Below are 288358 nucleotides of genomic sequence, written 5' to 3'. Positions count from 1 at the left end.
GAAAGTAATAATCTTATTTCTATTCAGCAGCATGTTTTTTTTTTAATCAGGTCTGTCAACCACAAGACAACTTGCAAAGATAACGACATTTTCGCGCAAAAATGAGGCGAGTCAGGCCGACGCAGTATGCCTAGTAGTCGCGAATGCGTTCAACTTAGTTCCATACGTTATGCTTGCTTAAGTAGCTTGTAACCGTTAGTTCACGCACTTCTTATAGCATCAAAAAGAGCGAGCTCCCGTTCTTATTTGTGTTTCTGGCCACTTAGACGTCTTCTATGGAGTATGCAAGGTCCGTTCTTAGCTGCGTTTTTATTTTTAATTTGCAATAATAATATGCAGTTCTGTGTACAATCATCTGTTCAAATACGGTCGTTTGTGGATGACTGTGTAATTTACACAACCATACATAGTCACGAAGACCAAATGAGACTTAACTCCATCAAAATGGAGTCGCGCTGCCTTTCCAGCGTTCTTTTCCTTTCTCTTCCACAAATAGCTCTAACGTCGATCACAGCAGTGCTCCTGTAGCATTTATAGATTCTGTGTGAGACCGCCACACCTAAACATATTTTACATCACCGAACTACGGTCTCACAATTTGTACAAATAATGAGAAATTAGTAAGATTTCCTTGTTATTAACCTCAACATCAACCGTCTCCTTTAGGGAATTGCGGTGTAAACTTTTAAACTAAAATTTAGCCATGGCAGCCAAATGTGTAAAGAGAAAGTATAAGGGCAGTCCTGCATACAGACTTGCATGCGTATGTTCACTTCTACTCAAAGCGGAGGCCACTAGGGCATCGGAAAGTGCACAAACATGTACGCATACAGATCGCGTACACTTCTTCCTCTTCAGATATCTTCTCGAAGCTCCGTCTTCAGCATAGCACCTAGCGCTTATTACCCGTGCCGCAGCGATACGGCCCACTTGATCGCTCGGTCTCCGAGCGCCCTAATCGCTCGTTAAAGGGGCTGAAACAGACAGCTATGGGACATATGATATATGACGAGGAAACGGTTCGATTGTGCTTCGCAGACTTCCATGGCCAGGCAATGATCTGCTATTACTCTCTGGATTGTCCATGGCAGCGATGTCAACTCCACTGAAAAGAGGTGGAAAATGAGCAGCCGCTGCATCAGATTGCACGATAAAACTTAATTTATTTGTTGTTGTCTTTTACTGCTACTTGCCGAATTGTTTTGCAGAGAAAAATACAGAAGAGATATCTCCAAAAGTGGCAGTTTTGAAGGCATGCTAATTAGAGTCGTTTGTGGAAGAGGCAGGGAGGCAGTTGTATTCTAGGGATCACGGTGCACGTGACAAATATTCAAGGTTGTTGCTGCATGGAGACAGGCACATAACCTATTTAGGGGATTATCAGCACGAGGTGGCATGTACGAAAAGCGGTGAATCACGTAGTCTGTTTACACAAGATTAGAACTTTTTTTATGAAACGAATACAGAATAAAGGAAGTTACAGCTCCGAAGTGAGGTCAGGTTACAGCTAAGCGAGGTCAGGTCAGGTTGACGTTTGTTTGATTCTGTTAAGAATTCAATGACTAAGGTACTTCAAAAGAATAAACAAGGCGCTTCTATTACGGAGGGCTTTCAGCAGATTTCTCCTGGTAACTATTCCAAAGTGATAAAACATGCTCAGCGTTGAGCGTATGCGCCGAAAATCGACCAAGAAAAAGGATGGACAAAGGAGTGTTCCGTAGTCTGTCCTCCTATTCTCGGTTTACCTTCTGCAAAGCAATCTTAAATTCATATGATCGCCATCTAGCCCAACGCGTCGTCATTTAGGAAGCATACTCAAGTCCGCAGCTAACAGTGATTATAACCTAATAGTCTGAAGGGGTTGCCAGCACCTATGAATTGATGGCGCATAAAAGCCATGCATCATATTAAGCGCTCATGCGCCTGTAATTGAGACGGAGGCCTTAAGTGCTTTTTCGCGAAGCCATGAAGGCTATTGTGAGTTTTTTGAGAAAGGCTGAATGGTATGTATGACTGCAGTAGGCGTCACCGTTTTGCTTTTTTAGAGCGAAGTTATACATAACTGCGGTCCTTCGCATTTTTAATGCGAAAGCAATTATGTGGGCACCGTAGGCGTATTTCTGCACTCGGCGTCGCCATGAGCTTGCCTATAAAGTCCAAGGGCGATGAAATCGTCGCCGCGCCCCGTGTGCTGTACATGAGAGTGAAAGCGTGCGAGGGCGAGCCGGCGATCGTGGCTTATAATCTCGCACCCCCAACGGGGGGAGGCAGGGAGGAAGTGCACCAACTTCCGTCTCGCGCAAGGCTTCGGGGGAGGGGGTAGCAAGGGAGAAGGGGGAGGCGTAATACTCCGGGCGTCCCGAGCGGCCGCGCGCGCCTAGCCGGGCTGCTGTATCTGGAAAGCCATCTTCGACGTGTACAGAGTCCGCGCTGCATGGTGTTTTCGCCATTTAGTTCGCGTTCATGCGAGCGGCAGCACCAAGGTCAATTCGCTCACTGCTGCTGCCGCTTTTCTTCACGGCAGCATTTTGAAAGTGAGTTTCCGCGGTCATCGAGTGAGATGTGTTCATGTTTGCTTGTGCGCGTGGGACAATATGATTCTTAAAATAGTTAGTATGCCTATATTTACATGTTTATGCGGCGGATAAATCTACTATCCTTATTTTGTATAGCTGGCCAATGATTTGCTATCGCAATCGATGCTTCTCCTGTCTGTCGAAGCTGTGGCTTTTTTTAGACTGAACATTATTTGGTTTAATTTTCCCGTCAGGTACCACATAATGCCGCGCGTCATTATCCACCATCTCGAAGCAGCGTTCTTTCCTTGAACCAACAGGCAATGGTCACTAGAATATATGTAAAAAATATGCTGCAAGGATGTTGCCAAGTCTCGATTTTTAAGGGCAATATTTGTGTGTTGAAGGAACAGACAACCGCTTTTTAAAGACCTACTTTTTTATGGTGAAACGCAAGGCTCACCCTCAGTAGCGTTTACATCTACAGCGGTTCCTTCCAAAAGCGCTTTATTGTCTTGTAAGTAGAATTTTTGGATCTGAGCAGCCTCTAAACAAGTGAGTACATCCTCCAGCAACGCTAGTGAGAGCGATGTCGATAGCCCGTCTCACAGGTTGTGAAAGCCGCCCATCGTTCCGCTTTCACAGAAGGGAGAGGAACTGTAGTTAAGTACCTAAATTTTTCCCTTTTCAAGCATTCATGAAAATGAACAGCTCGTAAAATGAGCTTATGTTGTTGTAGTTGTATAGACATTTCTTACATTTGTGACGCGCATTTTTCAATGTACACGGCTACTTCATGGCTGGCTGGACTTTGTCGTCATTATTCTGTCGATAGACGAGCCAAGCCAACTCATCGAAAACGATGGCGACTGCAGCACAACTTTTCCACGCACTACGAACGAGAAGGCCTATCTGAACATATTAAATTAGAAAAAGGTTATAACAGAAAAAAAGGATGCTGCATTTCAATACTAATAAGAAGACAATGAACCGCGTACACTAATTGAAGGTCACGTGACCGGTCTCTTATACATCTTCATGTTTTGGCCGCGTGGGGCGCCAAAGGTTATTTTTCGCGATTTTTAGATAAGAATTAGAGCATAACCTAAGTGTAATGAGAACAACATAGCTCGTTTTAACCTCTACGATAGTAAATCTCTCTATCCCCGGGGATAACTGGACTCATGTTCCCAGCGGGGGTTTGTCTCTTTAAATGTTTTGTTTTATTTATTTTACGCTGCTGACGGTGCGTTAGGCTGTTCTATTAACAAATAAATAATGGGAATGAAATTTTCCTTTGACGTCAAATGGCTAGGACTAACCGCTATGCACATGGAAGCTAACATTTTATGTCGTACAATAACCACATTTGCTGATTGAAGTCAGTTGTTTTCTGATACATTCAACATATAACATCGCCAGAGACGATGGCATATTTTATGAGACTTAAAAATTCAACGCAGAAGACATCTTTTTTTCGGATGGAGTTTGGTTCTCCTTGAATACTGTGACAGTACATTGCATCTTCCATTTTATCGCAGTTTTCTCATAGGGTTACACTTTAATCAGTAGCCGCGGAACTTTAGTCACTTTTCACGAAATTTATCATTGAAGCTGGTTTACCTTTAGCTTGAATAGCTCGCTGCTGTGCTTTTGCCGGTAGGAGAAACAGCTTCTTACTAAAAACAGTGTCGTAGCAACAAGCCATTAACTTCAGTAGTATCGAGACGATACTAGCTAAAAATTATACAGCAAATATTTAATTTTGAGCCATCTCTTAAGAGACGTTTTCGAAGCACACTTTTTGAAGTTGTATGCTGACATGCAATGTCCATATATTCCCCAGATCACATCCCCTTGTCAATTATATCGTGCTTACACTAAAGGCCATGCAATTCTGTGGGTGTGCGCGCACCAAACTGAAGTTGCGTTTACAAGTTGCACACGAAAACTAATACAAATTTGGTGCGCTAGGCTTCAATTCAAAATCAGGTGGCCTGAAAAAAATGCCCGAAAACCTCTACTTATAGAGTGAGTTGGGACGGAGGAATGAAAGACATGAGAACAACGTTGCAGATGAGACTGTGTGCGTAGATGAGACAGTCTCATCGCCACACGGTTACGTAGCCTATAGTAACCGTGGAGCAAGTCATATGTGTTAGCCCTAACTATCATAGGTTTATTGGTTTACGTGCTAACATCTATAAAAAAACACTTAGTCATTGTAGACATCAGACTAGTGACAAATCGTAAATGAAACCCAAATCCAGGCCGGCGACAACGCTTTTCCGCTAGATACGATAAACTGGCGAACAAGCTGTAAATTGCTTTCAGCAAATAATACACAAACATTGTCATGATCACCTGCCAAAAACATTGAGTTGAGCGAGCAGTAGGCAAATAAGATGATGCATTCCAGCAATCTAAGTGAAAAGCTACGTTGGAGGTAAGTCATGGAAGCGCGACTTTGATTTCACACAAGCACATATACCCGTTCCCTTTGTCTGCGTGTGCGGTTCTCTCGAACGCTCGTTTAAGAAGATACGGAGATCAATAACAGGCGACATCTGCCGGTGAAAGCTCCAGCAGATGTGGCAGGGTGCAGGTGCGGTCAGGCATGCTCTGCAGACGTCGCAGCCGTATAAAACATTGGGGAGGCAGTTTCTGTGCTGAAGGCTCCTCTCTCTTCAGGCGTTTTAGACGTCGTTTAAATATGCGCTTATTGTGTCGCGCAAAATACTCGTACTCGTACCACGGGAACACAGTTTTATCATAGTTACATTTTAATCAGTGCGCTGCCGTGGAGACTTCGCCCACATTTAGCAAATTTCTCATTGACGCTGGTTTACCTTTAGCATCAACAGTTTTTGATATTCTCGTGAGGCTTGGAAGCGACTGTCACCCATATATCATGTCGAATCTATTGCTTTTGAAGAAAGTGGTATGTGCTGTTAGCAATTTTTTATATTGTTCGGATAAAAGTTTGTGAACGATTAGGGAAATGAAATTGTCTCCGGCGAGCTGTAGTATTTGCTTTACGTATCTTCGTTTACAACGAAGCTGTATACGACTCTGATCCTGATATTTCCTCGTCTTCGTCGACAGAAGAGTCGACAGAAAACCATTACACAAATTGAAGCGTGAAATCCCCATCGCCTTTTGTATCACGCATGAAAGACACGCCCCAGGTTTCAATAAATAAAAACACAAATACAATTGTCAAAACCACATGAGACATGAAAAGACGCGTTGGAACAATTAGAGGCACATAGCATTCGCCCCGTACGTTTCCCGGTATAGACTACGGTTGAATAAGCTGCAGTTGCCGGGAAGCGGCACCTGTAGCATATGAAGCATACGAGGCATTACTAAAGTTTCATGTGTAAAAGAAAAACTCGCCTAGCAACTGATTTCATTTGTGTTGTGATGGCGCTATGGGAAGGCTACCTATAGTTAGTACTCTCAAAGAGCATGCAGCGTGAAAATGATGAGCCGTGACGAGAACAGCAACGCCTATATGCACAATGGTCACGTGCCCACGCTGGGCAGGACGCAGCTGTTCCTGCCCAAAGCAAGCAACGCGAAGTATTTCATAGAGTGCATGGCTCAGTTGATCAAGGCTACGTCTCATTGGTGTATCGGATCTACGTTCGCGGCGTGGATTGCAGCCAAATCCTCTTTTAATATATGCAGAACACATTTAATGTCAACATTTGTTGCTTACTTTTATTTCGCGGCGCAAGGCTATCCTTCCTCACGGAATGAACCGCGTTGCGGAAGCGTTTTATTATAGTGCTTTATCACAAGTCCTTACATCTATACAACGCTAAAGAGGCCTAGCAGGGTCCTATATCAATTATTAGTTCGCTGTACATCTTCCCCACTTAAATCAGCACTTTTATGACTTGTATAGCAATTTTTCTGGCCCTTGTGATGCAATTTAAGTTAGATTTTCGCAGTGATTGAGAACTTTCTAAATTATATTGTACTTGGTGAGCTTAGGAACAGGCATTTCAATATGTCGGGTGCTGCGTCTTGAATCTTCAGAAAAATTAGACAACGGTGTCTCTCACTGACACTTAGGACAAGCTTCGGTAATACTCAAATAGGAATGGCTAGGGTGAATGGCATGGTCGGTTTTTAGTTAAGCCTACGGAAATAGAAACAACGAAATGCCTCAAGCTTTTTATATATTCGTGGTCCTCTTGGTAAAAGAAGGCCTTTCGCTGGTGCTCTAACATCACAAAAGTCCTTGACTACTTGAATAGACTTCGATATATATACTCATGCACACTATTTCCACAAAGACCACTTTGGCTGCAGTTGTAATCTGTAAGGGCCATTGTTGCGCTGCCGACAGCTTTTGAGTGCTGATGTGTTTTTTTATTCTGTCCGTGACTGTAATAGAGGACATACTTAAGGCTTCACCATAGCACATTCACTGGCGTTTTGAATAAAAGTAATTAGAGCCGAACTTCCTGCTCTTAGTGATTACGTGTTTACGATTTGTCTCAACACTTTATCTATCTCTATGAATATGATATTCAAATAATGTGTGCTATTAAAAACTGGCTTTGTTAGCCAATGCGCATAAGGTGTAGACGCGTCACAGGACTGTGGTGAAGACAATTTACCGTAATTTGTAACATAAGTACATCCTTCTATCTTAAGCCAAGTGTAGTCTTGCGGTACTAATTGCTGCGAATAATCTCTCAGTACATATGAAGAAAAAAAATGGCTAGTGTGGCCTACTTTCACCCAATTATACTTTTGGCATAATGGACCACAGAACTAGAAAGAATGAAAGCGATTTATTTATTGCAGACGCCAGCGCAACAGCTTGTAGGTGTGTGCAGTTGTCGCGAGCCTAAATTCGGGAACTTTTCCACCGTCTTAAGGATGTACAAAAAAGTAGCAGTTTCACCCAAAAGACGAAGCATCGATTGCAATAACAAATCACTTGACAGCTATGCAAAGAAAGGATAGTAGATTTATCGGCCGTATAAAATTGTAAATATAGGCACACTAGCTAAATGAACGAGCATGGCGTCACGCGCGAACAAGCAAACATGAGCACACCTCACTCGGTGACCGCGGAAACTAGGTGTCGTAATTCCACAGTGAAGAAATGCGGCAGCAGCAGCGAGCGAATTCACCGCAGTGATGCCACGTGCATGAACGCGAACTAAGTTGCAAAAACACAGCGCAGGACGGACTCTGTACCTGTTCCAAATGGCTTTCGAGATACAGCGGCCCGGCTAGGTGTGCACGGCCGCCTGGTACGCCCGGAGGGTAGGCTCCCCCACCCTCCTCTCCCCCCGAAACCCGAAACCCCCGAAAGGCGGTGCGCTTCCTTCCCGCCTGCCTCCGTTGGGTGCGCGAGAATAAGAGGAAGCTTTAGCTCGGGACCAACTCCAAAGCGGCCTATTCAAATACATGTAAAAGGCAAAAACGTTTTTCTGAGATAACCCCTGGACTGATTTTAATGAAATTTGTTGTATTTAAAAGGGAAAGTTAAATTCTAGTGATTGGTGGAAGCGGAATTTCGATTTAGGCCCTGAATTTTGTTAAAAGAATTTTCAAATATTTGAAAGTTTGAAATATATAGAAGCACGAAGTTTACAAAATCATAGCTCTGCATCGAGAACGGATATCGCAATTCTGTAAACGGCATTCATTAGATAATTTAGATCGAAAAAATTCGATATGTCATTTTACATCTTACGTCAATTTGTTACGTCGGTTACAAGGGTTCTGCAAAAGCTGTGTTTCGATATTACTACATTCTTTATATTCACGTGTAACACAACAATTTTGTCCGCTTTAGATGTATTATTACATCAAATTCACAGAATTGTATTATAATTTTTCGTTGTTGAGTTGCAGAGTTGTAAACCTGATAGTTTCGTATATTGAAAATTTTCAATTTTTGCCAATTTTTCATAAAATATTGTGGACGTAAATCAAAAATTAAAAAAAGCAATCTCTAGATCTTAAGTTTGTCTTTCAAACGCAACAAACCTAGTAAAATTTGGTGCAGTGGTTGCCGAGAAAAGCGAATTATCCTTTTACATGCATTTCGATAGGAGCAGCCGAGTGAAAGCTTCCTCTTAAACCACGATCGCCGGCAAACCTTCGGACGCTTTCCCTCGGACATACAGCATACCGCGCGCGGCGACGATTTTATCATACTTGCATTTTATAGGGAACATCACGGCGACGCCGACAGCAGGAATGCGCCGGGAGTGTTCTATAATAGCTATAGCAACAAAAGTAAATAAAGAGCATAACAGCGCACAGCAGCCGGACACTGCGGCATGCAACGGTGACTGCTTCTGTGAATCCCGACAATGCATCAAATACGAAAGTTCCAGGGATGATAGAAGGAGAAGGCGGTTGGGGGGTGCACTTCTATTGCTTAAAACTACATTTCACCAGCCTCGATAGCCATGCAGAGTGTTCTGAGCTCGCGTATCGCAAGCGGTGGGACAATTTCTTCTCAATTGCGGTAGCAGTTAATCAATTCTTCTTTTCAATACAATTATTTGATATAGGTTCTTAGTGCCCTAGTTGTCAGACAAAATGTTGTTATATTACTCGTACATATATAGGCCTGTATAATGTGTTGATGTTACACTTTTTTCGGTACATTCTTTACAGATTTGGAATGCTTAAGGACACACGAGGACAGAAAAAAGCACGGAGAAGTGTCACGGACTTGCAAATAGGAATCTTAATTTCAGACGAGTGATATCTACATAAGGGACCGACTAGATCAATTTCTGACATCATACATTATTGCACAGGACGTCAGCGCCACCCCAAACATTCAAACTCTGATGCTAAGTACGTGTTGCATACACACATACATAGGTACCTGTACATATCTTGCAGCCAAACACAATCTTGAAGTACGTGAAGCAAAGAAGTCTTTCTTTAAATCCATCTTTCTCTCCTCGAGAACAGCGACATACAGGGAATACGCATCCAAGGTCTTCGTGATGTAGCAACCATTCAATTCCAGGAGAAGCTGCTGCTCAAGATCGAGCAATTCCGAACACTCGTAAAGAAGTGAACTGCTTAGAGGCGCTCACACTTCAGTCTGGAGGAACGGGAAAATGCGGGACACGTAATTCCTTTGAAGTACGACAACCTCCTTCCACTGCGTTCGGATGCTCGCGCAACTTCCGTAACGCAGCTCGGCGCAGTCACTGCCTGCCTGAAACTTTTTAATGAAAAATCACCCAGCCGTAGCGGGCTCTTCGAATCTGCCAGATCGGAGGCCTTCTGCTACGAAACGATCTGTGCGTGGCGCCGTGTATTTGGATGAGAGTTTGCTATCTCCCTCAAAAGGCCGCGCGCAGAAACTAAGGCAACTTGTTCATTTACGCTTCGCAAAGTTTTAAAGTGCGCTTAGTGTTAGAAAGTGCTAGTACGGATGCATTCTTACTTATTTGAAGCGCCAAAGAATTATACTTGACACCGAAGTCTTGCACTCTAGTGTGCGTGATTTTTCTGCTGCCAATAACTTCATTATTCTTATTACCATCCCTTCGCCCGCATCGATATGAGGCTGTCGTGGTAGGTCATTATTATTCTTGTTGTTGTTCTTCAAAAAACAATGCACGCACGGAGAAATCTTATTATTTACGAATAATTGGGGTTAGTAAAAATGCAAAAAAAAAGAAAAAAAAAGATTGCTTTGCGGTGCGTTGTTCATCTGAGCACTTTTCTCAGCTCTCAATAACTTCACAGCACAATGAATTAAAACAAGATATTCCGGATCCAGTCCCATGGCAGGTGACTTTAGTGACGTGATGTTTATTGACACGTTTCTAATATGTCGGCTTCAATTTCTGCTACCCTTCTATCTACCCACATCAGCTAAGAAGGCCAGCGTTGTTCTGTTTCATCGTGAACCATGAGACTGCGCCAGAATGGCAAGTTTACATCAATCTGCTGATCACACCCATGACTTTCAATTTCACTGCTTAAAGGTGAAATTACCATCGGTGCCCTCTTGGACCGTAGCAGCCACAGAAAGGCTGCGATGTCCCTGGGAACACCGCTAACTCGCTGACCTCCAGTTTGCATGTTTGCTTGCAGCAGCAGGTAATAGCCCTCTTTCCAAAGACAAGAAATAATCTTTCGCGGTCAGTAATGCATCTGCCTTGTTGGAAGAAACCTTTAAAGCTACTTCACAGAGCAGCAAAATGTTCAAAGTCAATATATTTCGTGTTTCGGCCACCTGCTAGCGCATGTTTAGGTCTCCTCAGATAATTCCATCGTTATTGCCAGTGCGAGCTAGCCCTCTCGAACGTGCAAGTATTACACAGCTATAAAATAGGCTTGGCTACCAACGCTTTAGTAAGCTCGTTGCTTCAAGAATAAAAAGTAGATCGAATCATGGATGCTCAAAATTGGCGATGTTTTACAGTCATGCCATAAAGTGGATAGGACTTTGCTGTCAACGCTCCATTGAATTTCATATTTCTTTTCTTTTGGAAACAGACACGTACGTTCCCTGTGTGGGTCTACTGAACCAAATGTTCGCCTTCTGCTTTATTGTAAAAGAACACTTACTAAGCTCGCAAAGTTTTAAGACTACGCAAAGCTTCTTTTAACGTGCATATGAAATTCTCGAAGCTCCTCTTCATGAGAGCTTTCTGGGGTGAGGCGGGGTGGCCCCAGGCATCCTCTAGGGAGCGCTTTACTCAAAGCACAGAAATACAGGGAAACGCGTAGTTCCTTTCACACTCACTGCAGTCAGCAAGCATGTCCCAAGAGGAGAGCCACTTACCAGTGCACCCCCCTCTGCTACCTCTAGTGGCTGTGAGTCCCTACCACTAAACCTAGTGCAATATAGTGCCTAATGTCCACGGACGACTAAATATATTTGTCGGGTCCGTGTCCCGCCAATGCCTTGACGTCAAGAGCGTCTGTGCAATCTTTTCAACGAATTCAGATGAACACTACAGAGCAAGTAGTACTCCAGATTAAGCTCTACTTAGAAACAAACACAAAACATACACCTATAAGTTTGTTTCAGTAGATCAAATGAGTACCGCTAATTAAAGCCTAGCGATTGGTGGCACCACGTCTTAGTCAAGTGTATTTACAATTGGTGAACAATGACGGCTCGCCGATGAATACAGAAAACGGACTGAACGTGAGCGTCCTTCCGCTGAATTTGTACGCGTTCAAAATGGACTCTACTAAAGGGACTATGGTAAATTAATTTTAAAGATTATCAGAAAATTAGCGGTGCATCCATACTTTGGAGATGATTGGCCACGTTAGTGCCACTAGCAATTTATAATATGATGGGCGTGCAAGTAGGGATGATATCTTTTACATGTTATGATGTTTAGTATAAAGAGCGGCAAATAACAAGTGGCCCATAACCAGTGGTTCAATTTGGCGTGAAAGAAGTTTGCTGAGGATTAGCGCAAACTCACTGACACGCACTTAGTAGCGTGTGCCCACTTACCCACGATGACGTGAAAGAGGTTAGATGTGAACATAGCTAAATACCGCAAAGAGTGCGAAGCATTCTAGGAAGGCTAACCACATTATTAGGAATCTTAATCGCAATAAATGGGGAGAGGTGACTGGAATTCAAGTTGTGAGGAAAGACGAAAAAAGGAAACATTGCGGGAGAAAACAATTATAATAAAAAAAGTCAAAACATGTTTCTGTTTCCAAACGAAATCCTTGCTGACAATCTAGAATTTCAAGTTTTTTATAGTTTGGCGATGTCTCATGACAGCCCTCAGCCTGCCCCAAACAGTGCCCCAAGCTGGCGCGGAAGAAGTTCATTTAAGAGCAACAAATACATCGCGACAAAATCAAAGTGACCAGGTTAGCGTGAAAGAGGTTCACTGAAGAGTGGTACCTAGCCAGTATCACACACCTATTGACCCAATATGGTCGATGGTAAGTTTCGAAACCTGTTCCCCCAGCACAGCAGCCTGATGCTCTATTGATCGGACCATGGACTATCATTGACCCAAGTTGTCATGAAAGAGACTATATACGAACGTAGACTCAAACTGGAAACTACGAGATCTCTCCTAAGAATGCTTTGCCCATTTCAGGGGATGAAAATACGCAAGAATGTAATGGAGACTTTAGGATCTTGTTAGCTTTTGTGAGTGGGACATTGAAGTGCTGGACCAGTATTCGATGTATGCCCTGCAAACGATTTCGCACACAATTACGCATATTTGTATAGTAATACGCAGTCATCGGGACACTCACGTCTTAGCTCAGATGTTGCTATATGTACTTAACTGGCCAGCTGCTAGGCATGACAGGCGCGCAATGTAGGGGACGACGACAATTCTGTAGAAAAGAGTGTTGCAGTGGCTGTCGCCTGAATACGTAAGCTCATTTGGACAAATCTCACCGTATGACAAGGGTCGATTGTGCATGCTATGACTGCTGGAATAACAAAGCTGTTTCTCCGTGTAGGCACGTTAGAAAGGCGCACACTCATTGTAGGGCTCAATGAAGGAGGTGGGAAGTCATGCCATCGTCACTTTTCCAGTGAATAATAGGAGATACAGTGGTACTTCGGCAGATTTTTTTATTTTGTTTTGGACCGAGGCAATTCGATAAACTCAAAGAATCTTGAAAACTCGTAATTATCCGCCAGTTCACTGATATTCTACTAGGCAACGCAATGCTTCTGCACGTGTGGAGGATCAGCTGAAGACATTTGAAGCAAATCACCTAACGAGGTGATAACATACTATAACGAAGTTATTTACATGTGATGGCTTTGAGGAGCCATTACGGAAGGGGCCATAAAAATGCAGATGTTCACGTTGTGCCTAATCTTTAGAACTCAACGATTCCTTTTAGTTTTGAAGTTTTTTAAAGGAGGAATTGTTCATAGTTATTTGGCAAACGTGTGGTGTACTAACACACCGATATCTCAGTCACACCACTTTAAACACTTGACGGCGGAATCAGCTTTCCAATTGCGCACTGGACAAAATAACTTGAAGGGCACTTAAGTATCCTTACACTATTTGAATGCGACACCATGAGGATTTGCCTAACTTATCATCTTAAAATAAAACTCGACCTTAATACACCTTGCTGAAATTTGTAACAACCTCATTCCACTCTAATTCACCTTAATGCACTTTAATTTACCTTAAACCAATTTTGATAAAGGGCCAGCTCAACTTTTTGGTGTGGGCCTCGGCGTCGGAAGGGCGCCGTGACTGTACAACGTGGCATTTCGCAGTGCGAACGGCAAAGGATCGGCAACGTGACGTCCTCACTTGGTCGGGTGGGTTTTTGTACAATCTCATGATAATGGCGGACGTCGAATTTTCTGCTTCATAGGGCATATAACGCTTTCACCTTAAAAACTCGGTCTGGTGTACCTTGACTGGGAATCGGCCACTCTGCACCAGAAATATGCCGCGAAGTAATTTACACGCGTGCGCATACTCGCTCCAGGCACCCGTCTCCCTCCCCCCTCCACCCCCCTCCCTGAAATGGCGCCTCGCTAACTTGGGGGAGCAAACAGAGAAACAACAGTGCTTCACGAAACGTTTTACTCTGTCTGAAAACAATACACAGAGCGTTACATTGTGGTGCTCCAGGCGGGCGAGAGACACCTGCGGTCAGCGAAGGGGTTATGCCGAGTGACGACGTTGCAGACATGTGAGCCATTCTTCCGGGACCGCCCCAGAAATAGATATTCTTGTTTCTTCAAAAAAAAAAAAACAGGTATCTGTGGTGGTTACGACCGTAGTTTCCAACACTACTTAAGTTGTAACTATAACATACTATGGAAAGTCTGCACTAAATGAAAAAAAATTCTGCATAACACTTGGTCTGAAATAAATATGATTTCTTCTAAAAAAGCTGGTACATCCTACGCCCAGTGGACATCAATGCTATTTGCAAAGCAGTGTGCGAGAATCCTACCAATATAACGAAGCGATCATAAGAGCACCAAGACGTAGGCGGCTACTTTATGACCTACATGACTCAAGTCTCATGACCTATCATTGATGTTCTTCGTGCACTCTTAGCATATCGTACCAATTTTCGTACATACCAAGCAAATGAAACGAGCATGAAAGCGCCAAGACGCAGGTGGCTGTTTCAAGACCTACATGACACAAATGTCATGATATTCATGTCATGACCTATGGTTTATGTTGGTCATACACTGTTGTCGAAGTATGTGTGTTTTGGTACCTACAATGTTAACGAAACGACGATGATAGCGCCAAAACGTAGGTGACTGTATCTTGACCTCCATGACACACATATTAAGATATTCATGTCATAACCGATAATTTGTGTTCGTCATACACTGTTGTCATAGCATGCCAACTTTAGTACATACCAAATTAACGAAACGGCCATGAGAGCGCCATCACGTAGGTGGCTAGATAGACAGGTACTGTCAAAGTGAAAATGTTCGCAAAGAAATCCTTCACATTAAAAAAAACACATTTGCCTTGCGTAATTGTCACTTTCCATACTGTACACTACCGCTTCTAGAATAGTATTGACAGGTGTACTTATCTTTATCGGGCGACCAGGTTTCACCGCCTAACAAATGTTATCGCACAGCGCGGGACCTGCCTGCATGTATCCGAAGTTTCTGGAAAGTTATCGATGCTTCTATCCGCTGTCTGTTGTGGCCGAACCTTGTGCTATCTGATTTCATCGCCTGACGCGAATGGTGTAGAACTTTGTGGAATGCACGCGGGTCCCAACGATTAGTCTGAAACATTCGACGCGCTTGACCCGCTGATCAGATTTTCGACGATCGCTGACTTTAAGCACGATCGCGACGATCGTGCTTTAAGTGTAGCCTGTTTTGCGAGCACAGGTTCGCTCAATAAAAGCTAGTTTTGCCTTTCACAGTATTGCTACTGTGTTCTTTGACGTCACGACCACGTGACAGCATTCATTTTCAACATTTTTGTTTGCGAAAATAACTTATGCAACGCCATAGAACAGTGAACAACATGTAAATTTTCTCATTATTTCTACTTTTATATTCACGCAGCACGGTGACATTATGTATTTTTAATTTTTTGATTGGTCAATACTACGAAATCGGAGAAACGGATTTCCCTGGCAGCGGTTCCTACAGTGGTATGAAAAGGAAGTGAACATTTTCTTCCGTTCAGTACAAATTGTCGAGAAAAATAGCAACGTCAAAACCGGCAGATAGCGCCAGAAACCTAAACACAATGAGCGAGAGAGCGCAGAAGAATGGTTTAGTCTCAAAAACGAGGGTTATAAGGGTAAATTTATATTTAGAAGAATCAAAGCGTCCCACGAGCCGCTTTCTCAAGTCAGTGTGCAAGTGAACAATTAATGTGAAAGTCGGCGAACTCGATCCCTGCAGTTGTCCTTGTGGAGTTTTTCTTTCGTATAAATACCAAGTTATGTTTTCCAACAATGGTACGTTTAGCCTTTAAATATGTAACACCAGCAAGCGACAAACATGTAAAAAAATACTGAATTGAAGGAAGAACTGAAAACTAAAATCATTGTAAAGGGAATGAATATATTTTTAGTACACAAAGTAAAGACGTTACTGTGAAGGTAGCTATGACACCAATACCGGTCTTTTTCTGAATTTTGCAGAAATAAATTGAATTAAGGGCTATTACTTGCCGAGACTACAATCTGATTTTGAAGCCAACCGCGGTGGGCTACTGAGGAAGAATTTTCTCTACCTGGGCGACTTAAACATGCCACCAATGCACGGTCGTTTCTCATTTAGCCCTCCCCGAAATGCCGACCGATACGATCTCGAGTGCCTGAGGTGGGCCTTCACCGCAAGAATCAGGAGACGGTGACGAAGACGGCGTCGTGAATTTGAAAAAAAAAGAGTAGGAAGACTGTCGGCGCACAGGGTGACATTCACCGCTCGTCGTCCTCAGAGCCGATGTCTGCATGGGAAACTTGGGGCACTTGTGGAAGCGTCAGTGTCTGCGTATTTAGCGCAGTCTTGTCCCCTTGTAAGGTTGTGGAGTCGACCACCTCCTGCCCTTTGTGTCTCCTCCTTCGTGTCCTTCCCCTTGGGTCTTCTTTATGCCCTCCCCTTCGTATCCACTCAGGGCGTGGCAGGGGCATAGAGGTGACGCTTTCTCGGAGATAAGGCCAATTACCTCCCCACGGGAAGCAAGCGGGAATGCTTCCTACACTTGAGAAGTCGAATTTCAGACGGATCACTACGGGACGCGGTGGCTGAGATTTGATCATGCGACCTCCTCCGCCGGAGCGCAATGCCATAACCCGTAAGGTACAAATGTAGGTACTCAGTTTATCCGAAATGGACGCGCATAAAGTCATTACGCCGCATGGGGACACACGATTATGACAATTCCAAGTACTGCTTCTAATAAACTATGATAAGTAGTAATACGAGTGTCATGCACACAAGTATCTCCGAAAATACATAAACAATTTCAACGTAAGGAAACGCATGGGCAATACAAAAGCACTACGCATGCATTTTTATATAATCAGGGCACCTCGTAGCATGACCATGCAACGAGCGAATGGAATACGAATCGCAATTTTCTGAGCGCTTGCAAAATATGTAGTACTTCAAGAAAACATATATAGGCATGTGTAAAACAGAATCTTAAATTATTTGCACGAAAACTTACATGCTACAGTACACACACACACACACACACACACACACACACACATATATATATATATATATATATATATATATATATATATATATATATATATATATATATATATATATATACATATAATTCTATAATTTATAGAAAGCACCTCGTGGCTGTCACATCTTCATGTAATTCTGTTTATATCCATTTCAGCAGTACAAAAGAATTTAAATATTTGCCTAAACGTTTCCCGCATATCTAACGGGTGTCCTTTCTTCGTGTGGTGAGTCAATAGTATGAGATATGGGGCATCCGCCTATCATTGAACTTGAAAACCAATGTGTGGAGATGTGTTTCGAACAAATAAGTTGGTCGTTTCTTATTTAGCTATTTTGATTATGACGTCTTGAACTCAAACTATGCAAATGCGCACTCCATCGCTTTCCACTACGTGGCTGAGTTTCCTACGTACACTTTCTTTGGTCGACCCGAAAAGCGACAGCAATGCACACCGAGATAACGGCGGAAACTGCAGACCAAAATTCATGGTGCTGGAACGTACTTTTGACAAACAATTAATGATCAGCTGTCGTGAGCTGTAAATTGATGCTTCCTTATACTTAAGGCTTGATCTGCGCAGAAAACTTCGACGTAAAGAGCACATCAAAACGCAAAGCGGCACTGGTACGCGGAGGCTGTGCCTCTCGTGTGGCGGTTTATAATTTTATGGTGCTATTGAGGCATTGCAGCCATCGTCCCCACCGTCAGGGAGCACTATAAATCAACACGCCAGTGTGGGGCCGCTCAACTAGACTGTGCAATCGGCATTGAAGCCTTAGTGCCGAGCATTCCACATCCATTCAAATACTGCAGTCTAATCAGTAGCGCCCACATTAAAAAAAGAAATAGAAGAGGGCAACAGCCACAATAAGAAAAGTGTAATGCTTTCTTGTACACACACACACACACACACACACAAACACACACACACACATATATATATATATATATATATATATATATATATATATATATATATATATATATATATATATATATATATATATATATATACATAAACGAGAAGAAAGGGGGTTAACCGAGGGGCCCGATTTTTATTAGTTATATCATGAGAAGACAACAAACATCGACACCAAGGACAACATAGGGGAAATTAGTTGTGCTTAATAAATGGAATGAAGAAACGATAAATTAATGGAAATTAAAGTGGATGAAAAAACAGCTTGCCGCAGGCGGGAACCGAACCCAAAACCTTCGCATTTCGCTGGCTAACACTCCTGTTAGCCAGCGCTAACACGTGGCGCTGGCTAACACTCCCAGGGTTTACTAGTACACATAAATACCCAAGAAAGTGGATGGGGAAACAGCGCCATGGTCGCTCAATTGGTAGAGCATCGCACGCGAAATGGGAGGGTTGGGAGTTCGGTTCCCACCAGGGGCAAGTTATTTTTTCTTCCACTTTAATTTCAATTATTCTATCATTTCGTCATTCCATTTATTAAGCACAACTAATTTCCCCTATGTTGTCTTTGGTGTCAGTGTTTGTTGGCTTCTCATGATATGACTACACACACACACACACACACATATATATATATATATATATATATATATATATATATATATATATATATATATACTTGCCAGGTAAGACCATTTGCTTCAATGCGTATAACAATCATGAAGATACCTGTAGAAAAAGAACGCCCTAAAAAAGCAACGACACAAGTTAACCATTAAAGTAATGGGGTACACGTGCCCGCTAGTTTGAAACATATTTCAATAAAGACCTCTTCCACTTGGAAGCCTACCGGCCACAATTTAGAAAAGTAGGCAGCTTTTGTTACCGCAATATTTTACTTCGGTTTGCAACTCTTCGACAAAACGCTGACAAATCGTTGTTGAATTTGCGGCACAAAGGCTTGAAACGCCATCGACGAATGAAGTATTTGTTTTGCAGATGTTTTCAATTGATGAAGGATGATAATGTGTGGAATACAATGTAATATAAATATAATATCATATACAAGGGGAGTGCCAAGCTTCTCTGCCCTTGTTCCTCTCCGTTTTTCCTCGTTTGCGCTAAGCACTCATAAATATTTATGCACTACTGAGCAATATGAATCGACTAACCGAGCAACATGTGCTTTTGGAACATAATGTGGCGTAAAAAGGGGTTTTAATACCATCCAAGATACTTGAGTTTCAAAGGGTGTAAACTATTTTTTTATCGAGAGGGAGAGACGTTGGGACGTGCGTGTCCCGGTGTACCGTAAGTCAACAATTGATGCCAATTGGGGGAATTTAATTGGGCGTGACACCCTATGTTTTAATATCGGCTTGAAATGAATAAATTTGTATGCGTGGTGCTTTTCCGTATGGGCTTGTTTGCTTCAGATAAAAGCTTTTATTTTTTAAGATAACGGCAGCAGAATAACGCAAACTTCTAGTTCCGGGAACAAATACCTTAAAAATTTTGTTCTGTGACAACGACGATGCGTCTAGTTTACAGCTTGACGAAGAAGATGTGGAATGCGTTGGTGCAGAAATTGGCGCAAAACACCCAGAGAAGCTATCGCATTCAAAGCCCGCGAAAAAAGCGAAACAAGAAAAGTATGTAAGCCAAAAACCTCGCAATTACAGCTCCGAAGCACTACGTAGGAAGTGAAAGCTTCATCGAATGAAAGAAGACGTAGAAAAGTGCGGAGCGCAGCCAATATAAGGCGTGCCGGACACAGAAATAAAATTACCTGCATGCATACGCACATCTATTTATAATCAGTATTTTCACATGGAGCCTACTCAGTGTATCCATTCCCTACTGAAAGAGAAATTATACCAAGTTCAATCCGAGATGTATAACCATCATCAAAAGCGAACACAAATAGTGATATAAGTTCTGAACGAAGCCTTAAGAAACAAATGTCGGCAGTTAATGCAGCTCTCCTTGTAAACGCATAACTTCAAAGTATCGTTTGATTACTCGCTTAGCCAGGGCACTGTTCAACTACACATGCAAACTTGCTTACTGCGCTGCAACGATTTCCTATGGCAACAGAGAACACGTTTTGTATAAAGAAGGAGCGTGTGAAGTGCTCTTATTAGAACAAGCATTTTCAATTTTTGAGAAACCATGGACCACACCGGTACTGCACCCTTTGAAGTACTGCAAGAAGAAAAGAAGCGATTTCATAAATTTCATGGCACGCAAGGTCGGCGTTCTCTGTTTTACGCTTTCGGAGTACTGTAAGTTTGCGAGATTTGTAGTGGCGGGCAGGATATGCGCCGGCGTCTGGCGGGCAACAGCATTCCTCGCACGCTGTTTTCGCGCAATTGAAATCATGGCACTTACCGCATACCAGACATCGATGGGTACGGTGCAACAACCAAACATTACGAAGATCATTGCAGCCGCAAATTTGAACGCCGTCATCGCAAAGCGCCGGGAGTGCACTCATCCTTACGCGCTGGCACGCCCAGTGGTACAGGCGAAATCTTCCCTGAGTGACTCCATCTGCGACAGCCGAAAATCGAGAATATCGATCCAGTATACCATGTAATTTAAGAAAAGAGTTGTTTCTTTTACGTACACTTTGTAATTGCGTCGGCTGACTCGCTGAAGACGACCGTGTTGCCGGCGACGAGGTGCCTGGCCATTGTGACCATTGGCGCACTTGTGCTAGTCGTATCAGTTGCCCGCTACAAGGCGCCCTTCCCCGTGAATGTATGCAGCCAACTAAACATTCTCCAACACGCCACTGTCTCGATTTTCTCGTGGCGAATCCTAATCAGCTTATGAACTGTCGTTCAAGATTGGTGGAATCTAGAAACGCTAGCTTTGTTCACAGCAGCAGGAAAAGCAGGGATCGAATTCGCGAAGCTCTTTTCTCTGAAGTGCGCTTCAAATTTGGTGTACCGCTTTCCTTATTATTATTTCCCGCATAAGAATTGGCGCGTATCTCCTTTCTTTTAATTTTTGTCAATATGTGCTCAGATCTGGACAACAGAAAGCCAGAAAACAAAAGTAACAAGGAGCAAAACCGTCCATTCAACTAAATTTATTTTTACTAAATGTAAATCCTTACGAAGAATAGAAAAACCAACTGCTGTGTTTGGATTTAAGCTACGCAGTCTGAAGATGCTTACATTCACAGGGTATATACGGATGCGTAGTGTCAAAACTTTACTTCGGCTCCGTAGGTTAGGCAGTGCTGCCAAACAAAGTGGTTGCGTCGTATAGGCAACGATTTCTTTCTGTCGAGGAAAAACAAACAGAAATGGTGCATGCTGTAGCGCGACGAGTAGCTAAATCGGCCAGTTGAACTCTTTCCCATTGATCAAGACATAAAAAAAGATAGAGGAGGCGTTGGTCAAGCGTTTCCTGCAACGGATGCCATCAAAGACCGCTAAAGCTGAGGCAGGAAACTCGCGTGCTTTTACGAGTACTTGGACTCAACGCAGCGTCTCCTCCGTGCGCAACCACACCGCTTTTCTATGCATTTCTATTGGTGCTAACGCTTTGTAGAAGGGCTCTGATGCGCTTTCGTATACGTGACAGTAGGCGAACACTGCAATCGTCTCAGGTTGAGAACTCTCACCAATATTATGTAGCAGCAAGACCAGATCTGAACATTAAGAAAGGTACACGATTAAAATTTTACAACCCTTATGGGTCTGATTGAGCTTTTCGGTTTTTTTCCCTTGTAAACAATCTTTAAACGGCCTTTTTTCTCAAAAAAAGGGTGTGCCTCAAGAAAACAGCCTTGGAACACCCCAGTCCTTTCAATTTACACCCTAATTTTGCGGTTGTAAATTAACAATACTCTAGTATGATAAATGAACGTTGGCAGATCACGCTATCACACTGGCTATATGCGAAGCGCAAGCTACCTGGCTGCCCCAGGCCGCCAGTATAAGGCACCACCAAATACAGGCTTCATTTGCTTTTAGACGCGAATACTGCTCTAATCAATTAGCTCTAATAATTAGCAGTAGGACGACTCACGGCAGTTCCCGGGCAAGTCATAATAAAAAAGCAACCTACATACAGCCATCGCAAGGCATTAGTTTCAGCAGGTCCTTGTGAGCTGTGCAAGAGCCTGTTAAAAAAACTATGTCATGCACACGTGCAATGCATATTCTGAAAGAAGCAACCACGTCATTGTCACTCATGGTATGGCATGTATATTGAGTCATACCATTCATTTGGCATTTAGTGCATATTCTATACATACCCTGTTAAGAAATGGCCACGACAGCATCATTGTGCTTATCCCATATATGTCATGATGTACATGGCGAATCATTCTGTTCGTCATGCACTGCACATTTATATATACCCAGTTAATGAAACAACCACGATGGTATCGCGATGTAGGAGGTTGATAGATTAGCAGATTCAATGCGCCTGAGGTTTAGAAAGAATAATTTGTATTAAAATGTTAAGCCTGTGTTCCTTACACACCCTTACGCCAGATAGTGCAGGTTTCAGAGGTCTTGGACAACGCACCTCTAATGCACACAACCAAGGAGCATTGAGAGACCGAGCTGTCTTACTATATCGAAGTGAGTTTATTTAAAAAGACACTGTTTTCTACTTAATATTTAATTAAGCCTGTGCCATTATTCGGTACTATTATTTGTGCACTCAGTGTTGTCTTACTCCTCACTATGCTTTTTAATACTAAAATGTCATTTACTGTGTACCCATTTCTCTTAACGAAAATAATAAAAAATGTTTTCTGATATTTGTTGCAAATTTTACAGTCATTCTGCTCAGGCAGGTAACCTGGTGCCAGCTGACTTGTTCTACTGATACCTTTATTGAAATATACCTGTAGGATATTCGATGCAAGCACAGGGCCAAAATTAACCAAATTGTTTGGTGTAAGCACGTCACTGGCCTGAAGTGGAGCATACAGAAATTTGAGGAAATAGTGCGCGTTTGTATTGAAACAGCATACACAAATATTTACGCAGTTTTGTTTGTACAGGCTGAACAGCGGAACTTGCGCCGCGAGTGCGACGATACGCACGGAAGAGACGGAGGCGGCCGAGGCAGCAGCGATAGCCCTCGCGGTAGCCACCACGGATGCCGAGGTGATAAGCGACTCGCAGGCAGCGGTACGCAACTGCGCTAGCGGCCGGATCTCCCGGGAAGCGGCCCGCATTCTCCAAATTCAACAGGACAATATTTGCCGCAAAAACGACAGTTTCCTCGTATGGACCCCCGCCCACACGGACCCTCCGCTCCCGGGAAACGAGACGGCCCATGCCACGGCTCGAGGACTTACATGCCGAGCCGCGGCGCCCGCCAGCAATCCCGACGTCTCGCCCACCGCGAGACCGATGCGGGAGTGGACGTGGGGGGATCGCATGACCACTTTCAGAGACATCACGCAACACTACGGATTGAAGCGATGTAAATACCCACCACCGCACGCCAAAGTAAACAAGAAACGGGCGGTTGCCGGGAGGCAATTGCTGACACACACATATCCTAACTTGGCGATCCTTTACCTCTGCTACCCCGACATTTATCAGTCCGACGACTGTAACGCGTGCGGAGCCAGAGCGACGCTGCAGCACATGCTGTGGGCATGCACCGGTAGCGAGCAGCAGGAGTGCCCGACGAACGGGATAGAAATGGCAGTCTCGAACCGAGGGGCGCGTTGGGAGGCGGCCCTGTTAAGCCACGACCTCGCCGATCAACTGTGGGCCCTCCGGCACGCCGAGGAAGCCGCCCGAGTCCAAGGACTCGAGGCCGTCACCTAGGCTGGGGTGCTTATGGCCTCACCCCGCCCAAATCGCCGGACATTTGCAATAAAGCTTTCACTCCACTGTTGCGAGAACGTTTTCTATTACACCAATAAACCTTTGTGTGTAGAAAAAAATTCACTTCGTTAAACCTTATTTTTTTATCTTTTAGACTCTAACTTATGAGTTTAACATTTTTTTTCTCTGTTCTCTCCAGCGCTCACGTTTCTCATAATTTTCAGCCATAGTGGCTTTGGTATGATTTTGCAGTTTAGGGACATGGTTGCCCACAACGCACCAAACGTGTCGGCGGCGTACAGTATATGCTGTACTGCAGTGATTTGTGCTTGTTTGTATGACATCGTGAGGCTAGCACCTGAAACGACAAGGACGAAAGGAAGCGTGACACACAGGCCGCTAACTTGCAACAGTCTTTATTTCGAACAAAGGACCCAGACATATATACAACTTTTTTCGCATTTATCATAATACATGCGCTGTTTGCAAAAAAACCTTACATACCATTACGCAGGTAAGCTAACTCTCTGCGGGAAAGGGCAATTGATGGTTTTGAAACACGGATATCCCCTAGCGTATAAATCAATTATGCTTCGACAATTTCGCGAGGTAATCTTCCTCGGGCTCTTCCCACGATGGAGCAGTCTCTGTATTCTGGAGCACACGTCGAGTGGTCATGTTGCAAGTTAGCACCTGTGTGTGTCACGTCTTCCTTTCGTCCTTGTCTTCTCAAGCGCTATAAGCCTCAGGAGTACAGTATATCATTCAGCCAACCAAACACCGAGTAGACCCGCCGTGGTTGCTCAGTGGCTATGGTGTTGGGCTGCTGAGCACGAGGTCGCGGGATCGAATCCCGGCCACAGCGGCCGCATTTCGATGGGGGCGAAATGCGAAAACACCCGTGTGCTTAGATTTAGGTGCACGTTAAAGAACCCCAGGTGGTCAAAATTTCCGGAGTCCTCCACTACGGCGTGCCTCATAATCAGAAAGTGGTTTTGGCACGTAAAACCCCAAATATTATTATTATTATTAAACACCGAGTACTAAATACTCGCGTTACAATAAAAGGCGCGATAAGTGTAATAACATGTGCCCTTAAATATTACGCGCAAAGTGTTTTAATTATAGTCACTGCAAAACGATCCACGGATATATGTTAAGGTCGTTGTGCATGAGAACCACAGAGCAGGGTACCATTGAATAGAAGTGGCAAATACATTACAGCTTATTTCACCTATTTAGCGTAATGTGCTCACACGTTCTTTAATCGCGATAGCAGATATATGGACTCTCCAAGCGCATTTTTGTCGTTTGCGCCGCCGTGATGTTCTGCATAAAGTCCAAGGGCGATAAAACCGTCGCCGCGCTCCGTATGGTGTACGTGCGAGTGAAAGCGTCGGAGGGTGAGCCGGCGAATGCGCTTCACTCTCGCGTACGCAACCGATGAACGCGGCCCGGATGTGTGTCCTCACCTGCCGCGCGCGAGGCGGGGGGGGGGGGGGGGTCAGGCGAGTTAGGAGGGGCGTTCTTCTCCGGCGGCTGCTAGCATAGAGTTTTCTACAAATAATTTTTCTTCTTCTTCTTCTTCGTGATTTGAGGAGAGGGAAAAGACGCTCAGTTCTGCAGCCCATATGGGAGCACGGCGCAGCGTAATACAAATAATTTTTGTAGGAAACTCTATGGCTGCTAGGGTACCTTGATGTCCTCCTCGCCCGCAGCTTTCTATAGAGTGGAGGCAACCGAGGCGTCTACTATGGCGTGCACAACGCGAATCGCGGACGCCGTAGTAGACACCTTTGGCGGACGCCGCAGGGACGCGTTGCCGGCACTCGTGCGTCTTGAAAGCTATTTTCGACGCGGCCAAAGTGCGCACCCGCGCTGGCCTCATCTTCAAAGCGATCTCCAATATTTGCAGAGTGCGCGTAGTGGCAGTAGCTTTGCATACGCTGTGCTTTCGACGTTTTGTTCGCGTTGAACCGAGAGAAACATGAAGGCCAATTCGGTTGCTGTTGCAGCGATTCTTCACTTCAGAGTTTCGACAGCGAATTTCCGCGCTCAACGAGCGAGATGTGTCCATGTCTAACTGTGCGTGCGTAACGCCGTGCTGGTTAATTTAGTCAAAACACGATGGCGGGCTAGTTGGTTTGAATTCATGATACAATGTGTAAGCGCGGCTGAAGAAGGACGTAGAAAGAAGCAGACACACAAAGACAGCGCTGTCTCTGTGTATCTGTTTCTTCGTACGTCCTCGTTCAGTCACGCTTACACATTCTATCATTGTTAATTTAGTTAGTAAGCGAATGTCTTCTTTTTTTGCCTGCGCATAGTGAGACAATCAGCAATAAGTCGTATAGAGAAAAAGCTTACATTTATCTCATAGTAAAGGTGCCGCAAAATGAACGGTAACAGAAGACCGAGAAGTGCACACGAGCAGCGCTCTGTCCTGTGTTGCACTTCTCGTTGCGTTGCTTTTACTATGACCTTCAGCTAACTCTCCAAGTTTTACACTCTATTGCTTTCTACAGTCGACGATCTACTGAGTAGGGTCGCAAAGCGCACAAAGCACTCCTTCTAACCTCCTTACCGTGCCCTTTCTTTTTTCTGCTCTCTCTCATTTTCTGAAGAACTTGAAGAATACAGAAAGGAGGCTTACCTCTTAAAAACCTAATAACCCCTGTGTGTTTTCGCGGACTTGCAAGACTTTTGGTGCAAGAAAATGGACACGTTTTACATTTTTTTGTTCATGTCTGTATTCCTCGACAGGAACTATCCAGGTTTTTGCCCTAACACAAAAAATATTGACTGAGCAATAAAGGCTTCGAATTTGTACTGTCATGCAGTGATTGGACGGCTCTGGTGTAATAACGACGCCTTTTCTTACACAACGGCACCGAATGACAAGGTGAAACGCACAGTGGCCTCGCAGTATTGTTCGCTGAATATACTTTCTTTGAGATTCTCCAGTTTGCGGTTTTCACTCAATTACTCATTGTCGCTCCCCTTTATGCGCATAGTGTGTGCTTTCACTTTCTTATACGCCAGCCTACGACAACTTGTCGTCAGCGAATGGGCCTACCACTTCTGCCGAAGCGAAGGTGTCGAGCTCTCCGCGAAAATATTAGTACGCTGCGTCTGAACATGACACAGTAAGCCCATCGTGTCACTGTTGCTTTTGTAGTCTTATTCCTCGCTAGTGAAAATTGCTGCGCGTGGGGAAGAAATTGGCGCTGGTACAATTTACACGAAAATATACGGCCAAACGGAGTTCAAGTCACCGTAATCGTGGCATGGATTAAGGGAGGTGGAGAGGGGGAGGACGGAGGCGAATGGGCGGAAGAAAGGAAGGTAAAGTTTTTGCTCGATGAAAGGGGTTCTCGAGCCATACCAGGTTTAAAAGAGTTTATTTGTGCGTAGCACTTATTCTGAAAAGCTTTAAGTTTGCATAATATGTACCATTGATACATCGCAGTTTTGTACGACCAAAACTCTCACAGTTTTGGTGTAACCGCATCATTAATCAACATTAAGTATTCGTGTATCGATTGCACTTGATTTTTAAGAATGGTGGTGGTGTTTTTATAGGTTAACGCACTCTTCACAGATCGGTTTCCGGTTGAGTTGGCCATGTCTAAAAGTCCAAGCAAACGTTTGTTTTTGCCTCAGCACAGCGGTATTGCGTCCAGAGGTCCTGAGAAGTTCACGGCGTTTACATTTTCTTTTTGCTACAATTGTAGGCGCAGAAAGCATTTGTACATGAAGATTAAACGAAAACGTCTACACATAGAACAAAACTTGCACCGCTCAGTTCTTCGTGGGCGGTTGCCCATCTAGGGTAGCAGGATGGTAAACTTGGAGCAGGGAATGCTCAAGGAGGCTTATTTGATTTAAGCCCATAAGGCTGTACAACCATTCTTTTAGCCTTCTACATATACACTTTGCAGGCAAAGGCCTGCAGGAAAATTCAGTTCGGGGTCGTGGCATTCTTGAGTGTCTCGCGCATTTGTCTAATGCGATGCAAGCAAGCAAGCAGATCAACACCAAAACATATATCACATAGGCAACAGCTCCACTGCTCTGTGATAATCACTTATCCCTACGAGTGTAGACGGGTGAATACTTCCTGCAGGGTGCCCTAGTTCTAAGACAATATTTCTACAATTTAGGCTGTATATTTTTAGTACATTTCAAACAGTTTGTGACGCTATTTTTGTCACGCCCATAAGCAACGCCAATTTTTCCAGGTTGTGTTATACAAACTCTGCTAAAAAATTTCTCACTAATTCACTAACCGCCAATTGCGGACATGCAGAATGACAAAGGTGCAGTGATAAAATTTTTGACATTTGTGTCCATTCCAGATGCGTTTTGTGAGAGGTGCGCTTATTTTGTTCGCGGCATCGGCGATCGCGCAATCCGTAGAAACTGACCCCAAATTGGGGCGTAACTGGCTGCTCGTGGCACGTAATGGTGCTGCGGAAACCATTGGGTGTATTCGCGGGCTTCTTTCACTCTCTGAAAGCCACTTTTATGAAGCACGCATTGAGCAACAGAATGCTGTATTGGGAGTTTTTATGTCGCTCCACAATTTTCTCATTGACACTGTTATTCTAAATATATGTTTTTGGAAGTTGATTTATTAACTAATACTAATTATATTATTACGAGGAATGCAAAAGACAATATGAGTATCTCCAAGCGACGGCCAACAAAATTCCCTTAATTTCCTCCAGCTACATGGCGTTTGCATATTGTTTAAATCTTGGTTCATGATAGTCTGCACACCCTGTATGTGTGCATCAATGAGGTCGCCATGCATCGCTCATCAGCTAAGTGTCACGTGGACTGTGCTATAAGTCGTATTTAGATTTCTTTTTCTCCAGAGTGCACTCACACGTCAACAATTACGCCAGATGTTCACCACAAGTCGTACGCAAAAGGGGTTCACGATTGAGCATACTTGAGAGCCACTAAACAAAAAAAATAAGTTAACCCAGATTGATAAGCTGCACCTTAAAAATACCATAAACGCCAGTGATACCGTGAGTGGTCGATCGTTAAGGCAGATAAAAACGCGAACACAGAAGCCAATGTTCGATTTACCGAAGGAGTTCCTTGTTACTTCGAGAAATCTGAAGTGTTCATCTTTGAAGCGATTTATTTATCACTAGGTGGAAATCAATATCGAATATCAGGAAAACAGAAGTCTCAACAGAGACAATGTTCGCGGGAACATCTAATGCATAGAAAGTCGCGACTTAATACGGACACTCCGGGACTCAACTTCACGTGTTGGAAAAAGTCTAAATTAGTCGTAATATTATTCTCTAACAAGCAACCTCCTTATGTGTTAGATGCTTATCGAGTCTTCGAAAAGGTTAGTTCACAGCACCATATAGTTGGGTCTTCCATTTTATTTGGCTATACAGGAGTTGCTTCGGAGATATTGAATTAAAGTGTACCTCGGCTACTCCAATACTGTATGTTATGCCGGGAAAAGACAAGGAATAAATGATATTGCTAAAATGAATAAAGGAACGAAGTAAAAGTGAAGCTAATGAAGAAAATAACGCTGCTAGGGCGAGTTCACTTGAGGCTTGTCCAAGTAGTTAAGAGAATAATATATACACTTCGTTGTCCTTACACGTTCATGGTAGGACATACCAAATAAATGGCAGGTCCAAGAACATACCTCCAAGCAATTTCCGTCTGCAGCACAGATAATCAACTTGCCACAGTTACTTCATATCTAATGGAACCGCACTATTTGTCGTAAACGCTTATGTAACTGTGTGTCCACCAAAAGGTCTTCTACGCCTGTTTTTGCGTGTCTTTATGTCTGGAATGTAGCGAGCGACGCGGATTCGTCAAATATATAAAAATGGCGCTGCTAATGCAGCAAACCAAGGAAACACATAAAAAACGCATAGCGCTAGTAAAAGTACGAGAAATGATCACTTTAACGAAGTCAGCGTTCTCTCCACTTCACTGCTTCCCTTTAAAGGGAACGGAAAGACGACACTGTGTCCTTCTGTAATAAGAAGGCAGGCAGAAGCAAGTTTCGAATGTCCCGTCCAGAAATTCTACGCCCCGTTTGAAAGTGGCCACACAACAGAACGTGGTATGTACATAGTGGACATTTCTTCAGGAGCAAATGGGACTTCAAGTATATTCTTTGAGCACGTTATTAGGCAAGAAAACTAAGAGGGCTTTCGGTAAACGCTGAGCGAAACCAAAGAAGGTAGAAAAAAAAAGACATGCCTGCGAAACGATCCAATGCAACTGCAATATAAAGCAGAAGAAAAATGGAAGGAATAGAGAGTGCGAGAGAAATGCAACTAGACAGCGAAAATACTGTAGCGGAATGGAGGAAACGGCAAGAAAAAGAATTAACAAGGAGAAATCAGGGAAGCGCACTACGAAGGGATGAAACCGACGCGTCAGAGGTACGTGGAAGGCTGAAGCTTCAAAAGCCAGGTAAGAAAACGTGTAGGACACAGAACAAAGCAATAGAGGCAGGTAGAGAGAAATAAAGAAATAACGATATTTTCTCAAAAGAATATGTCAGCCTTGATGTGGTCGTGAAAGTAACCAGAGCGCTGAGTTTGTTTCATTGCCTATTTCGCACCTGATGTTCTTCTGTCAAGTCCCCGTATTAAGATACCCGCGACCTCATTAAATAGGGAACTCAAGGAACCAGCCATTTAAAATCGGCTGCAATTTGTTAAAGCGTCGGCTCCTTAATTGTTTTTTTTTCCTCCAAGTCATTGCGCTCTGGACAAATTGATTCTTATTGATGCATTTATTATTTTGCCGCTCTATGCAATTCCAGCTCTCTCCGTAACACCATCACCTTCCTTGCGCTTGGCTGCATTACAAATACTGCGATTAAAGTAAGTGGTAGCGAAATGGCTAAGTGTTGTGTAACACGGACGAACTACGTGCCCCAAATTACGTTTCTTGCATTGTTGCTGCACAGCTTGAGAAACGAAAACGTGCTCATTTTTATGGACAGAACTTATTCGCGTTTGCATAACACGGGTTCCACTTTCGGCGCGGCGGGGTTTTGCGACTGTTGCCACACTATACCTGGAGGCACCAGCGTCCCCAATTTTATATTCAAACTCCTTTTTAAGCGCTGTGAGAAATAACAAATTAAGATTTTAAGTGCCGAAGGCAAGGTACGATTATCATGCACGCCGTAGCAGATAATGCACGCCGTAGCATTATCATGCACGCCGTGCACGCCGGAGTAATTTTTACCACATTGGATTCTTAAACGAGCACCCAGTTCACGGAACATGGGCGTTCATTCTGTGGGAAACACTCTGTACAGTTTCAGTTTTCAATGCAGAAAAACCATATGGGAAGAAATTCGAATAGTGCAGTATCTTGCCTGTGTGTTGCAGTAAGGGAAGGCAGTACTTCTCGGGTGGCCATTATAGTGAAGGCCATATAGTAATCATCATCAATAAATAAATAATAATTCATAAAGCACTCAGTCAATCAGTCATCTCTTAACATGGCTAAAGACAACTGTAAAGCCTGAGTGTTGGCGCACGCATATATTGGAACCAACGCCTCCTCTTCTCCGCAAGAAACAGAAAGGTGAAAAGAATAGAAACTAAATATACAGGAGGAAATTAGAAAACAATAAGAAAGGAAGAAATATTATAAATTACAAGTGAGCACATGCTGGTATAAGAGAAAACAAACACGACAAATAAATATATTAACTATGAAAAGAAGAGTGTACATAGAACGACAACGAAACGCAAGGTAAATGGGGAAAAATCAGGAGAAAAGCAGTCGAAGAATGAGCAGAACTATGAAAAACAATGCAAAAAATCTTTGATGAACAGTGGCAATGAGTTAGGAAAATGATTGAAATGATGAAAAGAAGTGGTATAACGACTCAGCATCCTCTGCAGTAATCTTATGACTAAATATATTAATAGTATGAAAATACCCATAATTTGTAACATAATCATCAGCCGTAGCACGCGCCACCTGTGCATCTCCCACCACGGGAAGAATGTGTCTTACAGCGACCAGCAATGAAGATCCCTGTCTTGCACGAGGCGACGTCGCCTGATGCCTTCAGATTTCCCAATTTTAACAGCCTAATTCTCTGCCATCCTGAAATGCCCGTCCCTGCTGCTCTGTTATCACCGATTTTGCGGCTCTCATAGACCGCCGGTTGTTCAAGCGATTAGCATGACTGTCTGTCTGTCTGTCTGTCTGTCTGTCTGTCTGTCTGTCTGTCTGTCTGTCTGTCTGTCTGTCTGTCTGTCTGTCTGTCTGTCTGTCTGTCTGTCTGTCTGTCTGTCTGTCTGTCATTTTACGCTGACCCAGTCGTCCAAGTTGTTGTGGTCATTGCCTCGTCATTTCGGCGTGCTGGTCAGACTGTCGTCATGCCATCGTCATCATGCCTTCTACACAAACTAAGTGACCCAGTTTGTTTGCTAGCTTTGGCCAATAGGTGTGTTCTTCCGGTCGTGAAGCCGTCGCGGTCATTGCTCCGTCGTTATCCCAGCTTTGTCATCTAATTCTCATCATGCCGTAGTCGTTACGCCTTCGTCATTGTACAGTCGTCTTGCTTTTGTTGTCACATCGCTAACGTGATGCCGTCATGGACGTTTCCATCGCCTGCCCTCCAGCTTCGTCATTCGACGGTCACCATGCCTTTATCGTCGCGCCGTCTTCGTGACACACTCTTCGTGACACACTCGGGTTAACGCGATTGTCCTCATGCACTCGTCTTCATGCCATTCTCAGTCTATCGTCATCAATGGGTCGTTGTTACACATTTATTCTCATAACGTCATCGTGATGTCGCCGCGGTCGTACTATTGTCGTCATTCTAACTTCTCATCAGATTCTCGTCGTGCCTTCTTCTTTACACAGTCGTCTCAACCATTGTCGTCGTGCAGCCGTCATCACGCGGTCGTGCTACCGTCATCACCACCTCAGCAGGGTCATTTCATTATCGTCACTCTGTCTTAGTGATATCGCCTTCATACTTCTATCCACGTAATTTTTTTTACATTGCCATTTAGGTATGATGTCATTCAATCCTGATAATGCCACCATTTTTTGTCGTTCTCTTACAGTTGCTTTTATGCATCTGTTGTAATACCGTCGTCCTCATGTCATCGTACTCACGCCATCAACAACACTGCAGCTTCGTCAACCGACGTTCGTCAAACCGTCACCGCCATGGGATCGCATCAGGCAAATTTCGCTATACAGTCGTCGTCATGCCATTGTGGTCATGTACTCGTCTTAATACCGTTGTCCTCATACCGTGGTCGCTGTACTGTCGTCATGCATTCCTTGTCATACTCTCGTCAATAAGCCGTCTCCGTCGTCCCGTCATCGCCATTTTAACTTCTACGCCAGATGTACCTTTTTGTGCAAGATTACTTATTGCGTGGACAAGATTACTCTTACGTGTATTGCATCTACAGTGCGCATCCGCATATTGGACAACGTGTATATAGTATCTCATTGTACCATAACATAATCACCCGCCGCCTACCTTTTCCTGTATTTGTCACTTCCCCTTTCCCCAGTGAGGAGTAGTAGGCTAGAGACATGCTCTCCAGGCCCTCCTCTCCTGCTTTCTCTTCATTAAAATCTACTCCTCTACGCCAGATTCTTATCGTGCCATCGATACGCCATTGTTGTCACTGCCGTCATAATACCATTATTGTCATGCCGATGTGGTCTGGCTGTTGCTTTACAATCGATATCACTTCAATAACGTCACCCCATTGCCTCCATGCCATCGTCGACGCACCGCCTTAGTCAATCCATCGACGCCAATGTTTCTTCTTCATTCTATCGTAATCATGCTATCGCCATCGTACCGTAGACGTGAAATCATAATTATATCGCTGTTGTCATGCCATCACTGCCATTGTGTCGTCGTGAGACAGTCACTATCATGCATTTGTTGTCATACTGCCGTCGTCACTCAATCTTCGTCATCCGATTGTCCCGATGTCGTCATGCTCACGTTGTCGTTATGAAATCGGCGTGATTTCGTGAACTTCCTCTGAGTGCAGTCATGTCGTCGTCATCAAATAACCTTAGCTTTAGAACTCAGCTCTTATCCGCCCGTTCCTGCGGCAAACCTCGGCGTCTGCGTCCCTCGTAACCGAGCTAACAAGCACAGCAAAAGATGGAGGCGAGAAGGCGGAGCGCAGCGAGTGATGAAAGGCAACGGTAGCGAACAAAGCGCGAAGAGGAACACCGGAGAAGGAGCGTGCAGCGGAACCCTCCGGCAGAAATCAGAGAAGGAAGAAGGTATGACGAAAGCGTGAGAAGAAATGCATAGTGCTGCGCAAGACGGGCTCTGCGGCGACGATGGTTACGAGATTGCGCCAGAGTAGCGTGCTTTGTCTGTTCACTGATGACACCAATGACACCACATATACAAACCACCTGCTACATAAATTGAGGCTTGTCTACGGCGGCTGCTGTGGATCACGCCCTCGCTTCACCCCCACTCTGCTTCTCGCGATCTCCGGATTAGCGATGCAGTCGCGCCACACTCCGCTCCGCCAGCAACTTGTCACACGGGAAAGATTGTCCGCACCAGCCAATACATCACGAAATTGAACCACCTATAAAGCTGCGCTATAATTTTGCATTAGAGAGTATTGTAATTGTCCGTGAATTGTTTCAATCGACGTCATTCGCTCTTCATTCCGTTGTCGTCATATAGTGGTCCTCGTGCCGCCATGCTCATGGGCAACCTTCGAAAAGTGTGGTGATACCGGAGTATGTGGCACCTAGCCGAAGCAAGGGAGCCTCAAGATGACCACTATAGATATTAAATAAGCCTGACTTAGGAATACGGTCTTTCAGTACATTGCTCGAATGCTATTCACATCACCGTCTACATTAATCGGGAGAGGATTTCGGCCATTATATTTTTTTTCTACTAAGTGCCAGCCGATTAAGCAGGGCTCCAGAGAAATACCTAGCAGTGATATGGAGGTTTATTTGAATAGCCTGCACTTTGGATTAAGCAGTGACTATCGAAATAGCAAAGTGGGGACATATCGGAGTATGCGCCATATAGCCGGTGCAACGATAGTCTCATAGTCAACGATAGTCGATATTCAACGTCGATAGTCGATAGTCAACGATATTTACGACTATATATTAAGTAAATGTGACTTCTGAAATATATGATGTGCTATTTTGCTCAAATGCTAATCTCATTACCATCCAGAGTCATAGTGAGATGAGTTCCGGCAAACTTTTTCCCTTCACATACACGTCGCCTTGCGAACTCCATTTCTTCGCCTTAATCTTAAATACCACAACGGCGGCCCCCCTTTGCTCCCTAATTGACACGTCTGTCTTTCTGTCTCTTGCTCATTAGGCCTGTAATGTTTCCTTCTATCATTGAGAAAATAACCAGCTGTATTTAAAGCGAAATTTTCTTCGCGATCTGTGTCCGATTTTCCAGACCGCAGATGCTGGGCGCAGCGGTCTTGGCAAATGGCCCATACATTAAAATAAAGTAGTTGAATTGCGTGCACCATGGTGGAATGAAACCTCGGACTCCACGCACAGGACTTCTGGGCTCTAACCGCTAGGGCCCAGCTGCAGAGAAGCTTATATCGCGCCAACACCGACCAGGTTTTTGAGAAGGTCGCCGTGTGTTTAACACTGCGTCACACAGGTACGCGAGAGCGCATGCACGCGTACGATCTTTTTTTACGTCTAAAACGAAGCAATCAAATGGTAAAATATACAGCATATAATCAACCACTTTTTGCACAGCTTTCTTTTTTTCATGGAAAGATTTTAGTTATTTTTCCCGACTTAGTTTGTTGAACAAGAAGACGGAGAAGTATTTTAAAATAATGGTAGAATTTTAATGAGATCGCGCGCAGTAGAGGTCATCTAGTTTTTCACGCTAGGGTCTACGCAAGGCCATGAAATATACGCAACGCGAGATCTTAAAATAAACATGCATAATTAACTCGCAAAACTGCCATTGCGCTCAGTCGATGCGTACGCGGGCAGGCTCGATTAAATTGCGTGAGCTGCACCAAATCTCTCAAATAACAACGCCTGCCGCGGTGTTCTTTCTTCTCTGCAAAGGAAGCCACCCAGAAACTAGCCGCGTGAACCTAACTTTATGTATTAAGCCTTACTGCCAGGCCACGCCAAATTACACCATTGGCTGTTGCTTATAACCAGGCACGACGCCAAAGGGGAGCCCATACGCCCCATTAGCTCGGCAGCAAAAGCGTTTCCCCGGTATCCGGGAACAGTGCTTATTAACTGCAGCATGGTTCCGGGAAACTAGGCCCGACATCGTGCCCAGTAAATAGCAAGAAAATACTATAACGCGTCGTGTTCGGGCCGCCGACGGTCTGCTTCCATTTGTGTTTCCACCCAGAAATACGCACTCTTCTTGCAGTGGCTAGTGTTCTCGTTACTAGAACCAGGTGTTATGGGGTGTAAACGTGTCACGTTTCTTTTGTTCTTTTTCAGATGGCTATCAATCCTTCGGGAATGTTGTTATTGCATGCAGCAGCGTTCGTTTTTACCGTAGACCTTCCAAGTAGGGTCATGCGAATGGTGATTTTTGAGTCTGAATGTAGTACGAAAGGAATAGTGCCTGCAGCGAATCGAATCGAATATCGAATAGTTATCAAATTATGAACAACCGCCAGGGGAAGTAATATAAAAAGGGGTTTACTTCCTAGTACTCTTAATGTTAGGAAGTTTCTGGCATTTTGTTGTACTTTACGTACAGTCGTTTATTAAAAGCACAAGTGGATCGAGCATTAATGAGCAAATAAGTAGTTCCTTCGCATTCGCGGGATTCTACAGAGAATGTGAACCATCGCTATATTGCCTGTAAATCATGGCTACTTAAGCGACGTAGTCGGTTCGACTACGGAAGTTCTCATGCGTTATGTCTAGGCTTTTTCAGCGAGAGTAAAAATTTACCTCAGTTTTACTTTGAATTTCATTTTCATTTTCGCACAGTAGACGTTTTCAAATATTCAAGTATTCGGATAATACTCGCTTTTACAAATATTCACATCAAATCAAATAGGACCCTGTTAATTCGTTACCCAATATATTCCAATATTCGCAGACTCCTTCTTCGAAGGTGTAAGTATAGACGCAGTTAACCACGCAAAAAATAAGACTGTAAAGCCGCTACAGAATATAGGCAAGGGCACCGTGGAAGTAATGACCTTTTGTTATGGTGACAGCATGACAAAACGCGAGCCGTTGAGGATCGACGCACCAGATATAGGCGTTCACTTTTGCAGTAAGTTTGGTTTTAGCAAGCCAGAAAAGTTGCAAAAAAATTGTTCGCGTGAGTTTAAGAACCTTTTGATGAAAGGTTTATTTTGCGGCTACATAGGTAACTTGGACAACGTGCTGCTGAAGGTGTGCGCTACTATCAATAACGAAATAGTCTTGCCGTCACGTTACGCACAGGATAAGATACAGACAAATGGCTGTGCTAAAATGCGCGTGAAAAAGAATGATCGTAAGTTGGCCGTAACATTGAAAGTAATCTTCTTTCAAGTGATACCAGTGTTCATTTTGGTAGAGCATTCAGCTCAGAAAACCCACGAATAATTGTTAATTGTTAAAAAAGTCCGTTTTTTTCCCATAACTATGTTCGTAATGGCTAATTAACTAAAGGACACGTAAATAGTGTGGGAACTGCCACATCCCTTAGGGGCACCGAGGCTAGTGCTAGAGAAGAGGGTGACTACAAACGCATGAGCGGTGACGTGAGCCTTGGCTTGAGGCTCCTGGCCAGGACTTCGGCCAGCCGGCAAGGACTGCGGGGTCGCGCAGTCATCTACAGCCCTTTACAGCCCTTGTGTCGTCTTTTCAACGTGTGATCGTCCTTTCTTGCGCTGCCTTCAGTTTTAAAGCGTTTCTTCGTCGAAGTGTAGTTTTTCAACGTGTTCGTCCTTTTTAGCGCTACCTTCAGTTTTAAAGCGTTTTGGTGCCCGATAGCTGGGCTCCGGCGGCGTTCCATGATTAACTATGGTCAACAAGGATGCTGTGGCGCCCGTTCCACGGCAGTCAGCGACTTCTGCCCCGGCCTGCAAGATGATCTCCGTGGTTTTCACATCTCTTTTCTCCGTGGTTTTCACATTACACATCTCTGGAGGACGGCGAGACTTGCTTCTCTCCCTTCTTCTCTTCGGCCGTGCTGTCTATTTGTCTGAGGCGGGATCCGGGGGCCCAAGCGTGCTGCCGCGGCTCGTGGCTCCGCCGTTTGGAGAAGAGAACCACGGGACCATAGGACGTCGCCAAGGCGCAGGCACCGACATCAGCACGTGGTGTCCCTTGGCGGCAAGTTATGAAGATTCCCGCAGAATACAATGGGGTAGAGTTTCATGGAGCTCTGGAGCTACATGTCAGTGGCAGCGGTGGCTGCGACGTCACTCGTTTTCGTCCCTGAAAAACTCCGTGCCCTTCCAATCTGTGAAGAAGGATGACCAGCGAAGCTGTACATCATCATCAGTCTGAATACAACCACTGCATGGCAGAGGCCTGTTCCATACTTCTCCAACTACCCCGATCATGTGTTCATTGTGACGTTGTTGTCCCAGCAAACTTCTTAAGTTCATTCGCCCACCTAACTTTCTGCCATCCCTGCTTCGCTTCCCTTCTCTTGCGATCCAGTCCGTATCCCTTAATTACCATCGGTTATCTTCCCTCCTCATTACATGCCCTGCCCAAGTCCATTTCTTTGTCTTGATTTCAAGTAAGATGTCAATACCTCGCGTTTGTTCCTTCACCCAATGTCTTCTTATTCTCCCCCCCTGCTGAACGTTACAACCATCATTCTTCTTTCCATAGCTCGTTGCGTCGTCCTCAACTTAAGTAGAACCCTTTTCGTAAGCCTACAGGTTTCTGCTCCGTGGGGCAGTACTGGTAAGACACGGCTGTAATACACTTTTCTTTTCAGGGATAATCTCAACCTGCTGTTCATGATTCTGTTCCCGAATGGAAACCTGCTCTTCTTGATTAACTCTTATCTCAAGTTCTTCCCAAGCTGTGAATAGCATTGCAGAGATCGTCGCTCCCTGCCTGACGCCCTTCTTTATTTGGATTTTGTTGCTTTCATTATGAAGGACTACGGCGGCTGTTGAGCCGCTATTGATATCTCTCAGTATTTTTATATACTACTCGTCTACACTCTCATTCCGTAACGCCTGCATGACTGCCGAGGTTTCAACTGAATCAAACGCTTTCTCGTAATCAATGAAAGCTACATATAAGGGCTGTTTATATTCCTCACATTTCTCTATCACCTGATTGATAGTGCGAATATGGTGTATTGTTGAGTAGCCTTTACGGAATACAGCCTGGTGCTTTGGTTGACAGAAGTCTAAGGCGTTCTTGATTCTATTTATGATTACCTTAGTAAATACTTTGTATGCAACGGACAGTAAGCTGATCGGTACATAATTTTTCAAGTCTTTGGCGTCCCCTTTGCTATGGATAACGAATATGTTGGCGTTCTTTCAATATTTCCGGTATGTTCGAGGTCATGAGGCATTGTGTAAACAGGGTGGCCAGTTTTCTAGAACAATTTGCGCGCCATCCTTCAACAAATCTGCTGTTACCTGATCCTCCCCAGCTGCCTTCCCCCTTTGCATAGCTCCCAAGGCTTTCTTTACTTCTTCCGGCGTTACTTGTGGGATGTCAAATTCCTCTAGACTATTCCCTCTTCCATTATCGTCGTGAGTGCCACTGGTACTGTATAAATCTCTATGGAACTCCTCAGCCACTTGAACTATCTTATCCATATTAGTAATGGTATTGCCGGCTTTGTCTCTTAACGCATACATCTGATTCTTGCCTACTCCTAGTTTTTTTTCCCTGCTTTTAGGCTTCCTCCATTCCCGAGAGCATGCTCAATTCCATCCATATTACACTTCCTTATGTCAGCTGTCTTACGCTTGTTGATTAATTTAGAAAGTTCTGCCAGTTCGATTCAAGCTGTAGGGTTAGAGGCTTTCATACATTGGCGTTTCTTGATCACATCTTTCGTCTCCTGCGATAGCGCACTGGTTTTATGTCTAAAGACGTTGCCACCGACTTCTATTGCACACTCGTTCATGGTGCCGATAAGACTGTCGTTCATTACTTGAACACTAAGGTCGTCTTCCTGAGTGAAAGCTGAATGTCTGTTCTGTAGCTCGATCAGGAATTCCTCTATTTTCCCTCTTACCGCTAACTCATTGATCGGCTTCTTATGTACCAGTTTCTTCCTTTCCCTCCTCAAGTCTATGCTAATTCGAGATCTTACCATCCTATGATCACAGCAGCGCCTCTGTGTATGTGTATGTGGGTCCCTTAATGGCGAACTGCACCTCCGCCGCGGATCGGCCTGGCATTGCACAATCTCTGGGATAGGTCAACGTGCGGGGAGTGCTTAACGCCTGCTTCACCTCCGCTGCGGGTCGGGCAAGCATGGCACTATCTTCGGTATCGGCCCACATATGGGGAGTGCTTAACGCCTGCTTCACCTCCTCCGCGGGTCGGCCCGGCATTGCACAAACTCCGAGATCGGCCCAGGTACGGGGAGTGCTTAACGCCTGCTTCAGTCCTTCCACGGGTCGGACCGGCATTGCAGTATGATCGCGATCGGCCCACGTAAGGGGAGTGCTTAATGCCTGCTTCACCTCCGCCGCGGGTCGGGCAAGCATTGCACTATCTTCAGGATCGGCCCACATGTGGGGAGTGCTTAACGCCTGCTTCACCTCCTCCGCGGGTCGGATCGGCATTGCGGTATGATTGGGATCGGCCCACGTACGGGGGGTGCTTAACACCTGCTTCACCTCCGCCGCGGGTCGGGCCACTGTTGTACTATCTCCTGGATCGGCTCACGCATAGGAAGTCTTTTGCTTATGGCACGAATATTTCCTTGGACGGTAGAGGGCATACAGTTTCGCTGTAAAACCGCTTTGTGCTTCTATGTATAAACCAAGTCGTTTCTAAGAAAAGTAAGTGGAACAGCCGTGCATTTTGTCTCATGTTGGACGGCCCATATCTCAAAACTGGCGTGATCGTTAATATTCGCTCAATGTGGTTACGCTTTGCAAGCTTCTTACCGGCTACAACTCATAAATTGCAATATGGACTGTCCGGTAATTGTTTAAGACGGCAAGTTGGCAATTTCCGGTAATTTTTTTATTAAGATTTTAGATTTCCCGTGCGGGTGCTGTTCCCCGCTTCGAGCGATTCAGCTCAAGAACTACAATTCCGTTATCTGCCATACGCAATAAAAAGGAAATGTGTATGGAGTAAAAAAGAAGCTCCCCCTTTATTGTCCATTGTCCGTGCGCACGGAACAAAGAACGCGTCTTTGTCTTTCTTGCGCCTTTCTACTAAATTTGACTTCTGTTTTTTTCTCTAGTGTTCGTGTTCAGCGCTGCATAGCCATTACACGCCCTCTGCGTTAGATGTACTTGCTTGCGCGGTTGCGATTACCATTTCCACTTAACTGTACAGGAACATCTCAGGATGTCGGCGGAATGCAACAACTTCATGGTGTGTTCACACGGTGGAAAATACCTTGAGCAGCATAAGTGATATCAGTCCGGTGGCGGGAGTGTAATTTCATACGAGCAGTGGTTAGCCTGCAGGTAGTGCAGTATTATATCCGGCTGACGACATATTCCAGGGGAAGGTATAGATGGCCTGGGCGTTGGAGGTACACTGACAAGGGCTGAGGTGGCCCAGCAAGAACATTCATTTATGTCGCTAAATAACATTTGAAAATTGTACTGTGACGGCAGTTAAGTATTGTGGCACAATACGGGCGTTGTATATAATCACAGCGACGGCACACCCCCGTGTTCCTCCGCGGTGTTTTCCCCTGTGCCACCCTTCGATCCTGCCAAGATACAATTCAAGGGACACTAAATCGAAATAGTAAATCAGTTTAGACTAATAAAGAGTTGTTTGCGCACCCTGTAGGCGTGGATATTCAAAATAGTAGTTTGATTATTAGATGACAAAATGGAGGTCGAAGTATCAGTATTTGAATTTTGCGCTGAAACCCCGACGCCCATACGACAGTGGGACGTGAGGGATTTCAAGGTATGTTTTTGCATTTGGGCTGCGTTGGCTGAGTAAAGGTTGTCGAAGCTTGCCATGTTTATTATTCAGTTCCTATAGAACACGATGGTCAGTCTGTAGCGTTATATAGTTATGTAGGCCCTAGAAGAGGCCATCAAAATCCATGAACTCGCAACGTACCGGTGCGGGACCTTCAAGGAGGCGTCGCCACTCGTCTTTCGTTCGTGCGCTTTTTCTGGCTTACCAAGATTCTTATCGTGGTAAGAGTGGTGTTTTTGGTACTTCAAAAAGGTAATTTACGGATGCAGAAGAAATAGTTTATTTCTCTTTAGGGTTCCTTTAACAGCTTGAAAGCCTCCCGCCGGGTGACGTGGGGGGCCCGTGGGACGACGTCAGAGGCACGCGGGCTCCCATAATCAACATTCAACGACTTGTCTCTCAGCGAGACGAAATGCGACACGAGCGGCGTCAAAGCTCACTCCTCCTTCCACCCGACGATGGGTCAGCGAGCGAATTAAGGCGGAACCAGCCCTATGTTTGACGAGGAAGTTATCTCCACCAGTCACCCAGTCGGTCGTGTAGGGGACTCTGACCACTTGATGTGCGTTTTTTCCCACTATCCGTGTTCATCGGGTATCAAAAGGCTTTTCGTCTCCTCTTCATCCCCTCGAAGAGTCCGTCTCTCATCCTCCACCACAAGGCTGCAACAGTGCTCGAAATTAGCTTTGCCTTGGCCGTCTTTCCTCCCGTCGGTCCTGTTGCGCTGACAGCGACCATTGTCGTCTTCGACGACCAACTGCGACACTTTTCGTTGTCGTCCAGGCCGCCTCGTCATACCTAGCTTCGCCATTGCCACAGTGCGAAGAACTTACCCACAACCACCTCCAACGTGATTTGAACCAGTGCCAGTGAAGTATGTACATTTGGGAATTGAGCGCGCTAATCATCGAACTATCGCACAACAACAGGACTGATATTTATTGCGAGGATTCACACTTCACATAGACTCTGGTAGCAGTGGCGTCTGTGAACGTATTTCGGTGTTCAGAACAAGCTGTACTGTATTGGACGACGATTAGATTACGTATATCACAAAGAAATTATTCTTGACAAGATGGTGGTGTGTTTGCCGGCAATTCGTCGTTTTCATGATCGTAAAAACAGCTTGACACAAAGGAGACGTAAGATGACAAGGATCATGATGGTAAGCCTGAAACATGGCAAGTATACTTAGAATAGAGGGTGTGCCTTGAATAAGTGTGTTGGTGGAAGACAACATCGAAAGCATCCACAGCGTCGATGCCGACAGCGACGTCACAGCGTGAACGCCACTTAATTTACATAGGATTTACAGCCGTCAGGTCTAGTCGAGAGTTAAAATCAAATCGTTGAAGTGTCGTAGATGCAACTGCGTCTTTTCGTTCGTGACACCAGTTGTAGTGGATATGTTAGCCTCAAAGTTGATTAATGTCCAGGTAATAATATTAAAACACATCGTTGAGCCTGATTAGCAAGAAACCTTTGAACTAGCTAGTTCCCTCCTTACCTGCAGCATAAATACTAATTTACTCAAAAACTGAGCAAGAAAAGCTTTAGGGACCTTCCAATTTGTAGTCCACTTCAAATGCCACACTCTAGTCACGTAGGCGCTTGGACGTTTCCATACAATGCAATGAAAAAAATCGGTCCCTCTTATACAACATTTTCAAACTTCTAACACTGAAGATAACACCACGCCACATTGATAGAACATAAACAAAATAAAATAAATATGGTGCGCCAAGATAATCTGAATCAAATATATTCAAATGTAATATTTTGAACAGCCTGTAACAAAAAATTCATCGACGATTACGATACTCGGCAATGGGAAAGTTGAGCGCAGTTCTATACACCGTTTTATTGAGGGTGCCGCCATTTTGAGATGAGAGTGCCGTCTATCGTCCGCCATCATGCGCGTTTGTGAGATCGCGCTAGAAGGCGAACTGCGAAGGTGCCTTTGGCGGCGAATGGCAAGTTTTAGCGTTTTACTGACAGGCGTCCAAAAGTTTTTGCGATTGAGAAACCTATCGTGTCATTGCTAAGCTTCCAGCTTAGAAATAGCCGCATCATTGAATGGTGACGGGCCTGGCGCCGCTGCCATTGTTCTACCCGCGATGGAAGTATAGAGCCGAGTCAAGTCTGAACGTTGTCCATACGTAACATACGTGCAACGTGTTATTATTGTATATGTTGCCTTGAGCTATAGTAAGGCATCGCTCAGGTGACAACAATAAGAGGTGACTTCGTGTGTCATGCGGTGTGCCGCAACAGCGTACATCCCAATACAGGTAACTGCGAAGCTCCCAGGAAACGCAATTCGCTATAGCCATCGTGCACCTAAAATTTTCGCGGTATTATTTTCTAAGCATTGTTTACATGGTACGCAGGAAAGACTTTACAAAATAAGGAGCTGAAAAATAACTCCACCGGAAGAGCCATCCACATGGACAAAGCAGCCAAATGACAGCGGCCGCGAATATGCCGGAATCAACCTGACGCACGCGATGCGTTGGAAAAATGTGCGCACTCTTAGGTCACAAGGGGTGCCTGTGCAAGGGCATCCCACCGAGCCAAGAGAGATGAAGAATGAACGACTGCTCTTTGCAACACAACCTTTATTTTCTGAAGTTATACAGCGCGCAGTCCGTGGCGTCAACCAGACAACTTGCCGGTGAGAATTGGGTGCACGGGTGAACGCATGTGAATAAGGGCTAGCCGGCACACGTTCGAGAACGAAAAAGAACACACCTTCCTTTTGCTAAGTCGACACGCACTGTTTTCATAATACATACTAGGTCAACTACTAGTTCAACTACTAGGTCATCATGATAATCTTGGAAGACACTCGAACACAGTAACGTTAGTGTGCGTGCACGAAGAAATAGTTGACTTTGTCCATTCCGCACTAATGTACCCAGTCGAATACGAACCTTTTGTTCAAAGCCCACTTTGACCATGGGCGCCGAGCTCGTTGCCGTGCGCTCACTGAAAACAAATTTTTTTGGACACACACGCGAAGAATCTGGTGGCGTCAAGTCCTTGCTGTTTATTTATGCTGGCAATACAAATTGGGCGCTTATCTGCACCCGCAGTGGCGGAGTCCACGAAGTCACCGCGGCTGAAGAAGCACTTTTCGTTTGTTTGCGAAAGTTATGTTTGCAGCCTAACACAGCGCAGTGGTAGCCCGTTGACGTTGAGTCATCTGACATCGTGGTAAGCACCAACCGAACACGTTAGAATCACAATAATGCGCAATATAACCGCTACTGTTCCAAGGTGTCGATGGGAGAAACGGCAATCCGCATATACCATAGCGAGGTGATGAGGGTCGCTGCTTTCTGCTTTCTGGCTACGTTCCACCTCGCCAATGAAACGGTCTATACGTGTTTTTATCTGGCGGTATATTGAGTGATACAACTTTATTTGGAATGCGGCGATTGGGAGGCCCGGGCCTGGGGCCACCTAAATGGCCGCTGGGAGCTGCTGCTCCCGTATGGGCTCCATGGCTCGCTGGACGGCCCAAAGTTGGTCTTAGGGGTGGCTGAGATTTTCCGGGTAGACTGCGATTTTATCTTGATATATTGAGCGATATGTTGAGGCAATGAACTTGAAAAAGACATGTAGCATAGGCCACGATCTTCGAAAATCTGATCTGTGCGTCGAGCGCTTAGCTTATATATATGACTCATTGATGGTTCCAGTGTAAGCACTGGTGCCGTGTGGCTTACAGAAAGTGCTATAGAATTCGCGTCGCGCATACAATCAGATTACAAAACATCGCAAATCAAGACAATCGAAACAAGTGCGAACGAGACCAAAACCATAAAAGCGCGAACGACCGCTGACGCGGGTAGACGACAGTAAGAAGCGAGCGGGCCGGCTGAGACCAGTTAGGAGTATATAGTCATCGAGCGGTTGGGCGAGTTCGAATGATAAAACTTCCTCGGACACGGTAAACTGTAGTTATAAAGGACGCGCCAACGAAAGGAGCGACGAAAATATTATACTAAAGGTTCGTGCTTTGACATGCGTCCCAGCTCCTCTGACTTTGGACATGTTAAAAACACGGTCTCGAAAAATGCCAAGGAGTCCCTCATGTACGCACATGCAGAAACGTGGATATACCGCGATCACTTCTGAGGATGTATTCTGCGACGATGCACTTCGGCTGTACTATCGGCTTCGCAGCGCCTTGGCCATCAGGCACCCGCTGATTGACTGGTTGAGCAAAATCGTATGAGCTGATTGTCTGTTGATTGGCTGGTGAACTTGGTGAGTGCACTTGAAGGCGATATTACCGCCAAGGTGACACTGTCGCCGAATATGATCGTCGCAGAATACTTCTATGTCTTAAGCGCAAGTTGTTCATCGACGGACAACGAAAGCCAGCGCTTTACGTACGGTGATACGAATGACTTATATTAGGGCACGCTGTATCATGATGTAAGCAAATTTATGAGGCGGCACGAGGCGAGGTTTCATGCGCGCAGACCGTAGCAGATGCCATGCCATGCGCCTAGCCTTTGGCTCTCAACGCCCATGTGCCAGCAGCTCATTCAGCAGTCACGTCTGGGGCTCCGTGGAGTGCAGCCGCGCCCTCCTCTGTTTCTCCTTTAAAGGCTCACTCACGCTAGGCCGACCCGACAACGAATTCGGTCTGCCGACTGTCGCGGCGACAGCGTTTTTCCTTCGTGTCGGCACCTCTGTCACCCTGTACCGACGCCGATAATCTGTTGACGGTCGGCGGAGAGCTTGGCGTCGGTACAGTGTGACAGAGGCGTCGACACAACGGTAAAAAAAAACGCTGTCGCCTACAGTCGGCAGGCCGAAATCGGTGTCGGGTCCGCCTGTTCGGAGCGAGCGTTAAGTAGGCGGCCCTGTATATAGACAAGCTTTATCACTTGCACGCACCACTACCCTAGTAAGCTATATTTGAGCATAATGTTGGTTCGGGCTAGATGGCAATTCATACTTACTATTATTTTAGCGCAGAATATACAATACACAGAGGGACACGAACCGCACAGGCGCGAACTTCCAAGTAACGTTTATAGCAAGTTGTGAATATTTACACAAGAACAGAGAAGAAGAAACAGAAAGGACAAGAGAGAACATAACAAATAAGTTGAACGTGCCGTCTAGCATGTGTGCGTTACTGAGCAATGTCACCAACTGCCCCCAGGAAAATTTAATTCTTTCGAGCCTAATATAAGAGAGGGGAAGCTGACGCACTCATAAACATCACTACTCATTACTGCAGCTTCCACAATCTCGCACGTGCACCAACCTTTGTGTCTAAAGAAGACTGCAGTGTTGTCAAAATATGGCGTGCACTAACAATCTCGACAGTGAACCACCTGGTGTCCCTGTACTCCCTTTGTCACGTTCCTTTTCTGCTCCCTTAACCGCTTATTTAGGTATTGTTCCGTCTGCCCTACGTAAGCATTGCCACACGACAGTGCTATCCAATAGCCAACACCTTCGACATATGTGACGAATTCTTCCTTGTGCCTTACTTTTCTCTCCTTCTTTTGGACTTTCACCGGCGGTGTCCTTCTGCCCAACTTTTTGAATATGTCTGGCACTTACATGGTGACTTTCAAGCCTGCATTTTCCCTAATCTTCTTGAGTCGATGTGACGTCGTCTGTAGGTATTGAATGACGGCCACCTTCTTTCGATCAGACTTCTCGTTTACACGCACATGATCAGTCATGCGTACTTGTTTCGTCTTGCGCAGAACAGCCTCAGCCACCGCAGCTGTTAGGTGTTGTCGATAACCTGCTGAAATGTGGTAATGTTTTTGCATTTCGAAGCTTTCGTTTACGCGATGCACGCACGAGTTTTTAAATGCGTTACGCAGGTACATGTGAGCGATACCCATTTTTATCATCTTTGTGTGAGCTGACAGAAACGGCAACAGGGGTTTCTTGCTTCGCGGCTCGTATGTCCAGCAGACATGGTTTGGGGAAAAAACCTGCTTTAAGTCAAGAAACCGGAGCATGTGGTTTTCAGGCACCTTGTGCGTGGTTCGCAAAACTTGGAGGCACTTTTAAAATGTGCGGAAAACGTTCGCCACATTGTTTACGAAGTGCTTTTTCGTCACTCAAATTAACGCAAGGGAATCATCCACAAAGCGCGAGTTTTCTTTGCGAGCGGAGGGCGCTGTACGCAGTTGAAATTCCGTGGCATACATTGCTACGTCTTAAAAAAAGGAAGGTGCTTACACCAGAAAGAAGAAGATAAAAGATCTATGTAATCAACACTACTATTGTCGTGCTATTGCCCGCCGTGGTTGCTTAGTGGCTATGGTGTTGGGCTGCGAAGCACAAGGGCACGCGATCGAATCCCGGCCACTGCTGCCGCATTTCGATGGACGCGAAGTGCGAGACACCCGTGTGGTTAGACTTAGGTGCACGTTAAAGAACCCCAGGTGGTCCAAATTTACGGAGTCCCCCACTACGGTGTGCCTCATAATCATATAGTGGTTTTGGCACGTAAAACCTCATAATTTAAATTGAATTACTTTCAAACAATGACAAATTTATATTTTATGGCTAAAGCTAAACATTGCTGTCTTGGTATGTTGAAATGCTCCCATTAAATCCAAACATTGTTACACGATCGCAGCCCTCCGTTCTGACAAACTACCCAACTAATATGTTATTGTCCTGATCACTGTATGAGGGGGACGAAATACACAATATCCGCAAGTCCAGGAGCAGCCTTTCCCGTACCGGTATATCTCGTTTTAACCAATATGGCCGCGTTTCCGCTAGTAGCATTGCTAACGCTGTGACGCGTGTTTTGAAAACTTGGATGGGGCCGGGAATGTTCGGCGGCAGAAATGATGTCACCATCGCACATATTGACATTTCATTTACTATTATAGCCCCAGGGCCACCATCTTGCTTAGGTCAAAATCTGCATGCAGTGAAGTGCCGTTGGAAGTTTTGTATAAAGTATATTATATGTGGAAAAAGCAGCCAAGTGAAAATAAGATGGTAGCCTTCATTGCGGTGAATGCTGCCGTAATTGTGAAGGACTTGTGCGCTGAAAGAATCTCTTAAGTCTGCAAATTTTATTTTTAATGTGAAGCCGGTAGCTTGCCTTGTAGAGGCCGGTAGCTTGCCGGTAGCCGGTAGAGTGTCCCTCTACTAATGACCGATACTTCTGCCAAATTTTGCGTATAGGCATTCGGCAAAAAAAAAACTGGATCCGTTATCTAGAACCACAAAGAGAAAAGGTAATTATACTTACCGACATTTGCAGATAGGTAGTCTGTTAACATAGAAAAAGGACCAGGCTAAATCGAGCCATCGTAATTCACAACTTGTCTGTGGAAAAACTGTAGGCTGTCTAACAAATGTGACACGGAGCTGGAGTACATATGTTAAGCATGTCACTGAAACTGGTGCACAAGGGTGTAAGGTGCCTAAAAATTTATTAAACGCATTTTGTACTCAGACATTTGTGAAATTTTCTGTAAAATTTAGTGGTAGACACTCGCCGCTGGCAGTACTCAATGCACGACAGGAACTCCACTAGTAACCGTTCATGGCGCCATGGATGCTTCAAAATTTGGCACAGACAATTTGTCCATCCGCTTTGTGAGGCTTCTTAGAGCAGATGCTTGTCGGTGATCTGCAAAAAATATAGAGGGAGAAAAGACAAAGAGTGGGCTGTAAATATGCGTGCAAGATTACCGTCTTCTTTCCCCGAATTCAGACAAGTGTTTTGAAATCGTGCAACTACGGTTCATGAAAGATGTTTAAAAATACTAATACTCTGAGAAAATGGTTCAGCCACTACCTTCTTTCACCTTTGCTGCTGAAGGCCGTAATGTGTGCAGTTCTAATTGTAGCTCGTTCAATTTCCTTTCATCAAAGGTTGTCTGTAGCAGAAAGATCCCTCCACACTTGCCTTCTATTCAGAATGAATGTTATATAGCTAAGACTAAATACTTGCGGTGATTGAGCAGTTTTTGATGTAGTTGCTACATATATATGTGCAACTACATCATATAAGCAAATATGTGATATATGCAAATATGTGATATGTGCCGACCTGGCTTGCGTGCCTAACAAAGAGGCTGCGTCTGTCGACAAAACAAAGCTGCACGCGAGAGTACCCGTGCGCATTGTCCCTGAGTGGATGTTCAGCAGCAGCACCAACGATGCACTCACGTCCACCGGTCGCCCCGATGATGGGCCACCCGCCGAAGTGGTGTGCCGTCGCTTGCGTGACGAACGTGCTTTGAAGAAGAACTCGGCGAAGGCGATGAGGCAGGCGAGACCCAGTCCGGCGAGGAGGACGACGAACACGCCGCCTACTTTGGGCAGACCCAGCTCGCTCGCGTCGTCGGGTCTCGACGCGGTCGCGTCGTCAGGACACTGCCTCACTGGATCCCTGACCTTCCACCAGCGGTCCTTGAGCATCTGTAGGGTGCCGCTCTCTTGGAGCCGCAGTATTGCAGATGACAGCACGCTGCGGTACGGGGACCCTGCGGTGGCCAAATATTAAAAAAATAATAATAATTTGTCCTAGAAGAACGAGCAGTGTAAATAACGGTAACCATTCTGTGCGTGTACACGTGCGAACGACTCACTATGCGTGTCATTCCAAATGCCACATGTATGCCAACAGTTATGTTGGGTCACCGTGCTCGTCATTAGCTGTATAATAGATTTTAGTAGCAGTAATAACTACCATAAAACTACATGTATATTCATACGCTAAGCATGTTTTGTTTCATGTGTAAATGGCTACTTCCTTCCTTAGGTTTCACTTACGCATTCGGGAATGTAATAGTCTAAAATACATTATACTCTACTATGACGGATGATTTTGCGCATTCTTCTTTGGGGACACGTCTCTACTAAACTTCTAATGATGTACACCATCTCATACCCTTCTCGTGGGTTGCTAGGCATTGTCTTTAAAGCATATGTCATACTGTATTGGCTAATGAAAGCAAAAGCGGGACAATTATTTCATTGGTCTTTACTTCAGAGGCCAAAAATTCTAAGGACGAAAACAACTATCATCAATTAGCATGACGTCTGCATATCACAAGTGCAAAACACGTTGGGCTTTAGCGTTGCAGAGTACTGAACAGCCGTTCACTAATACAAACTTTTAAACTGAAGAGAATCGCCCACGTTTGTTTTCCTTTTTTTGTTGTATGAACAGCAGAAGCATTTATGCTTGCTTGCTTAAGAGGGAACCTGCTTATCGTCTCCGTCATTTTCCTGTCCGTGGCCACTTTCCCGCATTACTGTACTGGCTGCATGAGCTACGCTTTTGCCGACCATAATGCATGGACACGTCGTTAACCTGCAGAGTCAGAAGTACAGCTAACTCAATCTACCCGACATTATTTACATGCACCTCGCTTAGTGTGTTGACCTTGTCCACCCAAGCGTGGTAGGTGTGTTGACCGAACTCGCCTCGAAGTTTGCTCCGGTTAAACCACTAGCGTATAGGTTAAGGTGGCGACCACTTCTCGGCTCGAGAAGGAGATTCGATCTGACCCTCTCGAGTTCATGTTTACGTAGCTTCAAAGAATCACACATTTGGGCAAATGTAAATATTGTAGAGGTTGCTTTGGCGAACAATGCAAGTGCGAAGTCGTATTTCGCGTTCTTTAAGAACAGTATTGTTGAACTTGAGTTTAGCTTCTACAAGATATCTTCTATACTACTTCACACCAGATAACCAATTCAAGCATGCTTTGTTTCTTCAAAACGCCGTGAAAAGGTTCATGTGCTTGTTGCTTGCACGCATTTTGTCGGCCGCATTTCCACAAAAAAAAAATAATATAACGATAGTTTATCAGAATCACACAAAGTTTTTGGGCTTTGTCAAGCAAAACTGCGTGGCGCGAAGTATGCCAACTGAAAGAACTTCATTATCTCATAGCAGATCGGCTTCACTTTAATTTTTTTGAAGGAAGACATGTCTGTAGCGTATACATTTAGGTTACAGTCAAATCTAAGATTTCAAGAGCGATACTTTACCCAATGGCCCAGTATATCTTGAGATTTATGGTTCCACCAATCGGTGTCCCGTTAAAGACATAGTGATTTACTACAAGCACATATATAACACAAGCTTACTTTTATAAACCACTCCACCGGTGCATGCACATATACACTTGCACTAAACTGCAGCAATTACTTATTTCAGACTGTCGATGTGTGAGATCTGTTAGTAAAAATAACAATGTCTTGCATGGTTAGGTGACTACGCCAGTAGTAACTATGCAACTTTACCCTTTCCGCCAAGATTTATGCTACGCTCGAAAGGACGCAGAAAACGTCTCCGCTGTTCATACACGCCGGCCAATTCAGAACAGTTCAGGAGTAGAGCTGCTTCCCCCGCTTGGTTTAGAGTAGCCGTGCATACAAGGAAGTTGTCTCCGAGGCACGGCGCCGAAGCAGGCTCCATTGATTTTCGCATGGTTGACAGCCCTGCCCTCCTCAGAAGCGCTCTACTATCCCATTACCGCCTCTTCCTCCGTCCTGTGGCTTGGATGGCGTCAATTTTCTCGAATTATTGTGCGTTTGCGCCTTCCGCAGCATCAGAGAGCAAAAAAGGAAGGCCTTTATTAACTCTAAAGTGCGGTTGGCGTTACATGCTTTTGGTTTGGTTACACTTTTGTTTTTTTTTCTTAAATTTTATTAGCCCTTCTACATCCCTGATAATATCGCAACACCACAAAGAATGCGACAGTGAAATTGTTCTAGACAGTATAGCGATGCAGTCTTCAGCTGTAGTGTCGGCGGCAGCAATGAGGAAGGGTACAGGAGCCGAAGTACGTCATAAGGTCACGAACCTCGAGTCCACGTATTGTTCTCGCTCGTTGCATGCAGAGAACATCGACAACGTCAGCCTTTATGGCAGGAGGTATAGCAGGCGAGTGTTTATTGGCGTGTCAAACACTCTGGCGCAATTTATATGCCAAAGTGTGCAACGAAGTTTCAGTGATAGCATGTTGCGGCAGATACTTATAAAACAGAACACAGCAGATGCTTGTCAGTTAAGGTTTGGCGCATCAGTAGCTTCTTTGACTCTATGTGATGTTTCGTCTGAAACTTTATCGCACTTTTTGTCGCGAGGTGTTTCTGTGTGATATGATTGGGTGCCGCCTTTCCTCTGCTTCCGGCGCAGTCGGTTTTAACATTGCAAGAATTTAGCATTAAAATTCGATGATGATTTTTTAAAGATCGGGTGGTATTTTCAACAAGTAGAAATATTGATGTAAATAAAACGTAACTGCCTCCAAATTTGCAAAGTAAACAACGGCCCCTAAGCTTTTAATTAAAAGAAATTTGCGAATTTCAAGTTAGTAGTGTTCGGAAACTCACGTTGTTAGCATGAAAGTATGTCCGCCCCGACTCGAAACCCCTCGGCCACAACGTTGGTTACGCTCATAGTCTATAAAAATCTTAATCTGGAAGCCTCCTGTATACTGTTGACGCATTCCCTGCATTCAATATTGTGCATGTTTTTTCTTTTGTTGTTTTTGTATTGCCTGTAATAAAAGTTGCGTTGTATATAAATGGATCTGCCTCCGGAGGTGCAGTGATGTGTGTATGGGAGTGCGATCTGGTACACTGTAATATGTTCGTCCCCTTTTATGAGCCCTCTATTCAACGAAAGTGTTACCTTTTTTTAGGTTGCAGTTGTTTCAATAAACAGTAACCGACCGACCGACCGACCGACTGACCGACCGACTATGAATGCGAGGAACTGAAGAATACGTTCCCGCATGAGACAATCGACCACTCTGCAGCATTTTTCACTCATGAGATTCACACTAGACGCACAGCTGAAACGTTTCGGTAGACATACCTTGAGGCATTGCAATGCCATATCCCTTTGAGTCCAGCAGCCCTCCGACCTGCGTGAGTTGGCACCGGCGCTGAACCACGTAGTCTATGCTGGTGGATTCCATGAGAAAAGCGTAGCCCCCGCGCTCTACCCGCTCAACGCCCTCGGCGTTGGACGACACCAAGTCGTCGTTCATGGCGTTCCACATCCTCTCGTACGTCTCGTGTTTAGATTCCTGCGTAAGTAAAGCCCCACGAAATGTGCGTGAGGTGAAAAGACAAGGCATACCATCCGACTAGTTCAATATAGTCGGCGTGGAAAGCTTACGGTGGCTGGTAGCTCAGGAAATGCTGAATTTCGGCGCAATCTTGGGCGTTAGGAAGTCAAATCGTACAATTAGGTGTTCACGTTTATTAACTAGCACAGGCTACGAAACCGAATATCAGGTTGCGTGCCGAGGATGAATAAAACATGCAGCTACATCTATGATGCATAGGTACACAAACTTGTCACACCGAACGTATTTTGGTCAAAGGTGCTTGCGTAACTTATTGTTACAAAATAGGAGACTTATTAGATATAGAGGCAGCCAATCAGCAGCGCATATCATTTCGAAAAAAGTGTCGCATAACTTTTTGTCCTACGTGTGATAAATGCAATGGGCTTATGTAATAAAATTCTGAAGCAGTGTACACAGGTAAGACGTTAGAAATAGATGCTGAGAATACAGGCGAATTCTTGGGCTCTTGCAAGATTGTTTGCTAACTCTAGTTTGAAAAATATTGCGCAATGTAACGCCTTTGATTATAATATATTTATTCTGGAAATATTAACACATTTGCCTGCAGAGCCACGTCAATTACCATTGAGGGGGTTGGATGTTTTATTTTCCACCGGCATCGATAAAAGGAATTAATGCGCAAAGCAAGTACCGTTTACCATACATGAAATTACCCGTGAGCAAGTCACGCAGACAATGATCAACGTGCTTGCCTAGATGCTCAGATCAGGACAACCTGTGAGAAGGGCTGACTTGGTTCTTACCTTAAAGAAAGCCTCTGTGGATCCAGAGCGGACGCAGCCGTAATGAATCTCTGTCTGCTTCGCCAAGTCCTCGGCACCTTCTATTGGCGACCGTAGTCGCTCTCGAGTCAGGAACGATGCCAAATTAGCCGTGTATGACGACACGAGCACGAATGAGAACAGCCACCAGGCAGCAGCAATAATTCGTGTCGACGCCGACCTGCGACAAGGTCCGGGTCAATGTTTGAAAATAACGCATGCTAAAATGTCGCATTCCTGAATGCGCCTGCCCTATGGAAAAACTTGAGATTGTGACTGATGCTGTTTTATTCTGATAATCTGTTGCTTCGCTGTAAGGAAAACTAAACAAACAAGTATAATATATTTGAAGATATACGTTTGTGCATTCTTTTTGCGAGGTGGCGAACGTGGCGCTACTGCAGAGACGGCAGGTATCTTAAGCGACAAAATTCTGCAAACTGAGTATAATAACACCCTTATACTGAGGGTCTGGCGTATCGCGATGTTCCCGTCGTACATAAGTTCGACTGCAGCGGCAAGTTAGGTAGCTCCGACGGAACCGTGCTTGCAAAAGAAAAAAAACTCCATTCTCACATCAACTTAGTGTAACTTCTCTATACGGTACGAGCTGTTGCCTAGCAACCATCACAGAGGCGCTGAGGAAAAGCGACGGGCCCGTTCCACATAAGCCTGCCTGCGTGCTTCTTGTCGGGCGCAGGAGTGCCAGCCCCCTCGGCAATTTCTTTGTGTTTGAGAAGCTTCTTGAGAGCGGCCTTTCTTTTTTGATAGAGCCTAGGCTGAAAACTTTCCGCTCCTCTATATGTATTAAAGCATGCAAACAAGAAATCATATGGCAGCACGGTATTGCATAAATGCACCGCAAGACACTTGGTAACCATCAGCCATGAAGAAACAATACTGAAATGCATATATGTGAAGCTCAGTGACACAGCAAGCAAATGCAGACTTGCAGTCATGTCGCGGCGTGCCACTTGTGGCACTTGATGCCAGCTGCACGGTGGCGGTGATGGCACGCAGTGCATTCTCGAAAAATGCACCGACGTCCGGCCGCACGAGACAACGCGTTCTATCTCCGCGCTACTGAAATTCGAGCACGTTCGATGCCACCGCTGGCGTCGGTTACTTCGGTGCGCGCCACCGTAAACGTTGGAACAGGTGTCAGTGCAACGTCGCCACAACGAATATGGCGTGTTGTGCGTAAGTATAGAACAAATACTTGTCAAAATCGGAGGCACATTTCACTGTTTCACATCCTCTTACAAAATTTCTTGACGCTGATCAGCCACGTCCACAATCTATGAACGCTCGTACGCGTCCATAACATCTGTATTACCTTTAAACGCACTCATTGGCGACATTTTTTCCCGGTTTTTCAATAGAAACCACTGATTCTTTTTTGCGCGTGAATATGTGTGCAAGATTGGCGTGCATGATATGCCCTCATTTGTAGGTGGCTCTACGCCACCACAGCTATTGTCTCACAAAATTTTATATATGCTTGGTTGTTTTGATGGTTTGCTTTTCGGTAGGATTCAAAAATTGCACTTCACGAGGCTGACCGTGACCGGCTGCTGGTTGGGCGTCACGTATCAAAGCCGAAATGCAAGATATATATATATATATATATATACATATATAATCGCATTACGAAGCTCTAATTTTTAGACAGCCATATGGTATTTCTTTTTGTAGGTTCGTTTTATTCCCATGTGCCCCCGTAACTCACAGGCGATGACTTACTTTGTGCGGCTGAGCAAGAGGTCTAGGGTTAGATCCCCACCGTGATTGCTGCATTCTGATTGTTGCAGAATACGTACAGAAGAGCTCGTGCACCTGGCATTCAGTGCACTTGAAACCCCCCTCAGGTTGCCCCCTACTACGGCTTGCCTGATAACCAAATCATGGTTTTAGTGCTTAAAAATCTCTCTCAATCTATTTTTTTTTCGGAAGAACGCGGTGGGAGGGTGCGTGGACTACTTTCATCAAACTAGCTGCAGTGCCTGCTTAACGAGTGATTGGTTGAGTACTTAGTTCTTGCATTAGAAGTTGACCATTTTTGTGTTACTTGCCTAAGGTCCGGTGTAATAATTGTCTAGGAAAAAAAAACAACCTTCAGAAAAGGCTGAGAATGCTAACAGGAAAAAAACTGACAAAATAACCGTAAGTGTGGTTTTTCCATGGCTACAGTGCGTCACTTCCGTCATTTTATTTATATAGTATGCCGCGAAAGCGCTCTCATAATTCAGTTTACATATGTCAAATGTCACTGAGTTTCTTTATTTAATACGGCTAACCACTGACATCGCTTGCGCACTGGGCGTGTGTAATACAACTATTCAAAAATAATAAAACTGCCCTTAGCCTATATACGTGCACATAATGCCATGTTTTTGAATGCACAAATTGGCATGCCAAACAATTATTGCCGTATATTAACTATAAGCAATGACACAAGCTCGACGTTGATTTTTACAGCGCTTGTGCAGGTTTTGCATGTGTTGTAGGGTTGCGTTCGAATCTGCTAATATGATGCATCTCTTTGATGCCTGTCGAAACGCGTACAAAAGGAACTATTTAGGCTCACAAATGTCGCATTCTGAAGGCAAAAGCCTTATATTGCCCATGAAGGGAAAAAAACCGGCGTCCGTCCGACGCTAATATCTGATGGTAACAAAACCGACGTGATCAAATGATGACGTCATGTTCCCGGCGCTGGACCGGCTGCGTCTCGCACTTCGAAATCCTATAGTTAAGTAAAGCAAATGAACTGGATTTAGGTGTAGTTAAGTGGATTAAGGTGATTTAAGGTGAATTAAAGTAGATTAAGGCGGATTAGGTTGGTAAAAATGAGAGCAAGGTGGCTTAAGGTGGAGTTCTATCTTAAGGTGATGACTTAGAGAAGTCCTCATGTTTTCGCCTTCAATTCACTTAAGGGTACTTACGTGATTGTCAACTTTTTTCGAGAGGATACCTTGCCAGTCCGCTATCTCGGGTACCAAAAAGTGCATTTAATTGCTCAAAATGCACCTAAGCACAGAATTTTAAGAATATATTTTGCAAAGGCCGATGTTTCAAACATGGCAAATATATGCCTTTGAAGAATATGCCTATAAAGGGATCGCCTCTTGAGCCTCCTATTTTACGTGGATAAATTTCTGCAATCGGATGACCCCGCAGTAAAATAAAAAAAATGTGATGGGTATACTTCCTTATCTCTCAACGAATTTATACCATCGGCTTTGACTGAACGTAGCTTTCACGAAGAAATGTAGATGTCGAACGAGCCATCTTCATTCCGATACCTGTGGCAGTTCAGAGATAGTGAAACACAAACCAGTAACGAAGGTTCCTATCATCATATAAAAAGGGCCTAAAGTGGGCCGCAACGTTTGACATCTGAATATAAGTAAAAGAGTCGCTGAGTCACTTCTCTTTTATTTTTATTTTCTCTCAGTTCTCTCACCTTTTCTGGACCCTTTTAACTCCTTTCCCTATGCAGAGCACCATGCCAGCCGTCGTTTTCAGGTGGGCGGAAATGTCTGCCTTCTATTACCCTCTCCCTCTGTGCCGAGTTATGTTGGCTCACCTCTTCATTCTTCACACATTAGGGCTGTTTGTTTCCCTACACTTCATGCAAGTAGGTGCACTTGAGTGTAGTGCAAGGCAGAGACATTGACGTTGTGTGCGGCACTTGGCTGACTAGACTGCAGCCAATCCGGTTACACTGCTCGTCGCGTTCTGTGTTAATAGACGAAAAGCACTTGACTTCGTATTAAAAGGCTGCGCACGAGTTCTTTTTTTTCAACAATAAATTGAGACAAACGGCTGTAAAGGCATAACGAATGCGCAGAGCACAAATACAATTTCTCTAAGCATATAATACTGCGCTAAGTCTCAAACAGCCTGCATCCGTGAGTAAGGTAAGTTGGTCTTCTTGCAGAAAAAACTAACCTTCCTTACCCATGGTCACGCCAACACTTCGCTGCCGTCCCCGCAGCAAAGCTTCACTGTCGCCACTATATATGTACACCGAGCGCCCGACAGACGTATATATAATGGCGCCTCACGTTTGCAACGCCAGCCTGCTTGTCCGTTCTCTACTGACTACACTCACCGAAAATGCGATGTAGAAATTGCATTTTTGATGCAACATTTCCTTACAAAAAATGCCTTCATGTATGTGGGCGGAGCTGCTATTATTTTACGCAAATAAAATAATTAATGAATAATTAATGAACAAAAATGCCCACTTTCTACACTACCTCCAGTCTTACAGCCAGTATAGGTAAAAAGAAAACCAGACTGGAGACCGAATTTAGCAGCGCTTGCAGGGGCAGCCATCTTGTTTTGGGGCTACGGAAACAGGCAAACGGGTGAGATGGGTGCGGCTCTGAAAGTACCTGTCGCACACGACCTGCTGAGTCACCCTTCACATGATGGCTGCACCCATCAAGCGCTGCAACATTGTGGTAAAACACCAGTGCGATCTCTTGGTTCGGGGCCACCTTTTTTGCCGGCATTTCGTTAGATATTATAAACTCTTGTACCTAAGTGACGTGATGTGCAATAACAAATGACTGCTAAGCTTTCACACCACCAATAAAGGAGTGAGGGGAAGGTTCCACGAAAACGGTATGTCGGGTGAAGAGACTGAACATAGACACACGTTTTTGGGCACATTAGACCGGGAGAAAGCTCGTCCGCACAAAGCTTGCGGCTTGCTGTAACGAGCGAAAAAAAGAAAAACAGCTCACCTCGGCGAGGTGTCGCATCCTTGTCGCATGATGGCACTCATCGTGAACCACAAACTGTTGAGCAGCGTGAACTGCGCCTCCGTCGGCCGCACTTCACCACGCTTTTTCTCACCACCAAATATCCTCTCGCTGTGGTGTACGCGCAAGTCGTCCCCTCGTCCTGCCATAATCACGTCGAGTCCCGCACTGCCGTACCCACTTCCACCAACACATCCGACGCCGCCACGACTCGGGCTTCTCTGACAAGACCAGCAGCAACGGTCCGCGGAAACGTGGCCACTGTTCCACCGCGCTCTTCCAACGCGCGCCACGCAGCAGAGTAACAGGCTGACCACGACGTAGGCCGCCGCCACGCACAGCCAGACGTCTGTGGAGAGCGGAGACAGGAAGAAGAGCAGGGAATGTTCCGGCTGGGGCTTCCTGTAGAGAATGCCCACTCCGAGAGTCATGAAGGGCGTGGTAAAGTCCACGACCGCTTCGCGCGCGAACGTGATGGTAAGGTCTCCAATCGCCAGATCAGCCTCCTGCAATAGAAGAAGGAAGCACGTTAACTAGTTTTAATTTGTGATAAGGTTCGCGTCAGTCGATTCTCCTGGTTAGCTGAGCAACGAATTCTGACGGATTCGGAATCAAGAAGACGAGCGAAATACGGAGAGTTCACATATAACAAAAAAAAAGCACCACGAAACGTCTACTAGGGTGCATTGGCAAAATAGCGCAATGTATATGGTATGTGAACGCCGTTCAAACAGACAACTTCCGTTTGTACCGTTTGACACCATTTTGAGAATGCTGGAACTCGTATTCAGCTGCGACCGTGGGAAACAAGTGCTCCTTTTTCTCCTCTGCCATTTCTGTCAAAGCCAATGATAGGCCTAAGTGCGCGACTTGTCTACTTTCTATTCTTCTTTATTTATTACACCCGTGCAGATAGTGCTGTGTGATGCTGCTTGTTCAGGCTAAAATCTAGTAACGATGCTAAAAAATATGATGAGAAGCGCCAAATTGAGGCTCACATTTGATTACTTCCTGCAGCTATAGGTTGCGTCATGTAAAGGGAACATACCCACGAATGTGCACCACTTAATAGGTGGCACCTACGCAAAACGAATGTCTGTGAGTGTCGGCTCTTTCTTTGGTCGACATTCTTGCTGGGGGTTACTCTAACTATGAGGTGTATTACAACCTAATTTCGCGAACCTTTCTCGTGGTAGGTAAAACATATTTGCAAAAATGTTCCAGTTCCTTAAGAAACTTTACGTAGAACAAGATAAGGAGTGTATATCTACCTTTCTCATTGTCTTGAAACGAAAATAAAAAAATAAAAACAATATAACAATACTAATTTGATTGCACAATGTAAAGTGAGTCTGAAAATATTGCCGTCTCTCTTTTATTATTGTTGCGCGCATAATTTATTCTTACCAACAGGGCTGATTGCAAAAAACATAAACAAAACGCAGTGATCTGGCAGCCTAATCTTTACTCCTTAAAAAATTATTAGTCCGAGAATATTCCTGTACACATGCTACTCAACTATCGAAAAAGACGGTTTAATATTTAAACATTCCTCGCTATATTCTGTTTGCTATTTAAGTGCATCATTATTTCGAATGCTTTTCGTTCTTTCACTCCTGCCTGCCGGCTGCGAAGAATTGAAGTTTGACTTTGTGAACGTCCAGAATGATATAATTCTTTTTTATTTTACCCAGTGAAGGAAAAACAAATGAAATTCTGGCGACAGAACTTGAAGCTATAAATCCTTTCTGAGCGTAAACCTCTTAGATCCAATAAAAGAAACTGTTCTGAGCCTCGGCCAGATACTTAACAACAAAGATCACCCAGCTCTGTGACACAAGTGCGTTTCTACAGACACCATTCACGTGTTAGGTAACTTGCTCGACACAAAGATTGCCCGAGGGAAGTTGTGCCTCAAGCGCAGACGACAAAGTTTGAACCTTAAGGCGATCAGCCTAGGCATGAACGGGGTGCTTCCTAAATATTCTACAGCTACCCTAATGTATACGTAACCGGCCTAAAAGACATTCAAAACGCAAAGATATCCGACCCGTTTACACTCTAAAAAAATCAATATTATGCAGATGTAGACACCAGCGACCGAAAGACGACATTAGACAAAGCCTGCGGAATCTTCTTTCCATAATATTCTTGGGAGAATCACACTATATAGGATACCTTTCAGGCTGACTATTGATATTGCAGACTATATTTTTTCGCAGCTGTAAGAACGATAGGTCAAATATTAGCAGTATTTAAATAATCCGTAGTACTCGTTTGCTTGCATTACTTGCCCAAAAGATAAGCACTGAATATAAAAGGCGCCACAAAAAGATGAACATGTGAAAAGCAAAAATACGCAAGAGATGACACTGCAATTAGTACAGAAGGGTGATAAAATAAAGCTTTCAGGAGATAAAAAATTGTCACGAAATCTATCTATCTATCTATCTATCTATCTATCTATCTATCTATCTATCTATCTATCTATCTATCTATCTATCTATCTATCTATCTATCTATCTATCTATCTATCTATCTATCTATCTATCTATCTATCTATCTATCTATCTATCTATCTATCTATCTATCTATCTATCTATCTATCTATCTATCTATCTATCTATCTATCTATCTATCTATCTATCTATCTATCTATCTATCTATCTATCTATCTATCTATCTATCTATCTATCTATCTATCTATCTATCTATCTATCTATCTATCTACCTACCTACCTACCTACCTTTGTTAACCTCTGAACACTGCCATTCTTTTGTCAAAGAAAGTCTCGCGTCTCGAAATTAGAGCTTTCGTTACAAAACAACTGAAGCAAAGATTGGAATACAAGAGAAATGGCAAAAAAAATTGCCCCTAATGTTTCCCGTGTTCTGTTTCTTCATTTGTTGCAAAAGTTTACATGTAACTAGAGTGGTTGCTTGGGCTACTTGGTAATTCACGATAAAAAAGACGTACAGCGTGAAGGACAAGGACTGCGAGAGACGACATACACAGCTCTGTGTATGTCGTCTCTCGCAGTCCTTGTCCTTCGCGCTGTACGCCTTTTTTTTTTACAAGGAAGTCAAACAACAGCTGTTCTCATCGACACTTGAAAGAGCCTTCCATGAAGACAGCTCCCTAGGAAAACATTCTCCACCCTGCGCAGACTATAAATATGATCGCTTGGCGCAAACAAGGAGGGACGTCCTTCCTTGTTTGCGCCAAGCGATCAAATTTATGGCCTACTGAGCAATATGAACCGACTAGCGCAGCAACATGTATTATTTTATTAATACTGTAAGCCTTTACAGGCTCTTACAGGAGTGGGAACAACAAAGAAAAACAACAACGAAAAGTACAGATTGCCAGCAAAAAAGATCCGAAAATGAAAGAAACAAAAGTCCTAAAACAGTACAGACTGTTCCTGTACTAAACAGTACAGGAAAGGGTGCGCGTTATACACTGATTTTGGAATAACTGCAAGCGGCACACACAGTAAAAGCATACACTACAAGAACTGCGGTCAGCATCCACATGAAACATACACTCCGTGCGCAGCCCCCCCCCCCCCTTTTTTTTCCTTTCTACAACGGCGCAACCTGCTGATCAAAAAAATTTTCAATCTTGACAGAAAATGTGATAACAGATTCCGAGGACACAATGTCTTGTGGCAGTTTATTCCATAATTCTATGACTGACGGAAAGAAGGAATACTTGAATGTATTACAGCGGGAGGTATATGGCCTGATACTCTTGTCATGGTTTGTTCTGGCTGAGCGCTGGTATGGTGGTTTTAGGTACTCGTGTTTGCTTATATTAATGCTGTCATGATAAAGAAGGTAGATAAACTTTAAGGCAGCAACGCGTCGGCGAAGTGACAATGTTTGAATGTTTGCCCGATTGCGTAGTGCGGTTATGCTGACGTCACGTGAGTACTGCCAATACACAAACCGGAGAGCTTTATTTTGAATTCCCTCCAGTTGATTAAGAAGGTAGATTTGGTGCGGATTCCAGATAATACTGCCGTATTCAAGGATTGGCCTTACAAGGGCCTTGTAACTTGCTAGCCTAACTTTGGAAGGTGCTAGTGCAAGTTTCCTGCGAAGGTATCCCAGCTGCCTCTATGCTTTTGTGCACGTCTGTTTAATGTGAACGTCCCATTTTAATGTGTTTGTGATGGTAACACCCAAGTATTTAACTGAGTCGGCTTCTGTTACATGTAATCCCGTTAGATGATATGCAAATTTTAAGGGTGCATCACAGATGTACTTCTCGATCCTCCACCCTCTCACACAGAAAGCCACCGGCATCTATATTAGTCTACACACCCTAAAATAAAATAATCGAAGGTTGCACCGCCTCAGATGCCCTTCCCGAATATCTTTAGAGTTCTATGAAGCGGCAAAATTTGGTATTTCGAATGTAATGTAAGTGTCCCAACAGTCAGGAGGAAGGATTAATGAACCTACGTTTCAGTCAACAATGGAAAATCCCGCTGGAAATTATTAAAACACATTTATTCACAAAAACGGCACAGTACGTTCCAGAGCACTTGAGAGCCGGATGCACTAGTTGCTGATTTATTGAGAGCAAGGAATCCCTTCCGACACTAGTTTATCGCCTTTGTTACAATGGTCGGCCTGATTCCTTTATGTAGGTGAACAAAAATTTAATAAATTTAGAAGTCTTTCAATAAGTGTATCTATTCAATGAAGCAATATGGGGGTGCTACGAAATTGTGGATACTAATAATGAACCTCTCTTCAGGGCTAGTTTTATATGCTGACAGCTTACTTTGAGACAGATACCTTAAAGAAATCCTATACTCGCGGACAACTTTCTGTGGCAATGAAGGGAAAGTTTCAAAGCCAAAGCGCCAACAAGTGACGGCGCTTCTGAAAAGAGTCCCGCCTTTTACTCCACATTCGTTTAGACTGGGGAAGACGAAACACAAACACCTTAATAGCGGCAGTTATATAAGACAACACACCAATGAGTTTAAAGGTTTACTTATTTTTCTGCTTTTCCCTTACGCGTCTAGGAAAACGCTAAACCGTCGCACTTGGAAGCTCTGTCGATTTAGCGTCTGTTCCGAGTAACCAAAAGCAAAAGCACCAAAAGCAGGCACGCGCCCGTAGCTTTCCCTTCATTGCCACAAAAAGTTGTCCGCGACTATGAATCCCTAGTAACGCTCTTGCTTCATGCGCTTAGAATGCGTCGAACGAGGAAAGGTGGGAATATCACGGGTGTTCTTACCATGTCGAGCAGCTCACGCACCATGCCGTTCCAGTGACCGCGGGAGTCTCGACTACCGTAAGCACCATCCCTCACCAGCTGCAACTGATAGTGAAAGCCCAGCAGCCGGGCCATTTCACGGAGCAAATCCACGCAGAAGCCTTCGAAGCGATCATTGCCAGCCAGTTTCCGTGCCGGCGCGTTGTCCATAATATAAGGTGCATTCTGTGGCAGGAAAAGTTATATAAATGGAAAGAAAACATTCATCATTGCAGTCACAGATAGTGGTTGCATATTTTAAATGCTCTGAAATTTCGGGAAGTGTTCGTGGCAGCGTTCTATTTTTTTATATATATATTAAGGAATGCTACGAACATGAAAGCTCCGAAGTAGCATTTAAGATAAAGAGCATTTAAGATAAACCTCCCAAATGACTAAACAAGAACCCAGCTGCTTCACATCCGTGAAGTGAGTTGCGTGATCCGCTATAAGTGACGCGCTGTTGCGGATCGGGGTAGCGTTTAAGCCAGGAATCCTCCAGCCACTGAGATGAGTACGTTCGGGAGTAGGATTCAAAGATGAAGGGTCTGTTTTACATTATTTGCACTGGCGGGAGTTATGGAAGCCCACTCTATGTAGGAACACTTTCAATGTCTCGACTCAATTATAGCCTGCGTACGCATCAGCACACGTCAGGACGCACTACTGCAGCTAAGGTGTCCGCTTTCAAAGCAGTTCACTTCTACAGGTGACCAGACTAGGGAACCCGGTGACTGTGTCTCGCAATTAAAATCGTCGAATAGTTCGGAAAATTCCCCCCGTGATTTCGCACTGTCCCCGCAGTACTCCACCTCCTATCTTGCACCATCGCCCACGCATACGTCGCAACCGCGTGGCAACCTGAGAAACTGAAGTCGACGCAGTTCCCACGGCACTCCTCGACGTTGGCCACTTTGATCAATTAATGGGCTTCTTAGCTTCTCAGGGTCAGGTAAAGTGGTCTCCGCGGTAGTTACCGCTTCCATGGGGAGTGGCAGTTGGTGTCACCTTGAAGTGAGCTCCTTTATTTCGTGTCATAGTCTATATCGGACCTCGTCGCCATCTGGGCACACGCTGATGAAAGGACTGCCTTGTGGGAAGCTTCCAAGGAGTGCTCAACGCTGTTTTGAGACATGACATCGCCGACGCCAGAGGAACTGAGCTGCTGCAGCGATCCCCGCCGACGCAGGCCCCAAACATTTTTTTCTGAGGCTCATTCACAAGCCGCTAGGTATAACCACCTTGCACAAATCCGCGCTACATCCTCTCAAGCCGGACGGTTACGATTGAGAATGACTATGCGTTGTAACATTTGCTGGTGGTTTGAAGGAATGCATCGTCGCAAAGAATCTAACAATTAAAATTTTACCACGAGCACTTCACAAAAAGACATTAAGGAAAACCAGAATAAGGAGCGCACTCACTATTATGTCGTTTTTTTACGCAGTAAAAACCCAAATAATTTAAGATTTGTTCCTCCCGTATACCCTCTCCTGATCTTGCACGCGAATTGGTTTCATCCATGCTTATTTGGTTATCGCCCACAAGCAATAGGGAGGACCAGAACTTGCGCTAAACATACAGCCCTTATATACAAAATACTTAGTTTTCTTGTAGCCAGAAGTTGATAACTTGAAAAGCTTGAAAAGTCTGGGTGAAAATCATGAGCCTTCCCTTAGTTTAGTATAAGCGTACTCGAGCTTTCTTGGCTTAAAGCGAAATCGTTCCATATTCTGCGGCTGCTAATCCAAATAGGAAACAATACATTATCCTACAAGTACCACAGTAATGAGTTTACATTTAGAAAATCAAACAGTATAGCAAAACATGGGTAAAGCTTATTTGTACTTTGGTGCTTGTTACGTACGTGCCAAAACAACGATTTGATTATGAGACAGAAGGTAGGGGGGCACTCCGTAATAATTTTGACCACCTGGGAATCTCAAGCCTGCCCTCATGCATGGGACACGGGTATCTGTGCATTTCGCCACGATAGAATTTCAGCCGCCGAGATGAGAATTGGATCACGCGAGCTCGTGCTTAGTAGCGCCACACGATAACCGCTAAGCCACCCTCACGGGATGTGGTAAAAGTGTGCCGGTTGAAACATTAGCAAGACATCAAGCTATACCATACCAATATCGTGGTAATCCTGAAGGTTTTGTTTTTCATTGCGCTCAAGATTTCTTGCTGGAACATCTTCTCCGTCTGGGTCATGGTGAGTCCGGAAGACGCACTCCAGGTTCCTACCTGAGCATATAAAAAAAATTGACCCGAGAGCACATTGTTCACGAATATTTATTAGCTACTGTTTCCCAATGAGAATCTGGTACTTCAGGCAACGTGCTCATGCTTCAGCAAGAAATCCAGGAATTACGGGAGTAGCCGATTATTGCGGAACTGTGTGCTACCTTACAAGGCAGGACTATTAAACCTTCTCAGCATTTAGTGAACATTAGGCCATCTTAACCTCTAGTAAGGCGACTTAAGGACACTTGGACATGTAAAAAATTTAATTAAGAACTGTAGCCGCAAGCATTTCGGTCAAGAGTACAGATGCTAAATATACCTTCTGTGTATAAGTGTGTTATCTCTTCTCAGATCATTATGCCGCATGTTATGCAAGCGTAATTGTGGATATCCTCTCGTCTGCAACACTGAGAACTTCCGCCTGTGTTCTCGGACAATTTCCATTACATTTATTTGTATAAGCAACTATACACGCTTATAGAAAAGTAGGCGCGTTCGCCCATCATGTACTGTGGCTTTCCGAACCCGTATCCCGTATCAGTGTTCCGTTCATTCCTGGGGCCTTGTATGTGTTCATGGTGTGGGGCGGCTTACAATGTTTGTCGTATATTTTGTGATCCGATTTTGTTCTCGATGTGACGAAGGCACGTGGTGCCACCTCAAGGCGCCAACACCTTCTTTAAGTTTATGTGAATTTAAAAAAAGAGCATAGTCAATATTCTAGTGATATATGTTTCAATAACAGCCAAGTTCAATTTGAAACCCACAGTTTTATTGAATATTGTTATAATGTATTTTACGCCAGACAGGAATGCGTAACTAGCTGGGGAGGCTGCCTACTTCTTAACAACTAGAAGTGGAAGAAAATTTTATTGGTATTTCATATTGCAGCATAATGAAGTTTCTAATGGCCGTTCTAGAAGGAACACAAGCGCATAAGACATACACGCTTCTTCCGGCTGTATGTAAATCAGCAGCGTAGATTTTTGGGCTTGTTGAGACATGATTTGAATAGCAATGAATAGCGTGCAGAGGACGAGACAGTGAAATTCAAGCACACGCGAACAGTACGAACAGTACTAAAAGTTAGCGCTCGTACAATTCGTGTTTGTTTAAATTTTGCTGTCTCATCTTCTGTGCGCTATTCGTTGCTATTCATATATGTATATCGATGATTAGTCTTAGTCGGCATTCCTTTGATTTAAATTTCATACGGAATGCAATATATTCTCGCTGCTAAGCGAGATCACAACAGTTTCAGTGGAACAATGTGCCAAACTAGCCCGCCCATTGGCTACATTCCATGTTCGAGAAAGTTCACATAGATATGCCGCCACTTACTGAGGGTAGGCATAATTTTTTGTGCCCTGGCAAAGGTACCGCTTAACATTTAGAAGACGACTGGCCTCCGAAACCAACGTTCATCGCACTGTGAACAATACTGTGAACTTGCATGTTTCACATGGTATTTCTTCCTGTCTCCCTATTTTCCCAGAGCAGGGCATGAAACTAGGTGTAGGCTAGGCAAATTTCTTGCCTTAACGTTTGGCTTTTTCTTACTCTCCCTTTATTGTGCCGAAAATCCGCGATTAAATTCCACACGTGCCTGTTAAGCAACAAATAAGTAAGACTATTCAGACACGAATGGCTTCGTGGTAGATTTTAGGGCTGCAAAGGTCATGCGTCGCGAAGCAATGCAAACGAGGTTTAATAACCTGGTTGACATTTAATTTTATGCCTCCAGAACTAACCCGAACCACTGCATCCGGCTTCCAGTCTCTTGTTCCTCTTTACTATAAATCTAGACGAAGCAGTGCTTGCTTAAGTCTTTTCTTCATTTGTGTAAACTAATGGCTTGTTTTCGTGGGGTTTGTTTTTTAAATGAACACTCCGCAATTACCGCTCAGCAACGTGATGTTTAATTGCCTTTCTCGAATCTGGTGGCCGCGAGATAACGCAGAAGATTCACTCACTCTAAGAGGCCCAATCTCTAAGCAGGTGCGAAGACCAGCAGTCAAAGCGCAGCGCTACACATTTATTGCCGAGTGAGCGCTGGAGCTATGTAGCATGTAGACCATAAATATTGCAGAGAAGCCACCTTCTAACGGTAAAAGTTGCGTGATTTATTCATACCTCGCACGCACATTTCAGATGCTACAACTAAACTTAAGCGTAAGCAGCTGAGTGACTGTAATGCCACGAAACATCTCCCCTTACCCCGAGCCTCGGATGCTAGAATGCACTGGACAATTAATCAGGGCGAAATGAGTACGCGCTCCACTAATTCAATTCCATGCGAGTGGCAAAAATCTGTCATGCGCCTCTCTCACCCCATTAGCCATGGAATATTCGCGAGAGCCATATATTTTTCATTGATCTGGTGACGACCTCATCTAGCCTTCTATACAGTTTTGTCTCATGTTTTTGAACAAGCGTCCTACACTGTTAAATCAGCGTAGGATGCATGAGCGCCACGCTAGCAAAGTTTGGACACCTCGTATAACGTTGCAACAATTCTTAGATTTTAGCAGTGCGCTTTAACTGGGGGGTGTAACAAAAACCAGCCTCAGAAGCTATGATTTAACCAGAAATAAAACAGTGCACTACTCTCCTATCATTGCACAAAATTTCTAAATATTCTTTTATGTGCCTGACGGCAACACCCCCCCCCCTCCATTTCCCGCCAATCTTCACTACCATACTGTCGACGAGGCGCGACAAGCCTCGCAAGCTACTGCATAGAGTAACTCATGCTTCTGCGAACTTGTATCAGGAACCTCGGCACGTCTTCAGTGTGATCGCAGTTTTTGAGAACGAAATTGTTCACAACAGCATAGGGAGAAAAGTGAAGTGGAAACATGAAGCAACCGCTTTTGCATGGATGGGCGCAGCCCAGCCGTGCATTCTCAGCACGTGCTTTCCTAGCTCGGACAAAGGCGGGCATAGTTTGGGCTTGCGGCAGCGGAGAGGAATGCGAGGAAGATGAAAACCGAGCATTCTTGTAGGGCAGTTCTTGCGCAGTAGTTCGGGGCATAAAGTTTCAACTTTCTGGAAATGGCGTATTTTTTTTTTGTTCTCTGGTGCAACGGACAAAATTAAGCGTGAAGTAGGCTACTGGAATAGACGGAGTGTCATTTGAAAAGTGCGTTTTTGGTGGGTTTCTGCGTCACTCTTCAAGAAATGAACAATTGTGAATGCCCACATTGAACATTTCAAATAAAAGTAGTGCCTATTTAGAGTATTGGCAGCAAAAGAGCGCTTCGGTGTATTTTACTGAGACTTAGCTAAATTATTGTCAAGCCGTCTCTATAGTACATGAGAAACTAACTGCGCCATCAGATGACGTGGCTACAAGCGCGCAGTACCACCTCCACATATTTGTACAGATGATCGCGTTCTGTATTTATTCGTCATTAAAAACACACTTCGTCCGCCTAAACATGCTGAATAAAGAAACATATTTATTTTGCCTCAACGCGCAGATACAAGCCGATTATAACTTTTTGGTTGCTGCATTTTCTTTCCATTGTGTATTGCCGCGCCAATCCTGCTACATACATACTTTTGGTTGTTGGTTATGATGCAGTATCCCTCGCAAAAGTATTAGTTTTTTCACAATAGGCAAGAACATAAACATTCATCAATATGTATGACGCCGAACGTGTAACTTTAACTTTCAACAGATAGTCAGTTCTAGGTGACGCAAGTCATGCCCAGCTCGATCTCTTTCACTTAACATCAACTGGACTGTCGAGTAAAGCCATCTGCACTCTAACCTACACCTGCGTCTTCGTGTCTGGCAATGTAACGCCTACGCTGTCCATTACCTTAGAGGTCATGGCGGGGAAAGGAAAATATGAAACATTCAGGCACAAAATTGTGTCACCTGTTGCCAGACACAGGTCTTTAGAGATGTATAGGGGAAGCTTTCTTCACTGGACATAAGAGTGGCTGCTGGTAAACATGTTAGATTGCGCCTCTTGTGTTCGGATTTTTAAATCAAACTCTTTTTGCTTAACTTATCGGTTTACTATGAAAAATGTTGAATATTCAAGTCACAGTTGGGTGGACACAAATAAAGCGCCTGTGCCCTGGCGGGTCCAACGCATGGGATAAAGAAAAGGAAATGTCTTATTCAACTTACTTGTATATCGTGTCACATTCTGAGACCAACGAGAGCCCAGTATCTAGTATAAAGCAATAAAAGTACACTTACAGGGGGCGTCCTGTTTCTTTTCTTTTTTTCTTTTTCGACGCCCAGATACGATAATACGTTCAAAATGTATTTTAACTAGTAAATGAATTAACACGTGTCCACCTTAACACAGCAAACGTACCGTGCTAACGAATCCTCTGCGTGAAAGCCAAGTATTGTGCATTCTTCCGACGGATTTGACATCTGGAGACTCTTTAGAGCAGTTGACCTGTTGTGCATTACTTCATCTAAATTTACGTACTCAAATAACAATTACCATATTTTCCGGACAGTAGTCAGCAGGGGCCAATTCCAGCTTTCTTAAGAATATAAACAAAGTGTTGTATAGTTCACATCCACTTCGACTAAATGTGATATCTTTCGTGTCTACAACTATTATAAAGTATGTAAGCAAATACTCTATCATCGGTCAGTATAATTATGAGTAAATTTTTTAACTGCCGTACGGACGTCAGTTATAAAACCAGTCAAGATCGCTCTCGTTAGCGCTGGCCGCGCTACAGGTCGAGCATATCCGGCTCAACGAACCATCCTTGTATACGACCCCTCTTAGAGATCCCGTCGTCTCTGTTGCAGTACTCTTTACATCGATTGTTGTAGTTGCTAGTATGCGCTGCAAGTTATCCTCCTGAACACGAGAATAATCGCGGATCTGATTTCGCTATGATTTAGCGCGGCAATAATTTGCAGTAACAATCTGGCCTCGTTTTCTTCAACCGCGCGTTAAATACAAAAAAAAAATCTATAGGCTATCTTCGTAAATTGTCGACATCCCACAAAATTTCCATTTTCGAGCTTGCCTAGTTAGCGAGTTATAATCTGGAAAAGATGCCAGAATTAAGCGGTAATTAAGCCATGACACATATTATAATATGAAATTTGCCTTGAATATACATTAATGCAGTACGCACGTACCGATGCCAGTCCCGCTCTTTTCATCCGCACGACGTGCAGAGAAAGATTGTGTCGGCGTCCCATTGAGTCCATGTGGATGGTCCCGGTGAGTCCAGAAATACGTGTCTGCAGTAGAAACAGTAATGTGGGGGTAACAAACAATAATAAATGGTTTTATTTATTTATTTATTTATTTATTTATTTACAAGCCCCGCAAGCTCCAGCGGGAGCATAATGGCAGGAAGAGATATTTGTGATAAATTTACCCGTTGAAATATTATAAAGTATAGAAAGCAGCAAGCCCTTGGCAGGCATAATTAAAATGTTCTGAATGCAAGTTGTAACAAGCTGAAATTACATAATATTTATCGATGGCAAAATGCAGCAGTGAACAAATAACACAGTTGGGGATACCTGAAAAAAATAAAGAAATATTGCTATACATGGTGAAACGCCGCGAATTTATACAGTAGTTTTTTGAGGGGCAAGCACACGCTAAACAAGCAAGAACAGTAGCAATGAAAGTGCACTCGTATACAAATATGGCAGGTAATTCATGTCGAAACATTTTAAGATCATAAATGAAAACATTAGAAGAAAAAAACTCAGTGCCCTCCCCCTATGTGAAGAAGAATGACCTGCGAAGCTCTGTATGTATGTATGGCGAACTGCAGCTATGCCGCCGATCGGCCTCGTATTGCACTATCTTCTGGATGGGCCCACACATAGAGAGTGCTTAACACCTGCGTCACCTCCGCCGCGGGCGGGCCCGGTATTGCACTATCTTCGCCATCGGTCCACGTATAGGGAGTGCTTAACGCCTGCTTCACCTCCGCGCGGGTAAGCCTGGCATTGCACTCTTTTCGTGTTCGGCCCCACTCATGGAAAATTGTTGGTCTACGAGCGGACTCTATCAGCCAGATTCTAGCCGTAGACATCTTCGCTATATATACATTCCAAAGATGAAGTGTTTCTGTGGCAGCGTTGAAATGAACGCATTCATTCGTCCCAAAATGCGCTTGAAGCAACAACGATTGCGCAAGCCGCGAGATGTTCGCAGAGGTTGCCTGACAGCGTGAGCAATCGGGTGCCGAGAGGAGGTTACTTTGTACAATAAGCCGAAAATAGCAATGTTTCTGTCTGACTCCACAGAATGTCGTAACAGTGATGATTTATTGTTAGTAATATTGTTGTGACAGCTGCAATCTGGGCAATAATACGCACTTTATTATTCTGAACGGTCGAAGAGCGTTGATTAGGTAAGCCAGACTGAGTGACGTGGATTGATATAAAATAATATTGCTTTGAAAGGTTATTGCAACTTTAATACTTTTACAAGGAAGCCGTCCATCCTACAGGTCCCACATCGACTTTACTGGCATTCACATGCAGATATACTACAGGGCGGGAAAGATGCCCTGAAATAAATCAATAAGTAACAGCGCGGAGCTTACAGGAAATTGAATACAGCTTCGCTTATTGCTCACGCGCTTGGTTCTGAAATTTGCAATGTGCGTTTTGCACAACACTTAAGATAGCAGTAAGCAGGCACACAGGGGTCGGCGCGCGTTTCAGCGAACCGCAAATGCCCCCTACAATCTTTAACAATTTGCACAGCCGCTTCACACACTGTGAATGACAGCCACCCACGACCGTATACGTAGCGTGTGCCTATTCTTCTGGAGCTTCACCAGCAGAAATGAGCCAAGGCCAAGAAGAAGATCAGTGTAAGGGGTAAGAAGAACTCATGCCGCTACGAAGCGGCCAGCTCTACACACTTCGTGACCGAAAGGGGCACAAACGCTCTGCGCTGGTGCTGAAGGCTGGAAGTCCTCTGGAGGCGGCGTCATTTATGGCATCTCCTTAACACTATCGCTCCGGAGAAGCAGTGAGCTGAATCTCTTTACACGCTTGCCAATGCCGCTCAGTACATGGAAATCAGTTAAACGGTTTTTGCAACCGTCACTGGGGCAGCAGCGAGAAAGGCACTGAGGCGCCCACGCATGCATGACAGTCATCTCCCGCGACGAGGAGGAGATGGGGCGAATGCGCACGCAAAGCTTAACCGTCTCACTCGCTGAAACGAGACTGCACTGGTGCGCACATGCAGGTATCAAGGCTACACTGGTGTGCCGTGCGTAAACAGGCGAGAGTGCGCATATACGAAGGCTCACGATTTTTAGCCGTTGCGGCCTCCTAGTACATTTGCAATGGCCGCGGGCGCATTTCAAACGTACGGGCGTTCGCCGTGGCCTTTGCGGCGTGAAACACATTGCTCCTTCACAGAGTCCCAGTCGTAACAAGATGTACTTGTGAGCAACATACATTGCCCACCAGCCGTGCGGAGTGTTACCATGAAAATAAAAGCGCTTGCTGGAGTTACAAGCCGCCCTACACTTTATTAATGACGAACCACCACACAAATGGACGATTTTCTGCGACTCGAAGACGTGACGTGAACAGCAGATATTTTATTTATATATTACGGCATTTCTACACTATAATACGCTATACATATTAAAAATATGTACATTGTTTTATATAAATAGCGAAATTCTAATACTCGTACTGAATTACTCGAATACGAGGACTCTACCTGCACGAGAAAGTGAAATGCTTGATCAATGGATCAACAAATTTTCACAACTGAAGCTTCTCATTTATTTATTTACGGCACATTGTAATTTACAAATCCTAGTTGGTGAACTTTCGAACGTTATGTACTTATACCAAAATATGCGCAGAGCGCCAGCTTCGCCATATGTGCCGTCGAATTTGTGGGAAAAGATCTTTTGTTCCACCTGCTTTCTAAGGAACTTGCCGTTTCATGCACTGAAGCATAAAAATAACAGGGATATCACCGCATTTCAAGGCGCACTTTGAGAATGATTATATTCAAACCAGTGACATCCTCATGGCGGTTTCGATATCTTCGCTTAGAGCCTATGCTGTTCACAGGCCCATTAACCTCGCCTCCTTGCGCTTTGATTTTCACTTCGTTATGAAGCAACTCGGCGAAGAACAAGTTTTCAAGATAAACAATGGCGTAATCCACTCGAAATTTTCAAGAACAAATATTGTCATACCTGATAATACCTGGCGTCCGGAAAAATGGAGATACGTCATCGCCGGCTCTTAAGCAACCACCTTACTTCTGAACCAGAAGACAGGGGCTTAACCGATGGGCCCAATTTTTAAGTCAGTACAAATAATTTATCCTGTGTTGTCCTGAGTGTCTTTGTTTGCTGGCTTCTACGATTACCTTACTTCTAATATATGAGAAATACCGGTATCACACGCACATATACACCAACGGCTCCGTCCTGCCGAAGAACTCTACTGCCGCTATCATCATTGCAGCAAAAGCCACCACAATCATGTTTAAAACATCTCACTTACATCGTCGACGGCAATAGAACTCGCAGGGGTTCGAGTCGCACTACACTTTAGTAATGACAAACCAGTACAGAAATGGTGGATCTTATGCGACTCAAAGACGGCATTACAGTGCTTATTATCAGCCTTGCTGCGTGCTTCGTATGACCAGCTGATATTTTAAACCACAGAGGCCATGCATAATCTGACTGGGAAATGACATGAAATATCTTTTCAGTGGCTACCAAGTCACTGTGGTACCATTGACAATGAACGTGCCAGTCAAGCTGCTCGTTCAGCTGATGTAGAAGCCACCGCTTATCGAGCCCGCTATCTAGGACAGATGCTGCAAGCATGCTTCACCTACTTGTACGCCCGTGTATACGCACGCCCGTTTACACAACCTGAATCCAACCTTAACCCTTCGACTTCCATTAAGACTACTCCGAAGACAGGTAACCCTTTTGTGTAGGCTATGCTTGGGCATCGCGTTTAGCAGTGCCTAAGCGTTCCGCATAGGGATCGCCGACACCGCCGCATATGGCGATTGCAGCGACACGGAAACAATTCGTCATGTTCTTTGCTAGTGCCCGCAGTACAGTGTGCAGAGACAATCGCTTTCCGTCATGCTCAACGAGTTGGACAACCAGCCTCTGTCGGAAGAAATAAGTTTGAAACATCGCATCAGAAGGCAGTGCAAGCCCTACTGCGCTACTTGCGATCGACGAGCCTGTGTGAAAGCCTGTGACTGCAACGACTTTTCAGTTACCTGTCTTTCTTTTATTTTCTTCATTTTTTCTTGTTCTTTTTTTCTGCTCGCTCTGTGTCCTCTTTATAACTTCTAAATCCCCCAATCCAGTACAGGGTAGCATTCCACAAAATCGCCTATGGTTAAGCTCCCTGCCTTCGTTCTCTCTTTCTCTCTCAAAAACAAGGGTATGCTCTTTGCCGTCGCCACAAATACTCACTACAGAGAACGCTGTATTAATCTGCTAGGCACTAATGGTTACGTAACACACCAATGCAGTCTAACAGCACCGTAAGGACAGAAGTAGCAAACAGGCTTGTCAGGATTTCGCAAATACCCCTACGCACTCCGTAATTACTATGTATATCCCAGGGAACTGTCTTATCTTCCCTTTTTAACACGCTCAAGGATCCCACCTTCTCTTTCCTCCACCTGGGAGAGGCGGACTGCTCACCACACGAGCGGGGCCGTAAGCTATGGGCGCAGCTGGTGACTTAGATAAGGTGCGTCAAAACGTTTAGTCGAATAGCCTTCGCACCAAGATCAGATATCCAGCTGAACTCCAACAGCGGGAACTTTGTTGAGAAACAACTTGGTTAACTTGGTTAAGAAATAAGTTTTCACTCACTACCCACGAACATCGCTATTTGCTTGAGACGGCACTTTTATTGACGCGTCAAGCTGCCTCTGGAAACGGCGCTCGATGTTGCCTAGTCGGATATCCTAGCCTCCTACCTTCAATGGTCACGTGAGAATGAGAAACGCAATCATTGATGAGGTTTTGCGTTGGCAACCCTAGCATTAGCGAAACGCCAAACAAAAATTATTTTGCTGAAACGAAGCTCACCCTATCGCAGATCGCTCGCAGCATCTGCCCTCCGCTTACGCCTTCCTTTCCGGGGGATTCCTTCTGTTGTTATCCAGTTGTGAACTTCTAGTACCATGCATCCTCGTAACGCATAGTCTAGGCCATATTACGTACATCGACTGTTTATTTACCCCACGAGTTTAGTCGCTGGTAACACTGAATACCCAAAACCAGTAAAAAAAATATCACTGTGCCTCATGCATTTCTTGACCTATCGTGGTGGACTACGTATTCCTACTGTATTCAACGATTTGGTAATTAAATTACCATTACCTGCATGTTTTAAGCGTCCATGATATAAAAGAAGTTAATAAATTGCTTTAATACGGCGGCTTGAAAAGCGAACACTGCGTCACAGTGTCTCTGTCTACAATCCACGAATTTCTTAAATGATGCCGCGTACCATTTTCAGGCAGAAGCATAGACCGCGTTGATGTCTTCAATTGGAGAACACAGTATGCAAAAACGAGACAATCATGACAGTACTAGAATAGTTACTTTCACTTTATAGCCATTCTGGCATGCCCATGTTATGACAATATACAGCACATTTGTTTCAGTTCCCGAGTCTAACAAAGCAGGTTTGCGTAAGTCTTCAACAAATTCTTAACTTCTTCAACACGACAACTGTACATAAAAGAAAGAAAACTGTGGCGCTGGCCTCATATACTATTGTCCACGAACTGCTGCTGAAATTCCAATTAGGTATTCTTTTCCTATTTTCTCCGAGTGCAAGTTTCGAATACATGGTATCGCTCTTGTTCCCGTGCGCTGTAGGATTTGTCACGCTAACCTCTACTTCTGTTATCTGTTCCGTAATTGTAGGTCCATCCGCAAATGAGCAGCAAACTGTTTAAAGCACATTTGCTTCAATTCGCAGGTTGATGAATCTCCAATCTAGTTGAAGATAGATGGCCGCGTAGCGATGCTTTTTAGCCCTAAGTGCAGGCAATCAGAAAGTAATGAATGAGAGGGCCGTTATGTGAGTTATTCACGCACAATAAAGAGAGGATTTCTTACGGACACTTACGAAGCAGGAAGGTTGGCCCTACAAAAAGACTTTGTGAGGCACTCTGCGCTGATCCCCTTACACAAGGTCCTGATGTAGCACTGGTCCATCAATTTTTATTGTGTGACAGTTGGACACACTGAGTGAAGCCACGAGGCGTGTGCTAGCTCTTGCTTATCTTCGGTAACGCAGTTGGTCATTTAAAGACACAATAGTTAGTTCCAATGCAGGAGATATGCGGAAAGATTGAATGACGCTTCGTGAGTACGCATAGGCAATCATTGCAGCTACATCGTAGTCGTGATTCACTACGAGGATGTCAGCGTAAACAAAACTAAATAAGGACATTCCGAAATAAAATGGAACCATCTTGCTCAATGTGTGCTTTGAATATTCATCCCAACGCAATGTCTTTCACACTGAGCTAGTGGATATCTCTCACAGCATGATTTCTAAAGTTGGAATCTTAGGTATTCTGAGGTTATAAAACGTGCAAACAGAGCAACAAAGAAGAACGGAGACTAGAAACAAGAGTTGTCGTGTGGTGTCGTCTGCACCCTTGTTGTTAAGCAGTTGCGATGGTTTCTAAAGCAGGCCAACCATAGCCCAATGGCGCACCCTTTTGCTATTCTGTGAAATATGTGCAAAAAAGGCGACAGAAGGAGCACTAATTACAAATTTTCTATATTTATTGCTTCCTCTAAAGTCCTTAAGTTTATGTCGGGCACAATGCCGCCTCCTTTAAGGGCAAAAAAGAGGGAAAACAGTTAAACGCTATCTGCTGTAGGGTGCCCTGCGGTTTATGTTAATAAAGGTCCTGTGACGTGCTTGGATCCACGAGTCCACCTTTCTATGGTTCGTAGCATTGCACACCTGTTTAACTGCGTCGACAAATGCTTGCGACTGCGGCCTTGGTCTTGATGCTTGCTGCCGCGGGCAGCGTACGCTGGGGGGCCGAGCAAGCGTGCGTTCCGTAGCCAGCCTCTGGACGGCTCGAACTAGGAGATCCAGAGCGTCTTGAGTCAGAGCTGCGTCTGTCTGGATGGAAGCAGAAGCGGCTAATATTATGAACTTTAATGCGAGATTATTTATGCGCAAGAGTGGTGACGACCTACGGTAAATGTAAGTGAACTGCGCTGGATTACGTTGCACTACTTTGAGGTCCCGGATCTACGATTTAAACCGTGTTCCCGACATCGGAAATTGCTGTTCAGGAGCTCACTCGACCTACGTGCGGCCTCTTCGAGGAGCAAAGTACAACTGACGTTGATGCCGAGCAGACCAATGTTATTTACACTATGTATATGTGTATAGCTTTATGGACATATACATATGCATACACACGTGCATGCTCTTCTAACCTCTCCCTGCCCCTCTCTAGCTCCACAACGTGACCGGCTTCCGGACTTCACACAAACACACACAATTTTTTTTCATTTCTTGAGCTCTAATGCTAACGAAATGAAATTCCTGCACTAAACGCCGGGAATAACACACTAAAACGGACATATATTAACACAATGAAGCAATAAAAAATTTCCTGCTTGTGATTAGGATTTTCAATCATTGCATAAAAGAGTGGAGACCTATTCTTGCTTCTGCAGGGAAGTGATGGTGAGCACAAGCCGCTATAATAGCAATGAATGGAATTGCATTCTTGTCTTAATTAAAGAAATATCATGCATAATTTGTACATCACAAACAGGTATCAAGACTGTTGTTTATGGTGAGGCATTAGAGCATTCGACAGCAAGCTAATTTTATTCCAGCCTATCAATTATGCAGCACACTTATTATACGAGCAGGTCCTTAACTCATGAACGGTATATCATGTTCTAAGGAAAATACATGTTCCTTTGTGAAAACGTGTTTGGTGTGTCTCAGTGTAATAAGCAGAAAGAGCTGCTTTCGCTGACCTCGACTAGAAGCTGCTTCGAGTTTTACAGTGTGTCGTAAAACTAAAAAAAGTTAGCAAATACGTAGAAAAATATAGAAATGGGATGAAGTTAACACCAATAGTTTAAATTTCCAGACCTCAAGGAAATAAAGCAACAGACATGCTCGGTATTCCTATGTCACTTAACTTAGCAAAATGCTTTTGCGTCGCATGAGTGATAATTGTGTATATTTGCTAATTAACATTACAGAGAAGCAAAAGCTATAACTATCTCACCCGTATAGGCTTCCTGGAGGCCCTTTGTCCGATGAACATCGAGTGGACACCACTGCGAGCGTAAGCATCTCGCACTGCTGCAATGTCGGGCTCCCAGAGTTGTTTCTTTACGAGCACAAAACCGCTGAGGTTCGTCCCCGAGTTCTGGAAATCCGACAGGTCCACCGTGTGCAAATCCTGTGTTGAAAGATTTCGAGCCACTGTATTGCAGAGTAACTGCATAGGAATGTCCATTGTGAGAATGCCTTTAACCCAATGCACTGTGTTGTGTAGCATGGTTACTTCGAAATAGATATATTTCTCTATAGTTGTAAATTGAAAAAGCCAGCGACATCTAATGATGGCAGATTTTTTTAGTAAAAAGGAGGAGTTGTCCAACCTCAAAACGCGCGAAATACGTAACCAGTCTTGATGTTTGCGATGACCATGCGTTCTCTAGGAGAATCTCCCATGTCTCGAAATTATATGCCCATAAAACAGAAATGTTTTCTCATACCGTCCGGTTTTTTTTCTGTTGCCTAAATATTTTAAGAAATTCACTAAAACTTATTCAGTAAGCCATTTAAATTTTAACTATGTGGCGCCATGTTCTGAATTACGGATATTCTTTAGTTCATGCGGCATTTACTCAGTCCACAAAGAACTTATTTTTTGCATAATACATAACACGTAAAGAGATAATCATTTTCTATGACGTTTGCTTTCATGCAACCTTAGTGAACTTGTTAAACAACATCGAGAACATCCTTCAATTGGAGCACGTGACAAGTGTAATTAAAGTTATAAACAATATAGCATAAATCATATGAATTGATAAGTGTCATAATTCTGCGCACATAAAATGCTTCATTGTATAAGTTTTCTCTTTACGATTTGCTTTCCGTTGATCAATCGTTTACTGGAGCTCGATGACTGTTCATTGTCTTGTGAGCGATTCGGAACCCTTTTGCATTTTCGGTCCAACAGTATGTTACAAAAACGAAAAAAAGAAAGCATTCTACATCATGCCATGTAAGTTGCGCACAGAATTCGACTAGTTGCCGTTCTTTTTTCAGGAGTGCCTGAAATAAAGCGCGCGGCCGTATTACTGGCATGCCGTTGATCATAGAAAATTAGTCGTTCGTAAACCCACAAGGTGAATACGTGCTATAAAGGTTATAAACAAAGTTAAAGTGCCTCAGAAAGGCTGGCCAACGTTTCGATAGGAGAACCTTTCTTCGTCAAAAGCGGCCTCGTCATTCCTCAGCATGTTTGTTTTAAAGGGTTAGTAGTGTGACGTCACGTGCGGTTGTTGGTGTTGGCTGGATGTAAAGGGAAAGGCTGAAACGAAATGAGGGTTGTCGTTTGATGTCTCTGGGCGTGAAAAAGCAAAAGAAAGAAACAGCAGAACTAGAGGGGGGGGGGGAGGGGCCGGTGCTGGGGGAGCGAGAGGTTTCGGAGCCTGTATAGGTGTCCCAGTTGGTGTGCGTTTGTGGTTTTGGAAGAGCTGGTCAACCGGGCAGAGTGCCAGTAACAAGAACAATATACATGAGCAGAAAGAATGACTTCATTAGCGTAACGACAATGCGTCGGGTAATTTTGAATGTGTTAAGATGGCGACACGGGGTCGGGGGGAAATGTATCGGGGCAATCTGGGCAGTGGAACAAATTTCATATCTCACTGCTTAGACAGGCCCACACATCCGTACGATACATAGACGACATATCTATGATATGGGGACAAGTGAGGACAGTCAAGATAAATTCGTAGCATTCCTAAATTATTTTCACCCTACAATAAAATTCACATCGGAATTTATAACTGAGCGCACAATACTTGATGGACACAATATATATTGATAATGGCACACTAAAGACAACGTTCTACATGAAACCTTTTGATAAACAACAGTACCTGGAATATACAAGCCACTATCCCAGACGTTGAAAACAAGACATCTTTAAAGGGCAATCCACACGACTACGTCCCACTTGCGTGCAAAACCATGACTACACAGACAAACTCGATCCCGTTACAGAAACCCTATCAAACATGAACTACTCGAACACTGCCATTCAAGAACCTACAGCGATGCAACCAAACTTAACCGAGCCGAGGTCCTCAAGCCCCACCCCAGGATCCCCAAAACAACAACGCCCCATCTTAGTATTAAATTTTCCAGCGCACTCCCACACGTCAACAACACCCTCAGTAAATACTAGCGAATTCTCATCAGCAACCAGAAACGTAATAAGATCTTCCCGGCCCACCCTGAGTAGCCTACAGATGCAATACTAACTTCAAGGACATTCTTGTACATGCTAAATTAAGGACAAAGATAAAACAAACTTCCAGTCACTTTGGCCGTCCCAGGCTCTCCACATGCAAACATATTCAATCTATGACTATAGTAGAAAGTATAGCGTCGGATTACCTTGAGAAGGTAATTTTGTGTTTCACGTGTACGTCAAGCTACGTAGTCTATAATGTAGGCAGGACAACAAAATCATACGAAACTCAACGTACATCGCGCAGATACAAAATACAATTTACCTAAAGCAGTAGCCTGCCACTTCAATACATATCTCCATATATCCGATAAAGCAAAGCTCTACATGCTACAAACAAAATTCACCTCACGAGATGAAATATACAGAATCATACCTGATACGCAAGTTTGAAAGCGTACACGCGGCGGAGATAAATTTGGAAAGAGGCAACTTAGAATTGCTAAATGCTGTAGCTTGAAACTGAAACTCTGATATCATTAACAAAGGCACAAAACACGTTAATTTCGCCAGCTAACCTCAATTATCAAGCTCACCTATTCCTCCATTTCGAGTTCTTCCCCGCCTTTCCCATAACACTCAATTTACTATGCTCTTCAACTGTTTCACGCGTATATTAACCATACGAGCCCGTTTTCCGTGTACACCTACCTCCTGCCGTTTTTTTTTCTCGTTTTATCCTCTATGTCCTCTTCCGCTTTTTTTTATGTCTTTCTTTTTGGTAGGTTTCTCTTTTTATTCGTCCATTTTTTCCTATACGCACCCTCACCAACACATTCCATAGTGCGCGACGCAGGAATGCCTTTTTCGGCACCTCCACCACGCAGTGTCGCGCCACTTCTGTCTACCGCTGTGACGACGCCTACGCCGAACTACGGAGGCTAACGTCCCTTGAAAAACCAAGCTACTGCCTTCCAACTACTCTATACATTGTCCCAAGTGTTCGTGACTCCATCTTGACACCTTCAATGTATCGCGACGCATTACTGCTACGCTACTGAAGTCATTCTTTCAACTGATGTCGTTTCGTTACTAGCCCACTGACCGGCTGACCAGCTTTTCTAAGACCACAAACGCACGACGCCTACGACACCTCTGAAGGCTCCCTAACCTCTCGCTCTCCTATACCCCACCCTCTTAAGTCTTTATCTTTCTTGCTTTTTTTCTTTCTGCCGCCTTCTCACTCTCGTTGTCCTGTCCCCTCGTCTTAGAAAGCACGCCTATAGTGACGTCAAACGACAGCGCTGATTTTCTTTTCAGTCTCTCTCTTTACAGCCGGCCGTTAGCGACAACGAGTGCCCATGATGTCACTCTACTAACCCTTAAAACTAATCTGCCGAAAATGACGACGCTGCCTTTGACGAAGATACGTCCTCATATCGAAACGTTGGCCAGCCTTTCTGAGCCACCTTAGTAACACTGTTTACAACTTTTATAGCACGTGTGCCACTCCATCTGCCAGCGCCTTTTATGACACAAAGTGCGCAGTACATTATGAAAAGGGTAAATGGTCATCCACATGACTTTTTACCCAGAACTACAAAGAAACTTCATACGGGTTTCTTAAAAAGAAAACTACACAGCGTAACAAAAAAAAATTTTCCTGGGTTGACCATCAAAGCCGGCCCCAATGCCTTTCCTCTGCCTACCAGTGCCTATCACCTAGGTGTGGTCCCTTTTACACCAATATGTTTGTGCACATTATGCTACTTATTGTGATAGTGTGGCACGACATTTGAGTCCTTTTGTTAGTTTGAACCTTCCTTTGTTTCATCTCGCTTCTATTTGACCTTGGCGAAATTAGGCTATATCAATGTTTACCAAGGTTAATAAATGCAGTTCAAGTAGTGTTCTATTTTGCGCCTGAAACTAGCGGTTAGCGAAGTGTGCAGAAACACGTGCGTACTCCATGTACATAGCCTTACATATTTCTGTTCTAACGCGACACGAATGTTCTGCTTATTTCCGTGTCCCCCTGTTTTATATTGTCCTATTCGTTCTGCGCGTGTTCAGTGCATTGTGCTTTGCCTCGGGTCTCTTCCCGTTTTCACTTCTGCCTTTTTTCTCTATATACTATAGCGCTTCTGTATTTGCTAACATCATTGCCAGTTTGCGATCGCTAGGCTTAGTTCATCCCCGGCTCGCGTCTTGACAAATGCAGAGTGCTTACATATAACACATGCCTGCATCCACAATGGCTTGCATGAAGACCCCATATGTTTACGCGGCTTACAGTGCCATCGGCTACAATAGAAACTAAGGCAGTTATAGCAGCTATGTTGTGTCGATAAATTAGCGCTACCCCTGCCCCACAACTGTTCTGCATAAGGCTCACCATGTAGGCTTGATGATGTCCGCACTTTTCTGCGCGAGCCACTTCACAGGCATTCAAAACCCTATAAAAAAGTCTATTTCGCAGTTCTCTTCGATTCAAGACGTCCCATATGCACTCTCGGATAAGCACCTCCTGTTAGACGGCTTCTTCACGTTCGCATCTCAACAATTATTACTATTTCATCGTGAGAACTTCTAGCTGATACAAAAAAATTCAGAAGTCAGGATAACTTGCAGTATCTGTCGTTTTTCCAAGGAAATATTTATAGCAGATAAGCGAACATTCCAAGGTAGCACATTTTCATTTACCGTGACCCTAGCAGACGTTGACTCTGCGCAGTGTCGTAGCCTATCACATGAGCCTTGAAAGGCCTTGCACCTGTAGCCAAACAAGGTTTGAACAAGTGAGCATGATAAGAAAAAACAGCTGGCTGCACAACGTTTCTAAGTTTAAAAGTTTGCCGCGAAATACCACCACCCCAGCTTTGGTATCAGTAGAAAATTGCTGCAGAACAGTCACTGACGAGTGATGCTGTTTGTCGGTCGTCAAGACGTCCAGAAACTTTTGAACGTGCTTTTCCTCGCATAGCACCGCTTTCGCTTCTTCTAATCGCAAACCTCAGAATTATTATCGCACTGCTTCTAAAGAAATAACGGCGATGTGAAGCGAAAGTATGTAAATATTAAAGCACTTACCACCACCGCTACTTACATAGCAAGGGAGAGTCATTTACGATTGGCGGACGATCAGCAAAGCGCTCAGGGCGACGTCAATAAGTATTGCGACTTCGAGTTTCTGATGAAGAAAATCGCCGATAGAGAAAGCTATATTTGTGACATTCACATTATGTATAGTCCACGGAGAAGCAGCGCGAAACCACCTCGGAAGTTTTTTTTTTTTTTTTTAATTTACACTTACGGAAATGTATCTCTAAGAGCCTTTCTGCAGATGTTGACTGCTTTGTCATTCGAAAGCACCGTGGAAACAGGAGTGGGATTGAGCCAGCAAGCTGGTAATACTTGCACGTCTTTCGCAAAACTAAAGAATCGGAGTGCTGCACCCGCACAGGCTCTAACACAGTGCGAGCGAAATTATCCATATTGTAAAGGGGCCTCGGGCCACAGCCCGTTTCTGCACAGCTCGCTACGCTTTCGGCACATAAAATATTTTGCACCCGCGGCATAACGTCCTCTCTGCAGAAATTTTCAGTCATTTCATTGTTCCGCGTGCTAGAAATACATCTGCTATCCTGGCAATCTTCAGACGCAGCCATCTCTTTTTAACGCATTCACTGCAGCATGCCGCCTATGTTAAAAGTGTTTCGACATATCGGCAGGCTGGTGACACCCGTTAGCACAGCCCAAAAAGGTCGAAGGTCGCTCCTTTCTAATCCCCATTTTTTCCCTATTACTTTTGTCGATAGTTATAGCAAAATGTCGGGAGTCGGCTTAGTCTGCGGTGCTAGTCCGATCCGCTTTCGCCCGTAATAGGATAAAGGAAACGTGCTTCAGGATGAAGGCGAGCACCACCCTTTTACTGATCAAGGTGGCAAAACTGGAACGTGCAGAAAACGTGATACACGCGTCGTGTATTTTTTTCTTCTTTTTTACGTAAATATTCTACAGGTCGTGCTTTGGGGAGCAATGAACAACGGGAGTGCTTCGACAATGCTGCTTATGAATGTATTGAGACAAAAGCACATTGCGTAGGCTTAGAAACACTACCAAAACGTTTATTAAGTATGCTTGTATTTCTTTCTCACACAGCGTGCTAAGCGCGCTTGGGGGTTTGTTTTGAAAATGCTGTCAATATTTGAAAGGCAGCCCCATTAAACCTCCCCAAAAATCATGCTCGTGCAATGCTTTTCCATGACCAACTTGTGTTCTTACCTCCATTATACGTACCCTGAGTTTTCGTACATCTTCGTGTCATCACCAAAGCTGCGCGTTTAACTAAGAGTTCAGTCGCTTGGGTTTATTCGCACCACCCGAGGTTGCACGGCTCTAAGCGGATGCCTATGCGCCTGGTTATAAGACTGGTAGGTGTCTTGCTAAATCGTATTATAGGGAGAGTAAAACGAAGAGCCCTACGGAATCCTCCTTTCCTGGCGCTTTTGTGCTTTTACCCCTTCAGAGCTATTTCTGTCACTCTTTAGATGAGCACTTAAAGCAGGACGTCTTAATGAGTATTATTATTGCGATATGGCACAGCACATTCGCTCGCAAAATGGAAGAGAGAAACAAGAGCTCCGAGGACCATCTTGCGACGTAGCTTAATTACCGCGTCCAAGAAAAAGAAACTGGCTCTCCCGTAACCAAGAATACATGTAAGCATGGAATGCCAACCGGCAAAGTAGATTAGTTGCAGATGATACTAGCAACAACAATAAAATGGTTTTAGTGCATGCTCGCAATGGCACACGCCACCACACAAGACAGCACCACTCCATACCATGCACTCGTGCATACGGATGCTGCCCAGCTAGAAGAGGAAAATTGCCCGAAGGAGGCGCCACGCAACGTGGTCCGATCTTTTGAGGCGGTGAAAAACCAGCGCTGTGGAACTCACCGACAGCTGTACTGCAACAGAACAAAGGCAAACAGGCCTCATGAGGCCGGTTTGCCTGTGTTTGCCTTTGTTCATATGGTCCTGCAGGACCATATGATGATAATAAAATGCATGGTGCCCTGCATCTGGTGTTTTGAACGTCGCTATCGGAAATGATAAATAAACTTCAGCGTATTAGAAGTTACAGCTCGAGTGGTATTGCGAACAGTCATTAAGAAGAACTGAGAAGCAATAATTATTTTGTAACTTGGTTGGTCAGTAAATAGAGTATGTAATGTGGTCCTGTACAAGGAGTTGGGGGCAAGAGGCCACAGTTTCTTAAGGTTTGACTGGTTGTCCGGATGATCTCGTTCTGTTATCAAGACTTGCCCGGATGTTCTCGTTTGAGCGCCCAGATAGCGTCTCTGGCTTTTGACTTAAGATCGCTTGAAGGTCGCCGACAACGGAAGCTAAACGACTTTTATGCTTAAAATGCCTCATTCCTGCCAGCCGACTGAAGAGGCACAGCTCTTATTAGCTCATCTCGGCATGTAGACTGGCGTTCTATATGTAACAAGCTACGTCAGATCGTGGGTTGCTTTCACGTCCGGCTCTCTGCTTGAGAAATTAGCCTACTGATTGTATATTTGATAATATATGTTTCAGTTAAGACAGAGCTCTTGAAGGAATTGTATTTCAATTCAAGATGGTCGTAAGATTTTTAATATAAGCGCGTACCATATTTTCTTAAGTTTGTGAGGTTAATTACTAAAGCCCTGTTGATGTTATATTACTTAAGTAATTTACCGAAGTTGTGTACGTAACTGCTTCAACCACGTGTGTAAGAAATACCTGCGCAACAGGCATAACGTTTATATTTACCTCTCTGCTAGTTTAACATATACAAGGCTTCTAAAATTACTCTATTCGCCTCGTGCACGCCTGATTCTCCGATGACGACGCTCCGATGACGTCCGCTGGAATGACTTCCCTTTTGTCGCCTGCTATGCTCCGGTGGGAGCGGCTGCATTGTCACTTGCTTTTGCGCGCTTTCGAATTGCGTTTATATTTTTTCGAGTTTATTTTATAAATTTCGCATTTATGAGGCCACCCAAAGTTACATGTTCAAGTTACCTTCTATGAACGGGTGTCTGCAATGGTAAAAGACACCCGTTCTCGAGTCAGTGGGTCAACATCACCCAGCTTGTGAACAGGGTATTCGGCTTCAGAAGCAAAGCACAACCTTATGGCGAACTCCTCAAATTTCGATTCGATAGCGCAAAAACCTGTGAATGCGCCACCGGCGGTGCGCGTTTAATTATACAAGACGGCACTTCCACGTGAGTTTTATCAATTTTATAGTAATTAACCCAACTGACTGCGGTTAATCGGTGTTAGACTATCATGGACAATCTGGACTTTTCTTATTTAGGATGACGGCAATTGGTATATTGTAAGCGAATGAAGTATGAAAAGTCCGGCAATACAGGGACCTTACCCGAATGACAAAATTTGTGTTTTTATGCTTTCTTTCTGCTCTTTAAGCATGTTCACCACGCTGGTACATTTAACACTGCCGATCGGTAAATCACTTGCCGAATACCACATTTTGTCGGTAATCACACGTTCAGGCAAAATTTAAAATGCGACAAAATATCAATTTGCTGGAATGCTGCTAGATCGCTGCATGCATTACCATACCACAGTACCACATCGTTTCTTGAGAACAGCATCAAATATCTTTTTTTGATATGAACTGTCTTGACCAGGAAAAGAATTGAAGCACTGTCGCCAACGAATTGCAATACACTCCACGCAGGCGGTGCTGGACAAAGGCAAATACTGAATTTGTTATGGCACAAAGACGGCATACCGAAGGCTCATAGGTTCAATTATTCGCCAAGGATTGGCCGACAACCTAGTATGAGTGCAAAATAGCCAAAGAACAATCTTCGCAAGATAACCTCACCGTACACACATGGATAAGCACTGATGGCTAGCAGACAACTGTGGCACCAGTACACGCTGAGTACGGTGCAGTCAGCAACTACGCTTGATTTCACGGGAAATAGTTTTCTAGAATGTTTCGAACACCAAAGTGTAACATTTCAAACTAATAACATTTAAAAGCTCGTGCAAGGGATATGTAAACCAACCATGCCAAGCAGCTGTGACCTTTCGAGAAACCGCGCGGCGAGGTATCTCAGTCCTTTAGATGACGTCAGACGCTAGAGCTCGCTAATAAATCTTCTCGGTTACAACCGATGGCTATGGATTGGGTCTCATTTGGTTTGAAGTAGGAAAAGCGCCGGGCAATATTACTTTTCAAGAAAGACACAGGAACATCGATCAACATAAATGGGCAGCTAAAGTGCGCAAGTATCTGTACCTGAAAAGCGTGGACACAGAATGGAGCAATAGGTCAATAAAGTTGGCACGCAAGTAAAGGGTAACTGAAAGTGTAAACAGACAACGAGGAGTCATCGGAAAGAAAGCGAGATAAATAGACACAGAGAATTAATTGGATGCAAAGTGTGTAAATAAGAACAGGCAGTGGACATATACACAAATCGGAGAAAAGAAATTAGAAGAGAAAATCTGTACGATGACGCAACGGGCAGTGCTTTGCTATATCGCGGTCAATCTAAGTGTATAAGGACAAAAGCATCGTCATCCTCATCAGCCTGATTACGCCCACTGCAGGGCCCGCTCCCATACTTCCCCAACTACCCCGGTCAAGGGTGCAGCGGTGGCGTAGAGGTAGAGCATCCGCCTCGCGTGCAAGAGGTCCGTCGTTCGAATCCCAGTGCCGCGCGATTTTCTACCGAAAAGAAAACCCGCGTGTTGATAAAATTGCATAAACAGGCCTCGAGTGCGGCCTGATCCCGGTGACCAGAACCGGTAACGCACTCCCTCACCAGAGCAGGATTGTCCACCCTGGTGCAGTACTTGTCCACAATCTCCTATATGAAAAGGGGAAAATATAGCGGGGCAAATATTCGCAACAAGATGATGCAGATCGATTGAAAATAATCCCACAGCAAGACACACACAAACAGCTGAGAAAGACGCAGGACACTGTCTTCTGTGTTTCTCGGCTATTCATGTGTGTCTTCCTGTGCGATTATTTGCCATCGATCTGCATTGCACCATCTAGCCCGTCTGCAGGTTTTGTTAAGATGATGCACATGCATGTTGCAGTGAAAAATCTACAGACCCTTCATCACGTGCTAATGGAATGCGAAGGTATTAGCCCAGTGAGACCCGCAAGTAATGTACACCTTCCAGAAGCGCTTGGATTTAAAGTGAAGGGAACCATCATCTGATAAGCACTCCAGACAACCAAGAGGTGTTTAGAGCATTGGCGGAAAGAAAAGCCGGGAAGATATTGATAATAACGGGTTCGTTGCAGCTTTAGGTAGCGGTGCAAGATAAAGAGAGGTGTTGAAAAAGGAGGTGAAAAGAGGTGGAAAGATAGAAAAAAACCGACTGAGGAATTGTATACAAGAATGGTAGAATGAAAAACAAATATGCATACCTGAATATTTCAACTGGCATAGGTTACCATTTGTCACTGCTCAGTTTCATAGGCCATGCCAAAAATGATTATCAGCAGCATCGGAGCTAATAATGATATACTTCCTATGTTCTTACCAAAGTTGTAACGATGAAGTTATGGTACTCGTTGATTATTCCAACTTTCTGGGCCTGTAACAAAAAGAAAATTCTGTCAGAGGTAGTCCCTGAGCAACATTTTCTCGTTCCGCTTGAATTCCTAAGTGATTTATCGCAACAATGTTCAACGTGTCATATATTATACCTTGTTTCTCGTTTCATAAAATTTTTGAGACAAGCTTACAAGTGAATTTTGGTCTTTCTCTGAAGATTTTCAGCAAAATTTAGTATTTGCATTTATTTGCATGGCTCACAGGGACATTGTGCGTTGTTGGTATTTTATTTATGCGCAGGGGACGAAACGAAATAGCGTGATAGCGGCTACAATCTTCTCCGACACTTGTGTGCTATACAAGGTTGTTAAACAAAGAAGGTGTTTTGAGCCATAAAAAGCAAAAATAGGTAACTTGGCGAGCCAAAGGGAGTTTTGTCTACGAAATGGCCCGAAAAAGCGGGCGCTGTTGTCGCTTTACAGTTCGACGATATAAGTGCTTCTAGGATGAATCTTATATATATATATATATATATATATATATATATATATATATATATATATATATATATATAATGTCATAACTACAAGTTACAGAAATATATAGACAGACACAAAATAAATACGTAACTAGGACCGAATTCCCTTATCGTGCCAACATAAAGGATGCGTAGCTGTTACCGAGAAACCACCATCTACAATCGAGATTTCAAGTCAACTATGAGAGCCGAAAGACACACTACTTGGAGTAACCCGTTTATGCTTTCGAAAACTATCGCCATTGTGGCAAGCACTAAAGAAATAAAGGTATCACTGAACTAGCGAGTAAATTACATTGAACTCGCCACTCTAGCGATAATTCTTTGGGGCTGCAATTTGTTGCAATAAATAAAATAATCAATAAACTTATAGAGCATTAAACAGTGTCAACAAGAAATGTCGAACGAGAAATCTTGCAGTCGAAAGCTACGAGATTGACTGGCTCGCAAAAGCGATTACTCCGCTGGAAATCCTCCCACTGAGAGAAAAATTCACCTGTTGACTGTTTGAAGTAGCAAAAAAAAAACATAGCTTATCTATCAAAAGGTAAGAGGAGTACGTGCATGTCGGAGTACATCCGCAAGCCTCTGGGTGGTCAGGTCAAGAACGATGTTATTCTCCCCCGCCTTTGCAAGTTCCCGCAGAACCGACCGAGGGTCCGCCTTGTCATGAAGGGGCCGTAATGAGACCGTCGGAGGCTGGTTGCCAGGCCTGTGCAGCTGCAGAAGGCCACGCAGCCGCACTAGTGCTGTAAGAGGAAGGACAACGCAGGTAGCGCAGGTGCAGAGGCTCAAATTATCGCTTACTAATTTAAACAAGCCGAGACAGACACTGAGACCTTGGATGTGTCAATGTATATGGCGCATTAGAGAATAAAGGTACTGGCTCTATTTACTTGGCGGGCAATTGCAACAATCCGAACCAGGGTTATGATCGTTGTGATCGTTGTGTGCACGTCACCCATCCACAAGCTCTGCATACCAAAAATGTGTCATGCCATAGCTCATAATTAATATTGTTATTTATTTCTAACAATTTATTGCGCACCCGATCATCTGTAAATACGTATGTTTCGTGTAGAGAAATAGTCACATAAATGTAACCTGCAGAAAACATCTTATCGTTATTTGAGCCGCAAATTTATGAACAAAGGTGTCATGAGAGAAGAAGAAATGTTGCCTTAACCTTAAAGCATAGTGTTGTACAACAATGAAACCATCATCACAGCAAGAAATATCAGTGTTCTTGCTCAAATATCTCGAATTTATTAAGGTGCTATTGGTCAACAGCGCCGTCAGAAATTAGGCAGACAAGGCAAAAACATCTAGCCTACGTGCGCCCACGTAGAAAGATACTACCGAATCTCGTGCAAACATATATTAAATATTTAGTAATGTTCAAGAGTATCTATGAATCACACTTTTAAGAGGCAATATTTCCGACTATTCTAAATGGCAATGCCACGAAATCAAGCTTGCCTGTATATCTTTTGTTTTTTGACACATTGGGGGCAAAATGAAATGGACAAAGCAGATCTTGTGTCCGTTTTATGGTGCAGTGGGTTGAGTTGAGTTCAGTGGTTGTAGGCTACTGGTGGGATTAGCCTTGCAGTAGCTGCCGGCAATTACTCCACCGTAGCGACACTTAAACTACATAAATCATATAAATCACACACAGACCTCACAACTACAAATAGTCACTCCTAAGATGCAGTGGGTCATCACACCGCTGACGATGAAGGTCACGCCCCGGGGTGGAGCAATGGCTTTGGTATTGTGCTGATAACCCCCGAGAGCACGCTGTCGAATCCCGGCCGTGACAGCCACATTTCGATGAGGGCGAAATTCAACATTTGTGAACACAAAAGTTGGTGTATTCTGACAGCATCCGAAAGTCAATCACTTTAATAAAAGTTCGCCGCAACTTCATCTCTCCTTTCCCTCCCCCTTCGCACATACTCCAAGACTGGGCTATAGGCGGATATTTACGTGGCGTCTGCTCCTTTTCTTCGTCATATTTTAAGATAGCTACAAAAGCATGCCAAACTTCCATGGTCCGAAAGGGTAACGCTAGTTTGGGCTCTCATATATACAAATATCCTTTTGTAAACACGCTATTTGAACCCAGTGATATATATATATATATATATATATATATATATATATATATATATATATATATATATATATATATATATATATATATATATATATATATATATATATATATATATATACGTAATTTGTAATAAGCGCAATTCACAGTAAGCCCGGAGAATTGCACAGTAAACACATCAGAAAGAAAAATAAGCTTCATTAGGAAGGAAGAAAAATGTTCATGTAGCACTGTTAAATACTACAAGTGCCCATAACGAAGAAGCTCACCTTCTGGTTTCTCATAAATTACAGTGAAGTGCTTCCAGCCTTGCGCCTTGACGAGGTCACTCAGTGCCCGGCCAAGCTCCTCAGGCGATGGTGTCACAGTCAAGGACAGCGTATCCAGAGACAAGGCACTCTTTTCACTCTCCTGTCGGTGCAGGTAGACGTGTGGCACTTGATGCCTCGAACACGCATTACGCACTAGCAGCGCTGTTTCCGGCTGCCGTGGACCCAGCACTGCTAGGACGCCTTGCTCCAGGAGTCCGCACACTGACCAGAAGGAAGAAAAGAGCGCGTAATTCATTTTAACTGTTAAGCCCCATATCAGCAAAGATACACACGACATGGACGCCTGCGTTGGCTGATAATGATACCAAATAGAACCGTCCCCCAGGAATAGAGAAAAAAAGCCCATGAAAGGCGAGGGAGGGAGGGAAGCTTAACTCTCTTCAATACTGCTTTATGTTACATCGTAACATCAGAGGCACATTGGAAAACAGGACTATCAATTTTTGAATACGCTCGTTGTAGGAAAAACGTTTTGACAGCATGTTACGCTCCTGTAACAGGTGAAGGCGAAAGCCTGGTGTTCGGTCATTGATAAGGTAACATTTTCTTTTACCACTCGACTACACGCCGCGTTTCTGTACGTTGTATACGTGCTTCCAAAGAATGTATTCACTATACGCTTCATTTTGCTGAGTTCTTGTAGCTCTGCAGTACGAGAGGGATGAGCGATTGTATTTTTGCTTGCTTGGGTGGGTATAAGCAATTGCTGATATTTTTTGTATCATTGGACAAGACGACGCGTTTTTTTCATGGCGATCGGTGGTATAGGCCCACTTAAGGCTTTCACTTTCGCCTGAAATCATACTTCGTTCAAAGGCTCGAACATATTACCGAGCAGGTGGAACTCCTCGCGTTCACGCTTTCTGTGCAGAATAAGGGAGATAAATGGGAAAGCGTGGGAAAATATCAGTGTTACTTGACGAATATGCGTGTGTTGTTCAACACGCTGTCTCCTGAAATAATTCCGCGGCGTGACTTCCACATTCCAAGAGCTCCATTATATAATTATTTTTTAATGTACATTAGATCTATGCGAACACTTGCTAACCTGGACGTGAAAAGGTAAGTGAGGCTGTCGTTGATTTTCAATGAACATCTTATGTCAACTGTCACATGGCGAGTGAGCGACAACATGCCGAACCCAAAAGAACTCCAGTGTTCTTCAATGCTGCGTACACAAGGACACACTGAAGTTCTGATCAGCGATGCTTTCATGAGATGCATAGTTTAGCTGCCACCCTAGGTTTTTTTTTCGTCGTCGTTTGTCGGACGCTTCTAGAGGAGGTTTTCGTGTCACAGTACCCTTCTCTCGTATTCGATATGGCAAATCTTAGTTTAGCCTTGCGTATTCTACGCCAAATGCTTAGGCTGAGTATATTCACATACATAACTGAGCACAAGCAGTTGTTCAATAAAGGAAACATACTGTCCGACATAGAACTTCGAACCCGGATGCCCCAGGAGAAACGCGTGATTGTCTTCCTATTAGGGCCCAAAATACATGCGTAATTTTCTCGGGACAACGCCAACCAGAGCTTCGAGACGATTTCAGCATTATAACCTTTGTATGGCAACAATTGCTTCTAGAAAACTTCTAGAAAACTTCTAGAAAGTTTTCATCATCTGACAGGGGCACAAACGATACGACAATATTGCAAGGTCACCATTCAGCTGCTTGTGTATCACATTGCACAGGAGTCGTTACCATATAAAAAAGGCACCTCTTTTTGCCCTAACTCCGTAATGAATTCTGGAGTTTTATGTGAGGAAACATCCGCATGATTATGAGGCACGCTGTAGAGTGCGGGACTACAGATTAATTTTGACCACCTGGGATTTTTAACGTGCACCCAGTGCATGGCACATGGACGTGCTTGCATTTTACCTCCTTTGAGATGCAGGAGGCACGGTCGGGGCTTGATCCCTCACCCTTGTGCATAGCAGCTCTACGTCAAAGGCACTAGGTCACCATGGCAGGTGCCGCAGTGGCTATGGCGCGACTACCTCTTCTTGGGGCTGCTACTGCTTAGACGCTATATTGCGCTGCGGCGCTTTTAGAATCGGCCCAGACCATAATGGAACAGACTTCAGCGCCACTGCGCCACAGATAGCGCGCGCAATGTCGTTGTCCTTGTCATCGTCGTCGCCTTGCGCCTATCCTCAAAAACACACTCGTGCCACACACGCCTTAGGCAAGGACCCAAAAAATAAAAGAAAAATAAACGGAACGTGGGCTATTCTCTGCACAGTAGCAAGTAATGAAAATAGGCGACTAATCAGACTGTTTTTTTTCCATAAGACGATTTCGCTCTCTTGAAGGCCAATCGCCAAGAGACGAGCCACGATAGAAGAAAGGACAAGCACCGGCGCTGCTCACAACTAGCAAACATTTCTTAGAAGAAAGCTGTACACATTGTTACGATGAGGCGAACAAGAGAATTACGACGGTCCTGAAGTGGACGAAAAGTTAACAGAGCCTAGCTGCGCTCTCTTCCGTCTCCGCGAAGGCTCGCTGTTTGTAAATATATTCTATTAGTTTTATACACGTAACATTTAGTGGAGGTGGGGGTACCCGTCTTCTTCGCAACGGAGCTCCGCAGCGGACAACAGATCCAGCTTGTCACAATACCTCATGGGGACGACATGTCATCGACGCCTGCGCCGGCACGGTGGGCAACCCACACCGAGTACGTTGCCCTACTACATCCCCAGAGTCCCAGCACGCTCTCCGATCTCGACGGTATGGACGTAGAATAATGGCTCAGCATGTACGAACGTGTGAGCTAGGAGAACAGGTGGTACCCGACCATAATGCTAGCCAGTGTTATTTTCCATTTGGACGGAACTCCGCTCGTTTGGTTCCAAACACACGAAGAGTGACTTACTAGCTGGGAGCTGTTCAAGCAGAAGCTGTCCGACCTTTTTGGCAATTCCTCGGGTCGACAGCTGGCCACGAAAAAGCAGCTCGCTTCCGGCGCGCAAAAAGCTACCGAGTCATAGGTCTCCTATATTCAAGGCGTCCTCGCCCTTTACACAAAATTGATACGACCATGAGAGAGCCCGACAAAGCAGGACGTATCGTCAAATGCATTGCGGATGACGCATTTAATCTCCTGGTTTTTAACAACGTTTCTGCTATCCACGCCATCATAAATTAATGCCACCGCTTCGAGCTAGCAAATAACCGCCGTGTCGCCCAATAATTTTTTCGCCTGCCGAATGCCGCCACGACATCATCTTGCATTGAGCAAGAAAGCCCGCCTGCCTCATGCGACAACGTGACTCGCATTGCGCATCGTCAACTCGAAGCTTCTTTCCCCACGTTACCCCAGCTGACGGCCTGGGAGAACTACGCCACGATAATATCCTTAATCCACCCACTCGTTCGCCAGTAAGTCCTCGGCGTGCTTGCATTTCTGTCCTCGGCGTACTTGCATCTGCTCTGTGATAACCTGGGCTTCCCCACTGCCTGCTCTGTTAATCGCCCTGAAGCCAGTATGACTCCTCCTATGATCCTGCCCTGCAGCAGCCCGCTCTTTCTTTCCTGTTATCGAAATCCATCTGAATGGTGCCCGTTCGATGACAAGCCGATCTGTTTCTGCTGCGGCTGAATTGGTCACTTCCGCAGTCACTGGACGCTTCCACCCCGAAACACCCTTTGGTGCCACTCCACTACACCCCGAAGCGCTTCACCCCGCTGCTTTCTCACGCGCTTCCGACCCCTCCGGTGCTGACCGCCATTATGCTCGGTCGTCCCTACCACAACGTCGTCAACAACGTCCGCCCGAACTTCGCCGCTCTACTTCAGTGACGTACTCACAACCCACCTTGCCGGAAAACTAGAAGATGCGGCACATCGAAGTGGTGCTGCACTGTATGATTTTTGCAATATCCTCCACTGACGCTATCAACTAGGCACGACCTCTTAGATGTTAAAGTAGATGGCACACCTGTCACAGCACTCATCGATACCAGGCTTGCACATATTCATTATGAGCGTTCACCTTCGCCGGCATCTAAAGAAAGTTATCACACCTGCATCACTCGGGTCGTACGCAGCACGGATGGCAGAACGGTTGGCGTAGTAGGAATATGTACTGCCCGTGTAAGCATTGCTCATTGCCATATACAGGTCGCTTTCACCGTGCTTGCCCACTGTCTCAATGACCCGCTACTTTTCCTGTGATCATTCTGCACTCATCGATTGTTCCGCAAGTACTGTCCGCCTTGACCTGCCTCTCCTGTCCGATCCTACTGCTACATCCGAGATTCACCTAATCCGACTGATTTTGTTCATGTGCCACCCCAGGTCCTGACGTGCATCGAACTGTCATCTTCGCTGCCAGTTCCACATCGCGCTCAAACCGCTGCGCCAGTTACTGCCGTTGTTCTCACGCAAGTCCCCGTCCCTTATACCGTACTATCACCGACAACCGCACGTGCCTTCCGGCGGTGAATTTTGGCTTCACAAAGCAATTGCTACCCAAGCGATTACCCCTGACCACGATCAGTGCTTTACCATACCCATGCGTTCATACTTTTGCCGTCGACGACTGCTCCGAGCCTTACAAGTCTGCGAGTGGGTCTAACGAGGTCAGTGCAAAAATGATTTCGCCGCGACTCTTGCCTGGCGAAGCTGAAGCTCACCTTAACTTATCGTGTTTTTATGGAGATATTTATGAACTAAATGGCCATCCCTTGGGCCCCTGTAAAACTGCATTGATATAAGAGGTGCTCAGCCAAATCATCGATGACCCCACCGAGTTTCAGCGTTGGAGCGCCAAGTTATCAAGACAGAAGTGGACAAGATGCTAGCAAAAAATACCGTTGAGCCATCGTCAAGTCCCTGGGCGTCACATGTCGCGTTAGTGAAAAAGAAGGATGGCACGTGGAAATTCTGCGTTGACTATTGGTACCTTAATCGCATCGCAATGAAGGATGTCTATCCACTACCCCGTGTAATGACGCCCTTCATTGTCTCATGGTGCCCAGTACTTTTCATGCGTCGTCCTTCGCTCTGGGTAATGGCAAATTGCTGTGGATGATCTCGATCGTGAAAAGAAAGCTTTTATAACACCACACGGAGTTTGTCAATTTAAGGTTACGCCGTTTGGCTTATGTAGCACTCAGGCCACCTTTTAGTGGATGATGTACTTTTACTTCAAGGGAGGCTTTAAATTGTCGACTTGTTACGCGGTGGTGGTGGTGGCGGTAAACTTTATTGAAAGGGGGAAGTGTAAAGGAGGACGTGGCTGAGTGATCGGGCTCAAGTAACGCCCTGGGCCTGCTTGGCCTTCTCCGCCCAGTCCACCAGTTCAAGCTGTCGGTCGACGAGCCCGGAACTCAGCCGACAGTTCCGTCAGTCTCGCTGCTGGTGGGGGGATGAGAGAACGGGATCGAGGTGCATTCCAACATTATGTGTGTGAGTGTTCCTGTTTTCGAACAGAGTCTATATTGGTCGCTTTCCTTGCCCCCTGTGTTTTTGTTAATGTACTTCGCGTGTGGGTATGTGTTTGTCCGGAGTCGCCTAAACGCGACCGCTTGCGTTTTATCGAATTGCTTGGCCGGTGGTGGGAGCGCGCGACGCCTCAAGCGATCATCATCATCATCAGCCTGGTTACGCCCACTGCAGGGCAAAGGCCTCTCCCATACTTCTCCAACAACCCCGGTCATGTACTAATTGTGGCCATGCCGTCCCTGCAAACTTCTTAATCTCATCCGCCCACCTAACTTTCTGCCGCCCCCTGCTACGCTTCCCTTCCCTTGGGATCCAGTCCGTAACCCTTAATGACCATCGGTTATCTTCCCTCCTCATTACATGTCCTGCCCATGCCCATTTCTTTTTCTTGATTTCAACTAAGATGTCATTTACTCGCGTTTGTTCCCTCACCCAATCTGCTCTTTTCTTATCCCTTAACGTTACACCTATCATTCTTCTTTCCATAGCTCGTTGGGTCGTCCTAAATTTGAGTAGAACCCTTTTAGTAAGCCTCCAGGTTTCTGCCCCGTAGGTGAGTACTGGTAAGACACAGCTATTATATACTTTTCTCTCGAGGGATAATGGCAACCTGCTGTTCATGATTTGGGAATGCCTGCCAAACGCACCCCAGCCCAATCTTATTCTTCTGATTATTTCCGTCTCATGATCCGGTTCCGCCGTCACTACCTGCCCTAAGTAGATGTATTCCCTTACGACTTCCAGTGCCTCGCTGCCTATTGTAAATTGCTGTTCTCTCCCGAGACTGTTAAGCATTACTTTAGTTTTCTGCAGATTAATTTTTAGACCCACTCTTCTGCTTTGCCTCTCCAGGTCAGTGAGCATGCATTGCAATTGGTCCCCTGAGTTACTAAGCAAGGCAATATCATCAGCGAATCGCAAGTTACTAAGGTATTCTCCATTAACTTTTATCCCCAATTCTTCCCAATCCAGGTCTCTGAATACCTCCTGTAAACACGCTGTGAATAGCATTGGAGATATCGTATCTCCCTGCCTTACGCCTTTCTTTATTGGGATTTTGTTGCTTGCTTTATGGAGGACTACGGTGGCTGTGGAGCCGCTATAGATATCTTCCAGTATTTTTACATATGGCTCATCTACACCCTGATTCCGTAATGCCTCCATGACTGCTGAGGTTTCGACTGAATCAAACGCTTTCTCGTAATCAATGAAAGCTATATATAAGGGTTGGTTATATTCTGCACATTTCTCTATCACTTGATTGATAGTGTGAATATGGTCTATTGTTGAGTAGCCTTTACGGAGTCCTGCCTGGTCCTTTGGTTGACAGAAGTCTAAGGTGTTCCTGATTCTATTTGCAATTACCTTAGTAAATACATTGTAGGCAACGGACAGTAAGCTGATCGGTCGATAATTTTTCAAGTCTTTGGCGTCCCCTTTCTTATGGATTAGGATTATTTTAGCGTTCTTCCAAGATTCCGGTACGCTCGAGGTCATGAGGCATTGCGTATACAGGGTGGCCAGTTTCTCTAGAACAATCTGTCCACCATCCATCAACAAATCTCCTGTTACCTGATCCTCCCCAGCTGCCTTCCCCCTTTGCATATCTCCTAAGGTTTTCTTTACTTCTTCCGGCGTTACCTTCGGGATTTCGAATTCATCTAGACTATTTTCTCTTCAATTATCGTCGTGGATGCCACTGGTACTGTATAAATCTCTATAGAACTCCTCAGCCACTTGAACTATCTCATCCATATTAGTAATGATATTGCCGGCTTTGTCTCTTAACGCATACATCTGATTCTTGCCAATTCCTAGTTTCTTCTTCACTGTTTTTAGGCTTCCTCCGTTCCTGAGAGCATGTTCAATTCTATCCATATTATACTTCCTTATGTCAGCTGTCTTACGCTTGTTGATTAACTTCGAAAGTTCTGCAAGTTCTATTCTAGCTGTAGGGTTAGATGTTTTCATACATTGGCGTTTCTTGATCAGATCTTTCGTCTCCTGCGATAGTTTGCTGGTATCCTGCCTAATTGAGTTACCACCGACTTCCATTGCACACTCCTTAATGATGCCCACAAAATTGTCGTTTATTGCTTCAACACTAAGTTCCTCTTCCTGAGTTAAAGCTGAATACCTGTTCTGTAGCTTGATCTGGAATTCCTCTATTTTCCCTCTTACCGCTAACTCATTGATCGGCTTCTTATGTACCAGTTTCTTCCGTTCCCTCCTCAGGTCTAGGCTAATTCGAGTTCTTACCACCCTGTGGTCACTGCAGCGCACCTTCCCGAGCACGTCCACATCTTGTATGATGCCAGGGTTAGCGCAGAGTATGAAGTCTGTTTCATTTCTAGTCTCGCCGTTCGGGCTCCTCCACGTCCACTTTCGGCTATCCCGCTTGCGGAAGAAGGTATTCATTATCCTCATATTATTCTGTTCCGCAAACTCTACTAATAAATCTCCCCTGCTATTCCTAGTGCCTATGCCATATTCACCCACTGCCTTGTCTCCAGCCTGCTTCTTGCCTACCTTGGCATTAAAGTCGCCCATTAGTATAGTGTATTTAGTTTTCACTCTGCCCCTCGCCGATTCCACGTCTTCATAGAAGCTTTCGACTTCCTGGTCATCATGACTGGATGTAGGGGCGTAGACCTGTACAATCTTCATTTTGTACCTCTTATTAAGTTTCACAACAAGACCTGCCACCCTCTCGTTAGTGCTATAGAATTACTGTATGTTACCAGCTATATTCTTATTAACCAGGAATCCGACTCCTAGTTCTCTTCTCTCCGCTAAGCCCAGGTAGCACAGGACGTGCCCGCTATTTAGCAATGGATATGCTTCTTTTGGCCTCCTAATTTCACTGAGCCCTATTACATCCCATTTACTGCCCTCTAATTCCTCCAATAGCACTGCTAGACTCGCCTCACTAGTTCTAGCGTTAAACGTTGCCAGGTTCATATTCCAATGGCGGCCTGTCCGGAGCCAGTGATTCTTAGCACCCTCTGCTGCGTCGCAGGTCTGACCGCCGCCGTGGTCAGTTGCTTCGCAGCTGCTGGGGACTGAGGGCCGGGGTTTGATTGTTGTGTTCATAGGAGGTTGTGGCCACGTACTGCACCAGGGTGGCCAATCCTGCTCTGGTGAGGGAGTGCGTTACCGGTTCTGGTCACCGGGATCAGGCCACACTCCAGGCCTGTTTGTGCAATTTTATCAACACGCGGATTTTTTTTTAAATCCGGTGGAAATTTGCCGGCACCGGGATTCGAACCATGGACCTCTAGCACGCGAGGCGGGTGTTCTACCTCTACGCCACCGCTGCAGTTTCTAAGCGATACCTATGGGCTATTTCATGATAAGTCTCGCAGGGTTCCTCGCGTCTCTCCTCCCCTTTCACGCCGCCCGCATCCGCCGACGAGGCTCGGCGCGCTAGATCTCAAGCCAAACTGCGAGCCGACATGTTTCCTGGCACAGCCACGTGAGCGGGCGTCCACACGAGGGTTTTCAAGCCGCTTAGGGGACTCCGCGTGAGGACATGGTGAGCCTGTTTGGAAGTTTTACTGCGGACGAAATTGCCGATGGCCTGCTTGCTATCGCTGATGACGGTTACCTGGATGACGTTATAGTGTTCCCACCTAAATTCGGTTTACATTACCTTGAGCGACACTCAACCATTTTTGGTATTTTACGCAAGGCTGGCCTGCAGCTCTACTCTAGAAAAAAAATGCAATTTCAGCCATGGTCAGATAACTGTACGTGGGCATCTGTTTGACGCTTCTGGAATCTGACCTGAGCCGGGAAAAATTGGCGCCATTAAAGACTTTCCTGTGCTGCCCTCAGCAAAAGTCGTCCGCAAATTCACGGAACTTTGCTCTTACTTTCGCTGCTTTGTTAAAGGTTTTGCCACCATAGGACGGCCTCTCTCGCACCTCCTCAAGAAAAGTGTGCCTTTTTAATGCGGCTCCTCCTAAGCTGCCGCTTTCTTTCGTCTCAGGACCTTACCAACTGCCCCAGCTGTCCTCGGCCCTTACACATGGTGCGCATCAATGAAAGTGCACGGCCACGGGATTGGTGCTCTCTTGGCGCAAGTTCAGCGTGGCCATGACCGGGTCATTGCGTATGCCAGGCGCTTTTTGTCACCTTCAGAGCGAATCTACTCCATCACTGACAGAGAACGACTGACCTTTGTTCGGACGGTTGCGAAATTTAGTCCCTGGCTATATAACCGGTCCTTTTGTATTGTCACCGACCATCACGCTCTCTGTTGTCTTTCGTCCTTTAATGACCGCACAGGGAGCCATGGACCATGGGCTTTGCAGCTGCAGGAGTACATCAAATCATTGGTCTACAAAACTGGACTCAATCTGGTTAACCTCCCTGCCTTTCCTTCGTCCCTTATCTCTCTCTCTACAAATCTGGGCGCCAGCACAACGACGCCGACTACTTGTCCCGTTACCTCGTAGACACGCCCAACTTCAACGACACGGACGCTTCCGCCTGCGTTCTCTTCATCTCCCAGCTTTTGGGCATAGCTAGTGAGCAACGCCATGACACCACTTTGCCGACCCTCATTATTTGAGTTGAATCTGCACCTACTGCGGCATATATACCGTGGTTCGCCCTCTAGAACGGCGTTTTGCAATGTCGTAATTATCAAGTCTTTTTCTGTGTCGTCCTCCATAATCTTCATGACGCACCAGTTGCAAGCCATCTTGGTGTCACTCGCACCTACGACCGTAGCTCTGTACACCGCTCGCTCTGTACTGGCTCGCTCTGTACACCGATACGTTGCGGCGTGCGAGCTCTGTCAGCATCCCAAAAGACCAGCGATGTCTCCTGCCGGGTGTCTTCAACACCTCGGCATCCCATCTGAGCCATTTTTTCGAGTGGTTTTTGATCTTCTCGGTTCTTTTTCAGAGTGCAATTCCGGCAACATGTGCGTCGCTGTGGCTAGGGATTATGCGACACGCTATGCCACAACCGGAGGGCTTCCGGCCCGCTGTGCAAGTTTAGTCGGGGATTTCCTCCTCCGCGATATCATTTTAGTGCATGGCGCCCCACAGCAGCTACTCACGGACAGCGCTCGCGCCTTCCTTTCGCAAATCATCGCCGACATACTTAAATCTTGCTCTGCCAAGCACAAGCTTGCTACGTCGTATCATCGTCATCGGCATGCTGTCAAAGTTCGTTTAGCCAAACCGCCGTGACTGGGACGCTGTAATACCCTACGTCACGTCCGCTTATAATTCTTCACGCAGCGAAACTGCCGGTTATACGTCGTTTTACTTATTGTTCGGTCGCAACCCTGCATTGCCCTTGAACGCTTTACTTCCCCCTGCTAATGCCTCGAGAAGCGAGTATGCCTACGGCCCTATTGCCTATGCTGACGACGCGAGGCATCGTCTGTTGTATCGCGCTGTTGACTCGTCTGTTGGCATCGCAAGAAAAACAAAAGCCCGCTTACAATAAGCGGCGCCATGATGTACAATTTTCGCCAGGTTCCCTTGTACTACTTTGGTCCCCTTGCTGTCGAGCGGGGCTCTCGTAAAAACTTCTTCCTTGCTACAAGGGCCCTTACCGCGTCTTAAGCCAAGTGAGCGATGTTACCTATGACATGCTCCCAGTGAGCTCTGCCTTACCTTACCTGATGTCGCTAATGCAGCATGGCTAAAACCTTACCACGCTCTTCCTGACCGTCCTGTTTCACGCACCGCGAAGGTGCTTTTTCCACCAGGGTCATGTTACGATGAAGCGAAGAAGAGAACGACGACGGTTCTGAAGACGACGAAAAGTCCGTACAAGCTGGCTGGGCTCTATTCCGTGTCCGCGAACGTTCGTGGTTTGTAACTATATTGTAAATAGCTTTATACACTTAACAATATATAGCCGTAAACGGATAACTGCGCATGCGCTAACCTTACACGCTAGAAAGATAAGTCAAACTTAATGGTAGGAAAAAAAGAATGAAACAGACTAAAAACGTGACAACATAGGTGCATTCAAGGAAATTAATTTTTTTTTATCCACAGTGACACAGAGGCGCAGCTCACGCGTTTTCCTTTCTAAAGATATGATAAGCTCCCATTACTTCGCAGTTATCATATCCTTATGAAGCGTGCTGGATGCGTTTGCTGCGCCTCTGTGGCATTGTTGACTATGACTAAAGAGATTATATCTATTGGAAGCACATACGTTACGCGTTTGGTTCGATAATTTTCTTTGGTTTCATGTAGTTTAATTTATCTTTCTAACGAGGTGTAGTGTTATCACATGCGGTGTTATACCTGTGTGACTATATACGTACCATTTTCTACAAAAATATTTGTTAGTCGCTAGGTGTGGCCGCTGGTCGTCATTGCATCCATAATCCTTCGTCTGTTGGTGCTCGGTTTTCAAGGTTTACGTGAACATGCTGTCTATTCTGTAGCGCATTTCAGGACCTGCTAGATAGCCGGCTACCTCTATAAGACTTCGCCTAAAATTGACTCCCACAATAGGCGGGATCTGCGTAACTATTTTCGTAACTATTCGAAAGTGTTGATATAATGAGCGTATTTATCTATGAACATTCTATGCAGTTTTTTCTAATGTAATTGAGCAGGTCTGCCACTTCTCTAATTGCTGTCGCGATATTGTAGCTCTCTTAACGCTACGGGGAATCGCGCACTCGTTCAGGCTTTTTCGAGCACTAGCGGTTGTCGCCACACTAATCCACTAAAATCAACATTGCTTCATCTTGTGAAGTGTATTTCACGCCCAATTGCTACTTGATGTGTTCTGCCACGTTGGTCATTAAAATCCACTTTTCATGGCTATCATTTTCAATAGCACTGTAACGTGCATTGGGGCGTCATAAAAAATCAATCGGTGATCCCACTCAATTACAGCCAATACCCGTAGACGAATAGTCATTGAAAGTTTGTCTTTAGTCTAATTTCTTGCTTGTAATTATCGACAAAGGGATATGTCACACTTAGATCGCACCCGCTCGTTGTGACATATAACTTGTAGCTCACTGCCAAGCACAAAGAGTACAATAATCCGCGAGGTACTGCGAAGGCTCACAGATGCTAAATAATTTTGGCACTATGCAGTGTGGTACTGTAAACACATTGCGGCTGATGTAACCATGCAGCATAAACATGTTCCTATACACCATAAGGAACGTTGCAGGCGACTTAGACTAGGCAGGCTTTTGCGGCAACCCATAAGCTATCAGAAATTATCAGGCCGTCGAAAGAAACCGAACGCAGGTGTCTCACGCTACATGTGAGAGAGGTGGGAGTACCTAAAGATGAAACTGCTCAATATAAGGACCGGTCTGCTAACTACATTATGAGGCTGACGCAGATTACCAGTAAAACTTAGATGGCTTCGCCGAAATGCCAATATAAGGCAACACAATAGGTTATAGCAGGCTAAGAATTCCTGTTACACCTCCTTGCTACCTCAAAAATCTCAAAAAAGAAAGGAGTTCATTAAGCTACACTCTATTCTACAGAGACAGTGCTAATACATAGATTGCGCGGACGTCAGTGCATTAGAACGGACCTTTATATTCATCACCGATATCTGTAAACCCCCAGACAAGCAATAAACAACTTACGCTATGTTGCTTTAAAACGTCACAACTATTCTTACCAGCTTCGATTACCTAGTTAGCTTTTGTTGCTTTAACATGTATTTCTTGCTCAACATTTAAAGCCAACCTAGATTTTGCCAAGGTGAGAGGACCGAAGTATGTTGTTTAATTGTAATATTTTTAACAGCTGCGAAAGATAAGCTATTCCTGTAGTTGCTGCTGCATTCAGTCATGAAATACGCAGGTGGTATGCACACATTTAGGTGAGCGAGCACTTCTTGGAACAAAATTCCCAAACGGTGATTACATATGTTCCGGCCGAGTCATAAGCAGCCGACGTACTGCGCTAGACGCCGAGAAGTGACATCGCCCACGACTCGTGGTCAGGAAACTGAAATGGCCTCCTATCAGCATTACCGCCGTAATTGTGATAGCCGGAGAAAAAATAGCGGCTAAGGACCAGTGGGAAATGCGAGTGGGTTTTTCTTTGTAATAGGAGAATAATGTACCTGAGAGTTTCAAAAGTTCAAATGATCACACACCTCCACAAAAATATTTGTCGATTAGAAGGAATGGCAGTAGTGGTTCCTACTGTCACAGCTTAAAGGTGTCTGTTATAGGCATTTAAGGACCGCTGTGCAGTGTTAGACGCTTTCACTAAGCCAAACACAAGCGAAAAATCCGCAAGACACTTGTTTTTCCATGTAGCGGAGCACATCCATTGCCACTCAGTGGAGCTGCAATTTGTTCTGGCACTAGCTTCATAAAGAAAGAAAACGAAGAAGCTGATGGGGGTTTTTGGTTATTGAAGAGTGTCCACACTTCGTCGGCGTTAGATGAACATGGTAGATAAACACCATGTTGTGCAGTGGCAGCATGTATCTTCTAGTTAGACCACTCCGACCTTTGAATTCAAGGTTTACTTACGACGTGAATAAAGTAACCTGTTGAAAGCCAGCTTGGCAAAAAAGCCGTAAAAAGAACAGTGTAAAGAAGCATTTGGGCCTCTACAAGGCAGCTACAGCAGTAAGCACAGCGTCGGAAAGTTAGTACACATTGAAATATTGTCTTCCTTAAGCATAAATATGTATTAGGCCCATCGTGCATCTTTTGCATAGCTACTCTTTTCTGTATATGAATAAAAATTCACATATGTACGTACCGTGAGCATATTCAAACACGCGAATGAGCAGAAATGCTTTATGTAATTGACAAGACTGTCAATAACACAAGCTATGGCACGCCAATAAAGTGTAGGAACAGATATTACCACATTACAGCCACGTACACGACGAAATCATTTTTCAGCACTGCAGGCAGGGTTGCCATGGTCGGTTACTTTGAGATAAATTAGCTATTTTGAAGGACCTTGGCGCGAACATCTTCAGGTTTGGTACTTGTCTACTATTTGGCTACTGTAAGGAAACGCTGTTGTACTTTATTATACCAAGCCCTGTACAGTACAAGGAACGCGCAATGGCCATTTTCAACAAGAGTGTAGGAAAGTGTACTTGAAGAGGAAGACACAAGATCCAGGGAGTTTTCTACGGTGGCCTTGTTGCAGATTAAGTGTGCGCTGGCACCTTAGGAAAACTACCTACTTGGAGTGGTGGTTCTTTGGGAAATGTGAAGCGCTACTGTTTGCCTCTGAACTATAGTAATCGCTCGCTTAACGCGTCTACAGATGTATCTGTATTATGGACATTAATTATTATATTCTTCTGCTTTACCTCAAATTTCTTAGCAAATCTTGCCTGCTAATAATTTCGCCTTTGAGAAACGACAATGAAAGTTTACTTGACTATAAAAAAGATGATTCTAGCACTTTCCTCAGCTATGCCTTCCTGAGTCTCCATTTAATTTCGTAGAGAACCATGGACAAGGTATGCGAACGCGTAAATTTGTGCTGCAATAGCATAAATGCGTTCCTGTTCAATTTCTGCGTGCAATCCTAAATAAAAGAAATGTGCTGCTCGCAGTTATCGCCAGGTGTTCCTGTTCCATACTCTAGTCAAAGAGAGTGTGCTGTTGTCTGTAATATTTTTTTAAGGGGGGCGTTCAAAATGGAGCCTTTGGGAAAGGGGCTGTTTCAGACTCGCAAGTTCCATCGTTTCTGTTTAAATAATTATCTATCGCAGCAGGTTGACTACATTCCTGGATATTTTTTATATAGCCAATGAATTGGCTACATTACGGCGGTTATTTCCAATTTTCTGCCTGCTTCTTGGTTTTTGTACCTGGCAGCCCTGCCTGCACGCAACAAAACGGGCGAGAGTCGACAGAAGAGCCAGAATGATGTATGTATAGCTGTTAACTTTTGCATACAACTATGATGGCTTCATTCGTTCATGGCTTCACGTCTTTACGTTGATTGCTCAAAAATATAGGTTTTCTTGTTTTGCACATATCTACAAAAATGAATACGCTTGGTTTCAAAAACTCTCCGCTTCAACATTGGTCTTCTGGAACACACAAGAGTTTGAACCTTCCGTGAGAAGTGAAGCAGGTGTGCAGGTTCTACACGCATCTAGGGGTAAGCCGATACTCGCGTCGATATATGCACGGTGGCGCTCAGTACACCCCAGGGCCTCGTTCAGGGGAAGGGAGAAGTGCTCCTTGATGTCAACAGCATAGGCGATAGGTTCAGTGATTTAGCACGTGAACGAGCGTGGAGCGTAAACCAGAAAAGAGAATGCCTTTCTGATGAAAAAATAACCGCACGATTTGTGCACTGAACATGAAACATGCATTACGTGAACTCGAGGTCGGAGGCATTCTCTACACCACTCAAGTGCCGGCATACGTCAACGGACCGCTTGTCGCTTATGGCATTGGGTACGCTTCTTTCGAACCATGTGTCGTAATGCTAGGCCAATGGTTCCGAAGATACAGCAATTCTATGAGAAGTTCGCATCGTTTTAGCTTAGCAAGACCAGTGAAAAACTAGCGCTTGGTTGATTTAAGTGGTCTGTTCAAATGAGAGCGCTCAGCGGATAATTCTGAAACGCCCAGAGCAGCCAAATTTTAATTTTGGTTTTTGATGCCTCATTTCACTTGTGCAGAGCGTGTTATCTATATTCTTTATAGCATTTTAAAAGCACATGTACTTGAACCCTAATTTTTGTCTTAGAGTAAAAAGCAAAAGAAAATTAAGTGGACGAGCACGGTTTCAAATGAAAGAAAAGTCGCTCTACTTTTCCCACTAATAAAAATAGATCCACCAAACTATCTGCTGGAGTAATCTAACAGCTTTTTTATACCGTTTTGATTCGTGAGTCACATAATCACGTTTGGGTGCCCTTACTTAGAAACGAAGAAATTTAATCAATTAAGAACCTGACCTTGCTTTTTTATGGCGCCATGACTGCGTAATACAAAACCCCAGGATATTATTTAGGGCAGCTGGAGTAGAGCAGTTGGACAACTTCACTAGAGTTGCTTGTGAAAGCTGTTGCAGTGGAATGCATGTACCTGAATTTGACGATGCACCATGTAAAAACGATATAGCATTGCAAAATCGTTATGTTCCCTGTCAGTGGCTTCAAATACGTTAAAATTTCGCAGTCGCTTGTTCTTAACATAATTTTTGCCTGCTTGCGAACAGTTTCCTATGGGTTCTTCCAGGAAAGATGTAGGCCAAAAATTTGAAATATTGTTTTCAGATCTTGATATAAACGTTATGCTTTAACGCTCTCTTTTATTATGTTAATTGAGGCATAGTAGCTCTAAGGGCTTTGGCATTCGTGCTGGGCTGTTGCCGCTCAAAATCACAAGTTTCGCAGAGATATTCAGCTTTTACCGTGTAACAACAGGAGAGGACAAGGCTTGGTCGAGTTGGCACCCACTCATTCTCCAGTTTTCACCAGCTCTCAAACGAAAAATAGTTTTGACATATGAGAGGCTAACAAGCGAAAAACTTTTCCCTCCCTGTATTCAGGGCGAAACCCAAGATGTGGTAGAGTCAATCAAAAGCAAGATTTGGCTGTGATGCCCCCCCCCAACATAAGATTAGCTCTATGAATTGTTTTGGAAATGGCATCTTATATAGCGATAGTGTGGTATAAGCGTTCCCCACCCCTTGCGTATATCCGGCGTTTTCAGCATCTCTGTCTGTCTGTCTGTCTGTCTGTCTGTCTGTCTGTCTGTCTGTCTGTCTGTCTGTCTGTCTGTCTGTCTGTCTGTCTGTCTGTCTGTCTGTCTGTCTGTCTGTCTGTCTGTCTGTCTGTCTGTCTGTCTGTCTGTCTGTCTGTCTGTCTGTCTGTCTGTCCTCTTGCAACGGCCCAGCGACTTAAGTTGTCTACCAGCTTGAGTCACTACATTGGTAAACATTTTGCATTATTTGAGGCTCATCTCGTCTTGTCCCACAACAATAATCATAATCTACCTTGCTTGCGTTTCCGTTCTTCAAAACTCTGTGCTCGTAACTTTCCTGTTGAGAATGCTATGTCATGCTGATGACGCACGTGTCATTCATGACCTGAAAGTACCGGATGCGCAGCGTTATCAAAGAGGCGCGCCAGGCAGATGACGATTATTGTTATTAGACAAGACAAGCCCCAAAAGGTGCAAAAGTTCTTAAATAGTGTAGGTACGTGTTCATGGCCGCCATTGCGCTGTGCACTCATCGTCATTCCAGCTTTCTCGTGCTACTATAGTCATGACATCGCCCTCACGCCTTTCATCTCTCACAGTCGTCAGGTAGTTATATTCTTGCCGTGAGGCCGTAGCTGTCATTCTATCGCTACGACAACTGCTTCGTCGTCCAACTCTCTTCATACCGTCATCGTCACGTTATCCTCGTAATACACTTGTTGTCATCCCAATATCCTCATAACGTTGTCGAGCTATCGTCGTCATTGCGTCGTTGTCATAGCACCTTCATCATGTGTTCGCTACCTTCGTGTCTTCGTGACGGGTTCGTGGTCCTTCCATTGTGGTCATTCAAAATGCCTCATCCCGCTCTCGTCATGTCGTCGTCACACAGTCGTCGTCATTCTATTGTCCTCATGCCCATCGTCTTCCCGCTACCATTTTACCGTCGCAACGACTTCCCATACGTTCTCACTTTGAGGTCATGCTGCCCTCATCGCACTGCTTTCATGGTGCCAACGACATAATTTCTTTGTCATACTACCGTAGTCATATCGTCGTCCACCGGTGATTATGCTGCCGTCGTCATGTCATCGCCGTCATTGCGCTGTCGTCATGCCGTTGTAGCGAGCATTGTCATCACAGTTTCGTCAGAAATTGAATGTCATACCACTGCTGTAATGTAATCTTGATCGTTCTATCAACATCACTTTAGTTTGGTTATCCGACTCTTGTCATACCATCGTCGCCTCACTATTGTCGTCAAGTCACCACGACATACAGCTTTAGTGAGTAGTACACGTCATGCCATCATCGTAATGAACACTTCGTCATCCATTGTCCTCGTACCATTGACATGCCACCGTCGTCGTCGTGCACTGATTGTCACAGTATCGCACTGATGCGGTTATAGTGGTCCCATTGCCGTCATTCTAACTTCGTGATCCTAGTAGCGTCATGCTTTACTCGTCGCGCTATTGTCATCGCAAACTCGTCGTCATGCCACTCTCTTCGTACTTGTTGTCCTGACGCTTCCGCTTTACCATTATCATCACTTCAGAAACATTCTGTCGTTGTGGTCGTGCCATCGTCGACATACTGCCTTCGACGTTCCATCAATGTCATTCCTCTTCTTTAAATGAGCTTATTCATTCTGCCGTCATTGAATCGTGATTATGCCACAATTGACAGTCGCTATCATGAATGTGTTGTCATGCCGTCTTGGCGGTGTCAGCTGTCATTCCAGCTTCATCACCTAATGACGTTAATCTCTTTTCGCGGTCCAGTTGTCCTCATGACGTCGATGTCCCGCTCTCGCCAATATAGCGTAATCATAAGTTCAGAATTGTAATCTGATCTTCGCCATTGCGCCGTAATCAAAGCACCTTTTCCGCTGCATCGGAGCCATACCTACTTCATCATTCCGCCATTATTACGGGCGGCCTCAGTATTCGACTGCCATACCAAAGTGAGCCGGTGCCGGAGACAGTGAATGTCACGTATGGCCACTACGTCATCCATGTAGCCACTCCGTAATTTATGCAAACTTCATCTCAGGAATATGGTGTGTCGCTACACTATACGAATGCCAATCGCAATATTCTCGGAAATGATCGTGAGATGGGGGGTTCTGCCGTAACCTTTTTAATCGCGAGCTCAATTTTCTCTAATCTTAACGCGTTTCATTCCCCCGTTACCCTCCACCAGTGTATGGCAGCAAACCAGAATCTCTGCCAGTTAGCCTTTCCGTTTGTCATATCTGATTTCATTGCCGAGGCTGTGATTGCATCGAAGGAATGAAATTACTGCTGGAGGTGAGAGCTCGCAAAGGTTCATTGGACAACACGTACGGAGTTCAAGTATTTTGTATCTTTCACTTCTGAAAAGAGCGGTATGCATGCTCAAGAAGTTGATCACTTTAAGGGTAATAATCATGTTTAAAAACTTTAACTTTCGTTTCTTTTATTATTTGCACTTCACACCGGTTTTACTTCTTGTGCACATAAATTGTTGCATTTAACGTAACATATTTTAAGCTGTGATTTGGATGCACATAAACAATGATATACTTTATACAGGTACCTGACGCCAATTGTCAACATCAGCCTATTTTATGTCCACTGTAAGACGCAGGCCTCTCCCTGCGATCTCCCTCCCTGTCCTGCACCAACTGATTCGATCTTGCGCCTGCGAATTTCTTAATTTCATAACCCTACCTAGTTCCCAGCCTTCCTCGACTGCGCTTCCCTTCTATTGGCGCCCATTCTGTAACTCTAATGGCTCATCGGTTATCTATCATGCCCATTACATGGCCTACCCATATCCATTTATTTTTACTAAATGGCAATTGGAATATCGGCTATCCCGCTTTGCTCTCATATCCACACAGCTCTCTTCCTGTCCCTTAACGTTAGGCCTTTCATTATTCGTTCCATCGCTTTTTGCTCAGTCCTTAACTTTTTTAGAGCTTCTTTGTCAACCTCAAAATTTCTGTCCCATATGTTGGCAGCAGTAGAATGCATTGATTATACACCTTTGTTCTCAATTATAGGGGTAAGCTTCCAGTCACGATTTGGCAATGACAGGTGTATGCACTCCAACCCATTTTTTATTCTTCTGTCAATTTCCTTCTCATGATCATGTGTCCCTGTGGGTAATTGACCTAAGTAAACGTACTCCTTCACAGACTTAGGAGGCTGACGGGCTATCTTGAACTCTTGTTCCCTAGCCAAGCGATTGAGCATGATCTTTGTCTTTAACATCACTGCCTCCCTTTTATCTCTCTCTCTCTCTCTCGGCATATTAAGCTTCAAACCCTCTCTCAGACTTTATCTTATAAGATCCTCAATCATTTGTTGCAGTCCGTCCCGAGTGTTGCTGAACAGGACAAAGTCATCCGCAAACCAAAAGCTGCTGAGATATTCGGCGTTGATCCGCTCTCCTAAGCCCCTCAAGTTTGATAGCTTCAATATTTCTTCCAAGCATGCAGTGAATAGCATTACAAGAATTGTCTTCTTGCTTGGCCTCTTTCTTTATTGATAGCTTCCTGCTTTTCTTCAGGAGAATCAAGGCAGCTTGGGAATATATGTAGATATTTTCTAAGATAAATAATGTATGCCTCCTGTACTCATTCAATACGTAATGCCTCTATGACTGATGGTCTCTAATCGTCAAGTATACAGCAAGTTGATCACTTTAGGAGTAATAACCATGTTTAAAAACTTTAATTTTCCTTTCTTGTATTATCTCCATTTCACACTGGTTTTACTTCTTGTGCACATATATTGTTGCATTTAACGTAAGAAAAATGTAACTCCTGTGACAAAATGCCTCTTCGTATTCTGTACAAGCCATATAGAGAGGATTATTGCAGTATGCAGAGTGCTTGATTACCTGATTGGTGAAATTGATTCGATCCATTGTAGAGTATCCTTTCCTTAAGCTAACTTCTTAGCTTGATCGAGTGAAGTCAAGCGTTGCCGTTATTCTGTTAGAAAATATATTGGCGAATATTTTATAAATACCGAAGGTGAGCTTATGCGCTTATAATTTTTCCCTTCTTTGGAGCTTCCCTTCTTGTTTATTAGCATAATATTTGCATTCTCTCAGTTCTCTGGGACCCTTGAAGTCGACAGACAGTTCCTATGAAGGGCCGTCAGTTTCCTAAGCATTACGTCTCCTTCATTTTTTATTAAATCCACATTTGTTCTACCTTCTCCTGCCACCTTTCCTCGTTCCATGTCTTGCAAGGCGCTTCTAATCGCTACTCATAGAAGGATCCTCTGTAACCTGTTCATTACCACTTCGAATAGAGGTATCGTGGCTGCTCTAGGTACTCTGCAGTTGAGTATACAATTATTCTGCTGCTTCTGCTATATTTTCGAAATTGCTGAAAATATTACCCTGCTTATCTTTCACTGCATACATTTTGGCTTGTCCTAGGCCATATTTTCTTCTTACTTATTTCATGCTGCTTCTATTTCTTACTCTTTCCTCAGTCCTTCTCTAGTTGTAACTTCCAATATCTCTTTCTTTCTCCTTGTTGATCAGTTTTGACAGTTACGCTAATTCTTTCTGAGCCCTTCAGTTGGACACTCTTTTTTTTCGTTTCTTCATTAGGTTTGTTACGTGGGAGAGCTTTCCTACTGAATACCTTGGTCCTTTACTTCCCATTTTAATTGCTGTTTCTGAAGCCAGTCTAGTTACGGTTTTATTCATTGCCTCTATATCATATTTGTCTCTTTAATCTAAGCCTGCATATTTCTTTGCAAGCACCAGCCTGAATTGCTCAGCTTTTACACTTACTGCACCTAGGCCGGCCTAAGTTTTACTCTTTCTCTCATACCGAAGTAAACTCTAGATCTAACTAACGTGTGATCACTGCCCTTTACCTTACACCTAACGCTTCTACAAACTGCAATATGCTGATTTCGGCATAAATTATGAGAACTATTTCATTTCTTATTTCTCCATTAGGGCGTTTCCAGGTCCATTTCCTGTTGCTATGCTTTCTGAAAAGCTATTCAATATCAGGACCTTATTTTTTGCCACAAATTCTACCAGCATTTCTCCTCTATTGCTTCGGGAATTGATGCCGTAGTGGCCAACTGCTTGTTCTCCTACCTGCTTTTTTCCCACCTTTGCACTGGTCACCCATGACTAGAGTATGCTGAGGTTGCACTTTCATCATCGCAAATTCATCATTTTCATAACATTTTTCTGTTTCTTCATCTTCACGACTTGAGGTTGGAGCATAGGCTAGTACTGCATTTATTCTATACCTCTTACTTGGCTTCATTACGACTACTGCTACCCTCTCATTACTGCTGTAAAATTCGTCAATGTTGTCTCCTAAGTCATTAGGTATTACATGTCCTATCCCGTATTGCTTCTTATCTGAGAATCCACTGTATCAGAGGACGTGGCCATTAGTCAGCACTGTATAAACCCTACCAGTTCTTCTAACGTCACCAAGGCAAATAAAATCACACACTACGCCTGATAGTTTCTCAAAGAGTTGTGCTAAGCTCACTTCACTCAAGAAGATTGGTGTGTTCAGCGTAGTCAGGTTAAATTTCCATTGGCGGTCTGTCCGGGTCCAGTGATTCTTAGCACCCTCTGCTGCGTTGCAGGTCTGTTCGCCGCATTGTTCATGCGCTCTGCAGCTACTGGACACATAGGAGCATTGTAGGAGCAATTGTAGGAGTCACGACGGAGGTAGTGGACGAATACTGCACCAGGGATACCAATTGCTGTTCTGGTGAGGGACTGTCTTGTTGAAGCTTAGTGTGCTTGTCTAATGTGGTCGAACCGGGACATATAGCCCCACTGGCTTTCGGCACTTCTTTCTTGTGTCAGGTGCCACCCCCGGTCTGCGGATGTTGCGTACTGGAGGACGATTCGAACTTACAACTTTCAAGTTAGACGGCGGATATTCTGCCTCTGCCCCATGAAACCCCTCTTCCCCCTCAGTCACCTACTAACCTCACTAAGGTCATTTCAACTTGAAGCAATTCCGGTAAAGTGCAATTAAGAAAAGGAACCGCCGATATACTTCATATTAACGGCAATGATTGAAATTGATTTTTACAAAATAAAGCAAGAAATTACTTTTTGGTCCCATTTGCATTTATTTGTTTATTATCAGATCAATCTACAAGAATGCTACTGGAAAAAAGAATCATTTTATCACTACAGATTGTAATAATAATAATCATCACCAGCCTGGTTGCGCCAACGGCAGGGCAAAGGCCTCTCCGATACTTCTCCAACTACCCCGATCATGTATTAATCTTGGCCATGTTGTCCCTGCAAACTTCTTAGTCTCATCCGCCCACCTAACTTTCTGCCGCCCCCTGCTACGCTTCCCTTCCCTTGGAATTCAGTCCGTAACCCTTAATGACCATTGGTTATCTTCCCTCCTCATTACATGTCGTGCCCATGCCCATTTCTATTTCTTGATTTCAACTAAGATATCATTAACTCGCGTTTGTTCCCTCACCCAATCTGCTCTTTTCTTATACCTTAACGTTACACCTATCATTCTTCTTTCCGTAGCTCGTTGCGTCGTCCTCAATTCAAGCAGAACCCTTTTCGTAAGCCTCCAGGTTTCTGCCCTGTAGGTGAGTACTGGTAAGAAACAGCTATTATACACCTTTCTCTTGAGGGATAATTCCAACCTGCTGTTCATGATCTGAGAATGCCTGCCAAATGCACCCCAGCCTATTCCTATTCTATATGTGTTAGTGTGTGCCTCAGCGTTCATGATCTTTAGTAGTTTAGTGAATCGACTCAAAAATACTCGCATACTTCAAACTAAATTTCAAGCTTTTTGCAGTCATCATTTGCTTATTGCAAATGGCTTACTGTAAAGTTGTTGCTTTTGTTTTCCGGTCTTCAAATTGCTCACACTAGCGATGAGCAAAGGTACGTGCTTGAAATTTTGCGTCCTTCGCATTCGTCCACCATAAGTTAGCCCTATTCCCGAGCACACGTCAGAGCATCATAATGAAGCTTAAGATTCATGTTCTACTAGCAGTAATTACAATCTAACCACACCACAGGGTACACGAAGGCCCTTAGGCAACTCGAATGAAATAAAATAAACGAAGGCAAGTATGCAGGTGCAGTCATTTCAGTCACACGGAAAGTCTCCAGCTATGCCACTCACATGGCATCGATGAACAAAGTTGAGCTTGAGCTTACGAAATATTTTGTTCGAGGGAGCTGATTCACAAGGATAACGGCTAATTTCTTCACCATTTTTTTATTGCGAATGGCTTCCTTTGCCTCTTTTCACCGTTATCGTTGTTATTCAGTGGTCGCACTTGGCAAGGAATAGTTTCATTCGACTGGTAGTTCGTTCGACTATTCTCTGATTGTTGCATTCAGGCTATTTACTTACACTGACAACCATCGTTCCTGCACAATCCTTATTTATACAGGATCTTTTGCGCTTATTCAAGGGGCCGGCTGCTCACTCTCACTTGAATATCTAGGACTTGAGAGATGTGCTCTTATGCCAAGTTCATCGTAATCTTTTTCTATAAGCATTTTGAAGATTTTTTACACTCATATTCGCCTTTTTATTAGTTAATTCAGACGCTTATTTGGAAACAGGCCGTGTATTAACAACAGATAACGTAAAGACGTATACATAGCGTTTTTAAAAAACAACTATGAAAAAATAGGCAAATGTAAGGAAGAAAAACGTACACCACTTAAGATTCAAAGTATCAGTGCAAATAAACACTTAAAAAGATTAGACTGTCATATTTTCGTATCATGCGGTGTTTCTATAGTGCATTTAAATAACATACTAAGTGACAGCATAAATAAACGCTCATACAGATTACATTGTCTTACAAAAGAATTGTATGGTGTATGTATCCCTGAGAATAGTACTGAACTATCGTACTGTCTACAAATTTTTCCCATTAGCATGCCTTTATGCATTGCGTTTGTTGGTCCTGGCCCCTATGTTTTTTTTTTTGTTTTTTAACCACATTGGCGGCGATCTATTGTCGTTCAGGACAATTTCAGACGGCGTCTTGGGCGTAACAAAAAGATTACATCTTAGTAGAAAAATTTTGTATTTTCCCCATGAAGTCACACACGTTGCTAAGCAAGACAACTATGAAAAAGAAAGCGTCTTTGCATACCTTCAAACACTCAAACCGCTCAGAAATCAATGCCATTCTTGTCCTTCCTACAGTTGAAGACCGATAGTGAAGTTTTTGCTAAGTGTCCACCGCATACTAACTGATGGAATTCTACATGATAACGTTATATTAAAGAAAGACTTCTATGCGGGCAATGATATCTGCGGTATTTTTCTTACTTTCGTAGTTCTCATTTTTTTTTCGCTGTCCTAAATCACTTCCTTTCCAAGTTAAAATAGCTTTTCTGCGCGCACGCATAGAGGCTTCATTTAAACCTTGGCAAGGTGCCGTCCCGTTGAAACGTATGGGCTCACTGGGTGGTCATATATTTTTTCATATTATTCTACACCTGCGTAGATTCTATGCTTCCTTCCTTCTTCCTGATTCTACAGAGCCACCAATCAGGCCACACAGTGCGCGTGCTTTAATTTTTTTGGCGGCCATTTCAATTACTGTGCCCTAAGCCCCACCCTTTAACCTCTACAGCACCTCCAAGTTTTTTGAAGATGCTTCTTCGCGCAGTTTCTTTTTTTTTCATTTCATTAAGCCATTCAGCAGAAAAAAAGAAAAGAACATCAAAACGTGCAGGAGACAAGAAGATAAGAATAAAAAAAACGAAACATGGGGGATTCGGTTCAAGCGCTGTTTTCGTGCCTCCCACACGAAAGACCCGACTTCCTTCTTTAGTTACTCGGTGACCTAGGAACCTTTCGCCTCACTTGATGGAGTGGCGGCGGCAAAGCGGAGAGCCTAAATTACACACTCCCGGAACAGCTCTCGCTAAACAAACACAAGACCGCACAAGAGAGTGGTATGTCGGAGAAGAGTATCAGCTACGACTGCCGGCGGTCCACCTTCCACACTTCGTCACGGAGAACAACAGTCCTGCTTTATATCCTTACGTTGGGCTCCCCCTCCCTTTCTCTCTCCACACTCTTATTTTTGCATTTTTTTCTTGTTACATTTTATAAGAACCCTCCTCAAATGTATACGCAATTGTGCGGAAAATTGTGGAGCAGCGTGTTTATCCTAAAAACATGGCTTCTTTATCACTAGTAAAGTTTGTCGTTACTTTGATTCCATAGGATGCGTTTTTTCACGCGTTAAATGACAACAGCGCCTCGGGTGACATTTTTTGGCTGCTGTTAGATGTATTAATGGCGGAGAATCACGGCACAGCTTCGGTTTGTGCGAACATGTTTTGTCGATGCTTGTGTGCATTCTAGAGCGGTGATAAAGCAGTGCAATTGTCGGACAGGGAGTGTTTGCCTTGTGTGCGCATGTTTGCCTATGGCAGTGTCGTCGAATTCAGTTCAAGTTGCAACGGGGGATTGATATTTGGTCCACCCATGTATTCGGTGCTAGCGTAAGCGCGAATATGGTCGTAGCGCAGACTGACCACGTGGCACGAGCGCATACCTGCGTGCAGCAAAACATTATCAAGATTTTCTTTCCACTTGTATAATGTGATGGATCGGAGTTATATAAACTATCATTTTGAATAAATCCTTCTTTCGGGCTATTGGTACATTTACGTGGTTCATTTACTGGTGCCGCCGAGCCAGAATTACAAGCTGGACAACTGTATCTTCAAGAATGAAGCTGAACTGTGGAAACTTTTTTTTTTTCGATAAATTGTTTCTGGTGAGGGATTTTCTGTTTCTGGTGCTTGTGAATCGCGCTGCAGCGCGATTCGCACCTACGTTACTGCGAGCTCATATGCAATGCATAAGTTATTTATGAGTTGCTAAAGGGACAGATGGCCGCTACTACTGCGCAGGCATAATTACTTGTCTAGCGGCATGCAGTCGACAAAGATTGCACGAGGCCCGCTGTTTCGCGGGATGTCGGAAAACCGCTGCCGTCGCGGCGCGTACCGTCGTGCGCTCGAGCAGTTTCGCACGCGTGATGTCTGCTTATCGCTGCTGTGAATTCATTCATAGCAAGCATTTCCTCGCGGTTGTATGCCTAAATCTAGCAGCGTGCAAACCTTACCTGAAATTCAACTTCGTACACGACTCGCTTCACTTACGATTTACACCGCGCTAAAACTTCGCCGCTTATACCAAGAGCTATGGACCTCGCGACCGAGTTCGGCCCGTTCCCCATCTCATTCCTTGTAGGTGGCAAAACTTACCGCCAAGGTACTTAAAGTGCCTGCCGTCTTCATTAAGTCTGCACCGTAATTAGTTCTTGTCGTTCGTACAAGCGTGCTACTGGAGCCTCCCGTGAAGCCCAGTCTTAGTTTAGGTTAGGATAAGACGAGATTCGAATTGAAGTCTAGACTTAGAGGCTGGCGTTTGTGCAAGCGGGCCAGGTGTGGTTCCTGAACCTACATGCAAGAAATATACATGTTGCCCCAACCATCATGCACAAAAATTCAAATATATGCAAATGCTACGTAGCTGGACAGAACCAAGGTAATCTTGTTTACCGACGCTTCGAGATAGTCAGACTATTTTGAGAATTCTACAATTACGTACCTTTAACTGTTTGATCAACGTCACAAATATTATAATTAGATCAAATGTGTCCACGAGAAAATGATACATCAACAAGAAAACATCACTGCCCAAGCACTCCGTACAGATGGTTAACCAGCGAAGCTGAAACGTGCTGACTCGGTCTTTACCATTGGGTTAGTCATGACGGTTCAATACACGATGGCTTAGTAGGCTGCCGGCACCTCGGTACGCTGTTGCTGCTGGCACTCGGCTGCATGAGTCTATTCTTGCGCCCGGTCTACATCATCGGCACAGAGTAGACGAGCTCGTTGCCGGTTCTGCTTGCAGCGTTGCTTATTGAAAGCTGCATGCTCCCAAGGTGTACGTATGAGGCGTGGCCTACCCATTTCGGAAGTGGCGAGAAACTGCTGCGCGCGCGCTCGGCTGCCACGGAGTGCAACAATGTCACTACTAGCGCAACTAATCCAACACCACCTAGATAACACAAGGCCTTTTCACTCCGATCCATGATGTTCTGTTATTTAGCGTGACTGCCACAGAATCTAATGGAGTTGCTACCAAGTAATCAGCAGAGATTTTGACGTCACCGCTTTTATCGCGCCAGCCTTATCAATGGAAATTACGGACCGGGCAGGGTGACGGCATGGTTTGGAGTAAACAAGCCTTGTGCTATCTAGGCGGTGTTGGTTAATCGCGCGCCTCTCTTTTTGTTACTTTATTCGCGCATGTGGTTGGGCTGGAGCAGTTTTCGGCGTTCAGGCGGCCGAATGACGGACGTACGAACGAATCAGCTAGCCATTGTTAGCTAGGGCACCGTTCCCTGAGCCTACTTCGAGTTCACCAGACCACATCGAATCGCACCACAGCTAATTAGGAAGCGCAGAAGCACGGATACCACATTCCTTAGGCGCGGCACGTGCAAACAAGTTGGCGGCCCCCAATTCGTGTGCCGCAGGTGGAGCTATTCACTGCTTGACTCTTCCCGAAAGTGAAGCGAGAGCCTGGCACTGTTGCGGGTAAAGTGGGTCCCGAAGCAACACGGCTGTTGTGCGCCGTGAAATCCTGGCAGCGTCGCCCCCACCCACCTATTGTGACGGCGCATTGCAAGTCAGCAAGGCAAGACAGCAGGGAGAAGTAAGCCCTCGGACAAACACACGAGCAGCGACCCTCTCCGCCGGGTGTGACACCATCGCATTGGCGCCTACCATTGGCCGAAAATGACGACACTTGAGCGGGCTCGCCGATTTGCCGAAAATGGCGTCACCTGAGCGGGCTCTCCCATTGGCCGAACGTGACGTGTCTTCGAGATGCCGAAGGGCTTAAAAGACCTAGACCGGGAGCAGCACTAGAGGATTCCTAGGGCATTCCTTGATTCATCTCTTTCGAGCTTCTTGCCACGGGCCGCAGCGTCCGAGTTGCTGCCGGCCCGTAATGACTTTTAAGACTGTTAATTGACTCTCACTGTAAATAATGTAAATAAACCTCCCAAGTTTTCATCCCGATGTCCTCCTCAACTCTTACACCATATACAGCTTCGCTGTAAAAAGTTACAGTTTCGCTCGAAAGGCGAAGCATACATTGCCATAGAAAATTAGGAGACAGCTTTACGGTGTAAGTCTAGTAGTTCCGTCGGCCGCGTAAACTTGTAAAGATAGGCATGCCATACTCGCGGACAACTTTCGGTGGCTGTGAAGGTAAAGCTATGGACGCGTGGGTGCTGCACATGTATTACCAAGCCAAGTAAGTAGTCCGGCAGCGTTTGACAGTGCTTTAGGTTGCTCGGAGCGGACGCTAAATCGATGCAGCTTCCACGTGCGACACTTTCGCGTTTTCCCGGACGCCGAAGGGACGAGCCGCCAATTCAGTAAGCTTTACACGCAGTGGTCTGTTCTGTCTTATTAAACTGCTGGTAATAAGAAATTTATGTCCTGTCTTCCGCGGGCTACGCTAACGTGGATTGAAACGCATGACTCTTTCCACAAGCGCTCTCACTTGTACGCGCTTTGCCTCCGTAGCTTTCTCTCACAGCCACAGAGAGTTGCCCACGAGTATAACTAAATTAACAAACATATTGTCACGCACGCGCAAGCCAACGTGAACGCAGTCAGGCTCACTGTCAAAACTCTGCTGTGAGGAAATGTGGCAGCAGCACCGAGCGAATTGACCTCCGTGCCGCCGGTCGCATCAGCGCGAAATACACTTTGAAAATACAACGCAGCATGGACTCCGCACCCGTCCCAGATGGCTTTCAAGATACAGCCTTGCGCACCACGGAAGGCGGCGGGCTTCCTCCCTGTTTTCCGCCGTTGCGTGCGCGAGATTGAGCCACCATCGTTGGCTCACCCTCGAACGCTTTTACTGGCACATACTTTATACGGCACGCGACGACTATTTTATCGCTCGTTGTCTTTTTCGGAACCTTACGGCGACGCCGAAGCCGACGGCAGAAATACGCCTGAAACAACCATATTAATACTATTATACTAAAGTTCCCGGTAAAGATTTCTGTTGCTCAACACGTGCTACATCAAACCGTTTTTCCGAGCATGAAAGCAACCCGCGAATATACGCAAAATTGACGCGCGACTGGCCACTCGAGACACTTTACGTGTATTCATGGGCTTATTTCATGCTCAAAAAAGAAAAAAAGAAAACACATTTATGTAGGAGGTACTCAGCAATAGAAAACTGTATTGGGAGTTTTTCATGTTGGTTTGCAATTTTCCCATTGACACTTTTCATCTAATTGCACTATTTGAGAAGTTGAATATTTAATTAAGGCTAATTATGTAATTAAGTGGAATGTAAAATTTGTTTGTGAGGAAGCAACATCCATACGCGGAAGCGGCACCCGCTGCTGCAGCCGTGCCGGCACCTCCAACGCGCGTGACGTCATAACCACAGAAGCACAGGCGCCGTTGTCACACTCGTTCCGCGTCTCATTATTCGTTGAACAGGATTTAACACAAATGAAGCGCATGAAGGCCAACTTGCTTCACTAGGATCACCTTTTTAATATATATATATATATATATATATATATATATATATATATATATATATATATATAATAGTGTTTTTCTAGCAATGTCGAATTTATGTTGATATATTTGTACCAAACATATTAAACTCGTTTAGATTGATTGTTAGAAGTTGGCGCCGTGCTTGAAGCCTGGTTCACCTTTGCCACGAGACGGCTCGGTATTGCAATATCTCTGGGATCCGCGCACGCATTCCTGTAGCCTACACGGACGTAAGCCTAGGGACGCATGCGGGGGATGCATACGGGGGCTCGAGGTAAGTAGCTTCGCTGGAAAAATAATCTGAGTGCCGGCAAGCGACGGCAAACAACGTTGCCCCGGTTCTGTCCTGCTACGTGGCATTTGCATATTTTGGAATCTTGGTACATGATATTTGGAACACCCTGTATAGTGCGGGTAGAGATTTAGTGGACGCTTGATGACATTATACGCATATGCTGAGATTAATCAACACTTGAATTGCGTGATATGTTCCAAATCGGCATTGAGTCCACCATTTCCGCAGCCTTCGCTTTTTGGGGTTTAGCATCCAATGGCTGATAATTTATTGCCAGTGCTTCACATGCTACTGTCTCAAATAAAAGCTGAAATAAAGCGAGTGCATAAAAAATGCATGCCAACTTGCCCGGTAGTTAGCTAATAAAATGTTCGTGCTCAGTCAAACATTTACAAGGCTGAATGTTTCTATTTTTCGCTATACCCTGCGAGGAGACACTCTTCACCCGTGCCCTCTTCTTCTGTATATCTAAAACCGTGGCAGAGTGAGCGCAGAGCTGACTGCACTATAAATTCTGTGCAGGTCACGAGGACTGCAGGGACCCCTGTGCGCGATGCTTATTGGCAGCTGCCATCACACCTTCAGTACTGAGGAACTGTTGGTTTCGGGATGCAGGTAGGATTGCGAATACGTGGATACGTACTGAGACGGTCCAGCTGTAACGTTTGTATGGGAGACTTTCCTGCGTCTTTATTCGGCGAAAGACCGACGCCGTAGGGTGAAATGTGTAAAGAATCTAGGTCCACATGCTACACGTAAGCGACTGTAAGCCGATCGCGTTTTGAGGATCGGTCCGGTTACGGCATGATTACACTTCCCCGAAGAACGGCTAGCGTTACAAAATGGCGGTTAGGCTGGATTATTGGTACGATAGCATACTATTGCAAACAGTGCGGGAACGGGACAGACAACAAGAGACCAGGGGCGGCTTGCACGAGCATTCAATAAATATAATAATGAAGTTTAGAGCGCGTTCTAAAATGTTCTATAGACAATGCCTAGCCCGCACCAGAACGCGCTCTTAAATTCGGTATTACTTTTGTTATTAAAAGTTCGCGCAAGCCGCCCCACCAGTTAATGGCGCTGATCTCCAGCAAGGTTTATTACACACGTGTTGAGAGGTATAACCATCGAAAACCAAGAAAAAGAACGCAAAATATATATCTCGCCAAATGAAAGTGGAATTAAGTACACAAAAGGCGAGGGACCGTAACCTTGCGGTCACATGGTTTTCATGTCGAATAACTGCAACTCCGAGCTTACGCATCAAGGGCTGAGCTTCACAGTGCTGAACGCTTCGATGATCTCGCGTGTGCCCTGACCTGCGTGGCTCTTAATGACTAACACTTCTTTGAATTTTCTACTGCACCTACGAGAACGTTGCTAGGGTGCTCCCGGAGGCGATTATTACTACACCAACCGGTGCACCCCACAGCTAAGAGGGATGTCATAGACGAAGCTCGCGATGAATCTAGTGAAGCATGGCTTGGGCAATCTCTCGCATTCTCTGTTCGACAGAAGGACATCTTCGTCGACCATCGTACATAAGGCGTTCAACTTGCTTGCCGCCGAGAAAACAACCGACACTCCGGCCTTGTCTTTAGCCTTCTTCCGCCTATAGCACAACCCACGCACACACGATATGCGGCTGTTTTCGATCCGTCAATCTTGTTTTTGTGGGTTCTTTTTTCCATAGGGCAGTTTTGTGAAATAGGCCTTCTGCCAGATGAACCAACTGACACCCTGAGAAGCCAGCTCGAGCCAGGCGTTGTAGCTGGACTGCGAAGCTGTTTTCAATCTCGTTTGAACAAGACCTTTTGCAGCGCACTGTTGAGGGCAGTTTTCGCGATTCCCCCATCTTCACTAATCCTGAGTGGGCTTACATAGACAGCAGGAGGCTTTTCACAACTCTGCTTTTGAGTGATGTACTTGCATCGACAAATGCTGGATAATTTCACGAGGACCTGAGAGGTCCTCGTCATCGGTCCTTGCGCGCGCTGAAGTGCGCGCGCAAGCGCAAATGAGCGTTCGTACGTTAGTAAGTGCAAAATTCGGCGCACAATAAAGGACTCTACGTAGTCAGAATTATGCGGAAGGCCCATGGCCTGCGCCATAACCAGTATCTCATTTTGGCATGGAAAAGGACTATATAGACACACACACACACACACACACACACACACACACACACACATATATATATATATATATATATATATACATATATATATATATATATATATATATATATATATATATATATATATGCATATATGACACATTTTCGATGGAACCGCTATACAGGATTGGCAGAAGTGAAAAAATGGTCTTGTGCACTTTTCACTGCTTCCGTTATTTTTACGCTCTATTTGGCACCACAAAGGCCACGTCGTCCTTTTACGAGAGCTGATATTTAGGCTTGTTGATAGAGATACATCGCCGAGAAACTGCAACTTCGCACATACAAATCCAGGAAAGATCCGCGCCATCGCCCCTACATATATATTTTGCGGCGTCCGTGCGAAGTGTGGCTGTGTCAGCTATGAAGTGGACCATTTCTTTAGGGCAAAAAAAAAAACTCGTACTAAATTTGTGCAGTAGTGTTTGCGGCCGCCCAACCTTGATTCTGTTCATAAAATTATGACTGCCTTAACATGTTCCGTGCAATTGATAAAGTAACTCAACCATGCATCCCTTACTCAATCAATGAAACCGTCATCAGCGCTTAGTTATTAACGCGATAGCGTTAAGGAGCTCGTGTCGCAGAAAAGCCGGTGTCGTCGGCGTCGGTGTCGGTGTCGGCGTCGGCGTCCGCGGCGTTGGCCGTGAGCGATAAAGCACGGCAGGCACTTCATAAATAAAAAGCAACTTCCAAGATGGGCTGGGTGGGAATCGAACCAGGGTCTCCGGAGTGTGAGACGGAGACGTTACCACTGAGCCACGAGTTCGATGCTTCAAAGCGGTACAAAAGCGCCTCTAGTGAACGCGGTGTTGCCTTAGAAACGAGCTGTTTCTGAGGCTCAGGCGTGCGTCGCTTTCTCAGGCGCACATTTCGTTGTCGCGCCGAACGCTGCGTTGCTCGACGCTCAACGCGTCCGATGCGGGGCGCGTAGTCGCTGCGCCGTAGCCCATTGTCTTACACCCCTTGGCGGGTCGACGGGAACGCTGTCGCGTTCCACTCTTGAAGGCGAAGCTTAAGCGTCCTCCAATTTTTCTGACGTTGATGGAGCACTACTCGTGACAAATCGGGCGTTTGGCTTTTTATGCTGAGCCGCATATTGTGACACTGGAAAACATCAGCCCGTACGAGCCACCACGTCTTTTTCTTTGCGCTTCGGGCGTTCAATGGACCACTGCCTATTCGGAGCCTAAGAATCTCGAAATTCCCCGTACCTTTCTTTGAAGATCGGAAGAGGTCCTCCGGCTCTAGTCTCACGGCTGCCAGGCTCAGGTGGGGGGTCCTTGGCCTCGCGTTCGCTGCCTGAGTGCCACTTTCTCCATGTTCGGACAGGTCTTCTCCGGCATCGCTTGCGTTTATATTCGCCCTATCCAGCGCCTGCGAAAGTAGCTTAGCCTCCTCCGACGACCAGGCATGGTCGTACACGACACCTGCAAGCGACAAGACCAAAAGGTAATCTATTAAAAAGGTCATGTTACTATACTAATTTATTTCAGCCGAGTCACACAAATCGCCAAAACAGGTTTTCATGCCGATGAGCTTGATCAAAACATTAGAACGGTATGAAACGCAGAGTGTGAGTTACTTCAATTTTCCTTATGGAGGCTGGTCAGGCAGCCAGCGCCTAAGCCACTTATTCGAGGTGCCTATATAAGAAGGCATACCATAGTTTTCTATGTTTCGACTAAAAGCGGCAAGATAAAAGAACCAAAAGAACAGAAAACCAAATGTGAACGCTAGACCAGGGGGCGTCCACGAGCGAACTTACGCAAAACCGATAAATCATCGCCCTGCATATATATATCAATATCTGCAAAGGTTCAATCGAACTGAGTCCCCGCGAAAGCGTATAGAATTTATTCCGCCATCTGAGGCGGAACTTCTTCGTGGGGGAAGCATTTCATGTTTTGTTATATATAAGTACGTATGTTAAATACGAAGGGTTCCTGCAATATTTCCATTTTTTTCAAATTCTCCGAACTTATTTGTAATAATCAAAAGTACTAAATCATCAATTCTCCGTTATCTATACACAATATCCAAAAGACGTCTAGATGAATGCCATATGTAGCCTCAACTGGAGATTGGGACTTATGCACCCGCAGATTTTCGCCCGTATATCCTTCGAAGAAATAAGAAAGGTCACACAGCTCTTAGCGAGCAAAACCATACCAAAAGTGGTTCGGTTGCAGGGAATCTCTTCAGCGAAATTCTAGAATACCGACACAAATTAACTGTTACTTACAACCCCTTTCTCACAGTGACGAGCCTATTGGATATGCTTTTTTTGTTAGTGCTGGGATAATCCAATTTTCATTCCGTTAGATGTGCGTTCGGAGCCTCCGCATTGTTTATAAAGTATTATTCTATTCATAATGTTCGCAGAGAGATTTCCCAAGCGAAGCAACAAATCACTGTTTATGTTGGCTACAGTAAAAAAAGTTATACTGGCCGAAAAGGACTGCACCACCATACTCATCCGTGCATTTTATTTTTTATTTTATTTTTTTGCGGATGGGGGAGCAGCGGTGGAAGGCGAGCGCTGCTGGAGATGTGCGAGCAAGAACACGCTGCATTTTCTCGCATCCTGCGCGTAACGAGTGTTCTGCCTGAAACAGTGCAGGCAAGGGCAAACCGAACGGGACCAGGCCATTAGTGCCTCCGAGTTTCGAGAACCGATTTATAGGATGCGTTTGTATATCTTTAGTAGTCGAGACAGTTTCCCTTGTCTGCTTATGCTTCGCTACAATTGAGGGCTCACATCGTTACGAGAATAAATAGATTTTTGGCATTACTTGTTCTGCAAACGTATGCACGCGTTCATACTATGATTTTATTATCCTAATGTCTTAGCAATAACACCTACACCATTCCTCTATTTTTACGTGCTTCTGATTTGGAATACAAAGTGAAAAGTATTTGATGTTCAATTCGTATTCTGTTCCAGAGAATATGCAATATGAAATCCTCGAATATTATTTCTCTTGAATACAACGAACCCGAATATCACTTACAGATAATAGGGCGATATCTCAAATTAAGCAGTGACACATCTGAATGACTCTTGTTCGAGAGCGCATGGGATGGCTGATAAAGGCACCAGTTCATGAGCTTACGTACGGGTTAGGTTTATTTCTCTTAACTCAATAAGCGTTCCTCTCCTTCAGGCATCGCCATTTAATTATGTCAATTTAGCTACAATAATTTATTTATTTGACCAATGTCACCACGCTTGACACCACCTGACATTGATATTAGGTGCTGGAGAATCACAGTTAGCTCGTTCAACGTTGAAGCCGGACACTATGTACCGGCGCTACCATGCTGTAGGTTTGTTTCATTAATGCCATTATATGGTATTCCTATTATTCCTATTTTATTTTTTATTTGTTGATCAATTACAAGCTGGTCAGTAGGAGACAGAGCATCCTATTGCGAGCGGCATTGATGTATGAAATAGTGTTCATAGGCGTTCTGTATAGCTAATTTAGTCTACGCCAGTTTTCTAAATTACTTTGTTGAATAATGAGAAAATTTCATATTCCAACTTTATTTATAATTACGTTTTTTTCTGAAATGATTCTGCTTTATTCAATTCTTACTTTTTATTCAGATAGCCCCACTCTATACTAATGAAAGCACGATAAAAGACAGGGGGTTCCTCAACTGGTCTGTAAAAACGCTGTTGTCCAGGCTGATCGCCTTTTTAACTGTAAATTGTTTCATTATGGTGCCCTACATCACGGCGTATTTTAGTACCCTATACGAACTTGTAGCTGAGGTATTTGGTGATCCAAGTTCGTAATTTGCTTCAGGGAGCAAGAGCAAGAGCACCCTCATGCACACACGCACGCACCCGCAAAGGAAATGCCGCAAGAAAAGTCGCCCGCATGCCGTTTTTCACAGACGCACTTTTTAGAGCGTTCGATTGAAAAAAAGTGGGGATCATCCGTTTTGGGGGCACTTTTGTGCTTACGTGAGTGTACGTGTAGGCGAGTCTGTCTTCTTGCGCTTGGAACCAAGTTTTGAAAGAATTTCATTGTCCTGGTGTGCGTTCTTGTGAAACGTCGGAATAATTGTCAGTGTATGCTGTAGTCTGATGTGAACAGGAACTCGCTTGTTCGGGAATCTACTGACATGCTTCCTAACAGATTACTTAACATAATAAAGCTGCTGCATGAGGGTAATAACGAATATAAAGATTTACTGAAATTTGCATGGCTTATCGGATTTCTAGGTGTAATCATATTGGGGTGACAGCAATGTCGACAAAGTCAGCTGCCAATAGGGCTTAATGCTTTCCCACACGAGTTCACAGTATTGGTATTACGCTTTGATTAGTTGAAAATATCCGCTCCCCATTTTTTTCCTTTTTTGAGTCGAGACTTTTGCCATTGAATCTCCTGACACCTTGAAGTCAAAGTTTCTTCAACATATTTCTAATCTGGCATGGCACCAAAGGTAATGCCTCCTGACGTGACCCTATAATTTCAATATTTTCCCTCATCATCGTTGCTTAAATATGTAATGCTTTAAGCGCGCTTCATATTTATTATGTGATATTTTTCTTTGTGAACACTCGCATATACACAAAAAGGTGTAATTTACTTTTGGGACCACTGAAACTTCTGTTTCTTGATTCGATTATTTTCGCCGGCTGAAAACTTTTGTCAGTGAGTTATCTTGCACACTGTGCCTCTATAGTATGTTGAAGAGCGTTGTTTTGCTCTTCTTAAATTGGCATATTTTTCCACGAACAAGCGCGCTGCTTTACAGTCGCTCTAATTTGTTATGCAGGAGTGAAAATGATGATGAGCGTCTGTGGACGTGAATATGAAAGCGAGAAGCAGCGGCAGTAAATGACGCGAGCAGAAATGTGAGCGCTCTTGTTTATGTTTAATTTATAAGCCTTCATTCGATGGGCTTCGCATATTATTTCATATCCTTGTTAACGAATTTCAATGAAGTTGTGTTCCTAACGATCGCCATTCTCTTGCAGCCAGCGTGTCCATGTGCCACATAACGTATTTTTGTGCATCTACCTACATCATTGTCATCAGTAATAGTGTTCACCCTTACAACAGTGCCGCTCTCCATACGGAATCAGCAGCGTACAAGCTGCCGAGACCATCAGCTATTGAGTAACTTCCTCGGCGGCTGTAGCGCTACTACCCACGATTGTCGGAAGCGTTACTGCGTCACCGAACAAGTCCTCAATAGATAATATATTCAAACAGCGAGCGGCGTTAATGTGGTTCAGTGACGCCTTAGTTCCGAGTCTAATGGCAGCAGCTGCTCCTCGTTATCACACCACGGAAAGAAAGCAATGACCCAGCCGCGTTATGTGTTCGACAGCTCCTGTTCGACAACTCCTGCAAGCTAAAGCGCGTAGAAAATGCCTTAGATTACGAAGGAATTATTTGACTGTGGTCGCCTCGATGGAGAGCAGCTGTAGGTTGGTGCCAGGCTTTCACGCGAACTCCTTCGCGCCCAAGTACGGTACATGGTTGCGCAACATGACTATACACTTGCTTCAGTTTGTGCTTCAGAGATGTGGCGCTTGTTTTTGGTGCATTATCAGCGAAGTTCTTTCTGTTACGTTCTGCGCCTTTGTAGTTCTTTCCATGGCACACATTTAGCACAATAGCTAGAATCAGCCCATACCTGGATAAGCTCTAGCATATTTTGTACTTGAGAATGTGCACACTCCTCGATTTTATATCTGTACTGGTAAACTGATCAAGACCCCGTCATCCACCATAAGCGTCCGGATCCCGTCAACGAAGACCGCGGTATCAAAGCAGCTCAGCCATAGAGCAACTACGACAACTACTGGGCTGGCTGCACTCCTGGCAGCCTTGACATATATTTTGCAACAGTCTGCTCGTGAGTGGGTGAAATTAAGTGGTTCACACGCGGCTCTTCAATGTTTGAGATAACCATGCCTCCAACACTACTTAACGCTTGACATAAGTGCTTTCGCACAATGACCTGCGAGTCAAGTCACAGTGTTGGGCTGTAGTGGTGGCCCTACCAGTGCAGTATAGTCAGCAAAGCCCCATCTTACCAGTTCAGGTGACCAGGTGACCAGTTCTGGTCACCTGGTCACCTGATCACCTGGCACACACAGTGACTCCTCCAAACTCAACCTGATACCATTTTCTATAATTTACGCAGTGGCGCTTGTGTGAGCCATTGCTAACTGTCATAATGTAGTCTATGGTGTAACAGAGAGCGTCAATGTGAAGAACTTGTCTTTTTCGGTTACAACTACAACTCTCATATGCTACGTTGTCTGAATAGCATTGTCTCACATGCATTCGTCACATTTTCTTCAAAGTTGCACATCAGACACTAGTGATTGAAAATTCACATTCCGGCTTGCCCCCGTGTCCCACCTGTGATGTTGACGAGGACTGATGCCGTGTCGGTTGTGTTTAAGTAGGTTTTGCCGCTCCATTGGCTTTGTGACCAGTGCATATTTGGGTTGTGTTGAACTGCTTGCTTCTAACACAAAATAATGAGGCTATACGGTATTCGCCCACGTACGCAAAATAATTTTGGTAACTGGGCCCATCTGAGCTGAGTAATTGAATGTCGAAATATTTTTGGTGATAAAGAAACCAGGTAAACAACATAAAAAGGGATATGGCCTGATAATATTTTTCAATTAACTTTCTTTTTTTGGAGCCTCGAAGATTGAGTGCCGAGAGGTGGTGTGTCACTTTGGCGAGCATAATCATTGTAAAGAATAACGAACAAACGATGCCCTGTGTTTCACCTTCGCTAAAATACGGTAGAATCTATTATACCTATATTGTTATACCTATACAGTATGTCCCAGAAAAGAAAACGTTTTTGATGCGAAACCACCAAATGGCCCGTTGCGCGAGAAAGCCGGCGTCTGTAGCAGCGAAACGGCACCTAAATTGCCATTGGCTGCGACGCCACGTCACGAGCTTTTCTCGACGAAGCAGAGCCGGAGAATAGTAACACCAGGTGCTGCAATACCGCGCCAGGTGTTGCGTGAGGGGAGAGTGGAACATTACTGCTCTCGTACTTATAACACATAACAAATGTTTAGGGGTCCTTGGATTTCTTTTTCGCAAAGCAGCAACCTTGATAACTATCACGTATATTGGCGCGATAGCCTTAAGGGCCCCGTGTGGCAGAAAATTCGGCGTCGGCGTGCGGCATCAGCTGTCGTTTCAGGAATAATCACTCGGAACCGTGCATACCGAACTAGGCAGGCCCTCTGTGTAGAGCGAAGAAATAACTGAAGTAAGCGAAGTTCTCAAAGCAAAATTCATCGGAAAAATCACATAGTGCGACTTACAGACAACCTACACACAAGATAGCGCCGGATTGTAATTTGAGTATATCAGAAAACATATAACACTGCTACGCAGAAACTCACACACAAACCCCTTTTAATGCGATAGCATTATCCAGCTAACATTTGAAGTCTGCCTTAGCAGGAGTGAGGGAGTCCGCTTGGATCCTTGCACACCATAAAAAAATGCCTGCACAGCTCGCCTTCGTCCCTAGCGTTCACCGCCAGCGTCCCTCGATAGATATTACGGCTGCATAAGCTGCACTTGCCGGGAAGCGTCAGAAGCACTCGGCAATCTTTCAATGCTATTGCGTTCCACTCTTGAAGGCGCAGCTTAAGCTCCCTATATATATATATATATATATATATATATATATATATATATATATATATATATATATATATATATATATATATATATATATATATATATATATATATATATATATATATATGAAATAAATTTGGAAGCATCGCTTTGCAGCAAGCGTAATTGCCCCAACCATAGGCATCGTAAGAAAATGTGGAGGCCGCTTAAGCTTTGCCTTTAAGAGTGGAACGCGATAGCCTTGAAAGATTGCTGAGTGCTTCTGACACTTCCCAGCAAGTGCAGTTTATGTAGCCGTCTCGAGTCTCGAAACGCTGGCGGTGAATGCCAATGACGAAGGCGAGCTGTGTAGTTATTACGTTTTATTGTGTGCAAGGAACCGAGGGGGCTCCGTCGCTCCTACTAAGACAGACTTAATACGGCCGCGTTTTAAGCCTGTACATATATATATATATATATATATATATATATATATATATATATATATATATATATATATATATATATATATATATATATGATTTTCCAATATCACTTAAAAGAAGCGTGAGCTATGCAGCGTGGTAGCGCATTCGCTTTTTCCTCTTGAACTTGATATAGTGCAAAAAATTGTTATGAGAGAGCTGCCATGGAATTTAATGGAATTGAAAACTTTTGTATGCTCCTTTATACGAGGGTCCCGAACCTTAGAGATGCATATACCTGTGGGCATCAGAATTAGCGACATAATTTACTATTTTTGCTACTTTACTAACCAAAGGCGGAACTCACAAATACTTTGGTCGTAACTTCTCTTCTCCAACAAGTTGTATCTACGAATCTTTCGCAAAATCTTGCTAACTTGCATAAAATGTATCATAGTTTACACATCATACGCACACTACGAGCGCGTGAAGTTCCAGAACTGTGCTAATCGCAATAAAATTACGTGTTATCAGTAATTTACGAAGCATTTCTCAGTTATATTCACACAATAACTTGGCCGGTTCGGTAGGCCTTTCAACTCGGCAACTGTAGTACCAACTGGAACTGCCGTATAGGAACTAAAACTTGGCTGGCGTGCTACGCCATAGTTCACCCACGTTCGGCTATTTACCACGATCTGGCGTTCTCTCAAAAACATAAAATCATAGATAATGCAGGGGTGCGTTTAGTTATGGGATATGTCTAATTCGTTGCAATGTGAAACAATAGCAGTTCTATGGAATACTCCGTGCCTTTTCCACTGCGATTGCCGCTCCTTTTATCGACCAGCTACGAAAATCCTTTCCAAGTGCGTCGTCTTACTCTTACGCGAGTCGATTGAAACGATTGCCTGAGGGTCCTCTCGGTGATTTTTCGTGATTTTGTAAACGCGATCCAGAGTGGATACTTTTCTTCTTTAGTGGTTACGAACATGGCCTCCTCCTGATGGTTTCCGTCTTGCTGCGAGATAGCGTCTCAAGTCTTCCGTCAAGGTTTCCTTGCGTTTCCTGTCAGAGTTCGGCAACGACGCACTGCACTCTGTGTCGCAATCTCATCTCAAGCCAATTGACGGCCGGTAATGGCTTCCCCGAGGCAAGCACACAATTAGTACTCCTGACAAGGTCGAACATCCTTCCCGCAGGGTGCCTCTATCAGTTTTATCCCTTCCTCTCTATTTGAAATGGGCTGCAGTTGCACCGAAATGCCAGCGAGATTGTGTAGTGAACGAGATTAGAAGAGCCTTATTTTGAAATGTGGGGAGACAAATCAGCGCTGCACCATAACGAAAATACACGTGGGAAGATACGAAGACCGCCTTGTTTTATTCACGGTGCTATAGCTGCCACTGCATAGGCCAGACCGTTACGAATGCACTTTCGTGCCTTTGATAACAACATATGACTCAATATTTCGAACGCGCCTTCTTGTGCATTTGTCATTATCGAGGGCCTCTAGAAGAAGAAAAAGGTGTGAACGTTATTTAAAAAATGTCTCTAATATGTGCCATCGGCCGGGTATCCCATTGAAGGCGTTGACGGCACATGCCAACTTTCCTGTAATCACAATGACTCATAATCATGATGAAATGTAATCATAAGGACTTCGCACGACTTCACGTGACAAGGAGAAACAGCTTCAATTGCAAAGAATTGACTGCGCAAAAGAATAAATACGGACCTAAAAGAGCGCATGTCGTGATTAAAAAGCTATATATTATTAGTAAAAAATACGATGATCAGCTAGATTTTTAACCCTTGACGTTACAGGCTAAAACATTTGAAAAGCAAATTCGGTGCTATCGCACCTTCAGTGACCATGCATAAATGAAACAGAAAACATTCTTAATATGGCCTCACTGTAGTTGTCAATATTTTATCAAATGTGTCTAGTACACAAATTAGCAACTAACGTGTAAACGGCCTGCACACAAAACGTAATGAAAACCAATGTTTAGCTAAATAATTTTAAAAAAATTATCATATCATCCGCTCGACCTCATATAAAATGAAACATTATATTATTATCTGAATTTATAATTTAAGTATGTCTTTCCGTTCCTGTTCTGTAAGCTCACAGCCTTTCCAGCAGCTTGACATAATGGAAACATCTTTCTATAAAAAATAAAAACGCCCGAGGCCATTTGAAGTGTCCTGTAGAAGCGCCAAGCGCTAGCTTCAAGTCTGTTGAATTTTTGTTTTGTAGTTGAATACTTGCTCTTGGATGCGCCTGCTCGCTTTGGTGCCACATGGAAGACGCTTGAACTGCGGCTTTCTTATAGAAGAATGTACTGTTCGGCGCCAGAGCGTTTGTTGACATTTCCCGGCGGTGTTTGTTCCTCTCGGAAGCAAACGCAACAAAAGCTTTCGACTTAACGACTTATCTGCGCCATCGCCCGAAGGCCATTTGCCGCCGCTAGTGCAACAGCGGAAAGCCGCATGCAGAGACTTGTCTCAGAAGCGGAGGCAGTCTTGCCACTGAAGTACGCGCGCGTATTTGAGTCAGGTAGCTCCGGTCACATTTCTTGAGGCCTGTAATCTGAGCGCTTCTAAAGTTCGTACATACTTGTAATATCCCAAGACCGAGAGCAACAGAACTTTGTTTTATGCTTCTTCTTCCTCATCTGCTACTGCCGTTGCCAGTAGAAGCAGTTCTTCGTCTGCTTTTGTCCTTTGGGTCACGCCACCCTCCCTGACATTGTTTTGTCCTTCCCCTGGATATAAGGAATAACATCGCTGATGGCTGCTACTTTCATGGCACCATCTTCCGTCATGTACCTGGTGGTTCTGAGTATTGCGTCTTTTGTAGCCGTTTTCATTACTTTAAACGGTGCCGCAAGCATTGTTAGCGCAGCCATAGCTATCCCATATTAAAATCAGAGTGCCCAAATTAATAGGAGTATTGTTGTTTTGGCGCTTGTAAATTGCTCGCTTGAGCGCTTCCCTGTGTTTTGTTTGCTTCTCTGCCGTTTTCTTGGTCTCCTCAAAGCGAAGGTTTTCTTTAAACCGAGTAAGTCCTCTGTAGGCAAGTATGTTGGCTCACCGAAGGTAGCATATTGAGGACTTGATACCAAAGCACATCTATGGGACCTGTTGTGATGCCACACGGCTGCTTGAAGACAACATGTCTTCCCTCCTGGAATTCTGGGTGCATAATTATATATTATTTCATGTCTCGTATGACAGGAGCCCATTAGCTGACGGAAAGCAATGTTCTGTAGCGCCCACTGTGCAAGTGTCTGGCTCTTGAACGCTGAACATTGCCAGGCACTACGGATTTCATTCGCTTAAGCACGTCTCTATTCAGTAGCGCTATAATAGTTTGTGCATTCACCTTAACCGACTTGGTAGCCACGAACCTTGAGTACGATCTTTGAGAATTCGTTAGTGCATTCTTTTCACATCTTCTAATTTTTTCCCTTTAGTTCGGCTAAGTCAAAAGTGAACTGTCGCAAATGACACATTTGAATGAAGTGGGCATATGATAATGTCCGTTTTCTACTTAAACTGGCCCTTGATGAGTTAACGCTCATGGCAGTAGCTGATGTAATCACCAATATCTTTCTGGGCCATGTAAATCTTCTCAACTTGTAGTAGGTTCGCCAAAAACCATCCTGCCTTATTTACTTTGGGTTGTAATGGTAGAGATCAAGAACCTTTCGTACGGAAGTAGCAGGAACATTAGACGTTCCTCCTATGGGCATCAATTGCTCGGTACCTTTGTATATTTTGATAAAGTGTACAATTTCCTCGTTCCCACAGCTACGGATAACTGGAAGTCGAGAAAGTGCGTGAGCATATGACAATTCTTTCCCCCTTCGCTGTAGCACTTCAAAAAATAAAACTTCCGATTCATGAATCAATGGGTATCTCATTGTTTCGCTGGAGAAATATTTATCAAATGGGGATGCGCCTGATGACCAGTGAATAGTTTACATTTTGAGCCTACGAGGTAAAATCGAAAATACGTAATTACTAGCACAACCACCAATGCCTCCTTCTTTTTTATTGCGATATGGACACTGGAGACGGATTTCTGCCGTCGGCGTCAGCGTGAGGTTCCGTATGAGTGAAGGCGTGTGAAGGTGAGCCGGCGAACGCGGTTCAATCTCGCGTGAGCGAGAGAGGAGCGCGGCCCGGATGCGTGCCCTCTCTCGTGGCGCGCGAGGCAGAGGGGGTGAGGCGAGGCAAGAGGGCCGTTCTTCGTCCGCGGCTGCTACGGTGCCTCGATGTTCTCCTTGCTCGCCGCGCCGTACAGAGCGGACACAAGCGCGACGTCTACTACGGCGTTGGCCACGCGAATCGCGGACGACGTAGTAGACGCCTTTGGCGGGCGCCGTAGGGACGCGTTGCTGGCGCTTGTGCCTTGAAAACGGTCTGTGACATGGCTAAAGTGCGCATCCGCGCGGGCCTCATCTTCGAAGCGATCTGCGATGTTTGTAGAGTGCACGCAGTGCTGGTAGCTTCGTATGCGCTGTGCTTTTAACGTTTCTACACGCTGAAGCGGCAGATGCACGGAGGTGAATTGGCTCGCAGCTGCTGCCGCGATTCCCAACTCCACCGTTTTCACAGAGAGTTTCGTCAAGCGATGCGTGTTCATGTTTACTTGTGTGCGCGTGTCACCGTGCTGGTTAATTCAGTTACAACACGTTGGCAGGCTAGTTGGTTTGAATTTGTGATATAATGTGTAAGCGCGCCTGAACAACGACGTAGAAAGAAGCAGACACACAAACGTAGCGCTGTTTCCGTGTGTCTGTTTCTTTCTACGTCCTCGTTCAGTCACGCATACGCATTGTGTCATTGTTAATTTGGTTAGTAAGAGAATGTTTACAGAACTGCACCAGCCAAAGTTAGAAGCATCTGTCGTAAGTTCAAACGGGTCAGTGAAATTACGTAGCGTGAGGACCGTGCCTGACGATATGGCTGGTAGTAAATCACTGTACTCCTTTTCACATGCATCGGTCTAAATAAAATCTGTATTCCTCTCTAACATGCTATTCAACGGCTTCGCTCGTATGGTGAAGCCCTTTATGAAGTTCTTAAGATGTCCTCCGAGCCCAAAGAAAATTGCGTGCGTGTTTAGATTATCCGTCTTTTTCGTATAGAAAGCGTCCAATGAATGTAATTTTTACCTTTAAGAACTCACACTTTTTAAATTCAGTTTAAGTTGCTCTATGCGATCAAAACAGCAGTAAAGTTTTCAGTGTGTGAAGCTTTGTCTTTAGAGTAGACTAAGAGAAAAGAAATAGACTAAAAGAAAAGGCTTCAAAACGCCATTCATCGCTTTTTGGAACCCGGCAGCACTGATCGTCCACCCGAAAGGTAAGCGACTGTATTTATATACGTCAAAGCGAGCGATAAAGGCCGCGTACTTCTTATGTTTCTCCGATACTAACGAATGTAGCGTATTTTGGATGCAAGGGCCAAGTATGACCAGAGATTGCAAGGCCAGTGTTAATGAATTTGAAGTGAAGCGATCAATTACGAGCAGTTCTTTTAACAAATTTCAGGCTCCAAATCAAGATTCCGCTTCAAAATTCACTAGAACTTAACTTTCTCTATCAAGTGCAACACATTTCATTAACATCTGTCCAGGGGTTATCTCAGAAGAGCGTTTCTGCGTTTTACATGTATTTGAATAGGCCGCATCGGAGTTGGGCCGGAGCTAAAGCTTCCTCTTAAACCACAAGGACGTGGAGGCGTGTGCCATGCAAATACTACACTCGTATCGGCCTCCTCTGGAGCGAGGGTACACTACAAAATTATTGCGCTAGTCACATGCGAATCCAAGGCTATATATTTCAAGAAAGGATAGCTTGGGCGAAAAATCAGTTCTTCACAAGGAGACATAGCGGGATGGAGGACACAAAAGCAGTATGCTAGAAGGAAATGTTTCTTTCTCTCTCTTTCGGCTTCCTGACACTCCAAGAAGACATGGAGGACTGTCAACCTCTCACCATACCACAGGTTGGAGGTTCATTGCCAGTCAATAGAAAATTGTGAGTACCATATGTGTGTCCTCTTCTGAGACGACAGAATACGACATTAGTTCGTCGTGTTTTCGTGGTAGAGGGTCAGAAAGCTAACTGTGGCTTAATCAGTGGAGCTTATTATTTGTTTCGGGGTCCCACAAGCGTTGCCACTGGCTTCGCAGTTTCGTTTACAAAAAAAAAAGGCTTGATATCTGTGGCAGGCATGCATATCAGCTAGTGGGATGAATAGCTTGCTGTATAATTGATGGTCCCATTTGATCTGCTAGCACATTACCCTCGATGTATGTGTGGACAGGAAGTTAACATATCATTAAATGTCTACGAGATGCATAAACATTGTACAAACATATGTAAAGCTCACTAAAACAAAATTTGTGCGTTTTTTTAAGGAGGTTAGTGCTTTTGCGACACTTAATGAGTCCGAGAATATTATTGCATCTTCTAGTTTTATTTAGTTTCTGCATTTAACCACAGACAGCACTACATAAGCTTCTGCAGTAAAGATCTTGTATGAGGATTCAATACGTCTGATTCACAGAGAAAAGATCCAACAGCCGCGTAAGATACGCCAGCATGCGACTTTTATGCATCGCGTAGAATTCAGAGCAAGTGTACATCGACTGCAGTTTATGGAGATGCATTCTATGAACAGTGGGACGCCCATCTCAACGCTAAGCTCCCTCAAACACAGTGAAAAAAGCCGTCTCACCGAGAGTCGATTATGGAAAAATGTAATGGACGTCAAATCGTTAATGGTTACGGATGTTCATGATTAGAGTGCACTTTGAGGAAATATGTGCAGATTGAGGGACCACTCATTCGATTCTACATAAAAGCTTTCAGTAGGGCTTACCCTGAAAGCGCCGGTGCCCAAGCGGATACCCGGATGGTGGACGGGATCAAGCATCTTTAGTGCGCTAAATTGGTTAAAATTTCTTTCACAACCACATCTTGTGTTAGATAGAATTTTCGGTAAGAATTTTTTTTATCATTCTTTAAGGAAACACGCCTTTTATGTGAAACACAATTTGTTTGCGGAATAAAGTTTTCGGCTGCAACAATAATAAAAGCGGTAAAATATGAGAAAGCATCGTCTATACTCCGATCATTTAGAGATGTTGTAGTAAATAAGTTGATTATTTAAATGGCACCCTGTTAGCCGAATGGAATTTGCGTTCAGGAATATTGGGAGGGTTGTCATACTACGTTATTGAGTCTAAATTTACAGCGAAGTGTTCGTTTACGAAGAAATTGTTGATGACATTCCATACCAGGTCAGGCAGAAGAGACGTAGAGGCAATTGCTAGATCTATCGATAAACACGAGTTGTGATGGCCGTTCTAATAGGTCGGCTTCTTCTTAATAAAGAAGCGCGCAGCTCGAGCCAAGAGATATTTCAATGATTCCATCACTTGTGTCTCAACGGCGGTCTCCCCACCAAGTGCTGCGAGAGTTATCATCCCCCACGAGTATGTAGGTTTCTAGCAACAGATCAATGAGGTTATCTAAACATGCTTTCCTCTGTTGTTCGCTGAGGGGTATATATAAAAAATAAACACACACACACACACACACACACACACACACACATATATATATATATATATATATATATATGAATCAGACAGCATGCAAATGAATAATGGAACTGCCCACCCTCACACTGCCTCAAGGGGTGTCCGACGGGACAAACTGGCTGCGGCTTCACTTAATTAATCCTGGCTTTGCAAAGCGCAAGCTTGGCTTAGCCTGTTTAAGTCAATTTCACTTGGTTAGCCTTTGATTTATTTTTAATTACTATGCTCAGGTATACAATCACCGTTAAGCCAGGTATGGCGGCTGTGCCTAGGCCGGTGGGTAGAGATGATTGTAATTAGTCTTGGGTAGAAACGCATCCTTCGACGATGCGACGCCTGTTGCGCCACAGGGAAAGCGCAAGTGCCAGACAAGCAGAGACGCCGCGAACATGCGCATGCAGCGTCGAAGCACGCACGGACAGAGCGCGAACGTGGTCGCTACATTGATCTGGACGGTACGATTCCTATTGCATTCTGGACCCTCTCCAGTGAAGCAGCTCGCCGGGCGATATCCGCAGGATGGTCAGACGGCGCTTGGCGACGATGGATCAGATCCTCCCGCTCCCGCGCAACGCTCGCAGAGGACGGCCCGGCCTCGCTCTCATCCGTGGCCAAGCTCGAACTGACAAGGCGAGCGCAGGGCTTCTCTCATCCAGACGCGTGGCAAGTCACGTGGTCAGGCGGCGACCCTGCTACAGAGAGCGCATGCGCCAAGCTGGCGGCTGGGGCCAAACTCGGCTCGGCGAGTCGCGTGATGCGTTGCCAAGGCTACGGCGCAGCTGCGGTCAAATGAAGGTCAAGTTGTTGGCGACCGGGAAACTTGGCTCGACGCGGTTGGTAAAGCTTTCACTTTAAAATGACACACGTAAAAAAGTTCGTGTGTGTAGATTTTAAGTGTGTTTTCTGGAAACACAGCATTTTTGGAGTTAGTTGATGAAGAAGTTCTTTAATATCGTCTAGATTTCGCAGATGTCGCATTACGTTCCACTGCAATATTTGTGTGTGAATTTTGCAGAAAAAGATCGTGCTGTGTGTATAATGTATTGAAGCTGACTTATCCTACCGAGATCTTTTTGGAAGCTGTGATGCGGGGTTTCTCGTTTTTGTATTTGAGCGGTCGATAGATTCGCCCCACTCCTTAGTCGCCTGATGCCGTGTCTGCCTAGATGTATCCATCGCCTCCTTACGGGCGCTGGACGCCCGCATTTTTGAGCGGTTTGTTCGCCTCGGCAGACGAGACCCTGGGAGCCACCAACAAAGAAGTCAATGGCCCCTTCTTTCAGGACGGCAGAGCAGCACCGGCTACAGCCACCAAGAAGGCATATGGCGTAACAGCCGGTTCATTGCGTGTGGGCCGGACAGCAGCCGGAAGCCCCCTGACGCGCCGCATCGGCAAATATGTTCTTGTGCATGTATAATACTCTCCTGCATGTTGCTTCCCGCCTCCTTGAATGCTGTATTTTTCTTTACTTTAATTGTCACTACTTTCTTTTCTGTCCTTCAAGGTGGGGACGACCGCGAGTATGCGACGCGCTCCACATCACAGTTGACACAATGAAGTGAGTTTTCGCCAGACTCAGATGAGTGTTCCTGAGCACTGCATTTCGCACAGGTTTGGCGGCTTTGCCAGTTTTGTGAGCTGTGGCCGAATTGCAGATGTTTAAGACATCTGAGAGGATCTGGGGCGTACGCCTTGACAGGAAATTTGGTGCACCCGGCATCGACAGACTCGGGCAGAATTCTTGAGCTCAAAGTGAGCACCAGATGCTTAGTCTTGATTTCTTCGCCATGGCGTCTCACTTTAGCCCGTTTAACATCGATGACATTCTGCTCACTGAAGCCGTCCAAGAGTTCAGCCTCAGTCAGCTTCAACAGATCACGAGGCTACGCCGTGGGTGGTGATCATAGTATGGTGCAGGGTTACTGTCACTTGAACCTGCCCAACGGACGCTAGATTGGGCAGGTTTTCATATTGATTTGGTCACAGAGCTTCAAACGATCACAACTTGCCATACTCAATGTCGTATAACCTCCTTCGAGAACGTCAGTTATACACTTATAAACAAGGAAAGGAGAGCTGGTGTTGTACCTGTTTTGCTGCTTTTTCTTAGCGGATGACATGGGATTGTGAGAAATTATGTCTCACGCACAAAAAACTTAAACACAACTCCGGTGCGCCGTCTTTTCTGAAGGTGATCAGGGAATGGTGGGAAGCAACTAGCCATAGGGATATCTGGAGATTTCGGCATCAACGCTAACCGCCCAGTATGGAGCCCAACAAGGAGATGCCTGCAAGCACCAACCGTACGTTACTGCTATAATCAAATATTGGATACTCAAGGCTGGCTACCCACACAAGTTTAACCCTTGCCACCCAGAAAATCAGAAGCAAGAAGAAGTGACCAGAAGACAGGAAAGATAGAAAGTGAAAAGAGAAGACGATTTTTGAAGAGGAGGCCAGGAAAAGGTGGCTGCCGATTTCCTCCAGGTGGGTAAATCCGGAGGCGCCGTCTGTGTGAAGCAGAGGCCTAAGAGGCATGTCGCCTCCACCGAGGGGCCTTAAAGGGGGAAACATCCGGCATCCGCTAAACCCCAAGGATCATCCATTCCCCAGACACGGCGAAGCCACGCACGGCTGGGCGCGGGAGGGTCCAAACATCGTGTCCTCAGGTACTTTGTGCCGCAAGACGCCAAACTTCTGCTTACGCAGAGGCCCCTGCGGGGTATATTGCTCTTCGAGCGGTACCTGCCAAAATCATTTGCAAGGTTCTATAGGGGGAAAAACTTGGCTACCTGCGGTTTCATCTATTATTTCGTCTAGCTTTGGCAATGGGAAAGGGAATAGATCCGTTTGGTGATTAAGGATTCGGTAGTCGGTACATAGCCTCGGAGATCCATCTTCTTTCGGAGCCAACGTAATCAGTGAGGAGAGCGTAAACACCGATGGCCGTATTATGTCCGCCTCTAACATATTTTGCATTCAACCTTTCAACCAAAGTTTCTTCTCACGCGACATGTTCTAAGGCTTGCTCCTCACCGGTGTAACCTCCTGCAGCTTGAAAGGAACAGAAAATTTTGTTGTTACCAGCGGATAGTTACCTAAACAGATATGTTCGGGGAATTTGCGACAGATGGTTTTCTCCGCACACCACAGGCCGATCCGTGAAGCTCAGGGAAGCGCGCCGTCTTTTGACCCTTAGTCACTTCATCATTCTAATACAGGTTTAACTTTAGGATCTTCATATATGGTCTCTAGAGTAAAAATTTATTGTCACGCTTTTTACTACGAGGGTGTCGATCTCATCGTTTTGGCCTCGATAAGAGAGTCTTCCTCTCGCCCATTCGTCATAAATTTGTCTCGTCCCATCAATGCTTTGTACTTGTACCGGCCTTCCCGAATAATTCTTTTTTCCTTCACAAGTGCCTCATTTATGGCAGTAACGGATGCACCACTATCCACCATTGCGTCAACATCTTCAGCAGTTATTTGAAGTTTGATATAAAGGAGTTTAAGAGCCACTAGCAAAACAGCTCAAAACTATGTCGGCAGGTTGCATTCGGCCCCCTCTTTCATTTGTCCTGTCCGTTCTGTCTGTCGTTGCCACGCTCTGTCCAGTTGTTACTTAGGTATATTCATTATCTGTTGCTTCGGCTGTAGAAAGTATGATATACACTGGAACGTTCAAAATAACCGCGTTCATCGTCCTTCTTTCCAATACTTAGGGGTATTTTAAATGTTTTCATGGTGACGCGACTCCTCTCTATTGCGTTTTCATAGGCACAGCTATTATTGGAAGAAATGAAGTCGCGATCAACTTCAAACAAATTTCTCCACTTCGACAAAAAGTAGTTTTGGGCCCCTTTAACCAACCGCCGCCCTTTCAGCTTCCACCACCTTATAGGGATAATGATGATGCTTATTGGCATCCCCTCTGAAACGGGGTAGCAACAAAAATTCCATGTACCCTTCTTGGCCCACTCAGTTGCTACTGCATCTATCGCAGCCTTGCATTTTGCCTTTCTGATGTCCATATTTATTACTAGCAATAAAACCTCTGTCTCTATATTGTGCTTCTACGTACGCTTGCAATGACTCCGGTTCTGTCAATCTCTTCTCTGCGTTTTTCTCACCAACACTGTAAACGCACCTTGTATATCTCGATGGCTGACCAGTTAATCGCTCCAACTTTTTCAACCACAACACTTCTCTAATGCTGACTTTGCTGGCGTTGTGGCTGGGTTAGTACGCTGGAATTACGCTACGATGTTCTGAGTCATTTCCGAGCTTTTGCTGCGGCGAATATTGTATTTACTGCGGAGAATATTAGTTCTGGTATTTTTTCGTCCTTATTAACCCAGCTCCAACCTCGAATTGCAATGCACTGCACTTTGCGGTATGCAGATTTCCCTTCCTGATTTGTTTTCTGACTGTATTTGCCAACCTCCATGAATGTTTCCTTTTCTGTTTCTATCCTTTGCATCCAATTTACCCTTTTGTTTCTCTCACCTTGTTTGATGACTACCGATTGTCTATTTCCGTCGTTAATTGCCCTGTATTTGTTCACCAATTTCTTTGACCTCTTTCTTCATTCCGTGTTCGAGCTTTTGAGCGACAAATATTTGTGCAATTTATGCAGCCATTTCTCTCCATCCGTATTCCTTAGCCTTCATCATAACTGATTTCGCTCTGCTCTCTGCTGACTGCTAAAGAAGCCCAACGCATGTCACCTGGCGCTGCCTCAGTTCTCGTTTTACCGTGGTCTCCCAATGCTAATAACCCCAGCAACCGTTTCTGAGCCTCCAAGCCCGACAGCGTTACTGATCTGAAGTACACAATGCTATTCGCAAACGTTAACGCTGGCACTAACATGTTTCCAAACTTGTCGCACCAGCTCGTATTTATTTCCGCCACAAAGGGCAGCAGGCTTCATTGTTGGTGCATTTAATTACTTTTTTTTTACCTTGGCAAATGCCTAAGTAAGCTTTTCCTTCTGTCACTAAATGGAAGAGGAGTGCTCTTTCGCCGGAATGCCATAATATTTGCGTCTTGATGATTGTGTGAAGTGCGTACATTGGACAGATTTTCGCTGGATTTCTTCAGAAAACAATTTCGCGTAACAAAAAAAAAGGAATGCATTATATTTCTGCCATAAATGCCAGTGTAACACGAGGTGCGTTGTGAGGCAAGGAAATAAAGAAAGAAGAAATAAAAGAAAAAGAAAGACAAGCGTCATGTTTGTTCAATAAACAGTATTTTATATTGGATGTACGGAGATATTGTTTAACAGCGTGCATTGTGCCAGTGGCAATTTAGATAACAAGTGGTGTGTACCTTACCGGCACCAAACGACAGTAGTGCTGTCGGATACGAACATACATGCTTTACTATATACGGCTAGCTAGTTTTCGCGATAACAGTGGTACGAGATTCTATTATAACTTTTCGTCAACTTAACAGTGTATTGTGCAAATCTATCTATTAGTTTTAACGCAATCAGGTAATTCGAAAAGGGCGCCGTACTACATTTCTGGATATTATGAACAGAGACGGAATACAATGTTCACACCTAAATGTTTATTATTTAAACTTTTCGCAATTCTACGCTTATATTGCTTGAGGTAGTCTCACTTGTGCGAATATCAGTAAGTAAGAAAAATAAAAAAATAAAACGGTGATATTCATTTTTACCGCTATGGCGTGTTATCTGTTTTGAGATAGGTGGCAAAAGTTGTCCGGAAGCACACCTCAAAGCAGAATAAAATTACATGATTAGGCTTTTAGTTTCCCATTATTAAAGAGCAAATAAGCAGTGACACATATATTTTCATTTTTTCCCAGATTTTGCTGCTAGAAGGCGACATAGATTTTCAGTACTTCTACTGAAGCCGAAAAACAATTAGTTTAGGTATTCCCTCTCCTTGCGCTAGCAATAATGAAGAGCATTGACTTAGATTTTCACGCATTTGAAAGAGAAAACATAGAAAATTTTAACATTTATTGATGATGGATTGTTGATGGTGTTGTGGATACCTTTAGTTTTTTTCTGCATTATATTTTTTATTTATTTTGTCTTCATCCTACTTCTCTCACATTGAAAGACTGCTGTGATGTGTGCACTAATATATCTGTTAATATGTTTTACAGCGCCTACTAAGTCAAGGTAAACTCTAAGTAGTTAAATAACTAATAAGATAGTTATCATTTTACGTTCATAGGCTTATCTCGAAAGCCAGGACATTTTCGTGATGATGATTGCCTGACGTACGTACTTTGGGCAGTATTTCACTGAAGCTGGACCGAGAACAATTTCTTGTTAAGGTATTCTAAGGTTGGCAGGAAACGCTCAGCACGCATGACTCCTAGATGTCGTCACAGTGTATCGTTATTCGTGTGAAAAGAGCACGAAGAGCGTCGAGCAAAAAACAATCACGCACATACAGGGGCACGCAGGCACGAATTCTGTGCAAAGGACCGATACGTAGAGAAACAGGAACATGCAAAAACGAACGGAAAAGTATCCTATAGAAAGCAGTATGAAGGGAAAAAAATTGCAGCGAAGAGGAAGAAAGGAAATGAATACGGCAAAGATTGTCACGAAACAGGGAAGGGTAAAGATGATGCAGGAGGAAAAATGACAAACGAGGACACAAACAAGGTGTAAGAAATAACAAAGGACTTGGTGACAGAGAAGAAAGAATGAAAGACTCAAAACGGAAATAACAAAAGGAGAGTAATATGGGACAGATGATGGACAAAACAAAAAGCAACGAAAAACGCGCAACATACTGCAGAGAAAGTGAAAGCAGAACGTGAGGAGTCGAACATACCCCTCCTCAGAACAGCGAGGGTACATGCTTTCTCTTTCAAGCGCCATTGCACAACTAATGCTTCATCGATTTCGCCGGAACAGCCGACCACGGGTCCTGTAGCTCAGACGGCGAAAGCCACAGACATTGAAAAGCGCCAGCACCCTTACGGCCATGCCCGCGTCAAATGCCCTCCGGGTATGTCACTTTCTTTTTCTCGCGCCGTTTCCTTCGCGAGTGTCGCATTCTCTCTTTTTGACGCTTTGCTATTTCGCACATACATAACTTCCGGTTCCCTTAGTAAGGCGCTGATGGTTCTTGGGACGCCACAGCACACGCAGATACGAAAAAGAACCCGAAATATGTTGAAAGAAGGAGAACGAGAGTCCATGTATGACGGCTGTGCGCCGCACGGCTTTCGTGATGAATCATTCTACGCGAGGTTTTTTTTTTTTTTTTTGCTTCGCCTATGCGTATTGTCATACAGCAGCTCTCACACTTTCAATTTCCCTTCTGTAGGAGACTTTCTCCTTGTGCGCTCAGGGCTCTAACTGAAACGAAGTGCGCGCACAAAATAAAGGGTGGGGTGGCAATGAGATCCTACACACCACCACATTTTCCTTTTTTCGTTTTCTAACGTGAGAACCAGAACATAAAATGTTCCTTGAAAGGAGGCTTGCTATTCCTGCTTATCCCGGCGACCTCTTTATGAAACATGCAAGGAAAAAAGATTGGCTTGTTAAACCGATGCTACAGCGTTAATAACATTATTCCCTTCCTGGCTTGTACTAACTATACAGGGTGTCCCAGCTATCATGATTTTTTTTTTTAAATATGGCTCACTCTACGTGAAGATAACCGAGGGTTTATTGTTCATAGTCGAGTAAAATAGCCACCAGTATATTTTGGTCGGCGCCATTATTAGTACCAATATTGCAATTAGTACTTCCTTTAAGTACTGCTCTCGATGACGTGCTGTCAACCAAAAAGTAGAAAACTGAAAGAAACTTAGTACTGGTATGTTTTCAGCCAGGTATATTTTGGCCGTTTATTTATTCTGCGTGATAAAAAACGCCTGCGAGAAATGGAAAATATCTCATGTCTAACGTTTCACCCGCATCAAAAAGGCGTGGCCTCACACACAGGAGCCAGTGAACGATCAGTCACACTGCGTTAACTGTACCACTATCTAATATGGAGCTCGTGTGAAGGTGCTCGTATTGGATGCCGTCGGACTATTAGCCACGAAATATTATTCATTTTTCGTGGCCTTTCTTGACCATCCGGAAAAAATTAAGGGGCAAAAAGTACCTGGCTTAAAACATCGGCAGCTTTGACTTTCTTTCAATTTCCCACAAACTCTTTGTTGACAGCATGGCTTCCCGAGCAGTCATGAAATAATTAGATAATTGCAATTAATTTATTAACTTCGTTGGCATTAACAAAAATATTACTGGCGGCTACTCTACTGGACTCCAAACAATATGTTATTGGTCATCTTCACGTGCAATGGCTCATCGTCTTAAAAACGAGACGCAAGATAGCTGAGACACTCGGTATATCGTTTCCAGCACTGAACAAACATGACAAAAATAAAATGCATTACAACAAGGTACCGGCAATGATCGACTTGGGATGCAGGCTTATTAAGTTTAGCAAATGTTGCGACCACTACGATTATTATAATAGTCCTTTAGACGTATGGGATGCACCTGAATATTTGATGTAAGATCAACGGATAAAGCTTGCCAACAAAAAATTTGTCATGCCATTACGCTGCTGCAAACGAAGTCCCGGATTCGATAGCGGCCCAGCCATACAGCCAACGGCATTTTGGTTAGATGTATATTCAAATGCACTGTCAGCACGTAAAGAAACCCCTCGTGGTGAAAATTATTTTAACTCGTTCTGTCCGCGCAATCGCCTACGTAATGTTACAATCCTAGAAGGATATGTAGTTCAACTATACCCATTATGATCAAGAACGCACAGTACATAACAGACGTTAAATATTTGAGATAACCAAAAACTTCTTCTTCTCTGAGTTCAGGAATTAAAACGCCCTTGCTTTATTATCACGTTCTTGAGCGCAAGTGCAGGTGAAGGTGTGAGAATAAAGAGAACCCTAAACTGAGGCGTATGGGTGCCTTACCACCAATAAAATGGAAACTGATATTACTCATCCGCCTCTCTTGCAGCGGTAGCAATCCTCTGGTCTTTCCGATACGATACTAAACAATACGCCGCTCACTAACACGGAAGCAGAATATTTCTGCTCTACAAGAAAATTGAAATCTTGTCATCTGCGTACCAATTGGAATTGGAAATTTGAAAAGTTGCCTCAGCGATATTTTGCCTTTGCACCCTACTTAAGTACGATAACCAACGGTGCTAAAACATATTGACACGTGTACTTGTCTTTATCGGGCGACACGTTTCACCGCCTAACAAATATTATCGCGCAGCGCCGGACGCCCCTGCATGTGTCGGATGTTTCTGGAGTGTTATTGATGCTTCCATCCGCTTTCTATGACCGAACCTTGTGTAATGCGATCGCATGTGGGCGCGCCACGAATAATGTAGAACTTTGTGGAAGGCACGCGGGTCCAAGCGATTACTCTGGAACATTCGATGACTGATGCATAAAAAGCCGACGCGCTTGACCCGCTGATCAAATTTCCGTCGATCGCCGACCGTGTTCGCCGCTACCGTTGCGCTACAAGTGTAGCCTGTTTTGTGGGCACAGGTTCGCCCAATAAAAGTTAGTTTTCTCGTTCACAGTATTGCTACTGTGTTATTCAACGTCACCACCACATGACATCTGGTGGAGGTGCTTTACGTTCATGTACCGGACGCCCCCGACAAGCCGTAATCCAAGCCCGGACCGCAAAGACAACACCAGCGCCGTCCCGGAACATCGAGCAAGCCGCCGGCTACAGCAACTGCCCCCAGAACAAGGGATTCTACCAGAGACGACCAAGACGATCATCAGAGAAGTTCGTCCAGAGACGACCAAGAAGACAGCCCCAATGGCCCCAACCCGGAGTAGCCCCAATAGTTCTGCAGCAGCCCATGGAGCCACCGACGTTCCGCGGTTCCACATTTGAGGACCCGGAAAGCTGGCTGGAGACGTATGAGAGGGTCGCTACGTTTAACAGTTGGAAGAGCGACGACAAACTGCGGCATGTCTATTTCGCATTGGAAGACGCCGCCAGGACCTGGTTCGAGAATCGAAAAGTCCCCTTAACGACGTGGGACCTGTTCCGAAGCGGCTTCCTGCAAACGTTTTCAAGCGTCGTGCAAAAGAGCGAGCCCAAGCTCTACTAGAAACCAGAGTGCAGCTGCCAAACGAGACGATCGCGATCTTCACGGAGGAGATGGGCCGTCTTTTCGGGCACGCCGACCCGGAAATTTCGGAGGAGAAGAAAGCCCGCTTCCTGATGCGGGGCGTCAAGCAAGAACTTTTCGTCGGACTTATTCGTAACCCGCCGAAGACCGTAGCTGAGTTTTCTACAAACGTATCAATGATCGAGAAAACTCTGGAGATGCGCACCCGGCAATATAACCGCCAAGGGCTCACGCCGCAGTACGCCATCCAAGGACTGGGTTCCGACGCCCTTCAAGAGACCATCAGGGCCATTGTGTGCGAAGAACTGCACAAGGTCCTGCCTTCGTCGCAGCCTCAAGTGGCCTCGATCGCCGACATCGTGAAAGATGAGGTTCAGCGATCGCTTAGAGTTCCTGAGGTGCAACCTCAGTTACGGCAGCCCCAGCCAGGAGCGATGACCTACGCTGCTGTCGCACGCCGTCAAGCCCCCCTCCGCGACCGCGCCAGGTGCCTGTAACGCCGCAATTTCGTCGTCCGCCGCCATCGCCGCCACCACGCCCAGCCGTCGCCCAGCGCACCTGAGCGAGGAAGAAGGACATTTGGCGAGCCGCCGACCACCGCCCGCTCTGCTCTCACTGCGGAGAAGCCGGCGATGTGTATCGCCGATGCCCATACCGCGACTTGGGACTGAGAAAGTTCGCTGTCGACGCGCCGCGTCCACAGCTTGGAGGGCGCCCACGTGACATCGCTGACTACCTCGCCGCTACTCAATGGAGCCCTCGACGAACGTCCCGTTCGCCGTCACCAGGCCGCTACTTGTCGCCGCAGCGCCGACCATACACCGGCCCAGCCGGGGCCGCTCTGCGAGCCCATATCCGGAAAACTAAAAGCAGCAACCGATGGAGGTGCGGTTGCTGTTCGTCGAACTGACGAAGATCCTCCGCCGCCGACGAAGACGACGAAGAAAACATCTCGACAATCTAATGACGACACGCCGCCGTCCCGACGAAGACAGGAAGCCAAGACTACACCGACGAAGACGACTTGACGACGCGACGTTCCAGCTTCAGTTCAACACGCCGCAGCCGTGATCCGACGCCAAGACCCAACTGCAACGCCAGACAAAGAACCACCGACCTCGACGTGCTTCTCGACGGCCACGCAGTCACTGCCTTAGTCGACACAGGGGCTGATCACTCCGTAATGAGTGGACACATCGCCGCCCAGTTGAAGAAGGTTACGACTGCATGGGAGGGCCCCCAAATTCAGACCGCTGGAGGACACCTCATTACGCCAACTGGAATCTGCACGGCAAGAATTACCGTTCATGACCGGGCTTACCCTGTCACCTTCGTTATCCTCCAACAGTGTTCACGAGACGTCATTCTTGCATAGATTTCCTGAACCAACACGGCGCAACCATCAACCTGAAGTCGAAGTCGATAACGTTTTCGCCAGATCAAGCGATACCATCGGAGGGCTTTCGTGGTCACCACACCTGGAGTGTGCTTGAAGATCAAATGAGCATCCCGCCGCGTTCTAGCATTGTTATTTCCATCGGCACCGAAACACCCGCTGACGCAGAGGGCGTCATTGAGGACGACCAGCATCTACTACTCGACCGTGAAATTTGCGTCGCAAGAGGAATCGCTCGACTCCACGGAGGGAAGGCGGAAGTTATGCTAACCAACTTCAGGCAAGAGTTCAAGCACATCAGCAAGGGTACGACAACCGCGTACATCGAGGAAATTCTGGAACCGAACGATGCCTTTGTCCTCTCAGATTCTACGGCATCTACCCCACCGACCATAGGCCCCGAACCAGACTTCGACGAAAATCCAAGCCTCCCGATGAGCAAGCAGTAACAGCGCCGAACTCTTCTCCGACGATACAAAGACTGCTTTTCGACGCCATCGAGGATTCGACAAACACCACTTGCAAAGCATCGCATCATAACCGAAGAGTGCGCTCGACCACTCCGCCAGAGCCCTTACCGAGTTTCGACGCGAGAACGTGAAGCTATTAGGCAACAAGTCGACAAAATGCTGCGCGACGACATCATCCAGCCGTCTAAAAGCCCGTGGGCATCTCCTGTTGTCCTGGTGAAGAAAAAGGACGGAACCCTACGTTTCTGCGTCGATTAACGTCGACTGAACAAGATCTCTAAGGAGGACGTATACCCCTTCCGCGGATAGACGACGCATTGGATCGGCTCTGCAACGCTAAATACTTCTCGCCGATGGACCTAAAGTCTGGCTATTGGCAAAAAGAAGTCGACGAAAGAGATCGCGAAAAGACCGCCTCCATCACACCAGACGGCTTCTACGAGTTCAAGGGCATGCCATTCGGACTGTGCTCGGCACCTGCAACGTTTCAGCGCGTCATGGACACGGCGTTAGTAGGATTGAAGTGGCAGACGTGTCTTGTTTACTTGGATGACGTCGTTGTCTTCGGCGGCTCTCAGGCGGCTTGCGACAGGCGGCTTGCAACAGTATTAGAGGCCAACAAATCATCAGGGCTCACTCTCAAGCCAGAAAAGTGCCGCTTTGCTTACGGTGAGCTTCTGTTCCTAGGCCACATCATCAGAAAATCCGGAGTACGCCCCAACCCGCAGAAAACAGCTGCCATCGCAAAGTTCCCGCAGCCCACCGACAAGAAGGCAGTGCGTAGATTCCTTGGCATGTGTACCTAATAGAGGCGCTTTGTCAAGGACTTTTCACGCATCGCTGAGCCGCTAACGCATCTAACCAAATCTGATGTCGAGTTCAAGTGGGAAACGCCGCAGGCTGACGCATTTCAAGAACTAAAACGACGCATGCAGTCGCCGCACGTACTTGCGCACTTCGACGAGCACGCCGATACCGAAATCCACACTGACGCCAGTAGCCTAGGCCTCGGTGCCGTCCTAGTCCAGAGGAAAGAAGGACTTGAAAGGGTGATATCGTATGCTAGCCGGTCGCTGTCAAAAGCGCAAAGCAACTATTCTACGACTGAAAAGGAATGCCTCGCCATCATTTGAGCTACAGCTAAATTCCGCCCTTACCTCTATGGCAGGCCATTAAAAGTCGTCAGTGACCATCACGCACTGTGTTGGCTAGCTAACTTAAAGGACCCTTCAGGACGGCTGGCGCGGTGGAGCCTCAGACTACAAGAATATGACGTCACGGTAACATACAAGTCCGGAAGAAAACACTCCGACGCCGACTGCTTATCGCGCGCCCCCATCGATCCCCCGCCGCAAGACGACGAGGACGACGACGCCTTCCTTGCGATAATAAGCGCGGAAGACTTCGCTGAACAGCAACGGGCAGACCCGGAGCTAAAAGCCCTAGTCGAGTATTTGGAAGGGCACACCGACGTTGTCCCTAGGGCATTTAAGCGTGGATTATCTTCGTTCACGCTTCAAAACAACCTACTCGTGAAGAAGAACTTCTCACCATTCCGCGCCAACTACCTTCTTGTTGTTCCGCCGGTGCTGCGTCCAGAAGTACTGCACGCCCTACATGACGATCTGACCGCTGGGCACCTCGGTTTCTCCCGGACGCTAGCAAGGATACAAGAAAGGTATTACAGGCCGCGCCTAACCGCCGATGTCGCCCGTTACGTCAACACATGACGCGACTGTCAGCGACGCAAGACACCACCGACAATGCCAGCGGGATTACTACAGCCGATCAAGCCTCCTTACCGACCTTTCCAGCAGATCGGGATGGACTTGTTGGGACTGTTTCCGACATCGGCTTTCGAAATAAGTGGATAGTCGTGGCCACGGACTATCTCATCCGCTTCGCTGAAACTAAAGCTCTACCGAAAGGCAGCGCAGCCGAAGTGGCGAAATTTTTCGTCGAGAACATCTTGCTGCGACATGGTGCTCCAGAAGTCCTCATCACCGACAGAGGAACGGCTTTTAGGGCAGAGCTCACCCAAGCCATTCACATATATCACTTCTCATATTCTCATATGAGAATATATTCTCATATGTACGCGCTTATGTAGGGGAAAAAGAGTAAAAAGACAACACTAAAACGTCGAATATTTATGTTCTCCATAACTGAGCGCTGAAAACAAGTAAATAATTTTTTAAAATTCTTTTATTAGGATTCGATCATTTGATTGCCCTTTTCCAGACGACCATATTCGTATTTGGTCCACTTCAGTACAAGAGTTTCATAGGCCTGCCTAAAAATATGACATGACATGACATGACACACACACACACACACGCACACACACACACACACACACACACACACACACACACACACACACGCACGCACACACGCACGCGCATGCACGCACGCACGCACGCACGCACACGCACACACGCACACACACACACACACACACACACACACACACACACACACACACACACATCGTTGTGATGACAAGGCGCGCACATTACTGCATACTGACGCTAGTGGTCAAAGAATTGGTGCCGTACTGCTGCAGCGTGACCACGAATTTTGCGAAAAGTTTGTTGCATATGCAAGCCGCGTTCTCACTTCCGCAGAAAAGAAGTACTCGATAACCGAGCAAGAGTGTTTGGCTGTTGTCTGGTGCATTCAGAAATTTCGTCCACATCTCCACGGTCAACACTTCACGGTTGTGACCAACCGCCATGCCCGATGTTGGTTGTAGACAATCAAAAACTTGTCTGGACGCCTTGGCCGCTGGATACTGCGATTACAAGCATATGATTTCGATGTCATATGCAAGTCCGGAAGGAAGCACCAAGATGCCGATGCTCTTTCACGATGCCTAATACCACCATCATAGGAGCACATCACATCACCTTGTCAAATTGGCCGCACGGAGGACGCATCGTCTGTTACACCGATTTCTTTCGTGACTCCATCAAACCGCCCTTCAGTGCTTTCCACTCACCAGCGCGCCAATTCTTATTGTCACGGTATCATCAACCGCCTTAGCGGTGTTTCATCTCCACCCAATGCCAGGATAGGGAAACAGCTCAAACTGTTCAAGTTGGAAGACGACGTGCTCTACAGGGGGGCTATTCTGTAAGAGTCCACCTAGTGGACTGTCCATTTCGGCCACTGCTGATTGGATGCAGCTGTACGGGAGAGGAGAAGACGGGCGGCCCTAGCCAATCAGCAGCGGCCGAAATGAACAGTCCACTAGGTGGACTCTTACAGATTAGCCTCCCAGGTACATTTCTAACCTGGAAGGCCATCGATGCGTTCCCGTTCTACCGCGCTCTCTTTGCGCTGCAGTTCTGCAGGCCTCACACGATGCCCCTAAGTCAGGCCCCTTAGGTTACCACAAAATACACGAGCGCCAACGCAGCCAATTCTTTTGGTCAGGTCTTTCCACGAGGCCAGCTATATATGTTGCCTCGTGCATGCTTTGCCAACACCGTAAGCGACCTACTACTGCTCCGGTCGGGACGCTACAGCCACTTCCTTGTCCCGCAGTCAGCAGAAACCTTCTCTGTCATCGCCATTGACGTTTTCGGGCCACTCTCACCTACTCCAGACGGCAACAGGTGGATCGTCACTGCTGTTGACCACTTGACCCGGTACGCTGAAACAGCCTCAATACCTTCAGGAGCTGCCTCAGAAGTAGGAGCCTTCTTCTTGCAGGCTATCTACTTACGTCACGGGCCGCCTCACGTTCTTTTGAGCGACCGAGACAAGGCATTTCTTTCAAACACTCTTGATCAAGTTCTGCAAGCATCCAACACCGTCCACAAGACAACGTCTAGCTAACAGAGCGATTTCATTCCACGGTGCGCGACATGCTGTCCATGTATATTCAACCTGATCATCGTTACTGGGATGCGAGTCTGCCATTTGTAACATCTGCATAAAACACGTCTGTTCAACGGACCGCTGGATACTCTTAGTTTTTCTTAGTATACGGCCGCCACCCAACCTCCTCACTCGACGTTTCTTTCTTTCGAGAGCTACGCATAATTATTTTTTTTTCTGAGCAACTCACTGCGCTCGAACGCTTAAAGGGAAGGTTGCGCAGCTTCAGGTACACCAATTGGGCTTAAAGTCCTGTCTCAAAAATATCTATCTTTACAGGACAGCCCTGATCTTGTACAGGAAAACTACAGCGATGTGAAAAAAGCGTGATATTGAACACCTTGCTTGGTGCTATTTACAGTATTAGCGAACAGTGAACCACAGCCCACAAACTCGCGTCAGACGAGCCAGTGCCTCCAAAGAACGCAGATTACATCGTTTGCCTAAACCAGGCTCATCTCTGAGTGCGAGTCTCGTTAGCGGCTCAGCTTATCATCAAAGCGACGCGCCACAAATAAAGACCGACAATGCAATGAATGGGCTGAGCAAAGCATCTTCGCAAGCCACCGTCGACATTCGGGAATCCTAGCTATAAGATTCCCTTTGGGGTCCTTCGGAAGAAAATCTGCACCACCGCAATGGACACAATCATTCTCTGATCTTAAGTCCACATGAGAGTCTCCGCCGGAAGAACAAAGGAATGAACGCATCGCAGCATGAGGGCCTTGAAACAAAGCACCATTTCTACCCTAGTCTTTGCCGCCAATGCCCCGCTTCCTTTCGGATTATTGCTGGCCAAAACGATCGACTATACTATTCGGCGTCACAGAGCACAGGGGGCTTACGGCCTATTTCCCCCAGGCTTTCCGTGACTTGCCTCAAACTTTTCTGCTCTCCGCGCGCTCAGCTATACTTTGCTGCAGGCGCCCACTCAAAGGGGCTTTTGCGAAGTCTCTCTCATTGCCTATTTCTCAGCCAGCTTGATATCTGGCACTTTCAAAGCGGCGACGTTAGCTTTCGTCCGCAGCTGCAACACTGTTTTAAACTTATAGAGCCGAGACATTTCATTTCATGAGATATTTTCTTTCCTGTATTAAAAAAAATCATTGTAAGAAAGAATTTCGTGAAGATAATATACAGACACGGAAACAGTTACGCATAACAGATAATCAAAACATGAAACTCGGGAGCACTTATGTTTAAGCATTCATTCGAAAAATTTTAGTTATGACAGGAAGAACATCGAATCTTGTGTTCTAAAATGACGTTCATGGAAGGCAAACAAATGAAGACATGGAGGTTTGTAATTTGTTATATTATCCAAGCTTTCTCTACTCACCATCTTATGGTGAGATCAATAATCTTTTTTTAGTTTATCCTCCACGTTTAGCCAGATACACCATCTAGGACTGTAAACATTTCGGCGCACTATGAGATGTAGTGCAGCTTTGTTACTTGATTTGCTTGTGTCGGTCCTAGCATATGACTGTTTTTCAGACACCGACGTTATCAACAACTTGTGCTAGAGCACAGTTCTTATTGCGTATAGATACGGCAATCTTTAACCACAAACCAACTGTAGACAAGCTCAGTCAAGGAAAGCATGAGGAAGTAAGTGAGAGGGAGAGAATGAGGCAGCCAGTCGAGTCGAGAAAGGACGCGAAAGATGTCTAATAGCAGAGAAAACTATCTGAGTTGGTTTGTACGCAAGATTGTAAACGGCACAAAACACACAGGACGAAGTTCAACTCGGGGGAAATAAATGCGCACTAGCAAATGAAACTTTAATAAAAGAACGCACATATACACTCCTAATTACAAGCCATGGTGAAATGTGCAAACACTGCATGAAAGCCACAAGGACAAGGCGAGAAAGCGAATAGAAAGAACCAAGATAGGCATAGTTTCCTAGCCCTTTTATTTAAAAAGGAAATCAATGTCGTTCTGGTAGAGTGATAGAGGCGGGGAACTGATTCAAAATTTAATCCGGGCTGTATATGAAATAGCTCAGCTACCTCTCTATTGAGCTGTCCTTCAGGAAGACCTTTGTGTCTTTTAGCACCTGGAAACAGGTCCCGTTGCGACAATCGCTTGCCAGGTTTAAATTTAGGGCTCATATCAAAGAAAAAAAAATTCTCCCTCAAGTGACCCCAAATAATTTGACCGTGGTGCATATTTCAAGGAGCGCGTCCGCTTTTATTCAATTTTGATTGGCAGCGTGCATTTGTGCGACCCTTCTTGTTCTTCGTCCTATGGGTTTCGCGCTATTTACAGTTATGCAAATAACAGGTACGATCCCCAAGGGCAGGGCAGACACCTTTCATACGCAGCGCAAGCTGTCAGTCAAAGAAAAGTCACAGGCCTGCGTGGCGCACGCCGCACAGGGACATCGGAAGCTAGAGGAACGGCTCCATAGGAGCTCAATTTGCGGCAGCGCGGACCAGAGAGTCTTCGCGGCGAAGTCTCATTGCGTCATCTTCACGAGAACGAAATGACCTCTTCACCCGGCTTTGAGGGTCACTTGCGGCTTGTGCTGTTCTCTGCACAGTGGTCTGGTGAAACCGATGTTGCCTAGCTGGTCTGGTGAACCCGATGTAGCTCCTAGCTGTTCAGCAGTGGTTCGTACTTTGCGAGGAGGTGCAATAACGCGTGTCGAGGAGTAAACACACGTACCGAGACCACGCGGCGCCCATGGTGAATCCCTTCATACGTGGCACGATACGACGCAACTATTACATGTCGTGACACTTCGCGCAATACAACGCAATTGCAATGCATTATTTGCACATACCGACGCTACATGGCGCTCATCTCACATGGCGTGACACCTCGCACGCTAAGATGCGTGTATAGGGCATGTTTCCGTAGCAGCTAGCAAGAGCTATCGATGCGCAATGGTACAGTGGCTCAGTCCCACGCAGAGGCTCCGGATTCAATATCCGTGGAAATTACTCGCACTTTTTTTTTCTCATTCTTGACGATAGCTGTGGTGGACTCCGGCGGCGGCGGACAACACCACCAATCAAAACGGCTATTGGAATGAGCCAATCATAGCTTACGCTGTAAAACAGTCTGTGGTTTACCATGTCACAAACCACAATCTTATTGCGAGGCACGCCCTAGTGGCGGCCTGTGCAGTAACTCGGACCGCTATGGGTTCTCCAACGTGCTATAAATCATAGCATACAGTGTGTCTACATTTCGCCTGTATTAAAATGTGGCCACCGCAGCCTGGATCAAACCTGGGGCCTCGGGTTTAGGAGCTCAATGTAACAGCCTCTAAGCTACCGCGGTGCTTCTTCATCAGCAAAGTCAGCTTTCGCTCTGATTATCAGTCCCAACGTCATCTATAATGAGAGAAACCATCAACGTGCACAAAAACAGTGCAGAAAAGCGAAATAAGTCTGGTTAAACATTTACTGCCTATTGCGCGCAATTTGAGCTGAAGCAATGTTTGTTTTCTCTGACAAAAGGATTTCACTACGGCGTTGGAAGCGGTACTTTTTTGCATCCGAAATCTCACAGAATGTAGAACAGTAAAAAAAAAATTCAGTCTGTCTTGTTCGAACAAACCGAACCCAAACTACAACACGAATTTTCTCAAACTCACTTAAACATCCTAAAGCTAATTTTAGCTGTGCTCATTCCAGTGGACATATTTATCCTGTGCGGGATGTTTAAAGGTATGCTTCGATTCACGTCTCGCAATGTATAGTCGGAAACAACTTTAGAAAAAAGGGGGCGTTTACTTCTCCGAGGCGGAGCCACACGAGCACCCACCAATGTGTGCGCACTCTGGACTAACGTCACAGGCGAGCGGCCGGTGAGCCCGTCGACAGGGAAGGTGGCCGCCCGCGCTTCGAACTAGGCTGTGTGCTTCAGCCCCTCGTCAGAATGAATTCCAGAACTGTTTGTGATGGTCTATCATGCCTGGAATATTACTACGAGCTTACGGTGCGGCATTTGTCCCGCTTGCGTTTATTCTGAGCCGTGATTCGGCGAAGGAACATTACAGCGAGCATCGTTGGCGCTGCGCTACGCTTTGCCTGAAAACAGGTTCCCGCGGTGATTGCTACGAACACACATCCTGCGTGTTTGTTCCATGTTGTTTAATTTCGCTCGCGAGTGAAGTTACGACGAGAAAAGTTTTTGAAAGAGTGGTGCCTACTGTTAGCGGCGGGTGTGTTCGTGTACTGTGTCGCTGCACTTTTCGTCAGACGAGGTGAAGTGATGGAGCAAAACCATTCTCAGGAGAAATCAGAAAAGTGGGCGCGCATGAAACAAACCTACGAGCGTCCCAACAGAAAATATTTGCAGAAGAAGCCTTCAACGCAAAGATTTGTCGCCGTCAACTTAGCGTGAACGATCATTGCCAGCAGTGAGATAGCCGATCGAGCGTCTATCAACGGTGTTCGAGCGTTGTGTAGCAGCATCGATTGATTGCTGTCCACCAGTGCTCACTGCACGCGCAAGCTGTAGAATGCCTGCTGTGAAACTGTGAAAACGCAAAACCAAAACAATATAAATTTTATGCTATTTAAAACCAAGAGTATTTATTTAAAACGATGAATGAAGCCTTTTTGTACCTTACTGCCTCGACCGTATTCTCGCCCCAGGTTTGTAATGGTTGTGATAAATGCATTGTTTTATATAAGTACTTTTTCAATAGCAACTGATTCATTTTAAGCTTGGAAAGCGAGTAGTAGATACGCCGTGTACATGTAAACAAGCGCAAAAGCCATGCAGAGCTGCTCTTTCTACTTTTGTTACTTGCAATGAAGCTAAAGAGCAGACGACGGGCAGTTTTGTAGAAGGCACGGGGTTATTTTTCTGTCGCTATCCAGCATTTGCTGTAGCACAAGAGAGCTCTACTAAACCAGTCATAAAAATGCAAAAGTCTTTATTTATGCCGAGAATTACGCGTTTCAGGAGCACGATTTTTCGAGCGGGACTATTTTAGTCGCGGAAGCAAAGGCTGTAGCGCTTCCGCCAACTAGGCGGGGCCTCCCCTTCTTCCTAAAATTGTACCCCACTACAGTAAGAGAGCAAGTAACGCTCCTTCTCGTTTAGCCAAAAAAATGTGAAATCTGATACCATTCTGGATATTTTCAAAAATGAACTGTAATATATCAATAAACAGCAAACGAAATTGCTCAGTGCTGTTACCCACACGAAAATACTTTTCGTTCAAAGAGAGCGTTCCCGTTACTTTTTCTTAAGGTATCTAAGCTTGACACATCGCGTCTATGTTGTATGTAGCTGAGGTATCAATGCATTTGGTTTCAGGCTAGAGTGCGCTTACCTCCTTAATGCAAAATTACCTGTGAAATTGGTTCTTTATCGTTTCGCAGAGTAATCTGTTTTGTCTTTGACCGCATGCTGCTAAGTGCCGATTCTGTACTTGGCATGCTCTATTTAATGCGCAAAAGTAACGGAGGCCTCCTACCTGCTATACCTATACGCTTAGTATTTTGTGCTCGGTTTTCTTAAAAAAAGGCACACTAACGAAAAGACATGCCCCGTTGTGCCTCTGCTCTATAGTTCCATGATACTAGCCAACAAAACTTCTTTTTTCTCTCGACGTTACCTTCCCTTTTATTTTTTACTGCACTCTATTGCAGTAAAAGACGGGCACCGTAAACTGGTCTGCTTATGTATTTTTCGTCCCTGTTCTTTCGCTTGTAGCAACAACGAAATATATCACCACGCTCATATTTACCGCGTTCATCCTCCCCTTTCCAATATATAGGCACACCGTAATGTTCAATTCGTGGCAGAGGACGCGACCCCTCTCTATATGAAGTTTCATATGAAGAGCAACTGTTGAGAGAATGAAAAGCGCGATCACGTAGTCGCCATTAGCGCTGCCGGGCTCGCCATTGCACCACAGCGCATGCGTGGCCGTGGACCGGACGTCAAGCGATGAGCAGCTGCTGCCAACGGGAGAAGCCAGTGGCTTGGTGCGTTGGAGCTCACGGAGAGACACTGTGTTGGAGCTCACCTGAGCTGGTGAGTTTTGGCGATGCGTTACAGTTGAAATAGTGATAGTCCAAGCAGCGTAGAACAATTGCTAAGCGACAGGCGTGCCCACTCTTTGCTTGCGATGGCTCTCATCATGCTGGCGTTCAGGTCGCACGCGCTTGCGGTCATTGCGTGAATGTTCGTGTTCCTCTTTTCGCGCGTGCCACACCACGCTCGTTTAATTAAACACCGAAAAATTGCTCCGCTTTGTACTCACCGCAAAACTGCGCCTTACTTTCGCGTAATTATATTAGAATAGTTCACTATCGCCTATTCTGTACTACGACTACTTTTTATTCGTAGGAAATCTTGGTTCGTATGCATTTTTTACCACTTTATATTTTTGAAACACTTTTTTTTTCTAAGCTGCCATTTTGTCTGCCACTAGAAGGTAAAAAGTCAGCTCTTTCATTCCCTTGCTTAAGCTCAAAGCTGTATCGACGTTGATGTCTTTGGTCCTACTGCGCCTAACTTGCCATCGGTAACTAATACACCGGGGAACATAGTGAGCGCAGGAGCGAATGAATGACCATTTCCTGAGATTTAGCCAAGAGATACCTTATCGCGGAAGCCACGATGAGCTTCGCCGCAATTATAATTTGAATTTATTGCTATCCCCGAGAGCCTCTCCCTCTAGAGGTTCTGTTTTTGTTTCTTTTGTTTTTTTCAGCGCACTGCTGCTGAGCAAGAGCCTGACTTGGTAAACCATACACGTCTTTCCGTAGAGCGAAAAAGGAGGCAAATGTAAGTGAAAATTGCGCGTAGCGTTGCTGACGGTGCCGGTTAGGTTCTACAGCAAAGTGGAGCGACGGGCGTCTGGTTCAGTGTTGGTTAGTCACTCGGAGCCTGCGTGACGGATTTACTTGGCAGTCTTAGGAACGCGTAGTTCTGGCTCCCTCGAACGGTCTTCCAGACACGCTCCTCGTTTGTCTGATGGTGGCAGGTTTCGAATTTGTCAGGATGGTAGCACCTATATAATCGTTCCTTGGGTGCCTAGTTTCTGGCTGGGTATCTTGCTTGCAATTCACGGTGTTTCAGGCTAGTACAATGCGCAAGGCTGCCGAGATAAATTGGCATTCTTCGCGCGAGGGTGCTTAGCGACACCATAAGTTTGCAACTACTGTAGAGTATATGTTTGTTGTATATGTGTTTCCTACAGTGTCCACGATCGTGACCTGTCTGCTCTACTTTGTTCCTACGTAAAGAGGGCGAATTCGTCCCTACCACGACATGTTTTAATATAGAGCGCTAGGAATTTATGCAGTTTGGCACATATTAGCGAGAAGCAGAACTTTGAAATGTGCGTAAAAAATTACGAGTGATATTAGGCGATATTATCTTGTACAGCTTCAATGACGCTACGAGCTGTTAATAACAGAGAATTATCCTACAAAGGTTTTTGTTTTTCAAGTTATCCCTTCTTTATTTTTATATGCGGCCGCAGTCAAATCACATCAAGTGTTTAAATGAAAGTTAGTAAAGACGTGCTATTTATTTCATCAACGATTTGCCCGAATTCTTCTCGGTTATTTCTGGACAAGTTAAGGTTGCGGTGCACCAACTCAATTTCATGATTACTAGAATGATATGTAAGCAACCAGCAACATCTAGCAGGCTGGCTCATAATCTGGTGCTCTAGCACATATAGGTCCATACACTGCTTTGTCAGCAAACAATATCGCGCAAGTTCTCCTCAAGGACCGCAGCTCAAGCCAGGACACACACTTGGGCACGGCGTAATGAGAACCGGCCTCTTCACGTACCACGAACTAGCACTTTCATGACAATGGAACGAAGGTGCGTTAGCGCTGGCGCAGAAAGCGCCATACTTACAATGGCAATAATCCAGAAGTTTCAGTAGTCCTATGAAGCACAGTGATAATCATGGCAAAATGAGAACAAGCTAACCGGCAGCTTTCCCTGTCCCCTGCCGAAGGCGTAAACTCCTAGGGTCAGCTTGCTACATTAATTGTTCTGTGTCGCCTCTACTCGACTTTCTTGAATTCACTTAAAGTGGTCCAGGTGACACGCACACACCGTGAAGGAACATGAATCACAGATACACCTTCACGAACGCACGCAGACACACGCGCACTAACATACACACACACACACACACACACACACCGCACGTACGAACGAGGCGTACACCCAACGGCACTCGCCAACGTGCCTGGTAGGCAAACGCAGATGCACTGACACAGGCGCAGATCGCATCTCAACGAAAATGCTTTCACGTGCTTAAGCACTGCACTATGGCTAATTTCGCTCTCCCTGGGTGAGCGCTCTCGATGCCCTTGTTCACACGACGGCTCATGGATAACGTCTTCCTTGCGACCATTCTCCCTGTTGGTGCAACATGACACCACATAACACCCTGTGACGCTTTGCGAACTAAATCATTCTTTCTAAACAACTTCGTCAAGGAATGTTCAGTAATATCGAAAGAATTGGGATAGTTGGTGATTAATCATCATACTTTGGTGGTGAAGCAGTGTACTGACAAGGACAAGGCGAAGACACACAAGAATACAGCAACGACTGTCGCGTATTCTTGTGTGTCTTCGCCTTGTCCTTATCAGTGGGCTGCTTCACCACCAAGGTATGAAGGAGAACCGTCAAGGAATGTTCAGTAATATTGAAAGAATTGGGATAGCTGGTGATTAATCATCATACCTTGGTGGTGAAGCAGTGTACTGACAAGGACAAGGCGAAGACACACAAGAGCATAGCAACGACTGTCGCGTATTCTTGTGTGTCTTCGCCTTGTCCTTATCGGTGGGCTGCTTCACCACCAAGGTATGAAGGAGAACCGTCAAGGAATGCGTTTGCGTTTATCTTCTGACATGCTATGTAGTCTTCTTCTAAGATTGTTAAACTTTTCTAAGCTTAAGCCTTCCACCACAGCGCATGTACCAGTGTGTGCGCTTCTCGGCCCTTCTGTCTGGCGCACTTGCGTCCCCATTTTCACGGGTGCGTTACTGAAGTGAGCTTTTGTAACATTGCTCCAAGCCGCTTTTTTCTTCGCATCACTTCGAAAGACGAAATGGGGGGCACTGACCGAGCTATAATAAAAGGCTGGCGTAACGCTGCCGGGTTCTTGATTACGAGGCTCACAGTCGAGGTCAACGATCTGAAGTTCTTCTTTGTAAAAGGCATCTGGAGAAGAATTGCGTTCAGACACTAGATTAAAACACCCGCGAATCCTAGAAATAAATCACCCTGTCCCCTATGCATTAGTCCACCCTTTATTTTTGTTCTGCAAACACCAAACTGATACAACGCTGCGTGTTTTGCTGCGCTCTGACACTGTTATTTACTGAACCACTCGAGAAACGGAGCAACAAAAAAGTAAAAGCTGTTTTTATTTGTCAGCTATACGCGCGTTCACGCCTGAAGTAAAGTTTCTTTTTTTATTTCTTTGTTTTTCCCTACTACTGACAAATTAGTTTCATTTCTTTCTTCATTAATGAAGCGAAAATTTAAACAGTTTCGATGCAAAATTTTTAACGCAGTCTTGTTGAAGATAGGTGCACGTCTGGAGCTGCATTTTGTCATCAATTCTTTTTTTAGAGCACAGCTCTGATTGGTCTGCACCTGCGACAAGCTTTGGCGGAGTGATGACAGAGTGAACGGGAAGCGGCAGATGAAAAACGTGAACCGCGAACGGCAGAGACCAATGAGAACGGCCCCTTCAGTGACGTGCAGGTGGAAGACTGGTTTCATGCGCACCCGCCCAACCTCTCGATGCGTATTCGTATCTGGTCTCAGCCGGATCGCTCGCTTCCTAGATCGTCTCTTCGCGTCAGCTGTCACTAGAGCTCGTTTGGTACGCTTGTTTAGGTTCTCCTTTGTGCTTGTTTCGATTGTGGTGGTGTGAGATAGTTTTGTAATCTGATTATATGCGGACGCGAAGTGCATAGTACTTTCTGCAAGCCAAGTGGCACCAGCGATTACACTGCAACCTTCGATGAGTCACGTATAAAAGCCGGCGTGCTTGACTCGCGGATCTGGTTTTCGACTTACTGGCTACTCTTCTACATGTCTATCTCAAATTATTTGCCTCAGTATACCACGAAATGAAAAGGCGCGTAGAGCTGCGCTCAAATTTTGCATCAGGGAGTATCGTAATCGTCGGTGACTTTTTTAGTGTTCATTTCCCAAAGCCTTTTTATCGAATGAGTATATTTTCCTAATTGTTAGAAGATCACCTTTTTCTCTTTTCAGTGGAATTGATGCAGTGATTGTTGCTAATATTTTTTTTTCCTGTATTCAAATCAACATGTTTCCTCATAAGACTTTTTTGGTGAGCATGCGCCGAATAATTACTGGCTATTGTGTCGCTGAAGGTTTTACATCTGGGTAAACCATACCTAGTGTGGAAACAATTCTTCCAAGACTTTCATTTTTAAGATTGTTTAAGAGCGTTGTCAACGTTTGTTCAGTTCTCTTATTTAGTTTCCCTTCTGTAAAGCCGTGCTGCGCTGACTGAGTGGAAATGAGTGCCCAAAATCGTCCAAATAAGATTCCTTCTTTCTTTCTTCCTCCTTCTTCCTCCTTCCTCCTTTCTTCTTCCTCCTTCCGCCTTCCTTCTTTCTTCATCCTTCTTTCTTCTTCCTTCTTCTTTCTTTCTTTCTTTCTTTGTACTTTGTATTCTTAGTCTAGCCGTTGAAGAGGGTAATATTGCTATGTGCATTGGCACTTGCAGTTCTTCCAAGAACTCACTTCAACAAAGATACTGGTCACGGAAGATATTTCTGCGCGTCTGCAGATTCAGCTTTTCCAACTACGACGGTTCTGTCTCATTACCGTAGGTCCGGCTGCGTCGCGCAATGAGGCAGACGAAATGATAGCCTGCGTTTCGTTCCATTTCACATAAGCACCGCATCAACTCTACCAATCAAATGCCAAAGAGATCGCCAACTTTACATGCGCTGGTGCGGGGCGCTCTGCTTCATGTAAAATGTCTTAAGAATGTTATGCTCGCAGAGGACACTGACTCGCGACGACAAAGATCGCTTGGTTAGCCATACAAGGATCGACACTCATTGGTGGATCAAATTTATAAGCGCTACATCTTGCTTCGCTGCATTCAGACTGCACATACAGTAACACACGGCTGCTTGCTGCTCTGTTCAAAAGTTTGCTTGCATTAACCATTCAACAGCTTTCGTAAACAATATTTGTGTGTCGCTTAGCTACGGTAAGTTTTACATATGATGATGTCCATCATAATGAATGGATCAACAACGCAATGCTTGCACTGTGTAGGTAGCCTAAAGACCACTCGCACAGTTCCCCCTATGCGGCTTTTATCCCTCAATTTTAATATCAAATTTCATACATCAATGGCTGTTAGGCGCACATACTGCCGCATTTACACATACGCATACTGCGCATACATATAGACATACTGCGCATACACATACTGCCAGGCATACTTTGCCACTGTTATCAAAATAACCATGAAACCTTTAAAACTGTAGTGCGCGAGTGTTTAAATGAACTTGCTTCGGCTTCGCCGTGTGCATTGTCAGATCACACCGCTTATGAAATTGCACTTCCATATACAAAGCACTCATTTTGTGAAAACGAAATATTTGGTGACACTTGCGATAGAAATTTAAAGTTGCATTTCGATACGCACCTTTGCCTATTTCACAAAAAATGTCTTGTGCTTCGGCGTGTTTCTATGAAAGTGAAACATCGTTTCTAATGTGTTTAAATTTTGTGATTACGAATATTAAAGAGCGTAGATTGCAGTAAGAGGTCATGTCATCTGCACTGCGCGTGTGCTTTCCCAGTCAAAGTTTGTGTGGCAAACTTTTAGAGGGTGACGGTCAAGCAGAATTGATGCACAGAATCCCAATAAACTATGTGAGAATATTGCTCTTCAGCATGCATTTCGTTCAAACGCCAAAGAGACCAGGCATGCCTGCGTGGTCAAGCTCGTGGGTTATTCGACCCGACTAAGGTGTGCATCCCAGATAAGGTGCTGAGAAGGTAAATCAGATTTATGTAATCCCTTTATATGAGATTGTATTTGTTCAGCAAATATCAGACCATTAAGAACACTTGTGTCATCAAGCCATCGACTGCACCTGATGGTAGGAAAGTCGCGTTCTTTAATGTGAATAAGCCATCCATGTTTCTTCAATAGTATATTGGAATTGCTATTTTCCTTGTTTTGTTGAGGATGCGCAGTTACTTATTAGATTAGTCGAAAATATGGTAACAAGCTTCATATAAGAACGCTTGCATGCTGGTGCTGCATATGCCTGTTAAGGAGACGCTCCTCGAACCAACGTTTTTTATTACTTGTACTAGAGGTTTCAAAATTGAGCCAGTTATACAGTTTTCTATGCAGATTTTAAATGTGTAATTACGTTTTGTGTAGCTTTATAGTCTTTGAGTTATGTGATGCAGAATGGCAAAATATAGTCTTCCTTGTGTGCACTTTTTCATGTACTAAATTTTCACAAAAAACATCGTGCGGTAGCTTGTTGAGCTCTTTGTAGATGACAACAGCGTGTACAATAAGTCGAACTTTGCGAGATTTTCTTTTCTCGATTGCCTGAAGTGTAACTTTGAAGTTTTGTAACCACGTCCGGAAGCCATTGCAACTTTAAATAGGTATCAGCACTCTACACACCTTCAAGATTAAGTTTGCCAAATTTCGTTAGTATAACAGAGAGAAACAAAAGGGAAGGAAAGACAGGGAGGTTAGCCAGTGTAAATACCGGCTGGCTACCCTGTGCTGCGGAAAGGGGTAAAGGGAATAGAAGGAGAAGGAAGAGAGAAGAAAAACGAAAAATGCACACAGTAACGCGATGTTACGCGCAACAATAGTCAAAGGCGTCCGCACAATTCACACGTCCTTAAGAACTTGAGGAAAGCCCTTAAGGCCTTGAGTGCCGAAACCCGTCTGGACCAGTGTCCTAGAACATTCTCTTCTGTGAAGGGGCGATTGTCTAGTTTTCTAGCATGGTCACGAGCACTTTTCTTTGCACATTGTAACGTGGACAGTCACAGACGTTAGTATAAGACCATTATAAATGTACAAAGGTATTTTCATGTGATCGTGAAAAAAAATTTTTTTGAAGTGTCGAAATTTTTTTTCATAGTTGCGGTAATTATAGATGCTGTGGGAATAAATATCGGGACTTAGCGGTCCACGAAGAGTTAAATAGGCTATGGTACAAAGCTTTCTTGCGAAAATTTATTACACCAGTAAAATGCCCACAAAATCATTATATTTTACCATTGTATAGGACATACCTCAATAACTATAGCGGCTACACAGAAACTAATGACATATTTGAAATCTGATTGACATGCTCTTTAAGTGGGTGGCTTTCAAATGTCTAGTACAGAAATGAACCAAAAATGTTTTTTCAAGGAGTGTCTCTTCTGGGGCTATTATTCTCTCTTGAATGTCTGCAACGAGCGAGTTCGGCAGCTATACTCCCTAAAATTGTTCATTTATAAACAATCACTGTGTGCTGACCATTGGAGTCGAGAATCTCCCAATTTGCTTTACGACAATTAGGGAAACATGCCAACCACAGTGTAAAATCGCCATTAACTGGCAGCAGCTAGGGACACTTTCATACGTATGTCGCATGTATCAGATAGGCAGACATGTAATTCCAACATGCAATAAAAATATTTCTACATTTGTTGCTTCTCTTGGGGCATTGCATTTTATAGTCAACTACTCAGTATACTATAAAAGCGCAGACAATACACCTCCGGGGTGGATGGGGGGAGGGGGGCAGATTGGCGTAAAAACTTTACAACAGACCAAATCTTGGCTCCTGACAGGTGCCATCGAGGCGAAGGTCACCGCATGGCTGTGTCGAATCAGCATAATTTAATATCAAGAAATTCAAACGTAATATTGCGCCTAGTAATGACTGCTTTTAAATGTAAACCAGCTGTTGCCCTTTCCCACGTGGTGCTACCAGGCTGTGGCAGAAAGATCGGCTCACGCAAACCGGGCATAGAAAGCATTCAAATGCAACGTTTATACTGAAAAATATAGCGCGACGTAGGGACGCACGTATTGGGCTGTGTGATCAACCATGGTATCATCGTCATGAGACAGTTAAGAAAGCTGAAATTTTCACCCCTCATCTTTTGTTTATGAAAGCGTTGCAGTATGAACCATATTTACATAAACAAACGTTCGGAGCCAAACTCCCCGTTCGAACGGTAATGATTCCCGCTGTGCTGCGTACTGCAGCCCAAGGCCCCCACCGCAGCTCGTTTCATGCGGAGTATGTCCGTAATGCCGGTCGTTCTACTTGTCATCGACAGCGGCTATTGTAACGCGTATAGAGTACAAACTTTCTCGCGGAGGAAGCAGCGCGACGCCACTTCCGCATCGATTAACGCTCAGTCAACCTCCAATTCAGCGTCACGGCGCCAACGTGTTAGATAAATTGGTAGGCCGGGGAGAAACATCGCCGAGGGGACGGAGCCTTCAGCCCATCTGTGCGTATATGTTTAGAAGGGCTATCTATGGCGATATCCACCGCGTTGATTAGTAGTTCGCTCGCGTGCCGACTCTCATCAACGCACTGCAGGAAATCACGCCCCATTTATCTACATAGGTGTTTGCAGCTCCTCACCCGGGCTGCTTTATTTCGTTCTTGTGTGTTCTATATTGCTCCCATTATTCTTGGCCCCTGACACTTCTTTTCTCATGGCTGCTTCAGCCGGCACCATAATCAAAGCCCCGTCCATTGAACCCCATGCTTTGTTATCTTCATCGTTTTCGCTCAATTTTTATGTCCGCTGCAGGACGAATGCCTCTACTGGAGATCTCCAATTACCTTCGTAGGAAGCCAGCTGATTCCAACTCCCAGCTGAAAATTTCCTAATTTCGTCAGCCCACCTAAATTTATGCCGTCCTCGACTGCGCTTTCCTTTCCTTGGTACCCATTCTTTAACCCTAATGGTCCTCCGGTTATCTACCCTGCGCAATAAATGACCTGCTCCAGCTCGCTTTTTTTTCTTTTAATACTAACTACAATAACGACTATCGCCATTTGTTCTCTGATCCACACCGCTCTCTTCCTGTCTCTTAACGTTTCGCCTAACATTGTTCATTCTGTCGCTCTTTGCACGATTCTTAACTTGCTCTCGATATTATTTGTTACCCTCCAAGTTTCTGCCCCACATGTTAGCACCGGCACAATTCAATGATTGCGCACTTTTCGTTGCAATGACAGTGGCAAGCTCCCAATCAGGATTCGTGATGCCTCCGGTATGAAATCTGACCCATATTTATTCGTCCGCTAATTTCCTTCTCATGGTCACGGTCCTGTGTGAGTACTTGACCCAGATAAACATACTCATGTACAGACTTTAGAGGCTGACTGGCGATCATGAGTTCTTGTTTCCTGGCCACGCTATTGAACATTACCTTTGTCTTCTGCAAAATATTCAACCCAATGCACCCTTTCGCTTTCTCGATTAAGGTCATCAATCTTTCATTGAAATTCGTTTGGGGTGTTCCTTGCAAGGGCAATGTTATTCGCAAACCTGAGTTTGCTGAGATATTCACCGTTGAGCCTCACTCTAAGTCTTGCAAATCTAATAGCTTAAATATTTTTTCTAAGTATGCAGTGAACAGCATTGGAGAGATTGCGCCTCCTTGTCTAACCCTTTTCTTCATAGACACTTTTCTACTTTTCTAGAGGAGAACTAAAGCCGCTATGGAATCTTTGCAGATATTCCCGAGATATTCAAGTATGCTTCATGTATTCCTTAATTGTGCAATCTGTCCATGACTACTGGTGTCTATACTGAATTAAATGCCTTTTCAATAGCTTCATAATAACGTTACCGAAATATTTGAGAGGGAGGTTTATCAGTTCACGTTCCACAGAGCCACGACGTCTTGTATATTTTAGAACCGCCGAATTTCATCATCGTAAAACGGTGAGATGGAAAAAAAACGCGTTTTTTTCCTTTATTATGCGCCTCCACTTGGTCCTTCCAGCCAAGTTTATTCAAAAGAATAAATGAAATCACCACAGTGCACATCAGCAAATAATACGACGCGTTTTGGGTTTTTAGATGGTACATTGCATCAGAAAACAGTTTCCTTTTATTCCATGTTTAAGGATTACCTCATCCCTCCTAAATGATGTGCGTTTGGCGCCCCACCGACCTTTTAGAAAGAGAATTGAAATGAATAATTTAAACTGGTTCAAAGACTCTGGATTCTAGCCCTAGACATGGTTATCATAAAAGTGTCTGTGTTTAGTTCCTTTTTTGTTCACGCGAGTCATCCAGTAAACTTATAAAGTTCCGAAACAAGTTAGGAGTGGCCAGCGCGTATGTCTGCCTTGGTACGGGTGATGCAACACTGTCTTTGCTGCTGCTGTGAACCTAAACCTAGAAGATGGAGTGCTGCTATAAGTTTGCTCTGAGAGATTCAGTTTAACATTCCTATATATTCGGTACTTAGAAATGAAATCACATAAGTATAGTTTATTTTGATTATTTTTTGTGGCGAAAACTATATTATGCATGCTTTTCTATGGTTGGCATCACGTATTTTACTTTTAGAGCTAGGGACCGAGACCAAATTGCAAACATGCGAGCAGAAACTCCGCGAGCGAGTCGACAGACTCGAAGACAAGGTAGACGCGATGATGACGCAACAAGTGCAGCAAAGAACGCAACTGAACTGCGCAATAGCTCAGCAAACCGCGCAAACCAAAAAGCTGAGCAGTGCAATAGCACAACTCACTCAAATGGTCGCGACGCTCCAATCGCGCATAGACAATATTGAAATGCGGCTCCCGGGCGTAGCGGGTCGCCCAGTACGGACGACTGGGAAACCGTACCTTAGGCTGGTACCAGACGAAGCGGTGCAGGATCAGCCGGACGGCAAATAATAATGCGGACAGTCACCATGGCTCGACACGACACCACACAAGCACAATGCCCACGACAGCGTAACACACAGAACGCGTTTACAATCTGGCAGTGGAACTGCAGGGTGTACAGGAGGAAACGGGGGCATCTTCAACAATGCCTACGCAACCGGGAACGGCCCGATGTACTACTATTACAAGAAACCAACGACGCGGTCAAGCTGGCCGGATACAAAGCGATCGACGAGGCCGTAACCGCGGGAGCACCGCCGGCCGCTGCAACGCTAGTGAGACGCAACCTCACCGTGGCACAACGCGAACTCAAGAACGTTAGAATACCGCACGTACTGATTGAGCTTATTCCAACGAAAGCGTGCGGCCTGTTTGTATTGAACGTGTACAGCAGACCCAAAGCCAAACACCGCTTTAGCACGTTACTGCGAAAGGCGAGCGAGGCAGCCGGCGACGGGCCGTTAATCATCGCGGGTGATTTCAACGCGCCTCCCGCGGCGTGGGGGTACAAGTACGAAACGCCGAAGGGTAAGCGCCTGTGGGAAGACGCGCAGAATGAGGGGCTGGAGCTCGTTACAGACCCTTCCACGCCCACACGCAAGGGCAACAGCGTATGTGCGGACACGTCGCCCGACCTCACGTTTACGAAGAACGAAGCTGGCGCATGGTGGCATAACGCGCAGGAGGACTTGGGTAGCGATCACTCGGTGATCGAAATCCAGGTCGACGTGGGACCGCACTACCATAACCACTGTCGTCGTGACGGCACCACGGGTGACCACTATCGGCTGGTAGAATGGGACGCGTTTCGCAAAGCCTGGAAAGAGCATAATCGCGGCAGCGAGGCAATCGACGACATCGAGAGCTGGACCGCGACGCTCAGGAGGGATGTTGAAGCGGCAACGCGGGAAGTACCGCAGGAAGCACACCTAGACGTGATAGATAGTAAAGTCCTGCACATGTGGGAAGCCAAGCGCAGCCTGCAAGACAGGTGGAAGCGTCAACGACACAATCGAACGCTACGCAGACGCATAGCACCGCTAAACAGAGACATAGAAGACCACGCATTGCAGGTATGCAAAACGCAATGGGGGGAGACGTGCAACGGTATGAAGAACCAGCTAGGAATGGCCAAGACATGGCACCTCCTCCGGCATCTGTTGGATCCTGAGGAGACCAAATCAGCGCACGCGCATAAGATCAACAAGCTTTAGTACACGACTACGAAGGCACGTCCGCGGACTTTCTAGAAACCGTGCGAACCCGTTACGTCAAGGCAACAAGCCCCGTCGCGCATCCGGCGTACGCGGGGGAGAATAACGCGCCGCTAGATGAGAGCTTTAGCGTAGCCGAAGTGAGGGCGGTACTGCACAAGCTCAACAAAATTGGCGTTGGGCCCGGACGGTGTAACCAATAAAACGCTCCGTAACTTGGGCGATGAGTCGATAGAAAGGCTGACGGATTACATTAACGTGTGCTGGAATGCCGGCGCGATACCGAGCTCGTGGAAAACGGCACGCATAATTATGATCCCCAAAGCGGGCAAACGGGTACAGATCGACAATCTTCGACCAATATTCCTGACGTCCTGCGTCCGCAAGGTCATGGAACACGCGGTTCTCACTCGCCTTACCAACTACCTCGAGGACCGAGACATGTTGCCGCACACGATGCTGGGGTTCCGTCGTGGCCTTTCTACGCAGAACGTCATGATTCAACTCAAACACCATATCCTGGACAATCCCACGCGATCCACAAAGCAATACTCAGTTTTGACCTCAAGAAGGCGGTTGACAACGTAAAACACGCCGCGATACTTGAAAGCATACGAACATTGGGACTGGGCGAGAGAACGTACGACTACGTACGGGACATGTATAAAGGTCGTCATGCCCGCATAGTGATCGGGAGACCGGAATCACAAGACATAGACATAGGTTGCTCCGTCATCTCGCCCATGCTCTTTAACGTCGTGCTTCTCAGGTTACCCCAGAAACTGGCAGAGATAGAAGGCCTCCACCACAGCTTGTACGCCGATGACATCACGCTCTGGGTTGCTGAGGGAAATGACGGCCACGTAGAGCAAACATTACAGGCGGCTGTCGACGCGATGCAGGAGTATCTGCGCGACACGGGCCTCGAATGCTCCGGGGCCAAATCGGAGCTCCTGCTTTATAGACCCACGCGCAGGGGCCGCAAACCCAACAACGCCGATTCCACAGCCGAGCGCGCAGATAGAGAAATTAGAGTAGTCACATCTGACGGCACCGTCATCCCGCATGTTCACAAAATTAGGGTACTGGGCTTGCACCTATCGGCCAACGGCCACAACGGCGAAACCGTACGCAGACTAGAGCGCTCGGTCAATGAAACGATCCGGTTACTGAGACGTATCACGAACAGACATAGTGGAATGAAAGAAAGCAATACGATCCGCCTGGTACAGGCGTTCGTAACCAGTCACATAAAGTACGTCGCCTCCTACCTCAAGTGGCAGGTGGCCGAACGAACTAAACTAGACCGCCTCATCCGCAAGGCGTACAAACGTGCCATAGGATTGCCGATTAATACCAGTACGGATAAATTTCTCGAACTGGGTTTACATAATACCCTAGACGAGATAATAGAAGCGCACAACGTCGCGCAGTACGAGCGTTTGTCAAAAAGCAGAACCAGACGACACATCCTCGAGATGCTGGGCATCATCTACTACACACAGCAGGGCGAAAAGGTCACGATACCCACACCGATTCGCGAGCGCATCGCCGTTTCACCGTTGCCCAAGAATATGCACCCGTCGCATCACGTTGGCCGGCGCAACAGGCACGCGCGAAACTTGCAAAAGAAATACGGCAACAACAAAGAAACTGTTTACGTAGATGCGGCCCGTTACGAGCGGCGACGTGGTTTCGCGGTCGCAATCACGGACCACAGCGGAACTTGCGTCGCGAGCGCGACGATACGCACTGAAGAGACGGAGGCGGCCGAGGAAGCAGCGATAGCCCTCGCGGTAGCCACCACGAACGCCGAGGTGATAATAAGCGACTCGCAGGCATCGATACGCAACTACGCTAGCGGCCGGATCTCCCGGAAAGCGGCCCGCATTCTCCAAATTCAACAGGGCAATATTTGCAGTAAAAACGACCGTTTCCTCGTATGGACCCCCGCCCGCACGGACCTTCCGCTCCCGAGAAACAAGAGGGCCCACGCCACGGCTCGAGGACTTACATGCCGAGGCGCGGCGCCCGCCGGCAATCGCGACATCTCGCCCACCGCGAGAGCGATGCGGGAATGGACGTGGGGGGATCGCATGACCACTTTCAGAGACATCACGCAACACCAAGATTGAACAGATGTAAATGCCCACCACCGCACGCCAAACTAAACAAGGAACAGGCGGTTGCCTGGAGGCAATTGCCGACATACACATATCCGAACGCGGCGAACCTTCACCTCTGCTACCCCGACATTTATCCGACCGACGACTGTAAAGCGCGCGGAAGCAGAGCGATGCTGCAGCACATGCTGTGGGCATGCACCGGTAGTGAGCAGCAGGAGTCCCCGACGAACGGGGTAGAAATGGCAGTCTCGAACCGAGGGCGCGTTGGGAGGCGGCCCTGCTCAGCCACGACCTCGACGATCAACTGTGGGCCGTCCGGCACGCCGAGGAAGCCGCCCGAGTCCAAGGACTCGAGGCCGTCACCGAGGCTGGGGTGCTTATGGCCCCACCCCGCCCAAATCGCCGGACATTTTCAATAACGTTTTCGCTCTTGAAAGCAGCATTTGAAAGTGGAAGAAAGGTTCAAGTATTCCTCGTGTTATATTTAAAAGAAAAGAAAATAGCCATTTTTAACAAGAGACACAATCTGGTTTGAGGTTTTCCAAAGAATGCTTAGTTTTTTTTTTTTTTGAGCACGTCAGAATAATGCTCCTGTTGATGCTTGCGTTGATCCCCTGCGGGTTCGTAAAAATCCGGAAAGTTCTAGTGACGTTCATGTCAACGCTCCAAGTTTATCGCATTATACTTAAGATGTGCCTTGAGCTGACTAATATCTAGGAATTAAAATTTCTTTCCAGCTTACTCTATTCTAGCTGCACCTTCATTCATTCGAACATTTGATATAAGCTTATCTAAGCCCACATGCAACTCTCTTGGCCCGCTGCATTTAGCGCCTGCCTTTTTGCCATTTCGTTTTTTTACAATGTCATTGTGTGTTAATATGAGCGGAAATGTAGTCACGTGCCCGTTTCGCTGCTTCAGTTTTCCATTTTCAGTTGTTGCGTTCCTTGTTTGGGGCATCCCGTGAAAGCCAGCATAGCATACTGCTACCAGGATCCCGCGGTCCATTCGTTTTAAAGGCTGTGTTTTTATTGCGATAGCAAACATGTGGCCACCCCACTCAAACTTTTTTCGTCACCGTGGGCGTTGCCGTGAGGTCCCGTGTGTACTTAGTTATGTGCGTGCTATATGTCATGCCATTCTGACATGTGGTACATACCAGGTCTTACATTCTTGACAAAATTATTCCTCGGGACTTTGAGATTGGCCGACTAAAAACAAATGTCATAAAAAAAACACTTCACATTGAATGCATTTTATCGTAAATCTTCTCGGATCTCAATATTAAAGGTTTGAAGCAATAACAAAGCTTGAACTGAAAAATTACGTAATTTGAGTGGCGCGGCTGTGCACCACCTGCGGGATTGGCGCAGGAAATAGGTTTCAAAAATGCCCGCTATGGAAAAGTGGTGGTAAAGGTCGCTAAGGAAGGTGTTGGCTTTCAATAATAAACATAACCGAAATTCGCGATGCCTGGATTAAAACAGAGGACTCCAAGCACGATATTTCGTTTTTATTCAGTCGGCCTGCTTCAACTAATATTCCAACGTGTTGCTGTCCCACTCATTGTTTCACCCATTTGTCGAAACGGTGATAATGTTTTGCTCATAAAAGCAGACTACTCGCCATTTTTGCGGCATCGCATGGTAATACACTTTTCTCGAAGTAAAAATAAACAACACTAACTTACGACACGTTTTCAGAAAAGTTAACAACATACAAGACCGATCCAGCTGGTCCAATATGCTGTAGTATTATTTTTTCGTTTTATCCAAGCTATAGCGCGATACAGCGAAATCATTATGAACATGGATGCGTTTGTCTCACGCAGTCAGGGTCCGTGTTTTGGTGACAAGCTAGAGGATAAGTACTGCAAGGAGTTAACGCGTCCATATTCAATAGGCTATACAATACTAGGCCCTGGACAATTGTTTCTTCGAGACAAGGTATCTTTCTGAGTCTGTGAAACATGTTTTGTTTCTCACTTGTTATCCGTTGCGCATTCAAACGTGGTTCTTTGATTCGCTGTAGAATAATTCGTCCATGTATAAACATAAAAGCTTCCGAACGCAAAGTTGGACACGAATATTCTCAAAAGCACGTACTTTAATACCCCCGCTCACATTTAACAATCACCAAGAACACGTTCTTTTACAGCAGCCAGCCACAGGATATAACGTAAAGGAAACAATATGTACATATTGCAAATATTAATAGCATACGAAGCGGGTGGAGCTTTCAATTACCAAAACAGGACAATGCGTTCGCATAAAAAAAGATGTGCTCATTGCAACTGAGCCTCATTTCCCGCCTAGGTTACCACGAGAGCGAAATTTCTTGTGGATAAAGAGGACTAGAAAAATGGGTGGAATTCTTGCGAGCCATTGAGCGTTTTCTCTCTGGAATGTGGGCAGGAAACGCCGTCTTTTCCTCGCCCCGCGAGATGTCTCTCTCGGGCAAGACACTGCAAATCCGCAGTAGAGTGGCATAAAGAAAGAGAAGAAATAATGTGATGCCTTCCAAGAGACTCAACCAATGTGCGACTCCATATTGTGGAGAATCACTTGTTCCTTTCTTCACGGGTCTGCTATTCAGCGATTTCGTTACGCCTGCGGGTCTCTCCAAAAGGAAACGGAAGGATGGTGTGGCTGGATGACCGTCCACTAGCAGTGGTTGCGCAACCGGTTGTATTTCCCCGCTCATTTTTATTTCCACCCATGCTCTTGTAGCTTGCTGGCTAGTTGCTCTTGATATCGAGATATTTTAGATACCATACTGTTTTTCTTCCGCTTAGCGCAATGTCTGGCGGCAATTAACGTAATTTTTCTTGCTACCAGAACCGCCATTCAGCGGTTGCCTAATGAGTCGTAGTACTAAGAAAAAGAATAACCGTGACAGCTGTGTGTGGTGTACCGGATGTTCTTCTCTCACGTTCAGTCGGAAAAAGAAACCAGTGCCAGAAAGAAAAAGTGACCTGAAGCGAAAGTAATTAGACTGTATGTTGGACAGCATCGTAGGTGAGATTGTCATCTTTATTTTGTGGACCTTGATAGCCTATTCACTTGTGCTAAATTACTAGTGGTTACAAGCAAGGCATTGCATAATTTCTTCCGACATCTTGCCAGTCTCTCAAATTATTGCTCAAAAATGTCTTGGACTCCCTGAAATGCTTGATGGGGCCTACTTTTTATGTATTTTTTTATTTACTCTCAGCTGTCCGCCTACGCCCTCACGTTTGTTACAGTGACGGAGTCATAGAGAAATTGCAATAAACCTTCCTTCCGGGAGATATCTTTGCTCTACTCTTCCCAGTAGGGTATTTGCGGTATTTCTTAGTAAACTCGGTGCAAAAGCTCTCGTGAAACTGCTGAGGTAGGTCCTCGCAGAATAATAACGATTTTAGCAGCGTGGTTGATGCACGGAGTTGTCGCAGTGGCATTATTATTTGGTTAGAACAGTCAGTCTAACAACGCCGACCAGACGATCTACTGTAGCATCGTTCATGTCCCTGTCGGTTTTTATTACTTACCAAGATGAAACAGACAGTCTGGCGAGCGAGCTAGATCAGGTAAAGTTATTGTCTTCGAAGTGAACCAGGACCAGGATCAGTTAGACACAGTAATCGAAACACGTCTCCACCTTGAAAAACGCGCGGAGTGGCCAAAGCCACAACTATGGAGTCTATATATTCATTTCTGCTTTCTTTTGTAAAACATGCGAGAATATACATTTCCCATTGTGTTTTACTTGGATGAAATGAGACGCGTTGTCATTAAGAGGAATTAATTCGATATATATGGACATGCGCTAGTTATTGTTCAGGTAGCAGGCGTGGTCAAAAGCGCCGGGGAACTAGGAAGAATGACTTCCATGACTTTCACATTTATACAAGCCAGCTTTTCACCTTGGTTCTTTGTTATACTTTCTTTTTCGATAATGCTCTGCGTCGGTTTCGCCGAAGAGCGTCGCTCTGTTGTTCCTATTCATGGATTGCACTCAGGGTGGCACAGCGTGGCGGGCTTAAAAATACAATCTTCCAAGAAAGAAACAAGAATGTGTGTGTCTTGCAGTATCGTAACCCAAAGATCTTCGCCAGTCGCAAATCCTGCCGTAAAGCTTTACAATTTTCCGCGGAGTGAAACCTGTGGGTACCGGTGTGCAAGTACGTTCGTGTGCTGGAGTAGACGATGTGAGATGAATCCGTAGGATATCGGGAATGTGCAGTTTTTCTCCACGTTGTCTTTCGTGCGTGGTCAGCAGCATCCCCTACGTGCTTGTTATGAGCGTTTTATTGACATGTTTAAATCCTTCAGTCCATCGCTTCCACGTGTTTACTAAAAAACCTACTATTTTAGGCAGCTATGTTAAATTACATCATGTCGTGTTACTCGCTTGAAAATTTCAGCCTACGAACTGTTTCTGTAGCTTTTTATTCGTCTTTTCTTTTCCTATTCTTCCGTTTTTCAAGAATATTTAAAGAAATTATGACAGAAAAGGCGGCTAACGGAAGAAAAAAGGACGTAAATAGATGCACAAGGTCAGTTCTGTCTTTTGTAGTGTTCCCCTCCTTTTTGAGAGACTATTACTACAACCGCGAGACAAGCTCAAATAGGGCTCAAGGAGGAGCGGCCAGCAGCGTTTCCATGCTGATTGAATACGCTCCTCGCCAAAACTCGTAATATAAAACAGAACCGCGCTGTAAAAGGAAGGCTGCCGCAATGAGAATAAATGCCTTCCCACTTACGTCGAGGCATTCCGGTTGGAAGCCTCAAACGAGCAACCACTTTTTTTTTATTTCTCTATGCGCCCGCTAACATCCTCCAACACGTCTCTCCAAAGCGTGGATGCGCTGTCAGGACGGCGCGATGGCTTGCGACAGCACGCGCGAAACCGCTCGAAAAACACGGAGGGAAGAATGCGAGCGAGTTCTTTGGCGCTCGGCTGTGAAATATTTTTTTTTCCCGCAATGTATCATTGCACTGTACTTTCTCTTGCCACTGCCTCTGCTCTCCACGCTACTTAGCAGAAGCAGCTTGGACTGGGAGCGGCGCTTCGGCGGCAAACGCTGTCCTAGCTAATGCAAATACCACTTCGTAATTTTCCGTCGCTTCAAGCTCTCGGCGATAATTTCGCCCTGCTTCGTCCTTTCTTCATTTTGAGTCTTGTTAGGGCTGTTGATATATTGCGCTCGCGCTTTCACTCTTTCCGTATTCTAGTCTTTGAAGCCACGAAGCTTGACTTTATTAAAAATGTTTCTAGCCATTTTGTTCAGTTCCCGCTGATTATTTTATGCTGCAACAGGTGATAATTTTTTCATCGACAGGACCGCGTTTTCATGGCGCTGAATTGAGATGCAGTTTGGCGTTTTTCTATCAAAGTGCGTGAAAATATAAAGGCGAAAAATCTCACAACGTAACTTCTGAAATTGATTTGCGATATTTTTTTTTTTTGGCAGGCACCGCCTTGGGCTAACTTTTAATTTTGTTTGGACGCAGTGCGGAGGAATGGCAATTTGTCCAATATTGATGTGTATTTGCTGTTTGCGCACATATGCCAACTATTTATGCCATGTGACTTTGCCTGTTCTAGAAATTTTAATGTGATTCCCCGGAAGCAAAAACTAGCAAGAAAAACTTTTTCATTGTTTTTGAAAGCACTGTGTTCCTTTAGCCTCATTTAGATTATTATTTTATATATGTAAGAGCAGTTTACATTTTACACCTGCAATAATGAATTAAAATACTAAAGTTCAATACAGCATCCGCATGCTGCTTAAATTATCCTTTTCTTACACCATTTTGATAGCGTAAACGACGTCGTTTAGGAGCATTCTGTCGTTTGTATTCCCTTGTCAAAAAATAATTACACCCTACTGACGACTAAACGCACGCGATTTTTTATAGCCCTGTGCTAAGTACAATAAAGCCGAATTCATCAGTTGCGTCACGATACAGTAAATAAAGACAATGACATACTGGGTGACGACTAAAATACGTCTGCATTTGAGTTTGCTCTAGTCAGTCATTACTAGTGTGTTTCATATCTCTGAGTCTTTCGTTGACCATAGACTGGGCGGCGGAAAGCTTAGCCAGACAAGTTATTTTTTAGCGTTTCAAGCACACGGCTATGGTATTTATATCTTCAGTCTAAGAAATCTATCCAAACAGCGTCCCAACAAACTGTTAATTGAAATATAAGGCATTGCCACATGAACGCACCCGTTTACGTCACGCTATTAGACTAAAGGATCTCGCACCAATTTGCGCATGTCAATCGTAGAGTGGAAATTGCACTAAAGATCCGAAGTACACTGAGAGTGAACTTCGGACATAAATGTAGGACACATTCTAAGGAAACCGATAGAGAATCACATAATTATTCTTTCTTGCGTCCTCCAAACCCAAATATTCCAGTATTTAAAAGTTGGCACCACCGTTGAATTAATTGGTGAAATACCTCAAAAAGTTGGTGCCCAGTACTCTGCCGGGAACGTGGGAGCAGCACCGATGATAATATAGCTGGCGACACCTGCCACGTAAACTGCGTGCGTGCTCTCCAAACAAGGAAAAGATTTGGCGCGACGAACTTGAATGCGTGTAGGTTTGCTACATTGATTGAGAGATTGTTGGATTGAAATATTGATTGATTAATTGATTGAATGATTGATTGATTGATTGATTGATTGATTGATTGATTGATTGATTGATTGATTGATTGATTTTTAATGTGGTTTAACATCCATAGGAAAGATTTGGGTTATGAGAGACGCAGCACTGAGGAGCTCCGGATTGATTTTGACCAGCTGGCGTTCTTGAACGTGAACCTCAGTATCAATACAAGAGAGTTTATGTATTTTGGGTGCATCGAAATGTTTCCGTCGCAACCAGGGTTTGAACCCGAGAGCTCGAGCTCAGCAGTACCACGTGATAGCCACTGCGCCACCGCGGTGGGAATAAAGAAATTCCCAATGAAAGCTCACCGCTTTCTTGCAGAATATGGTATATTTTGTACGAAAATAAAGGCATTGTATTTTTAAGTAACGTATAAGAATTGAAGGATATGGTTCTAACTCCTGTAGCCACTGAGTTAAAGGAGAATTGAAGCTTAGCTTTCGCTGGAACTGTGACTGCTGAAACTTGTCACTTAAATGTGCTGCGATTTTGCGGTTTGTCCGCATTACCATGCACTCTTAGTAGCGCTGCTCCAAGCGGATGTTTCTAGCCCCGCGAAAAACATCGAACGGCACTTGTCATACGGTTCCGTTGTGAGGATCGCGAGGAAATCAACCCTTCCTGGGAAAGCAAAATGCTGCTTCGACATCGATTAACGCTTAGTCTGCTTCATGCCCGGAAGATCGGCACCAAAGTGGTAATAGAAAGCTCTGTGGACGCCACTAAGCCTGACCATTTTGCCCATTAAATGTACACGCTTCGTTTACACGATCTGCTTTTAGACTACGTCACTCCTGTTGCAGTGGCAGCAGAGACACGCATAAAAAGACACCTTATTCATTGGTCATTATATTTATCAGTCTCTTTATCAGTATCTTTATCAATCGCATTGGTAAACTGCTTCTTTGAAGAACAATATTTGCCAATGGTCGTGCGCCTTTCCGTCTAATGCTCTATTCTATACGCCGTGTTGCCATAAATGCAATCGTCTATACAGCGGTGTCCACTCGCTCTATGGACAAAGGTAAGTTTAGTAGGGAAAAATCCCATGCCACACGACGCTGATGTTTTATCCAGCTTTGTGCCAATTAATTTGTTCACCTTCTGGCCCTGGAAACTTGGAAGGTTTCCGGCTACTTAAAGGATAGCAAAGGCTCTATACTTTAAACGTATTTTACTAGCCGTTTCATGTTTCCAGGATAATAATAAGATTATATTCAGATTATACATAAAACTCACTTACTCACGCTTGCACGATCCTCAGCTCATTTCCTTGGCTGAACGTGCTGCACAACACTCACGCCCAAAAACTCAAGCTATTTGATTCACTTTCGCTCGGTCGCGCATGCATAGAGTACCTTGATGCGCACATTTTTTAGTAAAAGTCTTCAAAAAACTCTTCATCCCCCAAGCTAGAATTTCTGGAAAATTTTAAGCATGAACTAATCAATCGACCAAAGGGATCATCGATAAGATGGTAATAAATTAAGACATTTGCAGGCTCCATCACGTAATCATGCTTGTTATCGGAATACAACTCCAAAACAGGGGCGACATAAAGTAATTAAGTTGTCACTGTCGTTTAAAGCTAAATTTAAAAAGAAACCGTGCAAGCAAGCTGCATAAAACCAAACCTGAAATACACAAGCGAGCTTGTAGCATGCGCGTGAAAGTCACCGGTGATTTGACACGTTTCTCTTTTTAACAACAGAACTAGCTTCGACAGTAGTCGGAAATACTACTGCTGCCGCAGGCACCAGGGCAATGAAGGCCTCAGACACTAAAGAAAGATTACAAATAATTGCATCTACACCAAACTAGCAATGTCCTACGTTGTATTTATGAGTAAAAATAGAAGACCAAATTTGCGCGCACGGACATTTGCGGCAATTTCATTGCCTCGCACGCTCGAAACTTTTCACTTGCAACCATTTGCGGAAGCAACAACTTAAAAACCCTCATTCGGAGAAGCGCCACTTTCTGAAAGTGTATGATGCCGAGACACGCTATAGCAGCAGCTTAATAGCAGGAAAGAAAGATTTCTACTCAGAGGCAGGCAGACACCTACGTCGGTTTTTATTGCTGTGAGATTAGTTAACGCATTGACGAAACTGCAACACGTATTCAACCTCTGTGCACGCTATAGTGCTAAAATACAGTAGACTGCACAAGAGCTGATTTCGAAAGAAGCCATAAAACCGAATTGCGACAACAGTTTCATTTTGCTATTTTTCGAAAGCCATTTTCACGATCTGGCTCGATGAATGGGCCTTTTCTTATAGGATACCAAGCAACAGCACAACAAACCTTGAGCACATTGTTGTGGCCTGACATGTGTCAACTCACCGATGCGAATGACGTCCGGTAGCGCTGCACCAACGTCGCACTGCCAAAGTAGCGGCGCTGCAGTGACTGCGATGAAGAGAGCGAAAAGGGTTCCACGGCTGAATTTCCAGCCCGCTTCGAAGATGTTGCTCCATAGGTGCCTGGCCATGTTTGGCGGGTGATGCCGCAATCGAAGGTTTCTCCCGGCTACTTTTTAACTCATGCTCTGACTATGAATGTTGATAGCTTTCGCAGGCCACACATTTATCTATTCGCCTATAAGAAATGACACGATGGGACATACAAGCTTGGCGACCTTTAAATAAACCTATATGAACACTTTCCCCTTCCTACACTTCCGTAGTGTTTGTTTAGGCCTGTGTATGGAGTTTAGAGCTAAAGAAGAGATAGTGGCGAACACTGGCATTCCTCTTTACTGTTCGTAATAGCGGATCTGCAGGGACAGTCACCAGTAATTATTCAAAGTTTCCGTAAGAAACTGGTGAAAAAATTATTCTTTCTTGATTACTTGCAAGTCGTATATGCTGGAATAATCAACTCACTTCTCTGAGCGCCTGAACGTCCTCACCAGCGTTTCAGGATATTTTCTTTTGGAAATTTCTGATTGCACGACGGAATTAGAAATCACTCATGATAACTACTAGCCCTTTCAACGACGCACGCGATTTTTCAACCTTCGTTACGGATATAGTCACGCGGTCGAAATGGGGAAATTTTCGGTATATTTTTGGTGCTGTTACAAAATAACTGCGCGTAATTTTCAAAGCGAGCATACAACTATGTGCCCGAATAACGTATGGCCGAGTTTCTGCATTTTTAGGCAATTTACAGGATGTTACCAATCCCTCAAGTCATGCACGTTTCCTTTTTTATACAGCTAAGAGTGTAAAGTACTGATCCATACTCCGAAGCTCATTTACTTGATTGTTTCTCGCCGGTATCTTAAAATGGGAACTTCAGGTTAACCTGCAACAACTTATGAAAGCCACAAAATTGCTTCTTAGTCTTAGTTCCTGGAGTGGAATCACTACGAAAGACCTTTCAGACGTGCATTTTGCTCACAAAATTGTCGTTCGTAAAGACGAAAAACACTCATCTTCATTGCGACCGCACACTCCGATGTCACACACAGAAGTACAGGACACTGGTCACAAGATCCAAAATTGTTGGATGATCCATGAGAGCGTGCGGTTCGGAGCTTTCACAAATAGTCTGCACGAGGGAAATCCCAAACGCCAACTCAAGGTCACATTTCACGAGGTACCAAGCTTCGTATGGTACGACATGTCACTGCGCAAGTAGAACATAGCGTCAACTGTCAATATCCAACAGTTCTCGGTGACCTGACAAAGACTCAACTCCAACAACTTCAGAGCGACATCACAGCATAAAAGTTTAGGCGGTACAAGTTCAGTCGACGTTGTCAGAGTGCGAGATGGCTTTTTGTGATCCTAAAAAAACGCGCTGCCACTTTTCGCAATCAGACATACTCCCTGCACGAGCACCGTAGAGATCAAGGAACCGAGCGCGAGCGCAGACCGCCGGCTACTGAGTCTTGGGCCGCAGCGGAGGGTAACGCAGCGCATCGCTTTTTCCCTCCTGGAGTGGATGACTGGGGGAAAGAAGGGCATTGAGGTGGAGGCGAACCACCCAGCGCGGAGATTCGTAGGCGTGGCTTGTAGAGAAGGCGCCAGAGAGAAGCATGCGAGAGAGAAGGGATCAGAGCGTGAGGAAAAGAAAGGGGAAGCGCGCCTCTACGGCGCGCAAAGGCGGTGGCGCGGTCGTTATAGGGTTTCGCGTAGCGCCATCTCTGAGTGCTATTGCGCGGGCACGCGCGACTGCCGCGTAGGTCGCGTGGCTCTTGCACGGCATCTTGACCAGGAATGCTCTTGAAGACTGGAGGTTGTTTGGATTGTGAATCGTTTTGCGTGGCTCGACATCTTGTTATTTTTATTTTTTTTTTGTACCTTAATGTTTACGTTGGAATGCTTGGGCTGTCGCTCACCAAGTGTTCTCCTCTTGAAATTCCGGGGGCGCGCTTTGCTCGGCCATGACCCCAGTATTCGGCGACACTATCTTCCGATTGAGTAAACGTAAGTGGCTGAGAAATTTGCGAGAGCAAAGCACAACTCCGAATGATAGGCAATCATCGCTCCAACATGCCGCGCTATAGCTCAGTGACTAAGGCCTTGGTGGCTCAGGAGAAGATCGGAGGTTCAAATCCAGCCGCAGCGGTTTCATTCTCACGGGGGTGGAACGAAATAATGCCCTTTAAATGGCACGCTGCTTGCACGTATTGGGCCTCCGCTACGCCGTCCTTCATAATTCACTGCAAAGTTTAGAAGTTACACTCCAAACTATTTTATTGTCTCGCAGAATTTACTCTTGTCAGGACAAATTAAGCCCTTTAGTCTGATATTCTAAGAAACTTACATAAATTAAGGGATTTTCTCTCACGTCTGTGCGAACGTAAGCTGTTGAGCACATAAGTACGCATTCAGTGCTTTAAAAAGCCAGACATTAAAGAAAACCGTTCATTGCAGGGCTCGGCCACGAAACGGCTCGAGTGTCCATTCTTGTCATTCACTATGTTACTCTACGCTACGGCCGTCACGCATGAATTGGTAAGGCTGTTCTGTAGCTGCAGCATTCGTATTCAACGAACCTGTGTAGGGCGACGAATACGAAGTGTGACAACGGCAAGTGGTGGTACGTATTTTAGTTGCAAAAGCTGTAAAGTTTCTTTCTTCTTGCCTGTTTTTGCTGCACAGTTACCGAAGAAGAAAAAAGAAAAACTGTAAACCTAGTGCATTTCATCAAACATGGTGTCGGTTACAGAGCTCGTCGAACAGCCTTACCAATTCATTCGTCACGGCCGTAGCATAGAGTAACATAGTAAGTGACAAGAATAGACACTCCAGCCGTTTCGCGGCCTAGCTTTTGAGATACGCCGACTCCGGCAGGTGGCCCTACTTGTTTCCCGATGAAGTGGCTGCAGCCATGGCTACGGCTGCGGCCATAGCAGCAACTTGACAGAAGGCACAGCCCAGCACGGGCGAAGCCCTGTGAGACCCTGTCGCCGGGCTTGCTACGTCGTTACTTTGTGAAAGGTGCCCGATGATTGCTGTTGGGTCCTTCTGCCAGCTTCTGACAGAAATGCTTCGTCGCCGTTTCATGGTAAGGCCGCAGGAAGGTCTTTTGCGCGTTTTTAAAGACTTATTTTCTTCGTATTTCGTTTTGTCACTGTTATCTGCATGAACAAGTGATGGAGGGTGGTGGGGGGGAGGGTGGCATCGCAGGCCTTGAAGCCATAAAAAAGATGCCGCCAATTTGTGCCGTCGAATACTATTTTGCATTCTTTTTTATCTTGCGCAGCAATGGGTGGTGATGCCAGTGATAACAGCGTCCGAGCAGCGAGGCACGTTCGAAACAATGACGATGTTATAGAAGAAAACGGTTCGTTAAGAAATGCGGCCTATGAACACATGCCGCTGGGTGCAGAGGGCTTTATGTTAATCAATTCAAGGAGGTTGCGCGCAGCGGCTTCTTAAAAAAAGGAGGTGCGCCAGTCTTGCAAAAAAAAAACAAAAAAAACAAAGGGGTTATTTCTAAAGCCGCACACGTGCGATATTTGCAGTATGTCAACAATGCCCGCTCTCTCAACCTCTGTAGCCTGCTATGAGCACTCGAGCCTTATTAGCTGATTTGCACTGCGCTGAATATACGTGTTTTCGCGCTTTAATTGTGTATCGAGTCCTTACCTTAGAAAGTTTCTTGTTTCCTAGCATTTATAACAGTTCAGTCATTCTTTTTGATGACATACATTATTAACAGAGAAAGTGGGTGTGTTAAATCAGAAAAAAAATATGCATCACATGAAGGCACGCCGCATCTAGATTCAAAATATTTGAAGGCTCCAGTATTGCCTAACTTCTGCCTTCGCTATTCAACGTATTGCCGGAAGATTCACTATGCCCTCTTCAAAATAGAGTCTACAGCGAAAACACATCGTGCACATTCAAAGGCAAATTTCTAAGTATCACAAGATTGCAAAGCTTCGAATACATCAGGTGAAGACCCCCAGCATAGTCGAACGGCTTAATTGGCCGAGATGTCTTTTCGTATTTAGGCGAAATTTATCTTGCAACTGTTTAATGAAGGACTCAATGGAGTGCACATTAGAGGCGATAATGTTAGTGCGTTCCCAAGTGTTTTTGCCACAGTTTCATTTTCGCGCGCAACCATTCTCATAATCGTGATACCTTTATTCGGCCTAATTTTTAGATGTGCAAGAAACAGCGTCTTATTTATACATTTTAAAACAATCCAATTTTAGTAAATTACTTGCTGGCTCATTGTGAAGGCTTTTTTTCTTATTTCATGATCAGAATACCTGCAACACGTCTTGTGTGTGTTACGTCTCTGTAAGGTTTATTTCCATCCCGCCAGCCATTTATGAGTAGTCTCCATTACACACTTCTCGCAGTATCTTCCCGTCCCGTTTTCATCTGCAGAAATCTGGATGCAGCAAATTATTTTCTGCTGTTTTCCTATTCTTGGCTGTCCAGCACACTGATTGAGGTTGAAGGAACATGACACATTTGTTTACGATAGTTCTCTTTCAAGTGAATTAATAGTGCTCTATCACAAACCATAAATTTCTACTTCCTCATTAACATGAAGTATTAATGTTGCGGTAAGTTACAGCTTGAAACGTAAGGAATATAATTTAAAATAAAACTGAATGAAGGAGCTCTAGGATGTTACGTGCCAAAACAATGATTTGATTATGAAGGACGTCGTAATGGGGGACTCCAGAATAATTTTGACCAGCACGGAATCGTTAACGTGCCCCCAATATTTGGTTTACGGGCGTTTTTGAATTTCGCCAGCATGAAAATACTGCTGCGGCGGCCGGCATTTGATCCCGCGACCTCGTCCTTAGCTGCGAAACATCTATAGCCGTTAAGCCACCCTACATAGCGGTATTTAAATAAAACTAACATAAAGTGAAACAGCAGCTTTCAGCGCTAGTCGTCGCAACATATAAGCAGCAGCGCTAGCGCCTGCATGAAGACGCTCCTTGATGCATGCAACGTGACTGGTCTAAAAAGAAGAAGAAACTGAAATTATGGCCTCCCAGATTAGGCGGTGTGCGGCGGTAATCTTGGAGGCTGCGGCGTTTCGCCGATTCCTCTAGGTGAGCTGAGTGCCAAACTCGTCCGCCCAGGCCTACAGGAGTGCCCTCCCTTTGGGTTTACTATATTACTCCATAGTATTAGTGGTCAACCTAAGTGTTATTGGGCTGCTTTTTATGCTGAGGTAGCTGTAAAAATAAAACAAAATCTAGTACGCGCCCATTTAGAACAGGCTGGTATGCTTTAACTGATTCTCTCAGCGATTAGGCAAGTAGCAAGGAGAGTTTCAGTGAGGGTAGTTACCTCGTTGTTTTAGCTGCACTATCTGATTGTTCACTTTAAAGTAACACTTGTATTGCGTTGGTCGAAGAGGAGCACAGAAGGGATCTGGTGTTGACAGGTCATTTCTTGGGTTTAGAAGATTTAGAAGAAGTGATCAAGGGCCCTGCCAGCAGCATGACACTCTAAAATGCGCGTTCAGCACTAAGCGATAGCCTCATCTAAAGTAGATCAAGAAAGCTGATGGCGCCGCGGTGGTGGCCTTGTGAAATCCCTTGTTGTGGCCGCTTACTATAGTTAACGTTATATGGAGCTGGAATACATGGAACCGCAGCGTTTTGTGCCGTTTATTTTTTAAAAGGCTGTTAGTTTGACACACTGAAGAGCATGATAGAGGAACGCTTTTAATTTTAGTTTTAATGGGTGAAAAATAGCGTTCTTGCTAACCAAAATGAGCACGCAGTGCCTTAGATTTCGAGACCACGTTCGCCCGGGACTTTAACTTAAACGTAAAAAGAATTACTCGTTTGTGACCGAACAAGATAAATTAAGGGGTTCCAGTACATTTAGCGCTGGACTGTTGCCAATATGGGAAGGCGGCATTGCGTTTCACGTTAATGAAGGCGCGTTAGCCGCACCGCAAATGGCCTCTTAAGGCTACGTCGCAGTGCTAACCAAATCAATAAAAGTACACCTAAAAAAAAAGAAAGACATCGACACGTCGACAGCTTGCCTGTTTGAATAAGTACGTTGCCAATGAAATACGCACATGAATATCCCTTCACAGTGAACAAAAGTTGACCTTAGAACTCAGTAACTTTCGACAAAAGTTAGACTTGATAGAGAGGATCCGTAAAACACATGAGATGAATCCCGAACCAGTCCACTCGATAAAGTGAGAAAGTAAGATACATAAGTAAAATACATACAGAGGAAAAATAGAATCGACTGCTTTGTTTGAGTAAACAAAATGACGAATGCTTATTTCAGTGGGGATGCCTGTTGACGATCGAGTTCGTACACCTGTAGCGTTACAAGGTTACCAGTTCACAGAGAGAAAACTGTTGCAGTTAGCAGTTTCGTGCTCGTCTTCCGGTATTGAGATTCAGGTCATTCATCAGTTTCTTACAGAAGGTACAACAGTTCAGTCAGTCTTCTCAAAGTGCTTCTATTCGGCATGCGCACCATGCGGGCTCTGATCCTTCCAAGTAGTCCGAGAAGAACTTCCACCACTTCTACAATTTACAAGAGCTTCCTTGATAGATGACGTTTGTAAACTAAAACGAGCATTCTTTCCTTAAGTGCACGTGAGAAAGTAGGCTCCACAAGATGTGCTGATTGGAGACTCGTCAGAGAGTCATTTGGCCGCCGATTATAAATTGGTTTGTCATCATTTCTTGGTAGTGGCAGCGACGTGTCGGTTGATCAGTTGACCAGGTGGCTGATCCGCCTTTGTACCTGGCCCATCGGCAGACGGCGGTAATGTTACTGTCGTCAACGTTTGTTCAGCACGCGTCTGCAATTGTGTTCACCACACTGCGGTCATTTTCTTCGCACCTACCTATTTCCTTCATGACCTAATTATGAGCCTTTGTTCATTTTCCCCACATTCAGCACTTATTGGCTGCTCGACATGCAACCTCAGCCTTGAGTAACCTAATCTTTTGGAATGTCGCGGTGCATACCACAGTCACGTAGGCCTCACCGGCTTCGTTACACTGCCGCCAAAAATTACAATCACATACCTAACTATCGTATTTCCGATAGGTTGCTGACGGAAAGTAATCCATTACAGATCTACCCGAAATTCCACTGCCGTATGGCGTCACTGTACCTCACAATTCTTGCGGCGGATCTGGTTGGTTCACGCTCACACTAACCAGAAGAGCGTGAGCAGAAGTCTACTAACGTCTAAACGCACCCACATTTTAATCTCCACAAATGCGGGCGTCTATACTGCCGCGCATGCCGCAGAGACAAGCAAGTGTTAGATTTGCTCGCAGCTGGAATCACTGCAGCATCATCAGCCATAGTAAAATGGGGAGGAGGCGGTGGTAGTTCCACTTCGCGTTTGCCCACGTGTATGAAACGGTCACTCATGATTGGTCTCCCTGAGTGGCGGTAAACGGCATGTCGCAATAAATAGCTTCTACACCATTCGCTCAGCAGCTGAACAGTTTTGTAGTTCAAGCTCTTTCGAAGCGCGCTTTCTGCTGCATGCGGCTTGCCGCGAGCGTTTTTCCCGCTTGTGTGGACCATGGCCTTTACTTCTCTTTGTGAAAATGACGCGAAACTATGTGGTTCGGGATGAATAATAGCTAAGACTATATAGCAAAAATATACGGAAGTAAAGGACGTATTATGACTTATGTAGATTCTGGAACATTGTTATATCAGAAATGTGCGCGCAGAACGGTGATAACGGATACGTGGACGCTCATTCTGTATTTAATACCTCCTGCCTTGACAGTTTTGCATAGTTATTATGGGGAAAATGAGCATAGAATGAACGAAAGTGCAATTACACACATGGAAGCTATGGCATCTTTAAAAGAAAAACGTTATTTAGGGTCAAAAACTTTCTGTGCCCTCTAGCGTTGTTTTATAGTACGAATAACCGTCATTTACTGCAAGTGGATTGTCCACCAGTGTTGTTAATCTGGGAGGGCCTGCTTCTTTGATTAAGAAAGAAATATTACAAAAAAGGGTGCGATGATCACGATGTGTGTAAAAAAATTCCATTCTTCGTAGCAGCCCACATATGACGTATAATGGGACGATTTTTGTGCTCTAAAAGACAACGCTTTTATATTTCATGGGGAGTTTAAGCTCTTTGGGAAATTTAATGTGTTCCCTGAAACATCCTGTATATTGCGTTATATATTGCTGCCGCTTAATACGTATTGCTGGTTTTGTAAGTTAGTTTCAAGGACAAGGAAGGACAAGAGAAGAGAAGGAAAGGGAAACGAATTGCATATTCAGGCTGATTGCTTTCTGTGGCCACCAGCGAAATGCTTTGGAACGGGATGGCGAGTTTACTGCTTGGAATGTGGTTTTTATAGCATAACCTACGAATTTCAGTCACACACTGACACAGCTTACGTTTTGTCTTACCACGAGAACGTGCAATCTTTAAGCTTACATGCAGTGTGCCAAAGTGTGCAACAGAGAGAAGGTGTATTCGAAACTAGTTATCGTTTGTCGTTCCTGACATATCTGTCCTATAGCAGAGTGGGGGTGTAGGCCAGATGGTTATTCATGATTTGGGAAGTTATCGCAAGGAACACACGAAAAAAGAAAGGGGCAACATGAAGCAGGTCGTGTTGCTTCTTTCTTCGTCTCGTGTGCTCCATACGCTAACTTTCTACATCTTACGTGCGCGACCTGAAATTTTTGGGTTCAGTTTACCTTCGACTTCGCTGTGCACACCATTTACTATAGAAAGCACAAGTTTACTTCACAGAGCTGTAGTAATAATTGCCCTTCCATAAAAACAGCCGATTCATCGCACGTAACAGCTACGCCAACCGTATTGAAGCCCTCAATATAATAATGCAGCGTGTACAATGCGTCCACAGCTATTCAACTGCTAACAGTACGTAGTTGGACAGGGAGCCAACAGATAGTTATAGCATATATTTAAGTATATGCCTCAAAAGCTGCATTTGTGAGCGATGGAGTCGAGCGGACGCTGTGCGGACACGGCTTTCTATACTAGTGTTGAGCAAAGGCACCCTAGTTCCGATATCGTTGCAGTACATGAAAAAAAAGAAGCTCTGCAACTGTACGTTCTCGGGGCTCACGCATTGTCGTGGCGCTTTGCAAAAGAGCGTTTCCTTTAAATATCAATATTAATTTACCTCAACCTTTCAATGTTTCTGCATGTAAGCCTGGACACCCTTCCTTTCTGGCATCAGAAACTGTATTGCACTGTCGTGCGCGACAACAAAGAGCAGCTACTGATTTTCTGATATTGCTTTCGAAAAGATTATGGCGCCCACGTAAGCCATTAAGCGAACGACTGGCGAGCTCGCTTGGCTGACTGTGAGGAAGTGAATGGGAAAATCTTCTTGAACTCGAAAGAATCACGAATCCCAGTGCAAAAAAGGCAAGAACATTTCGCTTTAGATGAGCACCTCAACTAATTCCCGGGAGGGAGGGTGCCAACAACGTGATTTTCATGGGCTGCTAGTGCCTGAAGTTTTCGAAAAATCCCATAGACAGAACGGCCTGGACTGCAGCTATTCTCCTCTTCAGCGAGTGTCCATTGTAGCGTGCCGAGTGCAGTAATTATGCGGTCCCTGAAAATGGGCGGAATCTCAACTGCGCACCACCAGAACGCTGATAGCGTTCCTGCGGAATACTGGCCTCAATGAGAATATGTAAATTACCTTTGTGCTTGTACATTTCGCATGTGTGCGTTTTAGTGAGAGCGAGTGCTCCGATGTGTTTTTATATCGCACCCTTTCTTTTTCAGACGTCGCAGTCTCGCCGAGAGCAGAGCCTACGGGCGTGCTAATTCCCCAAAATATCAGTTAAGCTTTATATTTTTTTTATCCACGTGTACATGTGGGCATGGTAGCACTCAAATATCTCAGAAGCGACAAATATATTGAGAAGCAGACAATTACAAACCATGGTGCACTGCAGTTGCGCTTGCGGTTTCCTGAAGTGTGCATTTGTTCATCTCTAACAAATTAATCGTGAACTCGCTTCGTGTACGCTGTCCGACGATAGCTAGAATGAAACCAAGAGTCGGGCTGACATAATGAGCCATATCGGCGGAAGCACGATAAAGCGCCGCAAGGTGACATGACAAGGCATCGTTTGACGTCAAATTAGCCGTCACATCTCGTATATTCGATTTTGTCGAGCCTGGTAGTTGCCGCGCGACTGGCCACTCGAGGCGTTTTGCGTGTGTTTGCAGCCGCCTTTCACGCTCGGAAAGACACTCTTTTATGTAGCACGTATTGAGCTACAGAAAACTGTATCGGAATTTTTCAAGCTGGTCTCCAATTTTCTCATTGACACTGTTAATCTAAGTATAATATTTCAGAAGTTGATTATTTCACAAAGACTAATTATGTAATTGGGCGAAATGAAACTGATAATTTGAGTATCTCCAAGGGACGGCAAACGACATTACCTTGGTTCTGCCTAGCTACGTGGCATCTGCATATTTTCAACTTTTGGCTAAAGTTACGCGGGACAGTGTATGTGCGTGTGGGTGTACTTAAATATACTTCAGGAATAGCGAGCTCCTCAGTGTAGCGAAACTTCCCATAAAGTTTTAGTTAATATACTACAGAGAAACGACGTGATGGCGGCGAAAATACGATGGTGAATGCGACTCGAGGACATTATGAAGACGGTGCCGTGACGATGAACACGGCGGCATGGCGATAACAGTTCCTCGGCTGACACTCAGTATAGCGAAGTGTATAACGAAGTGTATAACGAATAAGTAGGTGCCGGCGTCTGCGATTGGTGCGCTTTCCCTTACTTAGCTTGCGGTGGCTTGTCTAAAATCACGGCGTCGTGCAACGGATAGTTAAACATGCCACTAAAACACATCTTCATCAAAGAAGAGCTGGCAGAGCGATATCATATACGTGCCGAAGAGCTCGATAGCGTTAAACGGTCACGCGAAAAGTTTTATTATACGCGGATAAATTGAAAGTCTCCGGCAGGTGCGAGTAGCCATTGCCTAAGCAATCGGCAGCAGCCATCTTCTATTCCTTTCGGAACAGGACAGCCTTCGGCTATTGAGAAAAAAAAATGCAACTTTTTTTGGCACATTAATACATCTTTAACGCGTACACGTCACTTCGACGCAGTAGTCGCGGTTTTGTGACGTCGAGCCATAGGCAGGCGAACTGGGTGCAGCCTGAAACGTTTTGACCAATAGCAGAGGGTTAATGGCGAATAGGCGTCGAAATAGAAATAATCATTTTTATTTTCTTCGGTCGAATCATGCGTAATCAGTGTTTAGACGTCATATCAAGGTGGTAGCTATCGCGGTTTCCGTCACGTCGCATGGCAGACAGGTGAAATGGGGGTGGTCCAAAAAGGTTTTCCACCAATCGCGGAGCGCTGACTGCAGAATTGGAATAGGAAAGTTTGCAATAGCTTTACCTTATAGCGCCCAAGGTTTAGAAAGTTTGTTCGCCCATTAGATTCAACGCATGGTCTAATGCTGAAATTTGATAAAATAAAATTGCCAGGAGGTCAAATAAATGCGCTACGAGTAACCATACGCGCTGTCCAAACTAAATAACAAAAGGAAATTTTGAACGAGGACTCATCTGTTCTATGTATCGCTCATTAACGCTAATTGTATTCAGCCATCGAAAGACCGGTGGCCTCATCTATCATGCTTTCAAGCCCTGCTGTCGAAGACCAATTAGGCGAGAGCGCGCGATATGAAGGATCGAGCTGTAAAGAGGATAGTTCTGATCTATAAAAATGAATATATGATACAGACGACCTGAAGACGTATCCTGAAAAACGTTCACCATGCGCAGTATGTGCTTTCATACGAGCTAGTATGAAGCTCCTCTAGTAATGCTTTGAGTTTAGACAGCGGAGGATAACGAGGCGCATTAGGTGCAAAAAGAAAAGTGCGGCACACGCAAGCCATCGCAACAAAGATATCCGCCTAGCTAATCTCCTATTCTTATTATCTGTGTTCAGCGTGATCCTGGCACCGGCTGCTCCTCCTATCTTGATTCATACATGTGCTGGAAAATTTGTTAAGAATAGATAAATCGAAGGCTATAGGGGCAACATTTCTAAAGTTGATATATGCTGAACGAAAATAAAGAAACACAAATGTTTTTTACAAGTTCACCTCCCACGTGTCGGAATATGGCAGTAAACGAAAGTAACGGACATTTATGAAAAGCACATCTGACGCATATAGTAAGTGGTTCACATTGGTAACATTAATTCCATAAATATCATAAACATCATCTCGAAGTCATGTTTTTTATGCGGACCCTTTAGCTGGTTGGCTTTTCCTTTAGAATCTGTACCAAACAGTGAAGCACTTTAATCGCATGACCTATGAACCGTTGAAATAAATTGACAATGTTATCTTTTGACGATGTTCAATTTTCAGAAGCAACTGGTTTCTACAACAAACTGTGACAACAATTTGGCTGCTCTACAACTACGAATTCTCACGTTGAGGTTCGAGCATCAGAGCCTCAGGTACTTTTGCGCAATAATGTCGTATACATAGCTAACCAAATTAAGTTGTTGCGAGCGACTACACAGGAGTAATGAAGAAGACAGAGATCGCTGATACGTTGAGAATATCTTTTGGTTGGCAACTTTGGCTACCGCTTTCCGCAAATAGTCCCCACACAGGCAGCTTCCTACTTTTAATGTAATTGGCACCCCCAATCGCATATTATTTTATGCAATACCTATCTAGCGTCCGAGTTTTGTAAGATTTTAATTAGGCACATTAAGTTGTATATACACAAGAAATTGGCAGTTTCGCCCCAAGGGCGGAGCATTGATTGCGAGAGTTTGGCGTTGCACTCTAGACCCTCGGATGCTGCTGGAACAATATGCGAGTGCGACATGTTGGTACGGATAAACACCCAAGGTAACAGCTCCTGAAGAGAGAAACAGCGCCGTAGCAGCTACTAGGCGGCTCACAACGCTGGCGATGAGGAACGCCACCATTGTCTTGCTTGGCGGTCATGTGCGCAGCACGTTGATTGTGCGCTGAGGTCTCCAGACCTGTTTCCAGGTAGCTGTAATCACTATTGCCCACTGCCCTCCTGGTCTATTCCTCCTACTACATAAAGTTGAGCCAGCGCCGTCCAAACGTTTCAGAACTCTTAACACGCGTATAAAAAGAAAGGGCCACTAGTTCGCGTGGTACTACATTTATTACCAATACTCTTGTTGAAATACTCTTCCGCGCAGTCAACACTTAATTATGCACATCTTGGTGCCAATTCAGATACATAAAAACATAATTTCAAGCCTTTTAATTTGCTTATTCTTTTACTTATTCATACGATTATTTCAATGTCATCAGGAGATAGACTAGGGTATTGAAATGAATACATATTGTCACGTGGTGGTGACGTTCAAGAACACAGTATCAATGCTGTGAAAGACAAAACTGACTTTTATTGGGCGAACCTGTGCCCACAAAAACAGGCTACACTTATAGCACAAGGACGGCGGCGAACACGGTCGGCGATCGTCGAAAATCTGATCAACGGGTCACGCGCGTCGGCTTTTATACATCAATCGTCGAATGTTCCAGACTAATCGTTGGGACCCGCGCGCCTTCCACAAAGTTCCACGCCATTCGCGTCAGGCGATGAAATCAGATAACATAAGGTTCGGCGGCAACAGACAGCGGATACAAGCATCAATAACTTTCCAGAAACTTCGGATACATGCAGGTCCGTCCCGCGCTGTGCGACAACATTTGTTAGGCGGCGAAACGTGGTCGCCCGATAAAGATAAGTACACGTGTCGTTACCCCCCTCTTGAAGAGCATCGATCCGATGCTGCAAACAAACGAAAGTAATAAAAGAAAGCACTCGTAGCAAAAAAAAAACAAAAAAATAAGGAAGTTCGTCAGCGTCCGTAAAAGGGTTTAAGGCGCACCATGTGGAACACTTCAGATTGTGCGCGGCGCCACTGTGAATGCGAAATGCTGTCTGGCACGACCTCATAGTCCAGTGCGCCAATACGTCGGATGACCTTGTAGGGTCCGAAATAGCGTTGCACTAGTTTCTCACTGAGTCCTCGTCGGCGTATCTGGGTCCATACCCAAACACGGTCACCGGGCTAGTAATCGAAGAAGCGTCGTCGGAGGTTGTAGTGTCGGCTGTCGGTCCTCTGCTGGTTCTTGATCCGCAGGCGCGCGAGCGGTCGGGCTTCTTCGGCGCGCTGGAGATAGGTAGCGAAGTCAAGATTTTCATCGTCAGTGACGTGCGGCAGCATGACGTCGAGCGTCGTCGTCGGGTTCCTGCCATAAACCAGCTTAAATGGCGTGATCTGTGTTGTTTCTTGCACTGCCGTATTGTAAGCAAATGTTACGTACGGCAGGACCGCATCCCACGTCTTGTGCTCGACGTCGACGTACATTGCTAGCATGTCGGCGAGGGTCTTGTTCAGGCGCTCCGTGATACCATTCGTCTGCGGGTGGTAGGCAGTTGTCCTCCTTTGACCTGTCTGGCTGTATTGCAGAATGGCTTGCGTGAGCTCTGCTGTAAAAGCCGTTCCTCTGTCGCTGATGAGGACTTCTGGAGCACCATGTCGCAGCAGGATGTTCTCGACGAAAAATTTCGCCACTTCGGCTGCGCTGCCTTTCTGTAGAGGTTTAGTTTCAGCGAATCGGGTGGGATAGTCCGTCGCCACGACGATCCACTTATTTCCGGAAGTTGATGTCGGAAACGTTCCCAACAACTCCATCCCGATCTGCTGAAAAGGTCGGTAAGGAGGCTTGATCGGCTTTAATAATCCCGCTGACCTTGTCGGTTTTGTCTTGCGTCGTTGACAGTCTCGGCATTTCTTGACGTAACGGGCGACATCGGCGGTTAGGCGCGGCCAGTAATACCTTTCTTGTATCCTCGATAACGTCCGGGAGAAACCGAGGTGCCCAGCGGTCGGTTCGTCATGTAGGACATGCGGTACTTCTGGACGCAGCGCCGACAGAATAACAAGAAGGTAGTTGGCGCGGACTGGTGAGAAGTTCTTCTTCACGAGTAGGTTGTTTTGAAGCGGGAACGAAGATAATCCACGCTTAAATGCCCTAGGGACAACGTTGGTGTGCCCTTCCATATAATCGATTAGGGCTTTTAGCTCCAGGTCTCCTCGTTGCTGTTCGGCGAAGTCTTCCGCGCTTATTATTCCAAGGAAGGCGTCGTCATCCTCGTCATATTGCGGCGGTGGGTCCATGGGGTTGCGTGAAAGGCGATTGGCATCTGAGTGTTTTCGTCCGGACTTGTATGTTACTTTATCATTACTTGTATCAATTTCAAATTAATCAATCCCGAATGCAATATTACAAAGAAAAAACAGGGTTTTAATAAAAAATGAAAACAGGCAGCGTGTAATTAAAATTATGGTGTACAGAATAACCTAGTTTAGTGCTGGAAAAGGTAAAAAAAATAAAATATTAGAAAGAAATCATTCTAACCAAATAGCACTGTGATGGCTGCAGATCATTTGGGTAATTGGACGCTGAACATTGTGATTGTATACGAACGCAGAAAAATACTGCAAGAATTTCACATACAAATACTGTAGATAACGTACTAACCTTGTAACCATGTTTTTGCTTCCTATGTTGCCTAGTAGCTCCAACTGAATAATGACGGAACTTTCACTTCAGCGATGTTAGACGGAAGCAAGTTTTTTTCGGGTATGCACAATGGCAAAATCAACTTCTGGTATTTCATCACCCTGGAGAAAATGGCGGTGACCTCGTGCGCATGACCGAGAAGTGATGAACTATGCAGAGCAGGAATAACACACGAAAGGGCAAACGATGTGTTGCTGTGCTGAAGTGACAGGGAGAACATGATTCGTGCACGTAACTAGGAAGACGAACTTCTGCTTTTAGTGAGGAAATGCTTACAAAATGCAAATAGGTTGACATGGCAAATAGCGCAGCTTTTGTTTTGCACTATTGCGAGCATGTAAGACCTATCAGATTAGGATGCCATACTATTGAAGCATATTTTATAAAAGGCTGAACTAGTTATTCAAAAGTATGCGGTCTGTGATTTCTCATGGCAAAATATGAGTGCCATTTAGGGAGGCCGAGTTTCTTGAAAGTGATGCGCTGGATATGAGCAGCCAAGCTTACACCTAAAGTTAACAGAACATCGAGGTACTTCAATGACGCGAATTTTTTTAATAACGGAGTCAGTGATTCAGAAGACTTTGGACACGTAAATGGATTGGCGCTAAGTTTTATTTACTTTTTTATGCATTATTTCTATTAGCAAGGTGCTGCCCCATTGCTTCACCTTGATAAATCAGATTGTTATTACCTGACATTATCTCGGCACGCTATTCTTTTATAGAACACGCAATGGGCTGCGAGAAGACGAATTGAGGAACATTTAGATCATTAAGTGAGCAACGACTGGTTATTTCTAGAAGTTTGGCGCTGATCTCGTCAAGACCGGGACTTGTATTTTGTGGAAGGTGATCGATAGCGCTTGATACACTATACTTTGTGATTACGATTTCGGCAAAAGAGTGTGTAACGAACAGCTTTGGCAGTATCAGTGAATTATTTAGCGTAAGTGTATTGTGCAAACGTAAGTGGAGTGTTTAATAAAGCTTCCAACACAGTGTCCTACCTGTGGAGTGCTTCGGTCTTTTCTTAGAAATGCTGGTACGGAGTTAGTATTTTTAGGGTCCACAATTTTGTAACACATTTTACGGCCCGTTTTCATTAGATTAGGGAACGTTTTATTGAAATATTTCGGACACGGCGGCCGTATTTCGATGGGGGCGAAATGCGAAAACACCCCTGTACTTAGATTTAGGTGCACGTTAAAGAACCCCAGGTGGTCGAAATTTCTGGAGTCCTCCACTACGGCGTGCCTCATAAGTATAAAGGGGTTTAGGCACGTAAACTTTATAATTAAATTTTTTTGAAATATTTGTCCTAAGCTTGGAGAATGGCACTTTTTGTTAAAGCAGTAAAATTTTCGGCAGTATAGGATCCCCGGTTCGAAAGTCACAAAATAAAACTAGAAGATGCCCAACGCGAGGAGGAGGAGGAATAAACTTTTATTGTAGAACCAGCACTTTATGATGGCCGGGCCTAAGCCTCCCACGAAGGGACGTCGAGGGCTTGCCTCACCGCCGCCTCGCGGGCGTGCTGGGTCGCCCAGGTTTGGTCGTCGAGGGCGGAGCTCCGCAGAGCCTCATGCAACCTCGAAGACAGAGTCGTCGTGTTAGTCTGGGTGTACTGTGCTGGGCACTCCCATAGCATATGCGAAAGCGTAGCCGGGTGAATTCCACAGCACCGGCAGTTGGGGGTAGTGTAGACGTCCGGAAATATAAGGTGGAGGCGGGCGGGTGACGGGTACGTGTTTGTTTGTAGTAGACGCAGGGTGGTAGCCTGCGCCCGGCTGAACTTTGGGTGAGGCGGGGGGAAGATTTGGCGACTGAGGTGAAAGGCCTTAACGAGATCGTTATACCAACGCGAGGCAGTCAGGTTATATTTCATTGTTACAGCTGGAATATATCTCCGACAATCCTACTGCACACCACAGGGCTCGAACAGCTGGACATGCGACGTCTCCGAGAACGACTAAAATTATTTCATTTACATTATCATAATACAATAAAAGTAGAGAAAGGCGTTTTAGTTGAGGCCCTTACCCACCGCCCTACGTGTTCCTATCATTCTAAATGAAGTCGGCGCATTTTCGTGTAAAACAAATGTTTTTAAATACTCTATTTTCTCCGCGTACCATTGTTCAGTGGAATGGTCTGCCTGGAAACGTGGTCAGTTCCGAAGCGGTGAATTTGTTTCTACAAGCCGTAAGTGAAGAATAGGGCACACGTGTAATCGGTTTTGAGCCAAGTGTTTTGCTTTTGTACTTGATTTCACTGTGCTTTGGACTCTGGTCGAGTCTCGTTGTTTGCTTCTGTTGCAAACTACGTTTTTTTTGTTTTGATTGTTTCTGCACCCCACTCCTGTCTGAGGCCTGTCATACAGGCTGGCAGTATTTGCTAAAGCTAACTAAATAAATAAATAACTGAAGAGAGTGCCCAATCTGGGGAGCAGGTTGGGCAAGTAGCTCTTCCGTGAATTTTTTTTCTTGTCTGAAAGAAACCAATAAGCGCACGAACAACGGAACGTGCAGACTGAGACTGGCGAAGCGCTTTCTATAAAACATGCCTGTATGCAGTAAAAAAAATAGCGCTTCATTTTTGTGTTTGCGCGTCTCGTTGTTTGCGTTGTTATTCGTTACTTTGAAACATGTACGAGCCTTTTCAGACATGTACCTTCAACATTTTTCAGACAAGTGAAAAGGTTCTTTTCGCTTGTTCAGGCAAACTTTTACGTCTCGTGCAAACCTTCGGTCATCGATTCTTGCGCATGAGGTCCGTTGGGGACGCCCGCAAGACACGGAAAATGCGGACAGACGGTCATCCGAGAAACGTCCGCAGGACGTGATCGACACATGCATAGGATCCGAAGCGTTTACCCAGATTTGGAGATTGGAGCTTGCCCGCCAACTACATCAGTCATATAAGTCTCATTGAAGTTGCGAAAGACTTCTATTGTACGAAAAAAGACGTGCATTCTTTCATATCATAGTAAAACACGGCTTCGACAAGAGCGGCAGCAAATTCTAGCAGTTGGATTCAAGGAGCAACCTACGGATATTATTTTTATTCCCAGCAGAAGCAACCTTCGATTGTATTGGTGGGATCATATTGGTAATCAGTGGTGCTCCCGGGTTAGTTCTAGTAGATAGACAAAAATACCTCAGGAAGTGGGTGGGAAAATTACGCCGTGGGAGCTCAGTTCCTGAGAACATGGCACGCGCAATACGCAGACGTGTGTTTCTATTCCACCTACAGCCACTTATAGTTTTCGTCGACTTTCATTTCCGTTCACTTATACCCTTTTTAATTCAATTAGGAATTACAAATTATTTTTCCTATGTTCCCATTTGTGTCCTGGTTGGTGGGCTTCTCATGATTTGAGTAATAAAACTCGGATCCCTCGGTGTTCCTTTCTTGTTCTTTAAACAGGGAGGGTCTCGAATGCGGCAGCTTCAAAGCCGTCATTTACCATGCGTGGCTGTATAGATCAATCGCATTCACCCAAAAAGTTCACGTACTGCGTGACGCCTGCCGTAGGTAGGACGTGCTACACCCACTGCCATGGCCGTGAGTGGTGGCGCTGGTTAACACTCCCATGTTTGTTCTATCGGGCAGACATAAATGCCCCAGACAGCGGATGGGAATATGGCGTCGTGGTCGCTCTGTTGGTAAGAGCATCGTACGCCTAATGTGAAGAGGTCCTTTTGTAACCACAAACGGCAAGTTAACCGCCTACGGCAAGTTATTTTTTTTTTTAATCCACCATTCACTTTCATATATATAAACATTATTTATTTTCCCATCTTAAGTTCCCCTTTGCGGTCCCTCTTATCATAATTTGACGGTCTTGTCATTTATTTTAAAAATGGAACTGGGCACTCCATGTAATGCGTATGGGAGATAAGCGATGGACCATATAGTTAGGGAATGGGCGCAAAGTAAAGTGAAGCGCAGTCGATGACGGCAGCAAATTAAGTGGGGCGATGAAATTTGGAAACTTGCAAGCGCAGGTTGGCATTATCCAGTGTAACGCAGGAATAATTGGAGTTTGCCTTGGTCCTGAAGTCGACATAAAAAAAGCGTTGATGATATAACAGGCAAACACCCAGTGCCTCAGATAGGCCAGATATCACCAGGAACTTGCAAACCGCTAAGCAGGGAAGAGACCAAAGACTGCTAGCGTTTTAAGAAACGGCTGATATCCTGTGTATCATTCCTTCGCTAGATTATGATCCGCGATATAGAAAGTAAAAGAGGAAGTAGTCACGAACCAGCGAGCGAGTGATGGAGCCGAAAATGGTAAACGTGAAAGTTTACAGCGTGACACGCTGACTAACGTAAGTAAATTGCGATCTAAATAAGAGAAAAACGTGAAGTCGGATAAATCGTACCTGCCGCGGTAGCTTAGTGGCTATGACCTTTTCGCTGTAGAGCATGAGGCATCAGGTTCGATCTTGGCCGCGGCGGTCTAATTATTATGGGTGAAAAATAAAAATAAAGAACGCTCGTGCGTGGGTAAGCGCAAGGAAACTGCACGCAATGAGAATTAACGCGCAGTCCCCTGTCGCATAATGAAATCATTATTTTGATGCGGAAAACTGCAAACTTTATTTTCATAATACAATATGGATATCTTATGCATGAATAAAATGAATAACCACCCGATACATCCATACGAATCGTCACCAATTCACCAAGAGTTCCGTCGGTGGCAGAACACTCTTAGACGGTCTGCTGAGAGGGGAAAATCAGACACATACGTAGGAGAGAGTCGGGCTACGCAAGAAAGAGTTACTTGGATATCACTTTGCTCTGTATTTGCTGATGTGCTCATCGCAATTATAACGTGTGTGTTGTTTACAATGTGCCAACAACTAAACTCTGCAAATCAGCAAAGCATCTGTCAACGTCACTGATTCAATTGCAGATAACTTCGAGGCTGATTTTCGAGTAGGATTTTTCGGTCGCGGCCGTGATTGCAACGACACGAGGAAAGGCATGAAAAGTACGAAATAGCTTAGTGCTGTTTGTTCTATATTTATCATCTTCACTACCAGCACAATATTGAACTAAAATAAGCTACGTGCAATATTCGACGGTGCTATAACTAGAGCTCGCAAGTAAGGTCAGATGATATGAAAACATTGCAAATGGCGAAAGGAAGTCCCTACTACCTTTCTAGACCATTTTACGGCGCTATCTTTTGTGTCATCTGAATTACCTGGAAGAGGTATGCCAGTTTTATAGGTTGCAAAGCTCAATACCCACCCTCGTGCACTGTTGACAAATACTAGAATTGTTGGTTGTGATCGCAAAGTCGGAAGAATTATGGAAATTAACTCTGAATGCATTATCGTAGCCATCTATATTGAAAAACATATAGACGCTGTCTGACACAATGGAATCGTTGCACGCCGGAATCACTACACTAATTACACTTTGTATAAAAAGGGCGATTCAGAAAAAGGACACTAATACTCTGATTAGTGCTGAATAAGCAAGTAAAATTTTGGTTTCTTGCTGTCATGTTCTTTTTTTATTATTTATGTTCAAGAAGACATTTGCGGCCGCAGACTAAGGAAAAGAAATGTAGTAAAAACAGTTGCAGTTCCTCAGATACAAATGGTGTGCCGGAAGTACAAGTGTCGGCTCTCATTGGGGCCACGTTCTGGACACAGCAGTCGAAAGCTCGCAGACAAGAGCCACGGTAAAATGGGGACCTCTCAGCGACCTGATCGGTGCCGCCTTCACTGTCTGATCTTTATATAAACAAAACTGCATCCTGTACATGAGCTGTAACTGTGCTGCCGAAAATGTTCAAGCAGTTACGCGGACTACACACGCTCAGCATTTCATTTATATCACCTCCTGCCTCGCTTCTGTTACGACATATGCTAAGCTTTAATACTTTTGGGGTGTCTGGGGCAGACGGAAGCACTGATCCGCAGTACATAAACTTACCGTTTGGTAGGAGAACGGGGCATATTGATCCCAGTTTATTATATGCGAGAGAATGCTTCTGAGGAGCAAAGAGGTGCCATTATTTGATTTCATTCGTGCTACCTTTTGTCTGAATGCTTAAACAGTTTGTGCAACGATAGCTTGAGGAATAAGTACTAATTTGCAAAACTTAGAAAAAATGTATTCAATGTTGGAACACTTGCTTCGCTCACGATAATATACTTATCTTGGTCTCCGGCAAATTATTCATTACCGCATTTATATTTGCATGGTTAGCTCACAATTTTCACCGAAATTTGTATCTTAAGCTGATAGCTCGCGAGAAAACTCGCCTTTGCGAATGCACGTTAAAAAGTACTGATACCGTGGGTGTTCGACGCTGTGGGGAAAATTTTGCGCAAACATAATCTTAAGGCCTTCGCGGTGACACTTTGTCCTCGGACCGTTTTCGTAGACAAGTGGTGACACAATCCTTTTTGAGGCCCGCAAACATCAGTGAAACAAATGTTTTTAACTTTTGAAAAATGGTACGAGTTTTCAATGGGAAAATACGTCCAAGTTCCTCTATATACTACTTGTTGTACAGAAGTCTAGTTGCTAAAACGTCCCCATTTAAAAAAAATAAATGGGTAGGTGTAGAAAAATGAAATGTGTTGTAAACTAATTCTAAGCACTTCATTTATTCATACCAGGAAGGAAATACGAGTTCTGTAAGAAAAATGTGATGTCCTACAATGTGGTAAACGAACTTTACATTTTGGGTGAAGCACGCACAGGTATAAATTTCAAAGAAGCATTTACGCTTTGACACTAGGAAAGGAATTGACAAGGCACCATAAGCAACACCGACTAACAAACGTGCAGGCACGCTAACTCGAATGGCATGACCTATTCAAGTGGAAGCAAAGACCAGCGCTTCTTCAGGAACTCGTGGAAAACCCTTTCCCTAACATCCCCTCCTAATGGCACAGCATTTAGGCTGTCGTGCGCCTGAGTGCTCGTTGCCCGGGGTTTGCACTCCTATGCAAACGAGTGCCGAGCGGATGGCGCAGTGACCTTTCCTTAGAGCACGCAGTCTAATTAATGCTGGAGTGCATTGCGCCCTTGCAGAAATGGGCCGTGGCCTTTATGGCATGATAGAGCACCATAAACAATAACAGTAACAATAAAGGCACAATTTTGGGTTCAGTGCTAATTAAGAAATACAAAAGAGACCAACGAAAACCACACATATAAGGCATTTTGGTTTCACATTAAATGCCAGTGTTGAGGTTTTGATAATTTTTTTCTGCGGTATTAAACGTTATTTCGATTGAGATGTGTGGTTGGTTCTACAGATCACTCTTCAGTTCTGAGAACGAAAGTGCGCCGCGCCCTACATGAAGGTTTTTTGTTTATCCTCAACAACTTGAAAGCAAGACATGTCGCCTGCTTCCAGCTTCGCTGTAGTGTCACAAAGCCTTTGTATTTATGGTGCATATGGACACAACGAGCTGCCCCAGCTACGAGATTCCAATTACATGCCATGGGTAGCTCGTTCACTATTGCGTTTGTTATGACTCGCATTCTGCAAGCGTCTATTTAGCGTGGTCTGTGACTCATGCCTTGAGTATGAGGCAGTGACATGGCGTCTGCTGGCTGGCAAGCTCAGACTGCTATATTTATTTTTGCAAGGTAATATCTCGTCAAGCTGGTCATACAAGGTCATAGCTTTGTCATGGCCTCGCCCATCAGCAAACCAATTGAAGTCGCGTCTGCACGAAGAACAGAGATCCTGCTGACGAGCTTACATTGAGGGGTTACAAATGCAATTATAAGACAAAAAAACGGAAGCATGCGCCAGTTCTTCAATCTCTACAGAATGCAGCGGCCACACAGAGCGCATATGACATCAATCACTTTTGGTGCTTTCATCACAATTGGGCCTAAATTTATCAAGACGGAGACCAAAGGTTTCTATAGACGTTGGGGCGGGGAAACAACCTCCTCGCATGGAAAGCCAAGGACTTGGACCAGTGACCTGACGGCCAGTCCAAGACAGTTGCTGATGCCACGTGACCAGTGACGAATAAGAACGAGGACCATGCCTCTTGGCACCAAGACCTCACCAGCCCGAGGTCACCTGACTGCATCGATTGTGACAACGGGCCTACTTGAGGTGCCCCCTATATACTTTTTGTACACTTTCTCTTCTCAATTTCTAACTATGCTCTGAATAAATTATCGAAGTTTTTACCACATAATGTCGTCATCTCTGCCCGGTTGGATGGTGGTCTGATAGTCATGGGACGTCTAAGTTGCAACACGGCAATTTAACGCCGAACCGCATGCCACGATGAAATGGAATCGGGCGGTGGAACACGTTTCTCCGCTGAATGAATGGTGGAAAGTTATATTTTTTGCGACAGATTGCACAGCTCGATGGGGTGCAATGCAAAACTCATCGTGTACAGAGGATGCACTCACACCTTGAACTTCAAGTGGTCAAAAATGCTTCTAAATCGTCCAATACGGAGTCTCTGACCTACCACATGTTGCTTTGTGACGTTAGGTTCTTCGCGCAATGAAATATTCTTGCAGTGACCAAGAGTCGTATGGCGTAAAAGTGTCGCAACCTGTTCTTAGTCAAATATCCTGATGACAAATTTTCGTAGTCACCTACGCAAGCGTCAGGTTGTAACCCGCAGCGTTGTTTGAAAAGCCCAATCAAACGCGCTTCTCACTTCTAAGATGTCACTTTCATTTGCTTTCAAAGCGAATAGCGTTGCCTGCATTTAGCAGTTTTGCTGATCTAAGTGGCTGAGAAGAGGCGAGAAGCACGCTCAAATGGAAAAAGTTTAGATGGGGCCTAGCCAGCACAGTGAAAGCAGATAACCGATGCGAAGGATGGTACTGACGTCTGCGATCGGTCCGCTTCCCCTTTCTTCGCTTGCGTTGGCTGGTGGAAAATCGCGGTGGCGTGCAACGGAAGGTTAAAAGACCGCTAAATCAAATCTCAGCAAAGTATATTTGGCAGAGTAGCTGCATATACGTGCCGAAAATAGCGATAACTTCATGCTACTGCGCGAAATCTTTTATTGTACGCAAATAAATTCATGCACCCCAGCAGCTCCGAGTAGCCAGTGTCACAATGGTCGACGGGCAGCCATCTTTTTTCCTTTCGGAACGGGGCTGTCTGTTGCCATGCCGAAAAATTATGAGTTTTCTTCAGCATATTATAGCACTTTTGACACGTACATGTGACTTGACGCGGATAGTTTTCGTGGTTTTGTGATGTTGCGGGGCAAAAAGGCAAAAGGGGCGCAGCCAGAAAATGTTTGACCAATAGGAATTGACCAAACGACGCCTTTATTGCTAATGATGAAAAAGGCATCATCATCACCAGCAGCAGCCTGTCTTATGTCAACTGTCTAGGACGAAGCATTCTCTCTGGGATCTTCAAGTACTCCCCTGTCCTGCGCCAACCGATTCCAACTAGCGCCAGGGAATTTCCTCCTTTCATCGCTCCACCTTGTCTTGCCGTCTTCAACTGCGTTTCTCTTCTCTTCGTACCCATTCTGTAACCCTAATGACCCAGCGGTTATCTAACCGGCGCATTACATGTCCTGCCCAGCTCAATTTTTTTCTCTTGATGTCAAATAGAATATCGTCTATACCCGTTTCCTCTGTGATCCAAACCGCTCTGTTTCGGTCGGTTAACATTATGCATAACAATCTTCGTTCCATCGCTCTTTGGGCGGTGCACAACCTGTTCTCAAGCTTCTCAATGTCTCTGCCCCTTATGGCAGCACTGGTAAAATGCACTGATTGTAGACCTTCTTTTTCAATGATAATGGTAAGCTTCCAGTCAGGAGCTGACAATTTCTGTCGTATGCGATCCAACCCATTTTTATTCTTGTATGAATTTCCTTCTCATGATCAGGGTTGCCTGTGATTATCTGACCTCAGTAAACGTACTCCTTCACAGCCTGTAGAGGCTCACTGGCGATCCTGAACTCTTGTTACTCTGCCCGGCTATTGGTCATTATTTTTGTCTCCTGCATATAAATCTTCAACCCCACCCTTACACGCTCTCTCTCTGTTAAGGTGCTCAATCAGTTGTTGTAACTCGTCTGCAGTATTGCTGAATAGAACAATGTCATCGGCAAATCGAAGGTTGTTGAGATATTCGCTGTCGATCCTTACTCCTAAGCCTTCCCAGTTTATTAGCTCGAATACTTCGAAGCAAGCAGTGAATATCTATGGAGAGATTGTGTATCTGTCTCACCCCTTTCTTTATAGGTACTTCCTGCTTTTCTTGTGTGGAATTAAAGCAGGTGTAGAACCTCTGTAGATATTTTCGAAGGTATTTACATAAGCGTTCTGTACTCCTCGATTAAGTAACGCCTATATGACTGCTGGTATCTCTAATGAATCAAATGCCTTTTCGTAATTTATGAAAGCCATACAGAGAGGCTTATTGTACTCTGTGAATTTCTCGATAACCTGATTATTGACATATATGTGATCGATTGTAGAGTATCTCTTCCTGAAGCCAGCTTGTTCCCTTGGTTGACTAAAGTCCAGTGTTGCCCATAATTTATTGGAGAATATTTTTGTAAATATTTTATACAATACTGGGAGGAAGCGAATGGGCTGATAATTTTTCAATTCTTTAACGTCCCCATTTTTGTGGATTAGTATACTTTTTGCATTCCTTCAGTTTCCTGGGACCCATGTAGTCAATGGCACTTCATATAAAGAGCCGCCAGTTTTCCAAGCATTCTGTCCCCTCTATGTTTGATTAAATCGGCTGTTATTCCACCTTCTCCTGCCGCTCTTCCTCGTTCCATGTCTTGCAAGGCCCTTTTAACCTCACCGCTAGTTACAGGAGGAGTTTCTGTACCCTCTTCATTACTGTTCCTAATGAAGGTATCTTGAATCCCCTGTGTATTGTACAGGTCAGTATACAATTCTACCGCTTCTTTTACCATATCTACGAAATTGCTGATGATATTACCGTGATCATCTTTCAGTGCATACATGTTGCTTTGTACTATGCTTAGTTTGTTTCTCACTGATTTCAGGCTGCGTCCATTTTTTAAGGTCTTATTCAGTCTTTCTGATGTTATAGGTTAGAATATAACTTATTTTCGACTTGTTGATCAGTTTTGACAGTTCCGCGAAGTCTATCTTATCTCTTGAGTTGGACACTTTCATACTTTGTCATTTCTTTATTAGGTCCTTTCTTACTTGGGAGAACTTGCCTACTGAAGACGAAGAAGTGGCTCTTGTGTGGAACCCCGTTTTCTACTGCTCTCATTTTGCGAGTTTTCGGGAGGCGCCGCTCCCGAGGCCGTCGCCGATGGAAGCGGTGTCTGCTAGACGTCCGGAGTAGACCGACGTCACAGTGTCAAGCGCTCCGAGGAAGCGCAATCACCTGAAGAGCGACAAAGGCAGTGAGGACTACTCTGCTCTGTACTACTCTGTGCTACTCTGCTGCGGAAAAAGATCTATCGGATGGCGGTGACTACTTGACAGTTGTGAGGCAAAAAAGAAAGAGGAGAATCGTCATGGCTTCCTCGTCTTCAACAAGGACGACGGCGGCAGCAATGACCATTGACACGGCTCATACCATCCTCTTCTTCTCCGAAACCCCGACCGACAACCTGAATCGGCTAAACAGGCAAGCCATATCTGTCACACTGGAGGCTCTTTTTCCAAATGAGATTACAGATATGAGAATTAACACCCGTAAGAACATTCTCGCGGCTGATGTCAAGAACAGAGCAGCATTGGATATCTTGAGTACAGTGAAAATGCTGGGCAAGATAAATGTTCGCACCGTAATACAACAGGACAGCAATACTATATAAGGTGTGATTTATGATGTCGATGAGTCAATCGATGACAACGATCTGCCTATTTTGGTCAAATCCGCTACAGCAGATGTAAATATTGTTGAAATTCGTCGCCTAGGAGATTCGCGCTGTGTGAGGATAACTTTCAAGGGAGGTATCTTGTCGTTCCACGTGAAAGTTGGATTTTTTCGTCATCCAGTGCGACCGTACGTTCCAACACCATTTCAGTGCCGTAATTGTTTGAAGATCGGGCATGTCAGCGGCATATGCGAAAATTCAACCGTGTGCGCAATATGTTCTGAGCAGCACAGCGGTGATGCTTGCTGTGCGACTCACTTCAAGTGTGCCAATTGCTCTGGTTCCCATGAAGCATCGTCAAAAGACTGCCCGAGACACAAGACAGAGCGGAAAGTCCTAAAACAAATGGTTAGAGACAACACAACTCACAGAGAGGGCGGCCCCAAGTGCGACGGCGTCGCGTCCGCCGTCACCGTAGACAATCCTCGTATACTAGTAATACTGATACCGTCGCAAGACAGACGCTACTTCCTGAGGCTGGTGGTCCCAAGGCGCTAACAACACGGTGCCTGGTGACGCAGCGAATACCTCTACTGCACACGACCGGCCTGCACTTCCAACGTTATGTCGACCAGCCCAACAAAGGTCGACGGTGGACTACCGACGCACCGATGAGGGCACAAATCACGTGCGAGGTCAAGACAAGCAAGTAATCGCCATAATAAAATCTCTAATGACAGTTATTCTCGTGCTGATAAATGACATGCAGACGCCATCGGCTGGATGTGCACTACAAGTGCTGGACGGCTTGCGTCCGGTTCTTGCGAGCCTCGAGTAGCAAGCGCAATGGCTCTACCACGTCAGCTGCACTTCAGACAAGTCAAGGAAGCATCTTTTATGCAATAGAATGCCCATGGCCTGAAATCCCGCGTTAATTTTCACCATTACGTTTTCACCAATCGATTCGCCATGGTTGTAGTCTGTAAACCAAAGTTACAGAAACCCGTCCAGATCTCAGGCTATGAACCTCATGTGTCCTCGACTTGTAATGACATTAGCAAAGTGATCATCTGCATACGGTGTGAACTGACTTACGTTGTTCATGCAGTGCGGCCGCATGACAGTAATCAGTATGTGGATTTGACCGTGAAAATGCAAAAACTTGCGTTTACATTAATGGGCGCTTACCTTTCTCCATCAAGTCGTTTCGATAGGCAGAGACTCAGTCGCATTATAGATGCGATACCTGGTCCATGGATTGTTGTTGGGGACTTCGACGCGCATCATTCACTTTGGGGAAGAAACAAGATAAATTCCGAAGGAAGAAACTTCGTGGCCTTTGCTTGCGACCATGGACTTTGTTGTCTAAATGATGGCAGTCCCACGTTTCTGCGCGGCCGGACGTACAGTAATTGTTTAGACTTAGCTTTTGTTTCGCGATGCCTCACTCGCTGCGTCCATTGGTTTGCAGATATAGAAACCCACGGAAGCGACCACATTCCTACCTACCTGAAGATACAAAGCGTCGCTAAATCCGTTCCATAAAATTTTAAACAATCAATAGAATGGCCCGTGTTTAAAATCACTTATGGAAGACACATGCCACGAAGGCATTTCGTCCACACTAGAATTTGAGATCGCCAAGGCTATGCAGGCTGCTATGCGTTCATTTCGGCCATTAGAGAAATACACAAATTTTGATTTGGAAATACAGAGCCTCCGTGCAATCCGCCGGCGAGCGGAGCGATGGTACAGACGGATCAAATCGTTCTACAACCTTAGAGAGGCCAGACGCATTCAAAAGAAAATTCAGCCTCGCCTTGGTGTACTGCAAAATCAACGTTGGAAATCGTTTTGTGAGTCTCTCGACCCGCGTGAACCTCTGTCCATTGCCTGGAGAACCATCTGTGGATTTCGAACAGCTCCTCAACAGTGTCGTCCACTTAAGTCTCTAGCCGTACATCAAGGACGCCGAAAAGTCGAGGTAGCCGAATCCCACTGCGCAAGGATCGCGGGTCCGGCGCTCACGTATTCACCTTGCGCACCTATTCCCATTGTCCCTCCTTGCTGAAACGAATCACGGCATGTATGAAACATATGAAACATATGAAACGAAATATCCTTGATGTTAAATTGTGTACGAAAATGTAGACCATCATGCAGTTCTGGCCCCCTTAGAAGCTGTAGGCATTGGTGGACACACCTTTCGCTGGATAGGCAACTATTTGAATGGTAGATCTTTATTTTAAATGAAGACGGACCAACGCCGCCTAGCTATACCAGTCGTGGTGTACCTCAAGGCGGAGTACACAGCCCTACCCTTTTCAACCTGATGCTCGTTGGTCTCGCTGATTCGTTAGTGCAAACCGTTCAGCTCTCCGTATATGCAGACGACATTTGTGTATAGACTTCAGGCGTGACACGTGTACAACATCGCGCACTACTTCAGAAAGCCTCCACAGCTATGTCAACATACCTAAGAAGACAAGGCCTAAAACTTTCCGCTGAGAAATGTGCACCCGTTGCTTTTACTCGCAAAGCGATGGCCCCGTATGCTTTGCGGATTAATGAACAAATTATACGATATAGACGAACGCACCGATTTGTTTGCATCATCATTGTTAGAGACTTGTCTTGCAGCCCTCACATCTCGTACATGACATAGCGCTTGGCCGCCATTGTGGACCTTCTTGCTTTTCTCGGCGGGAAGCCCTGGGGTGCAACAGTACCATCAATGTTGCAACTATATAAAGCACTGTTTTTTGGCTTCCTGCGGTACAGATTACCTGTACTAGGAAGTACTTGCACTACGAATATCCGCAAACTCCAGAGCGTGCAAGTCCAAGCACTCACGACTTGTCTCGGTCTCCCCAAAACTACGTCATTGATTGCGACAGTGACCATAGCCAGAGACACTGCTTTCACAGTCTACATTGATACAGATGTCCTGAGAGCACACATCCGACACCGGACTAGGATTCGCTCCCACCATCTTGCTTCCTTGCTGCCAAAAAGGCCCCTTTCAACTTTGACCAAAGCTATTGTAAGACATCAGTCCTACTTGCCATCATAATTTACGCCCGCTATACGATTATCAGATCCACTGTGGTGTCGGCACCGACCGCAAGTGCAACTGACAACTCCAGGAATCAAAAAGAAAGCTGGAGCGCCATTGCAAGCTTTGAAACAAGCAAGTTTGATGCACATTCACAACGTGCATAGATTCCGGTACCATGTATACAGAGATGGCTCAGTAAAACTGAACAGCTCTGCTGCTGTAGTCATTATACCGGGAAAATCTGAGGAAATCAAATTAAGAACTTCATGTGTGACCACATCGATGGGTGCCGAACTCGTGGCGCTACATGCTGCACTTGATGTTATTAAGCAGAAGCTACCGCAACTATGGACAGTCTTTAGTGACTCCAAGGCATCCCTTCAGTGCATACGAAGCCCCATGTGCCACGGACCCCATGAACAGCTGGCCTCAGAAATTCGGCACATATAACATCAAAACCGCGAGAAGAGACACAACATAATCTTTCAGTGGCTGCCAAGACATTGTAACATCAGCGGGAATGACCATGCCGACGAAGCCGCCGGATCTGCACATGAAAGTGGTCAACGAGTCTTCATTCCGCATTCGCCAACAAACGCTGCGGCTGGGCTGCGATTGATGTCCCGTGATTGTACTTTGCCCCTTTGGGACTCAAATGTTTTCACCATGTGGCGGTTGTGTTCGTTGTCTCCGGACATACCGATACACCTCCCACGTGGTTTACCACGACGTGAACAGACCATGCTCTACCGTCTGTGGCTATGCGTTGCCTTTACGAACTAATATGCTTTCCTCATTGGAATGGCCAACAGCCCCACGTGCGACACATGTAACATCTAGGAGACGCTTGCACATATTATCTGGGTCTGCCCGCGATATAGTGCTCAGAGGCAAGTGATGTGCAGAGTACTGTACCAGTTGGACACTCGTCCATTATCAGAACGAAAAGCGTTAGGCCAATGCTCCGAAAGAACATCCGCGTTGAAGGCCTTACTCGCGTTATTAAGGTTCCTGTGGTCTACGGGGCTTCACGACAAACTCTAAGAATGCCACTCCATTCTGCTCTGTAGTGTACGCGCTTTGTTCGTGCTTGTCTCTCTTTCTTTGAATCTCCCCCTTCCACTCTGTTTCTCTTTTTAACCCCTTAACCCTGCCCCTGCGCGGGGTAGCCAACCGAAACTACCTGTGGTTAACCACCCTGCCTTCCTCTGCATTATCTTATCCCTTTCTCTCTCTCTTTGACTACTGGTCGCCCTCTTCTTTGCCTTCTTCAATTGCTGCCTTTGAAACCAGTCTAGTTACCGTTTTTTTCATTAGCTCTATGTCATCATCATATCTCTGTTCTAAGGCTACATATTTGTTTGCAAGTACCAGCCTGAATTTGTCTGCTTTTACCCTTACTGCCTCTATGTTGACCTGTTTCTTCTTGACCAGTTTTTGCTCTTTCTTTCTTCAAATTGTGGTTAATCCTGGCCCTCACTAACCTATAATCACTGCACTTTATCCTACCTATCCCTACCTATGCTGGGATCAGTAGAAAGTATGACGCCGATTTCATTTCTTGCTTCACTATTAGGGCTTTTTGCAGGTCCACTTCCTGCTGCTACGCTTCCGGAAAAAGGTGTTCATTATTCGAAGCTTATTCCTTTCTACGAATTCTATCGTCAATCATTTCTCCTCTAGTGTTCCTAGAATCGACGCCGTAGTGGCCAATTGTTTATTTACCAGCCTGCATTTCCCCACTTTTGAATTAAAGTCGCCCGTTACTAAAGTATACTGAGCTTGCACTTTTCTCGACGCTAATTCAACGTCTTAATAATATTGATCTACTTCCTCATCGCTGTGACTGGATGTTGCAGCGTAGGCTTGGTCTACCTTTAACCATTGATTACGAATATAGTTAGCCTCTCATTAAAGCTGTACAATTCATCAATACTGCCCGCTATGTCTTTATGGATTAGGAATCCTACCCCCTTTTTCTTCTTATCTAGGAGGCATCTATGCAAAGGACATGTCCGCTATTCAGCAATGTATAAGCCTCACCAGTTCAACTAAACTCACTAAGACCGATGATATCCCAAACAATGTCTGATAGCTCCTCAGAAAGTCCTGCTAAGCTAGCTTCACTCGAGAGGGTTCGGGTGCTAAACGTTGCAACGTTCAGTTTCCATTGGCGGCTTGTCTGGACCCAGAGATTCTTAGCACCCTTTGCTGCGTTGCAGGTCTGACCGCCGCCTTGATCAGGTGCTCCGCAGCTGCTGGGGACTGAGAGCCATTGATTGAGTGACTCACTTGGGAGGGAGTGGCCGAATACTGCACCAGGGAGGCCTCTTCTGGTTCTGGTACAGGGATTGTCTTGTTGAAGCTTAGGGGGCTTTCCTAATTTGGTTCTACCTCTGTTAGTGTAGCCCCACTCGCTCTCGGCATCTTTTGCCGGCGACAGGCATCACTGAAAGCCTGCAGATAAGTAATTATTATTTTTCTTTTGTTATGTCCAATCATGCGCAATCAGCGTGCACATGTGATATATATGATTCCGCTTTGTTCATGGCGTCGCGTGACAGGCAGGTGCAGTGAGTGATGGCTTGAAAATTTTTTGACGAATTGTGGAGGGCTGAATGCAAAATTAGAATACAAAGGTTTGGAATAGCATATATTATAGACACATATGTACGTTTTACTGGCTGTGATTTTGAATCAATACACAGCATCTGTACTTTAGCTAAACGAATCAGCTGTATTCCCTGCGTGGCACCGGCGCAAAGCTGGCGGATGCATGGCTCATAGATAAATTCGCTCGACGGTTCTACCATGTCTAATGGAATCCTATGTTACATAGTAATCCTCAAACAGGTAAAAAAAGAACTAAGAACATTGTGCGTAAGAAGTTTCGCGATCTACGTGTGCTTTTCAGGAGCAACAGAAAAACACATATTTCGTATTTCTTTCAATACCTCTAACATATCAAAAAGAAGATTTAGTCCACAGCTTACACTAACTGTGTAAAACTTTTGCACGTTATATATATTTGCTGAAATGTATATCTTCCCACCGACGTCCGGAGTTCAGGTGTCTTATTGAGTATCTTTTTAAGTGTATTTTTAGCTCTAACTCTAAGCGTTGAATTTAAATCTATATTGCGTGTAACCGCATGAGTCGGTGGGCTTGCTACCACATTGCCATCAGGTGCTATGCCAACTTCTAATTGAGTCAACGGTTCGAGTGCTATAGCAAGTAAAGACTGCAAACTAAATTGAAATGTGGAATTCTCGCTTACTCGCTCTGTGCTTGATGTACCTATTCATTTCTTTCTACTGCCTGCTTACCTTTTCCCTTACAAACGAAAATTCACATAAACGCCAAAATATATAAAAAATATCCCCTAAACATACATAAAGTATGTTGTATATTCCTGTGCAGTGCAGAAAGCAAAATCTCCAGAATACTGGGACAAAACTGTTGTTGCTTGTCGGGGGGCATTGAGAAAACCACATGCTACGGAATATGTTGTTGAGAGCGCTCCGGTTACCCTTGGTGATTCTTGGCGTTGTAGTGGCGTACACTTGCCTGTTGTGTAAATCTAATTGCTCAGAGAGACATATGCATGGTATGAAATAGGTATTGATTTATCACAAAGGAATCCCCGAGTAAATGTACGGTTATCATGAGTCGCGAGTTCTTTAACTTTAAAATAAAACGGCGGAGCAAGTATGTTGGTATTGCACTTATATTACATTTCTGTAAATCTGCATCGCAGTTATACGATGACGAAAAATCCGATCTACTATATTCCTCCCTATCGGTACGTTGCTAAGCAGCTGATAAAGTGCAGCAAACTCTACACTTGTAATGAATGTCTTCACTATACCGAAACACCAGCTCAGTGCCTCTATTTGCCAGGAGATTTGGGCGTACCACAAATGCCTTCCCCGAGATTATACAGCTGCGGAGCGGCTGTTGTCACCTGCTTGGTGTTTGGCTCGCCCACATGTTCGTCTCTCGGTACCAGGCATTCAAACGAAAGCAGTAATCTCATCGCCAGCTCTCAAGCAGCTACCTCTACTCATGCTGCACAAGACATACAAGGTCCATCTTCACAATTACACCGATGGCTCAACAACTGTTGACGGATCTACAAAGCTGTTTTTTCCCCAAAAAAGTCGTGACCTTTCAGTTTATTACTTCCAACTGAACAATCTCGACTGCTGTGGAGCTTAATTCACTTCGCAGCGACCTTTGCATTATTCATGAATATGTACCATGAAGATGGAGCACGTGTAGCGATCCGAAAGCAGCCTTGCATTGACTGCTATTCACTCTACGTCGTGAACCACAAGACCAACTTGTGTTCAGAATAGGGCAGCTATGTCACCAGCTAGCGGGAAATTGGCAGAGGCTTAGCTGGGCTAAGCCTAGTGGATTGCGAAAGCAATCTTCTGTTCAGGTTGTAGAGTTCTATACTGCTCATCGAACGGGTAGATGCAGTCTCGTCGCCATTTAAAGCATCCATAAGGCTTGCTATCGAACGATCAGGTGTCGCCAAAGTCGCTTCAGCATTGAGAGCATGCATGATACTTGTAGATGCACCCAGATCAAGATATGTTGAACGTATTCGCCTGGCTGCAAAATATGCACGCCGTTTAGCTAAACGTTGTTCCCGCTCTTCATCCGTTTCTTCCTCACGCCGCCGCTTCTTAGCTGCAGCACATCGTTGCAGCTTGACCTGATACACATTATCCGACATACCGTGGAGGATTCGCTGGGACGACTGCGCCGAGCCGAGTCGGCGGGCCGCTTTTCCACAGCTGACATGACGTCACGTAGAGCGAGCGCCCCCCCACGGCAGCGGCGCGTGGAGGATTCGCTGGGACGATCGCGACGAGCCGAGTTGGGGGGGCCGCTTTCCCACAGCTGGCATGGCGTCACGTACAGCGAGCGCCCCTCGCGGCAGCGGCGCGCAGCTGCAGCATGGAGGATTCGTTGGGACGATCGGGACGAGCCGAGTTGGGGCCCCGCTTTTCCACAGCTGGTATGACGTCACACATAGGTCACGCTAAAGGTCAATGGTGGATTCTCCGGGACGACGGCCAAGAGCGGAAACCTCGAGCAGTATTGCTTTCGCAATAAAAACGACATAACATCACTTTTTAGTGGATCCCAGACAACTCCAGCATCATGGGCAACAAACATGCCGATGAAGCTGCTAGGAGGGCTCGTGAAAATGATCGAAAGGAACACATCCCGCGATCAAGAACCGATGTAGTAACAAAGTTTCGCATACTTGCGCGTGATGCCACACGATCCATGTGGCACACGCAAGGTTTCCGGCATACCCGTCTGCACTGCCTGGACCCATTACTCCGACTACGCATTCCATCTGGACTTTTCCGATTTTAGACAACTGTTCTCTGCCGACTGTGGCTTGGAGTGTCTTTTACGAAAACATTCGCTTGCCGCATCGGAATGGCATACAGTGCTGTCTGTGATAGTTGTGGCAGCGAGGAAATAATTGAACATATCCTATGTCAATGTCCCCGCTAGAGCTCCCAGAGACAGTCACTCGCGACGGAGTTGGCACGCCTGGACAACCGGTCGCTTTCTGAGCAGACTAATCTTAGAGTGCTGCATGTTGCGATCTTCACACTAGAAGGCGATGAAAGCACTTCTGAAGTTCCTCCGGTCAAGCTACCTATTTAAACGACTGTGACAATCCTGAGTTCCTTGGTGTGTTTGTGTTTTGTTTCCTTGTTTGTGTAATCTCCCACTCTTTCTATGTATGTGTATTTTTCTTTATCTTTCTCTCTCCCCTTACTGCTCCCCCAGTGTAGGGTACCAAACTAACTAGATATATGTCTCCCGGTTAACTTCCCTGCCTTTCATATCTCATCTAACTCTCTTTCTCTCTCTTTTACCCATTCAACTGCCTTTTATGTATATTGTTACTCGGAGGAAAAGGCGTATAATATATTTACAAGTTATATACAGAACGACGCTTCGAATGTCGCTCAAGATGGCTGCCGAACCACACGAACATCACCGAGCGTCATCATATTTTCTCTCTTCACCTTCATGGCTGACAGCGCCTGGTAGCATGACCCCCGGTGGCTAAGGCGCCACCCGGTGCTTGGTGGGTCTAAGTGATATGGCTATAGTCTTGTGACGTGGACGATGTCAGAGGCAGACCGCGCCATAGGCACGTCGAGAGGTTCGATTTCATGTGTCACGTCAGTTAAAATCTGCATCCTCACCTGCACCCTCTAACTACTGCACCCTCAAAAACAGGCTGCCCTCAAAGAACAACGACAGCAGCAAACCTAGTCTGCGATCATCAAAAATATCCGCCGGTGAAGCGCATCAGCTTTTATACATGAATCATCGAAGTTTACAGATTACTTGCAGGTGCCCGTGTGTTTTCCAGAAAGTACTACAGAACTCGCACGCGCATACAACAAGCTTTGCAGACAAAAGGCAACGCATAGAACCATCCATACCATTCCACTAAGTTACATTCATACAGGCGCGCCTTGCGCTGAGCGGTAATTTTATGGAGTTATAGCTCAGCGAGCCAGCGGGAAACGGGCCCAGCGGGCAAGCGTAGACTCCACTGCGCAGGTTGTACCACACATGCGCATTGGCGTCTACGCGGGCTCCCTCAGCTACAACTCTTGATTAAGTTATTAGCGGGTAAATTCGGTGCCCGAGAAAAGGATAAATCAGTACACGCGTCAATGCTCCGCTCTTGAGAAGAATTCTCCCGATGCCACAAACATAAGCGCAAGAAACTAAAGCACATGCAGTTAAGAGAAATAACAAACAAACAAACAAACAAAAAAGTCCAAGAAACAGTTAGCCTTGGTAGAACCGCTTCAGGCGCCAAACATGGACTATTTCGGGCCGTAAGCTGCACAGCTGGGATTGCAAAATGCCGTCTGGAGCAACTTCATATTCCAGTGCGCCAGTACATTGGATGATCTTGTAGGGTCCGAAATAACGTCGCAAAAGGTTCTCACTATGTTCTCATCAGAGTATTGGAGTTCAAACCCAAACATGGTCGCCGCCCTGGTACTCGAAGTAGCGTCATCGGAGATTGTAGCGTCGATTATCGGTCCTCTACTGGTTCGTGATGCACAGGCAGGCGTGCTGTCGCGCTTCTTCGGCGCGCTGAAGATAGGCGGTGACGTCGAGATTCTCTTCACCGTAGGCTTTCTGCCGTAAACCAACTTGAATGGCGTCATCTTCATTGTTTCTCGCAGTACCATGTAAGCAAATGTGATAAACGGGAGCAGGCTTCCCACGTCTTGTGCTCGACGTCAACGTACATTGCTAACATGTCGGCGAGCGTCTTGTTCAGAGGTTCTGTTAGGTCATTCGTCTGCGCATGGTAGGCAGTGGTCCTCCGACTACTTTTCTGGCTGTACTGTATGGCTTGAGTGAGCTCAGCAATAAAAGGCGTTCCTCTGCCAATAACGAAAATTTCTGGCGCATCAGGTCTTGCAGCAGTTTCTCGACGAAAAATTTGCCTACTTCCGCTGTACTGCATTTGGGCAGGGTTTTCGTTTCTTCGCAATGAGTGAGGTAGTCCGTGGCCAATACGACCCAATCGTTTTCAGATGTAGATGTCGCCAAGAGCCCCAACAATTTTATCCCGATCTGTTAGAACGACCGACAAGGAGGCTTCTTTGGCGGTAGTAAGCACACTTGGCCTTGTCGATGGTGTCTTGTGTCGCTGTAGTCACGGCATTACTTCACGTAGCGGGTGTCGGCGGTCAGGCGCAGCCAATAGTACTTTTCTTGTATTCTTGCGAGCGTACGAGAAAACCCAAAGTGCCTGGCTGTCTGATCGTCGTGGAAGGCTTGCAAGACTTCTAGCCGGAGTGCTGCTGGCACAACGGGAAGGTAGTCTGCGCAGACTGGGGAAAAGTTCTCTTTTGCGATGACGTCGTCGCGCAAGCAAAACAAAGATACCCACACCGAAATATCCTAGGGACAACGTCGGTCTTATCTTATAGGTACTCTACAAGGCTTCATAACGCCATGTCTACTCGTTGCTATTCGGAGAATTCGTCTGCGGTTATTGTTCCTAGGAAAGCGTCGTCGCCTAGTTCGTCTCACGGTGGCGGGCCAGTAGGGGCGCACGACAGGCAGTAGGCACCAGCGTGCTTTCTCCCAGCCTTATGCACCGCCGTGATGCCGAATTTCTTGATTCTGTGACTCCATCAAGCTAGCCGACCTGAACGATCTTTTCTGTTTGTCAACCAACACAAGGCGTGGTGGTCTCTTACAACTTTGAAGTACCTGCCGTATATGTCTGGCCGAAATTCCGCCATAGCCCCAGTGACCGCAAGGCTCTTTTTCTCGGTCATAAAATAATTCCCTTTCGGTAGTTTACCATCTAGCGTAAACTCTTATGCTTTTAACTCTGTCCTTCCTTTGAACTAACACATTTTCGAGTCCTACGCTACTTGCGTCGGCGTGGATTTCCACCTCTGTGTCTTTGTCGAAGTGTGAAAGCACTGGTAGGGACTGCATCCTTCGTTCCGACTTCTTAAATGCATTGTCCTGCCGTGTTTCCTCTTTAAATTTGACATTGGCTTTGATGAGATGAGTTAGGGGTTCCGCAATTCTTGAAAACTCTTTTACAAAGCGCAAGCCAAGGAATCTGGGCACTGGCCTCATGTTGAAGGGCCGCGGGAACTTTGCCATGTCAGATGTACGCTGTGGGTCACGGTGAACCCCCGACTCACTGATGTCGTCGCCTAGGGACAGAAGTTCTTCGTAAGTGAAACAGCCATTTTCTCACTTTAGGGTGACTGCAGATGGCTTGATCGCCTTTAGTTCTGCCTGAAGCCGCCTCAGGTGACCTTCCAAATTCGTGGCAACGACTACGACGTTATCAAAGCAGACAAAACAAGTCTGCCACTTCTGTCATGCCAAGACTGTGTCCATCACGCGCTGGAACATTGCAGGGGTAGAGTAAAATCCGAATGTCATCACGTTAAACTCGAAGAGGCCGTCTGGAGTGATAAACATTGTCTTCTCTCAATTCCTTTGGTTGGCTTTACCAAGAACCCATCAGATATATCAGCGAAAACTACTTCGCGCTGCAGAGTCTGTCTAATGCATCCGGTATCTGTCGGAGGGGGTATTGGTGATTTTTTTCGAGCTGCGATACTCGAAGCACGAGTGCAGAGTTCCATCCTTCTTCACTAAGACCACAAGAGACGCTCATGGGTTTTTTGACGACTGGATGATGTCATCGCGTAGAATTTTGCCTACTTGTTGCCTTATACCTTCTCCTTCTCCCGTCGAGTTTCGGTAGGGTTGCGGCGGAGTGGTCGAGTGGATTCTTCGGTTATTACGCGATGCTTTGGAACTGGTGTTCGCTGAATATTTGATGACGTCAAAAAGTACTCCTTGTATTGGCGGAGAATACTTTCGAGCTGTTGTTGCTTACTCATGTTGAGGTTTAGATTTACTTCGAAGGCTGATTCTGAAGCTTTAGTCGTCGAGGTAGATACGGCGGAATCAGAGAGGACAAACGAACCGCTGGTTTTCATAATTTCCTCGAGGCATACGATCGTGACGCCCTGGTTTACATGCTTGACCTCCTGGGCTCCATACAGAGGAGCGATCCCACTTGCGACGCAAATTTCACGATCCAGCTGTGCACGTTGATCACCCCCGATGACGCCTTTTGCGTCTGCAGGGGTTTTGGTGCCGATGGAAATCACAACGCTGGCGCGAGGCGGGATGCTTCCTCGATCTTCGGCACACTCAAGGCGGGGTAACTACGGCAGCTATCCGGCGGCATCACTTGGTCTTCGGACAGCGTTTTCAACTTCGACTTTAGGCCGGTGCAACGCCTACTCTATCTTTATGCCAGTCGAATGGGCGGCGAGAGCACTGCCGAACCTTTTCCTACCACCCTCTCAGAGCGGCCGCTAGAGGCGCTAATGTCTGACACTACGTTCACTCGTGGTGCTGCGGTGTGCCGCACTCATGATGCTGCGGTGTGTTTCTTCTGTGCGCTTGCTTGTTCCAAGCTTTTCGAGGCTTCTCTATCGCTAAATAGTGCAATTATGCGGTATTGCTGCGTGCTATTGTGCACGCAGAATGAGCGTAAAAAGGAACCAGGTGTCTCGTTTCAAGAAATACCCGCCGACCTCAACGCACGCGCATGGTGGCTCAAAGCGGTTTCCAAAAAGGACTGGGAGCCAAATTCTACTTCCATTCATTCGGTAGTGTGCAGCCTGCATTTCAACGCATCGGATTTCAAAAACAATTGCAAGAACCGGCAGCTAAAAGCAGGCGTTGTGCCGAGCATTTTCTCTGGCTGCCCTTCGCCCATGAGAAAGACTCACGCAACCACAAGAAGTGATGCCAGCATTCGGAAGCTTAGGCGAGAGCCTTCAACAGACGGTTCGTCAAAGCTATGCTTCGTCGACGGGAGTATTAGTGGAACGGCTACATCAAACATTTCCTCTCTAAGCAGCGAAAGTGGGCGTACTCCGCACAAGGGAATGCAAATTGGATATGAGTGTGCCTTGACCAACGCAGATGAAAGTCCAGCGTGGTGTTCCTTAATCAACGTAGAGACTCCGAACGCTGTGCATGCTCAAGGCAGTCGCAAGGACACAGGTGGGGCCGATGCTAATTTTCATGTCTTATGGAACTGCCGCAGACTAAAGTTTATCCAACGCGCTCCTACGGTGTGCAAACGCCACGACCGTATGCTCTTCAAGCGTTTTTGTCAAACTGAAATGATGGCGGGAAAAAAAGCGCGCACTCAAAAAAAAAAAGGAATGAGATGCTTCAGAGGACTGTAGATTCCTACAAGAAACAGCTTCGAAAACTCAAAGAGCAAAGCTAGGTGAACGCATATTTTGGAAATTGCATCCGATGGGGAAGAGGGAAATATGAAGGCGACGTTTCTTCTGGACCAGATCAAAAACTACAAGAAGAAACGGCCAGCGTGGTCATAGCCAACAGTGAGACATTGCGTTATTCTAAGAAACTTGTCTGCCAAGGCGTATGAACATCTATGGTCATGGAGCTGCTGAAGCTTCCATGTCGAAATACCCTGCAGAAATATATTGGCACAGTATCTGGAGTAATCGCATCTAGTGAATGCTGTCGGCTACAAGCATAACTTGAATCGCTACATAATCCGGATGCTAAAACAGGTGGACTTTTTGTAAATGAAATGAAAATACAACAAAAGCTGGAATACCATAGGCAAAGAGACGCTTTAGTTGGGGAAGTTGATTTCAGTTCTCACCTACAGCACCTTCTTCCTGAATCAGAAAACTGCAATCTGGCTAACTCTCTCTTGTGCTTCCTGCTTTGCGGCCTGCATGGGAAATTCAAAATACCATTTGCTTAAATTTTTACAAAGGGATGCACCGACGAGCCGCTCCCCACTTGCGTTCGCGAAGTCATCCGAACAGTAGATGTGGGCTTTGATGTCATGCGTCTTGTCACCGGCAACCACTAGATAAACGTCGTCGTTCCAGACATAGGTTTGAACACCGTCCCTAGGCTGGCCCAGTGTATGGTCGCTGTTGAGGGGACAGTCTGGTGACGGCTAACAGGGTGGTTGTCGAAGGCTCCACTGAGTGGCTGCGAAACAGTCGGCTATATAACATGGCATTTCACCTTGCTGCGAGCGCGGTTCGTGAACGGCGAACTCTCCCAGTCCCATCTCCCAGTATGGGCATCGGCGGTAGACGTGGCCGGCTTCTCCGCATTAGTAGCAGAGCGGGCACTGGTCTCGAGCAAGTCAGACGTATGTCTACTTTGGGCAATTTCTCTCGGCTATGGGTGAGTGACCTGGCGGTGGCGGAAGTCCAGCGTTACGGGGCCATAGCGTGGGCGCTGAGTGGTACTTTGACGGTAAGCGACGGTGCGGTAGGTAATCGCTTCAGGTTGAGGGTGGGGCGATACTGGCTGTACTTCAGGAATTCCCACTGAACACTGGATTTAATCTCAGACTACGTCAGGAATCGAATTAACTTGAGACTGCGACGCTGAGAACATATTTCAGAGTTCTTCACACACATCTTGCCTTATTGCCTTGGGCCAGTCATTGGAGTAGAGGGCTTGAACTAGTGTAGAATCTGGCATTGAGCGGCGATTTAATTGTCTGTTGCGCAATTCTAACGTCTTCCCAATCATCATGATTCTGACAGAAATTGAGCTACGGTTTTGGGCGGGTTGCGCGTCAGTCCAGCGAAGATTTCTTGTTTTACACGACACATAAGAAGACGTACTTTCTTCCCCTCATACGTTTCCGGGTCAGCGTGACGCATAAGACGAGTCATATCTTTCGTAAATACCGCGATGTTCTCGTTAGGGAGCTGTACTAGGGCTTGAAATATAAATTGGGCCCATTTTATTCTGACGACGCTTGTGCAAGTCTTCAGGAACTGGCTGCAGAAGAGGTGCCATGTTGTCAACGAGGGCTCTTGATTTTCGAACCAAGTCCTGGCGTAGCCTTCTAATGAGAAATGGACGTGACCCCAATTGTCTTCAGGGTTCTACTTGTTGTAGGCTGACACCCTCTGGAATGTGTCGAGCCAGGTCTCCAGGTTTTCCAATGAAGCTCCGCGTGAGGTAGGTGACTTCCTAGGCTGCTGACGCACTACCGTTGATGGTGACGCTGTCGTTGTCATCGTTGGTGCTGACTTGATGCAGATCCTTCTGCTATGCTCGGGCACAAAACCGTGCGGGCTTGGATCACGGCTTTTCGGGTGTGTTCGGTACATGAACCTACCCTGCATTTCCGCCAGATGTCACATAGTAGTTACAGTGAAGAAATCAGCCGAGCTCCAAGTGAGGAAACTAGCATTCTATTGGGTGAACCTGAACCCTCAAACGCAGTTTACACTCAAAGAACAACAATAGCGGAAAATACTGTCGGCGATCGTCGAAACTCTCACCGGCCGCTCTAGCGAGTCCGCTTTTATGCATGAGTCATCGAAGTTTACCGTGTAATCGCAATGCCCGCATACCTTCCAGAAAGTACCAGACAATTCGCGTCGCGCACACAGACAAATTACACAAGCTTCGGAGAGAACAGAAAACGCATAGAACCATCGAGTACGTTCCAGTAAATTTCAATCCTGCAGGCGGGCCTTGAGTTGGACGATAACCTTAATTTGTTAGTGGGTAAAATGCAGTCCCCCAGAAAAGGGGAGATGAGTACGCATCTCTGTCTCTCCATATATATGTATATATATATATATATATATATATATATATATATATATATATATAATTTATTTATCTACCACTTTCGTTTTAGGTAGAGGACTTGTCTATTTTATTGTAGTGATAGCGCTTTCTTTTATTTTGATTTTTTTTTCGAGCATACTAGAGTTCATATTATTTGGGCATTGATACCATAGGACACCGACGCGGCATAACGAAAATATGACGCATTTCACAAGTGAAAGCCTTTTATTAGAATTCTTTGAATGGTCCCGTTTATTCCTTAATTTTCTTTATGAGCTCCCTTTTGGTAAGTGGAGGAAAAAAAGGGACTTTTGTATGTGGGTGTCACCAAATTTTCCCAATGGTTTACACTTCACTGTTGCTTTTTTGCCTGAACACGTATGAAAAAAATAAAATATGCGCCACATTCATGGACCGCGATACAGTCATTGAAAGTGTGACTTGGAGAATATTTGCATTTTAGAGGAGGGTGAAAAAAGAATACGCCTCAAAACTACTGAAGGAGGCACACACAGAAATTTTTAGTTCGCAAGTTAACAATATAATAATTAGCATTTCCATGCTAGGAGTGGCACCGCGCTTCATGCATAATTTCCTTCGAAATGTTGGATACACAGGAGAGCTAACACTTGGTAGAATATGTCACTGACCTGGCCTGGTGGCATGGTGGCATGGTGCCTATGAAGTTGCGCTGTTAAACCCAATGGTTTTGGATGATATGCTGTCCGCGGTGGCCGCCTTTCGGTGGAATTCACAAGAAAAAACATCCATGCACCATGCATTGGGTGGAAGATAAGAGCCTCAGATCTGCAAACCTATTCGGGAGTCCCCATCTTCTGAATTGTTCACAATTATATTATTCTTTTGAGAGGCAAAGTGCCAGAAATAAATTTATTACGTCTTCAAGTTCAAGAAATACTTGTTTTTCTGTATACACTTTTCTGTCAGAAACTGCAATAAAAAGATGAAGAATTGAAATGCGGAAAGTCACATGCGAAAAAGGGCTGAAGTTCTGAAATTTAGTACTCGCACCTCTGTCAAGATGACTCTTGTTCTAAGCCTCTGACATACCCCCCCCCCCCCCCCCCCCCCGCGGAAAATGACATTTATCTTATTTAAACGACCATAAACACCTATACCGCCTGGCCACTGGCCAGATTCGCAGTAAGTTGACTTTGTCCTTCGGAGAACCTAGGTTCTTACCTATATTACTAGCCCTGTTGAGCAAATATTTGGTTCATTGTCGCAAGTTATTTATACGAAGGCTGATATTTACAACAGAGTGCTTTATTGGGGATTTATGGTTTACGCTTGTCGGCTTTTATATGATGTTCTCCATTTGAGTCTGCGCTCTTCTGCGAGACAACGATATCGCTTTTGTAATTTTTTTTGCGTGTGTGAGGAGGAAGGGGTGGGGGTTGTCTGTGGGGGTGTGTATGGGCGTGGGCGTGTGCGTGCGTGTCTGTTTCTGTGGGTGCCTTTGTTCGCGTTGACGTGCATGTGTTGCATGCGTGCTTGCGCTTGTCACCATTCGTGACTTCAGCGTTCCAGCCTCTGTATGCGTTGGCGGAAGAGTTTTGTACGCGTCGGTAATCGCTGAAACAGGAGTTCCATGATACTGCTGTTTATTGCTGTCTTTGATAAACAAATAGATACCATTTCGTACTAGCGAGCACAACTGTTGTGATCGCCTGTCTGATGTGTTCGCGTTTGTGCGACTGGGGACTAAATTTTTGCGTGCTGCTTTGCCTATTTTGAGTGCACTGTACCCTTCGTAGACTTAGTGAGAAGGGATTGGCCCCAACTCGGACGACGCTGACAGGCGTGCATTCACATCCTTGCGCTATGGTTCATTATTGCAAAGTTGAGATGTCCGCAGTGGTTTTATATCAGCGCTAAAGAACAAGCTGCTCTATACGAGTTAAATCATCGTCACGGCCATATCTCGGTTGACGTGAATAATAGCAGTGTGGCTACAATATGACGTTGACTTTATCTTACGATTTGGACTTTGACTGATAGTCATACGCTTCATGGCAGAATAGCTCGCGGTCTGTAATACGGCGCCGCTAACCAGAATCTGCTCTCGGTACTATCTCGTGCAAATACCGACTATATCTAGTGTTCTGGTTAGCAGCGTTTAATATTAATGTTATTTTCTCAGAAATGCAAGCTCAGCCTGCACTGCGGACATCTGTCTGAACACATACTAGGCGAGAAAAGCGCTAAACAATGCTGTATTGAAAACAAATGCATGAATAGTAGCGGAAGAAAGTCTTGCACAGGTTTTATTGTTATGTTAGGCACTTTCGAAATTTTGATTTTAATTCACGACCCATTTAATTACAGCCAGCGAAAATGAACGACTGCGTCTCCGGTTAAGCAAGTCGTTGACAGCAAAAATGACGCGTCCAGGACTGGTTTTATGCGAAAGACGAATACTGATGAAAATACAAAACGCGTGGGTTTTTCACGGACAAATTCCCAGCTATTTACAATTGCCTGGTAAAATAAATAAACCACTTCTGCACTTCCCATAAAGACACTGAATTGAATGCCGTTCCAAGGCTGTACGTTTGTTCCATGACGCCCAAATTGTAGAGCCCCCTTAAAATTTGATATTCAAGAGGCGAACGTTGAAGCATCGGTACCTGGCGCTGTTCTGTGCGTGATATAGCGAGTTGGCTTTTAATGAACGGGACGTTAGCCTCGCGCCTGTGGCCAGGGTTACTACGTCAAGTCGCTAATGTCTTTTCTACGCAACGCAGTTTTACTGAAATAGCCCTCCAGAATGACATTTTGCAGTTGCAATTTTCTGTTTCGGTAATAACACCAATCGATGCGCAATAGCGTCAAGAGCACTGTTCGACGACGGCTGAAGCCACCCACGTCTACTCTTCGTTTGCGTGGGTTCACGCAAAGAAAATGTCGTGCACATTCTATGTATAATTGTCATGGCCTTGAAAATTGGGATAGTGTCAGCAGTATAGATACGTAATTTCTAGTTCACGCAGAGGACACCTTCATGTCACAGCAGCCAAACTGCGATCACGAACTGCAGTGTGGAGAAGGTACACAACTTCGCTTTTTTGCGCGCTGTATCCAGATAAAAGTTCTTCTGTGTTTATCTCTCTCAGCGATCACGGAGCTAGTCGGAAGCACCGCCTCACTTCATGAGGCGATACCACTATTGCCAATTTTATTTTCCCAGGTTATAAAGAAGTAGAAAATAGCATGAGTATTGTCCGCCTAACTAGCAAATTAATTGTGTCAGTCATATTCTTTCACCATGTGTTCACTAAATGTAGCCGCATGTTGCTTGATCCCGGAACAGGCGACTGCCCTTCATAAAAGGCTGCGTTCTGTAGCTGACGGCAACCGGCGACAAAAGATCATGCTTTTGCCGTCGCGGCAGCAGCTCGAATCCCCATAAATTCCGTCAAATTTGCACTTTTTTCTTAAAAAACCTGGCAAAAGAACTGTACCAACTGTTATTTCAAACGACGTACACTTAAAATGCAAACTTTCTGCCAAATTTGAGCAAGAACAGTGCAGCGGTGAGCGCAAAATATTTTCTTTTCGAAAAGGCACAGCGAAATTTTCAAGACCCGGTATTTAAGAAAAACATTCACTGGATATGTAGCCGTAAATACGAAAAAAATGTGTTAGCATTATGTTGCACCTCTTTGAGGTACCAGATCGATGATGTAAACCACGTTCACCGCATTGCGAAGTATTGTTCAGGAGCTCACTCGAAACACACTCTCCCTCTTCGACGAGGAAAGTGTGTCTGGCGGCGGTCTTCCAGCGCATAACAGAATATCGAGACATTATCGAGCGAAACGAACTATTCCCGTTCAATAGGGAGGGTTTCAGGTCCTTGCTTTCCACGCACGATCTCATGCTCCTGCTCAAAACACAGATCATGGACTCTCAAAGCAAAGATGTAAAAGCGGTCCTCGCAATGGATAGAACCGAGGCCTCGATACGTTTACACATGACTGTACCCTTAAGGGAGAAGTCGGCCTTGAACTTAGGAGTTAAATTCTTCTCCTTCGTTGCATCCTTCCTCGAGAGCAGGACGGCGGCCATATTGTTGAGGCAGTCAGTCTCGGTGTCTTTCAAACTCGGAAGAAGGGATATTCCTCAAGGGGCAGTTATGTCACCCCTTCTGTTCAATTTAGCAGTGAGCAAGTTGTCCGCAAGCCCTGCAGCAATTCCTTATGTTGGTCATGCATTATATGCCGAAGACATTACAATCTGGTGTCCCGGAGGATCGGAGGTGGCGGTCGAACAAGCTCTACACGAGGCTCTTGATGTTACAGAGTCTTTCTTGGAAGGTAGGGAACTGGCACTCTCGCTTGGATTGTCGGAACTCTTGCTGTACAGACAGGCAAGACGAGGTGCTGGGGTGCTCACGTCACTCGATCAGGTGCCCATTAGCGTTCGTACCAGGGATGGGCACACGATCGCTAGAGTAGACTCTACTAAGATTCTAGGGCTTTCAATAGACTCAAAATGCTGCAACGCTAAGACTATAGCCCAGCTCACCACAAAAACGGAGAACATTCGCAGATAATTTATGAGAGTGTCCAACAAGAAAGGCGGCATAGGCGAGTATGTATTCCTTAGGGCTCACCATGCTTTCATACCGAAAAGATTTTGCGCCAAAAAACAATACACACAAGAAAGACGACGACACCACGGGCGCTACTTCAACTGTTTAATGAGGGTGAAAGCACTCGACACATATAGTCCTCCAAAACACCGCGCATGCGTACAAGGCAACATGGAGTACAAAGTTTTATCCGAGTAGGCGCGACGGAAACTTCAGCTCAGCCTCGTAAAGAAAAACCGATGTATGACTAACACAGTTCGAACCCGCTTTCTTGATGTAGAAGGCTTCCAATATTTCACGCGATGTCTGATACCTGCCTCTACCCAAAATCCTCGCATCGCGGAACCGTGGAAAACAATCGGTGCAAGCCCTGCAGTGATCAACAAGTCGCTTACCACCATTATTTTTCATACTTTTGCATGTTCCCTAAGCCGGTCGTTCACACAATGTCCCGTCTGTCCAATGTAGGATTTCCCACAGGACAGAGGAGTTTATGTCGAGTGCTTTCACCCTCATTAAACAGTTGAAGTAGCACCCGTGGTGTCGTCGTCTTTCTTGTGTGTGTTGTTTTTTGGCGCAAAATCTTTTCAGTATGCATGATCAACTAGCCCAGCAGTTAACTCTTCTAAAGTATATTTCACCATGCTTTCTTCATGAACCATGTTATTTACAGAGTCGTGGCCCTCAACTGGACCAAAACGGAAATAAATAAATTAGAGACGCTCATGCACAAAGGTGTCAAAAACGAGCTCGGCGTGCCAATCACGCGTAGCATAGAGAAATGCATGACTTTAGGAGTGCACAACTGAACTTCGGAGTTAATAGAAACACAAAGCTCGGCATAAATTATTAGATTAGCAAACTCCAAGGTAAGTAGAAGACTGCTGGATGCGAGAGGCCTCCGTCGTAGCTTCAATCAGGGAGAGTCTATGCAACTTGATATTCAAACAAGAAGCTCCTTCATTGTAGACCCTTATCCAAGAGAAGTCCATTCTCAACATAATAAAGGTCGAAGGTTAGTGAGGGCTAGGGCTTTCTTAAATAACGCTTCCGGAACGGAGTCTTTGTTGACGTGGCGTGACACCCCAGTGCCAACAAGTTTTCCGTAGCAATAGTCACTGATGTGGGAGAACTCATCTCGGCAGCTTAGCTGAAGATCTCCTTGATCGACGTGGTGCAGCAGGCTGCTATAGCTCTCGCATTGATTGACAGAAAACGCACCACGGTGTACACAGGCTCCCGAGCAGCCGTTAGAGCGTTCACATAGAAATTTACAGCCAAAGAAACAGCCAGGATTCTGAACGACAAACCCCCATTTGACATTTTACATAACAGTCTCGTTCCCAGCTCGCATGGGACCGGATATATTACCGGGTCACCTGAACCCCAACGAGATAACCCATGACCGTGCGCGAGGTTTCATATGCCGCGACGGGACGGTGTCTCGGGCACGGGGTAATCTCGGGTGAGTTCTCAATAGCTAGTCCACAGTGATCCTCTAGTTACTTTTCTCGAAATCCGATCTCATACAGAGGAAATAGGCAGAATTTTCCGTTCCCCCCTCATAAGCCCAACAGATCACAAGCTAGCACGCTCCGCAGGCTCGAGACGGGATCCTACCCCTCTAGGGGATTTCTGAAGATGCTCTACCTCAACATTGATCTATTTTGCCCAGATTGTGGCACTGAATTTTGCTCATTAAATCCCCTGCTCTGGCAGTGCCCTATGTTATAGCATTTTAACCGAGAAGAAGACTGGACGAAGACCATCACAGACCCCAGACAAGACGTCCAGCTCTTGGCTGTCCAGAGAGCCCGTGAACGAGCGCAAAGGCATGGCCTCGCCGTTCCGACATAGGACAAGCCAACGGCTGGGTAGGGACCTACCTATCAGGCCCCCTGCCTGTCTCCTGAGGACCCCAATAAAGTTTGTTGGGGGGTCTGAATGATTGGCGTCTCAGAATGCCTTGCCATCCTAGCAGTAGCAGTGTCTCAAAACACTGCCATGATGAGCGACGCCATCAATGACGTTACAAACCTTCCATTTTGATGGTGCACGAGATGGGATCAATGGAAAATTGTCGGCGTTTTCCTTCGGTGCCATCAGGGGTACCTAGATTTAGTTTTATGTTTACTGTACGTTACGTTTCAGCAGCACCTCTGTTTCAGCGCCGCCTTCTCCAAGGAGATAGCATTCTGAACGCGATATTCTGGCGCCTGGGCCTTCATACGGCCTGACGCTCACAACACCTGTTCCACGATCGACATCACCAGCACCACGTTCACACCTGTCCTTAGATTGCTTAAGCATCTAAACTGTAAATGTACTGCAAGCCATACGTGGTTAGCCAAGGGTCCCGTCACCGCGTCGACCTTGTCTTTCTTCTTTCTTCTTCATCTACTCTCCCCTTTCCACAAGGCGTAGAACACTATTGCAGAAATGCTCCAGAAAATAGCACCTCTTCCTCTCCACAAGCTCTCTCTCTCTGACTATTCAATGCTCTAACGTGGGGCATGCATACGTCTTCCCAGCAGGACGATTATATGTTCACACAACGCTCAGAGAAGCAGTGGAAGCCAAAACGCTGCCTTCGTTCCGGCAGAGCTCATTGAGCAAAGCGTGACGATGCATTCACTTGGCTGCGTCACTTTTGCAGCCAAACATACTGGGCGTACCTGGACTCCTTCTAACCCTCGATCTTTCAGGCCGGCCATGCTCCACCGATAGCATAACTGCACGACGGTGGTGCCAACAGTGATGGTACAAATGGGAGTTGCTTGTCTGTATAGTACTACTACTACTACTACTACTATTACTACTACTACTACAAATTACTACTATTAATAATATTACCAAAATTAGTATCAACATTAAAGCTTCTGTGCCTACTGCTCACGACAGATAGTCTGATAATATAAAAAATGTTTAAAAACTCGCTTTCTAATTATCGCTCTAGGTGCGTATCTTTGGTGCCTTAGTGACTATGACATCAGGCGTCTGCCAGGACGAAGTCTCGGGTGCGACTCCCGAGCACGATGGACGTGTTCCAATAGGGGTGAAATTCAAAGACTTTCCTGCACTAAGTTTTATGTGCACGTTAAACAAGTTTAGCTGGGTGAAATTTATATGGAGCCATCCGATATACGGTGCGCCTCGTAACTTCAGTGTTTTCCGTATGGCGTTAAACTTCATGTATCAATAAATTTTATGTGGGTTGTCAAAATATAAGCTCTCAAACTTGTTAGCTTTTGAACTTTTTACCAACTGTGCTAATAATTCTGCCCTTAAAACAATGTTTCCGAGCCGCATCTTTTTTTTATGGTAAATCTCGTGGCTCAGAAGATTAGACCGCGTGAGAAGCGGACATTCGCTTCATAGAGGAAGATAAATTGAAGAATACGAATCTTTCTTCATTCTTTTCCCTTACCCTTTCTGCCCACCTTCTTCGTTTCCGAGCCTCAATTCGGCACACGTTGTTAAAACGAGGCGATGAAAAATGTATGGCACGTAATTCCTCTTTCTATAAAACTTTGCATCTTGAAAGCATCGCTCCGCGGAACTCTGAGAAGTCGTTAGCCTCTGGATAATACACTTCACAATGAGTTATTCTTTCATTCCATCTTTCTTTTGGACGAGCACAGCCTTCCACTCTGCCGTAGCCCGTAGAGCCGGCTCATATTCAACGCAAAAATTTCTGCTTGTTCGAACGTTATCGTTGTACTCAATTTCGCCATGACCTGCGTTTCGACTTACTGAATAAATTTCTTTGCTGTAACAAGCTCTAGTATTTGGTGCTTGTACACCAGCTATAAAGAATTTGTGCGTATTGATTGCAGGGAATACTATTTTAGCATAAGCAGAGGACGCAGGCTACCCTTAGAACTTGTAGTTTAGTTTTCAGTATTACATGTATGTTTTGTACTGGGCCGCATCAAAGGACTAAAATACTCGTGATATGGGCAATGAATAAACAACTCAGCTTTCTATGGCGTCCCTTGCATGATGAAAAATGCTTGGGATTTTTCACGACATCTTCTATCCATTAATACTGCATTTAAGCTGATATTTACGCCTTAGTAACGTTACACGGGGCAGTGCCATGTTTTACTGGTACTTAATAAAGCAATAAATTGATAAAAAATAAGCGCAATGATAGGGAAAGGCCTAAGGAATAATTTATATCAGGTTGAGAGATGCGACAGTCGTCCTTCTTTTAAAGGAAAGATCAGGTGCACTCGCGTGATATTAGTATCGCAGTCTTCAAATACGGACGTGAAATCTTTTGCGGCTGATAATAAACGAACCTTACAGTTAAGGACAAATACCGGTCATTGTACATTTCGTAAGGGCACACATACGCAGAGCAAACAAATTTATGGTAACGAGCCACTGCCTACAACCGAGGGAGCAATGCCGACTTGTGGATTTCGAAAAATGAGGACAGTGTGGTGAGCCTATAGTCAGTTTCATACTTATAAGGAAACGCTGCGGAAGTTCTGTATTATTGCGTCGTAGAATAGTCAACCTTCACGCTTCACAATGTGGTCGATTTTGGTTTGTGTCCGTTTTACGGAATCATGACTTCTTGCGTTACAAATGTAATATTGTGTAAATGATACTCCTTGTGTTAGACTTCACCGTTCGCAGGCACAGCGGAAATGCAGATGCCAAATCAGGCGCATACACAGCGTGAGCCATCTACGCAGCAATGTCAGATGTATGAAGATGATGTATGATTATGTCGAGCGAAGGATGGCGACCACACGCATATGCAAATCAAACTACAGCACAAATACAGTGACATTTCGGCCTTGTCTGCTCCATGTGTCACAGTTGCACGTACCCATTACGGATTCTTCAGTTACACATCCATTCTTGGGTATTCGCCAAAAATAAACACATACGTAGTAACACATGCTCACTTGCCTATACTCAGTGACGCAACCTGTGTATATACTGCTACGGAACTTATTTTCGCAGATCAAGAGCAGGTTCATCATTTTCGATAATACGACGAACACGGCGATGATATAATCTGGTGCGGAATCTTCGTTGTGGGAAGTGCTACAATCATTGTGCGCTTGTAAATATACGTGTACATATATTCCTTCCATGATTCACTCTACGCAAAATATTTGGTCGAGGTTTGCCGTAACCGTCCTCACCCCGGAGCTCTTCAGGGAACTCTCACTGGAGGTGTTCACCATTGCCACCGGTGAATCGATCTTGTTCGCACTGGGCTTCCTTGCTACACTAACCGCTTTGTTTTTACGCTTTCCGCTCCAAAAGATCCTGGCGCTTTCTGAGGCCCCTACAGTACAGAGGTGGAGGATTGTTGAAGTCCTGCAAATACATCAGCACTAGCTACGGTCATGCTCGCGAATGCTACCTTTTACCACATCATAACGCCGCTAGTATGGTTTCAAATTGATGAACTTGGCTCCCAATCTGGGACAGCTTCAAGCAGAATATTGATCACTTATTTATTTATTTATTTATTTCAATACCCTAAAGGCCCAATGCGGCCATTACATAGGGGGAAATCATTAAAGAAAACTTATAAATATACAAGACAGGTTATAAACGGCTGAAGACAGAAATAAACAAGTTAAGAAGCCAGGTACAAGTAAATAAGGAGAAAAAACTGGCTATGAACAGGGAGTGGAACAGCGCACATGTGGCAAATCCCACAAGACAAAACAAAAATCGCACCTTCAAAGTTGCAAAACATGGCATCTAACATTTCACGGAACGATACGGCGGACACGCACACACTAAAAAAAAAGAATGACGCACGTCATTTTACATTGGAGTTTTCTAAGTATGACCAAAGATCTGTTTGAAATGACGTTTCAGCGATACCCGCAACGCTAGAAGGAAGCGAATTCCACTCTTCGATAGCCAGGACCATAGGTGAGTATTTGAATCGTTCTGTCTGCGCGAAAATGCGTTTAGTCTTCTTCATATGATCTACACGGGCCGATGTGTGCGGCGCCGGGAGAAGATGTGAACTTTCAAATGGTGTGTTGCTGTGGTAGAGAGTATGGAAAAAGGATAAACGGCTGAATTTTCTGCGCCTGACCAGAGGCGGGAGATGGAGCGATATTTTCAGTGCTGTTAAACTTTGCTACCGAGAGTAACGGGAAAGGATGAATCGAGCAGCCTTGTTTTGCATAGATTCCAACATGTTAATAAGATAGGTATAATGAGGGTTCCAGATCACTGACGCGTATTCTATTACAGGCCTGATTAGCATGTTGAATGCGTGAAGTTTTGTATCATGTTTGGCTTGATGTAGTCGGTGTTTAAGAAGACCAAGTTTTTTAAGGCTTTGGTAGTAATCAGTTCAATATGAGTGCTCCAGGATAAATTAGAGCTAAAATTTACACCGAGGTATTTTACCGACGCTGCAGTTTCAATGATAGTATTATTAACTGTGTAGGCATTAGGACTTGTATTAGCAGCGGAAGTAAACTTGAGATGTTTAGTTTTCTCTGCGTTAATTAGCATTTGCCACCTGCCGCACCAATGAGTTCATCAAGATCAGTCTGGAGAGCAATGATGTCGCAAGGGCTCGATATTGCTCGGTAAATTATGCAGTCGTCTGCAAATATTCGTATTCTTGTTGTTGTTGTTGTTGTTCGTATTCGTTGTTCGACGTGATGTCATTAATGTATATTAAGGAAAGCAGCGAACCCAGTACCGAACCCTAGAGTACTCCTGAAGCAACACATGTACGTCTTGATAAGAAGCTCCTTAACTTAACCGATTGAAAGTGGTTTGTTAGAAATGCGTTGCCCCACTGCGTAGTACGTTGGTCCAGCTGCAGGCTGCGTATCTTTATCATCAGGCGGTTATGAGGCACGCGATCAAAGGCTTTAGAAAAATCAATAAAGATGGAGTCAATGTAGAAGGAAGAGTCGATTGCTTGATGAAGGTCCGTTATTAACTCAAATAACTGCGTCTGACACGATAAATGTTTGCGGAAGCCATGTTGGTTGTTATGAAGCAAGTTGTTCTGATTAAGATGGGTCATAATGTTAGCGAATAATATGTGTTCGAGAACCTTGCAACATATCGATGTTAGTGAAATGGGCCTGTAATTATTTGGAACGGATCTGTCACTAGATTTAAATACCGGTACTACATAAGCGGACCTCCAATCTTCTGGCACACATGTCGTATCGAGTGACTGTTGGAAAATAAGAGATAGCAGGAAAGCTGTGTGTTGGCAGGTAATTTTTATCAGTTTCGCGTTGATACCATCGGGTCCTGGGCTAGTGTGGTGAGGTATGCGTTCAATTGTACGAGTCATGCCAAGCGCAGATATGTGAATGGGTGAAAAGGGAATCTGGATATCGGCCTGAGGAAGCAGCTGTGGATTGTAAATGGGCAATTCATTCGTAAAAACTTGTGGGAAGTGGCTATTGAATTGTTCTGCACACTGCTCGATAGGTAGGGTGCTGCCGTGTGCATCCAAAAGAACAGGAACCGTACTAGCGCTTTTAGGATTAAGAGTGTTCCAGAATTTCTTACGGTTGGTTTTTATCAAACTAGGAGGAGTAAAATTAAAATATTTGTTTTTGGGTACGGAAATTTGTTTTTCAGCTATTTTGGAGATACTTTTGTAGTTTTCCCAGTCTGTACTTTCCTTTGATCGAAACGCCTTCCTAAATCCTCTTTTTTTTCCTATTTAATGCCCTGTTGACATTTGTGCTAAACCAAGGATCGTTAGTACGTGTGCTTATCATTAGTTTTGGCACACAGGATTCTTCAATCTTTTTTGTGTTTGTCACGAAACAACTTCCAATTTTCATTAGCCGTACGGTTAGCAAAATTGGACTGAAAGCTATCTATGAAAGTTTCCAGCAGCAGGTTCATTTTTTCAACATCCGCACGTGCGTGGTTGTAGATAAGCTTCTTGGTTTTTGTTTTGTCGGTCTGTGGAAGTAGAAGAGAACCGTGCACAACTTTGTGGTCACTTATTTCTTATAAGACGTGGATATCTGAGAGCTCAGGATTGGTTGTTAGGATGAGGTCCAGGATATGTTTAGTGCGAGTGGGCTCGTGAGCAATGTGGGTGAGCTGGTGATATTGAAGTAAATGAAGAAAATTAATGTTCTCCTGTCGGTTATTATCAGAGCCACCAGATAGCGTCGTCCAATTAATCGCGGGAAAATCAAAGTCGCCAGCTAAAAATAGGAGGCAATTGGGTGCCTAACAATGATCGGCTCGATAGCGTCATTTAACAGTTCAATGAATTCAGGTTGGCTACTTGGTGGCCTATAACAGGCGCAAATAATGCAAAACATATGACCAAGTTGAGCAGAAACCCAGACTATTTCTAAGGGAGAGTCGATAGGGGTAAGAGATGCATGGAAGTCATTGTGAATCGCAATGAGCACTCCTCCACCTCGTCGAGAATCAGCCCTATCTTTCCTAAATAAAACGAACGATGATGGAAGCGCGATGTCGTGACATGAAACGTCTTCGGTTGGCCACGTTTCTGTACCCACGATGATATCAGCAGAGCAGGTATGTACAATAGCTTTAAGTGCGTCGACTTTGTTATGTATGCTGCGGAAGTTTGCCCAGACCAAGGTGATTCGTTTGGCTTTGTTATGGTTGGGGCTTTCTTTGGGGTAGAATGTCAATTCTCGAGTGGCGAGTGCCTGCAAAGAAGTTGTTTCACGCTATCTGTTGGGGAATCATACCGGTAAAAAAATTTTTTTATGTGAAGCTTATCAAATCTTACAGAATAACGCTCGTTTTCTCTGATATTCGCTTTGGCGAGGTCGCGCAGCTTTTTCCGTGCAAGTAGGACTTTGGGGAGAAGTCTTCGTCTAGCCAAACTTTTGGTTTCATCAGATGTTTTAATTTATGTACAATTTGAAATGCTTCGAGTTTAGATTTAAAGTTCAGAAATTTAACTATAGTTGGTTAAGCTTGATGAACGTGGCCGGCCAAGGAGATGTGCACGTTCAATGTCACCACACTGTATCTTAAGATGCTCGCTAAAGAAGTCCTTAACTATCTTTTCTGTTTCTGCATAACCTTCATGGTCTTCTTCAGCGAGTCCTTTATAATCAAGTTGTTCCTTCTCATTCTGCTGTTCATGTCTTCGACTAGACCTGTAAGCTCATCGTTTGTTTTGCGTATATTTGTCTTGATGTCTTCTACAGAAGAAGACACGGTGTCGAAGTTTTTCTTAATATCAAGTACAGCGGACATACCTTTCTCGACCACAGCAACATGGCGCTGGATATTGTTTATGTCCTGTTTGCTTTGGTTTAGCTTATTTGACGTTTCAGCATGACATTATTTTAACAGTTCGAGCACTTCATTAACCTTTGGTCCGGGGCTTACTTCGACATCTCGCCCACGAAGCAAAAGTATGGTCAGACATCTAGAAAACAGGAATGAAGTGGGTTTCGGGCGAAGTTCATGGACTAGTCCCGCCCCTGGTCTAAATCGATAGTCTTGTTCACACACATGTACGAGACATGAAGAAAATGAGCCGATGCGAGCGCGATGCGTGCACAAATCCACATCCATTGAAACACGGAAATTGGGATCCGCGGCCACAGGAATATGCTAAAAAGTGATCAATAAATAAAAGGCCTACTCAGAAAGCAAAGTTCACAAGTCATCAATATGATCTCGTGGCCGCGAATCCCAGGAATGTGAAGCCAGAGGGGGGCTTTATAGGCGTCCCTGGTGGTGAGTATGCTCCAGGCGACGCTGTCTCCGTTTATGACGTCACAGGACGGGTCCTGTTCCGCGGTGTCACGTAGCGCAGGTACCAGTAGACAGGTAAGGCGCTCGATGATACGATGGGTGGATGGGACGATGGCGAGAAGCTTACGCGGCGCCCAGTCTTGGTAAGCACGCGGCAGGATACGAGTATCTAGAAAGCAAAGTGCACAAGTCACCAATATGCTCTCGTGGCTGCGAATCCCCTTGGGGATTGGGGAATCCCTTTGGTCGACGGATTGCTGCCAATACGGAATTGCTAATTCATGCGCAGACTTCAACACAGCCATATGTCACCTATACGCAAGACATCTGAGATCTCTGCCTCAAACCCGAAGAAAAACATGGCCGAGTGGGACAAACTTGCGTACGTCCTCAAATGTATCGCCAACAATGCCTTCAGCTTGATTATGTTTACTAATGTCTCGATTGTTGGCACCATCATTAAAAAATGCCACCTAGAACAAGTCTACAGCCTACGTATAGCACATCAGTTCCGGTACCTTCCGAATACCACAGCGCCATCGTTTGATCACTTTCGCCCAGCCAGCACCTGTCATAAAGTTACGTGCATTGACCAGCGTAATGTCGAAGCGGCCGCGTTAATTACCCTGCAATCTATTCCCTTCGGCCCACCTTCAGTTTCGATACGCCTTATCGAAGCCGTCAGGAGATTGCCAACATGGCTATCTGCTGTCCTTTCTGAGCTCCTCGTTCTGATGTTGAAGTACTTTTTTGAGATTCCTCCTCGAACCGAATCAATTCTTTCTCTACCGCTTCCGGAATCACCTTGCCTAGAAAACTCCCGGTGCAAGTCTGTATGTTTTCATTGTCACCGTTTGTCAGCCAAACCTCCCCCCCCTCATGGCAATGTCACTGGAGTTCTACATCAAGGACACCTTCTCCCGGTTCATGTGAAACAACCGGCCTTTATCGTTCATATGTGCCGAGCCCTGACCACGTTAGCCTTAAAGAACAATGTCCGGAAACCCGCTACACCCGTTCGCCGGCACCCACGGGCCGCCAATACTGCTGCCCCTAGCCCAACAGACCCTGTTTTCCGACCTTTGTACCATGCTCCCAGACCACAAATTAAGCAACGCAGTTACTAGAGGAGGCGCTGCATTGCTTCGACCGACCGCAAATCCTTCATTGACGATTGCTGCCAAACATAACCTCCTACAGCTGCAGATTGACGCGGTACAAGTAACTGCATTCATCGACACTGGGGCACCTCTCTCCATTTTGAGTCCTCAATTTTGCAGAAAGATTAAGAAAATTTACAATTTTTTCGAGTGACTAAATGCCAACGAAAGACAAACCCCTTTAAAAAGCTAAATAAAAGAACACTTTAATATCTCTCAGTGTAAGGGCGTGGTATTCTCTATTTCCCCACCACAGACACGGCTGGTATGGATAATAGAACCTGGAATCGAGACTGAAGTAAAATAACAGAACATAGAGCGTCTGGAGACATGCTATACGTTTTTAGACAAGCGTGATATTGATTTTCTTTTTCTGTAATGATTTATGGTGAGTGGAAGCGAGATAGGCTGTCAATTACTGAGAAAGGTATGCGAATGTTTTTAAGCTTTTAATTGGAACCAAAAGCCTTAATTTCAACTACAGTTGCCCAATACCTGTGTAGCATAGCCATGGCGTGCTCGCAATAACGCCAGACCAGTGAAGCCTCAGCGTAGTCAGTAGAACAAAATGAACGTTTATTCAAAGGTGTAGAGCGTATTTATAAGTAGCCGAGTGGCAGGAAGATAGAAGGGAGCACGTGTTAGTAGAGATAGTCCGAACCCGAAGGATCGCCAGATGAGGCGATAAAAGGTGCGCGCACTTCGAAAATGCGTTAAGTTGCAACATTCCTTCCTCCTCAGAAATGAAAGCGTTGCACTGGCTTGCGTTCTCTCGTTGAGCGTCTCAGAGTTTGTTGGGAGACACCTGTATGCAACGGGGCCACTGGAATATCTGGTGCCGCAAAGTCTGGAGAACGGGTGCCATTTGGAATGCGCCGAGCGGTTATGCCTTCATCCGGATTCACCGTTTCTGGATGCTGTAGTTGTGTTGCTTGGTCCGGCTCACTGCGATGTGTGGTGGTTGTAGTTACTGTCGGTTTGACGCCTGGTACTTCCTGTCGAGGGCGGACCTGGTCCACGTGCCGCTGGATGACTCCGTCTGATGTTTCCACGGTCACCATTCTCGCTTTCGACGTCGCCTTCACATGACCGGGCGTCCACTTGCTCCCCACACCGTAATTGCGGGTATACACTTCACTTGCAGGTAGCGGCAGCCAGTCATCTTGGTCCTCTTTTGGCCCTGCAAGTGCTGGAGGAAAGCATGTGTCCAAGCGTGAGCGTATTTGATAGCCCAAAAGGAGCTCTGCTGGGGATTTACCCGATTTTCGCGGAGTCCTCCGGTAGTTAAGTAGCAACCGTACTAGGTTCTCTTCCAGTTTTCCTTTAGTCATTTTCCGAAGACCATCTTTTATCGTTCGCACTGCCCTTTCCGCCGCACCATTACACTGGGGATGGTATGGAGCGCATCGAAGGTGCACAATGTTGTTGTTTGCCACGAACAACGCGAAGTCTTGACTGGCAAATGGGGTCCCGTTGTCAGAAACGATCGTGCGCGGTATTCCAAACCTGCTGAAAATGCCACGCAGACAGTCAATGGTAGTCTGCGTTGAGGCATGTGACAAAGGTATTGCTTCGAGCCATTTGGTGTGTGCGTCGACTACTACGAGTATCATTTTTCCGCAGATCGGACCCGCGTAGTCAATGTGAATACGGGACCACCTTTCGCCTGTTTCAGGCCAGTTAACGACGGGAGCTGCAGTTGGCATCGGCAGATTTTGCACACAGTACTGGCATTGTGCAGACACGTCTTCAATATTTTTGTCGAGGCCTGGCCACCAGAACAAAGAACGAGCGACAGATTTCATTGCCGGTGAACCCTGGTGCGTTTCATGTAGAAGATGCAGCACTCGCTCCCTAGCTTCGGTCGGTATTATGACCCTATTACCCCAGTACACCAGTTCATGTGCTACGGATAATTCGAGCTTGCGGTCAAAAAACGGCAGTACGGCCCGGGCCATTCCGTTTGCGTTTCTGGGCCACCCATGTAATATGTACCGTTTGACCTCGACCAGGACAGGGTCAAAAGCCGTTAATGCTTTCAGCTCACGCGTTGTTATGGTGCCATTGTTCAGCTGGTTTAGCGACAGCACATATTCGGGTGGCTCACCGTCATCGTCAGATTCCGAAGATCTTTGCGGAAGTCGGCTGAGGGCGTCAGCGTTCAGCATCTGTCGTCCTGGTGCATAGTGTAGCCGGTAGCGGTAGGCCCCCAGGTGGAGTGCCCAACGTTGTATCCGTGCGGCGGCCATTGTGGGCGTCTGCTTGTCCGATTTCAGCAGGCCCAACAATGGCTGGTGGTCAGTCACTAAGGTAAATTCCCGACCTAGAAGGTAGTCGCGGAATTTCGTGACGCCGAATACCAGTGCCAGTGCCTCTCGCTCGAGCTGCGAATAGTTGCGCTCCGCCTGCGTTAATGTTCGCGAGCGGAACCCAATGGGCCTGTGAACGTTACCGGTCGTGTGAAACAAGACAGCTCCCACACCGTACGGAGACGCGTCACACTCAAGTTTAAGTTCCTTCGAAGGGTCGAAATGAACTAGAACCTTGGCTGTTTTAAGGCTTTGCTTGGCAAGATCAAACGCATGCTCTTGCGGCTGTTTCCATTGCCAGCGTGCGTTCTTTTCAAGCAGTTGATACAATGGGCCAAGTGTGGTTGACATGTTCGGCAGAAACCGCGCGTAAAAAGTAATCATACCCAAGAATGAACGAAGCTCACTGACATTACAGGGGCTCGGTGCCATCATGATAGCGTCAAGGTTTTTTTCTGCCGGATGAAGCCCATCACGATCGATCCGATGGCCTAGATAAGTTACTGCTGGGCTGCGCAAGTTGCATTTATCGAACCTTAGCTTTACACCGCGCTCTCGGAAGCGCTGTAAGACGTTTTTCAGCCTTTCGCCGCCGTCACTCGCTTTTTCGGAAATGAGCACATCGTCAAGATAAGCCTGTGCTCCTGGAAGGCCAGCCAATACCTCATCCATTTTCCTTTGGAATATTGCGGGCGCTGAGGCTATACCGAAAGGAAGTCGATTGTAGCAAAATAGCCCTTTTGGCGTATTAATGACGCAAACTTTCTTCGCGTTATCGTTTAGCGCCACTTGATTGTATGCATCCCGTAAATCCAAAGTGCTGAAATAGTCCCCATCGTGTAATCGGGCAAACATATCCTCAATGATTGGCAATGGGTATTGCTCAGTTGCACACGCTGGATTTACTGTGGCCTTGAAATCGCCGCAGATTCTTACTGCGCCGTCTTTCTTAAGCACTACGACTATGGGCGTTGCCCATTCAGAGTGTGCCACCGGCGACAGCACGCCCACAGAAACTAAACGGTCTAGCTCGAGTGACACTCGCTCGCGTAGCGCGTATGGAATGGGTCTGGCCTTGCAGAACTTGGGTACGGCGCCTTCCTTCATGTGCAGGCTGGCTGGAGGACCCTTGATTAGCCCCAGTTCCTCGGAGAACACGTCGTTGTAGTCATTGAATATGCTGTTCACGCTGGATTCGCTCGAGTCATTTGTTGCCGCCGAGTTCTCTACAAAACTAACCACTGGAGCGCCTGCGCTGTTCAGCCGCTGGATTAAATCGCGACCGCAGAGGCTTGGTCCCGCACAGTCCAAGACTGTCAGCGCACACTCCACTGTCACCCCTTTATGACAAACCTGGAGCGCAAGCTCCCCAAGTACTGGAAGGCGTCCTGTGTAGCAAGATAAATTGAGACTGGACGGTTTCAGTTTCGGCCATTGCTCACGGTGCTTATAATATAGTTCACGCGGGATGACACAAACGGGCGACCCGGTATCAACTTCCATGCTCAGCTGCACACCGCACCAATCAAACGTTCGGCGGATCGGCGGTTCCAGACAGCTTTTTCGTTGGGATACCAAAGTCCAAATGTGGGTGGCTTCGGATTCCTTGTCGGCTGAGGCTTCCGTCCCCAAGAGGGTGTTAGTTTGGGCTGTCCTTGCCGTGCCTTGTTCTCTAGCCCCGCGACTTCGACATTTCCTTGCAAGGTGACCACGTCGTCCACAGCGGTAACAGCGAGCGTTAGACCAGGAGCAACACGCGTCATTATGTTTTGTACTACCGCACCTTGCGCATTCTTGACGTGTGGCAGCCCTCCTCTCATCCACTAGAGTTTCTGTCCGATACGCCTGTACTTTTAACACGGGTGTCGTTGCCGGTCCGATCATCTCTTTTACATCACTATCCGCAGCCTCAGCTGCAAGGGCCATCGCTTCAGCGTCTTGTAGCGTTAATTCTCGCTGTGCCAGTAGCTGCTTCTGCAGGGCACCTGACCGTATTCCAGAAACAATGCGATCTCGAAGCATGCGATCCAAAGCACTGCCAAAATTGCAATTGTCAGCTATTCGGCGAATGTCTACCAGGAATTCATTAACAGGCTCGCCCTCCGCTTGACAACGACTGAAGAACTTGTAGCTTTCGGTGATTTCGTGTCTTTTGGGACTGTAGTGCTCACTCAAAACTTCGACGACTTCTTCATACGTCAATGCATTTGGCTTGCGTGGAGCCACCTTCCCTGCCAGCACTTGGATCGTATGCGTATTTAACGCAGCAACAAGCAATGCTCTTTTCTTAGTTGAGTCTTCAATCGCATTCGCTTCGAAGTATGCTTCTACTTTAATAAGGTACGGCTTCCACTTATCTTTGCCTTCTTCGAAGTCGGGAAGTTGGTGAGCCATGATGACCTTGGTTTCTAGGTTCTGCGTGGGTTCCGGTTCAGCGTCGACTTTCACTGCATGGGCGATGTCCATCTTCGTCGCCACTGTAGCATAGCCATGGCGTGCTCGCAATAACGCCAGACCAGTGAAGCCTCAGCGTAGTCAGTAGAACAAAATGAACGTTTATTCAAAGGTGTAGAGCGTATTTATAAGTAGCCGAGTGGCAGGAAGATAGAAGGGAGCACGTGTTAGTAGAGATAGTCCGAACCCGAAGGATCGCCAGATGAGGCGATAAAAGGTGCGCGCACTTCGAAAATGCGTTAAGTTCCAACAACCTGAAACACCATCACCACTACATATATATCTAGTGAGTCGCTAGTGGCTGTGAGGGCGGGCTCCTGTGCCATCTGACAGTTCGACTGTCCCAGACGAGTCAGCGGTAAGTTGATTGTCGCTGGCTTGTGCCTTAAGCCATGGCGGAGTTTCTGGCAATGCTGTGACAGGCTGGGGCAGTATTCGATTGTAGTAGAAGGCTAAAGACGCTGCAGCAGGTAAAGCTTGACTCTTTAAGCGGCGCGCCATTCGACGCTGGTGCACAATTTTATTGATCCTGTTTCGCCTGGAGGTTCGGCAAAGGAGCGAGCCGAGGAAAGCACGTGATTGCCGGCATGCCCCTCCCTCACCCCCCCCCCCCGGATTCGCGGTTTCAAGCGGGTCTCAATCTCGCAATCTGAGGCGTTGAACGTGAGCTTGATTAAGAAGGCGAGGTTGCGGGATCAACCGCACCAAAACGCTGGCCATTCGGGAGCAAGCAACTCCGGTTTTTTTGGGTAATGCGGCTATAAGATGCAGGGTATTAACGCTCTTCCGACGTGCGGAGGGAACCCAAGTAGTCAAAGCGCCAGATGCAACCAGTTCGGGTCTGAGTACAAGAATTGTGGATACAGTGGTGAGTGCTTGATCATTTAGGCGCAAACAACAGGGTGTTTGCTGGAGGCGATGGCAACCTCGTCGGTTGGCGATGCACATGAATGCAGTCCCTGTAACGGAAAGTGTTAGTCCCATGCAGGCACACCAGTCTGAGGTCTTGGTCACGGCAGTCTGGGGACTATCCTGCTGGCCTTACAGGTCTGTATCTAGTATCCACACTGTCAAGTCGTCTGCTTACAAAAGGAAGAAGGTATCTGGAATACTGGCGAGGGGCTGCCACGCGAGGGGCGATAGGGCAACGTTAAACAACATCGGACCCAGCACCGAGCCCTGCTGTACCCCGCGCTTCGAAACAAATTGTCTGCTTCTATCCTTGCCGACAAGGATACCGAAGGTGCGGTGTAACAAGAAAAGACGTCACAATGTCGCAGACGCGGGGCGGATGCTGCAGGCATTGCATTATGCCAATCATCGCCGAGTGGCTAACGTTGTCGTAGGCTTTACGAACATCCGTGATGAAATGGGTTCGAATACTGCTTGTTCTTCCTCTTAGAAGCACCGTGGACGTCAAATGGTCTAGACCATCTTCTGTGCCCTAGTACTGTCGAAAGCCAATTTTGGCCGGATTGTACCCGGCGCGCTTTCCAACCACCAAGAGATGCGCGATGTCTTCATGCGCTCAAGAAACTTGCACAATGTACACGTTAGGGTGATAGGCCGAACATTGGACCAGCTTGCCCTACGCCATTGTAAACGGCACTTGCATGCCTTTGTTTCCTGACTGGGAGTACACGACAACTTCCGGGCGAAGGCAATACGGACAGTCTAATTCTGGCGGGGCCTAATCGTACGCTGGGAAAAAGGCCCTGGCTACTTCTGATGCAACCTGGCTTCGCGTATATTCAGAAGACAGGCATCCACTGGCAGCTGCATCCGGCGTCCCACCGCCTAATTTCATGCTCAGGAACGTTCGCCAGATCCAGGCGGACGAAGAAGATGGGCCCAGCGACGCGCACCACTCCATTCACCGTTCTCGGTCTACGCGCTTCTCGCAGCGAAAGGCTGGCGCGGTGTCTCTATTTAGGCCTGCACGAAGCTCAGCGGTCAGTGGTTCTCGGTTTAAGGCTAGTTCTGCGTGATGCCGTGCTGCTCACAGATGCAGTAGACGTAAATTCGGTGGTGATCTATTTTGCTCCACTAAGTGGGACTGCGTGGCTTCCTGTAGGGCTGTGGTTAACACCTGCAACGGGTAAGACAGTGTAGCCGCGAACAAGGCACTCCATTCCTTGTGCAATAAGTCCCAGTAGGTAAAGTAGCATCGACGGTGAAGGTGGCGTTGGCTGACCGCGGTCAAGTCGATTATAAGGGTGTGGTGGCCTCTACTCCAACAGTGCGGTGTCCAATACGCCAACAGCGTAACTGCGCGTCTCTAAACGTGTCTAACACAGATCTGCCTCTCGCACTAGAGGATCAGTAGGCCCACGACTGTTGAGGCGCATAGATGTCTCCCCCGACAACCATTCGGCACCCAGGATGAGTTCGACGAAGGCGCGCTAGCCAACCTAGCAGCAATCAAGGAGCACTGCCGCACGGGCGCACGTAACATGACACCACAATCACGTCCGTGCGAGGGCGACAAACCAACACTGCCCCCACTTCTTGCCATTCATTACACCACAGCGACAGGGGGACTTGCCTCTGAGGGCAAGAAGCCGCCACATGTACTGCAGCCTTGTCTGTGGGCCCCAGGTTTGTGATTCAGCGTCGACCGGGGGGGGGGGGGGCTATTCTGTAGGAGTAGATCTAATGGACTGTCCATTTTCGCCTCTGCTTAGTGGCTAGGGCCGTTCGTCTCCTCCTCTCTCGTACAGCTGCATCGAATCAGCAGCGGCCGATATAGGCAGTTCTCTATGTGGAGTCTTACAGAATACACCCCCAGGTATGGTTGGGGCAGCACAAGCAGTAAATCCGGGGATGCGCGGAAGCGAGTTCGTCCCCTGTAGGAGCAAACACCTGGCGGGGAGCTTTTCAAACTTTTTCGCCATTGCAAGGCGATGGCGAAACTCTACTACTTTATTGGGAAGTCCTCGGCAGTTCCACTGGAATAATGGTGCCACGTTGCTTTCGAAGGAGCAGCCATTGTAGCGGTAGGAGTTTAGCGAGCAGCACCTTGGATATCTGTTGCAGTTGTAGCCCTTGCTACGAAGTGGATGAGGTCAGCCAGTGTCAGCTTGGTCTGTGTGTATACAGAGACGGAGAATGATTTAGGTGCACAGGCAACGGCAATATTGTGCAACAGATGCAACGTCTCTTATCGCATCACACTGAAAACTCAAAACAAACAAAGTGTGACTTTTAAAATGTACCAGATAGTGAATGCGTATTAACCTAAAAGCAGATAAAATAATAAAAGGACTAAAACACAAGATAAGCTGCTCAAAATGGGGAATGAATCACCAGAGATAAGAAAGAAAAGAAGTTGGACGAAAAAAAACGCAATAACAAGGCATACAATCATACATCGAGGTGAACAAAAGAAAAACTGAAGGTCAGAATAGACGCACCAAATATACAGACGCGGGCAGACGTGCAGATAGAGCATAATCACATGGAGTAGTGCATGCGAGAAACGAATATTTTACTTCCTCTTTTCCAATTGCCAACTATTGTTCTATCAGTTTCTCTCGAACGCTCCTTGTCGTTTTGCATGATGTAGAAGAACGCCTACAATGACAGGAAATTACTGGTGGTACTATCGGAGCTAAATGCTACAGCCTTTCAGATAGTTCCTCAACTCGTGCAATTTCTCTCATTAGTAAGACGCTCCTTCCCCAGCCTTCCTTTCTTTTTGGAGGCATACACATTTCCTCACGTTTAGCGAAATGAACATGGGGTGAGGGTATTAGGATTGCACAGACGTCAGAGTCACATAAGCAGCGAACTACCAAAAATAAAAACAGGGCAGAAGTATCAAGGTTGTGCGGAGTGAGTCTTTCGATAAAGAAAATATTGATGCCCGGCTGATGCGTAAATATATTCGAGGTAGACAGATGCCAACATAGAATTCTGAGCCGTCATGACTGACAGCATTTGTGCCGCTCGCTCCAGCAATGACAACAATATGACGCGTGGTGTTGTCGCTCCAGTTATTTTTGACACATATTACACGACGTCTGAATTCACATCCAGGAAGAAGTATCGCATCAATGTCTAGGAGAAAAAACTTCGCTGCCTCCTTTCGCCCCCTGGCTTATATATTCGAGGGAAAAAAAGAACCAGGTCGCGAGATTTTTTCAGATAACGCTCACAAAATGGAGGATACCGTTGATGTTGTTTTTTCTAGCGGCGCTTGTGTCACTCAATGTCCCTGATTTAACTCGTACAGAAACCGCAACGTCATGTTTGGACGTGACATCCCCCCAAAAAAATAAGAGGGATTAACGCGGTGTCTATTTAAACTGCTTTGCTTGAAAGCTAGACATAATCGTAAATCTAGTAAAAATATTTGCCTGCGCAAAATGTCTACATTTTAAATACAGAACATAAAGACAGCGGAGTGTTAGTGAAAACGTTCCTCACAGGAAACTCGGACCAAGATTTCTCTTCCGAAATAGTGCAACCAAGTGGTAGGTTTGAAGCATTCGAGGAATGCCATTGTTTAACTACATAAAACGCTACTTTTGGCAAATTGTTGGCTTTGTGGATTTTGTGGACCTCAAAGCACTGGGCATGGCGTAAGAATACAAGTGTGGACTGGACGACGTGATTTTGGTTTAACAGCTAAGCCAACGACGTCGGCAGTAATCTTACGTCAAGACTGCCCACACCGAATGTCTTCAAAGCTCTGTTGGCAGCAGTCGATGAGATCAAGGTGGACCGATTGGAGTAACGCGCCTTCACGCCACAACTCGCAGTTCTTCGGCACCAGTAATACTAGTCCTTCAAAACGAGAATGCTCACCTACTGTTTCTCTGTTTGTGAATCTTACAAAAAATGTCTTTTGGCAGGTAGGACATGTTTTGTTTTTATGCATCTGCTTGTCTACGTGCGCGGACATGGTAATTTCGATGAAGCCACAAGGAACCACTTGGCCTAGTCTTTGAAACTGCGTGCGTCACTGCATGCGACTCGGCGTGACAGATACTGAGAGTCTTCAACGCTTATGCAAGCTCTATGCCTCGGAAGGCATGCATGGCAAATAAAACAAGAAAGTATAATAAGGGATCTCAAGTGTTCTTCTTAATAAAGGTAACGTCGACACATTAGCGATAAGAAAGAAATAACATCAATTATGCCTCCTTTACAAGAATCCCTGCTAGCCGAAATACCAGAACAAATATTTGCTTGCATGACATGTCGAGAAGTCGACGACGTTGGACACATTCGACAACGTTACTAAGCGAACGATCTGCCCACACAGGATACCGACGCCGAAGTTATTCTCGGGTGTGGTCCTGTCAGTAGAAGCACGTCTGCGTGACCGTAGTCGCTCAAGCCGATGCCCGGCTCTGAAGCCGAACATGAAGCATTCCACGGAGAATTCCAGAGGGTGCGGTCGGTGAACTCGTGCTGACGTCCACAAGTAAAAGACAAGTAAGCAAGTTGCTTTCGTATCCGAGTATCCAAGCCACCAGAGAGCGGTTGAAACTAAACACTGGCGCCATTTTCGGTCCCAGTTGTGCACCGACTCCCTCCAACACGTGTCTCTCATACGGCGAAGCCGAACGTCAAGAGATCCCAGGACCATGCGCGGAAGACAATCGTCGAGAGAGGCCGTAAAGTTGAGCGTTGCCGCAATACTCGTTGAAACGCAGGATAATTTTTTAAAGAAGGAAAGCCCCGCTCCCCGTTGTACATGCCAGGATAATGGAAAGCCTGGCTTTGGTGGGCAAGGCGGACGTACACAAAAAAGCAACGTCAAAAATAAAGGCCACCTCATTGCCACCCGGTGAAAGTGGATCTACCACCAAGATGTTGCCGACGTTGAGTAAGCACAGCCTACGTTAAGTACCACAATTTTAACTGGTTTTAGAAGACTTTGGACAAGCAGAACTACCACAAGCCACGTACGTCACGTGCTCGCGCCCGTGTGCGGAAGTGCAACCTGCATCCTCATTCTTCTAGGCCCTATGCCAGGCGCACACGCATTATTCAAGTAATTGAACTTTTCGAAGCAAATTGTGTCAGAAAATTCATAAAGTACGGCTTACCCAAAAGCAGAAGACATAGTAGCTTCGTATTATAATTCGAATAGACGAGAAAACATCACTCTGTTACGCGGAAACACGATAAAGCACTTTTCCAGCTGGCATTTAAGGTCTGTCTGTCTGAGCGGCCGCGGCTGCTATGTCGCCGAACTGTTTTAGGACAGTGTTCGCCATAAACTTGATTACGGTCGCAGCACACGTTGTGCGACAGGCGCAGCGGCCAGAGCACCCACGCATCAAGGGCAGATACATTGTGTGCACTCCAATACTGTGTGGACTCCAATATTGTGTGCATCCAATATGGTGTGCACATTGTGTGCATCTGTGCAATATGCAAAAGTGGTAATCGAATGAAAATTTCAAATTACCGGTCTATCTCTGTGTTATTAGTATTTTCTAAAGTATTTCATGGAGTCATCAATTGCTGGCTTGAATAATTTTTTATTAGACACAACCTGATACATGTTTCCTAGCATGGCTTCCTGAAGAAAGAATCTGCAGAGCAAGCACTACTCTTCATTAAGGATAAAATACTTGAAAACATAAAGCACAAGCGCTACACACTTGGTCTATTCTTGGATTTTCGAAAGGCGTTTAACTGCGTACAGCACGGTATTCTCTTAGAAAAGTTAAATTACTATGGTGCACGCGGTATTACGCTTATCTTGGTTCAAAATTATTTACGTCATAGGATACGGATACAATACGTATGGGTGAATGACATTTCATCTAACCGACAGACTGTCACTTGCGGAGTCCATCCGCGCTCTATATTAGGACCACTATTGTTTTAACAAATATCAATGACATTACCAAACTACCAGGTTCTCATGACAATATTTGTATGCTGATATATGTAAGCTGATGACACGAACATATTCTTTAAAGCCGAATCTCTTGTCCAAGCTGAGGCTATGGAAAACAGTCACTGAGGTAACTTACAATCCTGACTACAATACACCATGTTATCCTTAAATTTATCGAAAACCAGCTAAATTATTTTTAGGCCACTTAATACTGCGGATTTCTATAAGGTGAACATCCAATTTGGGCACGTAATAATGCATGAGATTGATTATACTAAATTTCTCAGTGTCTAGTTCCACCAGAACCTTTGCTGGAACCCATATGTGTCAAAATTAGCGCAGGAAATGAATAAAAGTGTGGGCGGTCTTTAGAAAGTAGTTAACCTGGCACCCGTGTGGATGAGACTGCAGATGTATTATGCGCTTCTATATTCTAAGTTAACCTATTGTATTCTAGTATGGGGAAGAACTGCGACCACTAACTACCAGAAACTACTAGTACTTCAAAACAGAGCTTTGTGGTGCATTCATGGTTGCTATGGCAGACCAAAAGATTTTTCCGTGTCGTTGTTCTTTCGCAGTTACGATTTGCTTAAAGCAAACCAAGTCTGCCTTTTTCGTTTGCTTCAGCATATTAAAGCAAACAAATAACACACACTCAAAACAATACTTGGTCTAATAACGCAAACAAATGGCAAAATATGGACAAGCGAAAATTAAGTTATCAAGTAATTGCGGCTATTAATAAAATGGCGACAAATGCTGATTTTCATGTTACATTCAAAATATTTAAAGAGGAATCAAATAAAGTATTTTATCGATTCTGGTTTTGGTTTCGTATAACACCATTTTAATTGTCGTATGCTTCAATAACTACATCATGTGACACTTGAAAGTGCAGGTGATTTTGCATCTATATTGTTACATAATAAGTTATATGTTTATGTATACTGATGTCACACTGTACAGGGGAGCCGAGGCCTTCGTCAGGCATTCTAGCCTTTAACCCCGGCTTCCTCCCTTGGACGAAAGGGAAAATAAACTTCACTTCACTACACACGTACGTCACGAGCGCAAGCATATGTGCGGAAGTGCAGCATACATCCTCATTGCTCTAGGCCTCCCACCACGCGCAATCGCCTTACTGAACTAATTGAATTTTCGAAAGTTAATTGCGGCAGAAAAATTGTAAAGTATGACTTACACGCAAGCTGCAGGCATGATAGCTTCGGATTGTAATTCAAGTATACCAGACAAATAACTCTGTTACATGGTAACTCAGAAGTTACCGAAGAAATGACTCGCTGATGCGCATTGCACGCTTAAAACACAAACACCTCAATTAGCAGAAGTTACTGAGCATTCGTGCGGAAACAATGATGAACCAAATGACGCGTGTAGAGACACGTTTCTCAGCAGTGGTCTTGTACTAATGCCGCCGACGGAATGCTAAGTACAGATTCACTTGACGGGTTTTATGTGGCTGAAGGGATAGAACGCTGGGATAGTTTGGATCGCCTAAGGTAGTTCTTTGCCTTTAATTATGACGATCATACAGAATTATTTGTTCTGATATTTCTTTCCGATGACACAAAAATTAGTGGCTTCTTTATATTATTGGAAGATTCGCGTAAATTCTTACGCTGTTGAGTAGTTTGACGAATATATTTATTTTACTGCAGAGGTTAGCTCTCAGGCAAATTTAAGGGGCTTCATTACCTGAACAACCGAAGCTGTATGAAACAGCCCTTACTCTATTTTTTTCATGCTCTAAGTATCAATAATCGTAGCTGTCTAACCTTTACCAATTTTTCGAAAGAGAGCGGTCATTCCCATACTATCATTGAGCTGTTTTAGCACAAAGCACGCAAGCGCATCGAGCCAGCACATTCAATCCCTTTTTTCTCCAGCTAGTGCTTCCGAAACCTTTAATCTCATAGTCGGACTTATTGTTCGTGCCACTGCATCGGCAGGTACATCTCCAGGGCCCGTTACTCTCACATGCACTGCATTGTGAAGCGGGAGCATAAAGGAAGATGTGCATAAGAGCTGCAACACTACTTTTTGGCCGGAAGTGATATGCGAAGTATTCACTGCAGCGAAAATATGCTGTGGAACCAAGAACCATATCACTCATCTCAAACTTTCATGAACGCTTTCGAGTGGTCATCGATCAGAGCGCAACAAATGTTGTTGCGAGAGTACGCGCTCTGACAGCGAATAACATCCATCGGCCTCCTCGAAGCTGCGGCGCTGATGAAGACGCATGCACGAATCCTCGAGAAGCCGTGACATCACCCGCGGGAAAGGTCGCACCTGTTCTTTGTAGGTGCGCATAATTCGCATTGGTCACCACTGGTGTGCCCGCACAAAACACGCTGTCGGCGTCCCGATTCCTCCAATACGTACAGGCGTTGAAAGATTTGGGCTGCCTCCTATATGATACATGCAAGGAATTCGATGGGGTAGAAAAGTGTGCTATCGTTAGTGCAGTAAAAGCGGATAAACGTCCTCAGAAAAAGATGAGATACGAGAGCTGTAATCATACAGGACGATCGCTCACAGCGTATTGTCGTAGTAGGACTTAGTCAAGCAGTGGGCACTTAATGCATAGCTTTTGGTACAACTACCTATGAAGGTCTCGTTCTTCTGCAAGCGTGCACAGGTACAGGATCACAGCACCAAAATGGGTAGGTGATGTCTGGAGCGCTGCCTGTAACCAGAAAAAAAGAAAAAAAAACAGTGGAAGTCACACGTAAGGCAAGAGGAAACGTAAAAACAACTTTTTGCACTGCTTCCTTTGCTCAAAGTTGTAATCAAGCCTATTTGGGAGCCGAGATGAAAGCAGTGGACAAAATTATATTCACCATACAACATCAGAAACAAAACGTAACGGCACCATGGTACGCTCCTCTATTTCATAGAAATTACAGACAACGTTTCCAAGGCCAGACAAGTTTCTGCAAACCTTCGTTTGGCGACCAAAGAATATTGCGTCAAGTATGAAATGTATAGGTACACGTGCTACCATTAAGTCTAGTACTATCTAGACGAAACGTACCACACCGTTATTACCCGGAAAGCATCTAAGATCGAAACTTATTTACTCCGAATAAACAGAGTGACATGTTTCTGCGATCACTTGTATCTCTTGCTTTCAACAAAGTACGTGACATATTGGAAGCACCAATGTTCTGGTTTTCGAGCCAGCTGGCATGCGTAAGAAGATCGATGGACCTGGGATAGCACACCAGGTGGTTGCTGCATCCGGCAATTGCCGAGAAAGCTTCCCACGGTGTTGCTTTCCGAACATCCGACATCAACGCATCACATCCACGTTCCTACCGGAACTCTTATCGGACTTTAATTGCCCTTTGTTGCGACGCCGGTTACTCGAACCCCGACCGGCGTTACTATTGGGTAGCGTGGCATTGTCGGCAGGCTGCAGGCATCTGGTAGACCGTGGCGACCAGGCAGGGACGAGACGATTTCTAGTGCGAAACTTGCACTCTTTATTCAATGGTTGGAGAAGGATATAGAAGAGAATGAATGAATTATACATTGCGGGACCGCTTATATAGGCCCACTAAAATCGTAGGCGGGATCTTCCTCACGGCAACGTCACGTGACATGCACTGACTCTGGTCCGGGACGGGTGGCTGATCCTTTCTTCCAGGCAGCGTTGCACGTGCTTGCCTCCTCTGGCAGCAACCCACGAGTCCTGTTTGGTTCGCGGAAAGGGTCTCCCCTAGAGTCGCACAGTTGTGAAAAGGGTTCTCCCCTAGAGTCACACAGTTCATGAAAAGGGTTCTCCCCTAGAGTCGCACACACACAAAGCTATCTGTAATCTATGCGGGGCGCCTGCCTGACCGCCAACCACTCGGGACTACCATAGCAAATAATGGATCCATCCTCCATTTCAATTAGGCATGGTCTTTGAGCATCCCTTTTTTCTCGAGGTGTGACACGCCAGTCGTAACATCCTGTCGTCGTTACAACGCCACTCAATCAAACATTGAGGCCTGCTCTTTCCTTGTGCGCATGATGCCCGAGTACGACAATGCTACCCGAAATTTCACTATGACAACATCATCACGGCTCGGCCAAGGTGGGCAGTGCACCATGTTACTCGTCCAATTGGCTGATAAAAAAACGGGCTTCATGTTTTGCTACAGTATCCTCGTCAGGTAATCCATCCCCAAGTGTCACCACGTGGTACCGTCACTGAGCCCTTGGTTTCCGCGTTTCTTCCCCATATGGCGCACCCATGCCGCTCATTAACGTCAATTCCATCGTTTGTAGAAATCATGCACCCGTCATTATCGTTGTCGTCGTCCTTCTGCAATCGTCGTACCCACCTTCGCACGTCATTTCTAGTTCACTGTGCTCGCGTCACAAACACCAATACTGCATTTACAGAAACGCCCCAGTCAATCGGAAAAAAAGTGTGAAAACGCAAACATTGCAGCATTGCCCGCTGCCTGTAAGATGCTTCACGGAACGTCTATTATCGCAGTGCATGTCATCTGCTCATTTTTTTTTTCGTGATGTTGCCAGAACCAGTAGTAGTCTTATTACATTAAGTAGTATACTAACACAAAACGTAACTGGTTGAAAAATACAGCACCTCGAAATGCGCGGACCAACAATACGTTGACGACAGGTTTGTGAAGATTCCCCAGCACTGTCCCTGCAAAGTAGGAAAGAAACGCAGAAATAAATGACCGTTTTAATTTGTCCATACAATTAAGGCACAGAAAACATGGAATAGATTGGTTCGCGCTAGCGTTAAGAATATCATCCTCACCATCAGCCTGGTTACGCCCACTGCAGGGCAAAGGCCTCACCCATACTTCTCCATATACCCCGGTCATGTAATAATTGTGGCCATGTTGTCCCTGCAAACTTCTTAATGTCATCCGCCCACATATTTTTCTGCCGCCTCCTGCTACCCTTCCCTTCCCTTGCAATCCAGTCCGTAACCCTTAATGACCATCGGTTATCTTCCCTCCTTAATACATGTCCTGCCCATGCCCCCCCCGCCATTTCTGTTTCTTGATTTCCACTAAGATGTCATTAACCCGCGTTTGTTCCCTCACAACATCTGCTCTTTTCTTATCCCTTAACAGTACAGCCGTCATTCTTCTTTCCATAGCTCGTTGTGTCGTCCTCAATTTAAGCAGAACCCTTTTCGTAAGCCTCCAGGTTTCCGCCCCATACGTGAGTACTGGTAAGACACAGCTGTTATACACTTTCATTTGAGGGATAGTGGCAACCTGCTGTTCATGATTTGAGAGTGCCTGCCAAACGCACCCGAGCCCATTCTTGCTCTCCTAGTTATTTCAGTCTCAAGATCCGGATCCGTGGTCTCTACCTGCCCTAAGTAGATGTATTCCCTTACCACTTCCAGTGCCTCGCTACCTATCGTAAACTGCTTTTCTCTTCCGAGACTGGTAAACATTACTTTAGTGTTCTGCAGATTAATTTTCAGACCCACTATTCTGCTTTGCCTCTCCAGGTCAGTGAGCATGCATTGCAGTTGGTCTGCTGAGTTACTAAGCAAGGCAATATCATCTACAAATCGCAAGTGCCTAAGGTATTCTCCTTCAACTTTTATCCCCAATTCTTCCCACTCCAGGTCTCTGAATACCTCCTGTAAACACGCTGTGAATAGCATCGCAGAGATCGTATTTCCCTGTCCGACGCCTTTTTTATTGGGATTTTGTTGCTTTCTTTATGAAGGACTACGGTGGCTGTGGAGCCGCTATAGATATCTTTCAGTATTTTCACATATGGCTCATGTACACCCTGATTCCCTAGTGCCTCCATGACTGTTGAGGTTTCGGCTGAATCAAACGCTTTTCGCAATCGATGAAAGCTATATATAAGGGTTGGTTATATTCCGCACACTTCTCTATCACCTGATTGATAGGGCGAATATGGTCTATTGTTGAGTAGCCTTTACAGAATCCTGCCTGGCCCTTTGGTTGACTGAAGTCTAAGGTGTTCCGGATTCTATTTGCCATTACCTTAGTAAATACTTTGTAGGCAAGGGACAGTAAGCTGATCGGTCTATAATTTTTCAAGTCTTTGGCGTCCCCTTTCTTATGTATTATGATTACGTTAGCGTTCTGCCAAGATTCCGGTACGCTGGAGGTCATTAGGCATTGTGTATATAGGGTGGCCAGTCATTTTGGAGCAATGTTCCCACTATCCTTCAACAAATCTGCTGTTACCTGATCCTCCCCAGCTGTCTTCACCCTTTGCATAGCTCCCAAGGCGTTCTTTACTTCTTCCGGCGTCACTTGTTGGATTTCGAATTCCTCTACTGTTCTCTCTCAAATTATCGTCGTGGGTGCTACTGCTACTGTATAAATCTCTATAGAACTCCTCAGCCACATCAACTACCTCATCCATATTAGTAACGATATTGCCGGGTTTATCTCTTAACGGATACATCTGATTCTTGCCTAATCCTAGTTTCTTCTTCACTGCTTTTAGGCTTCTTTCTTTCCTGAGAGCATGTTCAATTCTATCCATATTATACTTCATTATGTCAGCTGTCTTACCCTTGTTGATTAATTTAGAAAAATACTGCCAGTAATATTCTAGCTGTAGGGTTAGAAGCGTTCATACATTGGCATTTCTTGATCACATCTTTCGTCTCCTGCGATAGCATACTGGTATCCTGTCTAACTGAGTTACCACCGACCTCTGTTTCGCCCTCCTTAATTATGCCCATAAGATTGTCGTTCATTGCTTCAACACTAAGGTCCTCTTCCTGTGTTAAAGCCGAATGCCTGTTCTGTAGCTTGATCCGGAATTCCTCTATTTTCCCTCTTACCGCTAACTCATTGATCGGCTTCTTATGTACCAGTTTCTTACGTTCCCTGCTCAAGTCTAGGCTCATTCGAGTTCTTACCATCCTATGGTCACCGCAGCGCACCTTTCCGGGCACGTCCACATATTCTATGATCCAGGGTTAGCGCACAGTATAAAGTCTATATTATTTCTAGTCTCGTCATTCAGCTCCTCCACGTCCACTTTCGGTTAACGCGCTTGCGGAAGAAGGTATTCATTACCCGCATATTATTCTGTTCTGCAAATTCTGCTAATAACTCTCCCCTGCTATTGCTAGAGCCTATGCCATATTCCCCCACTGACTTGTCTCCAGCCTGCTTCTTGCCTACCTTGGCATTGAATTCGCCCATCAGTATAGTGTATTTTGTTTTGACTTTACCGATCACTGATTCCACGTCTTCATAAAAGCTTTCGACTTCCTGGTCATCATGACTGGATGTAGGGGCGTAAACCTGTACTACCTTCAATTTGTACCTCTTATTAAGTTTCACAACAAGACCGGCCACCCTCTCGCTAATGCTATAAAATTCCTACGTGTTACCAGCTATATTCTTATTAATCAGGAATCCGACTCCTTGTTCTCGTCTCTCCGCTAAGCCCCGATAGCACAGTACGTGCCCGCGTTTTAGCACTGTATATGCTTCTTCTGTCCTGCTAACCTCACCGAGCCCTATTATATCCCATTTGGTACCCTCTAATTCATCCAATAACATGGCTAGACTCGCCTCACTAGATAACGTTGCCAGGTTCAGATTCCAATGGCGGCCTGTGCGGAGTCAGCGATTCTTAGCGCCCTCTGCTGCGTCACATATCTGACCGCCGTCGTGGTCAGTTGCTTCGCGGCTGCTGGGGACTGAGTTTCGGGGTTTGATTGTTGTATTCATATAGGAGGTTGTGGCCAAGTACTGCACCAGGGTGGCCAATCCTGCTCTGTTGAGAGAGTGCGTTACAGGTTCTGGTCACCGGGATCAGGCGGCATTCCAGGCCTGTTTGTGCAATTTTCTCAACACACGGTTCTTTTTCCGGTGGAAAATTGCGCGGCACCGGGATTCGAACCACGGTCCTCTTGCACGCAAAGCGGATACTCTACCGCCACCGCAGGATTTGTACGCCTCATTCAACCTACAGTGGTGCCTTCTTTGATCAGTCAAGGTGGACCAATCTGAGCTCGGTTAAACCGCACAGATGGCACTCAACTGGTGAAACCTGGTATTTATGACCTGCACATGTGTGGCCATACATATTGGAGGAGATTTCTTTTTTTGTGTGTGTCTTTAAGAGGGTCTCCGTACAGTGATAAACTAAAGGAAAAGAAATATTAAAAAGGGGGAAGAAAAAGAAGAAATGAAACAAAAAAATGTAAGAGAACTGGTGATTTGAACTCGTGACCCTTGGATGTTGCCCGGGGAGATAGCTCAGTCGGTTGGTCTGTCAGGCCCCAGGTTACATTGAAGCGCCATAACTCCTGTTCAGAGCCACGTATTTACGTGGAAAGAGACTGATGTTGTCCGCGATGGTCGATTCGGATTGGTTGGAAGGTCTACTTTCTTGGAAAAAATGGCCGCCCGTCGATGAGAGGAAACTCGAGCGGCTCTAGAGTCTACGAAAAGGTTAAGCAGCTGCGAGCGCGCCACGCTTATCGTGGGAAGCTCGCCCGAGTAATTATCTCAAGGACGACCGTTCACGAGAGCGAAATACCTTTGTGTAATTTTAATAACCTTAACAAGACTACTCCCGAAAAGTAAACAGCCCAGAGGGCTGTACTACGAGTGCTATGACTGATAATTTTCTCTCTCTCTCTCTCTCTCTCTCTCTATATATATATATATATATATATATATATATATATATATTTTTTTTTTCATCTCATCTACGGGATCGAATGCGAGCGCTGCTCCTTTGTTTCTGCGTGTAGTAGTTAAGAGAATGAGTTTAAGGTAGGAGAAAAAAAAAACGAAAGAAAGGAAAATTACTGAAGCATAACTGCAGCGCGATGGTTTTAAAGCGCAGCCGCGGTAGAGAAAAGGTATAGTACACAATAAACTTCCAACAGAAACTCTCGGCGCCCTCACGTATACTATGTGATTGCACAAAGCAGATATGAAGGAATATGAGCATGCGTTAGAACCTAATTGAATGTGAGACAATATAATTTCGCGCTCCCAAAATTTTCAGCAGCAATTTCACAAGACAGGAGGGTGCAAGTATACTATGGCTATGCGGGTTCTCTGCTTGGGAAATGGAATAAAAATGTCCGCACGCATACCTATTCTTTTGTAGAAATATTCCCGGTTCTTTTCTCGTAATGCGCTACCGCAAGAAAGTAAAGATTCTGTTGGAGGGGGATAAAGTGCTCAGTGCTTACATGTTGCGATTCGTCCTTCCACGAGGGCGCACGTAATGCTGCCCAAGTCATTCTTCAGCAAAATATTGCTGAAAAAAGTGGCAGTAATGCAACGTTTATTCTTGAATAGACGACAATGAACATACGTTCAACGTGGAGGTCGCGTTATTCTAGTGTGAAACTTACTGGCCACGATAAGCATTCAACTGTCAGCAGATGCACCTTGATAGTAAAAACAGCGCACTATGCGGCACACCGGCTACAGAAAGCGACGTTCGGGAAGGGCCATTTTACTCTTTTCTGACCTTAGAAGGTATGAATAGAGCACTGATAACGCATGACGGAAGCTCTTTGTTGTCATTTTTTGTCAAGTTTGCGAAACAGCAACAATTGTTTTAAAGCTATTGCCCTGTCAAAAGGAACGTGCGCCTTCAATTTTTTTATCTGTGTAGAAAAAATAATAATCTCAAAATATGCCGGTATACATTGTGTACCGGCCTTCATGCACCAAGCGAAAAAAAAAACCTTCATTGTGGATGAAATCACCTGTATGTAGTTAGCAGCAACCTTAGTGGGAGTTCGGGGCGTTTATATTCGCCATAACTTGTTTTTATCGAATACGTAACTTACCTGCTTAGATAATACATTAAAGCAGGAAATTATCTTTTAGAAGATGATATTGTTTGCGTCGTGCTATCCCTTGAGTGACTCTTTCTTTAGCGTTTCAAAAAAGCCCGCAGAATGTAAAACGATTACTTGATTTATGGTTGGTTTCGCTTTCTCAAAAAGTACCATGTTGCTGTTTCTTAGTTTTTGAATATTGTTCATTTTGCAAGGTGCGTATGTTATTGTCGCTCATAAATTTTCATTTTTGAACCTCAGTGATGTGGAGCTAGTCAAACTGGTTTAAATGCCGTTTCTTTACTCCTTGACTAGCACCTATGACCACCTGTATGCACAAACGTTATTTATCAATCTTTCTTTATCCTCATGGGAACTTGGCAATCAACGTGCTCTAAAAACTCTGCCATAGACAAACTCTTCATTCGTTTAACGAATAACCTACTTTTGCCATGTTTGGAGACGTCAGCCAACAGTTTGCCATTACCTGGAAGGGTAAGCTTTAGTGGCATTGAAGCGCAGTTGCAGGCCAACGTTGTCTGGCTTCTATAGGGGATTCATGCACTCCTATCGCAGCCCCACTTTGCTTTTCATAGCGGCTCAACTGGGATAATTAGGCTGTTTAGCCTTCAGTAAGGAGGCCTAACGATTTTTCATTGAAAGTCTGGACTTATTCACTAACTGCAGGTCTCCAGACTAATATTACGAGTAATTACATGCGCAAAGTGGTGGATGAGTTTCACGCAAAAATAGGGAAGCCACGAAAAAGCTAGGCTATAGATTTCACTCCAATTATATAAGCAACGGGAAGGCTTTCAAAATCTATGAGCAGATGCTTGCAAGATCAAGAGTATTAACAGTTATCTTATTTCAAGTACGTTTGCTGCCGAGTCGCTAAGAACAATATTTCATAGAATAAACTGGTGAGTTCTTTTTAGGAACGGTGAAAATAAATGGGGCACGTGAAGTTCTTCAAGGTCCGGCAGTGTTCTTGCCATAATTTTATACACCGGTACGTGACTTCGGGAACTCTGCCTCACTTCCGGAGCGCAGGCCTGCGTGGCATCCAGTAACCTAAATCTGGTGAAGGCGCATTTTGCTCAGCCTTGCGAGAATATTCTGGCAGTCAACGCGTGAGAGATACAAGGGGTGGTGACATGGAAACTGTATAACCGGATTGAGCATACGTGGCCTCTGTTTTTGTTTTTTTCTTTCCCATTTTATATTCTGTGCTCAATTTGCGGGCGTTTTCATTCTGGTGTTGCCCGTGTCACACGCAACGTCGTCCATAGTGTTAGATAGCTAGGCCGAATATTTTGGCACGACACGGTGGGTTAGATGCCTAATTTAGCAGCCTGCTGAAGGCGCGGACGGATGCAGCCTCTCCTCTACGCTCATTTGCATATTAAATCAGTAGCAGGGTCCTGCCCAACGGCACAATGAAAAATGTAATCCGCTGTCGTCAACAGAAGGCCATAAAAGTACATGGCACGGATTTTAAGAAACATGTAGTGCTTCTTTCCTGCGCGCATAAGTCGGCTTTCATGCATATCTTTCATGCATCATTACTGCGCGTGTTTGCAAGTTCGAACGAATGTTTCTACGTACGTTCTTCTCAGTTTGCCGAACGTTCAGTGCACCTTTGGCGGGTTATGAGCATCCGTTTTCAATCCAATGCGAATGATAGTGAAGTGCAGGTAAAGTTCAAAATCTGTTATGGCTTTCGTCGATAAATTACATGCGTATACCTTTCGGAGCGTAAATTTTCAATATCAGATCGGCGTATTATTTTCATAAACCGGTATTTCGGAACTGCGTACGGGTTCCTTGTTCACTGATTTGGACAGGAAACGGTCGTCACTTATGTAGCCAGCACGGGACGTAATGAACGTGCGTAAATGGCAGGCATAGTCCCTGGTGTCCGGTTCATTGTAGCTGGCGTCGATTGAATGATTAGCGATTCTAGCAGCCGCCGGCATGACATGTCCTTTTCATTGGCAACAACAGTGGCATTGTCCCAGTCAGTCTGATGACTATGTTCCTGCGCATGCCCAGCAATGGCGTTCGTCATGTGATTATTCTTTCTTACGTCATGGTTTATGGTCCTAGAGGCGTCTGGAGAAATTCCCCGTTGCACCACTACATACTTTGTGGGAATCAGCGTATGGTATCTTATACATGACTCCTGGGAAAGATTCAACAGGTAGCCTGTCTTTCACCATCAGTAGCTGGTTCCGGAGCTTGCTGGTCGGGATGTGGGCAACGCGCAAGTCGTATTTTGAAGATACGCGCAAAAGTGCCTCGCTGACTACTTGGACGTAAGGAATGGCTGCACGTGCACAGATTGCCGTGTTGTTCTCCGAGCTTGGCTATAATATCCGCTTCTCGGTCCTGCATATAAAATGACTAGGGTAGCCATTGCGGGTTAGTTCTCAGCGGATTGTCCGTATTTCCTTTTTCAGTGCGTCGTCGCCTGAGCAGACGCATACGGCCCCTATTATCAGGGACGACACTAGGGACGGCCTGTGGCTAACAGGATGGAAAGGATTAAACATTATGTAACGACCTGTGTCCACAGGCTTCCTGTATACTGAGAAGGTGAGACCGCCTCTATCCCAACGAACCACCACATCCAAGAAAGGCAACTTGTCCCTCTCGTGTTCAACGGTGAATTGTATATGAGCTTTTTGGGCATTCAGGCAGTCCAGGAAGCGTTGGATGTCTTGCTTGTTCAAAATACAGAAGCAGTCGTCCACGTAGCGATAAAAAAAATTTAGGTTCCGCTTTGAATGTGGCCAGCAGCTTTCCATCCAAGGCTTTCATTACTAGATTGGCCGCGGTGACCGATATTGACGCTCCCATCGCCGTGCCATGAGTTTGCTGATAAAGGCTGCCACCATAAGAAAAATGTGTTACTTAGACAAAACCACAGCAGCTCACTAAGTTTCGGGACGTCGAAGAGCGTGCCACCAGGAAGACCACTGTCTGCTTCAAGGACTTCTTTACACGTGGCTACTGTCAAATCCACTGGGACGCTGGTGAAAAGAGGTGTGTCGTTGAACGAGACCATGGCGTCATCTTCACTCAGCGTGATGTCTTTTATCTTTGCTACAAATTCAGATGAGTTTTCCACGTGCGTCGAGGTGTTACCGGCAAGAAGGCTCAACACCTGGTGAAGGTAGCCCGATAGTCGGTACAGCGGTGATCTGGTGAAGTCAACGATAGGACGAAGTGGGACGTCAGGCTTGTGGACTTTCGGCAGGCCGTAGGTTGCAGGGGCTGACCTGTTCGTGCAGAGCAAACGGCGATAAAGACCCACGTGGTGGGGAGGGAACAACTTGAACAGCCTGGTAAGCAATTTTTGGAGTTTGATCTGTAGTCTGCTTTTAAGGTCATAATCTAGAGGAGCGTACGTATCATGGTCTTCGAGAAGGGCCAACATGTTGTGGAAGTCGCTCTTATCTAGTGGGACCATAGCGTTGCCTTTGTCGGAGGGTATAATGGTGATGCTACTGTTATACCATAGGCTTCGAATGGCTGACTTCTCCACTGACGATGGATGCGTTCTTGCACCGTGTCTCGGCATACCGGAACGCACACCAATGGCAAGGGTTCGGGCTTCTTCTTGCACTTCCGAGGGAAGTTGACTCACTCCACGTTCGGCCTCACAGACCCCATCTCTTGGCTTTGGTGTTGTTTCTGTGTTTAAATTTAAACCGCGTACTGTACCGCAGCCTCCTCCTCGGTCGGTGTGTACGAAATAGGTTGATGACTTCTTCTGTCCTGTCAAACTCCTGTGAACAAGCAACCCGTGCGCGGTTACGAAACGTCGTGTTATACATCAGACTTGGTCAGTGACCGTGATCCTCTTCATTTCCATGCCTTACCAGACGAACTTTCATCGCACCCTTGATTATATTTTCCCAGCTGTTGTGTAAAAGCAATCACAGCAGCCGAGATAAAATTTGGTGAAAACAGAAGAAGTTGGCTGATAGGCATGGGACGTCAGTGTGTGGCTAAATTGTGGCCTTTGATAACCATATCTTTACGAAGTACTCGAAAACGTTCTATGCGGGCAATGTTGCAAGCAGGTGAATGATAAGTGAGCAACATTTTAAATTGAAGGTTGTAATTATAGGCAAGTGAAATTCCTAATGCAACTAAATGAAAAGAAAAACGGCGCTCAAGATATGCCTTTGTTTCAGTGAGGTCGAGCAAACATAATTTTTTGTTTTTTTCATGGCAAATATCACTTTTTGTGGAGACTCGCGAGAAAACACGTGGTTGTACGGGTCTAGGAACATGGCGAATTAGCGATTGTCATTAACACAAGGGGATGAGGACAGCAACGACCCAGCGCAAAAGTTGTGCACGATTGATCCAAAGTCAGCTCATGCAGGTCATAGAAAATGATGATACTTGAATGTTTTAGCAAACAGAGATTTCCTTTCTTTTTCGCGATTTTCATTAGCCTACACACAGGCTTCCTTCTAAGTTCAGTCGTACGGCATTTCCACGTTAAAAATGCTGTAGATAAACGATAATAAAAAGAAATCTGCAAGGAATAGCTTCCTCATCCCGACTACCATTATTCAAGTTTTGGGCATAATATGCCCTATTCTCCCCTCCTTCAACGCAAAATCTGCAGTAAAAGAAAAGCCATGCATCAACATTAAACTAGGTGCAGCCCTCCTTCCCTCTCACGCGGTTCACAATCAACCTGTCGTTTCCATCTTTATATCATCGAATAAACCCATATGCCCGCTGTGCAAACCTCAGTCCTAGCACGGCAATACACCGCCCTATTGCTTCTTTATGGGCAGAAAATTGCGAGAAAAAGTATTGATTGTGGAAGGTAACTTCGTATATGAGTTTTGAGCAGATGTACTTGCGGCTCGGCGCGTGTAAATGTTCTGTGTTGTCTCAGGAAACAGCAGAAAATATTGGACCATAGCGTTTCTTTTACTTTAATTCTTTTTCAAAAAGTGCGTCGACTATTTACGTGTACCATTGTGGCATGCAAGCACAGCTGATTCAATGCAACATATATTTACAAAGACGCACAACGCACACAAATTGAAAGTAATGAAAAGACTTGCCTGATGCCCGCTTAATAGTATATCGGGATGACGTCTCGGAACCAGCTCCAAATTTCCAGCCCATTCTGGCAAACGTTCGCAAGAAAGCGCCAGCAAATTATTCTAAACGGAACGTAGCATTAAGAAAAATGAGTATTACTTACGACAATTCCATGTTTCAGCCATTATTTTAACGGAATGCATCACTAATAACAATAAGTATTACCCAAGCAAATTCCTTGTTTCAGCCACTCTATGTGGAACCTTTGGGCGAATGAAAGCGTTTCTATGCTTTTTGCAAATACTGCGGAAACTTGCGAGCTTGCGAATAGACCAGGGAATTTAGGGCAAATATTCATTGAATGAGAGTCAATGAAAACAGAGCCCTGAAGCGATGTTATTAGGAAGAGTCTCAGGAAAAAAAGTATATATAACGATCTACTGGCGCGCGTTGTCGGGGATTGAAATTTGCCGTACCTCAACGACCAGCGAGAAAGGTATGGCGTGGGATCCAACGCACTGTTCTTAGACGTGCACCAACATAACCGAGAAACACATAGGTCTTCTTTTTCGCACAGAAATCAATACTGCTTTAAAGAGACGAGCGGGAACCCCCGCAGTGGATCTATATGCTGTAAGGAAAGTTTCTCTTCCTTTTTGTGGGTCACAACCGGAGCATCCATTAGGAAAAATTGCGTACTCTTTTGTGTGTTTATTGTCTGCGCCATGTGAATTTTGACTGAGGTAATCGCCGCTCAGCATTTAGCACCCTGTTATAGGCTAAGAGAACGGAAACGATATATACAGTGTTGCAGTTATGTCAGGCAATACATTAATAATCCAAGTGTGAGTTATGAGAATGCAACCAACTTCGTGTTGTTCACTGTATTCTTGAGCAACTCAAGTTATCTTTTACTATCAGCTGAGGCAATTAATTAATAACAAATAATGGACCCCCTTATAAAGATTCATTTGAATTCAAAATCTTCCATGTAGAAGTGGACCGTATAGAGAAATATCGAATTCCTTCTTTTTTTTGCTTATAGCTGCTGTGCTTTTAATTCCTGCGGGCCGCACAGGAAGCGCGCGAGATTTAAAAAAACTGCCACGTTATTGCGCGCTAGCGCATCGCAACATTACTCCCCTCAAACATGTTGCCAATTGAGAACTGACGCTGTCAACAGAACCTAAGCATAAATACTTAGCAAAAAAATGACACGTGATGGCCCGCCACGATACATCGCCAGTCACCGCCGAAACATGCTCGAGCGTAACGTTGCCTGTCAATAGCAAAAACACTGACTGAGCTGAAAGAATTAACATGCTTTATTTAACGCATATTCTATTGCTTGGACCGACAAGATTTCTCGCTGAAAGCTGATGTCATGAGCAATATATTCAACCTCTCTCCGTTGCTTCAGGCCTGTTCTGGCCTTCGTTCTGCGTGTAGCGTTGATCATTATGTAGTAGCATGTATGAGGGGACTAATGTCGCTGTACGTAAGCGAGTAGTTAAGTAGCACATTTTTTCAAATCTCGCGCGCTTCATTCCCTGCAAGTCGGTTGTATTCTCGTAACTCACACATGAATTTAGAACGCTTGGCGCGACCCAATTGAGACGCTCTTCAAACGCCCAGCATAACACACAAATTTCAAGAGCATGGCCTTGCATATTCTCTATCGATGTTCCGCACGTTCTCTATCACAAGTAAATCTTCACTGTCTGAAGAATAATGTCAGCCAAACACTCAGGAAACGACTGCGTGAAAACACATCCAAGTTTGAATGACGTGGTTAATGTAAAACAGAGAAATACACAAAGAAGAATGAAACTTAAAGAACGTTTTCTTTTACAGCTAAATACTTTGTCAAGCGGCTGTGAAACAATTTGCACCTAAAATTAAGTGCTTTCCTGTCGCGACAGATTAAAGTAACGAGCATTGCATTCATGCACGTGGTAACAACGCAAAGTATACTTTTTGGTCACCGACAGAGTTGTTCAAGTAGCCATGATATGAAATTTGTTTGAATTTTATAAAATTGAAATGTAGTCACCACGATATTGTGCTAAGTTACACGTTCATCACTTTCATTTGGCTCTTACCGTTCTTGTATCCATGCCCAACGATATGCCAACGCTATGCCGGATTCACGCCTCCAGTTATGCGTTAAATAGACGCAGCTTTTAGTTTTGTTTCTTCTCAATAGAGAATTTGTCGATGGGTGTCGTGCAGCATACCTTGGTCGTATACAAAAAAATGAGTATAGGAGTGTTCCAGTGCAATGAATATTTTCCATGTCGACATCACCGGAACTATAGAAAAATCAAACAACGCGCGCGCGACACTTGTTGTGCTCGGCGTTGTGCTACTATGAGGTTTAATCTAAAGTCAGCTAACTAGATTACTATTTCTGCAGTGCTGAATAACTGCTGGTTGTTCATGAAGGTACGCGTTATTAGGAAGTTCCATCAACGTGCACAAATAATATCGCCGTATATATGTGTGTTAGGCTACACTAGGTTGTGCACATTCATCTGCGCCCCCCATGCATCTCAAGCCGACAATATAATTATTGTCCTCTAAAAGTCATTAGCCGTAAGTGCAAATCTGCGCTGACATAAGAGAAACTATATCATAAAGGCAGTCTCACATGATAATAGACGCGTTCAATGTACACTTGATTATTACTCCTTTCTTTCGAATCCGCTTATATGTGCCGTGATTGCGCTATTGTCGATGGTCAATATATACTACGTAGATTGATGACTGTTCAACAAAAGAAATAATATTGCATTATATCAACGAATCAACAAATTCTAGATAATATAGATAAATTCCTTCATTTAGGAAAACTGCCACTGTGTAGTAACTAATCTTCAAAATGGATGGCTGGCACGCAGATAAGACTAGCGTAGTTCGCTGATAATTACGGCTACTTGAACATATATGTGGAATAGTCAATACTCGTTCTCGGCGTGTAAGATTGCATGGAAAATGTAAGCTCTGTTTTTCATCACTGACGACAGGTTGTATTGCTGCGGTTAATAATTAATAATATTAAATAATCAACTTACATTAAGATACACTAAATATCACTAGTACCGCTACCATATATTGCGAATACTTATAGAGCATTTTTTCATATCCCACGTGAAACGGTATTATATGTCATTTATGTTATATAGGTCTCCTCGGTATTTCTTGCCCATTTAAACCCCTACTTTTTTTTCGATTAAGCGTATGACGTTCAATTACACCATACACGTTCAACTATACCAACAAAATAGTACAATAACAGGTCCCCAAACTGTTGCGCTTGACTTTGAGTTTCCTTGCATTTCTTTATGTGTTTTCTTTCTTTTACCTTACTTACCTTATTTTAAGCATGGAAAAGTCCAATGACATTAGCAAGACCACAGTGAAGGTGGAAGTGCGTAATAGTGAGTGACCGCATGTGGTTTTTAATTTTTTTTCTGGGGCACTACTGTAAAGACATTTTCTGCCGATGAGTTACAGCTGGCATTCCCGAGTACGCCAGAGAAACGGCGAAATATTTACAAGGTTGGACAGTTTTAATGTTCAAAGATGTTTCATGGGAAATGTGCAACCCGGGAATGAACGGTTTCACACTACGCGAGTGCATCGATTCTATACACAAAATGTCGATTATTAGCCTTATTTTATGTATATCTGCGTAACCACAAATGTTTCTGGCATGACAAGTAGGGTGAAAGAACGCTAAAGATAGGACAAAATGCAAATGGCAGACACAGCGCTGTGCTGTGACAGCGGCTTACACCATAATCCATATTTTGCGTTGTTCCAAGTTCCTTCAACACGCGCTGTTCAAGCCACTTCAGCACACTTCTGTTTGCATTATTCTGTTTGAGAGCTATGGCCCCTTGAGAGCTATTGTCCCCAGTAGGCCGCCCTGCATTTGCTGTTGAGGCCCGTATACCTACATCACGCTTTTAGTCGCTCATGTCACCAGCCTTAATAGCACCCATGCCCCAAAATAATGCTAAGGGCTAAGACCCCAAGGGACACACATGCATCCGACAGCGGACTTTGACCGAGCAGAATATTTACTTCAAGCTATACGGGCAATATTCTGACACACAATAAAAATACATAATTGTGACTGTTATAATACAGGCGCCTGCATAATTCGCTTAACGTGCCTGAAAAAAAAAATATTTTGCGCTTATCGTTGCACTGTTCTTGCTGAAATTTTGCAGAAGGATGACATTTCGGAGTCTACTTCGTTCGGTACAACATTATTTATTCCCTTATTGGAATATATATGGTCTAAAGCCAATAAGGGAAAGCTTAGTGATACTCAGTTATTAAGTCGGTATTCTCATTGTCCCTGCAAGTGATTGCTGTCTCTTTCAGCAAGCCACTTGGAGAAGCCGAACAGTCCTAACCTCATATCTTCTTTTTTAACTGCAATGTGTAGAAACTGCAAATAATGCATTAGACAACGTTACTTTGCCGCTATATAAAATGGTTTTAAAGTGCACTTGATCCCTATTCGATAGGGTAGGCTCTGCAGTAGACAACTGAAGCTCTTTTTCTCGCCCACTTATCATTTAGGTTGGGAATTACCCAAAATTATTCACTATATAAATACGCGGCAGAGCGTTCATCATGCAATTTCTTTTCCAATACAACCAGTTTGATGACTACGTTCGAATAAACTGTTTTACATCTAGGAAAATAAATATTAAAACTCAATCATTAAATGATAAAATCAACGAATTGTACTTTGTGCTTCATTGTGATTGATAGTAGTCTGTGTCGGAAATGCACAAGCTGTTACCATACGATATCGATAACGCACGCCCTCGTCAATTTTAAATGGTTAACACGATCTACGTACAAGTTCACATGTTCTGTACAGAAGTGCTATAGAGAAAAATCCGTGCTAACGCAAGAGCAAAATATAGCATCAAGAAGTACGGTGCGCAACTGTGTCGAAGAACAGATCCTTTAAGCGAGCGCGGTAGGCGGCAACGCTCTGTTTTTTTTTTCTCCGTTCAATGATTTAATTTCTCTAATCCTGACACCACTGATTAAACACAGTGAGATGACTGCCTAGAGTGCGACACGTAATTCCGTGGCGCTTGAATAAGATTTCAAGAGTCGTCTCACCTTAACGATGGCTAATTGCCTTGGCGCTTGCATGTCGTTTTAATGAGAACGTCGCCCAGTCTGCCTAAGCTCCCTTTTTCAGTGCCGTGTCGCTTTCAATAATGCAAGCGCTATCAAGTGAACCGCATTACAGTCTCTGAGAGCTAAGAGGATCAGAGCGAGGGTACCTCACTCGATTTCTGTGGAAGAACCCGGGGTCCTTAAACATTACCTTTCCTTTACTACAGCAAAAAAAGAAGCAGAAAGTTGACAAGCTTGAATCAAGTACATTGAACAATTCTTGCTTATATCTAACGAAATAAAAGGTCCGGTTTTCTTTGAAGAATACCAGACGTTCGAACAGTGCAAGTGTCTCGACATTTTCTATTACGCATTCAGGCTCTTCGGAGGAACATAATGGTTTTACGAAAGGCGCACATTTTCTGCCGCTGTCCCGGAAGCAATGTAGCTGCCATCGAGATCAACTCTAGGGAAAACGGGTCTAATAATATGGCCGATGTGCAAGGAAGTTAAAAATGCGTGAATAAAGTACATCCTTTGTCTAACATTTCCTAGTCATGTGCCTACAAGCGTAATATGTAGGCGACGTTTTAATTGGGTGAACCTTACCTCAAAACCGTCTGAAAGTGCTTCAATTACAGCCGACTAAACGTCTTAATTGTTTAGTTAGCTAAACATCTAAATGTCCTTGCGGAGAGCAGCTTCGCTGGAAGTTTGTTTCTGATTCTGTGAGGAAGCACAGCGTACAGCGGCTCTTTATTTTTTTTGTATCCCCCAAATCTAAATCACTAGAAAAGTCTGAGGCATCGTAAACGCAACTCAGCTTGTTGCCAGCCTAAGCATTACATTGACGGACTCTAGAGATATGCTAATGTCGCTGAATTTTTCCTCCCTGACCAAAGTTGACCTGGTGACAACTGTTACAAAGTCATCGTTCAGCGTAAGACGCGCCTACTTTCTCAAACATTCTCAACTTTTATTGCCGATTCTATATCAGGACAATCTTGTTTTAGCAGACTACGTGCCTGACGCAAATAGTGACATACATTCTTACGCATACGAAAGCCAGAGTATTTCGACTGAATTCGCTTCGATGAGTTATGTATAATTAGCCGATGCACTGGACTCATACATCGGATTTCACATTAAAATTCAACGTTATTCAGCCCTTTTTTTACGGCGCGACAGAAGGAGAAGAATGCCAGGGGCGGAACACAAAGTTACTAAAGCAGTAGGTTGACGAGGTTCCTTCCCTGTTTGGCATGGGAAACAGACGACTGAGCACGTTAGAAGTGATAGAGACAAGTAACAGAATACATAATGCATACAAGTGTTTTAGCTCAACATAAATTTACATTCAATGTATGCGTTCATGTATACAATAGATACGTTCACTTTGATACACGCATGTGTGTATTTCCTACGCAAATTTATAAAACATATTTTTAAGTACATATGTATGACTAGAAAATGCTGCCCGCCGTTCCGATAACAACAATAACAGATTTTCGACTACCGATGACTGGGCTGGCCGCTATCATTGCCCTTTTTCTTTTTCTAAGTTTTCTGGGCACTGTATCACCCAACTACCACTTTGACTAGTACTAACCCTCACCGACACTACAACATTACAATACGTATAAGGTTGCGACAGTCCCCGCAGGGGCGTCTGCGTGAGCAGGCGTTTGGTGTGTTGCGACACCACGGACCCGAGCACATGAGGGTTGGACCCTCCCGCGTGTAGCCGTGCGCGGCTTAGCCGTGTCTGGGGAAAGGGGGATCCTGGGGTTGAGCCGATGCTGGGTGTTTGGACCTTTAAGGCCCCCCGGCGGAGGCAACACACCCCTTTGGCCTCTGCTTTGCATAGACGGCACCTCCAGACCGACCCACCTGGAGGAAACCGGCAGTCGCCTTTTCCTGTCTCTCACTTCGCACATCTTCGTCTTTCCCTCTCACTTTTAGTCTTTCCTGTCTTCTTTTTCTTCTGATAACTTCCAACATTCCTGGCGGCGAGGGTTAACCTGGTGTGCTATGACCTACCTTGGTTATAACATATGTGGTTATAGCGACGATGTACAGTTGGCATGGTAGGGTTTGCTTCACCGCATACCCTGCCGTGTCCCCTTGTTGGGCTCGGTGGTGGGTGACTGGCATCGTCGCTGAATACACAACACATTTCATGGGAATTTCCAACCCCTTCTGTACCGATCGTCCCTCTAAAAGGGGGCGCACCGATGCTACGTTTCAGTTTTTTTTAAAAGGCACTCAGACTTTCCCTAAATTTCACGTTGTCCACAGTGACAAACCTGACAAGAAAGCAAGAACAATTTCACCATTCGTTGTCGCGAAGCATCTCGCAGAGACCATTGGAGGCGGCTATAAGATCACCAAGCTGGCCAGTGGGGACCTATTACTAGAACTAAAAGACAAAGCACAACACGACAAGCTAACAAAACTTGTACAACTTGGAGACATCCCTGTCAGTGTGACAGCGCACCGAACCATGAATACGGCCAAAGGCGTAATCTCTGACATAGACTTGATGGACTTGACCGATGAAGAACTCCTGGAAGGATGGAAAGATGAAAACGTAATAAGTGTACAAAGAATAAAGATTAGACGTGACAACAAGGAACTTCCAACTAAGCACCTGATTATTACCTTTGGCTCTAGCACACTACCAGAGACATTAGAAACTGGATATACCAAACTCAGAGTACGACCGTACATCCCAAACCCTCGACGTTGTTTTAAATGCCAGAGGTTTGGTCATGCTTCCCAGAGCTGCCGGGGGCGGCTAACATGTGCAAAATGTGGCATCAATGACCACTCTGCAGATGACTGTAAGGCTGAGCCCCGTTGTAGTAATTGTAATGGTGGTCACCCAGCATATTCCCGATCATGCGCAGTCTGGCAGAAAGAAAAAGAAATAATTACAATAAAGGTAAAAGAAAACATAACTTTCAGAGAAGCAAGGCAACGCATCTCACAAACATTTACACAGACCGCATCTTTCGCCGAAGTGGTACGTCGGGGGGCAGTACCACAACGGCACTTGGCGGACGCCAGCACCACGCGTAGCGAGCGTGCGGCAACGCCACCCGCCCCCACGGTGGGAGCAGCGAAGGCTGCCCTACCTCTCCCGAATTTGTCCACAGTTGAGGCCTCCGCTAGTGCTGGCACCAGTCAGTCCAGCTCCGAGGTCAAGACTAGCCCACCAACCACCAGGACGGTGGGCTCCAAGGCCTTGTCTTCCGAGACAAGGCTTTCACGGAAAACACACCGCTCGCAAGAGCGGCTGTCCAGTGCCTCTCAAGAGGCCATGGACACAACACCGAGTCAGAAGGCGCAGTTGACGCCTAAGGAGCGGCGCGATTTTGCCGATCGCTCCAAAAAAGACAAAACTCCAATTACAGGGCCCCAAAAGGGCAACATAAGCTAAACAAAGTTCATTCTCTTTGACACATAGCACAACATTTATTTTAATATGGATACACTCATTTTTCAGTGGAATATCAGAGGCCTGCTCTGCAACCTCGATGATACCCAAGAACTCCTTAATGAACTAACTCCTAAAGTGCTGTGTGTCCAAGAGACTCACTTGAAATCTAAACATAAACACTTCCTACGTCGCTATGTGATATTTCGGAAGGACCGCGATGATGCCCTCGCATCATCCGGCGGCGTAGCCATCATAGCTGACAAATCTATAGCCTGTCAACACTTACAGCTACAAACAACCCTTGAGGCAGTGGCCATTCAAGCTGTACTGTTAAATAAGCTGATAACCATCTGCTCCCTATATATACCGCCGCATTTTCAGCTCCACAAACAAGAATTCCAAACACTAATAGATCAGTTGCCTGAACCATATCTTGTGCTTGGAGATTTAAATGCGCACAGCAACCTATGGGGCGACTCGCGCTGCGACGCGAGAGGTCGCTTGATTGAACAGTTCCTTTTTTCTTCAGGTGCATGTCTTTTGAATGGGAAGGAGCCCCCGTATTATAACATGGCAAACAAAACATACTCCTCAATAGATCTTAGCATAGCATCTCCTACTCTTCTACCTTACTTTCAATGGAAAGTTATTAAAAACCCACACGGGAGTGATCATTTCCCTGTATTTCTAAGCACACCTATCGCTAATGAATGCCTTCCACAATTACCTCGCTGGAGAACTGACTCGGCTGACTGGGAAACGTTCAAAAAGCTTGCTTGTTTATCCTGGGACGACATGTGTGCTTTAAGCATAGACGCTGCGGTTGAATATTTTACGGCTTTTCTCCTTGACACCTCCTCCAAATGTATTCCTGTAACAAGTGGATTGTCTACAAAACGCCGTCTTCCGTGGTGGAACGATGAGTGTCGAAAAGCGCGAAAGAAGCAAAACAAGGCATGGGGTTTACTTCGGGATTCTCCGACAGCAGAAAATCTAGTCAATTTCAAGCAGGTCAAATCCCAGGGTCGAAGAACGCGGCGACAAGCTAGAAGAGAGAGTTGGAGAAAGTATATATCAGGCATTAACTCCTACACTGACGAAACAAAGGTTTGGAATAGAGTTAATAGAATAAAGGGTCGACAGTCTTACTCTCTGCCTTTAGTGAATACTCATGGCGACAGCATGGAAGATCAGGCGAACTTTCTTGGCGCACATTTCGAACAGATATCCAGCTCGTCGCACTACTCTGAAACATTCCAAAGGTACAAAAGGCAAATAGAAGGACAAGCATTAGAAAGGAAAAGCACTCAATACGAGGCATACAATAGACCCTTTTGCATGGCAGAGCTTCAGGCAGCCCTAAACAGCTGCAACCAATCTGCCCCCGGATCTGACCGCATCCTATATGAAATGCTTAAACACCTGCCGCCTGAAACACAAAAAACCCTTCTTTGTCTCTACAATTCTATATGGTCGTCCGGCCGCATTCCCTCTGCTTGGAAAGAGGCCATCATAATTCCTATTTTGAAACAGGGTAAGGACCCTTCTTTGGCAAATAGTTATAGGCCTATAGCATTGACGAGCTGCTTATGTAAAGTTTTTGAAAAGATGGTAAACAGTCGCCTGGTACATTATCTAGAAATTAACAAGAAATTAGATCAATATCAATGTGGCTTTAGAGAAGGCAGATCAACGACAGATCAGCTTGTACGCATGGAAATGTATATGAGGGAAGCGTTTGTCCACAAACAGCTTGTGTTGTCCGTGTTTCTTGACATGGAGAAGGCGTATGATACCACGTGGCGCTTCGGGATCCTTCGGGATCTTTCTGCAATGGGCATTCGCGGCAACCTGCTGAGAATAATTGAAAGCAATCTCTCTAACAGGACATTTCGTGTTAGAGTTGGCAACGTGCAATCTCGACCATTCATACAGGATACAGGCGTACCGCAGGGTGGAGTACTGAGCTGTACGTTATTTATTGTTAAAATGAATTCCCTCCACACCGTATTACCTCGCACACTCTTCTATTCCGTCTATGTGGACGACGTACAGATAGGGTTCAGGTCATGCAATCTTAGCATTTGCGAGAGGCAGCTACAACTTGGCTTGAATAGATTCTCAAGGTGGGCGGACGAGAATGGTTTCAAATTGAACCCCCAAAAGAGCACATGTGTCCTGTTTTCTAACAAGAGAAGTGTACTACCACAACCCGATATTAACCTTAATGGAGAAAGACTAACTGTTAGCCCGGAATACAAATTCTTAGGTGTTATCCTGGACACAAAGCTTAACTTCGTCCCCCACTTAAAATATCTTAAAGAAAAATGCCTCAAGACCATGAACCTCCTCAAGCTGCTCTCTCGAACAACCTGGGGCAGTGACAGGAAGTGTCTGCTGAGCCTGTATAAGAGTCTCGTACAATCACGCCTCGATTACGGAGCCGTGGTGTACCACTCCGCAACTGAGAGTGCGCTAAAGATTCTCGACCCAGTCCACAACCTCGGTATACGACTGGCAACAGGCGCCTTTAGAACTAGCCCTGTTGAAAGTTTGTACGTCGAGGCCAACGAATGGTCCTTACATCTACGCAGAACATTCTTAAGTTTTTCATACTACACTAAGGTAAAATCAGACACCGAGAATCCATGTCATTCCATTGTTAGCGACCTGTCCGCTGCCAGACTTTACAGTAACCGCCCACGTATTAGAACTCCTTTGAGCCTACGTTTGGAAGCAATGGCAGAAGAAACAAACATCCATCTCCCAGAAAATATCTTAATGCCTCCCACTCGCCTTCCACCGCCTTGGGAATGGCAGACCATGGAGTGCGATATCTCTTTTGTTGCAATAACGAAACATGCACCTGAGGCACATATACTATCACACTTCCTCGAACTCCAAGCGCAGTACTGCTGTGCCGAGTATTATACAGATGCTTCTAAATCATCTGCTGGTGTCGCGTATGCAGCTCCTGGGCCAGTTTTTTCCACCTCCGGTACTCTAAATCCTAACACAAGTATTTTTACGGCTGAAGCGTACGCAGTACTCTCAGCCGTAAAGCACATCAGAAAAACAAATCTGAATAAGGCCATCATTTTCACAGATTCACTAAGCGTAATAAGGGCCTTAATGAGTTTTCGAAAACATAAGAACCCTGTTTTTAATGAACTATACACACAACTATGCCTAGCATTAATGTACAACCAGAACATCATCCTATGTTGGGTACCTGGCCATAGGGGCATAAAAGGCAATGTAGCTGCTGACGAAAGTGCAACGTCAGTCACGTTTAATGAAACGGATATGAATAAACCTATATCAGCAAAAGAACTTAAGCCCTTCTTACTCAACAAACTGAGGAAGTACTGGCAGGACCAATGGGATAATGCAGTATTGAATAAGCTACACGTTATCAAGCCAAAATTAGGGAACTGGACAACTGAAAAAACAACAAGACATAAGGAAGTGCTTCTGTGTAGATTAAGAATAGGACATACGTACGCCACTCACTCCTACCTTTTGACGGGAAGCGAACCACCGACATGTAGCAAATGTGGCAACAGGCTTACAGTTATTCATGTTCTTATCCAATGCACTGAAATAGAGGCAGAAAGAAAAAAGCACTTTCCCTCTGCTTATATCCAACACAAACCGTTACATCCAGCATTTTTTCTTAGCAATGAATCCGTTTTCACTTTTCAATCACTATTCAACTTTTTATTTGAAACTGACACCCTAAATGTGATTTGGCCAGGCTACTTGTAGCGCGGCCTCCACCTGGAGGTCGTAGCTGCAATGAAAACATTTTCTAGAGCACCTGCCTCCCAGCCCTTGCTTTCAAGGCCTTGCTGAGGCACTAGTGCTACAGATTTTACATAATTTACTGACCATCCCCATCTTGTGAAACATCTATTGTCATCGCAGAAACGATCAATCACAGTCATTTTTTATATTATGTATATACTTGTATTTTACGCACTTTAGAGGAAATAAATTTTAGGCCCTTTTACAGCCACATCGCACCACATGCATATACTGCGCTTTTTAGCAAATATTTTAGGCCACTATACAGCCGTGTTTCATTACTCCCCGCAATTAACACCCATATATCATTCAGAAGTACAGACCATCGACTTGGCGCTCTTTGGTCACATCTGGCCCTTGCGCCAAAAAACCCTACTAATCAATCAATCAATCAATCAATCATCAAGGTTGCGACAGTCAATATAAAGAGTAGCCGTTATAAAACAACGTTGCCTGTAGTGTTTGCCTTCGTTTATTTCTCTCTGTTAAATTTTGCTACTACGAATGTGGTGATAGATTATGTACTACATAAGAAGCTGAAGTCGGCCTCTTCTTTTTTTGTTGTTGAAAACGGCGTTTCTGATTGTTTTTAACTTAAAAGAATACTTTCAGGATGAAAATTTGTAAAACTGTGACTACTGCTTTAAATCGAGCCGTAATATTTCAGCTAGAGCCAACTTTGTGGAAAAAATTAGGGGACGTAACTGTGATGTCTCCAACAGGTATGTTGATAGCAAAATATTGTAAGCACAAAGAATCGAAGATGATTGTCGACGTAACCAAGTAGCTTATTCGATTGCAGATACGAAATGGATACACTATCAATACTTTCCATACATACTGCTGATTTCGAAAACAGTGTTTGGCGGCTTGGTGTTGGAAATAATAGTAATATTTATGGGGTTTACGGGCCAAAACCACTTTCTGGTTATGAGGCATGCCGTAGTGGAGGACTCCGAAAATTTTGACCACCTGCGCTTGTTTAACGTGCACCTATATCTAAGCACACGGATGTTTTCGCATTTCGCCCCAATTGAAATGCGGCCCCCGTAGCCGGCATTCGATCCCGCGACCTCGTGCTCAGCAGCTCAACACCATAGCCACTGAGTAACCACGGCGGGTATTGGTGTTGGCATTACACATTATCCTCGAGGGGTTCTAATGTCATTAGGAGAATGGCATTAAAACGACTGTATACGTGCGCACAGTTGTCCCATGGAGGCTGAGATACTTCACAGTCCAGTCCCTCTAAAATTGCGCCGATCTCACTCATTGTGGAAGTCGAATAAAGGGACACTGTTGTGAACTCTCAACAAAAAGAAATTTACCCAGAAATGACAGCACAGCAGTGTTGGGCTAAATACAGCCAAAAATGTCCGACACAGGCATCGTACTGTGCATCACGTGCTGTCTTTTTTTCTTTAGAGAGCAGTTCTTAGGCGCCCTCTCCTGCGGCGAGCATCGGCGTCGGCGGCGGCGGAGTAACCGAGTGAACGAGTGCAGCGAAAGATGAAAGATCGAAGACGCAGCGG

The 288358-nt window shown here is 45.2% G+C and overlaps 1 protein-coding gene across 1 annotated transcript; it reads right to left on the bottom strand.

The window, feature by feature from the left end:
• Positions 1 to 49536: 49536 nt before the first annotated feature.
• Positions 49537 to 190040, bottom strand: LOC142584919 (glutamate receptor ionotropic, kainate 3-like). The gene is made up of 15 exons (XM_075695267.1): positions 188510 to 190040; positions 128844 to 129059; positions 94317 to 94580; positions 92496 to 92680; positions 91380 to 91433; positions 80576 to 80752; positions 79276 to 79440; positions 72424 to 72528; positions 67179 to 67292; positions 65025 to 65228; positions 59750 to 60273; positions 54975 to 55173; positions 53952 to 54165; positions 50282 to 50598; positions 49537 to 49739 (listed from the first exon to the last, which is right to left on the bottom strand). The coding sequence occupies exons 1-15, from the start codon at positions 188655 to 188657 to the stop codon at positions 49716 to 49718; spliced, it is 2910 nt and encodes a 969-aa protein (XP_075551382.1). The 5' UTR covers positions 188658 to 190040; the 3' UTR covers positions 49537 to 49715.
• Positions 190041 to 288358: the final 98318 nt, after the last annotated feature.

The sequence above is a fragment of the Dermacentor variabilis genome, chromosome 6 (genome assembly GCF_050947875.1).
Source record: "Dermacentor variabilis isolate Ectoservices chromosome 6, ASM5094787v1, whole genome shotgun sequence".
In the NCBI taxonomy this organism is placed as follows: Eukaryota; Metazoa; Arthropoda; class Arachnida; order Ixodida; family Ixodidae; genus Dermacentor; species Dermacentor variabilis.
The sequence above is the reverse complement of the archived record's forward strand: the minus strand, read 5'-3'. Positions and strand labels throughout refer to the sequence as shown.

Coding starts and splice junctions, on each gene's coding strand:
- LOC142584919 (XM_075695267.1), bottom strand. CDS start 188,657: ATGGCCAGGCACCTATGGAGCAACATCTTCGAAGCGGGCTGGAAATTC. Junction 67,293..72,423: donor AAAGAGCGGGACTGGCATCG/GTACGTGCGTAC, acceptor TTATATGCTCAG/GTAGGAACCTGGAGTGCGTC. Junction 54,166..54,974: donor CCACAGAGGCTTTCTTTAAG/GTAAGAACCAAG, acceptor TTACTTACGCAG/GAATCTAAACACGAGACGTA.